This window comes from Numenius arquata, chromosome 1 (assembly GCF_964106895.1).
Source record: "Numenius arquata chromosome 1, bNumArq3.hap1.1, whole genome shotgun sequence".
Taxonomy (NCBI): Eukaryota; Metazoa; Chordata; class Aves; order Charadriiformes; family Scolopacidae; genus Numenius; species Numenius arquata.
Window position 1 is genome coordinate 109,636,064 of NC_133576.1, and position 288,358 is coordinate 109,924,421.

Below are 288,358 nucleotides of genomic sequence, written 5' to 3' on the forward strand. Positions count from 1 at the left end.
GCTGCACAGTTGTCTGAGCTTGGTCTGGATGTTATCCCATGGTGTGTGTTTCAAATGCCCAGCTATAAAATGGGCAATTTCACACGACTGTGTAAAAATAAATTGTACTTTTGAGAAACTTACACATTCAGGTGGGGAAGAACAGGTAGTAAGGTGGGAAAGGCTGTAGATTTATTGATAGTTCTGCTGGATTTCTTACTAAAGTCTGGCAAAAAAAAAAAAAATCAGCTATGGAATTTGTACTTTATTCCCATAAAGTTTTCCAAAATTCTTACATTGAAAAGCATTATACGGATACAAAATACTAAATAGGTCTGAAAGCATTACTGTGCAAGAACAGTGCACTAGCATTTCGAAGATTTTCATATCCATCTTGTGCCTTTTTTTTCTTTCCATGCTGCTCTCTTCATGTATATCTGTATTGTCAGGAACCCCTGTGTTGTGTCAGACCCTTTGCTTGGGACGTGATTAAAAGCCTCTCTACTCTTTGCAGATGTCACCAACAGTAATACTAGAAAACTGGACAGATGCAGAATCACAAGGAAAAAGAGGGAGGAAATGCCCACCCTGTTTTTAAAGTTGACAGCGTGGAAACTCAACAAGACCAGAGTGCACCAAACTGGCATCTTGCCCTAACACCAGAATGACCCACATTGATTTAGGAAGAGGAAAAAAATGAGCTATTTTGTCTAATGTATTTGCCAAAATGAAAAGCATCAGCAAAAACCTGCCCAGAACCGTGCAGCAGAATGTCAAAAACATGATTAATGAGATTGGGAGCAGAAACAGTGGACGGAGAGCTCGCATCAGTGGGCTTCTGCAGAGGAATCTTTCTACTCTCAAATTGTATGAAAGATAAAGACCCCCTTTTCAAATCAGGGAAATGTGTATTTGGGGGCTGACTTGCTGGAGAGCACCTCTGAGGAGAAAGACCTAGGAGTCCTGGTGGGTAATAGGACGACCATGAGCCAGCAATGTGCCCTTGTGGCCAAGAAGGCCAATGGCATCCTGGGGTGCATCAAGCAGAGTATGACCAGCAGGTCAAGAGAGGTTATCCTGCCCTTCTACTCTGCCCTGGTGAGGCCCCATGTGGAGTACTGTGTCCAGTTCTGGGCTCCCCAGTTCAAGAAGGACAGGCAACTGCTGGAGAGGGTACAGCAGAGGGCTACAAAGATGATTAGAGGCCTGGAGCATCTCCCTTACGAGGAGAGGCTGAAGGACTTGGGTCTTTTTAGTCTAGAGAAGAGAAGGCTGAGGGCGGATCTGATCAACGTCTATAAATACTTAAAGGGTGGGTGTCAAGAGGACGGGGCCAGTCTTTTTTCAGTGGTGCCCAGGGACAGGACAAGAGGTAATGGGCACAAACTTGAATATAAGAAGTTCCACCTAAACATGAGGAGGAACTTCTTTACTTTGAGGGTGGCAGAGCACTGGAATAGGCTGCCCAGAGAGGTGGTGGAGTCTCTGTCTCTGGAGACATTCAAACCCCGCCTGAGCAAGTTCCTGTGCAACCTGCTCTAGGTGGACCTGCATTGGCAGGGGGGTTGGACTAGATGATCTCCAGAGGTCCCTTCCAACCCCATGTGATTCTGTGATTCTGTAAAATAGCTCAACCTTGGCAATTATTTGTAAGACTACTACAGAGAAGCCCCAAAGAAGCCCCAAAGCTATTTTTTTTTTTGCTGCCTTTTTTTTTTTAAAAGTTGTAAAGTTAATGTTTCAGAATGACTGAATTCTACCTTTTGCAAAGAATCATTATTCCCAGTTCTCCAGGAAAGAGCTACCTGGAATAAGCTTGAATTTAAAAATATCAGCAATATGCTAAAAGAAGGAAGTGTAAAAATAATTGCATGTAAAACCAAAATAATTAGGATAGGATAACTATCCCAAGCCAAACAGCCAGCCAGGAAATTGGTGGTCAGCTGACCCTCTAAAGAATTCCAGACATGTTGATTTACAGGCATCCAGTCAAAATCCAAAACATGTCTGAGGGTGCTGGTAACCTGGCAGAGGACAACAGCTTGTGACAGTGTCCTCTGCTTTCCACCCAGCTGCTGGGTGGCTGGCCACGCTGCTCCTGAGCAAGCCACCGTAGCCTCGGTTTGCTGGTAGACCTTACGGCGCTGTGGCGCATCTCCATCAGATCAGTGCACATCCTGCTTTGTTCTGGTGGATGTTTCTTGACAAATATGTAGTCAGTGCGATTACAGCCAAAGACCATAATTTCTGCAACAGCACCATTTAATCCTAGTTGTTTGCCAGCTGTTTTATGAGTAGTTCAGCCACCCAAGTTGGAAGGGCAAGGAGACTGAAGGCACCTTAGCCATTCCTGCTCAGGAACTCTGACTGTGCATGACTGGTACTATGCAACTGCCATAATTAACACACATTCATGGTTTTGATGACATTAAGCTCTTTTTAAAGATTCTGTAGTAAGTGAAATTATTGTCATTAGAAGATGGAATCAAATACATGTCCACACATCCTTTTAATCAGTGAAAATCGTGGAGTGGAGCAAAGGACAGAGCGCAACTGATCTCCGGAAGAGTAGAGCTGCACTCAGGAGGTGAAGGAAAGGAAAATGGAAAGACCTTGCAGTTTTACATTAAAATCAGGCTGTAAAGGGTTTCCAGCGTTGCCCATTTCAAGGCAGATGGGAAAACTTGGCATCTTGGGAAAAGGCTAATCCTTGTAGCTATGAACTGAACATCAGAAACAGTTGAAAAAACATTACTTTTAGATGTTTTCAGTAGCAAACTCCATACCAATACAACTGCTGAGGAAAGGATTATGCAGCGTCTTTAAAGTCAGTAAAATACCATACGTACACGCATATTTAAGTAACTTCTTTTTTTAGGCTGTTGCGTAGCTCAGGATGCAACTATTCCTTATGAGTATGACTAAAAAAAAAACCCAATAATTTAGAAACATGATTTGCATAGCAATTTCTGAAGTGAAGCGTGTGGGGAAGGGTGGATTAAGTAGAAAAAGGGAGACGGGTGAATCACACAGGATGTTAAAGACACAGGAAATGGAGACATTTAAAACCTCACTCTCAACTGCATTGTCCTCTTTACATAGGGTAAAGAATTGAGCTCACACACTGCTTGCTGATGATGGTGGAGTTTCTTGGCACGAATACGTGATGAAAAGAGAACAGATACTATTAACGTGGACCCTACTTCTCCATATCCCATCTGGGTAGATACATCATGCATTTTCTCGAATGGCAAAACTGGCTTAATAAGTCCTTGTCCTTGCTGCCACCTATCTTGTCTCATAGCTATGTGTTCCCATATCTACCCTGCAGTTTATTGCCAGTGCCACTGTAATTCAGACTATACATTAAAAGAAAGAAAAAAAAAGAGGTAATATAGTTTATTATTACATTTCATTATTTGGCAATCCAACGTACAGCAGAGCTCTACAAGACTAATACAGATGAGGAAGAGTGTGTGTCTGTGAGAAGAAAAAGCAGATGGGGCAAAATACGGGGCTGGTTGCTCGTTAAACCAGCTTTGTCACAAAAGAAAATGAGTCAAGGAGCTACAGCTATATCACTAGACTAGACACTTGTAGAAAGATAATTTTTCCTTTTTTGTTTGGCCCATCACAGATGCCGAATGACTTACTACTAGGAAAGAATTTGTTCGTCTGACAAAACTTCAGTAGCAAATCAAATTATTTCACCTGCAGTAAATAATGCAGGAAGGCAGCCAAAATAAAAATGCTGAGAACCATAGTTGTAAATAGAGAAAGTAAAAGATCCAGAGGGATTAGTCACTCTAAGTCATTAAAGTAGGTGAGCCTGATAGACACAGCTTCTTTTCCTCCAGTCTTTGCTGGGACATTTGGGAAAACTATGTGAGTCAAATGAACACGTGAAGTCGGTGCACCAAATTTACGTTAAGATTTCTCCTCCATTTAAACACAACAAAAGGGCTCTTTTCTTTCAAGAGTTCAGCAGCAAACTGGTCAGAGAGAAATGTTTTATTCCCAGAATCACCAGTGTGTCTTTTGACGTCTGAACTGTGTAACTGCTGCATTGGGGAGCTGCATGATGAGGAAGTAACACTTCATCTCTTCTGGTGAGAAGCAGTTCCCAGGTAACGTGTTGGAAGAACTGAGTATTTTCACAGGGTGTCTTGCCCTACAAAATGTTAGAGCGGCTGCTGAGAGAGGTCCGTTTGTCAGAGGCAGACCCTCAAAAGCTTCCATATCGTAATACTGGAGAGCATTCTGTAAGAGTCTTCTCATGCCATTTCCTGAGCCTGAGGGTCCGCTGCTTAAAAGATCAATTTCTAAGATGAGTCCTGGTGACATCTGCTGTTTGTTATGAAACAAAAATAAAATGTATGAAAGCATCATGAACAAAATTTACTGCTGAATGATTGAGCAGCAGAAGCAAGAAAAGTGACATCCGATTATGAAATATTTCCAGTTGCTTGAAGATACTTGCTATTGCTTCTGTCATCAAGACTCTAGGTCATTATCTACATGGTATCTACAAGTACATAAACCATTATCTACAAGTACACAAAATGTGGACCAGTTCAACAAAAAAAAAAAAAGTTCTTTTTTCCTCCAAGCATTTTGTCTTCACAGTAGATGGTAAAGTAATTACAGTCGGTACATTTCATCACGGTTAACAATGGTGATGGAAATGCAGATGTTCGCAGTTCAGCATCTTTGAAACAGATGACTAGTCATTCGCTTACTTCTGCCTTCCATTTTTAAACAGGAGTTCTGCTATTTAGACATCCACTCTCCTTTCAACTGTAACATGAACCAAGCCGTGTGCTAAGGTTATTTTATTAACTTCTGCTTTTCAGTATTTGCAACCCTAAATTGTTTAACTAATCAAATCTTGCAAAAGCAGTTGAGCTTTATCTCCGGAACAGTCTTGCATTTGTTTTATTAGACTGACTTAAGAACTGGTGTGGTGTTTGTATTGCAGGCAGAGCCAAAAGTCTCATTTTTGGAGTAGCGTTTACGCACACAGAGTCCCTGGGAAATCATGCAGAGCGTACGGAGGCACGGCTGTTCACCCAGGCAAAGCTGGTGGGAGCAATCCAGTCAAAGGCTCTTTCCTGGGTAATTTTCTTGTTGTGATAGAACAGTCATTCATATAATGGACATACTCTGCTCACACACTATTCTGGTGATACAAAACATAGAAATGTCAAGATGGTCTTTCAGAGAGGGGACTTTTGAACTGTCAAGTGCTTAAGTGAGGCAATGCCTGGAGTGAGAGGTAATATTTTTTATTAGACCAGATGATGCAGTGGTGAAGAACAGGCTGGCTTTCATGAAGACAAGAAGCCCTTCATCTTATTGAGGGTGATGGCCCAGTTCATGGAGCCTGAATTCCATCCAAGGCCGGGGGCTCCATGAGAGAAGAAACTGGGTCCTAGAGCACAAAGCACTGGATCAAAAACATTGCAGTTACTTGACACAAAGTGGTACAAACTCGTAACGCCAGCTGAAGTGTAATACGTATTTTGCAAAGACAATTTTTTCCAAATTGTCCCAATTGATACCATCTGCCAGGCCCCAGGGACCACAATGCTAGTGTAAACACCATCTCCTGTGCTCTAACGTGCCAGAAGCATACGGTGTGCTTGCACTTCATATGGATGGAATTTATGCTCTTAGATGATGCTGTAGCAGAAATCTGGCGCCAATGAATGAGAAAACACCGTCTAAACCAAAAGTGCTTGTTGTAAATTACCTGCTACTTACGAAAGGTTTTCCGTTCTAAGCATAGATGAAATGTGCACACGCACAGGTTGAAATCCTGTGATACTTCCCAGTGAAGGGCTGGTTTAAAAAAAAACAAAACCCTGTCAGTTGCTGAAACTTTGTAGTTTTAACTCGAAATGGAAAAACAGCCTTGTGACCACTGTTGAATTTAGTAATGATGGAGAAAGACAGTTTTTGCCATGAAACAGAAGAAACACATTTAGCAAAGTTCACATCTCATATTCATAACTGTCCTACATGGGAAAATTATCAGAACATCCAAACTGGCCTATTACTACAAATATAGAGGGGGAAATGCAGTAAAATAGTATTATCAGCATTGTTATGGAGCTAAATTCCTCCCACATAGACACATTCATGTGATCTAGGCTAATGAATGTGCTCCTGTCTGCCTTGAATGACAATGAAATGCTGCTGGAGGAGAAAAAGAAAAAAAAATCCAGAATTATCAAGGAATTCAGAATTCCAGAAGAGTTGTCTCAGGGAGGAACTGTATCAATACACCCACATTTAAGGTTTTTCAGTCTTCTTCAGGCTTCTACTCCAGTCTGTATTTTTGCCAGTGGGAGAAGGGGAGAATTCGCTAGTTCCCCTTGCAGGGCAAAACTGCTCCACCCACATGGTTTCAATCACAGGGATTCATTAATAATTGGTCATTGATTTATTAACGTCACATAATCACCTGATGATTAGTGTGCTACACATGCAGGATCAGTACCAGCAATACAATAGATAACCCAGGATGTTAACAAACACCTACAAATGCCTGAACAACCATCTGTGAATAAACTCACAATTTTCAACCCCCTCCCACATGCTCAGAGCTACAGGCACCCATAACTCACGTACCCTGTGCTGATGGGGTCACGTCTCACGTTGTCAGGCCAGGTTTCTCTTCCCTTACCATGAACTTGTGTGCTTTGTTTAGATATTTTTTTGAAGCTGACTCCTTTTTCTTTTTTTTTTTTTTTTCCCCAGAAGTCTCTTGATAATTTCCTGGTTACTATTTAATCCAGCTGATGGCCATCTCTTAAGCAAACTTCATTATTGCTATTTTCCTCTTCAGAGTGACCCGCTTTGGGGCAAACGCCCTCGCAGGTGTTTTTGGGGACACTGTTCTCTCACACTTCTCCCACTCGCATCCTGTCACATCAATGGCTGTTGCCCACCCCACAGCACCGAGATGAGGGCTGTGCACATTGACCCCATCTCCCAGATGAGGAGCCACATGTTTCACCCAACACCTCCATACCCGTATCCTCAGCCAGGCTGGCACTTGTGCACATCTAGGATGTGATTCAGCTCCTCCTAAGAGGAAATGGCTAGAAGAGATCAGAAACCTACACAGCAGACATCTAAATTAGGGTCCCAGCTCCAGCCTCTGAAGAATGAATACTTTGTTTAAAGCATTTTACTAAATGGGAAAGTAGAAATGAGCCTGACCTGGCTTGTTGTGGATGGATAAAGCTAATTGCAAGAAGCGTGTGAGCTGCAGGCTTTCTGCTGCCTCTCCCTTACCAAGACACATCATGAGAGCTTCCCTTCCTGAAGCCACTTACGTGTTGACCTGACTTCACCGAATTTAGTTACAGCTCTGATTTCCTCCCACTTTTCTTTGTGCGGCCCAAGGACTTCTGTAACAGCTATGTGAGGGATTTGGGGCTTGGCCTTCAAGTGTCCTGCACATGGTTGAGTCTGTGCCAGAGGTTTGTAAGCCAGCACTTGTTCGCACGCTATTGTGGCTCCCTTCATTTCCTTGCAACACATCCAGCGTCTGACCCTGGTTTCACATTTGGTGGTGGTGCTGCTTTACCAGCTCGATTCTCGCCTCCCCCTTCAAGACTACTTGTTCCCATCGCCTCCCTGAACTACCCTTGCAGCAGCCACCAAAGCTCGGTGGTGAACCAAGTGGTGGAACGGGGACAGCCTGGAATGATTCAGAAAAAACAGGAGTTTTTTTTCCAGCCAGATCAGTTTACCATGCGGCTGCACACACACACACACCTGATTTGGCTTGGTAAAGGGATAACACAGGCATGAGAATTTGCAAGGGGAATGGGAGCTCTTACAGAGGCACTATTGCCATTCGAAACAATGTCTGCGCAACCATGTCCTCCGAGGCCATAAATTAACTTCAATGAATGAGAAAATCTTGCTGGGGAGATCTCTCAGGTGCTGCGCACCTGTTATTGAAGCTCCAGCTGTGCCTGCAGGATGAACTGCACAGTATTTTTCAATTCCTGAACACTTGGAAGGGCCACTGGAGGCGTCTGGCCCCGCACGGCTCTTGAGCTTCTCAGTCCCGCCGCTTTAAAGAGGAGCTGAGATTTTGCGGCACTTTGCAGATGGTGACTGTCTTCTCAGGGATCAGATGCTAAACTAATCCTGGGAGTGCACAGAAACTGGGTAGCATGCTGCAAACCCAGTCCATGTGCTCTGGAAAAAGGGGATGTAGTGGTATACAGCAAACGACCTTTGCAGCAGCCACACACTTGCGTAAGCAGCCCGGTTCCTGAGCCTTTATTGTTTCAACTGCTTCTTTCAAGACATAGTTTATAACAGTTGCCTCAGTATTTACTCCTGTTTAACCCCATTAAATCCATTGGAGAGCTGAGCTGTAACTCAAAATCCTCACTTGCCCTGTAAAAGGTGGATCACTTATTTTTATGTTTCACTGACACTTTCTCTTAAATTCAGAGCTAAATGTAAGTGGATAAATATTTAGCAGCTGCAGCCTTCTGCTTTCCTCCCTTAAATATCAATACCATTTTGTTGCTAATTTGAGGAGGTCAGAGTGATTTTCTGTATGTATTATTTTCTTTCAAAAATACCCTCTGTCGAAATAAAACCATTTCCATCAAATTATGGCAATTTTGCTAACAAATTAGTTGCTTTTTTTTGTTGAAGGAAAAAGAATGACAAGGAATGTAGACATTTCAATTTAATAGTATTGAGATAGCATATTAGGTACTACTGTACATAGTACCACATCAAATTATGTTATTTTTCTTCTACTGCATAAATGAGAATATCAGCTGTTTCTAATGTCATTGCATGAGGCTACATTACTTCCAAGATATTAAAACCATCTGGTTTTCAGGTCTGTAGCTGAAAAATTTTGCTGAAATATTAGATGGGTACAGTTAAACTGAAAAAAAATAAATCCTACTGTGAATGCAGCTTATACAAGAGAAACCAAATCCTAGCACACACCACCTATTTCAGGCTATAGAAATTACAGAATCATTTGCATACTGACCTGGAACAAATTAAACTTAAGAATTTAAGAAATAAGGTTTTGGTCTAGCTCCGTGTATATTCACTCTGTGTGTTAAATGGTATGAGTCTTGTTAGATATCACTGCAAAATCTCCTACAACTCTCCATGGCTGCTTCAAGGTACCTTTCTGGGCAGCTTTTCCAAACCACCAGCAGAAACCTGTGCTAGCAGGACTTCAGCTGGCAAAATCCTTTAGTCCAGATAAAATCTAAAGTGCCTGTAAGATGTAGGCCAACCGGTTATGAGAAAGGCAGTTTCTTTCACAAGGCAGAATCCAGGTGCCTGCTTAGTTATTTGTCAATTAGACACCAATTTGTAAATCCACAGTGGGCGGTGGGTGGCAGAAGTTGGAAAAGTAAAATACCGGGTGTGCCCAGGCTGCCAGATGAGTTTGGGTTTGAAGTTGTTTTCAAGTACAGACTTGTCACTGAGCTTCACTGTGTGCACAAAAGTACAGAGTTTATCCTGGCTCTGGAGTCTGCTGGAAACAGAGACTAAATAGATCCAAACTCTCATTAATAAGATCTATGCAAATGGCCAGAAGCCAAACCAAATCAGCTCTTCATTTCACAGTGCCAACCAGCAGTCAGGCTTGCGTTGAGTTTCGTCCTGCGGGGGCTGGGGAACACATACGAATAAAAATGGGTAAGGAGCAGCTGATGATAGCTCTTCAAGGATAAGATGGTGAGAACTTCAGGGAGAAAACTTCATTCAGGCAGAAACTTAATTCAAAATATCTGTGTTGCAGTTTGGTTCTCTGCTTAGTTATGATAACTTGATGCATGTATGGGTTGGCTGAGAAAGCTAGACCTGTAGGGGTTGTAGTACTGCAAAGTCACACCACTAAATACAGAAGAAAGAAGCTTTGTGAAGGAGGGCTTGAGGCTGTGTTATTTTCAAAGCATTTAAAATTTAGAGCGTGTGAATTATGTGGGAGCTTGGGCTACTGGTAGGATTTTGTAGAATCACAGAATGGTTTGGGTCTGAAGGAAACTTTAAAGAACATCTAGTTCCAACCCCCATGCTATGGTCAGGGACATCTTTCACTAGACCAGGTTGCTCAAAGCCTCATCCAACCTGACCTTGAACACTTCCAGGGATAGGCCATCCACAGATTCTCTGGGCCACTCACGCCAGTGTCTCATCACCCTCATCGTAAAAAATTTCCAATCTAAATTTCTACCCTCTCTTGGTTTAAAAATGTTGCCTCTCGTCTTGTCACTAAAGGCCCTGGGCAAAAGTCTCTGTCTTTCTTATATGCCTCCTTTATATATTGAAAGGCTACAATAAGGTCTCCATGGAGCCTTCTTTTCTCCAGACTAAACAACTACAACGCTGTCAGCCTTTCTTCATAAGATAGATGCTCCAGCTCTCTGATCATTTCTGTTGCCTCCTCTGGACCCACTCCATCAGGTCCAGGTTTCTCTTGTGCTGGGAATCCCAGAGCTGGATGCAGTACTCCAGGTGGGATCTCATAGAGCAGCGTAGAGGGGGAGAATCACCTCCCTCGATCCAGTGGCCATGCTTCTTGTTGTGCAGCCCGGGCTTTCTAGCTAAGTCATATCTACTTTTTCATCCACCAGCCCTTCCAAGTCCATCTCGGCAGGGCTACTATCCATCCATCCATCCATCCATCCATCCATCCATCCATCCCCCAGCCTTTACTGATACTGGGGGTTGCCCCAACGCAGGTGCAGGACCTTGCATTTGGCCTTGTTGGACTTCATGAAGTTTGCACAGACCCACTCCTTGTCTTGACCCTTACGTTCCATCAAGTTTAATGAAGTTTTCACATAATTCTTAAAAAAAAAAGCTCATAATTAAGGTAAATTACTGCACTAGATAACAGAAGGGTTATTTACTGGGGAGGGAGGGAACGTCTCTATGCAGGGTGTGGTTATATGTGACACTTAACAGTGTATTCTCTAAAAAGAGCTGTTAGCAGCTACTAAGAAGCTCCAAATTTTGGAAGAGGCAAGGTTGAAGGGAGGGACAAGTTTCCTGGACCATTAGGACAACTGGCATCAGCTGGAGAGAAAACAGGCAATCTTTTATCAGTTCTTAGAAATATACTGCAACATGTATTGAATACATTAACCACAGGTGGTTTTGTGTCAACAACTGAAACCTTTGAATCTACAGATTCACAGCTAATTGACACCTGGGTGGGACTATTTGCGAAAGTCTTATTTTCATTTGGCTGCCCATCTGAACAGCTAAAAAAACAAAAGCAACCATGGTACCTTTTTTGTCAAAACTGTAAATGTTAATAATTCAGGTTTGCTTTCTTCCCACTCCCTGGGAATTGGAGAAAATGCTACCTTTCAGTTGCAGGGAAGCAAAGAGCTAGGCTCTCTGAAAGAGGCCATGTTCTTGGGTATGGGTCTTACTGAGAAGTCTGCGGGTTTGTTGGGTGCAGTTTCTTCCTCCTTGTGAGAGGTCTCTCACACTCACTGTGCTTAGCTTGGAGCAGAGGGCCTCCAGCTCCAAGGTCTGGGTTGCTGTGACTTGCGTGTGCTCGGTCTCCTTCTAAATGAAGATGTAATGTGGAACAAAAATTCATTGAAAACCCCAAAATACAACCAGTTGAGTCTGTAGCTTAGCTGTCAGGGCATTCACACAAGGCAGGGGATATTGGGAGCCGGCCCTTGCTTTGAACTGTATGCAGGGTAAAGTACTTTTGCCAAGAAATCCTCTGTCAGGGATGCGTTGGCCTCTGCTGTATTAATGACTGAACAGAGGAGAGATAACAGACATCCTCAGTTACCTGAGGGAATATTAATCTGACAACCAAGAATCCAATACACAGCAATAAATTTGGTGAAATCCAGTGATAGGAACCCATTTAAGCATATCATACTCCTCTGCCTTCTTAAAAATGCTGACCTGTTAGGAAAGCTGCCTCTCCTTGTACATCTTTCCCTCTGTTTCATTCCAGTTTTGTTCTGTTCTGTTTTGATTTGGTTTGTTTTTCTTCCTGATTATGTCTGAAGTGCTTTTGAACTGTTCCGATCTGCAGGCATCCTAGATGTTTTTTAAAGGAGTAAATCTATGTGGTGGATGGAAGCCTGCTGCTCATACCCTTGCTTTTCTTAGTTATCTTTCAAGGCTAAAATAGGCCACTGACCCCTCAAAGGAAATTAGTGATCTAGTTTGAATGCAGAGATTTTGATAGTCATAAATAAACCTTGACCCAGCTGTGATGGTGTGACTTCAGTGACCATTGAAGTCTTTGAAGCTTGATGAAGTCCTGGCAGATGGCTGTGTTGCTTTGAAGAGACAGGCATTGTGGTAGCGTCAGAAACATGGGAGGATTTCATAGGTCACCAAACGTCCCTGAACTGCAATCCAGAAACCACAGACTCCCCATGTGATAGAAAAATCGTCAGTAGGCGGGAGCTACAAAAGTGAGTAGTGAATTTTCAGTATGGAGGAGTTATTTCAGACAAAAAACATAGATATCCGTTCTTGCAATCTCACAGGCATCAAGCCAAGGTATGATTCTGCTCTTAATGAAATTAGTGGAATTTTTTTCTTGATTTGAATACCACAAGTAAATGCAGGGTTTGTTCTTTTGCTTCAGGCGTACAGTGCTCGTTACATCCTCTTTTGCCTATTTTTTTTTTTTTTCTATTCACTTTCTATTCTCTATTTAAATGATTTATATTTGTTTTCTTTCTTCGCTGTGCTGGACATATGGATTCCTTTTTATGAAAGATAATGACATATGGGAGCATACACAAGAGTCGCTCTGGCTTTATGGGATCTGAGCCCTGGGTTACGAATCTTGCCGTACTAAGTGAAGTGACTATTCTGCACAGCACTGCTGGGGCCAGCCTTGTGGGGCGGTTTGGTAACCCAGCTCTTGGCCAAGGCTTCCTGCTATGTTGGTACTTCTGCAGTGGTGAACCAGCCACAGCAGACCAGTATTTCACAGGGAATGAAGCTGACGTACATTGAGATAAAAGACACCAATCTCGTGGCTGCCCAGCCTGTGCCAATGTCACCCCTCGCTCCTGGCTCGTTCCCCATGGAAATGCCTTGTGGCTCCGTGAGAGCTACCTCAGGCCGCCTCGAGACCTGCTGGCTTTTCTGATCTCCTCTGCACTCCCACCAGTTGTCACTGATGGCCAAAGACAGAAAGGCTTATAGGCTACATGGGAACAAAAGCCACCACGCAACACCTGTCCTGGGTTGAGAGACACAGGACTAACTTTTCTTCTAATGCTGGGGAAAATTGCACTTTTAGAAGACTCTAGTGTCTGAATTTGTGAAAATATTTACTTTATAGCCAGCCAGGCTCTGTGGGATTCAAGGTTAGTGTTTTCGAGCCTGGCCAGGTGCAGGGACAAGGAGGAGCGAGGCCCGGGCATTTGACCCAGGCTGGCCAACAGGAGTAATACATACCATGAACGTCACATCCAATATAAATTAGAAAAGTTTGCTGCGTAGCTCTCTCTCCCTTGATAGCGGCGGGTCCAGACAACTCCTTGCCCCGGTGCCGGAGCCCTGAGGCCTTCCCTTCCTCCTGAAGCCATTGCGCTCGCAGTGTCCGACATTTGTTGTCCCCTGCTGGGAGTGCACAGCTTCCTACTGATATAGGTGGCTAAGTATAATTTCTGTATATCTTATATCAGTATTGGGATTAATACTGGTTCTTTAGTATTATTGTTAATTATTTAGTCTTAGTCTATTAAATCTATTTATATTTCAACCCTTGTGTTTCTTTGTGTTCCCCGATTCCCCTTTCCAGGTGGGGAGGGGTCATAGCGTGATAGAATAATTGTCTAACGACAACAGATTGTTATGGGTTCTCTCAAACCATAACAACACCGAAGGGTTTGCATTATCAGCTGAGACCCTGAATGAAGGAAATCACTGGGAATAATTAATCACGGAGGCACTGGCAGCAATGTGGGCTGCTTCTTGTTATGGAGGTAAATGAGTGCAGAGTCCCCCCATCAATTCTCAGCCTTGCTTAGCAGCAGTGAGATACGTGTTAATAGCTGAGAAAGAGTGTGATAGATTTAAGGAGTTGATAATTAAGGTGGTTTAGGCATTTATAGCAGTGAAAGGGGGAATTAATGTTAGAGTATTAAAACAAACTAGATAGCTATTTAAAATAGGATTTCCAATTACTGCTTTCCCAGAAAAAGGGTAATGAGTTCTCCAAAAGGCACTGTGTTCTATTTTTGACAAGACCCACTTTGTACAGGTCAATTGACTTAGGTGATCTAATCAAGCCATGCAATAAAATGCACTGGGACCCTGGGAATAGAAGGTATGCCAGTGTTCCTAATTTTATTCAGGAAAAGTATTAACATTATCAGAAAGCACATAAAGGGCATGTTGTTCAGCGCTTTACCCACAGTTGCAGATAAATTAGTTGTAGGTGCAGATGCCTGATGTCCATGGGATTAGTGTGAGATCGTTAGACCATCCCATGTAAAAAAGCATAAAACCAAATTGTACAAAATCACTGTCAAAAATATCACAGATATTTTCCTTAAGGTTCTTGTGTGGTCTCCAGGAGAGGATGGTGTTTATTTTCGGAGAGCCAGTGGGTAGCTCCCAGTGCAATCTGATTTCTTCCAGTGTTAGCAAGAAAAACAGTTTCTAGCTCCTGAAAAAAACCAGGTGATTCATGCTAAAAGTACAACTGCTATATTTCATAGAATGCCTCAGCTTTTGCTACAGTCCCCCAATTTAACAGGCGATCTGAAATAACTTGTCTGTTGTTGGAAGGCAGGGGACGCAGTATTAACATAATATTAGTATGCCCAAAAGCTGAGCATCTCTAAACTAAACGGATATCCTCCTCAGACTCAGCTGGGAGACAGATGTCCTTTTCTGAAGCCAGAGATGCCAGCTTTGGGAAGGGAAGGGAAGGGAAGGAAAAGAGGGAGATCACCATGGTAGGCTCAGATGAGATGGGTTTAAGCCATCGCAGAACGGTCGCTTTCGATTTCACACTGCATCCACTTGCTTCGGTGGGTGCATAGCTGGGAGCGGACGGCTGTGGGATCCGGCCCCATGCCATTTCTGTGCACAGACTTCCCCAACTTGGAGTTTCAAGGTTCAGAAAGGGGAAACATCTATGGAGGAATCCTCATACAGACATCCTTGCATATAGGTTATTAAATAATGGCAAATCCTTTCAAGTCCAGCAGCACACGCAGAGTCTGCAAGTACTGCTCTCTGACTGTTTAGTATGAGGAAGAGGAAGCTGAGGGGAGACCTCATCACTCTCTACAACTACTTGAAAGGACACTGTAGAGAGGTTGGTGCTGGTCTCTTCGCACAGGTAATTAATGACAGAACAAGAGGGAATGGCTTCAAGCTCCAACAGGGTAGGTTTAGACTGAACATTAGGAAAGAATTTTTCACAGAAAGAGTGGTCGGGCATTGGAATAGGCTGCCCAGGGAGGTGGTTGAGTCACCATCCCTGGATGTGTTTAAGAGATGTTTAGATGTGGTGTTGGGGGATATGGTATAGGGGAGAACTTTGTAGTGTAGGGTAGATGGTTGGACTCGATGATGCCAAGGGTCTTTTCCAACCTAGACCATTCTATGATTCTATGATTCTATGACACTTCACAGTATTTTATTTGTTGTACTAGATTTCATACCTTACGTTCTAGGAGGAAAACTTTTGTTTTGATCAAAAATATTAGGCTCCGCTTTTTCAAAAACTGACACTGGATATTAGTTTTCCCCGGAGTGGCTACTGGAATTAAGATCCATCATGACGGTACTTGTGTTGGTATTATACAGCGCCCGTGGCTGGCGAGCACACAGGATGAACCTGTGCTGGGTGGGATGCTGGAGACTGCAGTTCTTGCGATTGATTTACGCCACGGTTAGGGACAGAAGAATCAGAGGCAGTGCGGGGACCTGTGCCATTGAGAGAAAACCAGCTCCTGTCACCCCCGCGCTTACGGCATCGCTGCAATGTGTTAAAAACGGGTAGATTTGCACAGTGTTTTCCCGACACCCTGAAACAGGCACAACCGGAGCGTAACCATCCCTTCCCCCACATCGAATGCCTGGGGGAGGCCACCTAAAAGCTTCAGCGAGTCCCCGAAGACACACGCCGCCAGCGGGTACTCGCACCGACGAGCATGACGTAGTTACTACGTCACAAAACGGCAGGCGGGGACGGCGCGAGCCGGGTTTGGCTGCCGGCGGGGAGAGCGCCCGGCAGAGGGAGACAGAGCCCGTCGGGTGCCTCTGCCTGGGCGAGTTCACCTGAGCGCACCCCGGTGAAGAGCTTCAGTCCCTCAAAGCTCTCCCAACACATGTCTGTCTCCATCAGCTCCAGCGTTTTGGGGCGGGTCCTCCCCCCTCAAACCCGGGAAAGGGAGGTGCGCGGGAAGTGCCGGGGTCGGTGATGCTCCCTCATGTCCTGCAAACCGCTCTGTCCTCAAAATGTAGGGCTTGAAACTCAGCCTCCTCCTGCCGTGGGCCAAGGCCCTGAAGTCTGTTTAAAACCATCGCGGAGAGCTTTTCTGATCAGTGAGAAAGAGGGGTATGTTGGCCTGACCTCGGTTTTGCTAGCCAGTATCGTACTCAGACCGTGTTGGCTCATGCCAGTTTAGCTTATTATGTTATGCACAAAGATCTGCGTGAAGCCACTCGTCTTCAGAAGTTTTGAATCCAAGTGCTGTCATCTGCAAGGTAAGAGAAGGGAACCTCATAATACCTGTGCTTTTTAAAGGCCAGCCAATAGCCTTTTTCCAGGGTAGAGAAGAGGAGGAGGTACAAAGATTGAGATTCAGTAATTATATGGTCTGATACTGCAAGGGTGGATATATAAAAGCCCATAAGTAAACAGAGGAATACTGAGCCATTGTGCTGATATTACCGGCAGGCAGGAGAGAAATGAGGTCAGCCATTTCTCTTACCTCACCTGCCCTGGCACAGCTTGCTGGCATCATTGCCTGTCCTCAGTTAAAGCTGTCGTTCACATTTACAACTGGGATGTTTGCTGCAATTCCCTCCAAATTTAGACTGCGTAACTTACCGAAACGTGTAGGAGATTTTGTTTCAGTCACAGAAATGTTAAATTGCCTCATGATGTCAGCCTCACCAATACTGAATTTCAGGGGAAAAAAAAAGATCAGGCAGAATTCAGATGGAGTAAAAGAGGACATCCAGAGGTAAATAGCAGTTAATACTTTTCTGTGCTGACTATGGTTTAATAAAAGATTTTGTCAAATAAGGAGAGTATGTCCCTGTCTCAGGGGGAGTTAGAAGGACAAACTCAATAAACAACATTCAGATATGCCAAGTCTGGTTCCTGCATTAAGCTTAAAAATAATGCACCTGGCCTCAGCAGAGAGATCCAGAACTCCTTATTTAGACTTCTAGGTTCCCTTTTACTGTTAATGGAGAATAACAGGTAGCACTGAAGCAATATCTAGAAGGTCCACATGCAGGGGAACCCGAAGGAAAAGAATAGCTGGTAGGAAACATCACACCCTCCTTCTGCAATCTGAGAATCTAAGTCTCGGTGTACCTTTGAGGAAGGTTTCCCCATTAAAAAAAAAAAAAAAGGGGGAGGCGGGGGGGCAAGATAAATAGAGATCTGTAGGTGGTGGCTGAGGATGTTGTCCAACTAGTCAAAGAATAAATATCCATTTTAACAAGTTCCCTTCCTGCTTAAATGCAGTGCCCAGGGATATCTGCTAATGCTCATGTTAATGCTGTTGTCCCGCTCAACAAGGCAAAGCAACCAAGCTCGGATCCTTCAGCCGAAAAAAGGCAGAGAAAGTTTTGGCTTATGGCCAGTAATGATTTAAGGGCTGCTTACACACAATGTCTCAGCCCCTTGCTTAGGTTGGATAGAACTATGGTTAAAGTAGCCCACCCTCCTTAAGGCAGCCACAAGTTCCAGTAGAAATGCAGTTTAAGCATCTGCCCTGGGGCAGTGTTGTTTAACTTCCTCAGGGTAAGCCGCACCTTGAGTCAAAATAGTTCAAATCAGTATAAAAACTATATGTGGAGGAGGCTGTGCTGTAGATCCAGCTTATAAATTTGCCTTGGCTCAGGCTCAGGTACAAGGGCAGTGGCTGCAATGACATTTTCAGGCAAATCAGAAAATGGCCGTCATTTGCTTAATCTTTGTTGCCTTGTTCATATGAACAGAGTTAGCTGAGTTCAATAAAGTATTTAACAAGCTCAGTTATGTTTTGACTGCTAAAAAGGCACTTTTTTTTACATATTCTGTTGGAAATAAATCCATTAATCATTCTCAAATTCATGGAAAGTAGATAGGGAAATAGATAGGGATAGTAGGTTATTTCTGTGTCTATCTCACCTTCTATGAAAAATTATTCCATGCTGCATTTTGAATATTTAATCCAATCTTTGTTGAATATAAGAAATGTAGGCTATTTCTCATGCAAGATAGTGCATAATCCATAACACTTTGCTGTTCTTATTTAGTGTAAATTTTTCATTCCTTAGTTTCACTTCATTGCCTCAAGTTACACCTGTTTCCACCACCGAGAAACTCAAAACCATCCTGTGCTTCCATAGGATGGTGTATGTGTGCATATAGTACACTTATTTACATGTTCATGTGTCCTTCTAGTGACTAACCTTTGGATGGTTCAGCTGACATCTGTGGAAATGCCAAGTTGTGTGAGAAATCTAAACTGAGGTACATTTGGCCTGTTTTTCACAGCTGAAGCTGAGCAGCAAGAAATCTCTGATCGTATGGAAGGTGGGGACTGAGCATGCTCTCCACAGTGACGTACCAAGATGCCCAAGCTCATTTCTCACAGACCTAGCCTGGATGCAGCATGGTTTATCAGCCCAGCTTTACACTAAAGCAGCTGTACATCTTCCAGGACCGAGAACAGTTACATTTGCAGGCATTGGTGTGCATCTAAACCAGTAAAACTGACTGTACCTGAGCTGCCGATGCATGCAGTCAAGCACAGTTAATCCTTGAACCAGATAAATCACCCAGGGGTGCACAACAACCGAGGACTTCCAGTATTAAGACCAACAGCTAAATATGCGCTTCTTCAGTTCAAGCTTGTTTTCACACGCAAGCTTTCATCTCCACCAGCGCCTTCTGCACCACACGCTATTCAGCCAATGTGTTCAGTGGGCCCCAGACCATTTCCTTCCAGCTGTGGCCTGAATGAACTGTTCTCTTCTTTCAGTAGTCAAGAAGGTCCTGCCTCTCCCTGCTCTTCCTGTCCATGTCCCAGCATCTGAGGTCAGTCCTTAGTACTTCTGAGCATGGTATTACATAGAGGAGGTATGGGTGAGGGCTCCTCCCCCTCCTTCTTCTACTCCTTCTTCTCCTCCTCCTCCTCTTCCTTCTTCTTCTTCTCCTCCTCGTTCTTCTCCTCCTCCTCGTTCTTCTCCTCCTCCTCTTCCTCCTCCTCCTTCTAGCCATTTCCATAGGCTGCCTCAGATACAGCAAAAAGTCTTACATACACCTCTGGGTCTGACACTCAGGCACTTGAGCCTAAGACCAGCATAATCAAGCATGGGGTCATCCCCCACTTTTTGGATATACCAAAACAGAAGCCACCAGTGCCGAATAGCCATGAGTCATCCAGTAAGGTCATCTTCAAAAACTCTAGGAGTCTTTTTCAAAATATGGGCTTGATTTAGGTGCTTAATTCTGCTTATTGAACTTGATTCCAGACAAGTGGGAGTGTGGATAAGGTAACCTGTGGAATATTCAGGTCATACTACAGGAACCTGATGGGAGAACAGAGCTGTATTTCAATGAAACAGTTCCTTAACCACAATTTCCCCTCCCAGTACCATGTCTTTGCCCCCTCCATTGAGCAGTGCAACAGCTTGTGCAGCTGGGCTACAAAGGGGATTACTGAAATTATTTAAGTTAAAGAATAGTGAAAAACAAGGTTTATTTTTAAATCGAGACCATTGAACTGATCCTGTTTGCAGCACAGTTCCCAAAGCAGCTGCCTTGGCATAACCGAGGGGAGCGTGAGCTGCAGCGTGTGGGTGGGAGGGAAGGGACTGAAACGGAGAGAGGAGCAACTTTTTAAACCAGCTTCCCACTGGCAGAGATGGTTTTCCAGACCAAGACCCTCAACTTCTAAGGGGTCAACCGTCTGCTCTGCACTGACGCCTCTAAACTCTCCCCCTACAACCTTGATTATTGTGATTTTGAGGAGACTTGCTGAATAGTGCGGTGCTACCAGAACAAGCCATTGCTTTCCTTTCTGCAAGGGGAGCATTTTGAAGGGGGGCTGAGAGAAAGGTGACCTGAGGCGCTGCATTCCTGTTATTCTCAGCTGTTGCAGTGCCCTTGATGGGGCCTGCGACGGCGGGGGGCGGGGGGGACAGGGATGCAGCAGCTCCCTGCAGCTGAACACAAGTCATCAGAGCGCTGAGATTGTAGCTTGTGCACTGGTGACACTGGAGGCAGCCTAAGGGAGGAGAAAAAGGCTGTAAAGCCCTGTCTGTTCCTTGCCTCCTGTTCCATGCTTGACACAATTCATTTTAAAAACCGGACAAGCCAGGAAGCCTTGTGTTCGCATTCCTTAACTTCAGGAAAAACAACTCTGCTGTACTTGCACCACATGTTATCCCTCAGCCTGACCTTTACAGAGCACTACAAGATGCTCTCACAGCGTAGAAGGGAAATGACTGAACAGGGAATTACAAATAAAGAGCGGATCAAGCTATGTGCACTAAATCCTGAATGCTGACGCTAAACACATTTTTCCTTAAATGGATCTCATCTGACTTTGCTGCCTGCAGGCACAGCTCTGAGGGTGAAATTAAGATATTAGGCAAAGTCTAGGATGCAACAATAAAGTTTTCTTTCATGTTAGTGAGAATCATGTCGTTAGGGCACTCTCCAAAGTCACCCTCGGTAATTAAGAAACATACTTAGCCCATAATGGAGAGTTAATGGATTAAAGTGATGGTTTATTGCACAGTGGTTTGACTGTGCATGGCAGCTTTCATCCTAAAACACTTCAAAATCGCTGGGCTCAGGCTTGTTGCTATTGCAATCAGTGCTGAAATAATGACTGACTGTCCATCAGCCTTGCAGGGAGACCTCCTGCTGCCCAGCATCACTGAGGGAACCTCCCTTCAAGGATCCTCACTCTCCTCCCCCAGCCCCATCAGAGCTCACGCCTGAATGAAGTGTGGTACTTGCATGCCAGTCCTTGATCCAGAAGCAGCTTACCTGTTTTGCATTCATTTGCATTAAAAGCCCTTGAAGTAGGGATTAAACCAGTTTTCTTCCCTCCTGGGTGAGTCCCTTAAAGGATTAACTAACTACAGCTACTGCTCACTCTTGTATGCCTTCTGTTGCTGTCCCCTTCGAGCTTCTAGTCTTTGCTGCAAAGTAGGACGGCTTCACAGGGCAAAGCAGGGTCTTCCCACCAGGTGGGTGGGGAGATGTGGGTCTGAGCCCTCTGGCTCTGCTCCTCTTGGAAGGCAACTGGGCTCCAAATTCAGGACTGCACTTTCTTCTCCAAGCCCCAGGCTTCTAGAGACAAGGCATTGAAGCACTGAAGATCAGAGTGGCCTGAGGGCCATTGTGCTTCTTGCTCCCAATTTAGTAGGAGTTTTGGCATCCTCATCTTCTCTCTTCTCTGAATTAATCCCCAAAGCACACAGCAACGCAGGAGTCCACTTCATCTGATAAAGAATCATGTTGATTTCTACTTGAAGTTGATTTTTACTTGTTCCAAAAACTCTGCATCATAATTGAGCATTTCTGCAGAAGAAAAAAACAAGACAAAGCACAAAGCAACTGAATTTTTTTAGGCTAAGAAATCTGGATGTTCCAACTTTATCTGCAGCTGAGCAAGTCTGTAAGAAGAAGATTTAATGTGCCAGTGTCTTAAAACAGACAAACAATGTTGGTCTGTATTTATTGTTCTGTCTATATTTAACATTCATGTATAAATTAATTTTATAAAACTCTGGGTTAACTAGAAGTTTGGAATTCTGTAATGTTCACAGAAGCCTTCAACCGCTTCTAAAAATGAGAGTAAATTAAACTTAACAGCTCATTTATCCTCAGAATTATCTAGCCATTTTAAATGAGACAATGCAGAGACAATGGAACTATAAACTAGATGGTTACACAGGACACTCCAGGATCTTTCTTTCATTTTGCAAGTTAGCTCCCAGGCCCATGTGCTTCCATCCACGTTTCTGAGGCAGAACAGAAGTGCTTGGAAGGCCCAGCCCAGGGCCATGGACCACGGGCTTGCCCTGTTGGGGAGGATGTATCACTGATGAGAAAAAATCCATAATTTATTCATGCTCAAGCACAGGCTACAGTTTCGAATGCAATTTGCTACCTGATCTGAAAGACTTCTATGCAGCAGTTTATTGTCATTAATTAAATTCTAAAGGCTTTGATAGGTCAGCAAGCCCCTCCGCAGCGACACGACCCCAGTAATAGCCAGAAAAAATTAATAGTGGCATTTAGTAATGAAGAAATGGAATAGCCAGATCTCATTTTCTCATTTACTAATCTTCCAGTAAAGTTTTTAATCTGATAATTTACACATTATCAGTTGAATCCTTTGAAGTCTCACTGGACACAAATGCATACGGACGTACAATATGTCCTCGTCTACCAGTTTAATGACTTTGTCATTCCGAAATCCTGGTTTTAAAATGTCTCTTACTTCCCTCATAGAAGAAATAGGATACTCACAAAGGATTTGCAAGCACTCGACAGATTTTTGGGTTATTTCTCCTTCACCTTGTCTTTCACAATGAATTCAAGAAATATCACACATCCAGGGAACAGGGTAATTCTAAACTTAAGCAGATCACTTTGGCTGTTTGCTGTTACTGCTGTCATTCATGAAAAATAGTACTTTGATGCATGGAGGGTGCCACTGAATTCAATGGAACTAGCGATTTTGAGCAACAAGATACTCCAGGGGAGTGTGGCAGACTTTACCGAGGGATTGTCTCTGCTTCAGGACAGAGACAACGTTTAGCTAGACAGCACATACAGTCTCCATCTCAACTGGCAACTCTGGGCACTGCTGTAATACATATTAATAACAATTTTGTTGAAAGGTCTTATTGTAGTCTTTGATTTGCTTTGGCCCAGCCACATGAAAGGACATCCAAGTAAGAACAAAGAGTATGCACCATGGCCAGGGACAGAGTCAGCTAGTTAGGAGCATCTGGGGCTAAGAGCTGGGGGCCCCAGTAAACCAGTCTGGCATCTGATCTGCGTAGCTCGTTTGAAAAACACTGTTTAAAACTGCAGAGAGAAGAGCCAGAGAAATTTTAGAGCTGAAAAAAATACCTGAAATAAGGCAAATAGAAGACTTCTTTTTTTTTAGCATCTCAGAAATAAAATTAAGAGATGAGAGCATTGCACTGCGTAGTACCTTGACTGAGAGAAAATGCAGGGCTCTTTAGGAAGGCTTAACAGAAACAAATGGCTGTAATTTAACTCATTTAAACCAACAAGTAAAGTTTAAAAATGAGGCAGGGATTTTTACATGAGGGTCTCTCACTATTGCAACAAGACACAGAAGAAAGAGATGGATGCCTCTTTGCTGGGGTCCTGAAGGGAAGTCTAAAGTGTGAATTGCTTATCTATTTTGACATACAAAACACTTTCCAGGATTCCAAACATAAAGTTTTAAATGGATTCAAACAAGGGGTCTTTGGTGTTTTAGCGTGTTATGTGCACTAACCCACAGATCTGTGAGTTATTTTACAGTCGAAGTTCTTTTTTGATTTGTCCACAAAGACATTTCTAGAAATAAGGGTCTTCCTGACCGAAGCTTCACTGAAACAGAAAGTTTTCATGAAAATGGTAGACAAATTGACATTTTTTGATATAAAAGCACGTCATGGTTTCAGCTGGGATACAGTTGACTTTTTCACTAGCAGCTGGTGCAGTGCTGTGTTTTGGATTTGGGATGAAAATAGTGTTGGTAAAATACTGATGGTTTTCGTTGTTGCTAAGCAGTCAAGGCCTTTTCTGCTCCTCACACCGCCCTGCCGGGAGTGAGTAGGCTGTGAGGGCACAAGAAGCTGGGAGGGGACACAGCCTGGAGATCTGACCCCAGCTGACCAAAGGAATATTCCATGCCGTAAGACGTCATGCTCAGTATATAAATCTGGGGGAAGAAGGAAGAAGAGTGGTATGTTCGGAGTTACGATGTTTGTCTTCCCAAGTAACTGTTACGCGTGATGGCCTGCTTTCCCGGAGATGGCTGAACACCCACCTTCTGATGGGAAGCAGTGAATGAATTCCTTGATTTGCTTTGCTTCCGTGTGTGGCTTCTGCTTTACTTATTATTAAACTGTCTTTATCTCAACCCACAAGTTTTCTCACTTTTACTCTTCTGCTTCTCTTCCCCATCCCACCGTGGGAGGAGTGAGCGAGCAGCTGCGTGGTCCTAGTTGCTGGCTGGGGTTAAACCACAACAAAACAAAACAAAACAAAACAAAAACCTTCATTGAAGTGTTCCTAACCAGCTCAAATGAAATAATCCTATCTCAACATCTTGGATTTTCAGTCAAGAAGCACAACGAAGCAGATTCTATCATAATTTATGGTTTATGTGTTTTTTCCACTACCATAAACTATTATTTGTGTACTAAATAGCATCTTGATGTATCACATTGGGTCTCTGAGTTATACTCGACGGCTTCACTTTTCTAACTTGCTTGATTAAAGTTCGAAGTTTCTGCTAATTCTCCAGTGCACGAATGTGGAACAACAGCTGAAGTTCTCTGTTTTCCTCCATGCACAATTTGAATCAGGAAGAATATGCAGTTATTTTGTTTACCTTTTCTGAGATGATAGAAAAAATTCCTTCTCTTCAGTATGGAAGATAGTATGGAAGGAGGATGTTAAGGGGCAGAAATGTGATGAATTTTGTTGGAAGATGTCTCAAGCAATGCCTACAAGAGGAACATTGCTTTTTGGCAGCTGCAATGACAAGGCTACCAAACTGTACAGCTGGGAGACGACTCAAATTGCAGTAATCCATCAGCTTGTTGTGGTTTCACAGACAGGCCGTTTCCCACAGGACCCAACTGAGCAGCCCCTCTCTAAAGCTTGTCTGCAGAGATAGAAAAGGATTCCCACCAGCCCCTGACCTCTACAGTCATGCAGGGGCCGAGCTCCAGCGGTCACGGAGCAAGGAGTCCATAGGAAAACATCCAACTAAAAATACACTAGGAACCATAGGGAATAAGCAGCTGAACTGAAGTGGGATTCGTGAATAAAAAACCTGATATAGGTGTGTAGTATATATACTTAGGGCAAAATTGTGTAGAAGCAGGGAGGTTGTTTTCCCTTGGACTGATCCTGCTACGATCATTCCTGTGCTTGGTTTGGCCCAGCAGGTAGAAGGTCAGTTGGCACTAAACTGTAAAACAAGTCCCCATTTTGAGAAACAAGTCCCTAGCTGATTTTAATAGCTAGTAAATGTCAGTCTAACTGAAGGCAGCTTTTGAGCTATCCTGACTTACTGTGGTGACAAGGAGGGTTTGTATTTTACGTGCTTGTGGGGTGCACTTTGATCCAAGTGATTTTGGAGCAGGGCAGCTCCAGATGCACAGTCACAGGTCTGGGGATATGAAACAAGAACTGGTCCAGGGAACACCATGTCATTCAGAAGAAATGGTCACAGTGGTCTTAAATGTCATTACTGCCAGGTGTTGATAAGCTGTGTTTTCTGTGAGTGTTACCATAACGCCTCTTCCTGCACATCAGGGTGTTTCTTTGGGGAAGGGTGGTGCTGCAGCACAACCCTACCCTGTGCAGGCATCTTCCAAAACCAGGATCCTTCTCTCACTACTGTGGTGGAGTTATCTAAGTCTGCATGGCTAGGAAAAGACTGAAGCATGTTCCTGTGTACACAGTACTAAGCAGCATAACAACAGGTTACAAATTATGAGGGCTATTAAAAAAAAAAAAAAAGGAAATTTTACATCGTACCAGTTCTGCTTAAAACACTTCAAATAATGTTAACAAGTGGAGACGAGGATGATGTCAGGAACGTATTATAGTTACCCTCCATGACTAAGGAGAGGCAACACACATATGTGCAATATGTGGCTTGACAGATATAAATCTTAGATATAAATCATGTCTGGTGGGCTGCTCAGTGCAGAGCAGCCTTTCTGACAGATATGTTGATGGAGTTTATCTATAATCAGGAAGATCTCCCTAGGCAAGCCCTCCACAGGTCTCTCCTTCATTCTGAAAACAATTAATAGAAAACAGTCCTCTCATTTTGCTAACTGAAAGAAGAGAGTCTGGGTTAATTATTTTTTTTTTCTGAGAATATTCGACATATTTTTGCACTTTAATGAACTTAAAAACCACATTTAGGTTTCTCTCAGACAGGAGGACGATGCTGCAGGTTGGAGCCAGGTGAAGAATAGGAAGCACTTGGCTCCTTCATCAATACTTTATTCTGGTTCCTGGCAATGCTCTTGAAAATGCCTTCCCTGAGCCTGAGCCTGAGCCTGGCAGGATGCTGCGTGAGATGGCTCCACAGCTATACCTTATACCCATATAAATATACCTAAACTTCCTAGACACCTGGGATGGTGGAAGTCCAGACAAGCTGTTTCCAAAGTGATTCTTGCTTTTTGATGGCTTTTCCTGTTTCCTTCTGGCTTAGTTTTCTGCTGCGTTGGGAGATGAGCTGTCTGGACTAGGTGTGAGGTGGGATGGGAGTGTGCAATGCATGTGGCCTGTGTAGGCATCATGTGTGCGGTGTGTGTAGGCACATGTTGGTGCGTGTAGGCATGTGGGTGTGCAAGGTGAATGGGGAAGAAGAGCAGGACCAGCCCTCTTGGTGCTGGCGAGCCCAGCTGGCTGGTGGAGAGTCTCCCCAGGGAAATGATGTTCCCTTTCTCCTGAGGAAGGTGCCTCCGCTGGAATGAGCAGAACATCTTCCAGTACTGGGAGTAACGCACCCACTGTGGACTGCTGCAAGAGACTGCACTGAAGGCAGGACAACTCTGAAACCAAATCAATATCCATGTTTTAAATATCAGACTAGCACATACCAGAGACCTGGGAGTTCTGGTGGACAACAAGTTGACCATGAGCCAGCAATGTGCCCTTGTGGCCAAGAAGGCCAATGGTCGCTTGGGGAGCATTAAAGAGTGTGGCCAGCAGGTCAAGGGAGGTCATCTTCCTCCTCTGCTCTGACCTGGTGAGGCCACATCTGGAGAACAGTGTCCATTTCTGAGCTTTCCAGTTCAAGAAAGACAAGGAACTACTGGAAAGAGTCCAGCGGAGGGCTAAGAAGATGATCAAAAGACTGGAGCACCTCTCATATGAGGAAAGGCTGAGAGTCCTGGGTCTGTTTAGCCTGGAGAATAGAAGACTGAGAGGGGATCTCATCAATGCTTATAAATATCTAAAGGGCAGGTGTCACAAAAATGGGGCCAGACTCTTCTCAGTGGTGCCTGGCAACAGGACAAGGGGCAACAGACACAAGCTGAAACACAGGAAGTTCCATCTGAACATGCGGAAAAACTTCTTTACTTTGAGGGTGACAGAACACTGGGACAGGCTGCCCAGAGAGGTGGTGGAGTCTCCTTCTCTGGAGACATTCAAAACCCCCCTGGACGCATTCCTGTCCAACCTGCTCTAGGTGAGCCTGCTTTAGCAGGGATGTTGGACTAGATGATCTCCAAAGGTCTTTCCAGCCCCTACCATTCTGTGATTTTGTGACCAGGCTAGCATAACTAAGCAAGGACACCTCGTAAGTGCTCTGCACATTTTCCCATTGTATTTTACAATTGCAGCAGCTTCTGGAGCTGTGACTGCTTCAGTGCACAAAACCTGGTATTTCTCATTTTTACAGTAGTGTAATCACTGTCTCTGCAAATAGCTTTCTTTGAGGCTTCTCCAGCCCTTTCACTGAACTGAAATATAAAACTGAGTAAGATGACTGATTGTAAAATCATTTTGGCTGGGGATGTTTATGATTTATAAGGGGTGCAACTTGTGTATGCTCTATGCCACAGCTATATATATTGCTTATAATACTAGCATTAATACACAGTCACAAGCAAGTAAGATGGTGAATGTTCTAGGTCCACATCCACAACCACAAAAAAGGCTGTGAAAGGTGTCAGCATCATCCTAATTAATTTAAGATTCACATAGAAACTGAATTTCCTGTAGACTTTAATTTCTCATTTTTTCTCAGGTATTTTACTGGTAGCTTGTGATACTAAAGCAGGCATGCCAGCATTAGAACGACTTACATCTCCTTTGATTTTCATAGCACCTTGGTTATGTATAGATCATGTCATATAAGCAAAACTGAGAAAAAATGCAAGGAAATCCACATCCTGACATAACAGAGTTACAGCAGGAAATATTATGATTATAAATGTAATGAGATGTGGGTAAGTTTTTTTATTGTATCAGTGAGATGTGGGCTTTTATTAGGTTTGGACTCTGAGCATTTAAGCTGCCCAAGGCAAAGGGCATTTATAAACATATAGGCAGGTATTAGCCACGAGGTGGAGGAATATTTTTCTTGTACAGCACCAGCATTAAACATCAGGATGACAGATCTATTTAACATCATGCCCAAAGGGGGAACTAATTTCTTCTGCTTTGACTCACTTTACATGTGCTGATTTCGTCCCTCAGTTTATATAGTCAGGACTTGATGAAGGAAATGTGAATGCATAAATGCACCTTGAGGACAGACCACAGGTCATCATCTCATTATAAAAATGACCTGGTGAGATCACCTGGTCTGCCGAGCCATTTGGGGCAACCAACAGCAGGCACAGCTTCCTCTTTCTCATAGCCTTTAAGAAAGGACCATCACTCTAATGAGAGAGTCCCTGCAATAAGAAATCGCTTTCCATTCTTATTGCCACTTTCTTTTCCCTTCCGGCATCACAGATTTGTGGCTTCTCTCCTATGGTCAGGTTAGGTGTAATCCAACATTTCCTTGTTACTGCTGCTTTGGCTTTGAGCACAACAGATCTAGCCCAAAGCCAGGGCTGGCCCTAGCCCCTCCGTGGTCCCAGGCAGCACCTCCATGGGGCTAAACCCTTAGCTATGGTTCCAGGAAGGCAGCACGCTGCTTGATCAGCAAGCCTTGCATGCAAGTCTGTGTTACTGATGAGCCAAAAATATCCCAAACGCTGATTTTTTGGGGGGAGAATCCATGTGGTTGGCAGATAGCCAAGTGACATTGCAGCTATGGCAATGCCTTCCTCTAATTTGTCTGTCCCAGGCAGGGGCCTCATTTGCTCCCAGAATGGACCCAGTCCTCCTGCCTCTTTCAGTTGTATCATCCGTGGCTGCGAAGGGTCTCACACCTCCACCCTGGGGGTCTGCCAAGCCCCCTCTCCAAATGCAGTGCACACCTGGCTGGAGCCCACACATCTGGCCAGTGGCACTTCCTTGCAGCTGTGTTTATAGACAGAAGAGCACAGCTTGGCACCTCTGGGGGAGACTGAGCAGCTGTGGACATCCCCTGCGAGCATCCATCCAGCAAGAGACCACACCAGATTTCGTTCCTCTGCTGCCTGCAAAAGGAGGAAGCTCAGTGCCTCCACTGAGCGTTGACAGAGATTAACATTCAGTCATATCTTTCATAAATATATAGATCTATATTTCTATCTCATTGGCTTTGCTGTTGGAAGCTTATTACAGGGTGGGATCTCCCTTGATGAAAGGTAGTCATACAAAAATAACCGCCAAAGTTCCTTCTGTCATGTTATCCTGAGGCAGTGCAGGATGAAACATGTGAAACGGAAACTGTGGATGAGGCTGCCTGCTAAAGGCCTGGTGGCCTGGTAAGACAAAATGCTCCTCTTTTTCATCTGTAACCTGGGAAAGAAATGTCCTGTGAGGGGGAAGGCTTTGGATGGGTCACTGTGAGCTGTACAAGCAGCACGTGCTTCTCCTGTGAGCACAGTGCGCAGGGTAGAGCTTTAAACCATGGTGTCAAGATACCTGTTTTTCTAGCATGATCTGGAGATGTCAAAGCTGAGGTTTCAGCAGAGGTTCTGGAAATACTCGTCCAGCTTCAGCAGGCCGGGGTTGAGTGCGCTGTGCCAAGGGCTCTTCAGTGCTAAGGTGGTTGGTGGAAGAATATGATGATCCCAGGATGGGGAAGCAAATGTTTCCCTCTGAGTTTAGGGCAAGGCTTGGGTAAGAATTTTACAGGAGAACTGTGATGGAAAAACCCTTCCAAAAAACCAAAGTGGGGATGCCCACAATTCCTTCAATTTACAGATAGAAAAGCCTGGCCTGGATAAGTAACCTCCTGGGAAAAATGGACTGAAGAACCGAGCATAATCACTCCTTCAGCAGGACTTCTGAATGAACGACTCTGACTAATCTTTGCTGGAGGGCACCTCACTTCCCCCAAACTCTCCTGTTGTAGCTCTATGCATTTTAACTCAAACATATATTCATATTTAAGCAGTACCTATAAAACCAAAGGGTTCTATGTGTCTTTCTAGTCTTCATATAGAAATGATTTTAAGCACCATACAAATGTAAAAAGGTCAGCTTGAAATGCATTTTGAGGAAAGCTTTAGCTTACTTAGAAAAACAGCTAAGGTTACCCTCCATGCCCTGCCTTTTTGTATCTAAAGTTCATTTATACTGTGCACTTATTAGGGGATAAATACTGGGCATAAGGCACAATATGTGGTATTGGTCCAATACGCATAGGCTATAGGGCAGGTATAGGTATAGGGCTTATAACAAGCCAAAGACAGAAAGAAGACTGAGAGCAAGTAGAGTTGATCACAAGAGGAGTTATTAAGAGGTTAAATCCTTGAAATCTTTTTGTTGCTAACAGTGCAGTAGCTGCCGCTGCTACTACAGCAGCATTAGCTGTAGTTAACCATGCACATCAGTCTGTCAGGACTGCAATTTAAATAATATTGGTTCCAAGGCTGGCCAAGAGCTTATAAAATACATTTGGTAGGATGAAAGTTTTCTGCGTTGTCCACGGATTTGAGCTTCCTTTCCAACTAAGAAAACAGTGGGGATGTGGTTGGATACAGCTTCTTTTTCTCTATGCTTTCAACTCAAAATGTAAAATAGTTTTTCATATTGATTCATTATTGCACACATATGAAAGGGGGGTAACCCCTTTTTTTATTTTCAAGGTGGTGATAAAACTACACAAGGAATATCTGAAAATGTAAAAAGTTAACTAAATTCAAATTATTTGAACTTTGACAGTGTCATCAATAGCTTCTGATTATGCAGGTGTCATCAATAGCTTCTGTTATGCAGGTTTGGAAGACGCCTCTCTAGTTACAGATTAGTAGAAAAGAAAATGATATTTTCTTCTAACTGATCAAACCTTCCATATAAAATATAGCAAAGTGATTTGATTCTAAAAGCAATTTAACAACATTAACAAAGACCTTTTCTTAGTTCCAAGAGTTTTAGAACTGCAGGAGAGATTTCATTTTTTGCTAACTTTAGACACATGGAAATATCAAAGTATCTCTCCAGATGATGGTTAGCCCCATATAGCTGCATTAAAATAATTTAAAGAATATTTTTCTGTCTCTTTAAACAAATAAGGAAATAATTTCTTTATCTCTTTGGATGTTAGGCAATTATTTCCCAGTTGCACTTTTAAATTCTTGAAGATCACTCAGATGTGGCTGACAGAGGGGTATTATCAAAAGTTTAACATTTCTTTCACAATTTGCCACAAGATTTTTTTTAATGATAACCTTAACATTAAATGACCTTATGATGCACGTGCTGAAGTTAATTATATCAGGCATTCACTGAGAGGTAAGTCACAAGACAGAGTTGATAGTTCCTCAGTGATAAGTATAGCTTTTATCCAAAACACTTATTAGTAAAGAAAAAAAAAAGTATTTTGTCACGTACCCAAATACTTGACTTCACATTATAATTTCAGTCCTCAGTCTAACTAAGATGCTTTCTCTGAAAAAACCACAGGCTTTCAGGACACTGTAAGTTCTTCTGAGTGGCTTCAATCTGATGGAAAGCTGGATATGGCATATTTGCATCAGGCTTATAGCATACTGAGGGTCTCATCACAGCTGCTTGAACATCTTTCAGGAGTCTTGTATTAAGAAGTAGGCTAAATCCGGCTCCTCTCATGATCCTAAACCTCTCAGAACTCATGATGCCATTCCTACTTCAGACGCAGAGCCAGGCTGAATATTTTTCACAAGTGAACCTGTTAAAAAGCTGTATTAATATATGGCTTCAAACTAAAGCAATTTTAGGTTTTCTGGGAAGAATTGCATCAACTGGTTTCAAGACAGAGAAGGTAAATTGAAATGTCTCAAAATGGGTTGTTGTCAATAATGACAAAGTAAATGATGCCCTGAAGCTGATGGTAATTTAGTTGGATATTGGAGGGCATTTGAAATGAACACGTGAGAGACACATCCATGATTAAAGGGAAAATTTCATCTCCCTAAAGTATCCCATATGAGGCATGGTTTGCTCACAAGAGGTGACCACCACCTGTGCTGTGAAAGACCTGTACTCAGCCACCCTCCCTGTGAGCCCAGTCCCAAATGGGACCCCAGATGTCCTGCCCCACTGTGGCCCCATTCCCCTTTCCTGCCTCCCGCCAAGAACATCCGACCCCAAAACCTCCTGCAAAGTCTTAATCCCTGCTCTCTGCTCACAGCAGTTTCTCATCAGAAAGGGTTAAAGGAGGAGAAGGGTTGCAGCCAGCGTTGGGTGAACCTCTTTGGCAGGATGTGGGTGGCCCAAAGCCACCAGAGGCTGATGTGGGACCTCAGAGTGGCTGGCAGGAGCCGCGGCTCGCTTCCTATGCCATGCTGCTCACTGAGCTGCAGCCATTCAACCGCTTGCCACTGCCGGAGCAGATCCTAAAATAAAAAGAGAAGCGAAGCTTTTTTTTCGTGTGCTTTTGCAAGTGTAGGGTGGCACTTGGTATGCAGCCGGGTTCTCCACAGCGTGCCGTCAGCTTCCGCCCTCTGTGAGCAGATTTTTCTCATGGGGAGGGGAAAAAGATATCAGTAAAGTGCTATTTCCAAACAAAGCTTGGCAGGGGATTCAGGGTAAGGTACAGTGCTGCACTTAATCTTTTTTCCAAAAGAATGGATTTGAAGTTAATGACCCCCTAAGCACGTTTATTGGCTCCGTAGGAACAACCAAAACATCCTTCTTTTTTTTTTTTTCTTTATTTGGGGACAAGAAGGGAGGTTTGCAGCACCAATTACTCCTATTTTACTACTTGAAAGACAATTCTGTGATTCATAGGAGAATATTTACATGATTTTCCTGACTTAGGAAATACACTTTGGGCTGCAGGGGCAGGAAGCGACTACTGTAGATATTTTAGCAGAGGCTGTGGGTCGCTGGCATTGCCTCAAGCACAGGTCCGTCTACAGGCAAGGGCTGTGCTGTTTTCTGTATGACTTTGTCTTGAAGTTGACATGTGACCTGTCCGACCAAGCCAAAGCGTGATAAGACTCGCAACGTGATTTAGCAGTGCAGGAAGAGGGAAAACAATGATTGTTTTTGAGTGTCAGGAAAAGAAATCCTGCTCCGCGCAACTTTTTTTTTTCTTTTTAAATTGTTTTCCAGAGTAACTCAAGCTTTTAAAAAAAATAAAGGTTGTTCTCAGTGTGAATTTTTCCTGTGGGTAATTATCTGGACGTACATAAAACTGGGTCAGTGGTTCCCACCCTTTCCAAGCCATGTTTGCAGCTACTGGATTTCTGCCAAACTTTTCAACATCCCTCGTTGCCTTCAAGTGGAAGAACTGGGGCAAATCAGACCTGTATAGCCCTGTCACTCCCGGCAGCAGTCACGCTGCAAACGTGACTGTCTCGGTGACTACTCAGATACAGTTTTTACTGATCAACAGTTGCTGAGACATGGCTAAAAACTTGGCCTCCAGTCTTCACATCTGCTGGGGTGATTTAAAAATATATATAGTATCATGGTTTCGGCCGAATTTACCAAAAACAGACTGACAGATGGCCCTTCCCCGCCCCCGCAAAAGAGAGGAGAGGAAGAGATAAGGAGATTCAGAAGTTTAGAATGAACTAAACTACTTTAATGAAGAATTAATATTAAAATAAAAAAGAAGAAAATAACGAAATAGATACAATATATACAAACCCGTATCAAGCTCCCAGAATGAGTCACATCACCGGCAGGCACTGGGGAAGTCCCAGACTGGACTCAGTGACGAATGGGAACTGCGTTCCAGCTCCAGAGTCAGGAGCACACGGATCGGGATCAAAGGCAGATGAACAGACAGAGTCCTCTCTGGACGTCGGCCATCGCAGAAAGAGAATTGACCCCTTGATCCCTCAGCTTTTATACTGAGCATGGGGCAGATGGGATGGAATACCCCAGCTGGTCAGGTTTGGGTCACCTGTCCTGTCCACTCCTCCCCACAGATGTGACCCCTCTACGTTTTTCCGTTTCCGACCCTCTAAGGGGGCAAATAACGAAATGGGCTGACCTTGGTTGTTATAGCAATAAGTATAAGCAAGGGCCTCCCTGCATACCGTTCCTTGGCATGGAGCACAAACATTGGTCTTAGCATTCTGAGAATGAGCAGTTTTCTCCACAATATGCCGTTAATTTCAGAGAGTTAGAGGAGGCCTAGCTAAAATGTAAAATTACTGAACTGAAAATTGGTTCTGTTTTACTTCAAACCGGGACATACAGTCAAAGTTATGAATGCTGAATGATGGGTGCTTACAGGACTCAGCAAACAATCAGAACAAAACGTTGATGCCTCTTTATGCTGACAGATCTTGTCACTCAATGACCTTGGAGTGCATTGATGAAGTATTTTGAGGCTTCTAGAGCAATACACTCCACTGCGGTTCAGAGACATTTTGATAATATTTCTCTGAACACAAAGAATAGTTTTTCTACCCAACAGTGGTCATACTTGTTGCCAGCTGAGGTTGTGATCATTCCTGTCAAAACTCTTTGGGCTCATTACACCCTTTTACAGGAAAGACAGTCAACATTCACAAGAAAAAAACACTTGCCAAAGGACAAAGTGAGGCCAGCAACAGCGTTTTTGCAAAAACAAGTCATAAGGGTGTGTATCTATGTGTATGCCTGTAACTGTCTAATAAAGAGATATCTGTAACTGCTAACACCATTGGAGGGTAACAGCAGATATAACAGAGCCTATAGAGCTGAACTTTGTAAGCACTTCCCCAGACAAACCCAGTATCACTTGGATTAGTTCGTCCATCAGTGATATGTCATCCCCCCACGTGCCTTCTGTTCTGGCTTATTCAACGAGGTCACCACCAAACGATGGTGCACCCATATTATATCTTCTGTAACATGAAACAGCCTTGAAAAGACCAAAAAAAATTTGCCTTTTTACAACCTCCCCCATGGCCTTTTCTTAATTCTGACAGCCCATATGGACACCCCTGCAGAGGACCAGTCCCTTATCTTGTGTGTGCCATTGGCTTCATATGCAGGGGAAAGCTGGAGTCCCATTGCTCCCCAGCACAACACATCACTCTCGTGCCAGTAGTGGGTTCCTAGCTCTTCAGGCAGACACAGAGCTCCCCATAAACTTTTGGAGTCATGATCTGAAACATAATGCTTGCAGCCAAAGACAGGATGTGGGAAGCAGCCCTATGGGACACAGGCACCCTGCTCTTCTGTTTAACCAGTAGGTCACTTCCTATTAACAGTAGGGTTACCTCCTACAGGCAAAGCCATAAATCATGCTCCCCAGCAGCTGCCAAGTTGAGAAAGCCACCTCTGAATTTAGAAATTCAGTCTCAAGCTATGCCACCCATTGCTCCATGCCCTCCTATTCATTATGCTTGAATCTGTGGAATTCATGGGGTTTTTAGCCCAGCTCATAAAAATAATGTCCTGGATGATCAAAGCTCTACTTTGATCTGCAAACCTCTTCCTTTGTCTTGAGGCACCAGCCTCAAACACCTCAAGGACATCTGCTAATGAACCTGAAATGTGTCTGCCCTTCGCTGTGCTGAGCAGAGCTAGATGGACGAGAACAAGCAACCCTCAAGCCAGTTTGTGCAGTAGCACGCTGAACAGTTTTTCATTTGCCTTAACCACAGCGAGGGCTCTCAGGTGTCGCAAGACATCTGGTCTCCAACCTGGCATATATGAAAGAGAACCGTTTGTCCCAGGATTTCATCAGCTGTCTTCAGTTCAGCCCTGACTGAAAACTCGTTACCGGGATAGGGAATGGTTCTCTGTCCAGCTGATCTTGGAAAACCACCTTCATTAGGCCCAGACTCACCTCAGACTGTTCTCTTTCCCAAAAGAGACCTTGGAAGTACTCAGACACTGATTTCTGCTAATCTTGAGTTTGGTCTGATGGAGAAAGCTTGGACTTTGGAAAGCCTTTAACATGGACCAGGGTGTACCCCTGCATGTACAGATGCTCTGGGGAATGTCTTAGCTACTGCTATTGCTGTCCTGGTAGTCCGTCACATGGTGATGGGAAAAACATGGCCTTTCTAGGAAGCATCTTGACACAACGGAATCCTGGGCTGCATAGGGAAGAGTGTGGCTAGTAGGTCGAGGGAAGTCATTCTCCCCCTCTACTCTGCACTGGTGAGGCCACAACTGGAGTATTGCATCCAGTTCTGGGCTCCCCAATTCAAGAGGGATAGGGAACTACTGGAAAGAGTCCAGCGAAGGGCAACAAAGATGATTAAGGGATTGGAGCATCTCCCTTATGAAGAAAGGCTGAGAGAGCTGGGACTCTTTAGTCTGGAGAAGAGAAGGCTGAGGGGAGACCTTATTAATGCCTGTAAGTATCTCAAGGGTGGGTTGAAGGAGGAGGGAGCCAGACTCTTTTCAGTGGTTGCCAGTGAGAGGACGAGGGGCAACGGGCACAAGCTGGAACATAGGAGGTTCCACTCGAATATGAGAAAGAATTTCTTCACGGTGAGGGTGACAGAGCCCTGGAACAGGCTGCCCAGGGAGGTTGTGGAGTCCCCTTCTTTGGAGATTTTCAAGACCCGCCTGGATGCAGTCCTGAGTAGCATTCTCTAAGCAATCCTGCTTTGGCAGGGGAGTTGGACTAGATGATCTATATGGTCCCTTCCAACTCTAAAAAAATTCAGTGAAATTCAGTGAAATTGCTTGCAAGGGATAACTAGGATTTATAGATACCTTAATCTGAGCTCTCCTTTGCACGTGGGTCCTTACTGCTAAGCCTGATGCACACTATCAGTGTGCACGGACTAGGTGTGTGGAAGCACACCAGGTTTTTCTGGCTTGGCCAGCTCAGCTTGGGTTTGGGTTTGGCAAAAACTACTGGGCTTTGCTGCAACCTGTCACCACTTTAGTATCTCCCTGTGATGGCCTAAAGAGTACATGGTACTCAGGAAGAACCGAACTGGGGACTTGTTCAGAGACAAGGGTTGCACTATAGAAATGACTGGGTGAAGGTAAAAACCCAAGCTATGTGAGATTCTCATGCTATTTAATGCTGTAAGTAATGCAGACTCCTGGTGTAACTGTGTAGGGCAAGAGCAGAGGGATGGAGAGTTGCATGACTGGTAAATTCCCAAACTTGCAACATTAATGAGTTTGAGAACCTGAATTAGGAAACAAAACTGAAGCTCAGAAGAAAACAAGAAGTAGAATTCTGTGTCTATAATTTGGTGGGTTTTTTTGGTGCACTGGCTAAAAAAAAGTGCCATCAGGGATCTTAGAGACTCTGAAATATCCTGAACATTCACAGGGAACAAATGCATGGTTTTATGGGAGAGTGCCCATGCACAGGCATGTGCCATCAGTGTGGCAGCAAATTAGTAGGGCACATATGTCACATAAAGAGGTGAATAACAGGCACATTCCATGATTCCTGGAGTTCCCAAACAGATCACGGTCAAGACAGTAAATGGAAAAGAAATGATTGAGGTCAAAGGCCAGACTCAAAGCCAAAATCAAACGCCACATCATTTTGATGCAGAGACAGATATTGCAGTGCACAGCAGAGGAACAACCAGAGACTCAATTAGTAGTCAGTCACCAAATCTCATGGGTTTCCAGTTCTTCCCTCCCTGCGTCTGTGGTTTGCTCAGTACTGGTGAGTGGTGTTTTAGACACCAGCATGTGCAGCATTTAGCCCCAAATATCTGTAGCGTATTGTCAGGCTCTGCCACTGAGGTTTACATCACTTTCTGACTTTGCCCCCAAATGTTAGGGGTGCCACAGATGGAAGAGTTTTATTGGGAAGGAAAACTTGGAGTTAAGCCCAGGCTAAACACATGACTTGGATATGCACAGTATTCCTGCTAGGTTTACAAGCAATTTACTTGACTCTTTCATGGATTAAATATGATGGGTTTTGACCGATCCGTGTGGTAATCCATTAATTTAATCCTATTCATTTTGGTGTGTGCATATCTGTGTGTGTGCTTTTACACTTCACTGAGTAGTCGCTTCAACTCCTGCTGGACCCCAGTTGCTTCAGTTACATCAACCCACATACATACAGATTCCAAGTCCGAGACTGGCTGCTGGAATCCAACATTTTAATGTTTGAGCAGTCAGGTGGTATTAGAATTATAGAATCATAGAATGGTTAGAGTTGGAAGGGACCTTAAAGATCATCGAGTTCCAACCCCCCTGCCATGGGCAGGGACACCTCCACTAAAGCAGATTAGGAAGCAGATAAAAGGCCCAGTGGATATAGGCAGGTTTCCTCTAATGACATACTTAATGCTTAGAGGGGAAACTATCATAAAATTGGAGACACCTGAATCTGATGAATAAAACAATACAGGACCAGTTTATACACAGGCATACATAAGTGTATATATACTTATGTGTATACACATATACATACGTGTATAGGTAAGATGAATTGACTATAGTCACGGGGTGGAGTGTGGCGGTGTGCTCTCCCTGTTTTTCCCCCTCCCCCCCTGGCTCCTGCTCCGGCCTTGGCCACCGTGGCCATCACAACATCAGTTGTGATAACTTGCACCTGGACTTTGGGGCATGGCTGGCAACATAGTCAAAATACTGTCTGGAGAGGGGACCTAGAAATTTTGTTCCCATGAGAATATGACTACAGGTCAATTATCTTACTGTATAAATAGTGGACAGCCCAAGAGCCCTTTGAGCTCTCCTGTGTGGCAGCGGGCTGCAAGCCAGGATCTTCCCTTTTGTGAGGACGCTTGCTTACTCGTCGAGGTTGAGAGATTCCTTGCCACAACAGATTCTAGGTAAGTGACTAATAGCATGCTAAACTTTGAAATCTTAGCTAAGTCATGTAAAGGATTCATTGCGCATATATAATCCTTTAGACATAAACCGTTGACCAAGTCTGGGACTAGGATTGGATCCAGCCGCACCTAGACTTCTCTCTGAGAAGGAGTTTAGAATGCAAGGGGGTCCTTTCTGAACCTTGTGACTCAACGGGAGGGTCTCCCTGACAGCTTGTTTGACCCTGTCCTCTATGCAGTAAATAATAGAGTGTACCTTGACATCAAATCTCGTAAAACACTATCGCATTTACTACTGGTTTTATCGCACTTACTACTGATTTTGTTAAATCACTGTTTCACCTTAATAAATATTTCACTACTTCACTCTAACTAGTGAAGTTAATCGCTCTGTCTGTGACACACACATATACATACAGGTCCTATATTGTTGGGGGTTTATATATATGTACATATGTATGCGTCTATAGGTGTGTATGTGTATGTATGGGGGAGCATCTATGTATTTGTCCTGCTGATGCTGTTAGGCAGGGGCTGGTGAGCAAGCGCAGCTTGTACAGCATCCCACCCTGCGGGACAGGGAGAGGTTGGCAGAGTGCCCCACTGAGGAAGCTGGACCACTCCGGCGTGGCTCCAGCCTGCAGCTGGCCAGCTGCAAGCGCAAGGAGGTCGAGCCCCATCTGTTTGATTCAGCCTCTGAGGCATGCCCTGGGCTGCAGCAGCTGAAGGGCTTGGTGATCTCTGTTTCTGAAAAGCTGATGGGGCAAAACCCAGATGTCTCCATTGGAGTTAGACCTCCCAGGCATCCTTTCCACATGCTGGAGAGCAATGGGCACTCCCAGGTGTCCTTTCCAGATGGTGGAGAGCAATGGGCATTCCAACAGCAGAATTTCTGACCTATCTTAGGGTGAGATGACTTGCTCGCTAAAAGCATATTCGCCACTGAATAACCGGGAAGTGACGGTGACTAGCTCAAGGGGTGACTACTTACATTTACTTTGTCTTGAAGAGCGACTGGCTCAGGTGGTGACTACTTGCATTTACTTCGGATTTGTCTGTGTTTAATCAGATGAAGGAGAAGTCTGTGGTGTTCCCTAAACAACCACTGGCTTTCTGCGGAGGTGGGTCTTGAGAGAACAGCTGGAGCAGAGCATTATCATTTGGGGGTGCACAACAGATAAAGCCAGCCTGACCGTTTCATCTCTGCATCCACACAATTACATCATTTTAACCAGAAATGATGCATTTTATGTTTAATTTTATTCTTCACTCATATACATAATCCACTGGTAGACAGGCTTTCCTAATCCTCTTGTCAGCGAGGGCTTTGTGGGGTTTATGTTCTCTAAGATGATATATCCTAGCAACACCAGAATTAAACTAACCGCAGTGATACAGGGAAGCTGCAGGAATGTTCAAGATATTGGACATTCGCTGTCGTCTGATTAATACAGCTGCTCTCAGTGAAGTTTCAAAGAGCTCAGTGGCACAAAGCTGCATCCTAACAGCGACATGAGCAAACGAGGTATGGACCATTTCTTACAGTCACGTTTTCAGATCCCTAAAATCCCCTTTGATGTTATGCTAATTGGTAGAGACATTGTAACGTGGTTACGCAGGTAGCTCTCAAAGTTGGAGGGAGGGTATGTGAGTAGCTGACAGGGAGAGATAGCACTGCTTCTGTTTCTCTGAAGGTAAAGAGATGCTGATTGCTGAGTATCTTTTGGCATAAGAGCTCGCAGAGGAAGTTTTTGTTTTAGTAACAGCACTTTTCTCCATTTTCTGTTTTTTCTTGATCTGTTTTTTATTGAAGCAGAATTATCAAAAAAGGGAAAACCAAACGCAGTCCTGCTACAAAAACCATATTCGATATGATGCAGCAGCTGGGGCAGCACTTTGATCTACAACAATCCTTGGATTAGATTCGGCATATGTTCCTATGTGATACTGAAAGACATCAGTGAAGAATAAAGTCCATAAAAAAATCCCTGTTTTTAAACAAACAATCAACCAAGAGCAAAACCAAGAACAACAACAAAACTCGTCAGAGAAAGGTTCTTTCCACTGATGTTGAAGACTCCCTGCTGGGCGCAGCTCAGATGGACGGCCGCCTTTCCCAGTGTCTCTCAGCACTAGACCCTGTTTTACCTTTATGGCCTGAGCTGCTGGGAGGAAAAACTTCCATCCTACCACAAATTATTTAAATCTCCTTTTCCACTCTAGCCCAAGCTCATTCATCTCACTCATTTTGCAAACAGACCACGTAACTCAGCTCCCTCCTTTACCACCAGCCCAGCTTTCAAGAAGGGCAGGCAGACTGTCACACTTCCCGGTGTGACATTCGGTCCTGTTCACTGCTCACCCCCAGGCAGCCCTATAAAAACGCGAGTCACAGTCACAGTCTCCTGGTTCCTCCTTTCTTTTGGGTGTTACCAGCCCTCCCTCATCCCCAGGGCAGTGTAGGAGGGAGCCTGCCCTCCCTTACCCAAATTTCAGAATACTAGGGATCTATGCATACATTAATGCCGTCAATTTTCTTGATAGCGTACTACCGTATCTGCAAAATTAAAAGACCACACTGTACAGCACATACACAGCACATACAATAACATCCTGGCCAATAGTATATAGAAATGATTGATGTTATCACTGTTAATTACTTGCTCTTCATCAGAAAACTCTTACTAAATTTAGCTTGCTAATTTGCCACTACCATCAGAATATTGGCATTTTGCCACTATTGCAATGATTTGATCCCGAGAAAATCAGAGCTTTTATTTAAGAAGACCATTTTAAAAGGGTTGAACCATTATGCAAGAAGACTTGAAAATGTGAATTAAATAGGCCCTAAAGGCTCAGAAATCAAAAGGCAAATTGAAAAAAACTATCATTTATTACAAAACCAAAAACCAAACAAAGAAAAACCTTTCATGATTTTCAAGCCGGTTTCCTACTACTCAAGGATCTGATACATGTGGTTTAAAATCCTGAGCCTGACAATGTTACTAAACTCAAAAAACTCCTCAGAAGTAGAAATTTTCTTCTACTTCTGAGAATTTACTTCTCAGAAGTAGAATCTCCTTCATCGAGCCCCTGCTTGCTCCATGCTGGTTACTGTATTTTTTTCCAGAAGTGTCCCAGCTCCCTGTGACAGCATCATGCTCTTCTCAATTCCTCTCCTCTTGCTCCCTTCTCTTTCCTGGCAGTGTGAGATACTGAGTGCTCACACTGCTTCTAACTCCTTCCCATTTGCTTTGCACTTGCTTTTTCATTTCCACTGTTGTTTGCTCGGACTTCTCCCCAGGACGTAGCTGCAAAGAAACAGCCAGTTGCAGAATGATGCTAAGGCAACCCAAAAGGGGAAGGGATGCCACCAGCCCAGAGACCCTGGGGAGCTCTTGTGGCATTGCAGGCAATCCCCAGTGCCTTTACCAGCTTCTCCTTCTCTGCCAGAGCTGCTCCTCCTCTTCTTCATCTCTTTGCACTATTACCTGCCCGGCTGGGCCTTGGAGACAAGGTCCTCACTTTCTAAGGGAGTGGCTTTGGCCACATCCAGGTCCCTTTCTGTAACCAGTCAAACTGCACCAGCAAAAAAAATGTTGAGAGAGGTGGGAAGAGGTGCTGGCCCTGCATGGCAAGCTCTCTCACCCTCAGTGGTGCCAGAATTATAATTTGATAGACGCTGTGAAACTAATTGCTATGGCACTGCACTCTCTTCTTAAAGCTTTTGTTGCAAGTTGTACAGCAGTGTTCCTGCCAGCATATGCTTATCACCAAAACACTACTTTTCTCTGATTTTCTGTTTTTCAAAGGAGGGCAAGAATGTCCCACTGTGACTGGGAGCAGGCATGAAAAACCCCAGATTACTCCCTGAAATTAGGTTTGAGGACAAAACCAGATCTGACTACTCTTTACGGAGGACCTGGCTTCTTAGCACAAGATTTCCACAAGTAAGCATACAAAGTGTGCTTTGTAAGCCCAAGGTGAAGGTAGTCTTAAGGCAATACTGTTTAAAAGCACATCCCCACTGCTCCAGACAAAGTCCAGTTCGAATAAATTGCACTAACGCAGCAGTCAGCAGTAAGGGAGGCTGGAAACACGCTTTCATCTTCTGTTCCAATGGAAGTCCACTGCTATTTCCATTTCAGTGCCTGAAAAACACCTGAGTTACTCCCTGGTATATTCAGTGCAGGACACTGGAAATCTAAAAAAAGACATTCGATAAATGCTTCTATGCTTCTTACCCATAACGGCAAAAAACATTTGATCGTCTCTACAGATCTCTACCTGAGATGAACTGTTGTACTCTGCTCTTGTGCCCTCAGCTCAGCCCCCCAACTCAGGTCCTGCTCGGGGGTGCCAGCTCCGAGCAACCTTACCTGTTTCATCTAGACATGGAAGACCTTGTATATTTGGGTAAGACTCTAGCTCGTCTGTACTGTGCTAATTTTTCTTTCCAGTGTTTTTTCCTGAAAGGAAGGTTGTCATTTAGCTGCTGATCACCACACCAGGAGGAACCTCACTTCAGCGGTGGGAAGTTTTCTGCCTGGGTATTGAGCGGAGCACTTTGAAATCTCTGGAAGTTAAAGGCACCAACCAACTACGGTGTTATTTTCTGACTAAAATGCATGAAAGGAACTAAAATATCATTTCTCTCTGCACTGCAGATCTATTTAATATTCCTCCCTTATCTGCAAGCAGAACTTCTACTGACATTAATTGGAGCTTTATATGCAAAATACAGTAAATAGCAGAGTCCTCAATGCAAGCAGAAGAGGGAAACAAAGAAATATCAAACACAAGAGGAAAAACTTGCGTGGCAGGCACTCCAAGATCAGGGGTCACCACTGAAAACTTTGGATGCGATCTTTCTATGCATCATTTTCTTACTGTGACTAGGGTGTGCAGTACCATATGGATAAATTAATTTAAATTCATTTGAATGTCTGGTTCATCCAGATATAATAGAGCATCATATAATGGCTTGTGAATACACACATAAGCTTATCCTAATGGAAGGTCCCAACAGATGAGAGTTTTGAATGTACGCCTGACACTCAAAAGAGCATCCCATGTGATTTTTGCTTGCGCTGACTCAAGGTCTAGTCAAGTATGCACATATATGGGGAAAGATGTCAGGTCATGATCATGTGCATCACGCACCCCTGCGCACAACCGGGATGACTGTTGTGTGTAAAAATAGCAGGAAAACATGAATCCGCTTGTGAGCAAGGGAACCTGGAGCTGTGTGCAAGGGGGGCAGGGAAGTGGCCATGCTGGTGTACCGCATAGGGCCTGCTTTAGGGACCTCTGAGCTGCACTGGAGGAGGGCCTTCAAGGCACCGATGGGTTCCTGGAGGCAGTTGTGCAATCACCATCTGTCAACACACCTCTGACATGTCGAAGCAAACTCTTCTGCGTGAAATGCACACGACCTCTGTGTCAGCCTTAGCAAAAGGTGATAAGAGCCGTTCTGGTCGGTGCATTAGCAGGGAGCACCAAAACCCCTCCCTTACATGGCAATCCTGGTTTCCTCTCTCACCCTCAGCTGGAAGGAGTAAGGCTGTTATTCCTGAGCCCTTGGCAGCGTGTGTGCTGGTTAGATGGAGGAAGAATTGTGTTTATTCCTGTAGCAGATTGCCACGGGGTCATTGTCTCTCTCTCTGCATCACTGTCTCTCAGACTTCACCCTATAAATGCAGCAGCCCTTCCTTGTGGGCTGTGTCATGAGCTGCAGTGAGGGTTGACATCTGCTGTCCCTATTGCCCCATCTCTCCCACGTGGTGGTTTCTGCTGTGTGTGTGTGCAGGGGAAGATGGGCTCCAGTTGGCCCAACAGGCTGAACCATGGGCAGGTCTGAAGGCTACATCACAGAGAACCACCACCCCATGTTTCAGATGCAGCCTTGGTGTACCAGAGCTCTTTTTGAGATGTCATGTCCTTCCCTGAGATGGAGGAGTCATGGTAATGCAGCTGCAGCCATTTGCAATGCATGTTTCGCTCTGGTTGATTAAACAGGACATTTTACCTTCATCCCTTTTTGTGGAGGACCTACACTGTGACTGCTGTGGGATGACACCTGCAGAGCTGATCCTTTCTGACAACTGAGTGGTGCTGCAGTCACTTGGCCTGCCCCCGAGAAAATTGCCTGGAAGCCTTCCAGTATCTCCTGATCCTGTCCTCCATCCCAGCAGCCAGCCAAGCCCTAATCTGATCAGGGAGGCAGGTTCTGCAACTACAGGGCAGTGAGGACATGCTTGGAGTGCTTGTGCTCTTGTCCAGGAGACCCCATGATTGCTGAGTCCATTCTTCTTTATTTGGGAAAAAAAAAAAAAAAGAGGGAGAGAAAGCAAACTTTTTTTGGTTTTTGTTTTTTGGTTTTTTTCCCTGTTAGTTCCATAATGTTGCTCCCATGCCCCCGGGGTGAAGGAAGCACCTTTTTTTCTGGGATAAGGTAGGCAGGAATGTTCTTTAGAGTGACACACAAAGTCAGGGTTTCCCTAACCAGACCAGTCTGGCTCAGCCTGGGCTAGATAAAATTTTGCTTTGAAATGGGTTGGAAAGCTGTGGAAAAATCCCTCTTTCTACAGGGAAAACTCCCATCGGCTTCAGACGGAGTTTTGCTTAAATGGAGCCACCAGGATATGCTCTAAAGAAGATGAAAGCTGCATGCAAATGAATTGCATAGCAGCCGTGAGACCCAGAGTGGCTTCCTCCTAACCCATGACAGACATGGTAGCTGCCCATCAGGACGCAAAGACCCATGGTTCGCCGACCGATGTGACAGATCATGCTAAAAAGCCTGCTGCGATTATTGCATTCTGATGGGAATGTAACAAAACTGGAAGAGCCAGATCAAAATCTGCCAGCCCCAGGAATCCATGAGGCTCTGAGAGTGTGCAGCACGGGGAAAAGCAACTCAGGAGGGAGTGTACAGCTGATGGAGGACAAGGACAGGGGGAGCAAGGAAGGCCCTGATTTCAGTGCCTTGCTTCTCTGGTGCTTGGTATGTCAGCTCTGAGCCGCACGAGCTTAGAATGGCTGCATAGAGGCGTTCGTTGTGGTGAAGGATTGATGGGGTGCTCTAGCCCCTGGCATAGATTCGTTGAATCATAGAATGGTTTAGTTTGGAAAGGACCCTAAAGATCATCTAGTTCCAGCCCCCCTGCCATGGGCAGGGACACCTCCCACTAGAGCAGGTTGCTCAAAGCCCCATCCAGCCTGGCCTTGAACACTTCCAGGGATGGGGCATCCACAACTTCTCTGGGCAGTCTGTTCCAGTGCCTCACCACCCTCACAGTGAAGAATTCCTTCTTAATATTTAATCTAAATCTACCCTCTTTCACTTTAAAGCCATTACCCCTTGTCCCATTACTACACGCCCTTGTAAAAAGTCCCTCCCCATCTTCCTTGTAGGTCCGCTTCAGATACTGGAAGGCTGATATAAAGTCTCCCCAGCACCTTCTCTTCTCCAGGCTAAACAATCCCAGCTCTCTCAGCCCATCTTCACAGTAGAGGTGCTTCAGGCCTCTGATCATCTTCGTGGCCCTCCTCTGGACTCACTCCAAAGGATCATCACACTGCAGTCAGTACCCTGTCAGTACAGGATGGGGCATGGTTGAAGGGCTGGCTCTGAAAGGTCCCTGGGAAAGGCCATATCCCGCACTCCCTGCCATGGGACATCTGGGTGCACACAATCCCCACACCATTGCCTCAGTGAAGACCACAGCTTTCCCCATTGATTCAGTCATTTCTGTAAAAGCCACCTTTTCTACCTGATCCAAGACCACAAGGTGCTAGTGCTCAATGAAGGGGAAGATAAAATGTTAAATAGCTCTGAGGATCACTTAGTGTCGATACATTTTTGGCTCTGTTTGAGAAAAGACCCTTTCCACAGCTTTCTACCACCCTGCTCTCGTCCTGGGCTGGCTGTGGTGGGAGTTGAGTGCTGCCCCCCAAGTGCTGCTGTGAGAAGGGAGAGCAGAGACCCACCGGAAGCCCAAAGCAATCATCCTCCCTGTCCTGTCATAGGTGGTCCTTGCTACTCCCTTTCCCCTTCATCACCTCTTTTGGAAAGAAGGAGGGGAGCTGAAAACGCCTCTTAGATACTTTCTTCAGCTTGGAAGGGGGAGCAGCTGGCTGTGACACTTTGGTTCCCCTCTTCTCCCTTCTCCAGCCCTGGGGTGGAGGGTGCAGAGCCCCAGGAGCCGTGGGGATGAGCTGGGTGACGTGGGCTCAACGGGAAGTAGTGTTCATGTTGGGACAAAAACATTGCACAGAGTTGCTGGCTGTGTGGGAGCTGCCGCTGGGGCTGGGGCTGGGGCAGAGGAGGTGGGTGCACAGCACAGGGTGGTGGGAGGGTAGACTGGGGAGGGTTCGAAGAGCACGGCAGATATCGGGGCAAGCGCATCAGGTGAGCAGGAAAACAGGCTCCTGTGTTAATTCCTTACTGGGCTCTTAAAATTAATTACTGGGTGGAAGAGTGAGCCACCAGCAATGTGCCAAGCCCTTCACACAGGTGCACGCATGCATTTTTCCAGGCCACTTCAGGAACAGCCTGGCAGTACCTTGGTCTTCAGAGAGCACCAAACCCCTCTCATCTCTCATTTCTCATTCACAAGTGACCCTAAGTAGATGTGGTGGGCTTAACAGGCAAAGGCAAGAGCTTTTCTTGCAATTTCACCCAATACAGTGCTCAAGATAAGTAACATAAATGTAAGGTGGGGAGGGATAATCTGGGAAGGGAGTGACAAAAGACACCCTCACAAGATGAAAAATAGGTTGTCAGCAACTGCTCAAAACACAGCTGGCTCTCACTAGACATTGACAGCTGCAGATGGGACAAAATCCAGCAAGATAAAAACTGCAAAGGGTGAAGGGATGTAGGACGACAAGAATGGTGGGGTGGGACAGGTGGCACTGAAAGCTATCAATAAATATTTGGACATTTCTAATGGGCAACAGGTATAAGGAGGTTGTTTCAGGACGTATTTCATGTTCTTAACATGATCAATATTGGGCCCTGTGTGCAAGCAGGGAAACATTGAAGCTCTGGCTACCCTGCTAGGCAGAGCTAAAGGGATGGTGAAATCTAGAGAGAGAGAAAGAGAGAGAGAATTGGGACAAAGCAGATGGCAGCATATAAAATGAGATCGTCTGTGTCTCAGAAGTGCCTCATTTTCTCCCTTGCTTATAGAGGTGCCGTGTCATATATAGACATCTCTCCATGAAGATGTCAAATCAGGTGACATTGAATTGTCCCCAGTCTCTCACACACTCCTCGGCACAGAAGTAGTTGTGGCCCTGGTCTTCCAACAAAGACCCATTAAAAGCTTCTGCCTTGCTTTTGACATAGGCAGAGACTTCTGGTTGCTGCTGTGTCCCTGCCATGTCCCTGCCAGTGCTGGACTGATGGTTTGGTTGCTTGTGCGCTCACTTCCAATCGCCTTTCAGGTGAACTGTGTCAGGCTTTAACAGGAAAGACCTGTTTATGATAATTTTTAGATAATGCACCTAATTTTGGCTGAATTACGCTAGGGAACAATCTCATGGGCAGTTCACCCATCTGGTGTATGCACCAGGCAGGAAAAGTGGGGAGCAAGTGCAACGAAGAGGGTGGTCACTCAGGGTCCAGTTCAATAAGGAACCTGATATACTTGGCCAGGTTTTAAAGAAAGTGGCATCTCTGATAGTTTTAGAGTGGAAGGCCACCCCACAAGGTCATGCCAGCAACAGTACAGCTCTGGGTTTGGGCGTCAAAAGCCAGTTTTAGACGTCTGTGTCTCCTCTGGATCTGTCACTTGGTGGATACATAATGACACGGCATAAGGGAGCCTAACCTTTGCATTCTGCTCCTATTCTCCAGCAATTTCACTTCCTGTGTGTTTGCTATGCAGATAAGAATATGTTTCTTCAGTAGTTTGCAAAATGTAGGGGTTTTCAACAAGCAAATCTTAATTTGTACTGAGCTAAGATTAGGTAAGATTAGATCTGCGCTGTTTTGCCACATAACAAATGTAAATAAAGACACAAATTCTTGAGCTTTAGCTCATATGCAGCTAACAGTAGGGAAAAAAAAGGAGCTTTTGCTGAGTGAACTTCAGGAATATTTTAGTGCAAAATAAGCCAGCATCTAAGTAAAATAGCCAAAAGCACCAGTATTTAAAAGAAGGGTTTGGACAATAATTAGCTTTATCATTTATGATCTGGCATTTCTTTATGTCGTTTTTCACTGTATGTCATAGACTGGAGCATGTTTTCAGTGGCCTTTAAACTTGTGCGCTTCAATGGTGGAGCTTTTGAGGGTGAAGAAATACTGATGAGCAATGCAGGCTATCGGAAAGGTGGCTTTCAGTGGGTGAGATGGGACATGACCTGTTGTACCCAATAGACCCCTCTGCTAAAATGATTATAGATCCAGTTTAGTTTACATCTACAGCAATGTAAATTCATGGAGATCGGTGGAGTTCAGTTAGTGGAAGCGTAGGGTGAACTGAGCCCTGTAAGTATCCTATATATCCTACATCTAGGTAGTCCGTTTATCTGACAGAGATATATCATGGCACATTCTCACTTTTTATGTGTTGAGCAGATGATAATACGTTCCCATAGCAGCCTGCAAAATTTAGGTATGAACCCTGGATTCAGCTTCAGCTGCGACTAAAGTTGTTTCAACATGGGCATATAATGATTTAATAAGCAGATCAGTGCATCTCAGCTTGTTGAATTAACTTGTGGTTGGCTTTAGAGAGGCAGGGCAAAGGACAAGGAAAAGGCAAAATTATCTGTCGTACCACATCATTTTTCACTGAACCACTGCTTTGAACCAGTATCTAGATATGAGCTTTTAGTCCTGGTTTCAGTTCTGGTTGAAAAAAGACTTAATAAAAAAAAGGAATAAATCAGGTTCAAAGGCAGCTTGAGAAGAGTTCAAGCTTTTATTTGATCAAGCTACAGCTCAAGTTTCTCAATTCTGAGATTTTATTGCTATGCAATATATAAATTACCTAGATACAATATTATAATATAGAAAATTATATTTATGCCAAACACATAATGCAAAAGTACCCTCTTTTTGTCAGTGTCAACACATTACAAGGAACCCTCTTTGATTTTCCACCTAACGCAGCTCCTACAAGGGACAGCTTGCTGCTGGAAGTGGTGCTCAGAGCTGGAAACATCCTGGAGCCTGGCAAGGAATCTGGTTGGGAGATCCCTGAGGCTGAAGCGTAGCCCTGCCTCCGTGCATCACTGCTCACCCCCCATCCAGCCCCACTGAGCACTGTGGGAGCTGTTGTGGGGTCTCTCCTGCAGCAGGCATGAAGCCTTGGGGAAAAGCTAGAGCTGCCACTAGCTCCCACATGTATACGCGAACCTCCTGGATTCAGAAATGGTTCAGTAAAACAAAGAAATTAGTTCTCTTTTGTTACTTTCTGCATGTTTGTTTTTTTTTTTTTAAAAAGGAAGGGTGAACAAGGCTCAGAAAGCCTTTCACAGCCCACCTGGGCATCCTTACTGGAGGGGAGGTGATGCTTCCTCCTGTCTCCTAGTAAACGTTTACAGGGCAGTGTTCAGCCAGAGGCATTCCTTAGCCAAAATTCAGCCAGTTGAAGCTATTCTAAGCAGAGTCATTTTTATTTGAATGTAAAACTTGAAAACTGCTTGGAAAAGTGAAGCCAAACTGAAAAGTATTAGATACATTTGAGGGAATACAAATAGGTTACCAAGGGTTCAAACGAAACACAGAAATAATTTCCTTATGGCACAAGCGTACACAGCAAACCAAGAAAATTCAGAGTAAAGAATCAACTTACCAGAAAACAGCCTAAAAAAAACATGGTACCGTATGGAAACTTACTGCTAAGGCACCTAATCAATCTTACCTCTGTCCTCGTAGTGGGACTTGGCACTCCCTGTGCTTATGAATTATAAATACAGCAGTGTTTTCTACAGATCAATGCCTTTGGTCCAAGAAACATTAAACTAATTGTTAATGAAAACAGACTGTTCCTCTCTTTGTGTCCTGTATATACAATGCTAAGTTAAGGCAGTTTTAACTACTCATTTGGAGATTTCGATGTGTTATAAAAATCCAGATTAAAAGAAATCCCAAACTCTGCTGATAAAATGAACCTGTTAGGGGGGCTACAAGGTATTCCAACCAGCAATGTTGGTCTCTCCAAGGCGTCGGTGTGTGTGGAGGTGCTAAACCAGCAGCAGCTTTCTCACCCAGCCTGCTAGCTCTTTGTTATTCCCTAAAGCATATTTCCTATCATCTTCTCTCCTTCAGTCCAAACACTCAGTCTGACTTCCTCACCTCAAAAATGAAAGGGAAAAAAAAAAAAAAAAAAAAGATAGATTACTCTAAACTTCAATCTGTTTCCTTGTGTGGCTCACTGCATGGCTGCACAGATAACTCCGGGGGAGAGGCAGAATAAATAGGACTGAGTAAGCTGTCGCTGACACTGGAAGGAGCTGCTCTTCAAGTCGCTCTGTCACTGTAATAGTTCTGTTCAGCACCGCAGCTAAAAACAACCATTACAGGCTTTTAAGGCTGGAAAGTAACTGGAATTCCCTTGTCCCTTGGTGACGCTTGCTGTGCTTTGAATTAAACACAGGAGCAGATCACATGCAGCCTTGCAACCTGCGAGTTGAACTTTGCTGCTCTTCCTCGTCACAGGCTATCAAACGAGCCTTGAGAGGCTGTAGATGATGAGGAATACCTGAGGGAATGGTTTGGGAAGACATCATTTCAAGTCCAGCCACCCCTAGTATTGCTAGAGCCCTGCAATAGTTGCTGTAAAGCTGAAGGTGGACAGGACCTTTCCTCACAAGAACATCTTATTTGCTTCTCAGTCCTGTAGCTCCTGCCCTGAGAGCTGCCCTGAGCACCCTAATCCCCAGAGGACAGGAGGTGCACCACGGCTCGGGCTCAGCTCCGCAGAAGGCAAAGCATCCTTCTTTCCTTACAGCTCACTTGCATTATGACGCTCAAAAGGCAATAAAACATCGATCTGTTGCCCCACATCGGAGACATGCGAGGTTGGCATACGGTACTGGTGTAAGAAAGATAAAGAGTTAGAGAGCTGCATGCAACTGCAGGGTGTAGGGAGGCAGAAGGACTTGAAGTTGCTCTGCTCCTTTCTGGCAGTACTTGATTCATGTGGCGTGTGGCACATTTTCCACAGATGCATTGCATTGTAGTGGAATCTCACCAAAAATTCTACTTCATGACTAAGCCCTTTACTTCTTTTTACATTTATAATTTTCTTCCTTAAAGGTCTTTGCTGCTTGCATCTGATCTTAGTGGGGAGGTATTTTATGTGCCTTGCATGTTTGCTACACTTAAGGTTTTGAAGATCCATGAACTACTGAAACTATTTCTTCTGGAATGCCTTTAGCTTAAGTTTCCAGCTAATCTTTTTTGTGCAATATGGAGAGCATCACAAAAAGCAAGTTTACGGCTGTCTTGGACCTTGAAAAATGTGCTGAGCAATAACAAAAATAACCCTTCTATGGACTTTCCCCATCCTACAGGCTGCCATACAAAAAATAAAGGAATTGTATTCTTTATTAGTGAGGGTTATTGAACCACTGTTATCTTTTGTAAAGACAGGAATATGGAAATGATGTTCTAGGTTTCAGATTTGGAAGCAATGTTGTTGATTCTGGCTAACAATAGCATCGACATTGTTTTCTCTGTCTATTTCTTGCTTGTGTCTACCCCACAATTCCTCTGGGAGCAAACGATAATTGGGTGTTTTTCTGTCCTGAAGAGGCTTAGCTAAAAAGTAAATTACTGAACAGAAAATCGGTTCTGTTTTACCTCAAACCAGGATATGTTCTCAAAGCACCTGACAGCTAGTACTTTAAGGAAATTTTTATCAGTAACAACGTGCAAAGAAAAGCCTAATCAGTCACATCTCATAACTTTGCAATAAAAGCACTAATTAAAAATACATAGAATAGTGCATACGAAATAGGCATACGAAGGATGATAGAAGATGACTGCTTTCAAATTGCCAAATTTCTGCCATCATTTTCAAACTCCAATGCATTCAGCTGTAACCAAGCATGCGCATAATCCAGCTTTTGCAAGATGTCGAACACTGGAACATCTATTTCTATTACATCTTTTAAACTGCCTCGTTGGAAACAAATGAGTTCTGAGTCATTTTCATTGAGGAATTAAATGCTATGTTGCTGTCTCTGTTAAAAATTAACAAGAGATTATCAGTACCCGGGCTCACATTTCTATTGTTCTGAATCTATCTGTATTCATAATCTACATTACTGATAAAAGGCCCAGGCGGGGGAATTAAATATTATGGAAATATAAATGTTAAACATTGTTTCCATGTGTTTTGGCAGTAATGACTCAGAGCTAAACTGCTATCTCTAGACGTCTCCCTCCTCATATGTTATAAACTGTGCCCTGCAGTTCTGCTGTGTTAAAAGTCCTGCTCTCTGACCTCTCTCTTCTGCAGAAGGTGTTCAGCTCATGGACGTCCACTCTGCTGGGACGGGTGGGATGTCACCTGCCTTGGGAACTCTGGAGGTGGAAATGTAATGAGAAAGGAGTTCTTATTGCAGGGAGGGACGTTGTGAACTATCATGTCCTTGTGTTGCTGGGATGGCCAAATAGAAGAAGGCAGGTTGGATGGGGCTTTGAGCAACCTGGTCTAGTGGGAGGTGTCCCTGCCCATGGCAGGGGGGTTGGAACTTGATGATCTTTAAGGTCCCTTCCAACCCAAACCATTCTATGATTCTATGGAAGAGCAGCACCTGATACCCGGGGCTGTCTTGCAGTTCTGGGAAGCATCAGCTTTGCAAGGGGGCTGATCTGTATAGGCATATTTGGCAAAACAGGGTATTGCTACAGACTTCAACCCAGTTATCACTTTTTTTTTTCAAACTAGACACTTGCCCTTTGCTAATAGCTGCAGATTGAATGGTTTCCTAAAGTTTTACATAAAAATAATTGCTCTGAGACTACATAAAGCTCAAATCTCTTTGAACCAGTACTGCACAGTCTTTGCTATTATACTTGAATACCTCCTATTTGTGCTTAAGGATTCTCACTTTAAGGGTCAAAGTGCACAGAGAGTCTTAGTGCAACAGATTAGAACCTGAGCATAATTGCTGTAGGATTTAGCTTTCATCATCTTGCTATGACCCACTTTTGGAGCATATGCTTACACTGCATTCAGAGCTGTAAGAGCAATGCAGATGCACTGAATTGACCTTGAATAGAAGTGCTGAAGTGCTAAGAATAGCTGAGGTGCCTGCAATCACCCAGCTACAGCAGCCGCCAGCCCAAGCCAAATAACTTTGATCCTTGAGTGGGATTTGCAGGTCCTACTGAGTGGCCGGAGGACAGTTGGGCAGGGAACAGCTTTCTCCTTCCATGAAGGAAAGAATTTGCTTTCTAACATATCTACATCAATGTAAGATTCTCATCAACACAGGGCATCTTCTCACTGGTGATGTGGGAGATAGGGCTCAATCTCTTGCTTCCGACTCAAGCAAAGCAGGGTCCTGACTGCTGTTCCTAGATAAGTTATTCAGCCACTTTTGTCCAGCTATTCTGACACAGTCTGAATTGTGAATTTTCTTCTTGCCATACTCCTTTTCTTATTTCCTGGGGAAAAGATTTTGGTTTTGACAATTCAGCAGTCTTTCACAAGAGGTTTCTTCCCAAACATTCCTGAAGCTGAGCACTCTCAAACACTGTCAGTTTACATGGAAATGCAATGTCAGGATGCCACCATCTGCATATGCTTTAAGGGAAGCTGGTCACTACAACATTGGGGTGGGACATCCCAGAGCTGGGTTCTGCCGCTTATTCTGTGTCTTTGGGCAAGTCATTTCAGGACAGACAGAACAAAATTCATGCTTAAGGCCTCCAACTGCAGTATCTTGCTATTGCTCTTCCAGATTCCTATCTATAAAATGAGACTTCCCATCCTCACTGGGTTGCTATCAAGAACTCAAATATTATGGTGTGGGGTAAAGGAAAAAAGGTAGCTGAATTTCCAAGGTAGATAAATATAGTAAGTAAAATCAGGACAAGAGTAACCTAGTAAGTATTCTTGAGATTGTGGCTGCCTGAGAAGATGCTTTAGCTCTAGCCCTGTATTTATATTTCATTTAGGAAGTAATTTTACAAGGGAGGCACAATAAGTATTCTTCTAAGAGGTGAAAAAGTTTAAAAGAAGTAAAAAGTGTTTCCAAAGAGACAGACAGAAGAATCAGTGACATTGTGTGAGGTTTTTATTACTGCTGTTGTTTGGGATTTGGGAGAGAGAGGATCTGCAACTGGAAAAAAAAAACAAAACAAAACAAAACAAAACAAAAAAAACCCACTTGTGCTCATCTCGCACAAAATGGGGCCGGGGCTGGACTTGGCCATGGCTGGTGCAGCTCTCAGTTGGCTGCAGAAGCCCAGCTCTGATGCACATGAGCATGTAAGAGAACTGTATTGGTGCACATCTGCTGCAACTTCATGCTTTTCGTTATTTAGTGATTACTGGAACATAGAAAGTGAACTTCCTGTCCCTTCTTTTCATTTCACTGCTAGATTTCTGTCCATCTGTGTAATTGATTTAATATAAATCTTAGGGTATGCTTTGTCCCAAGTTGATAATTACTACAAGTTTCTCTTATTTCCTATTCCCTGTTTACTCCTTTTGTTCATAACCTTATAGTAGTCTCATTGTTATTCATTTTCTCATATGCATTAAAAATAGATTCTCGGTTACTGTAGTGGGGAGTAATATATAAACTAAAAGCTATTGAAGTTTTACTTCCCTTAGCTTGCTGGTGCATTTTGTCTTTTCTTTAAGTATTTTTTAATCAGTAAGTCCCGTTTCATAACATCCTATCTGTTATTATAAGGCTTCCTCCAAAAGCTCCTCAGCTTGTATTCATCTCAGCAGTTGGTTTGCACTTTATTGGTGCTATTAGCTCTCATCAGTTCCCCAGAGGTCTCAGTGAAATGTCCATGTAAATCCAGTGGAAAATAGAAGTAAAACAAATCCTTTGCGTACTTAATAAAGATTTTATAGGAAATCTAAAAATAAAAATATTTGTATTAATAGTGGCACTGTCTATTGTTGCTTGTCCAATGCTTTCCATGATGAGCTCCTGTTCTCTGTTCACTTTGCCAAATGGCAACAATTGGGAATAAAAATTTCCCTGCTGGGCATCTGCTCATTTAACTGAAATTTAAGTGCATAAATAAAACAGTTCAGTCACTTCCAAGAATGTGGCTAGAAAATATGTATTGTTTTGATGATTTTAATTTCTGTCTTTCATTTGGGAACTCTAGTTGGCCCCCATGCTTTATAGGAGGGACATGAAACTAACCGTAGATGACTTTTGTATATTTTGTATCTATCTCCAGAAATTTGAGCCCAAATATGGCCAAGTTTTAGACCTTTTAGGGGAAAAAAATGCAGTTAGCACATGCTTTGTAGATCTCTGCTGCAGCTGTGAGCTAAATACCTTGGAGAGCTTGTCTGAGCTGGACACCATTCCTTCAGGACTGTGTAATTGCAACGCTGGGCTACCATGGTCTTGGGTCCCGTTTATCCTGGCCTCTCAATGTCCCTCTTTTTCTGGCTGGTGGTAGTGAGGAGAGAGAAGTTGTTTGGTTTAAATACAGGAAAGGTCAGAACTAGAGCTTGGAGACGTGTGAGCAATTTTGGGTAAGGATAGAGGAAGGAGAGAATGGGGAAATGAGGGGAGATTTGGGCTGGGTGAGAAAATGTAGGAAGCTGGGACTGAGCCAGGAATAGGAAGAGATGAGGCTGGGAGGTCTGGGAGCAGAAGAGGTCAAATTTAAGAAGGGCTGGGGAGGAAAATGTGTGGCCATTCACACATGATCCCCTGCAAAACCCAGGGGAAATCCATGAGAGGGGCCATAGACTTTTTACAGTCCGTGGATAGTTAACTCTCACCTGTCCTCTCTAGGACAGGGTCACAGAGAAGACAAGCACCTGCCAAACATTCTACAATGTCCTACAGACCTCTGCCATCTGGTGAGCCAGTCAGCTCCAGCCCTTGTGCTGATCCGTCCTGATGAAGGCAAAATCAGGGGGCAGGGAATCAGTATTTTCAGGGTTTTTAAAAAAGGAAAAATAGAGCAACAATTTCTTTGCTCTCCTACCTCCTCCATTAAGCATTATTTTAGAGGAACACTACTTTTTTGTTGTTGTTGTTGCAAAAGCAGATATTCAAAAGGTAGGAAGTTCTGGAGTTAATACAATGCCTGTGACTTCAATTTAGCTGTTGGCTCAGGCTTTACGTTACAGTCTCTGATCATAAAAAAGAATTAATGGCTACACTGGAAAGCTTCAGTTGCCTCAGGGACAATGATCATGATCTGATCATGTTCAATAAGGGCAAGCACTGCACACTTGCCACCAACAGTGTATGTGTATTGGTTATCCTGAAAATTAAATTCCTGAAGCAGGGGTAAATTATGACAAAAGTGTATGGGACATAAAATATAGGTAGAAAAATGAAAATAAATATGGGAATTTATCTCAGAGGAGTTTATTTAGATGGAAAAATGTCAAATTTCCCTCTTTGTCAAAGGAGGGGCTAAACAACGGTCATGATTCAGTGGCAGAAGGAAATCAGCTGTTGAAATGACATAATTTCTATAGTGAACAAAAAAGAATAATCCATACAAGTAGAAATCATTAAGTGTTGAAAATAGGTAAGTAAAGATTTCAGAAAAAAAATCTGCAAATGACAGCCAAGGATAATATGAAAGCATTCAATTATTAGGGACAATGACTACATTTTAGGCCCAACACTAGAAACAGCAGGCAAAACTGATATCGGTGATGCAAACAAGAAGAAATTTTTTTTTATTATTTTTTTTTTTATTCAGAATAGAGCAAGAAGTGCTTGCATCCTAGCAAAGTCATACACAGCTTTCAATGCGTCAGCAATTAAAGATGTTCAGAAAACACCTTGGAATCGGAAATAAATTCCATAAGACTGGGAAAATACCGAGTCCATGCCAGAATTCAGAGGGTGTGACAAGCCACTAATTATAGGCTTGTTAGCCTGACATCAGTTGTAGGCAAAACGACAGAAAAATGACATGGAGCTTCAAAGGAACTGACATCTACAAATATAATTATTACCCATCAATATAGATTAATGAAAATGAGTTATTGTAAAGCAAGCCTGATTCCACACTTGAGGAATTTATGTAGTTGGCTATACAAATACTATAATATCTTTAGATTTATTAGACTTTTGACATAATACTGGATGATATTCTGTTAAAAACATGAGCACTAGCCAATTTTCAGAGTTTTTATTGCAGATATGTTGCAAATGTGAGGTGCACCTGGTAATTAGCCTTTAAATATATGCTTGTCTTGAAGTCAATCTTCTTCACTTATCTGGTTAAATATCCATGGCCTGACCAAAGTCAGTATGTACTTGGGGCTCTAGATAATTTAGAGATGCTGTGAATCAAAGATGCAGTGTTGCTGTGCATAAGTGCTTAGCATATGTAAGTAAGTACCTCCAGCACAGCTCGGGAAAGGCATTTTTTAAGTTTTCTGTGTATTTTTTCCCCTTCCTGCATCCCAGTTTTAACAAACTGCAGTGACCAAAATCAGGAGTGCTTGATATAATCATCCACACGAAGGCAGTCCAAGGAGGTCCTACAGGCATGTAGGAGTTTGCCCCATGCAAGCCAAACCCACTTGGGGACTGGACCAAAAGCTCCCCATAGCCCAACGCTGACGGGCAGTTCTTGCTGACAGACATGTGGAGCCACGTGGCTTGTCAAGGAAGAGATGCTGCTGCAGTAGGGCTTGCTAGCCTGAAGGACAACTAAGTGGCCATAAATGAAAGATGTGAGGAGCTTGCTCCTGGTTTGTGTGAGCTTGAGCTTTGTCGTATATACACAAAGAAAGGAGATTTATGACTTCAGAACAGAACTTCTGAAACATGTTTGTGAAACATGCCTTCTTGATATGGACTGTAACCACAGAGAGGGGAATCTCATCAGAGCAGAAGGTATTTGCATTACTGTTGCAATCACCCTAACAATTCCCCAGCTTAATATGTTGGAAAAATCAATTGCTTCTTTGCAAGCATGGAGAATGCAAAACATTTGGGGGGGGGGAGGGGAGGAGGAGGAGGGAGGGAATCAGTAAAGCACTGGTTGCAATCTCTAATTTCTATTTCCATTTTTTTTCTGTAAAAAAGAATCTCTATCCCCTGCCTATCTGTCATGCAAGGGCTTGAATGTTATCCCTCACCAGTACTTTCCATCTCACTTTTTCTTCAGAGTACTAAGAACTTTTGTTTCACTTTGTTTGCTAGCTGTTTTCATCCTTTCTAAACAGCTCTCTAGTCTCCCATGAAGCAGGTAAAGGATATACCCTTGCCATCTATATGCCCACTGAATTCAGGGAAAGGTAGCCAGATCCCTGAAAGGTTTTTCTCAGGGACTTTTTCTGTTTCTCTTTCATTTATTAGAACCACTGAGGACTAGTAATCTGCATTACTGCTTGGGTGTTTTAGCAATAGCAGTGTTATCAGCGCTACAGGCAACACATGGAAAAAACATCCCTATTCTAACTGCTATATGTGATGGAGGCTGTACAGGCTGCTCTGTGTTTTACATATTAACAGAGATGCGCAGATCACAGTTGAGGGGGATGGGTGGAAAATTGCTTTTCCTTCCCCTTCTCTCCACACTCCACGTCTCCAGACGCTTCACTTAGCTCTGCCATTTCAGTGTTCGGCTCCTATCGTTAAAAATAAGAGTGAGGCATTAATTCTAAGAAAGCACTTGAAGGCACAAGGTGAGGGAGATGGCTCAAACAAAACTGGGGGAGAACAGAAAAAGACATTCAGGTAGATGTCCTTAAATGGCTGCACTTTCAGAATATAAGGACATGTGCCCTTATGGATGGATTCTGCGTAAAGGTGAGTAACCTCCACTTCCATCAGCTTCTGCAGCAAGGGAGGACCATCCAGCATCTCCCAGGAGACAAATTCTTATGAGAAATCAGTCAGAGCACCACCTGTCCCTGGGCACCTTCCTGGCCTGCACTGCATGCGGGACGTGAAACTCTGCAGCTAACTGGATTGCCTTTATTTTTCCATGCCTGAGAGCAGGCTATAGCTTCACCTGCCAGTGAGAAAGAAAGCTATCCTGCTGGGTAGGCATTGCCCAGTCTGGCAGCGTTTATCTGGAGGAAGAAGAAGAGATAAAGGGAAGAGTGCTGCCTGCCCAGCACTGCAAGAACCGAGACTTACCCCACATCAACCATTTTTGAGCTGTCTTTTGCAGTCAGTCTTCCTAGGAACACCGCATACTATTTCTTCCCGAGAGAAATCTATTATTTCCATTGTGCTCCTTGATGTTATGCCTCTTACTTCACCGTATGCACCCAGTCACCAAGCATGCAAGCCAGCGTGTATGAAATATTATTTGATATTTATAATGCAAGAGATTCTGGCCTGTAGCTGTCTTCTTGCACAGTGTAGTGCAACGAGGTCATTGTTTGATGGGGATATCCAGCATTGTTTACTTTAATAAAATTTAAAGGAACTTACCCTAAACAACAATCAGTTACTTTGGTTCTTACAAGTATCTTCTTTGGCAAAGACTGCGATGCTGTCTCAGTGGTGGTGTGGTTTGGGAAGGGACAGGGACAAAGGACAAGTCGCATGACGGGGTTTGTAGGAAGGCTGCAGAGAAGAGTGCTACCTTTCTAGCAGGGTTCATTTGAGCACTGGTCCTGCCTGTCCTTCCACCCAGCTCCTGTTTTGTCTGGTCAGTGGTACCTAGCACATGAGCTTTTGGAGTGGTGGAAGGTTCGCAGCCCCATATTACGATTGCAGGAGCCAGGTCTCCCTGGAAGGCAGCAGGACCCCGACGTGTGAGAATCCTGCTAACATCCCAGATGCTGCAAGTCTGTGATTTGCTGCTGGGAAGTGACTTCTGCTGCAGGGGGAGTAGCAAAGCCACATCTGGAAGAGCAGTTCTCCTCTCCTCTTCTCAGGCCACCCCCCTGAGCATAGTCTGCATCCCAGCCCACCCCATGCTGGTCTCCAGTGATCCAGTTCACAAGCTGGGAACTATTGTTAAGTGACTGTTCACAGGATGGAGGCTTTGTTACATGCTGGAAGAAGAAAAGACTGCTCTAAACCAAGTGGTGTGTTCTGCAGCTAACTGGGAGTAAAATGCCTCTAAAATACTGCTTATAGGCTTAATAGGTACAAAGTTATTATAGTTATTGTACACGTGTTAGTGGCTTATGATGAAACATGCTGAGTCTTTGTTTTTCTCTCAAATAAACCAGCAAGTGCTATGTTTCTTGGTAGTTAGGTCAAAATTATTGTTGTTGGGATGTTTAATATGAATTGCTGAATGCCTTGATCTTTATGGAAGAGGTGAGGACACTTAGATCGTAGACTTTGATCTTGACTCTTTGCTGCTCTTTTTCAAGAGCTGTCTGTGTAGCAGACAAAGGGCAAATGTGGGTTAAAGTTATTTTTGAGCACCCCAGGACCTGCAAGACACTATCAGCTGCTCTAGCATAATTTTTTTGGAGAGGGACTCTTTGTCAGGTAGTGTAGCAATGGGACGAGGGGTAATGGTTTTAAACTGAAAGAGGGGAAATTTAGATTAGATAGATATTAGGAAGAAATTCTTTACTGTGAGGGTGGTGAGACGCTGGAACAGGCTGCCCAGAGAAGTTGTGGATGCCCCATCCCTGGAAGTGTTCAAGGCCAGGCTGGATGGGGCTTTGAGCAACGTGGTCTAGTGGGAGGCGTCCCTGCCCTTGGCAGGGGGGTTGGAGCTTGATGATCTTTAAGATCCCTTCCAACCCAAACCATTCTATGATTCTATGATTCTATGATTTATGAACTAGAAAAGAATTGAAGGCTGCATTTTCTTTGTAAGTCATACAGCCCATATATCTTGAAATACGGAGCATACTGGGCATCCCCTTCCCTTGGCTGTGTATTGAGGCAACATTCCCCCATGGGCCAAAACTTGTCTATCTGTAACACACACGGCTTCACTTCCATGAAAAGTGTTTGAAAGTAGGTGACTAAAACTGAGAGTCCATGTGACTTGCTCTTCTACAAAATGTTGTATATTGGCATCCTTGCTGATGTTTTGGGGCTGTTAGGACATACAAGGAGAAGGTTCATTTTTCTAGTAAAAGCCTTATTCTGCTGGTGCTAACAATTTAACTAACTGTTGCTTCAGTGGGCCTGGAAGCCTGTTGGAAAGTAAGGGTACCCCTTAGGGGTGAAATATCTTCTCAACGAAGAGGTGGTGGTGGTTGCAGGGATCCATATTTGTGTGCATTATCAAAGTATTATATCTGGCTGTTATCATGTTCTTAGGTACAATTCCCCATTCAGGAGTCACATGCATGCTTATTTTCTTATGATTCTTTGATCCAGACATGGATCTGAACACGGTCTTTGCAATTTCACCTTCACAATTACTGCTGACAGTCACCTGGTATCAGCAACATGGTTGGACTGAGTGGGGAAAAGGCAGCGCTGGTCAACTAAAATTAGTTACCTGACTCAAGTCAGGTGAGTGGTTTGCAACCACCAGGCTGGTGCTGGTTCACGGCTCTTCCTGGGTTCCCAGGTGTCTCAAGAACTTGTTTATACCTGAGAAGTGGTTTGTGTGGTTTACAGGGAAAATATTTGTGCTTGTATTCAGGTAGAGCTGTTCTTTCATTTCCCCTGCTGTTTTTTGCTTTTAGGCCTTCACTTTCTCCATATATATATATCACAACTACTTACCAGGTAGTAGTTCTCTTTGGTTTCTAGTGGTTTTTACTGTCCTTAACAGGGATATGATCCATTTTACCTGCTGTTTTTCCCACAATCATGAGTCTTACAAAATCTTTGCCTTTTGTGCTCCACCTAGAAACCAGAGTCCAACTGCTTGGCTGATGTCTTCTGTCTCCTTGCATTTTCTGGATTTTGCAATAGACTGAGGACTCTGTATTTCTGTTTCAATTCCATGTGTCTGTGCTAATAGTCTGCTGCGGGTAGGAAATCAGGTTTGCATAGTGTTTTTGCAACAGACATATAAATTGTAGTATTTCAACAGCATACACTGGAAGCATTGTGGGACTGCCAACAGTGTGTCTCTGTAAATATTGTCTCATTGCTAGTGACAATAACCAATTGTCTCCTTTATTTTTATTAGAAGACAGGTTATTTCTTACTTTGATGGCTTCTTCCCCTGCCAGATGACATTTCAAATTTTCACAAAGGCAAACTCCTGCAAGACATTCCTTTCCCAGCTTAGGTATGTCTGCGTTCTACTGGTGCAATCATCTATCGGCTCTTTCTGTTTCACGGGGAAGGCTCCCACCCCAGTTACAATCCCCTGACTCTCTGCTGAAGTTGCATTTCAGCAGTAGATTCAAGGCAAGTGTGGATGTAGTTACTGCTGTATCACATTGCATGTTTCAAGGTCATCTGAGAAACTTGGAAGAAACTCTGCCAGTTTACAACTACTAATAGCCTTTGAACTAAATTAATATTTCAGGTATGGGCATGTTATTATGTTACCTTTAAATGTTTAGTCAGGTCAAGTGTTTCAGGGAAAGTAAGCTTTGTTTTGCTTTTAGTTTACCCTTGGGTCTATTTTCATGACCTCTCAGCTGAGAGCTGAGCTTTTAGTCATGATCTCTCACAGCTTCTGTCCTGCTGCATCTGTGTCTGTACAGCAGCATTGCCACTATGACAGTGAACCTTGCCAACACGTCTAGTGTACGTGGTGCCATTCAGGATCAATCTTGTGGCAGTTGACCCCCAACAACTATCACTCAGTGTATGTTTTGAGCCTGTCTACCCGCTGTGCCTCAGGACACAGTGAGGGCAATGCTTTCCTGAGCTCCCAATGCTTGCCATAATCAGTCACCGGGACCAAGAAGCGCTTCTTTGTCTGTAGCAATTAAATAATTCTGCCCCCTTATGTTGTGAACTTGCTCAGATGTGTGCAAGGATGAACATTGTGTGTCTTATGAGCGGTGACCATGCTGCTTACCTACCTTCTGAGCTCCTGCTTTCTATATAAGCTTCTCCTTATCTCCTGCCTCCTATCAATTAATTGCTCTCTTCTTTTTTCCTTTTTTTTTTTTTTTTCCCCTGAGTATTCCATGAGGCAGGTGCTATATAGATGGATTTTTCTGAGCTATTTCCTGATATAGCTTCCCCGCCCTACAAACTCTCTTCACTGGCTTTGCTGCAAGGAAGCTGCAGCACATTGTCTGCTCCACGGAGGCTACTCATTCTGCTGGTGTGTCTGCTACGATCCGCTTGCCTTAGGCACGCTGTGAGCAGGTTCAGGAGTCTGTGCTTTAATTGAAAGGAGCATCTTTTAATCTGTGCCCCCTGACGCTTCAGTCTGCAGGCTTTTTCTCTTGATATTCACCTAATAATTTTCCTTGTCCTGGTGCCATTACGGTCATGCTACCAAGGAGATATAATGTGGCCTTTCTGAGTTGTGACTGCTCCAAACGGAGGTAGCCTGGCAAGTTGAGTGATGCCCTCACTTTCTATTTGGCATTTGACTTAGTGTTTGTGTGCTGTTCCTGTACTCTGCACCAGACAGCTTGTCCACCTGGGATATTCATGTGAAGAAAGCCCTGGTGTACCCTGACTGTGTATGGGCTATTCCATGCTATTGTCTCTTTGGGATTGTCTTAGAGCACATAGAGCACAAGGTAAATGTCTGTACATTGAAGTAAAGTGACGGTCTCCCACTCGACACTGCTAAAGTCCCATGCCTAGTACAGGACAGGTACTCCATGCTGAGGTCAAAGTAGCACCCTCGCTACTTTGTGAGGCACCAGCTCCCTGCATATAACCCCTCACCTAACTCTGATCTTCACAAGCCATGTGCACCTTGTTATTTGCCTCTTTTCTGCCAATTTAGAGCTGTAGAAATTCACTCTGAAACTCTAAGGCTCATGGTCTCCTTCAGCTATGGTACTTTCTGTACATCTCTGATAGGATTTTTCTTGTCACAGCCATTATGTGTGACCCAATTTGCAGAACGGTCACCTCTGCAATCTTCTCCTTCTGCTACACCCATAAGTCTTCCTTCTGCATTCCTTCTCTCCTCTGCTATACTCCTGTCTGCTCACTGAAGAGCATCCCCTGTTTTCTTTTCCTTCTAGAATTAATTTTTAAGCTGCTCTAGGTCTCATTGAAGAGTTAGGCAAATGCAAATACCATCACATAAGAACTGGGGAGATCACATAGCGGGGTCCAAGGAAAGGAAGGGCTGCTTACAATGACAGCTTGCCACAAGCTCCGCTTAGCTGCTGTGCCAGGCTGTGCCCCCTTTGTGATTCGACCAAAGTCAATATATGGAGCATGACCTTTTATATACATCTGCATGGATAGGAAACTGCTGCTTCTGTGATTGATCTTTTGTTTTTCTGTCGTATTTCCAGTTTCTAATCCTTTGTATCTATAGGAACGGAGCTAGATCTGGCACAGCACTCAGGCAGAGAAGAGAGAAAGTCAAGGCAATACAGCTTCAGTGCTGTATACTTCTTTCTCTCCACAGTCTTGATAACGTATAGCAGCCTTCAAAGTGCTACTTCCAGGAGTTTCTATGCAGTATCTGACAAGCACAGGTCATGCCCGCATTGCTCCTCAGCCGCTCAGATCAAAAAGCAGTTTAAAACAGGCTTGCTCCCTGATTATTAGTGTGTAGCCTTGCATTGCTACAAGGGGGAGCCTACATCTTTAACCCTTGCTAGACCATGTACCAGCACAGCTCCAGCCTTTCTATATCCTAGCTGTCCCGATGTTGGCTGTCTTAAGGTGGAACACTGTGCTGATTTGTCTGCTGCTGCTAGCCACGGGCCCTTTGTGAGAGCCCAACAGGGCAGATGAGGTGGGCACACTGTGCCTGCCTGCGAGCAGGGGAGCCTGATGGCTCCTTGGCACGCTGGGTGCCTCCTGCAAAGGAGGATGAGTTGTTCTTCAAATGCGGCTGAGAAAGGTATTGCTGCTAGCCTCCCTTATGTGAGATGCTGTGAATCAAATCCCAGGATTAGCGGTATGGTGTGAAGACACTGAAGCACAAAAAAAAAAAACACAACACCTTTTTGTTTTTATGAAAATCAGCACTAGAAATAATTTTGTCTTACCAGAAGTCAGGGAAGAAGGAACATGGTGTCCCACTAGTGAGAAAACTTATCAAATCTCACCAAGAGAGAAGCCTGCTACCTGACTGTAAAAAGCTGATGCAGGAAGATGAATTCTGCAGATATGCTATCTGAATGTTTAGTTCTATATTACTAGTTTAAAAAAAAAGTTCAATGATGTTAGGTAATTTGCACAGGAAATCTCCTGTGCAGTCATTTACTGAGTTATAAAACCTACAATATTTCAGACTCTTGTAAATGTAAAAGAATATAGTACCTACTTCATTAAACTTGCATTTTAAAAAAATTCCACTATATAGGAAGCCTAGTAGTTGCCCTTATTCACAGTTTACTCAACTTGAACTACTGTTGATCAACACTTTTCTTTAAATTGGTGAGAAGATGTAGCTATTCATCTGTTTCTTTATGCTTTCCAGCAGCAATGCAAAGATTGCACACAAGCTAGAATTAAGCTTTTTAACAAATCCAAAACATGCTGTGACTAGTGGAAATTTGTGGGAAATACTGTCTTAATAACCTACCAAAAAGCTTTGTCAAAAGTAATGTGATATCTGGGCACAACTGTTGTTGTGGTAACTGTAGATTTTCACTTTGGCTATGGGATATTTCAAGGAATGGTGTCAAGAATTGCTCTCTGGTGCACCCGAAATTTTCTTGAACTGGTAGGACACTGAATTTGTCATGCTGAAACCCAAGATGTCTGCATCAAACATGAAGAACTGGCAATTGTAGGTGTGAGGGGAGTCTAACTCTTTAAATATGCTGCTGTGCTGCCTGCAGCACTTCTGCAGTGATGCAATGTATATAAAATGTAATGAAAAATGCTCATACTGAGAGTGTAATTATAAAGAACAAGTTTTAATGGATATTATGATATTGCTATGTGAAAAGATCTCTCTCTAACACCCTTTCTCCCTTTTAACTAGTGGTGGTTTTTGTTGTTACTGCTAAACGTGCTATGATCTCTCCTGTTCTTCAGAAACTGAGAGTTATTTTCTTGTGGCAGCTCTGTCTTCCTTGTCTCTGTAGCGCTCAGTGGTTGAACTTCCTGGAGACGGGAAGGCTTTGGTTTAATATCAGCCATTGATCACAACACAGGGTAACTGAGTGAAATGTAACGGCCTGTAAAATACGGGTCATGGGTGATGACGTACAAGTCCTTTTTTAGCTTTGAACTCTGTAAACCCTGAGGAAACATGAGGCCTTGCTCTTTTCCCACTTCTGGGGTCAGCTTTGCAAAGCTGCCGAAAAAGGGGGGGTGGGGGTAGGGGCGGAAATAAACCCAAACCAACACCCTCGCCCCCTCAGAAAGGTTATTCCATTGAAAACTGAACTGATCATGGCTCCTGCACTTGGTTTGTCACTCCAAATCACACCTTTGAAGGTCTCTCTTTGGCAGGCTGTCTGCAGAGGCCCATGCACATGTGTGAACCAGCCCCTGTGGGAGAAGCAAGTCACAGAAAAGCCTTCTGCAGGGCAGGTGCTCCCCAGGGCCTTGTTCAGTGGCAACAGCCACTGCAGCTTCTAATTTTCAAATGAGGCCTGCCGCCTGAGCACAGGCACGTTTGCCTGCACCCGTGCACAGTGGTTTCACGCCACCCAACCACAAATTGCTGCACATCCAGCCCCTGAGCCCGCCGGTGCAATTACTGTGGTGAACAACTGTGGCGGATGCGGGGGGAAGGGGCCAAAGCAGGTGGAGGGCAGGCCTTGCAGGGTAGCCTTTAAAAGGGAAGGCAGTGGGGAGTGTTGTGACAAAAAACAACCGTAGAATCACAGAATGCTTAGAGTTGGAAGGGACTTTAAAGATCATCAAGTTCCAACCCCCCTGCCATGGGCAGGGACCCCTCCCACTAGACCACGTTGCTCAAAGCCCCATCCAGCCTGGCCTTGAACACTGCCAGGGATGGGGCATCCACAACTTTTCTGGGCAACTTGTTCCAGTGCCTCACCACCCTCACAGTAAAGAATTTCTTCCTAATATCTAATCTAAATCTACCCTCTTTCAGTTTAAAACCATTACCCCTCATCCTATCCCTACACTCCCTTGTTAAGAGCCCCTCCCCATCTGTCCTGTAGGCCCCCTTTAGGTACTGGCAGGCCACAATAAGGCCTCCCGGGAGCCTTCTCTTCTCCAGGCTGAACAACCCCAACTCTCCCAGCCTGCTCTTATACAAGAGGTGCTCCAGCCCCCTAATCACCTTCATCTCCCTCCTCTGGACCCGCTCCAACACGTCCATGTCCTTGAAGAAGGGAAGACTTCATCCCTCCTTGCAGCAGCGGCAGCTGCAGCAGCAGCAGCGCCGGGGCCGGGGGCGCGCCGCGAGCCGCCGCTAGGTGGCGCCGCAGCGCCCGGCCCCGCGGGAGCGGTGTCGAAGACTGGGGGGAAGGGGGAGAGGCGGTGAGGTGGAGCATGCGCAGTGGGCGCGCCTCACCCGGGCCGTTGGCCCCCGCCTCCTGGCTGCGCTGCCGCTCCCCCTCCCCCTCACGGCGGCGCCGCCACCACAGCGAGCGGGAGGAGGAGGAGGAGGAAGGGAGAGAGGGAGGGAGGCAGGTCCGGCGGCCCTCTCGGGTACCCCCAGCGGCTAGGCGGGCGAGGGGAAAAGATGGCGACGCTGGGAGGCGAGTCGCAGCCCTTCCCCGCCGCTGCTCTGTCGGCGGCGACGGCCGGGGTGGGCGGCGGCGGTGGCGGCGGCGGGTCGCTGGGTCTGCAGGCGCCGCTGAACCGCGGTCTGGAGCGGGCGTTGGAGGAGGCGGCGCACTCCGGGGGTCTCAACCTTAGCGGCAGGAAGCTGAAGGAGTTCCCGCGCAGCGCCGCCGCCCTCAGCCACGACCTCTCCGATACGGTGCGGGCAGGTGAGGCCGGGCGAGGAACCGGGGGCGCGGAGGGGAGGGGGCGGCCGGCGTCGGTATCTGCCTGAGGGGGCGGGGAGGAGGGAGGGAAGGAACCTTCCCCCCCCTCCGCCCCCTCAGGCATCCTAGTGCCCCTCAAGCTCCCTCTGAGGAGGACACCCATTCCCCACCCTTTTCACTCCGTGAGGCTTTTGCCCTTCCCTGGGCCCGTCCCCACAGGGCAACCGAGCCCGCTCCCAGCTCTCCGTGGACCCTATGCTTTCTTTATTCTCCCTCCCCCCGTCTTGGTGTATGAAGTAGGTGTTTGCTCCCATATGGCTGGATCTCTGCACACTCCCCTCCATTCCATCCCTATCCCTTCCCCCTCCCTCCCCCCCCCCCCCCCCCCCCCCCGCATTTGGTGAGGCAGAGCTGGCTCTCTCATCTGAGGGAATGTGGGGGGGGTGGGGGGGTGGAATTCTTGCTCGCACCTGTCTCGTTCTCCCTCTGGGGAATGTGTATCTCTGTGCCACCCTTCCCTGACCGCTGAGGTTTGAGGTGGCAGCCAGCTCACCTTTGAATCGGTTGTGGGAGGAATGCAGACGTGTGCCAGGGTGGATACCCGCTCCTTGCATCCCACTGCATGTAGGTGGGCCCATGGAGGGGACGCAAGTCTGTATGTAACCATGTTAAGACACTCATGTGCCTCTGAACGTGTCACCTGTTTGCACACCAGAGGTGGAGACATGGCCATAGGAACACTTTTGCTCTGCGGCTACCCCAGGGAGCATGCTACCTTTCACAAATGCCACTTGTTCAACACTGGGGTTGACATCCACCCCTGTGTTCTTACAGTCACGTAGCTATAGTTCCAGCTCTGTATGCAATGCTATCTTCCAAGTCAAATGTGGAGAGAAATCCCTGTCTTCGCAGGCACGGTACATATTCTACAGCGGGGGACACCATCATTACATAAATCTGCAGAGGGGACAGGCCTAACAACTCTGCAGGCAGGAGTGATGAGGGGACATGCATCCAGTCTGTGTTTATCTTGTCCTCACACCCTCCTTCCAACATGAAAAAAAGCCCACTTGTTTCTCACCTAAGGGGGCATTTGTTTTCCTGCCTGTTTGTGCCAGGGGTTGGAACCTTATCCATTCTTTACACAGTGTCACTGCGTAGAACAGTACAAATGCTCACTAGAAGATTATATTAGTGTATTCCTAAGATCTTTAGTGTACCGCCTCCGCATGCCCTTTTATGTCCCTTTGCCTGCTGAAGATAGTTGTGTTGTAACAGCAAAGGAGCAGACAAGTATTCACTTGTTTTTGTCCCACAAAACAGCAGGTGCTATACCTGTGTGCAAACATGTGATAACACGAACCTAAATTCTCAACTACTGCTGTACATGAGGGTACTTATGCCTTCCTGTATGTGAAAACATATGTGCCGACTGTACACTTGCACCTATCCCAGCTATAAGGAGCAGAGTAATGTCTCAGATGCGTGTGGTAATTGTTATTTAGCTCTCTCACTTGTTTGCTGTTGCTGACTGGATTTCACAGCGGTCCGTATGAACACCTATATCATCATATCAATAAAAGAGAAATAAGAAGGAAACTTGATGAATGAAACTACCACGAGCTGGTAGGATGGATTGCCATGCTAACCATTAACTAACTCTGTAGCACATGTGATAGTGAAAAGGATAAGATGTGATAGTGGAACTGTACGCAGTTAGAAGAATGACTTTCAGCTTGTCTCCCCAAGCAAGATGTTTTATCTCTTTTCTTTTTTAAAGTTATAGTCTAATGAAGACATGTGTGATATAAGTAGTTTGGAAAGCCAGAAAGTTAGTTTGTTTGGTTTGACCTAATACTGATCCAAACTGTTGGAAAGCAAACGTATATGCTGGAAAGAAATTCTTTGATTGGCAGTGATTGCATGTTAGCATTTATATGTTGTGTAAGTATGTTCTGTACAAGCATGAGCTGTGTGTTGTATGTGTAGGTAAGTACATGCTTGTTACATGCTTGCTTGTTCTAATAAGTTTTCTATTCAGAGGAAAGCTCTGGGAAAAAAAGTAGTCTTTGCCTTCAAGCATTAATATGCTTTTGTTGGAGTTTACATAGAAGACATGCAATGTGAAATTAAATTTAGGATGGGATTTTTGTTCTCTTTATACCAAACAAAAACAGCAGTGCAGAGCAGCCCATGTCTCGATCTTGTAAGGAGAGCAGCCCTTTTTTCATTGTCCTCTTTTAGGACAACCATGTGTTAATCTATAGTTACTTTATATTTTTGTTTGTAACAGGATGTTGTAACTGTTTAATGGGAATTGTTTGCCTTGTGAGTTAAGTTGTATATTGATAAATTTCTGAAAAATGTGTGTTCCTTTTCACTTGTTACATTACATAAGTAGAATATATAAACAGAAGAGACGCTTGGCTTGAGCCCAGATTTCTGAAGCTCTTGGGGCAAACTCTTGATGGGAATTTTCTCCCTTGCTTCCTCTCCATAAATGTGCATAGTATAAAACCAGTACTTTCTTGTACTGCTTGGAATACAACCTCGCATTAAATGACTTTTACTTTTGGATTTGATGTGCTGACATGTCTCTGAAGCCTTGAAACTTTGGTGTTTGGGGTCCGGGTAGCCTTTCACTGTTAAAGCTGTTTTGCAAAAGAGGGCCAACCTCATTGTAAAATAAGGGCAGTTGTTGATTTAGAGAAGACTAGTCTGGGGGATTGAGTTTAGAGATCTGAGGAGCAGGGAATTTCCAGAAAACTGAAACCATGTCTGCATCTTGATAGTGTTTTAACATTAGATACTGACAGTATTTTTGGATTGAGAAAATGATGATATATAGATACTCTCAAATAAAATATACCAAGCTTGTTTTGTGGAAAAGTGCTGAGTGCTTTAGGTAGGTCTGAGGAAGACAGAAGTGTTAGACTTTAAATTCTCTGTTCATGCATTTAATTTTTTTTCCTGAAGTTAGAAGTTGGATTTTATATAGCAATTGATACACTTATGAAAGGGATGTAGCTTGGTTGCCTTTAATAGCTGGGACTGAATTGCTTGACTTTTCTAGTTCTTACTGCAGTTACACTTCATAGTAACTGTAGAGACTCAACTATACTTGTCACTTTCTATTTGTGCAGCTTCTTGGTATGTTTTTTCTTCTGTGACTTTTATATGCATTGAATACGTCTTGCTTATAGGACATTTCTTCCTCAGTCTGAGAGTTCTGCTCAAGAGCTGAATGACCCAGTCAGATGAACTTTCAGGCAGTATCTTTGCAAACAGAAGGGAGTTTGCGTGGTGTGCAGTACTGTTAGAAGAAAATAAAAACCTCTATGTAAAGTATCTTAAGTTTAGTCAGATGTTTTAAACCACATCAGTGTGGATGCATTGCAGAAACCATTTCAGAAATAATAAATGCTATTCTTATCACTTTTATTACAGGCTGGCTTAGGCAGAAGACAGTGGCACAGTAATCACATAGTTCTTAAGTAATAGTGTGCAATTATATTCCTCAAAACCACTGGGAATGCTGGAAGCATGTTAGTTTATAAAAGAAGAAGAAAAAGCCCCAAAGCTGTTACTTAAATGTGTAACCATGGCTGCCTGTATCACTTCAACTTCTTTTTGTAGGCTTTGGCTGTATTTCTGAAGACAGATCCTCTGAACCTTTTCTGGTGAATACCTGTTTCATCCTTTTCTATTGTGTGGGTTAGGCACATGAGGAAGGATTACTTGCTACTTCTTGCGATGATGTTGGAGAAAAGCAAATATATATTTTTAAATCAAGTGTTAGATTGTTTGAAAAGAAATACAAATTGAAGTCTTTGAATGCTAGTTTGGACAGTATGAAATTCTGGGAAGAATATGTATTTATTTTTTTGTGCTTTAGAATGCTCACTTAATAAAATAACTTCTATCTGCTGTTTTTGGGGTTTTTTTTGTTTTTTTGTTTTAATGTTTATAAATGGGCTGCACTCTACAGACAATGCTGTGCTGAAGACATCTTAGCTTGCATGGCAGTATCTTTGGAATAGTTGTTTGGACTGTTTAACTACAGATTTGTTTTCAAGATGGCTCAAAAATCACAGTAGCACCTGAACAGCTATCTGAGAACCTGTAGAGTTTTCATTTTAGTTTTTGGGGTGCATTAGTTTGAATTTTGATATCTAAGTGCTTCCTGTGGGATCATGTAAATTTGTTTGGGTTTTTTCTTCCTTTTACAAGTTGTCGTCCATCACAGTTAAGTCCAGGAATGCGTTTGTTTGTACCCAACAGCTGGAAGTTCTTTCTGCTTGTCTTTCTGCAAGATTTATTTCTTGTTTTGGAGACTGATACTGGTTCAGATGAAATAGATTCCTTTCAGTCCTCTTTGCTAATAAAAAAATATAAAATTCTTATTTCCCAGTTTTTAAATAAACAACTGTGTATGTTAGATTGCTATAATTGCTATAATGATTTCCTCCTGTACTCGGCACTGGTGAGGCCCCACCCTGAGTACCATGTCCAGTTTTGGGCCCCCTACCACAAAAAAGACATCGAGGTGCTGGAGCGGGTCCAGAGAAGGGCAATGAAGCTGGTGAGGGGTCTGGAGCACAAGTCTTATGAGGAGCGGCTGAGGGAACTAGGGTTATTCAGCCTGGAGAAAAGGAGGCTGAGGGGAGACCTTATTGCTCTCTACAACTGCCTGAAAGGAGAGTGTAGAGGGGCGGGGGTCGGTCTCTTCTCCCAAGTCACAGGCAACAGGACTAGAGGAAACGGCCTCAAGTTGTGCCAGGGGAGGTTCAGGCTGGATATTAGAAAAAAATTTTTCACTGAAAGGGTTATCAGACATTGGAATGGGCTGCCCAGGGAGGTGGTTGAGGCACCATCCCTGGAAATGTTCAAAAGACAGGTTGACGTGGTGCTGGGAGACATGGTTTAGTGATGGTGTTGCATTTTGTTGTTTTGTGGGTGTTTATTTTTGTCAGTTAGGTTGATGGTTGGACAAGATGATCTTGAAGGTCCCTTCCAACCTAGAAGATTCTGTGATTCTGTGATTCATTCTCACTGCTGTTCTTCAACTCTTTTATTAACGTAATTCTTCCTTCACTTCTGGGAATTCTTCTAATTATAGCAGTAGATGTGCAGTTGGTTCCACTTATTATAAATGCAAGTTGTACTGGAAAAGATGTCACAGATACAGATTTTTTTTTTTTTTTTGTTTGTTTGTGATACAGCACACTTTCATGAACCAGAGATAACCACCAAGCGGACTCTTCTTTAGAATTTGGTTATTATTTGGTTACTAAGGAAGAAAGGAGATTTGATATGTCCCTCTCCTTTTAAGAATTCTCTCTAATAATTCCTGCTTTGAATATAATTCATCATCTTGAATTCATATTTTCATCATATTGTGGGTTTTTTGGATGAGGCTTCTTGAGGACCTTTCATTTTGCTCATTTTATCCAAACTCCTATCAATAGACCCAACATTTTTAATTACAAATCTGAAGAAAACAATCCCTCTGTTTCTTCTTCATGTTCAATAGTCAGTCCCTTCCTACAGCCTTCCTGTGTTTATTTGAAGATTTCTAACCTTACTTATTCTGTCTCTTACAGAAAAAACATCCTAAGTGTGCTAGGAGAGGAAGAGAGGAGGAAGTATGTTTGTTTATTCTCACAAATGAATTGAATATTGCCCTGCAGCCCAAACTTATGGGATGTAACTGTTTTTTGAGATTACTATATAGTGTGTCCTTATATTAAGGCTAAAAAGTGAAGATAAATCCATTTTGCATTCATTATTGTGTATCCAATAGTGTAACTGCAATTTCAGATGGTAACTTTGTAATGTGGTCTCTCTGGACATCTCTGTATTAACACATTCTAGTGTTTTGTTTTGTTTTTTTTTTTTCCTTATAAAAAATGCCTTGTGAAAGAGCTTTATCAAACTAAATGAATTTTTTGGAAGCATAGACGTGCTTAGAAATTTATAACTGCAGAATACCCTTTAAAGCCCTTTGATCTTTTTTTTTTTTTTTTCTTCCCCAAGTCTGAGTATGTCCTTGCTTGTGGATCATATAAACATCTGGGCTATTGACTCCTGTTGAAAAGAGTCTGTTAGTTCTTTTGCTATATAGAGTCTTCTCAGTTGTGCTTTTGGAAGTTGCCTCTTTTGTCTGGAGATTTATGCCCCCATAGCTGAAATGCAGTCAGTGACTTTGCAGGTGTTGATACGCTTTTCTCAGCAGGAAATAAAGTGAATTAGCTCAGAGTGCCTTTTGTTGCATGAAACAAATTAGGAGTACTCAATTGCCTGGTTACTGTTTCAGAATGTGGCTTGAGCAGATTAATGGCTTTCTAGCACTGACTCTGTGTGTGTCTGTCCATCTCCTTCCCTGGTGTGGGGTTTGGGTTTTTTTGTTTGTTTGTTTGTTTTGGCTAGCTTGCTTTGTAGAGAAGCTTCAAAACTAGTGCAAGGGCAAAGAGGCAGGAGAGGTGACAGCCTAGAAATCACATGATAGAAGGGAGGGTGAAACCTCTCAATTTCAGCAGGAGTAAGCTCAGCTGTTTAATGAACCTTTACCCTCACAGTTAACTTCCCATTTAGGGTGGCTGTTTAAAAAACAGCTGTACTTAAAATTGCCAAAGCCATGTTTGGCCATACTGTGCATGTAAATGGATGAAAACTGATGGCTTTTGTAGAAATGTTGTCACTTTGTGTGTCCTTGGCCCATCTGCCTTGGAAAAGACTGACTCAGAGCTCCAAAAGTGCTATTATATCAGTAAAGATGTTACAGGTTCCTTTTCAAATGCTTGTAGCTGAACAGCTTTGGTTTTGGAGATGCACTTGCACATCATCACAGGCCTTGTGGGAGGTAGAAGCCAAATATCTGTACATGGTTTGTGAGTCTTTTTTTCCCCTTCCTCTGGTCTGTTTCTCTTGTGTCCTTGGCACAAAAGACATTTTGGGTTAGACAACAGTAAAGCAGGAGACACAGTGTGAATCTTAATACAGTTACTATATGCAGAGTTTTGAAAACACTTAATACTTTTGTGAGGTGAAGAGAGCAGGGTAGAATTGGCTATGACAAAGTAGAATGAAGATTTTCCTAGTAGAACTGTGACTTAGAAGAGGAAAGGGGCAAATCGCAATGTAAGTTTGCACAAGAAAATGGATAGAAAGAAGATATTATTTAAAGGTGGAAGTGTCATACAAAGTGAATGAAAGTTTATGAAGTACTGAGTGAAAATATATGAACTGGTGGAAGTGAAAGAAGGGAAAGGGTTATAAGCAGAGTGATGAGCTATATATTCTTGGTTGAGTGTAATGTCTTGGGATGCTTTTTTGCTATCTGTACAACGGAGGAAGAACGGATTTCTTGAGCAGTTACATGAATAATGACTAGAAATTTATGAGCAGAGAATTAGATAAACATAGGGAAAATTATTTGATGCTAATATACATGACATTTACAGGCTTTATGCTACAAATAATAGTTTAAAATTCATAGTTTAAAAGTTTAGCTGTTGAATTTAAGTTTGGGAAGCTTAGCATCCATTTACCTGCAGAAGACAAAACCAGTGACATTTTTCTGCTTACAGAGTTGCAAGAACAACCAAGACAGAGGGTCTGATGTTTTGCAGATCAGAATGACCATTCTAGGGAGGATAAGTAACTCCCCCAGGCCAGAGGCTGTTCATTCTGCTTGCTGTGCTCTTGCTAGCTCTGTTAGTAAGCATCTGCTAGATTTGTGAGCATTCCCAAGCTGGTTAGGCTCCTAATTCACAATTAAAATCAATATGATTCCAATAATTTAAATGGAACCTCTTAAGTCAGAGAGGCATCCTTCACATGTTCTGTTGATACCAGAATTATGAAAATAGCGTACCCATTTAGTGTCCTCTCGTGTGTAAAACTGAAAGAAATGTTATCGCTGTATTCGGTGTGCAGATCACTGTCAAAAGTGGAAATGGGTGTTATGTCTCCTGACTTCTGACTGCTCTCTGCTGAGCATATTTTGCAAAATAATGTACAAATCAGAGTAGTTCTTTGGAAAAGGACTGAGGAGTTAAGCTTCTGGAGGAATAATTGCTTTCCACTAAATTTGTGGGTAGATGAGTCCTTGTGGGAGGAGTTCAGTTCTAAAATTCTAAGGCTTCTCCCCAGCCTGTTTCCCCTAAGGGTGTCTTGCTGGCCAGCTTGCCTTTTTATCCCTTTCTTTCCTTGTATGGTGCAGAACACCATAATATCTGTAAACCTCCTAACTATTTAAAAATAGAAATAACAATAACAGTCTTTCATCCTTCTATCCCAGTCCGTAGGAGAAATATTTTTAAAGAAAAAAACAGAAGTCAAAACTTGTGAGTGAGACGACGATCTTGGCAGAGCCAAATGAGGGCTAGTTTTGCATTTAATTTGGAGCCTCAGGTTTGCAGTCACTTATGAAGCTGCATGAAATGTTTCGTGTTCAGCTGAGCGTGTGGGAATTCTGACTCCTTTAGTTAAAAGCTAGTTGATAATTTCATAATGCCAATGTATTTGTAATGTACAATTTTTATGTAATTTCATAATGCCAATGTCTCTAGGTATGGTCAGAGAAGTTACTGGAAGTAGTTGGAGTGTTTGAAAATCAGAATATGGTTCTTGTATTGGTCTTTATGAGAAGCAGACCTAGAGCAAAATAGCAGAGCACTATGTTAACAGTGACCTGTGCTGCTGAATGGGTAAGGTTTTTATGTTGGTTTTCTGTAGCTGGGTGATTTTATTCCTTGATGCGAGTTGCAGTAATTGTAATACTGAGTTTGGAGGATGCAAACTTGCACAGGTGGTTTTCTTTTTCTTTGTTTGGAAATACATATTGTAGAAAGGGGGGAATTATTTGTACTGAATAAATAGAAAAATATGTTGGAAGACACTTGTCTGTTACCTTTTCAGTAGATTAATTTATTGAAATACGCCAACTGCTTACATATATAAATTGCAAATGTTGTAAAGATTATAAATGTTTTACGTCTCCCTATGATTGTTTCTGCACTTTTCTTGGTAATTCTTCCCTTTTCAAGTGAATGTTGCCAGTATCAAGGTAGATGTGAAACACTTGCTTTAACAGAACTTTATTTCCTTCTAAAACTGCAGTGCTATAAAACGCAAGATTGGCAACAGATTAAATTTCTAGTTTTTGGACTTAACTATATAGACCAGTTAGGTGTTTTCTACTAATGCTGCCCTATAAATACTTCTTTCTGGTAGAAGGAGACATGAAGTATTATGTTTCAAAAGTAGCACAGTAACTAAAAATGACAATTTCACTTTGATTTCATGTATGTACAGACATGTCAGGTTTTTTTAACATCTAAAGTCTGCATCTTTGGTTGTGTTATGTGCAGTGGCATCACTCCATTGAAGCACTACATTAGACAGGCAAAAAGTGAAAAATGAAAAAAATCAGATGAGAAATAAAAAACCCTCCACACTTAATTATGAAGAGAAAAGCACGAATAACAAGTTGGATCTGTTGCTTGGTGAACAGGAAGAAACAGGTTGATAAAATGTGTGCGCAAAGATAAATTGGTGACTTCTGAAACTGATGGAGAAGTTTTAGAAAATGGGCAAGAATTGGGGTAGGAAAAGAAAATTGGATCAGAGATTAATCCAAGGAAAGAAGTGGACCAGAATACACCCTTGTATGAGGCTTACAGGAAGTAAGGCAAGATACCAAAAATACAAATACAACACAGTTCATGTATAGCAAGAACCTTGGGTCAGAATGTAAAGATAGTGAAATTGCTATTATGGTAAGTGAAGTTATTATTAAAATTACTTTTTTAAAAAAACTGTTTAAACTTCTAAGTTTTTATAATTCTAACTTTTTATAAATTTAGTGACAAGAGAAATAGGGGGTAAAATTATTGAATACTTGACAGGTGGTATCATTGTCATTATTACTGTATTTGGAGAATAGTGAGGCCTAACTGAATTTATTCAATTCGGTCTTTTTAAGGCACAACAAGTATAGTAATGATAAAGCTGTCTGTTTATTTGGCGGGGAAAGAGGAAGAATGTAGTGTCATTCGTATGTTGTATGATTAAAAAATAAAGTGATGAAGATTTCTGGGATGGGACTTCTGGTCAAAGATGAAAGGAGCCTTCTCAGCAGTCAGCAGGGCAGGGAGAGGGTGCCCTGGTTATTAAGCAGCAGCTGTCATTGGTTATGGGGAGAAGCTTAAATCCAGGTTTCCCATGCTTGTTGTATGTTGTGTTGCTAGGGCTTATTTTTAAATTTTGTTTCAAGTTCATCCCAGTTCAAGAAAACTGTCCTTTTGCCTTCCACTATGTACAATGCTGTTTCCCTACTCGGTAAGTTTTGCCTGCATTCCCTGTTCCAAGATTTGAATTTCAGTCTGGCTGAATGCCTGGTCTTTGCCTGTGTTTCATTTGCCAGCCAGTTCAGGTTGTTTTGTGTTAGTGACTTGTTTTTCCTCTCACTCATACATGTCCTGTCACTTGCAAGTTTTACCAGAGATGGCATTTTTTGTGGCATATTTGTTAGTAGTTTTGAAGAAGATCGTATGACCAAGAATTTGTTTGTCCACCTAATATGTTTTATGTTTCCATGCTTTGTATTATTTTAAGACCTGTCAGTACCTAGATGTATACAACAACAACAACATACTTTGTCATTGTGTGTAGTTCTTGATTATTTTTTTCAATCTCTCATGAGTAGATGACATTTCTTAGTCAAAATGTGCAGAAACTAATAGGGTGCTTTACTGAATTATAGCTGTATTATAACAGATGTTTTCATTCATCATCTGGACTTTCAGAACTGCCATGTTAGTTTGACAATATGTAGTTTCATCCATTATTTTTCTGAGGTCTTTTGGGGGGATGAAAGAGGCTGCTGATGCTCAAATTGCTTGTTTTTCTTTAAAAAGCAGATTTCTTCCCCATCTTTGGAACTGCCCTCTTTTTCCCATGTGCTTATTCAAATTCAACATGAAAAGTGAAGGTGATACATGGCAAGCTCTTCAAAGAAAATCTTTGATGCAAGTGGTATGGATTTTATGATCTGAATGAAAAGATAAGTTAATATAAAATATCCAATTACTTCAATTTGCTCAAATTTTAAGTTAATTTAGAGGAAAGACAGCCATTCTCTTAATATATTCTTTTGTATCACGGTATTGCAGCTATTACTGCTATGATAAAGTGTGCTGTGTGTAACTTTGACATTCAGCCAACCAACCAAGAACTTTCAAGGGTGGAGAAAGTAGTCTTTGGAATTTTTTGTATTTTGGTTATTTTAAAACCCTTTTATGTAATTATATTGAGTGTTAATATAATCACTTTAAGAGCTGATTGCTAGTTTCCGTTGGTTCTAGCATAGACCTTGTCCTATGTTTCTGTTAAAAACTTCCTTGCAAACCTTGATCTCAGTGAGTTATTGCCTTGTTCTGTAATGATGCAAGTTATTCCTGATTTTACAGATTGGAAAAACTGAGGAACAGAAATTTTGAAAGGCTTAATCCAGATCTCAGAACAGATCAAGGACAAAACTGCGAAAGGAATCCAGCTTTGGTTCTCTGTCTTTTATTCTACATCTCAATCAAGACAGTGTAGGATATGTAGAAGAATGGAGGTTGAGGCATTTGAATTGAAGCTTTCTTCTGGCAGTTGTTGGGTTAGTAGTAAAGAAGTAAACCATGAAGCTTTCATTATGGTCTTAAGTCCTGGGAGTGATTTTAAATGTATTAGTACAATGCAGAAATGAAGAGCTTAATTTATAGTAGCATCTGGCACAGAAGCATGGTAGTATGATTCAGAAATGCTCAGTCTCTAAAAGAATATCACTACAGATTTGCAATCAGTTCAGAATCAGGTAATATGAAACAGTATTAACTTTACAAAAACATCAGTATTTTGGCAAGAAGTGCTGTACTCCCTCTGTCAGTTTTCATATCTTTGTACATTTGGCTTCCTAGAGAACTGAAAAGGTTATTCTTGGCATAGTGCCCTAGGCTAAAAATGGCTTCTGGAATCTTGAACAGTTCTGTGCGTTAGGAACATAACTGCAGTAATTGGTAGTCTCACTGAAGCATTTTAGTTATGCACTTAAATGTTAAGCTGTGGGAGATGTGGCCATGTGAGCCTTCCAACATCCAGTTTATCAGTAAAATTTAAGCCATGTTTATCTATGAAGCAATGGTAGCCTGAAAAAAAAAAAAAAAGAGGCTAAAAGTACTCGTTAAAGGGGAGTAAGAATGAGTATAAGGTTTAGCCTCTGCAGGGAAAGGCTTTAAAATGAAGAAATAAATCATGGCATTGCTATGGGAATTGTGAAGCACTAGCATTGCAGTTGAGACTATACGCGTGGGGAATAGAACAGTCTGTGAAGTTCACTTAATGCTTCTATCCAGTATAGTAGGATTTACCCTTAAAAGTGGAGAAAAACCCCAACCAAACACTGCCCCCCACCCGCCAAGAAACAAGTAAACCAGTTACTGTATGTGAACGTGTGCTTGTAATAAATGTAGGCTTCTGATTGATTTCTGAATATTTTGGATGATTACATAACCAGGAGTTTGAAATAGTCAGGAGAATAATGAGAGGCTAACTATTTAAATCTGAAAATCTTACACCAGTAAAGGGTCTGAAAAGGACAAGACTTATGAAGTGGCTGGGTATTGCTTCCCTCTACATCCCTCCCAAATCTGCTAGCTTCTTCCCCAAAATTTTATTGGAGCCGGTGGGAATAATACAAGTAAAGCTTTTCTGACTAGAATTTGTATAAAAGTACAGTTATATTGATTTTTTTTTGTGAGTGAAATCAGCGTGGACAAATTCTGCATGAGAATCAGTGTTGCTCTAGACGTAGCTCATAAACATCCATAAAACACTCATTCTGAAATCTCCTGAGGAATCAGTATTGGGATTTTTTTTGTGTGTGTTCTAAATTTGCAGTGTAAGGCTTTGTTAACACAGTAGTCTGGAAATACAGCCAAAATGAAATGAGTTTTGATCAACTTTATGATCACAGAAATTTGAGATGGCCAGACTGGTGAGTGACTCTTCAAAGACTATTAATTCTGTATCAGTGCTAAAGTTTGAGACCTATCTCCTTCCAAAATTACTGTTTCCAAAATACAAATGCTTTTGTTCTAAACCATTTATAAAAAAAAAAAATCATTCCAGATCAGCTTCTGTAGGATACTTTTGCTTAACCTGCAGAAAGGTTGAATTTTGCTTACCTGGACTAATCAGAAACCTTCCCAGTTGTCCTAAATACAGCTGTCCTTATAAAACAAAATCTCGTTTCATGTTTTGACGTCTAAGCGGTCTAAGCAGTTTACATTTCTTGCTTACAACCTCTAGCCAAATAGTTTTACAGAATGTTTGCTATTTTTAAAAGATATTTTTGATATGGTACTTATTGAGGGTAAATCACCTTCTCAGTTAACAGTATTTGAAGGAATTAGACTGCCTCTAAAGATTTTCCTTCCTTGTCTCTAACAAAACCATCTTATTTTTCAATGTTTTCGTCATAGAAAAATAAAAGTATTTGCAATTAGAAGGTATTCTTCTGCTTGTAATTGATTCAACTTGGAAAAAACCCAGGTATCTTTTGTGCTCAGTCTTAATGCATTTACGTGATGTCATTGTGTGTGTATTAAATATATTAAATGCATTATATAAAAAAATAATGTTTTACCTGCTCTATTTTATGTATGTTACAGTTCTACTTTTTTGTATGATTCTAAATCCTTCCTTGATGCATGAAATAGGTATAGCCTGAGGAGAGGCCAATCAAAATGTGTGAAAGAAGACGGGACACAGGGAGAAATATATTACTTTATTGGTAATTATTATGATTAAGTTATTAAATTAAGGTTATGTGAGCATAACCACTCTATGTCTTTCCTGTGGAATAATATAATTAAATCCATGGGAAGCAGAATCACAAAAAAGAAAATTTTAGAGAGCAATAAGCTTTTAAGTTTTTTTGCTTTATTAGCAAAGCTGCTTTCTTTTAGAGGAATTTCTCTAATACTTCAAGAATATTTAGTTACTTCTGTCATTCTTTACCAATGTATCTCACCTTATTCAAGCTGTTGTTTTCATTCTGGGACTAGTGGACTATGCTTGCTGAAGCATGGAGTAATTGATAGGTCTTAATATTAAAAAAGACTTTTATGTTGATACAGTTTGACCCTCTGCCTGATACTGGTCATAAATTTGCCTGACTGAGTCTTTGTATCTAGATCAGAAATGTATGGCTTGTATGTACTGTATTGATTTTAAAGTATACCACTGATAATAGAATGATTAATTATATATTTCCTTTGGAAATAAATAAGAGAAATTACACTATTTTGTATTTTAGATTCAACTTCTGGTCATTTGTTCTTTTTTCTTTAAACTAGATCAGCTAATCCACTATAGCAGACATTCACTCTTCTGCAGTTGTTTATAAATTAATTTTTACCTTTGTCTTTAATAAACTAAGAGCTTTGATTAATGAGGGGTAATTCCTAGTACTCTGATGCTACTGCAGTTGTCCATGTAGCTTCCTACTGAAAGGTACTGCCTGTCTAACTAGGGTGACAGGGCTAAGTGGTGATGAAGGTGGATTTAAACTATCAGGACAGCCTCCAAATTGTGGTGTGGAGGAGCTGACACATGATTTTGCCTGCTGCCCCTGTTCTAGGGAAGGTAACTGCCACTAGAGTTGGCAGGGACAGAGTTGAGGGCTTGTAAATCCTGAACGGACAAACCTTTGGTGTTCTGCTGTGAAATGTGATTTCAGATGCCAAATCTTGTAATTTTGTGAAACCGCATAGGTTTTCGAGTGCTTTAACCTTTTTATTGTCTTTCACCTAGTTATTAGCAACTGGACACATCAATTTGTGAGGTGCTTTGGAAATACTGTCAGTGGGTTACTGTCTGTTCAGCTTTCTTATCAATAGTTGCTGTTAATGCACCCAACTTTTATGATAGCAATTTGCACCTTAGAGTCGTTGGGAGCTCGTGATTGTCATCACTCCAGGTTTACACTATAACTTTCCAAGACTATGATTGCATTCTTTGATGTTGTATTTTTAAGTTCTCATATGACAGGGTTAAATACGAGCTTAAATGTCTAACCTACCAAGTGCTCCAGGCCTTCATGTATCTATAACTTGGCCTTGCTCTTACTTATAGCACCTTTAACATCAGTCACTTGCAGATTTTATCAGCAATGGCTTTGAATTCTGGGGGCCAAAGTCTAGAAAATACTGAATGATGTTGGGTTGTAAGGAAATTAAAATCTTAATTTGCTGATATGCTATGCTTAATGACTTTCTTGAGGATATTGTTCAGTTTCTCTGAGTAGGTGTCAGATTAACGCTCCACAACCAAATCAAAATGACTGGTGTTCTGGTATGAATAAACCAAAAAGGCTCTTCTAGTAGACAGTATGTTCATATGAGATTATAGAATACGACTTGTTTCAGTAGTGTACAAGTTTTAGCTTCTAATGCTGTTTTTTAAAGATATTCAAGTATTTTTTTCCTTGCAGTAGTTTTATACTTGTGTCTCCTTTGGTGGTTTGCTATGTGAATTAAGAACATAAAAATGAAGGTTATTTCTGATGTTGAAGAAGATTTTAAATCAAATACAGGAAAAGTTGCTTTTTAATTAAGAATCCTTCCTTGAGTAGCCATTCTAGAACGGATTGCTTGACAATTCTGTTTATAGAAACAGGATGTTTTGGTTTTATGAAATGTGGATTTCTTGGGAACTCATTTTGAGAAAGTGTTTGTCTGCCTCCACCCTTGGTGGAATGCAGATGACATCAGATTTTTTTATGTACTGGTGCTACAGCCAGTACATAAAGACCAGCTTTAGAAGTGTCAGTGACATAAAAGGAATTGCATGCTAAGCAGTCTTACTATTTAAGGTGAATTGGTGGTCAATACCAGGTCCAGGTGACCATATCTAAGGCAATAAAAATAGAGTTGGGGGATTAGTTCAGGAAGGCTTGGAACAAACAGAAAAGGATCCAAGCATCTATGTCAGAAAAGCATATTGGTGATGAAAGCTCGCTTGGCTTATTATAGCACAAATTTTGGGTTACACGCAGGTGCCAGTATTTAGTAGAATGTGACAACTGCATCTAAACATTTTTTCAGGTATTTTAACTAAGTAGATTTTTTAGTTTTTTAATGGATGAAAATAAAGGCTGAGTGAACTGGAGAAAAGGAAAATGATGAAAAGGGAGAAAGGACTCATTTACTCCTTCCCCACTCTAATGTCTTTGTTCCAAATTTTGGCTCTGGCAGAACCTCAGCAACTGTACTCCAAAGGTTCACACAGGACCATAGTATATTGGGTGTTTCACAGAGAAACCATGCTAACATGTGGCCCCTGCCTAGAACTCAAGAGAATTCTCTTTCCCTCTTCTTTTCTTCCATATTTTGTCTTTCCTTCCTTCTCCAGCTTTATGCTGGACTCTGCTTGGATTTTATTTTGAAAGAACTTCAAAGTAGTATATGTTTGTACTGCAAATGATGTGTACTCCTTTGTTTTCCTGACAGTCTTATGTTGGCCTTTTCCCCTTCTAAGGGGTGTCTTACTGATAAGCTTCTGTTTCAGGCAGCGATGACTTGGAAAAGGGACATAGGTGGTGAGCTCATGTCAGCTTTTACTGATCAGTTTTAAAGAACTTGTGAAAGAGGTGTTGATAACTGTCCATAAATTAGGCAAGTTTTTATAGCAAGTTTCAGAACATACTGAAATTAAAAAAATGAGTGAAAGATGCTGACGATCATTTTATATTTCTATACTAGAATATGCTTAATTGACTAATTTTGGACTTCTCAATCTTTTGATTAAAAGCTACTTTATCCCATCCTGGAATTAACAAAGAAATATTGCTCAGTGCAGTAGGTGGTTTGGATTTTTACCTATACCATTTTCAATATTTGAAGTGATTGCAGTGTAGGTTCCACTTCAGATCACTTTGTGATCTTTCTAAAACATAACCCTTCAATTACCTTTCTTGGATGACAAAGCTGGGTCGTTCACTTCTTTTTGGATCCCTTATCCGTGTTTTTTCTCTCACTTGTAATAATTTTGGTTCAACTGGAATTTGATTTTATAGATAACTTTTCCCTTTTGAAACTTTTGGTTAATATTTAATTACAACTTCACAAAACCAGCTTCTTTAAATGGGATGTTTGTAAATCAAAAGACAAGTATCAGTTAAAACATGCAGTTAATTTAATATAAGCCTGCAGGCTTATTCTAACTTTGTATCTAAATTTTATGGGATGACTGGGGTTGGAAGAGACTCCTGGATGTCATCGGGCCCAACCACCTGTGGAAAGCAGAGTCAAGTATGAACCCATTTTACCTGTTCTTGCTGCTGAAGCGTATTTTGTTTAGCTGAGGCATTCCCAAGTATCTTGAACTCCCAAGATACGATTTTGCAAGTGGAGTGTAGTCATCTGGAGGCCTCCTTTTCAGCATCTTTTTTCTTCTTTAAATCACAGCTTTTTTTAGCTTGTGTCTTTCAAAGCCCTCTTTCTGTAACTGTAAGATGAGATTTTGAACAGGGTAGCTGAACTTTGCCAGACCACTGTGTGGAACAGGTGTGAGGTATTCCTTCTCTTGTGAATTCCCAACATTTTCTTCGTGAAAAAATACCTAAGGTGATTAAATTCTGTTTACAACCTTGCTTTGCCTCTGTGCAAAATTCACCACTTGGACAGCTTTTGTCTGCTGACATACTTACCCATAAACCTACTTGAAGAGTTTTGCTCCAGTTTTGTATTGACATAAATTCTGACATACTTTGTTACCAAATGCAGACTCTTATTGTTAGTCTGTCTAGGGAATACTGAAGGAAGGATGTAGGTTAAAGCGTTCTGGAAGTGTTTTTCCAACGCTTTAAAAGAGAATGTAGTGGTCTTGGTTATAATTTTAAACCCTATTCTGGGTACATTGGTGGTTCTCCATTTGAAAGATGTTCATGAGGAGCTTGTAGCACTGAAGACTGAAATGCTTAGTAAGAATATTAGGAGACAGATTTGAGTTGAGATCAGTGTGTTTTTTTTTTTTTTTCTTTAAGTTCTGATGGCAGCTGTGGAATGCCTGTGTTTAAAATTGCTAAGCTGTTTAAGTGGTATGGCTGTAAATTTTACTTATTTGCTCTGGGTTAACCCTGGTAGGCAGCTAAGCCCAAAACAGCTGCTCCCTTATTCCTCCCCAGTGGAATGGAGAAGAGAATCGGAAAGGTAAAAGTGTGAAAACTCGTTGAGTTAAAGACAGTTTAAGTAAAGCAAAAGCTGTGCACACAAGCAACGCAAAGTTGTCTGTCCTTTTTTTTTTTTTTCCCCTACTAGTTTGGTGCATGCAAATGCAGGTAGTTTGAAAGGTAGGCATAACTGCAGTTATTGACAAAATCCCTTCTGACTGATGTATGTAGGATTTTCCCCATTTTCTAATTTATGGGACTTAACTCTTGGTGACTTGTTGAGCAAAAAAATATATTGTAATGGATGCAGAAGTTTGCTTTGGTACAAAAATGTAATATGGATATGCTACCTAAAACTTCCTTTCAGTGAGGATTATACTGTAGTTACAGCAGTGGAAGAGAACTTATTGTTGTCTTTTATCTGCACAAACCTCAGCACAGGTTGAGTCAACCAATTTTCTTAGCAAACTCTCCTGCTGTATTTAGCCTGCTGTCACCATCTGCATTTGGTTAGTTCAAAGTGAGTTTCAGTGTGACTGTATCACTGCGAGAGCACTAGTATAGATGTCTGTATACAGTGTGACTTTGCAGTTATAGCTGTTGAGATATAGTTATTCTTGCCCACTAGCTGGTATGTATGGTTTTGCGTGTTATGCCTTGATTTTAATTCTCAGAAATATCAGAAGAATTTGTTCTTCTATTCCAGTATCCTAATGTTAGAAAATTGTCTTCTGATATTTATATTAATTACAATATATTTTCATTATATGCAGTGTCACTACTATATAACTTCATATGATTTCAATATGTGAAAGTTCCTCCCCTCCCCCTAATTAGAAGAGCAGAGTATAGGATACCAGAAACTGTAGCTAAAAGCAGTTTAAAGCATAGTTAAAGCATAGTTAAAAGCAAGACAGTTTAAACCTGTTTTCTGAGTTTAATTAGATTAAAATCTGCAGGAGAACTCATCTGTGGCAAGATGATACCAGACTACTTTTATGATTCAGTCATATGTTAGTGTAAAATGGTTTAGGTAATGAAATACACTGAGGGCTTTTCTATTCAGTGTCACTATTGTTATGTGGGATTTTGTTTCTTTTTTTGTACAATATTGTTAGCTTGAAGAGCAATAACATATTTAATCAAGTAATATCTTAGAATGTAATTCTCACAAAACTATCTTCCATAAATTGAATTTTCCATTCTGAAATGTGGTTACCAGTATTTTTTCTACCTCATAAAATATTAATGCAACATTTAACAGTATTTCTAATTTTCTTTAACATATTCCCATAATACTTACGCGTCAAAGGCAATAAATTTTCCGAGTGATAGATTTGAACGAATGAGAACCCTTGTGTTAAAACCGGAGAATTTGATGAGGAACAGAACAGGCAACAGGTATGTTGGGATGTGACAGATTTCTAAATAATGTTTCAATAACATAAGCTCTCAGAATGCTTGTACTTTCTGTTAGCCTTTATGGCTAAGGGATTAGAAACAAGAAATAACTGTGGTATGTTAGGCCACTGTTATGGTTTTACTGTCTTAGCAGCATTGAATGGTTTTAAACATGGGTATTGTCAAATGTCCTTTAACTGTCTCTTGTATTGACCTCATCAATATAGTAAGCTGTAAGTTTTAAAGAAAAAAGAAGTACAGTGAGGACAGTAATTCGGTTTATATCCTACTATAGTGCATTTATACTGTTCAGTACTGTTCATGTAGGTATTTTCCTTGGGGGTTTACTCTATGTTCCTTTGTTTTCATTTAAAATATTTGTCAGTCAGAGTACCTGGCAGTAAATTAACTGGAGGAAGTCAGTGTTTAAATAATATCATTTGACTGCATCATCTGAAATGTTTATAGGGGCTTTCCACTGGATTTCTACTGTGTTAATAGGTAGTTTTTTTAGACAGCTTTTAAAAAAAAAAAACCACAAACAAACAAAAAAAAAACCACACAAAAAAAAGCAAAAGAAGCAGCTTTGGCTCTTGGTCTTTCATAAAACTACTATATAAACACTGACCTACAGATACAGGCTTAGTTAGCCTTCTTTACTGCAGTTTACTAATTTGAAGCAAAATTTGTAAGTTATATAGCATGAATCTGTTGTTTTGCACAGTTTTTTAGTAGTTAGAATGGCACAATGAATACATTGGTAATATATGTGAAAGGAGAGTAAGATGGCAAGGCTAAATCTAAAGACACCTGTTGGAAACTTGCTCCTCCCCTCTTTTGCTTTAACCTCCATTTTACAGCAATGAAACTAGTTAATTCACAGAAGAGTTGAGTCTTGGTGCAAATACCTAAAGGCCTCCCTCTCGCACTGAGGAAAAAGAAAGGAAAAGAAGATTGAGCCCACCTTCTCTTTTCTCAGAAAAACAAATTCGGAGGTGTAGCCCCTTGAAAAGGGGGTTCTTTAAGTACTTTGCTTTCTGTTTTAGTTGTGCAAGAAAGTGGATCTGTAATTTGGAATAGTTATTTAATGAAGGAAGTTTTATGAAAATGAATGTATGATTACCTTGTTTTTGTCAATTTTGTTCCAAACGGCCTGTGTTCTAGATTGGCAGTGAAACTTGAAAAAAAAGGTTTTGCTACCAAACGGTAACTTTCAGCTTCGAACAGAAGGAGATTGCATTGCACACTTAAATGCTGCCTTCTTTGTAACTGAATCTATTAATTTATGACTGTTTGGAAAAAATCTTTTGCTACTTTTATGTACCTTTTTTGTATGGAGGGAGCCAAACAATGTGTAACTGCCTACCTGGTGTCTTGCTTCAAGTGAATGAGATAAATATGAAAATCAAAGATGAACTAATTGAAGTAAAGAAAATAAATACAAATAGGCTTATGTGGGATACCATAGCCCCAATATTTCTCTGACCAATGGTTTACAGTATCATGTACTTTCAGCAAATGGCAAGAGTTGTTGTGTAATCATATTTTCCAGAATGCTAATTTTCATTTGAGAATAAATTAATTGGACTGTTTGTGCTTGGTTTTTTTATTACAGGGCAAGCTTACTTTGTGAGGGCTAGTTGAGTCGAAATTTCTGAAGGTTACCAGATCGGTCTTCCCTGTTTTGGTGAGACTATCTGACCAATGTATGTGCTTCATATTTGCTTGTAAGACTTTGAGGATAATTTAATTTATAGATCACTGTTACTTTTTATTCTTGTTTGACTTGTATGTGTGTGTGTGTGTGTATATATATATCTGTTACTCAAGTTAAAGCCTCTCTAAGCCTTTGTAGGGGAGGTAGGGTACTTACTTGCCAGATAAAGCCACAGTTAAACCATGAGAATGTATTTCCTTAACAGGCTATTCCCTGGGGTAAGTAGTCACATGAAACGACGTTTGTTTTTAGTCTCATAATTATATGCAGGCAAAATATTTCAAATTATACTGGCTATTGAAATTACTGCTTACCAGAGTTTTGAATAAAGCAGTTTCTCAAACAAGGATATACTTGAATAAAGAACTGCCCCAGTCATTGTGCATTGTGTTCTCTCATTTGCAAATGTGCAAGCGCGTGTTCATAGACATGTGAGAGAATTATGTACGCACATAGACACACTTCAGGCATATGGATTTAAAACTTGGATTTGCATTTTCTTGTGTCTGGGAGGAAAAAAAAGGCATGTTTTTATGTCCATAATTTGAAAAGTAGAGGTCTTTCTAGTGTAGTCATGGGAGCTTTTTGGGACGAGTTTTAAGAACCAAGTTTGTGATTTATGCAGAATTTTTTCAAAGCTGTGTATACATTTCATTCTGAACTTGGTGTCTACTCAGAGTACATATTTATGGAAGCATGTTATTTTTACAGTAATTTCTGCATGGTCACACTTTTATGTGTTTAGGTAATAATGTAGCATTAGCTATTTGTTGTATAGTTATGTATGTTACATAGTAATCTTATGTGAAGTATGCAGCTGACTACTGATTTTAAATCCCTGTAAAGTAAAAAAGTAAATGCCAGGAGAGTACGAGCACCTCAAAATTCTAACCTAATCTTACTTTGTTTGCATCCTTGTGCAATTGTTTTTTCTAACTCTGCCTGTCTACAGTTTAGCAAGAAAAAATATATTTTGCTTTTCACTTGTGTTTTTATGATTTCTATAGATTTTTCCATGTAAGATTTAATGTTGTGTGTATCATTATTTCTGAGATTGCTTAGAGTCTGAGAGGAGTTACCCATCTTAAACACGTGTGCTGAGATATTTATGACTGTCTTGGTACCTGTTTTCTGATTCCTTTTTGATATTGTCATAATGTTTTGCCTTTCTTAGGCAAAGGAAATGTCTTTATTTCAGATACTTGATTACTTCTGTTCCTCTGTGTGATGGGGAATACTAAATGGCAGTATTTTAAGTGGATTTAATACAGTTGAGTGTTTTTAATGCATATAAATACTAATGAAAAAATTTTGTGCCTTCTTTAGGCTGTTTTTTTAATCATAATTGCATTCCTTGAAAACCAGTCTCTAGCCACTAACTCTTCCTCTTAGATGTCAGTGGATTAGTGTCGCTATGTTATTTGAAGCAAGATGTGTTAAACCCTTATTCAAGGTTTAAATCTATGAATCCTATAGAAAAACTGCTTCAAAGTTGAAGCAATTTTGTCATCCATTAAATTTCAGGTCTAACAGAGGTGGGTTTTTTGTTTTGGTTTTGTTTTTTTTATGCGTTAAATTCTGAGGCAGGTGTAATTGATGAAATTACCGGTGAAAGTTGAGTCAGTAATATAATTACTGATTTTTCATTTGGATAGAACTGTATCAGTTAAAGAGATTTGTCTAAGTATACATTAGCAATTAGCACAATTTGTAAGAGTGGATCTTGAAAACAAAATAGTTGGTTCTGGGGCCCCAGTCACCTTACTGTTGGAAATTTAAAGGCCTTTTATTTTTCACTTGTTCTGATCTCCTAGATTGACTGATCTTTTAGGAGTGTATTTTCAAGTTTAGTTGCTTCTAAAAGTTGATGTGCTCTCTGCCATGCATTATAGCCTAGTAAGTGTTGATAGTAAGGAGACTAGATCTTTTGGATTCCATATCTGAACTAAAATGCTACTGTAGACACACTCAGTGTATTTTCAACAATATGATTTTTTTTCTGGCACTCTATTAATGTATAACAGAAGGATGCCTATAAAAGACGCTGTGTTCGAACAGTCATGTCAAGCACATGAAGAAAATCACTTCCTATTCTGCTGAAACAGGAAATTAGTATCTCTGTTGCTGCTTTGAGGAACTGAATGCCTAGAGTAATTCGGATCATTATGTTGCATTTTGAAAGATGACTAGATCTAATGCTTTTAGAGCTGCACTGAAGCAGCTTGCATTTGGCCATTGCCAAAATTTTTTTTTTTTAATAACTAGTACTGTTTGGGATGACTTTTCTCTCCTTGTTGTACATTAATTCATAAAGAGGTAATGAAATTAGTTTTTTCCAGTTCAGAAGACTTTAAATAAGGCCTTGTTTTGAAAGTTAAGTTGACAGGATAAGATAAATTAATATTTGATTACTTAATGATTCCCAAAATGCTGTATTAGCTAGAACATAGACTTAGATTTTTTTGGTGTGGGTTTTTTGGGTTTTTTGGTTTTGTTTTTGTTTTTTGTTTTTTTTTTTATAAATTGGACATAGGCAAAGGCTAATTTCCATTAGCTTTACATCAGTTAATGAAACCGTCGTGCAAAATTTAAGTCATCACTAGCTTTTTTAAAGGTAATTTTTGGAGCGTAGCTGATGCTTTAAAAAGATAGACTTCTAATTCTTGTAATTTTGGAAGGACGAATTTTTGGTCTGATGCTATGTGGAAATCTATGTTACAAGTTAGTTGATATGTTGAAAGAACGTTTTAATTAACATCTCCTTTTAGTGTAGCTGTGCCTCCTTTTTTTACGTGTTGTGATTAAAACTCAGCTGCAGCCCCACAGAGGAGCACAGAGAGGCAGTGCAAGAGGGGGAAGCCCAAATAATACCCTGCCCTGGCTACTACAGGTCCATCACAGGCTACTACAGGTCCATCAGCTCATCAGAGGCCAATCTTCACAAGCCCAGAGGAGCACAGAGGCACAAAGGCAAGCAAGGAACACAGATTAAGGACTTGGAAGAAAAGATGCTCTCCCAGGGAGCCTCAGCCCCATTATCCAGGCGCGAGACCCATCAGGACGAGTCAAGGCTGGAGCACCTTTTACACTGAGAGGGGTCCTGCCTTGGGTTATGGGGCACACATTGGGCTTCAGGGGAAGAGCATTTTGGGATTGCACAGGATTTATTATGGCATGCTTTGGAGATGAACCAAAGATGGAGCAAGGGAGTGATTTAAGTGATTTGAGGAGGAACGTGTATGGCAAGATAGGGGTATTTAAGGGATAAAGAAGGCCAGTCATTTGTAGGTGATTTGCTGGTCAGTACACTTGTCTGACTGTGTCTTGCACCCAGTTCGTCCAGTCTGTATTATCTTAATAAATTCCTTTCTAACTTGTTTCCTGGGTGAGGGAGTCCTGATTCTGTGCACATCAGTTTCTGGCACTCAGGACCCCCTACACACTGGAGTTGGACCATGAGTCAGAGGGACCATCTGTCTGTAGTGTCAGCAAATGGAGAGACTGGACTGAATGGACTTAAGTGCTAGCAACCAGAGCGGAATTGCAGGTTACAGGGTCTGTGGTGCCAGTGACCGGAGAGACTGTGTTGAGTGAAACCAAGTGCTGGCCGCTGGAGCGTGACCAGTGTTCAGAGGCCCGTGTGTCTGTGGTGCCAGTGCCTGGAGTGAGTATGAGGTATGCAAACATATGAGCACTGGCAAAGATCAACCCCAACTAGCTACTGAGTAGGTGAAGTGGTGAGGGAGCCATGTGTGTCTCTAAGGGTCAGACTGTGGGAGTAGCTGGCTGTTGGAAGGAGCAAGGAAGTCCTAGCCAGCTGCCGAAGAGATTGTAGTCTGGGGGTCTGTAGGGATGAGATGTATGTATGTGTGTGACTCTCTAAGGGCGAAACCACAGTGGGGTTGGCTGTTGGAGGACCAGGGGAGTCCTGGCCAGCCGTGTGTGTGTGCAGCCTTAGGAGCTCTTATGTCCAGATGCCAGCAACTGGGGAGACTGAGTGAACCTTGCTGGTGGATGGATCCAAACCATGTGTGTGTGTATGTGTATATATATTCTGTTGGTGCTGCCTGTGTTTGTGTAAGTGCTCTATGTGTATGTCATTGTTACCTGTGTGGCCAGTTCTGTATATATGCATACATGTTGCATACATGAGCTTTGTGTGTGTCTAGCTACTAGCACTACATTTTCCACCTGGCTACTGGTTGGACCTGGGGCATGGAGCTGCAGTAGCTTCTCTTCTCTCAGGTTGCCCCATCTGACTTGATATTTTCCCCTAATACTTTTCATCATGATATACTGATTTTGATGTTTCAATATTAGTGCGTTTTAACATCTCTTAATACAGAAATTGAAGAATATTTGTTATTACAGATACTAAGTATTTGATGGATCCTTTTCTATATTATCATTTACTTAAAAAAGCAAATCTGCAGGAATTGTTGAGTGAAAACAGTGTCTTGCATAGACACCAAATACACCTGTAATATAAAAATTCAGGAATAGGTGAATGTCTTGACATGGAAAATTGCTCAGCATGAAGAGACTTTGATTTTGCTAACTTCTGTTATGCATTCACTTTGAAGTGATTCATTTTATTAAAAAAAAGTGACATTGAATCTTCAGTAGTACAGCACTGTTTTCATTTCTGTAAGCAGGAAGCATGAGCATGAATTCACTGTTGTGTTTAAAAGCAGGATAAAAACAATGTCACTTGAATATGTGACATCCTTTCCACCATCGCTACAGTGCTTTAAAATGGGATTGTATATTTGTGACAATATAGAAAAATTGTGCCTTTCCAGGCCTGTCCTTTAGTTATGTAACTTTCATTCTCATTTTTCAAATATGAAGTATTTAATGAAGTATTCCAAGGGTTATTGAAAATAAGGGTAATACAATGTTGATACAGGTGTGTCCGTAACTGTGGTGGCTGTATATATAATCATAGAATGGTTTGGGTTGGAAGGGACCTTAAAGATTGAGTTCCAACCCCTCTGCCATGGTCAGGGACACCTCCCACTAGTCTCTTGAGACAGTCCTGATGTTTTGGAGGCGTGGGAATGGGGACCACTGCAATGGCCAGGTCATCCCCATGGCTTTGTAAAATCAAGATGTATGTAGACTGCTCAACTTCAAAGAAAAACTTTTGGTGTAGTGTAAGGTATGCAAAATATTAAACAATCTTATCAGATACATAACATCCAAGTGTGTGTAAAAGTTCACTCAGGTATTCCTTATAAATTTTTACTGAAACAAAGGCATGGAAAATCTTTCCCTCTGAACTTGTGTTGCTGAGCCTTCCATGTAGAAGAGACTATTTGTAAGTGTTTTGGATCTGTTGGAATTGGAGGTGAAAGAGATCTTGTACTGAATTTCACTTGGGACAGTTTTTCTATAACAGTAGTTTCCAAAGTGAAAAATATTAATTACATAAAAGCTTGAAAGTGCTATTCCACTCAACTATTTACGGATCCTTGACTTGAAACCTGAGGATTTCCTGAAAGAACATTCTCTTTCCTTTATGACTACTGAAAAAACAAGCAATAGCCAGAAACGAAGCCAGACTCTGAGTCTTATGCGGTTTTCCAAAGGAGAGCTAGACTGCCTGATACAGAGATTCTAGAATGAGAAAAGAAAGAATCCTGTTCTTAAACAAAAACTTTCAGTCTCGCCCATTTCAGATGATCTTCAGAGATGAATGTAAAAGCAGAAGATGAACCCTGGGTACAGGAGGATTAAGTATATCCAGGTAGAATTGAAGAGGTGTAGGAGAATGAAGTCTTTGTGAAGGTTAGATGAGCAAATAGTAAACATGTCAACTCTCCAGTTTCTAAAGAAAAGTTTGACTTGATAGGAACTCAACTGGTCTCTCCAAAAAGATACTTTATTTAAATATCTGGTTTATATTCAAGTTCAGTATTACTCTGTGTTAATTTAGAAGTAGAGTATATTTTTACAATATGTTTGGTAGTATTTCAGACGGTCTTTTTATTTGAGAACTGGAAACAAGTTTAAAATTATTTTCTTCATTGCTTTTATTTGGTCATGGCTTCTCAGGACTGCTTCTATGCCTTGACAGTTGAGATGCTTAGTTTGCAAGGTCTTGAACAAAAGGAAAGTAGGAAAGAAGGTAGGTTCTTAAGGGTTGTGCTGAGGTCCCTTGTGACTTGTGGTTTCCTTGCGGAATTGTCTGAAATGAATGTGAATGAAGATGGGACCACTGGGGAAAGAGGGAAAAGCAAATAAGGTCATACATTAAAAAAGACAACAAAACCTTCAAATAACATAGCAAATTAGTATCCTGTGGCTACCCATAATGAATAGACTAACCACAGTATAGAAACAGTTTCTGGTTGATGTTGATAGCCAAGGCTAAAATAAACCCATTTTTTGACATGCGATTATTCTGTGTGATATCTAAATTCTCAGTTGAACTGAGCCTTTTTTATTATTGAATATAGTCACTATTTAAGAGCACACCACAAAAGCAGAGGAAAAAAGTGTTTTGAATAGTTAAATTAATGCCTTTTTGTATAAACTTTGCTTATACATAAAGCAATGCAAATCAGTTTTTAATTCTGAAAAAAATAGCTAATAAAGTATATTTACCTTAAATTTTTTTTGCCTTATTTAAAAATAGGGTGAAAATTCTCTGTTGGAACTATTAACAGTGAAAGCTAAGCAAGGATGTTGTTGTTTATTCCCTAACTTTGTAAATCATTTGATGTAGCAAAAGTATCTATATTGGCACTAGTTTATATGGTCTACACTGTTACTATTGTTAATGGACCTGCACCAGTACAAACTAGAAATCTGAACTTTGCTGATGTAGGCATATTTTCTGAATCTTAAGGTTTACATTTAGTAAATGCTGGGCAATGTAACTCTTCAGTGCAGCGAAACCAAAAATAAACTGAAAGTGTCTTTGATTCTTCAGGCAAAAGCTGGCTTCCTATCCTGCTGTTTACAACAGTGTTTGTGTATGGTAAAGACAGGGAGATTCTCTGTCTCTTTTTTTACCCCTTCCCTGCCACTTTCAGCAGTATTACTGTGCACTTGTTTCCTCTGAATCCTTTTACAGCCTCTCTGCCTGATAATTTTCCCTTAGGAAAATAAGATGTCATCTTAGAATATAGCGGCCATTACTGAAACTTAGTGGGATGAATCCCATGACTGGAGTGTGGCTATCGATGGTTACAGGCTGTTCAGGGGGGACAAGCAAGGAAGAAATGGCGGAGGCGTTGCCCTCTACATGGAGAAACGGATAGAGTGTGAAGAGCTGTCTGAAGAATAGCCATGAGCATGTTGAAAGCTTATGGGTGAGAATTAGAGACTGAGGCAACAAAGGGAACCTTGTGGTTGGTGTCTACTACACCAAACTACTCTCCCGATCAATGGGAGCCTATTGATGAAGTCTTCTTACTTCAGCTACAGGAGGCATCACACTCACAGGCTTTCGTCCTGCTGGGAGACTTCAGCCACTCTGACAGATTCGACTGAGCAATGTGCGCTTGCAGCCCAGAAAGCTAGCCGTACCCTGGGCTGCATAACAAGAAGTGTGGCCACCAGGTCGAAGAAGGTGATTCTGCCCCTCTGCTCTGTTCTGCTGAGACCCCCATGTAGAGTACTGTGTCCAGTTCTGGGGCCTCCAGCACTGGAAAGGCATGGACCTTTGAGTAGGAGTTGGAGTAGGTCCAGAGGAGAGCTGGAGCACCTCTCCTATGAGGACAGGCTGAGAGAGTTGGTGTTGTTCAGCCTGGAGAAGAGGAGGCTCTGGGGGGACCTTATTGCAGCCTTTCAGTACTTAAAGGGGGCCTACAGGAAGGATGGGGACAAACTTTTTAGCAGGACTTGGTGTGATGGAACAAGAGCTGATGGCTTTAAATAAGAATAGGGAAGCTTTAGACTAGATATAAGGAAGAAATTTTTTATAATAAGGGTGGTGAAACACTGGAACAGGGTGCCCAGAGACTGGTAGATGCCTCATCCCTGGACATTCAAGGTCAGGTGGGACAGGGCTCTGAGCAACCTGATCTAGTTGAAGATGTCCCTGCTTATTGCAGGGTGTTGGACTAGATGACCTTTAAGGGTCCCTTCCAACCCAAACTATTCTATAATTCTAACATACGTCTGGGGTAGGACAGACAAATCTGGCTTTCCCTTATTTCCCCTGGCTTTGCTGGCTTGCGTTACTTATTAAATATGGATAATACAATTCCCCCTGCACTTAAAGCAAATAATGTGTGGTATCTTTGAAAAACTAATTTCAAGCGAGTCAGTCACTAGGTCTCCAGTCCCTGTCTTGTAAAACAGACGTAACAGTAATTTTTAACTGGTGTAAGTATGGTGAGAGCAAGTGTGATAAAGGGGGATACACCGGTATCTCAGGGCTCATGAAAATCTGTTAGCAAGATATAAGAGCAAGTGCTGGAATGAATAGGGAAAGATGGAAGAAAGGTTGGAACTAGGAGTGGGGGAAAGATGGGTTGTATAACAGTAGGAAAGAGTAGCATTGCCCCTCAGCACCAGCTGTTTTAATGGTTTGGTATGATTTGCAGCTACATTGAGCTGTCATTAAGTTTTTCCTCTTGCCTGTTATTTTTGATTTTTTTTTTTTAATGACTTTAGTATACTGAAAATGTTTTTTTTTTTTAATCATGCTTAAATGCTTTTAAATAAAAAATAGAACTAAATAATACAATAAAAATGCTAAAGTGTCAGTGAAATAACAACTAAGCTGTCTCAAAAGTTTGTTGCTTTTTGAGATCCTTTATGTAAGGGTAATCTGGCTAATTCAGATAAGAAGATAGTGACCAGAAGCCCAGTGACAAGGTGGAGAACTGATCCAACTTGACCTCTCTGAATCAGCTGCTCCTAAAACAAGCAAAGGTGACCAATGAAGCCATTATCTCTGTGGCAAAACCTGCAGAGGTGATTCACTGCAAGAAACTCCCCGGAATGTCAGGCAAACTGGGAAGGGGAAGCTGTTGAATAAAGGCACATAAGTTGTTATGAGGAGTGTGGAAGGGGTGGTATTGGGGACCGAACAAAGGAATTTTGACATTGTACAGATCTCTGATGGGATATTTAAGGCAAAGACAAGAGGTCGAGAAGAGAAGCATCGAAGTGAAGTGGGGAGAAACAAGTATTGGAAAAAGGAGAGAAGGAAGGGGTAAAAGGGCGCAGCTGGTTAGTGTGTTTGTCTGGCGAAGCCCAGTTGCCTGATTGCTTTTTTTTTTTTTTTTTTTCCTCCTGTGAAAGTCTTTCTAGAATGCTTGTGTGAACTGCTGAACTGCTAGCAGACTTCAAGCTGGACTATCCAGCAAGCAGGATGAGGGTCTGATAGATGGTAGAGGGTTCTAGGAGGTAGCTATTATACACTAGTGAAGGCTCTTTTATCTCCGAGTATTGATCCTTGGGAACAGGATGGACCTATCTGTGCTGCCTGTGTTTGTGTGGGTGTTCAATGCAGTACTGTCCCATTCTATTCATCTCTGTGTTTGTGGTGAGCTGTATTATCTACAACGTGTATCTCTGTCCCTTTGGAATTATTGTTGCACCTTGCTTCTTGTAGGACTTGGAGAGGTGTTACGGAGCAGCAGGTCTTATTAACCAGGCCAGAAGAGGAGGGAATCTCCGAGTCCCTCAGTATACTATATCTGACTGCCCCTAAGAAATAAGCTTTTTGCTTCTTCACTTGTTAGTTGCCTGTGAGGGATCCTTTGCAGTGTTTGATGCTGCCTCAAGGCAAGTTCTCTGTATCAGGATTGTATCCAACAGTGCAGAACAAAATTTTTCATGTCGGAGGCCTGGTATTCAAAAAATGGTTAACACCCTGAACTCTGTTGGAATTTGATACACCCCTTGGGTGATTATCACCTCTGAAAGTTAGGGTACTTTCACTTTTGGATTTTAATGCCTGCAGAGTCCAAACAACTTTCTCTCCATAACAGTGTTACTGAATTAAGTGTACACTGTATTTTTTAACACAACAGCTCAGTATTCTGAGTATTTTTAGGAGTCCTCTGTTATGGCCATTAAATTACTTAATAGAAACAAAAAGTGATAACAAGGGGGAGAGAAGTTGACTGATTTTTAGGCAAGAGCACATCAGAAACTATTGCAAAACTGCTTTAACACAAACACTGGTAAATTTGTAAATGTAAGTAGTAAGAAGTGTGTTTTAGGATTACTCCCATTCGTAGCCCTTATCTCCCAACTGCTTCCAGAAGTGCTGTTAATATAAAACTTGTTTTCTGATAAAAACAGCAGGAAATAAGTTTTCTGTTGGATATTGTGTGTCTTCCTTGCAATCCCAGTTCAGCTTTCCTTCGCTATAAGGAGGTCAGTTTACAGATTTAGCAATCCAAAGGGACTAACCTGCTATACAGCTGAGTTATGAAGCACTACATATGTCAGAGGAAAGAAAATCTGCAAGATATAATTGGATATGAGGGGTATTTTTATGATTTTCGTGGTTTTGTAGTTGGTGTCTTCAGGGGCAGCTCTGAAAATCAGTTTTTTCTGAAGAAGAAATAGTAGCAATTTTATATTCTTACATTTATTTCGTTGTAAACATTTCTGAAAAATAGGAGAAATTCTTTGTGTGGGAAAAGCTTGCCTCCACACTGCAGGATATGATTAGAAGTAGTGTAGTATGAATTTCAGAAGGCATTGCTGCTTATTGTGTTCTGGTTTTACTTTAACAAAACTTACCTGGTAGATTTACAGTCATGATTAGTTTTGTTAATAAACACAATGGCTGCAATAGAGGGCTTCTATAACTTGATTTTTATCTCAGAAGCCGTGACAGTTTGTTTTATACCAGCTTTATGCAAAAAGGTATTCTTAGAAAGCTGGTTCTGAATTCTTAGAATACTTACTTCTTAGTCATCTTCTCCTTCTCTAGCTTAAAATGTAATGTTCTCCTGCTCCATTTTACTGTTTACTTTCTCTTTATTGGCTGAGTGTTGGGTTATCATGCAGTAATGAAAAAAAATCGACTCATTTGTCATCCCCAGATTCATTAAGTAACATTTTGGTTGTATGCAGTGACTGGATAGTATGCGTGGCACCAGGTTGCTTCCTCTAGTCTTAGTGGCTCCTTAATAAACAAAGTGATATAACTTTGCCAAGTACTGTTGCAAGACATACGAGTTTTACCAGCTCTAGTTAAGACATAAAACATTGTTTGTTATGGATTTGACAGAGAGAGTAAACGTGATCTGTAAACATTGTAGGAGTATCTGACTGCTAAGATAGATAGCCTCTTCCTTGCACCTCACTGATTTAAGGCAACTCCTAAGACCAATGGCATATTTTACAATAATTTGCTGCTTGCAGCGCGAAGCAAAAATTTTCAAACAGCTTCTTTGGAACCACCCTTGATGGGTGGTTGTGTTTTATTCTATATCTATGGGAGGATCCTTCTGTAGCCTTGAAGCAATTTTAAGAGCTTTGTGAGAAGAAAAAAAAAAAAAGGCAATAAAAATCTTGGTGTTAGTGTTAAGTAGGTTGAAATTATCAGTGTTCTTACAGTTCTGTGCAAGATGTAACTTCATTGTTTGGGTACATTTTACCAGTAGTAAGCATGGTCATTTACTTAGGCTTGTGTTGCACACTGTCCTGATTCCAGCATGATGACGAAAAGGATGTATTACCTAGTGCTAGTAATGACTTTGAAAGACTCTGTGATTGCGGGTGGAAAAAAAAAAAAAAAAGAGCTGGGGGGATTGTGTAGTGTACCACTTCTGTAGTTGCTAAAATATTTCTGTTGTGTGACAACCGGACTGTTTGAAGTTGTTGGGTTGAGAGGTTCAAAGAGGTTCAATCACTTTCTCTTAACTTGCTTTATAAAGAGTGTGAAAATCTACTAGTAGTAAAAGATATGAAATTCTTAGGTCTTAAAAAGATGAATATGTAAGCCATAGGTTCAGCTATAAACCAGTGGATGCAGTGGTTTTTATAGTCATCCAAAACATAATCCTTATGTTAGGAAACAGATGATGGAAGACAAACTGGTAGTTCAGTTACCCTGGAAGTGGCTACTATCCGGCCAGCTGGCTTAAAAAAAGGGTGCCCAAAGAAACAATGAGGAAAAAAGAAAATTTAAGTCAAGCTGACACTTGTTGCCATATTTAGAAAAAAATATTAACAAAAATGAACTCCTAATAAAAATGAACTTGACTTTTGACTGGGTTCTCATACAGCTGTGTTAGTTGTTGGCACTGATAGCAACGGACAATTCCAGTTGTTCCTTTTCCCTTCCTAAAGCATGCACTCATCAGAGCATGCTTTTACCTGAGACTGCAATTTAGCCTTCCTGTAATTCATGCAGTTACACTGTACTTTGTGAACTCCACTTCATGAGCATGTAGTTCATGAGTTTCAGCCTCGCCTTACATTTTTCCCACTGGAATTTCTCATCTTTTAACAGGTATGTAGGCCCAAAGTTTGATCTCATTTCTGACTAGTACTGGCCACTCTTTTTTAACATTTGGTAGGTGAAAAGCACTTCTTAGACTTTATTCCATAACAGTATGGTGCTGCTGGTTTATCCAAAGATAAGTTTTCCATTCAGCCAGGTGAGGAGAAACCATGACAACTAAAGGAACGTATTTCTGTGACTCTTTTCCTTTCTTTTTTGATAATTTTAAAATAGAAATTGTTTTTAGCAAAATTAGAAAAAGATCAGGAGATCCTCTTTTAGTTTTTACTGCACTTATGTGTGCGTTTTTGACAAGTGCATAAATGTTTTATGGTTTGATGGATCTTCTGTTCAGCAAAGAACAGTAAAGGTCATGTAGTATTCAGGTCTAGTATCTCCTGACTTTATTAATAATGTCAAATGACAAGCTTTTACAAGGGTTGAAATAGTGACTGTGCAATCTTATCTAAACTATTTTTTGCTAAAAAGAATGGTAGATTGATAGAAGGGAAATTGAGGCTGTTATTAAAGTATTAAGTATTAAAAAACTATTTTATTAATAATAAAATTTATTGTTAATAACAATGGAACTATGCTTTTTTTATAGTTGCTTATTAATAAATGTTAAGCTTGCTACACAAACTTGTACTTGATCATTTGCTTCAAACCATTATTTATAGGGCTGTTACATATGTAATAGTAACATTTCTTATCAAAGGAACCTAAATACAGTTTTGGAGGGATGCTTTGAGTACATAGTTTTTGAAGGAGAAAACAGACTAAAGATCACTAAATTTGCAGCCCGTGAGAAAATGTGTGGTGACTAGCTGTTTTAATTCTGTGTTTTTATTTTCTTTTTGATCCTGGACTTTTTAGAGGGCAGGGTTTCACTTCGCAGTCTGATCCACGAAGTGTCTCTCAACTTAATATGATAATCTCCTGCAAGAGCTCCATGAAGGTCTTTTCTGGATCTGGTTCAAAAGACCACCATTAGTTCCATTGTGCGTATTGTTGTGCTGCATGTGTGTTTCTTCATAGCTTCTCCCTATGGCATCCCAGTTTCTCTGAGCTGCCTGTGGGGCATTTGTGGATTTTGGGTAAACAAGGAAATAGACTAAATATTCCCCCCCTTTAGCTTGAAAATGAGTTGAGAATCCAACTAAATGAATTTGCTTAAAGTAAATTAATTATAGTAGTTCGTAATGAAACTACTTTTTCATAATACTTCTACATGTTCTCTGTGTTCTCTTGTGGTTTCAGAACGGTAGAAGTTTTAAGACTCAGGTCCTATATTTGGTCATCCTTTTCCAGATATTAGGTAATCTTCATTTTCGGTTGTTTGTTACAATTGCAGCCAACAAAAATAAAATAATGTAGGCATGTCAGAATCGCAACGTGCGCTGTTGCTTCAAAGAAAGATGCTGTTCTTATTCATTATGTTACGCCACTTGTGACTTAAGGGCTGGAAACTTTCCAAAACTAAGTTTTATCCCATTAATACCCCACATTCAGATGGAGAAAGGAATGCTACCATCATTCTACAGGTAAATGGGGAAATTCAAATTAAGCTTGTGTGTTCATGAGCAAACATGTTTAAAAATAATAGGTTATTTTTTTATTGTGCTATTGGTTTTTATTTGGATTTTTTTTTGGAAGTCCACAGCATTGCAATACCATCATTGCCTTAAGACTCTGTCAGATCTTCCAAAGTTTTCCATAATTGTAAAACAGAAAAGAAAAAAAAAAAAAAAAAAGCAGCCTGTTTCTTAAGTGTGATGTTTTATCAGATGGAAGAAAACCTAGGAGCCCATGGGATGTAAAATTTGTGTATCCTCTGGATTAAGCATGTTGCTTGTACTATGAGATTACTGAATATCTTAATGCAACTGAAGTATGGATGTATGAGTATGGAGAGGCAAACCTGTTAGTATAACTGTGGGAGTGTGATTGATGGTTTCCCTTATCTGTCTTAGTGACTTAATACTATGTTTTTAGAGATAGTTGCAAAATACCAAGAATTAGGCAATTTGTTTCCCACTGGCCTTTCCTGTGGGTATGTTGCATATGTTGCATTTTATTGTCTACATTATGCATTTAGTGTCTTCAACATATTTTCTGTATTGAACAGTTAGCAAAGACAATCAGTAATAGAGCAAGCAACCCCACTGACCTCTTAAAAATAAATTTTGTGGGTGTATTGTAGCTTGTTCAGTTGTACTCTGAAAATACTTAAAATTCTGATGAATGAGTGACTCCAGTTTTCCTGCTACAGTGATCCTTTGTGTAATACTCCCCATGTTTTAGAATAGTCATATTGTTATCATATTATCCTTTTTACTTAGCTAAATAGAAGTCTGTTGACTGAGTTGGAATTTAAAATTTACTGGCACAAAAATCTAAATTTTATTTTGCTAGAATATAGCCCATTTTACTTTTGTATGCCCCAGAATTTTAAAAGTATATTTTAATTTGATCAAAACAAAGTCATTTGTTTTTCAACAAAGCCATTGACTTTTTCATTAGAAATAAAAAAAATCATCCACAGCCCATAGGACACCCTAGAAACCACTGCTTGATCATTTTGTGCTATGTAAATAGTACATTTCTATGGCATACCACAGGTTCTTTGTGACTTTTCTCTCTAATGGGGAGATTAAACAGGGAATTTCTAATGTATTGCAAAAAATAGTTTTCAGAATAGCTACAGATCATCTCAGATTTTTAACGAAAAAGAAGTTTGTTCATGGTAGTAATAGATGTCTCAGTCTGCAGGACTGTTTTGCAATGTACAATGATTGTTAAGAGCTCCTTGTACAGTAAATCTTAGGGGGTTTGTTTCTGCTTTTCACTGTTTATTTTTTCCCTATGGAAACTCCAGGATACTGTATCTTCTGCAACTGGCAAGAGCAATTTGTCTCTAACTTCCAGGGCTGAAAATGGAAATCACTACTGAATTAGATTCCTGTTTAATATTTGGCACGCAGCTATTCTTAACATAGTTTTAAAAATGCTTGTGAATCTTTCCAGTACTATAATTTATTTACTTTTTTTTAGTCATGTATTCAGTTTTGTTTATGATTCTGTTAACTCAAGTCATTCTGCTGTGGTACAAGTATTCCACAATTTAATTACATTCCTCAGGAGATGAGAATCTTATACTTGCAATGAGATCAAATACAAAAGAACTAAATCGTGACTTTCATCAACTGTTTCTTTTACCTCGCACAAGTTCTAGAATTCCAAAGCCTTAAGTGTTGTTTGTTGTACAACTATATTTGAGCATGAAGGTTTGAAACCCCAAGACATTGTTTGGGGCTTTTAACTAACACTGGCGCTGAGGCTGTTTGGTTTAAGTTCAGACAAAGTTTGCAGGGAGCCAGTTGCCCTAGTTGGAAAGAGCTGAAGATTTCTAGGTGTGCAAGTCATATCCCAGCTGTAAAACATAAAATATTGCATATATATTTTAATGGACTATACACCTAGTTTTTATGTGCTTCTTACAGAATTGCGGAGTGGTTGTATATTGTCAAATTAAATGCTAGACTTTTTTGTGCAGTTTAAACTACTGTCTGTGTTTTCTCTCAACCAATTGCTTATGCCAGTAATTACTTCAAAATCTGAATTTGTAAACTGTTAGTAAGCAGTCACTGTAAGCTATTTTCTTTTGTTTCTGTAGTTTAACCAATCTAATGTAAAACTTTTGCCTCAGATGATTTCGTTCTCCTGCCCTTCAGTGTTCATGTTAGAAATTCAGGTATAGCCTTTTCTCAAAGGGTTTTCAAACAGCTGAGCTTGTAGGGCTGTAATGTTAGAAGTACTTAGAAGGAATTCAGAAGAGAGTTGGGCTGTTACTCAAGTCTCATGCATTTAACATTTTTGGCATTGGGGAAATGACTAGAGAGCTTCTTGTTGATGGGGTATGGCTTTTGACTCTGTTTAGAAAAAATTGTCTGTATTAAAGACACTGCTGTGATAGGGGTATGAGGCGAGGTTGAGCACTGTACTTCAACCAGAAGACACAAAGCCAGTAATAAACCTGGGCTTATTGATTCTTCTGCTGCTTTAGTTTTGTTTGTAAGAAGGATCACACAGTATGAAGTGCAGAGAATATTGATGACTTCTATAATAACGTGGTCACCTACTATCTCTTTCTTTAGCTGATAATTTGTTCCTGTATGTGAGTCATGATTTTTTTTGCGTATAACTTTGGTATAATTTTGAACTCTCTCTGTTTCTGCCAGACATTGCTGAGGTAGGTGACTCTGAGAAACAAAGGCTTGTGTGGTCTGAGAGGTGTGGATTTTGCAACAGTCTGCCTTGCTCACATCGCCAAGTTTCCATTTATGAAGGTGGTAATTGGGTAGAGGTGATGTTAGGGATCATATATCATTTTTCTACATAGTTGAAATTTTTTCATGCTTAATTCTCACCTTTAATTCTCACTAATTAATTCATATAGTGAAGTAGTTCTTTAGGGGAGAGACATTTTGAGTCGGGAGACCTGAAGACATCAGGCCAGACTGAGGCTTTGTTTTCACAATTAAAGAGAAAAATAGAAGCAGGAGTGGCATGGGTTTGGGTTTTTATAACCATGGTAACTGTGCGTGGGCAGTGCTGGCAAAATAGTGAGGGCAAGGTATTTCTGTTTTGCTGAGGTAAACTTGCTGAGGCAAGACCTGTATCTCTGAGACTGACCTTATGTTTAGTTTCCCTAGAGGTAAAAATTTTTTTACCTCTCTCAGCAGTGCCAAACAAACCTGAAAACTTGCAATTGTAAATCCAGCTTGGAATTAACTTGTTAAAATGCAAGTGTGTTTAACCTTGCCTGTTTCTTCATTTGTATCTATGAGCTGTTATTCTGCAGCATGAAGCAAAAAAATACAAGTCTGTTGCCCAGTCTTTTTCAATATATTTTTCCTTTCTTCTAGATCTGTTTTTAATTAACATGCGAATGTGTGGTATTTCTAATTATGCTGGATATAATGTCAGAACCTGTGAAGCAGGCTAGCATAAGATTTTAAAAGACTTAAATGGAGAGGGCCACTTTGAATTTAATCAGAGGTGAAGGAATTTGGAAAGTTTGTAAAGGTACTGGAGTCTCATTAGGGTTCTACTTATCTAAAAGGTGTGATTTGAGTTAACTGGATGCAGCTGAATAATGAACTGTCTCCAAGGAAATGCTTTTTATTTCTCCCCCACCTACAAGAAAGCATGTTTGTTCTGTGTTATGTATGTACAACTGCTAAGGAACATTAGAAATTCATGTAAAGACTGATATATTCAAAGTCATATTGTTGACTTGCAGGAAAAAAGTGTTTAGATCATGTAGTTTAAACTACAAAAAGCAATTTATTGATTTACGAATGTGATGTAATTAAGAGGTAATCGGGGAACTCTGTGCTTAGGATCAATACCAGCAATACAGCAGATAAATCAGTGTCAGACAATTAAAAACATTAATAAAAACCTACATGTATCTAAACATTTTTCATAACTAATCATGAAAAGTTCTAATTCCCCTCTTCCCCCACAAAGTTATTGACACACAAGCTCCATGGGCAGTGTGGGTTACAAGCAATGCCTGCACTTTCAGGACAATGAGTTCACCTATCGCGCACATCTCTTCCTGGAGATGTGGACCTTCCAGCTTTGTACCAGGGCCACTCCCTACAATCTGCTAATTTGCAGGCCAAAGGTAAAGTTGTCCCCCCGCCAAGTTACATAGCCCACCCAAGCCATGGATCTACCCCACCTGCTACATCCAGAACTGCCACTGTGCTAGTGGGAGTCAGACTCTTCTCAGTGGTGCCCGGTGACAAGACAAGGGGCAACGAACACAAGCTGGAACACAGGAAATTCCATCTCAACATGCGTAAAAAATTCTTTACTGTGGGGATGATAGAGCACTGGAACAGGCTGCCCAGAGAGGTTGTGGAGTCTTCTTCTCTGGAGATATTCAAAACCTGCCTGGATGCGTTTCTGTCCAGCCTGCTCTAGATGAACGTGCTTTGGCAGAGTGGTTGGACTAGATGATCTCCAAAGGTCCCTTCCAGCCCCATATCATGCTGTGATTCTGTGAGTGCAGCTTTCCCCTGTCATCCGGTGGGGAGGTTGCTCCCCAAGGCATGGAGGAGGTTGTGATGCCAGTGGGGTGATTTCTCCATTGTCTGGTCAGGCTTTGGTGATGGCTCTGTTACCATTGTGAGGTTCCTCTCCTCCATTATAAACGAAGCATGAATGTTTGTCTTTCCTTTCAAGCTGACTCTTCCTTTGTTTCAAAAGTCCCTTTGTAATTCCCCTGTACAATATGATATAGTTGGTCTTGCTTTAAGTTGGAGGTTGGACCAGGTGACTCCAGAGGTCCTTTCCAATCTAAATTAATCACTGATTTTGTGCAACACATGGATGTGATAGAGAAGAAATCCTGTCTTTGTTTAATATTATGCCACATTTGTAAGTGGGTTTGAAAAGACTGTATTTTACCTAACCCCATGATTTACTTATTTCTATAAAACACGTTATTCATGCGGTCTTTATATGTGATATACTTTCTTTTTACATCTCTTTGGCAACACCATGTGTTTTGTGAGTAAAAAGACAATTGACATCTGGTTTGGAGTTATTTTTTCCAGATTTTTCAAGTTGCGTGCCAGGTAGACTTAGTTTTACTCTGTTAAAGCATTTCTTCTGTCAATCTACAATAAAGTCGTTATGTATAAAAATAAATATAGATACATGGTAGGTAACATTTTACCCAAAAACAGATTTGGCAACAATTGCATTTAAGTTATTTCAGGTCTTGTCAGTAGGTGACCTTGCTGAAAACTGTTCCTGACTTCAATGTTTAAAACTTTTTTACCAATGCTTTTCTCTTGAAAAGCTTTACAAAAATTTATCAGCCTTCATAGGGCTGTTATGAAGTTTGTATTTTTGTCACTTGTTGCTGAAAAATGTACTGCAGGAGATTGATCAACTATGCCCAAAATTACTAAGCAAGCGGTCTTCTGTCAAACCAATTTCTTCTATGTAGGTCACGATTCCCTTAGAAGAGCATTGTGTGACTAAATTATCGTAACATTCAAGCCAAAGGAGGAAGCAAATGTTACACTTGAGCTCTCTCATGTTTGCACAATGGTGAATATATCTACTAAAGTGGTTGCAGTGGAATATAGTCATTGAGAGTCAAATCTCAGACATAGTGGAATCAATGAACCTTTCCTTCTTCATAGGAGCTCAGATTTCATCTGTTAATCTCACTGTCAGCGTTTGTACTTGAAAACCAGTGCCCCCTGAAGTGTTAGATGCAGATTCATCCTCTTCATAGGTGCACTTTCTGGATTAATGGAATAAAAAGTGGTTTGTTTTAGCACATATAATTTAAGGAGAATTTTGGAGAAAGTGCCTCAAACACTCAACCAGAGGTTCAAGCAACATAAGTGCTGTTTTGTCTCAACTGCAGCCCTGTGCTGGAATTCCACAAGGCTGGGAATTTTGGTGTATGACTTCATATATTGTCAGGTGCTTTAAACAGGAGTCCTGTCAGAAAGGGGTTTTATTTAGCACTTTTTGTTGCCTGCCCTTTATCTGGTGAAAAAAAATAATTCTAACTAGGATCTGCCAGCTTTGGCAAGAAAGGCAGGTGGGTCACATTTCTTTCTTTTGGTATGGTTCTAATTGTCTGCTTGTAAACTCAGTTTTGTGTAACTTAGACTCTGAATGGATCACTGGATAATTATGATTTATTATTGGAAAGCATCATTCATGTAGAATTTGGTAAGGACTAGAGAACTTCTGCATGTTACAGAACTGCTATGTGTAGTTGTCGACTTGTAGATTTCAGAACTTTTCAGAGAAGAGATTATTTTGGTCTTTGTGTAACACATGTTAGTTATACAAAAATTGCTAACTTTATATGAGTATGTGGATGTAGCTTTTTTATACTGATGTGCCCCTAAAGCAATACTGTTTATTATCTTATTAAATGAGCATATTGTTGGGATATGAAGAAGCTCTTTTTCCAATCTATTTTTAGGACATTGCATGTATATTCCATTCAAACTAAAAGCTATCATTACGTTGACAGAGTGGCTGCAACCATTTTCCTTTAGAAGTTCTATTTCTTTTCATTTATCTGCCATCTTAAACTATTAAGCTGTCATTCGTACAAAACTTACTGTGTTAAAAGTCTTGAAGTATCTCGAGGCATATTAAATGTCTCCTTTAACCTTAAAATAATTTTGACATTGAATTAAAAAAAAAATGGCGCTCCAGGATTGCTGTGCAGATGACACAGTGAAATGACAAAAATATGATTTATGCCATGAAATGGCAAGTGGTAGCTTTGCTTTCTGTTGTTGTACAGCTAAGGGATGACGGTAAATCAATGAACTTTAGTCAGTAATTATAATGTACTACTGTCAGTTGGCAGTTTTAACAAAGCCATTTCCCTGAATTTTTGCAGGTTTAAACTTCATGTGAGCTTTTTATGTCCTGATAGAAGAGAGAGCTTGTAGCAGTAACTTGCTTAGCCCAGTACCGTGTCTCAATAGCCCGTAGTGTGTGCCCAGGGAAGAGTACCGACTTATCTAATGTGTGTTCTTACCTCCCTCAGAACATATGGCCAATTTTAAAAATTTTGCAGCTGAGGGACTTCATGAGGCAGAAGCATCACCTTTGTTTTTAAGTCCTCAGTGGGTATTTCTTTCAGAAGGTTTGTGTAGTTCCTTTTTGAATCCCAGTAAACTCTTGTAAGGAGTTCCATTTTTTTTTTTTTTCAGTTTTTTTTTTTTTTTTTCCCAGGATTTTTATTTTTTTTTTTCCAGGGCTTTTTTTTTCCAGGGCTTTTTTTTTTTTCCAGGGCTTTTTTTTTTTTTTCAGGGCTTTTTTTTTTTTTCAGGGCTTTTTTTTTTTTTCAGGGTTTTTTTTTTTTTTCCCCTTGTATTACAGAGACAGTTGAATTGTCATTTGCTACTGACTATATTGGTTCCAGTCATGAGTAACTCTCATATTCCTTCCACCATATTATCTCCAGCCTGAAGAATCATAAACAACTCAATCTTTCTTTTTATGGAAAATGTTCCAAAGCTTTTATTATTCTTTTTCATTCTTCTTTGGCCTTTTTAGTTCTGGCCATATTCTTTTGGTAGAGAGGCCACAAGAACCACATGCAGTCTTCAAAATAGAATATTCCATGGGTAAACATGGTGGTATTGTTGTTTACTATTTAGTTTGTTCATGCTTCCTTCCTTGCTTGCTTTTCTGAATGTTTCAATTACTTTTACAATTGATATTGAGCACTGTACAGCTCTTTCGTAAACCTATTATAACTCAAAATCTCTATCCTCTAAAGTACATGCAGTTCAGAAAAAGGGAGGAAAAAGTGTCATCCAACTTTGCTTACTGAATGCCTCTTTTTATGATACAGAGAAGCATTAAGCGTACTGCAAACAGAGTAAATGTTCTAGTAATACTTTCAATTTTTCTGGGAACTTTATATCCTGCTCTTATATCCTGCATCATTGGATGAAGGGTTTACATTTCCATGCCTTAAAACCCATTATTCGATATGTTAAATTAGATTCTCACCCATCATGCGAATCACTTTTACCCTTCATTCATCTTTCTGTGTAGCGCCGGTTGCTCACTGTCACAATGCTGTTTGACAACACTTAAAATGGCCTTTGTCCTTACAGCCACGAGAAGTGTAGTATTATCAACTGTGTAGTTGTAATGGTCACGATCCAGCAGGCCACTATTTGACTTAAAGAATGCAAACAGCATTACTGACTTACCAAGAAAACATATATATGTACAGTTCAACAGCTGCGCTTAAGGTCTCCCTTTGATTGGGGTAGAATTACTTCACAGCTTGCAAAATAAACGTTAAAAGCTGGGCTTATTTAGAAAGATTAAAGCTTCTAAAAGCTTTCCCATCTGACCCTGATAACTTTATCATATCTTCTTCTCATTCGACTAATGCCTGTTTTTCATCTTGGAGTTCCAGAGGAATAAAGCCGAAGGCTTAGTGTCTGCTCTTTTATTGACTTGCATGCATGCACACACAAAATCCTCTTACCAATTGGTATAATTTCAAATAAGGGGAATGTTGAGGCAGTCTTAACTTTTCGCTGTTTTGGAACTAAATTCATGGTGGATAAACGAACTCTTTTTAATATAGTTGGTAAAACTATATTAAAGTTTTATTAACTTTTCAATTGTAAGATTAGACTGAGCTGGAATGATAAGAAAAAGCAATATTTTGTGGAGTTTCTTCTCGTAACTTTTTAAAGTTTGTTTTATTTCTTAATTTAGATTCTCAAACCTCTGCAGAACAATTTGATTCGATTTCTGTGATGTTATTTTTAATTTCAGTACTGTATAAGTAAAGTTTCAGTTTTATATAGTATTTATGTTTTATACGGTAACTCAAACATTCTTTTTGGGACTCCCAGTTAAAGGAGTTTAGATGGTTGGGCACATTTGATGCCAATATAGTTTGAATTCATTCTGCTGGGTTCACTTGTAGTAGGTACTACATCTAAACGTCTTCACACCTCCTGCTAGCAAGAGTAGGGACTCTAAAGTTTGTTTTCTATAGGGAATAAAAAGTACATTACAGTTTTTAGTTATGAAGTTGCTCATTTAGATTAGAGTATAAAGTAGTATATTCTGGATATACACAGTAAACTTTACTGGGTGATCTTGCAGTACTGTGGAAACAATGGTGTAAAAGTAAAGCTAAACTTCTGTTGTATATTATTAAGTTCCAGATGTCTTGTTGTGTTTTGTTGTTACTTTGCCTGTACTAAATCTAATCTAGTCATTTGGGGTTTGTTTTTTTTTAGTTACTGCACATGTGTAAATCTCCTGTTAAGAAATTAAAAAATAAATAATTCTTATAACTCTTGGAATTCAATAACACAATTTTAAAATACTATTTTCATTATTGGTAGGATGGGTGGTTCTCTCTCAGTAGAAAATAGGCCAAAAGTTGTATGGAAATTCGTAGAATCATAGAATACCAGGTTGGAAAGGACCTCAAGCATCATCTGGTTTAACCTTTTTTGGCAAAAGCACGATCTAGACAAGATGGCCCAGCACCCTGTCCAGCTGAATTTTAAGAGTGCCCAGTGTTGGGGAATCCAATTATTCCAATGGCTGGTTGTTCTTATTGTGAAAAATTTCAAATAGAATGAACTCATTATATTGATAACAGTTTGGGTGGCTGGTCGGAAAACCTAGAGAACATAAGTTTCTGACTTGGCATATTTGGGAAGTTGCTGTGGTGGGGATAGTACTAGGGGTCACATAACCTCGGTCAAGAGGGTGCAGCCAAGGAATCTTGCCAAAAAAACTGAAGAGGATTGGTGCTGAAATTTGGATGAGCAGATGCTGTGGGCTGAATTTGAGAAGAAACCTTATTTAATTCTGAAAGACAGTGTGAAGTCATAGCACTTTCTTTCTGAGTTGTGAAAGGTGTTCTAGATTCCTAATTAGGATTTTTTTTACCTCATCCATGTCCTGCAAAGAGAATAACCACCACCTTATCCATATCGTGCAAAATAGGTAATAATTTTGAGCCCAGTCTAAAAATCAGGAGTATTTCTCCCCTTGTTTCACAAGTTTTTGATTGAATTGTTAATCTGAGTACTGTGTGGGTTACCTGTCAATCTGTGTGATCCTTTTCATGTTCATGTTACCCAGATAATGATTTGGTTAACTTTTTAGTGAACTTTACAGTTCTCTGAGCATTACAGTGGAGTTAGGGAACTTCAGGGTTCACTAAACTTAGGACACTGAAAAATTATGTTTATGACTTATAATCAGTATATAAGTTACTTGAACACCATTTTCATAACTCAGTGCAAGATCAGTCATGTTGCAAAATCAATATTGGAAATCCATGTGAAAGCAAAGGATATAGTTCTTGTTCAGGTGGATTTTCTTGGAAGTTCTAAAGACCAGAAAGTTTATAGAAACACATAAAAAGTTTATATTAATGTCTGGAAATAAATTTTGAAGGGATCTCACAGAGTTTCACCAGCTGCCTTTGTAACGCAGTCTTATGCATAAAAGTTTTATGCATTGGAGTTCATTTATCAGTTACAAGTTTTTAAAATCAGTATATGACTTGCTTAAAATATATGAAGGACTCATAGAAATCTTAAAAGGCAGTTTGCAGTACTGCTTAATTTGTTTTAAGTGAATTTAAAGGCTTAAAAGAGACTTCTAGCCTGTCAAAATCAGGCTGTGACAGCTGCCAAAGAATGGTGAATGAAAGCTACTGAGCAGTTTGCTTTGTTGACTGTCAAAGAAAAGCTATATTTCTTATTTGTTATACCTTTTAATGATGAGGAGAGAGGTTTAGCTTATTTAGTTGTGGTTTGGAAGATAATGTTGCTCAATGGCCAAGTTTCAGTAAGATGTGCTGAAAGTTGTTACATGCTGGTGCAAAACAGTGAGGACCAAGGAGCAGCTGGAAATGACATGAGTCTGCCACATGCAAATAATTTGACAATCTGTATACAAAGAATGCAGAAACAATTTTAAAAATGTAGACTACTCCTGCTGGCAATAAATTCCCTTGTCTACAACTAGAAGCAGCTTGAGGCAACTCAGTGATACGCTTTTTATCAGTTGCTTTATGTTCATATGCCAAAAGAAATGAAATATAGGCCCAGAGACTTCAAGTCATTACTTCTGTGTTTAAGGAGGGGTTTTTTCATGCAGTCACTTACTTACATATAATAACTTACATGTAATAATAATATTTAGAATATTATAGCCTAAAGTCTTGGTATGTTAGTGACACTGGTGCTTTTGAGAGGTTTTTTTTTACCCATGTTTGTTTATAAGCATAGCATATGCAAGGATTGAGATTTCCTCCCCCTTATTTCCTTCTTCTGGTCAGTGAAGAACTGTTTTTGTAACAGTCATATTTTATCTGAATTGAAATTTACTTTCTTTTAAAGAAAACCAAAGCAGTTTGTGTGCATTTAGACTATTCTAATGTCTACTGTAGAAAAAGTATAATAATTAGGAGTATTAGAAAAGAACACCCCACAGGTCCTGAAGTTGCTTGATGAAGGGGATGTTGGTCAGGTCTGTGTCAACCTTTTTCCACTCAGCTTGCTCACATTGCCCAGTTTCTATGCCACAGTCTCTAACGTGGCTACACTCATCATGTCTGAAGGAAAGACTAAGTTCCCTTCTTCCTCTGTGCACGCTTGTATTTGTTTCCCCCCTTTGAAAAATATTTGCATATAAATCTAGTCTATATATATTGTTAATAAATAAAGTTCTTGGAACTTGCCTACAATCTTCAGACTTGTAACTTAACTTGCCTCCTTGCGGTGTTTTTTCTTTGGTCCTTAGTGAAAAACGAATAGTGGGATAACAAATGAGTCTTCTCTCATGGCAGGTGTTGAGGTTGTTTGCGTGGATTCTGTTGCATTGGGAAAGACGCAACACGAAATGGAAATGCTAGTGTGTACCTCTGTGAGTTGTTGGCATTGACTGGGAGTTGTTGACAAATGACTGATGTCATTTCACATCAGAAGATTGTCCCACAAGTGTAGCACCCACATATTTTATTAAAGCAGGTTTAATGTGTCCATACTCGGTTCAAAAGTTTTTATGGTGTGAGGTTTGTTAAAATAAAACTCTTTTAATAGGTTTTTTAACCTTTAAAATAAACCTTGAAATAAGCCTAAATGATCTCTTTTTTTTTTAGAGGTTTATTTAATCTCTAAGAAGAGCTTTTCCAGTGGAAAATGTGAAGAACTGCTTTTTTTCTTCGTGCTTAAGATATGACTAGTGTATTAGGGGGAAGGAAGGGTGTGGGCAAGATTCTCTTCAGACGCTTGGCAAAAGCATACCTAGGACATTTGGTAAATGACCATAACCATCTGTTTCCAAACAATCCATTGGTAAAGGTGGCCTGGTTATTGGCTTAATTTACTAAAGCATCATAGCTTTTATCTTTGGAAGTACAATTAGAGTTGTAATGCCAGATACACTTAAGCTTTTTTAATGTTTTACTGTTACGAACCTATAGTGGACATTGCTGTTGCTTACAGTTTTGTTTGTGAGCAGAAACTTGAAATTTTTTTTGTGGTTATTGTAGTTTTTCTACTTTCTTCTTAAGTTACCTACTTAAGTTGAAACTAATTTCTGAGATGGGAAACTTGGTTATAGAAACAAAGTATTTTCTATTGTCTGGGGTTTTCTACCCAGTGTTGTTTCTTAAGCACTCTTATTTCTTTGTGGTGAGAACACAGACTTAAGACAACAGTCAGGGTGTATGTAGTGTTGGAAACATTCATTGCCTTATGAAGAATGTTCCAGAAGAAAGGAAGCTGAAAATCTAAGAGTCAGTAAGTGCAGTGTTTGCTGTAAGTCATGAGGTCAGCAATTGTAATTAGTAAAGGAAGAAAACCTGGATATGACACTTGTAAAGATCAAGTCACAAGCTGATAATATGACAAATCTTAAACACCTGATTTTGTCCCAAGGCTCTATCAGAAGATGTGTTTCAGTAGGGACTAGAAATTCTTAATGATGTTATACATTACACTGGTGTAATGTAATCCTCCTATGTTATGTCCCATTTGTGTTCAAGGAAGATACTTGAGACTGAAACAGATGCAGAAAAGGTGTACTTGGATGGCCAGAAAAATTGTAACAAGAGGAAATGAGAAGAATCTACCTTGTTTATTATTCTTGCTGAAGAATGACAGGGAGAAGATGTTCTCATGAATGTATCACAGGAAAAAAGATGGGAGGAGAAACTATTAAAAGCACAATCTTGGTCCTTAGCCTTACATATTCATGTGGACGGTTATATAGAAAGTGGGCTGCAGAATAAGAAAAAAGCCTCTTGCATGTAAGGCATTGGAGAGAGCTATAGGAGAATTTGTTATCTAAAAATGTTTCTGGCAAAAGACTTCAGATTATATCTATATAGAATATATCTTAAGCTTGCTGGCATTTTAAAATCTTGAGGTGCTTGATTTAAAAGCGTGAACTAACCTTTCAACAAAGTTTTACCAACCTTTTAACCTTTTCCATTTGTTAGAAGAGCATGGTATATAATAGGTATTTCTGTGCTCAGTCAACAGTTAAAATTAGCTTTCTGTGAAATCAGATACTGTTATATATGGAAAACAGATCAACTGATAATTTATAGCACAACAGTTGTGTAGTATCCTGCACAGCATATATAACTTCATGATAATGTAGTCTTTTGAGTAACACCATCAGTATATCTGCAGGTGTGCTGGCAGAGGGCTCAGCACGAGCCGCATTAGAAGCTTTTTGTGTTAGAGTTGATTTTCTGCTATCTGTGTCAATCTTGAATAAACAATCTTCAGAGATGAGACTTTCATTAAGTAAGCATAGGAAACACATGGGAATATGTGGTAATGCCATCAGAGAATTGCTGCTTGAAATGATTCATCGTTTCTGGATAATCAGAGCTCTTTTTTTTATTTTTTTTTTTCAGATGTAAAATGTATTTCAGTTGTATATTTGTTAGTGTATCTCTTTAGAGTTCTTCTCAAAAGAATGAATTTCCTATCCAAATTTTTGAAAAGGCAGGTGGAGAGAGAGAAGGGACGAGAGCTGAGAAGTATATGCATGAGTCACAAAGAATATCCAGTTTTGGAAGAAGTTCAAATGAAAATTTTAGAGGTTCTTGTAAACTCTTGGGCATTTTTTTTTTTTTTTTTTTTTGAGTAAAAAGAGACTGAATTGAGAGTGAGTTAGAGAAGAATGCAGGATTGTTGCTTTTCTTACACAGAAAAGAATTTGTAATCTAAGCAGAATGCAATGCAATTTTTTGATTAAAACTACACTTCTCTCATTAGGAATAACCTTACTGGTACTTGATGCTCAAATACTGAGTCATGAGAATGCAGTTGGTAAGAGTCAAAGTCTTGATAAGAAACATTTTAATAGTGTCTGAAAGGTGACAAAATTGGCTAAATCACCAATGGTTCACTTTGCCTGTATGTTAATGAACTTGTTGAAGGTACAGTTAAAAAATGTCAGTTATCGAGTCATAATGTTTATGGTGTACCATTAAAAGCACCAGTTATAGAATCAGTGAGTTCTGCAGTGCATTAATGGCTTCAAAATTGAATTGACTTCAAATTGCTGACTTGGAGTTCAGTGGAAGTTTAGCCACTGAGTAATAGCAGTGGTAGTATAAGGTAAGCAGGTTCAGCATCCCCACTGGTGGAAAACTGTTGAAAATGAACCATTCATCTCCTAGTAAAGATTTTAAAATGTATACACTGGATAAACAAACGAAGCCAAGAAGTTAAGTGTTTTATAAAATCTTTCAGATTTTCTGCTGCGGCAGTTGAAGGTGCTCAAATCCACAAGTTCTAGTCCCTAATTCCTCTTTTAAGAAAATATGAGCTGGATTGCAGCAGCATGTCGATCAAGCAGTTATTTGTCGCTGATTTGAGCAGGTTCACAGCTTGTGCAGCAGAGCCTTTTGCATTCTGACCAGGGTAATTTAACCCCAACTGTTTCATTAAAGCGTTATTGAATTCTATCAGCAGGAAAAGAGCAGATTGAGTAATTTTTTTTTTATTATTTAAATATAGCAATAGTGTACACTGTACTTACTGGACTTCTGAGATCTAAGATCTAATAGATCTGGCTTACACTTTCCTTCTACCCATCAGGCTATGATAACTAAAGGGAAATAATGCTGTCTGTCTGCTCTTCACAGAACTACTCATTATCTACCTATAGGTCTCCCGTTTGGGCCTGAATAAACTAGCCGTTGTAGCCTCTTCAGGATTAGACCTCAGAGTAGGTAGTTCTTTATATTTTGTTTTAATTATCAATTGGGAGGGCATAGCGAACTAATGCTTTCCTGTCCCTTTCCTACTTTATACGCAACCTGTTCTTTGTCAGTGCTAACCCATTGTTACCACACTGAGAACACATTCGCCATCAAGCAAAGAGGAAGATGCAAGGTAAGATACACATAAAAGCAGAACAGAATTCCTTCAGAAAGAGAACTCAGTCCAAAGTGATTCTTATAGAAAAAATATCACTGTAATACTTAGCATTTAAGATGGAAATTAGATCTCCTGAAAGGTATTTTGGAAAGAAAATAAATAGAGAAGCAGAAATTAATCTGCACTGGAAGCAAAAATTGTAGGCCAGGCTCAGTAGGTGAGCATATAGGTTGAGGGAGGTGATTCTCTCTGCTCTTGTGAGACCCTACCTGGAGTACTGTGTCCAGCTTTGGAGTCCTCAGCACAAGAAGGACATGGACCTGTTAGAACAGGTCCGGAGGAGGTCCATGAAGATGATAAGAGGACTGGAGCACCTATGCTATGAGGACAGGCTGAGAGACATGGGGTTTTCAGCCTGGAGAAGAGAAGGCTCTGGGGAGACCTTATAACAGCCTTCCAGTACCTAAAGGGGGCCTACAGGAGAGATGAGGAGGGATTTCTTTATCAGGGAGTGGAGCAAGAGGATGAGGGGTAATGGTTTTAAACTGAAAAAGGGGAGATTTAGATTAGATATTAGGAAGAATTTCTTTACTGCGAGGGTGGTGAGGCACTGGAACAGCTTGCCCAGGGAAGTTGTGGGTGCCCTATCCCTGGAAGTGTTCAAGGCCAGGCTGGATGGGGCTTTGAGCAACCTGCTCTAGTGGGAGGTGTCCCTGCCCATGTCAGGGGGGTTGGAACTTGATGATCTTTAAGGTCCCTTCCAACTCTAAGCATTCTGTGATTCTATGATTAGTCATTTTGTGTGTTTCAGAAGACTTTGAAGTGATCTCCCCTGCCCTAAAAAACCACAGCAACCAAACCAATATGAAAGAAATAAACGAGAAGGAAACATTATTTTGTCCCTTCAAAATGCACATTGTGGTGCACTTTTTACATACCAACAGCGCTGATGTTTACCTGTGGTTGCAGACTGACCCTCAGGTGCCTGCTGGCTTATTCCCACCTGTGTGCCCCAGCAAGCATTACAGCAAATGTAAGGAGGTTGTTGTCTGCCCAGTCACAGGCACTGGATTGTTTGTAAGTAGAGGGTGTGTTTGTTTTAGTTCCTCCCCACAGTCTTTTTGCAGTCTGTGTATCTGATGTCTCTCATGTTAGATTAAAATCCTGATGTAAACTATGATTTGTTAAAACCAGTGGAAAACAAAAAAGTTGCACGTGTTATCCATCAACCCCAGCTCCTCCCCTGACCGAGAGCTGTGTACTGGATGAGATAGCTGTTTTGGTTTTGTTTATTGCAATGAAGGCAAGGTTCTTTGATTCTGAAGGAAAGAAAAATGAGAGGGTTGAGAAACATGGTCTTAAACTTAAAAAAGAGCCATGGGAACGGCTGCATAGGAAAGAGATCTTGGTGCAAATTTTACAGGTCTGTAGTTCTAGTGGTTCCAGCTAGGTGGTTTTTAGTTTGTTTGGATTTTTTAAGAATAGAGGCAGTATGTACTGTGCTTATTTTGCTTTTAGTTCAAGGAAGTCTTCCTTTTTTTTTTTTTTTCTTTATCTGGGAACAGCAATCTGATTGGTTATTTATTACAATTAGTTTGTTTATTCCACGATTTTCTTTCTTGGTACCTTAGTCTGGTAACGTTTTCACAGATTCCTGTTTTGTTTAGAAGTCTGAAGTATTTCTTAGCCATTTCTTTCAAATTTAATAATAATTTCAAATGTAATTTCAAATAATTCTTTTCGCATTTTTCCTGTGTAATAGCCATATAATCAGTTCATTGTTTAAGGATGTGCTCAATAGTCTAAGTCAGCTTTTATGGTACAAAGCAGATTTGTATTGATAAACTGTTACAATTATGTTGTGCTGACTTCAAGAACCATTGTGGGAGAAATACATGAATAATGTAGATAAGGTAGATTAATCCTGGCATCTGTGGGAGATGGGCAGGCAGAAAGGGAAGTGATTAGATGAGTAATACTCTGCTTTCCATGTCACTGTAAATTATCATCAGGTAGCTTTTTTCATGTCTTTACCCACATACCTTTGATATACCCAAAGATCAAGTAAGTTTCATTCATTTATCTGTTCATAGCAAATTTTCTTACAGAATTTGAGACAGTTCATGTATAAAAATGAATTAAAAATAAACAAATCTAGTGTTTTAGTCTGTCAAGTGTGAAAAATAATCATCTTCAGAGTTGCAGGCAAGTGAGCTACTTCACAGAAACAGGCTTATGTGCTGCTTCTACTAAGTAGTAAATGTCAGGTAACTCCTCTCGAACTCCTCGGCAGATCACCGAGGCAGGTAATGCATAGCATAAATAGCGTTCCTCTCTTCTTCTAAAATAGAGAATGAAGTGAAAAATAAAACTTGGCATTGCATTCAGCTTATTCCTTCCAGTTGTATTGTCTGTGGGCTGCAAAAAGTTGTAGACCACTAGATTACATCATGTTGGTTTTGAGTGCATCATGTGGAATTCCCTCATGGAAGTGGAAGGTGTGTTGGTTTCAAAAGTAGACAGCTTTAAGAAAGGAGATCTCTCTGGCTGCAACAAGAGATTGGCAATAGAAGACACTAGAATAGGTCCGTGCAGGGATCCTCCACCATCTTTGGGACAGAATGTAATTCACATTTTTGTTTCGCATCTTTCCCTGTTCTCCAATAGGTGGAAGTAAGTTGTTTGAGTGAAATAAGGTTGTGTGCCACATACGCAATTTTCACTGTTTGTTTTAAATTTGCTGAATGCTGTGTTCACTATTCTTCTTTCAGAAAAGAATTTCATAATCCATGTCTTAATCCTGTGTGTGAAGTCTCTAATATACCTAGAAGTCCCCTTATAGCCCACAGTTTACCTTATTAGCATGGAATGCTGTGAGGTAATTAGAGCGTGTCTGTGATGGCTGAAGTTAATCTTGGGGACTTCTCAGTATCAAGGTACACTTTTAGTTTTTGTTTCCACAGAGGAGCCAGGGAAGGTCCTGCTTTCATATGGGTGAGTGTTCACTATCAAATTTTCTTCCATGTGCCAGTATGAACAGTTTAGGCAGACAACTGAAATATAGTTTGATACAGTAAAGATGTTCAGCTGGATAGCGTATGATCCTGAACAAAACTTCAGGTTTTGTTCCCCCACTTCTCTCCACTAACCTACTATAAAGGCTGAAAATGATGAACAGTTTTTAAAGTTTTTACAGTTGGGTGAATGTTTCTTCTTACTGCTATTGTGTCTGAGAAAACACCTGAAATATTCTAGTCCTGCTGAGGCTGACTAGTACAATACTGGAATGATACAATCCATTGATCCTTGTTAGGGTTGGTTGTTCATTAAGGAGTGAAAATTAATGACTTGTATCCTCCCTCTTGCACGGAAGGCGTGGGAGACGGAGGAATGCTTCATGGCCCATGAACTGGGTTTCATACCACATGTTATTAAAGGTCATTCTGTTGATGGAGGTGTTTGCTGTCTAGTGGTTTTTTCCATCTCATGATACAAGTGTTTGGGTGCCTGTAGTTGGTTTATGTGGCGAGATTTTGGTAACAGGGGGACTGCAGGGGTGGCTTCTGTGAGAAGGCACCAGAAGCTGCCCCCATGTCAGACAGAGCCAGTTCCAGCTGGCTCCAAGACAGACCCACCACTGGACAAAGCTGAGCCCATCAGCAATGCTGGTCACACCTCTGTGGTAACATACTTAAGAAAAGGTAAAAAATTCTTTCTCATGTGGCAGTTGTGTGAGAAAGGAGTGTGAAGAATGTGAGAGAAACAGTCCTGCAAATGCCAGGGTCAGTGAAGAAGGAAAGGGAGGAGGTGCTCCAGCTGCTGGAGCAGAGATTCCCCTGCAGCCCATGGAGAAGACAATGGTGATGCAGGTTGTCCCCCTGCAGCCCATGGAGGCCCTCATGCTGAAGCAGATGGAAGTGCACTGAAGGAAGTTGCAGCCCATGGAGAGCCTACACTATAGACCAGACTCCCAACAGGAACTGTGGCCCGTGGAGAGGAGCCTGTGCTGCAGCAGGTTTTCTGGCAGGACCTGTGACCCTGTGGGGGACCCATGCTGGAGCAGTCCATTCCTGAAGGACTGTACCTTGTGGAGAGAACCCATGCCAGAGCAGTTCTTGAAGAACTGCAGCCCGTGGGAGGGACCCATGTTGAAGAAATTAATGAAGGACTGTAACCCATGGGAGGGACCCGTGGTGGAGTAGGGGAAGAACGTGAGGAGGAAGGAGTGGTTGAGATGAAGCGTTTACAGGCTGACCACAACTTCCATTCCCCATCCCCCGGCACCACTGGGGGAGGTGGGGGCCGGAGGAGGAAGTAGGAGAGTCATGAGTGAGGTTGAGCCTGGGAAAAGAGGGATGAAGGGAAGGTGGTTCTAGTTTTGTTATTATTTCTCACTATCCTACTTTGTTATTAATTGGCAATAAATTAATTTCCCCAAGTCAAGTCTGTGTTGCCTGTGACAGTAATTGATAATGGGTCTCCTGTCCTTATCTTGACCTATGAGCTTTTTCATTGTGTTTTCTGCCTCTGTTCTGCTGAGGAGCAGGAGTGATAGAGCGTCTGGGTGGGCACCTGGTGTCCAGCCAAGATCAACCCACCACAGTTCTAAAGATGTCCATACCTACATGGAGACCTGCAGGAAGAATCCAGTTGTTTTACAGTATGTTTTTAGGGAGTCTCATGCACTTGCACACCATGTTCATCTTCAGGATGTAAACAGAGCTACCCCAGGAACCATTTTTTCTGCCAATCGTAACCCTGAACAGTTGTTCTAAAGAGAAAGAAATAGAAGATAAAGGACAAGTTTAAATGTTTTATTTTGCCACGTAAAGGCAGATGCAATAATGAGCAGATTGCTGTATTAACCTTCTTCTTCTTCTTCCAGGCTGGTGGTACTGGTTTGAGCGTGTTTCTTGCAGAGAACTTTCCTTTGTCACTTAGGAATTGGAGCATGGCACAGAGCTAATAATGAGAACATGCTTCAGTTTACTTGATTATTGCTACCCTTTTGCTCCCTCCTTCTCCCACCCTTGTTTCACACAGAGGAAGCAAATGACTCTGAAGTGATGTTTGGTCAAAGTTTAGGTGTCTGGAAGAGGTAGCTCATACTGTTTGCTTCAGGCTAGTTAGAGCACTACTTGAGAAGAAGTGTTGGATGCATGTTTCTTATGCTTGGATGTGGTTTATTGGTGAGTGACAGACCACTATGGAAAAGCAAGCTATGGATTCCATAATGGAGTGGTAGGTGATATAGAGTAGAATGGTAGCTAAGGGTCTTTGGGGAGGAATTAGTTTGTAAGCAGGGTCTTTGTCAAATATATCTTCTAACTTTTAATGCCACTTTTGTCTGAAATAGGCCAAATGTTGCTGTAACTACAGAGAGCTCAAGATACCTCAGATTGTTGCATCATCTGAGGGAAGGTTGGGGAAAAACACTTGAATGTGACTATTTCAGAACAGACCTTTTTTGGTAAGGGCTTGACCTCGGTAGAACTCAGTTTATATATTTGTTTTCTGCAGTAATGGTTGCAAATGAGTAGCCTCATTTGTCATATTTTGAAGACTGCGGTGGGGAATAGGTTCATAGGAGTGCTGGGGAGGGGGTTATAAGATGTGCCTTCTTATTTCTGTCCTTGTCATATGCTGTGGATGGACTCTAAAAAAAAGAAGGAAACAGTTGGAAAAAACCCATTACAGCTTGTTGGCCAAGTCTGTGAGATCAGGGCCCCCTCTAGTGGTGACACCTCTGCCAGACTGTACGAGATGCTTTCTCCGAGTGTTGGTTTCCTTAAGTCATTAATTTGTTTCTTCGTCTAAAACCCCATTTCAGTCCCCTCTGATAACTGTGGTGAATACACGTGATTACTACGACATTTGTTACTTTGACAAATAATAAATTGAATTCATTCTGACCATCAGTGACACTGAAAACAGTGTTGTGTTTGTGTATCACTAGTGTTAGCTGAAATTTGCTACATCTATAGCATAATCTTAATTTATTTGTGGCTTTGAGGTGTAAATTTTCAATGTTAATTCTTAAATTAACAATGGGAGACAGGTGGAAAGGAAATATGCTGACAGTGCTCCAAAAAATAGTGCTTAGGAAGTGTGTGTGAAACAGCGGAGTCACTTCATAATCAGTTCAAAATATAATTTTTTTTTGGCAGTGTCTTTACAATTTTATGCCCAGTTGCCTGGGTTAGATGCACTTTTTACATGTTTTGAGTCAGCAGTCATACAGCCAGACTCAGTGGTATTAATCAGTGTCTAAATGTTACTGTTATGTGTTGTTGCAACAGTAACGATGGCTTTCTCAGGAATTGGCACTGGAGCTACTTTTTTCTCAATCTGTTACAAGGTGTAGTTTCAGAACAGAAAAACTTGAGTCCATGTACTACTATGTATTTTTTTTCGTATGTAAGCAGAATTGTTTTTACTATTAGGGGCATTCTTTGTCTTCTGTTATTTGTTCTTCTCTCTGCGAAAGAGCTTAAATATAAATGTTTCTTAGTGAAAAAATGTCATGCATTCTTTGTGGCATAATTGTTGTGGAAAACCAGAATGCATCAGAGGCCAGAGTCAGTGGAGGTCTTTGCTGCCTCTTTTTTGTTCATGTAGCATCACTGTGTAGAAGTTGCCGACCGCAGTAACAGCTGGCTGTACATCCAGGACATTATTCATTGATGCCTACTGGCAGATAGGGATGGCAAGTACTTGAGGCAAGGTATGCTGCTACTCTGGATAATGACAAGTTGTAGGACATGTCTTAGAAGTGTATAGCATTTTAGAGTTGCATTATAGGGTTTTTATGACTGATATATGGCATTTGTCTATGCATTTTACTACCATTTAGGGGGAGAAGCTAGAATGAAGCAATTGCTTCATAAGAGAGCATTGACTATTTGATTCTGATAGGCATCATTAGAGTGATAATAGATCACTTGCAAATATGGGTGGGATACAGTGTTGGTGAAGGTCTGAAGTGCATTTAAGTAGGTATTTCAAAAGTTGTCTGAGATACAGTGCCATCAATTTGTGCCTCTAGTTATCATTGAAGATATAGGTAACTAATATAGAAATACACGCTTCCTAGAAGCTTAATAGAAATACAGGTAACTTATGATGTAAAAGGTGAAGCTCCATACAGTTTTGTGATATCATATACAGACTTCTTTCTGTATTTCCCAGCATTCTTATTTGCATAATTTCCCCATGAAATTAGGGTTGAACTTATTCTTTCTTTTAGGTTCTTGCAGTGATTTGCTTGAATTTTGTTAAATCAAATTCAGACATCTCATTTGAATCCCTGGAATGGTATCTTAGTACAAATGCAAATACATTCTTCAAAATAATTCCTGTCTTTTATTCCATAAGTGCAGAAGAGTACAAAAATAGGAACTTGGTGAGCTGGAGTTCAGGTTGTTTGGGTGACTCTTTTACCTTGCAATTTCTTGATTTCTAATCTGTCCATATCAAATACAGATATTTCTTCTGTTTCAGATCTTTCTCTAGCTATCTCAAAAATTTCCTGCTCAGTCGTGGATAGATGCTTGCTTGCATAATTCCAGCTTTTGTCTATTGTAGGTTTGTTTGTTAGAAGTATAAATTTATAGTGAATGTTTCCATAATCTGAAAATTTGAAATCGCTGCTTTTTGATAATACTGCTTTCATTAAAATTCTTGGCTAAGATTTGTGATGTAGCAATGCATGGGCATATTTATTTAATGAATTGCTGTTCTGACTTAAAGGCTTAAATTGTTTAGGTCTCCTGTGAAGAGTCTGCAATTTTTATTCAATAGTTTATTAATAATGCGTGTTTAATAATGTATTGCTTACAGGAAGGTAGAGAAATTGGAACACTTTGGTAACATTACTGGTAGAAATGTAACTATATGACTTCCAGTATTATTCTGGTTATTTTGGCAATGCCATTTTGGTTTCTGCAGTGGCAGTGTTTTATACCACTTGTATACGTATAGTGGCAGCTGGTAATCTGCCTGTAAAGCACAAAGTCAGAAAGGTCCTAGTCACTGGTGGTATTTCACTGTCGTAGACATATGAGCTACAGGGATTGAAAGGTTTTGCCCCAAGGATGGGGACGATTCTCACTGGTGTGATGGCAGCGTGGACCCTGACCGTGCAGTGTGCCAGTCACCAAACAAGGCTTGGAGTCTTCTGTTAAATGTTTATTTACCAGTCTGAACTTCTTGCTTTTTATTGTTTGCTCCCAGTTAAGGAAGTGCTTATTTTGTGTAGTTCCTGTCTTGCTTCCAACATAGTAACATTTTTCATACAAAAGCCGTGTCCTTGCGCCAGAATTGTGCTGACTCGTTTAAAGACCAAGATTCCATCTAATATTTTTCTAAACTGGCTTGCTTATTTTTTTGTGTTCTGTGACTTTATTTTGGAGTTTTAACAAACTTGTTCTTGGCAGGAAAAGATGAAGCGCAGCCAGATGTAGTTTGAAAACATCTTGATGTCACAAATAATGAATGAATAGTGTATTTCATTTAAAACAAAAAGCTCCTTCCAGCTCATAGCCCCCCTCCTCGTATTTGTTTATATTTGTGTCACCTATTTCATAATGGAAGTTAAGGGAAACAGTAACCTCAGGTGAAACCTACCTGTACTGTCTTGGCAACCATGAAATACACTTCTGCCATCATAGATTCATTAATTTGTTAGATCTCTTTTGTTTTAGATAGTATAAGCAAATTAATCAAAATTCCTTTCAACACCAGCAAATTACATCCCTCTGTTCATTTTCATTTCTACAGCAAAAGCTAGGCTGTACAGTAACTTCATTATTTTTAATTACCCTGAAGCATTATTCTTGAAATTAATGAGGCAAAAGGGATGTGTAGTTTGGTGATTTGGGAAGCAGTAAGGAAGTAAAGGTTTGCCAACTAAGTATTTCTGTATTGCAAAAATATTTTCAGATGTTGTTTAAAATTTTAGTTTCTGCATTCTTTTTCCCTAAATAATGAACCCAAGAAAGCCTTTGCAAAATATTTTTTCAGAAAGTTTGTGAATTGTGACAGGAACAAGATACATGCGGGCAGTTTTTCTCAGTATATTCAAAAGGTTCTGCAGTTTTGTTAAGGCTTAACCCTTGTATTTTATTCTAGAATTAAATATCAGAGTAGACCTGAAATGCATACAGACTAATTGTAAGATGCAGTAATTTGAGGGAAAAGTATCTTTGTATAAAGTAATAGCAAAATAATTATGTCAATTTCAGAAGTTTCTGTACATGTTTACATGTGCTTTTAAGCTACAGTACAAGTTTGTTATGCAGCCTGTTTTCCTTTTAATTTCTGAAGATACGGGAGTTTCTGTATAGAATTTTCAGATACATCTGAAAGCTGCTAGGCTTTCTTCACAGCTGCATCATGTTCAGAGGCTCACATTCATGCTAGAATTGAATAAAACCAACATCTTTTCTTTTGCTTCCATTTGATCAGGGAAGTCTGTTTTTTGGCAAAAATTATTGCCACTAGTCAAAAAATGTGATAAGCATTCCGTATGTCAGATTCCATTCCAGAACTCTGTTTCTCAAAGACATTCAGATTTGGTATTAATGATACTTCTTAACAGTGAATTATAGTAGCAAATTTCTGCTTATTCTGTTAAGTTATGTTACAATGGTATTAAATTAAACTTATAGTTTTTATTCCTCTGCCTTATGCTGTGAATAGAATTGGGTTTTTATTATTTAGGAAGCAACAATAGATACAAGTGTTGAAATGGTCTTAAACTGTGATAACTAGACAATAACAAATAATGGACTTCCTTTGTTGTAAGTTAATTCTTGAGTTCCTTTGTTGCGTACATAGCGTGTCCTATCAGCTATGGTCCTGAGATGACGGGAAGGAATCTGTCTGTTATCTGTGGGTTTTTGTTTTGACCTTCTTCAGATTAACAGAGTTAAAGCCATTGAGACCAAAGGATAGTAATAAAATAAGATAAAAAATATAAAAAGCATTTTACTGTGATAGCAACGTCCCTCATAGCTGCTAGATTGATTCTGTTCCTGTTGCACTTTTTTGAGGTATTAGAATTTTTCAAGGGTAAGACAAAGGTTGTGGCAACAGTCCCTTTTGTTCAATGTGAAGGTAAATGAGAACAGGCGCGAAGATGGGGGTTTAGGGTGGTAAGCTGCAATTTTAGTAGCTTGAGAAGAAATAACATTTTTAAGAAGTAACATTTTTATGTTCATAGTTTTTGGCCCGTGTTTCACTTGGAGAATGATGGGATGAAGGGCGAGAGGTCACTCTCCTTGTACCATCCAGTGCTGTGCAGGGTGTCTTTGAGCCTAGGCCTGAAGTTCAGTTCATTCACTCTTCCGGATCTTGCTGCTCCTGTCTCTTTAAAGGAGTAAAGGAGCAATATATATGTGGCAATATGTCACTGCAGAAAAGTGTGATTTTAAAGAAAGGGAAGGTTTTATTTGAAATCCAGTTGTAACATATGAAGAATCCCCTGCATGATTCAGTAAGTTATAGCGTGGCAGTCCTCTGTTAATATCTGATAATAAATGTAGCTAGGAAGGCAGCAGGAGAGGGAACCAGTGTAAACAAGTACTCTCATAACAAACAGCAAACAGTAGAGGATTAAAGCACTAAAACAGAGGAACACTGAAGAGCTTTCTTCCCCTTTGATACAGTAATAATATTCACTCGAACAGGGAATGTTTTCATTTGATGGCAGAAGTGAAGGAAAGGAGAAGCTGAGGTAATGCTGCATCTGCCTGCCATCAAAGCCGGGTAAGAGAGGGCAGACCAGCTCAAGCATTGCTGCTGTTTAGTAACTTAAAAGTGAATAATTTTGGTTGAGGTGCTCAATTCAACCATTTGGCTGTTTGGGACAGCGGGGCTGCTCTCAGTTACTGCACTCGTGGGCCGTTGCTGCTGTCTTGGTAGAGGACGAAATAATGAAACCAACTTTTTGTTGGAGTCAACGAAGTGAAGCAGACTGGAATCTGACAAGGGGAATAGGGTGTACTGAATTTCAACTCGCATTGCAGGAGATGGGAACAAAAATAAAAATGATAAAACCTTCCTACTGACAATAGTTTTGAACTCAAGCTGTGCTTCTGCGCAGCAAACTGATGAGTCTGGAACTGCAAAGGAAGTTAAAAAGATCTTCAGGCTTCTGCCTTTTTGTTCACAAAAGTAAAAAATTGCTTTATGGCCCTAAAGAGAGGAGTCAGATCATTAGCACGCTGGAAATGTAGCTGCTATACTTTGGCTGCTTTTCCCTTTATGTAGTCTGAGAAAGTAAACTTTGCAATAAGCTTTGAAGGATCAGGGAGGAGGCTTAAAATAGCAGCAGGGAAGAATTGAGGAGATCGTTAAGTTCTTTTATTTATTTATTTATTTTTCTCCTTGTATCCTTCCCATCAGACATTTCACTTTTTGCCTACGTACATTCCTGTTCCTTCCACTTAAAACACATGAGCATTCTTCAGGCCGTGTTACCCATCTGGTGGTATGGGTAGGTGGCATTTGTACAGTTTCTGGTGATAAGAGATGTTTGTTCTCCAACAGTGTTAAACATTTCTTTGAACCCAGTTAATTCAATTGAACTCTGGCGTGCATTATTTTATGACTTGAGCTCACATCAGTATTATGATACCTCATTTTTCATACTGTGGTAGTTAAGGAACAAAGCTCAGTAACAGTTTCTTCCTACTGATTTTCCTGTGTGCTTAAAATGAGAAAGAAAGAATGAACAACTGGTCAAAAATCAAAAGCTTCTGTTCTGTTGGTACAAGCACTTACTTGGGGGATTGGAATCCATCATTGTTGTCTTGTATATACTTATGCCATAGAATAAATTCATTCCTGAAGGAATTAACTGTTTTTATAGGTAACATTCTTTTATTATTGATGAGATCTAGGAAATACAAGTCAGTTTTTTAATTTTTTTTCTTTAATTTAAAGGAATTAAAGATGTAATCCTTGTTGTTTGTTTTCTCTAAACCCTATCATTATTTGCAGATGTCTAGCTGTGTATTGGCTAGATCTTTGGGTGTATTATATGAGGTTTGGAATCTATACTTGGTTCGGTTTGCAAGTATTTCTTCAGCATATTGAGTCCTGCAAATAATTACTTTTTATTAGACCGAATAAATTTTAATTGAGTGGTTGCTCTTTTATATGCAGTCTGTTCCATTTCAAGATTGTGAAGGTTAGCACTAGTTTTATTTTGCATAATAAAAACATTGGCTTAATTTGCTGTCTCACTGTAGGATTACATTTATTAATTTATTTTACTAAAGAAGCATAGCTGCTCAAAGTATATCTTTCTGATGGTTCAAAAAAATGTACTTTCTCTTTTTCTCTTCTCAGATTTATCCAAGAATAGATTAACTGAGGTTCCTACGGAGTTGTGCCATTTTGTGTCACTGGAAACACTAAATCTATACCACAATTGTATTAAAATTATACCAGATGCCATAGTAAACTTGCAAATGCTAACTTACTTAAATTTGAGGTAAGTTTAACTTTGCCACATTTTTTGTTTATTTGCAAATGTGTAAAGTTCTTTTTGTCTGCATTTAATATGTTTCTGGAACAACCGACTACATTTTTCATTTTATTGGAAGCTGTAATGCAAGAAATCATTGGCTGTAGATGCAGCTCTGTATGAAGGCATTGTAAAGGCCAAAATGTAAAACTAATTATTTAAAGAAAGACCAAGTAATATTAATCCCTTTCTTTCCTTTATTCTTCTAGCAAATTCAAAATGCTAGACACAGTTGGATACTTTTAATTCCCTTCTGATGATAAATTTTGTGAAACGACACACTTCTTGTAGTTAAAAAGCTGGAGGGACAGAGACAGAAGATTAATGGTTTTTTTTTTTCATGGGGAATGGAGAGGAAAAGCATCATACTTTTTCACTACTATCCTCTTATTATGCAGAAGTATAGTTACTGCCTTTTTTAGGATGAAGGGGTAAAGAATTAGGCACTTCTGCCTCTTTTCCATGAAAAATGTAAATACTAATTGGTATAGAGAATTGCTACTGGTTAAAGTGCAGGTGAATGCATATTTGCTTGTGAGAGGGGGGATGTCAGCACTTTTTCAGTTGGGACAAGGCGTGGAGGTTTTTTTTGTAGTTGAGTACGTAAAAACTGTAATAGTGAAGATCTAATAATCTGGTCTTTGCAAGAATAAAGTTTGGGCTGGGGGCAAAGTGGCTCTTGGGCTTTTGAATTCTAGATATGAATGATTGATCACCAGTTTTGTAAACTCTGAGGTTGTTTCTCAAGCCCTCCTGTACTGTTAGCGTACTGCAGTTTCTGCACACATGTAAGAAATAGGACTTGAAATTTTGAAATAGTGTTTGTTAGTGTAAATAGTGTTAAAGGAATTTAGACTGTGTGAAACTATTAAGTTTATGTAAAGTATCTTAGTAAATTTAGGAATTAGAATGAGCTCAATTAGAACTCAATGTAGTGATCCAGTGAAGTAGAACTCAATATAGTGATGGAATTGGTGTGAATCATGACAAACCCAGAATAGTTACAGGGTTAATATCATGTACTACATAAATTAGACAATCAAAACGAAAGGAAATTTTTCAAGTTTTACTAAATAAAGGTCATCTCCCTCAGTTTGAAATCTCCTCTTCACTTGCATGTGCCCTTCCCCGTGTTAGCTGAACATAGTAAGCAGTCTGTAGAAGAAGGAAAGATATCCTTGACTAGCTAACCATGTTGCTTCGTGACAAGCAAAATATTATAGATTTGAGATTAATATTTTTCTGCCTGTTACCAGCAGAGCCCATATGCTAAACAGCATTAGAAAGTGATACCAAGAGATATACATAGCCTTTGGGCCTTGGTGGATACTGTTCATGTTTTATTTAAAGAAATTCCTTTTACACTAATGATGATTTATTACTCACTTGCCCTGGTTATCTGCTGTTCCTTATCTCTTAGTGGGTTGCTTCTGAGTTCCATAGAACTTTAAAATGATTTTTACTTTTTTTTAATTTAGTTTTTGGTGTTTGATCTGCTGTGTAGTGTAACTTTTAGATTCTAGGCTTCCTCAATTTGAGTTCTTTGGAATTATTTTTAGCTATAACTTTTTAAAATAGGTTATGTCTTGGTCTTCTGTAAAGACACTAGAATTGAGAATCCTGACTCCACAATAAGCGTTGATTTTTTATTTTTTTTTTCAATTACCGCTGGTTAGTAGTTGGATTTCTCATTTTTAATATCCTTGGGTTTTTTATTTGATACCTGTCTGTCTCCCAGCCTGGGTAGCAGATATGTGGTGGTAGTTTGCTTTGTAAAACACTTTGATACTGTTGTGTGGAGCATGAATATACATCTTTATATGCAGTTTTGTAGCTGACCACTGGATTGTCAGTTGAAGAAGAAATGTTTTGAGACTTGTAGAATTTGGATTTTTCTTTCCTTTTGTTTCAGTTCAGTGTTGCAACTCTTACTGAAACCACACATGACAACTTTTGCCATCTGTTTTCCCAGTTCAGTCATGCATATTTGTTCTCTGGAGCCTTAACAGTTACGCAGAAACTTACTAAAATAGTTCGTACTGGGATGCCACTTTAAAGTTACTGTTCATTGTTTACCTACTGGTTTATATCTATAAAAAAGAAAACCTTCAAATATTCTATGAAAGACAGTAGTTAATATGTTACTCTGTTAACTTAAAGTTTCTTCTGGGAATTCATCCAAAAACCACAACAAATTGATATTTTTAATCATCTGGAGATCACAAAGGGTCATGGCATTTGTCATCTTTAAGTTTTAGCTTCTTGAATAATTGTTAACTAGAGTTTTATCAAATTTTGCCTTTCCTTGTAACTCGTCTTCATGAAAATCTCGCTCACTTATATTGGTCTTTTTTTTTTTTTTTTTTTTTTTTTTTTCAGAAATAATGGTATGAAGAATAAAATGGCACATGTCAGACACTTAAATTGTGTTATCAATTTTAGGAAAAAGTAAGATACAGAGATAAAATGTATGAGTCTTGGAAAGAAATGAACCATTGATGGTCACATAATTTTTTGCTGTATTTACCTGGATTAATATCATAGAATCATATAACAACAAGTACCAAGTAATCTTCAACTATAAGTGTGCTTTGGAGTAATTGAGAAAATAACCATATAATCTGTAATTTATTTATTTGTCTTTCAGTTGGAACAAAAGACATCCCCTATACTGCCATATAACATCATAGGAATGTTTAAATACTTGTAAAATACCATCTCGGTTGACTGTCTTGTTTTCATTAGGAAGGGAAGCAGCTGTACTAGGTGACAACCAGACTTGTTACAATATTATTAAACTGATATAATGCATTTTTTCCAGAGTGGTAATATTCCACAATTCTGTTTAGTCAGTAACACAGATATTTTTGATGTGCAAGTGTTTTCTTAAGGATTGCCGTTGGAAAATTTAAATTTTTATCTGCATAAAATCTGACTCATCAAAATGAAGGAATTTTATAACTCTTAGACTTTATATTAGAGTGTCCCTGGTGTTTTTAATGTGGATTTTTTTGTTGTTATTTTGTTGCAGTCGAAATCAGCTTTCTTCTTTGCCGGCTTGCCTGTGTGGTCTTCCTCTAAAAGTCTTAATTGCAAGTAACAATAAACTAGGTTCCCTTCCGGAAGAGATAGGTCAGCTAAAACAGTTAATGGAGCTGGTATGTTACTGATCTTTTTCTTATTTTTTTTATTTTGACTTTGTATTTAACTAGAAACTGTAAAATTCACTTTGCAAATATATTTTAACAAATGCCTAATGCTATAATACAAGTTAAAAAATTAACTTTTGAACTTCTCAAGTGTGTTGGGTAGTAACACAATAATAGTTTTCTTTATGTTCTTCAGGACCCTTCTAAACAACATCACTGTCATTGCTTCATTCAAAACTCAGCTTTGAAGTTCACCATCTTTACCAGTTTTATTCCCTGCCTGCGCTGGCTCCCTCTTTTGCTCTCTCAGGTCCCTAGTTCTGGCTTCAGGCTCTGCAAAGCTTTATCTCCTGCAGTAGCACCCTTCCCCTTTCTCTCTCTTATTGCTATCTGCTTACCACATTGCATTCCACTGGTGACAGTGGTCTTCTCAGTCTATTTTCATTTTATTTCACTATTTCTGTCATAAAACCTTCCTTTCCTGGAACACCCATCTAAACAGATTTACAAAATGATTATATTCTTTTTGTTTTCAAAGCTGTCCATATGACTACTGTTTCTGCAAGCAGTAGATTATCTATAATATATTGTCTAATAAATGAAAATCTGAAAAGGAAAAAAAATTGTTTGGTACCTTAACTTACAAGTAATTTAATCGCACATGTTTTTTTAAAGTTTGTATGCAGAATATGTATATAAGAGACTGCTTCCCTTTCTCTATCTTTACCTTCCTCTTTTGTGTATTGTAGGCTGAGACTGAATTCTCTGAGGCATATGCGTTATGTCTTCTGGGTATTTCTATTCACCTTGACCTCTTAAAATACAAATTGATAAAATAAACTACATTCTGGCACTGCTAATTTATGCATAGTAAAACAATGGTATTTTAACTTTTTTCCAACTGCTGATATCTCCATAGACTGCATTTGTCTCACACATCTTTTCAGTATCTGAAAGTGCCTGCTTATTATATTATTATTTTTATAACAGTAGTTTCTCTACTAAATTATGTTACAGAAATTGAGCTGACCTTGCTTTGGGCCCCAGTCTGCTGCTGGTTCTTCATTTGTGGAGTGAAGTGGCAACTGTGGGGCTTTTTTCCTTCTAGTATTCTTTTTGTACAGCATCCTGTGGTATCAGGCTTGTGTTATTTATTACAACTGATCTGGCTGTTGGTGAGGTTTGGGGGCAATTAACTTTTCCTTTCTGAGTTATACATGAGCTAAAGATTACCAGGTTTGTTTTGTTTGAGCATTATTAATTTATCTTATCGAATAGTTTATTTTTTATGTGTCTGATTGGTTTAATTAGATTACTAAAATGGTTTTGATTTAATTAACCTTCAGAAAAAAAAAGTGTTAGACTATAGCATTGTTTCTGTTGGGCTTAAAACAGATTCAATAAAAGATTATGATTCCACTTTTATATATAATTGAAGTTGAACTATATTAAACACATCCTAATGTAGGGGATAGGATGACTGTATAGATAGTAGACAAAGATTGGAACCTGTTAGTTCTTCACTGCTTCAGTTTAAATGTAGCCAAGCTTAGTGGTGAGAGGCTCAAGTGAAATAACGTAAAGACTTGGCCTGATTCTGTCTGGTCAAAATCACCTGTTTTATTTGTATTAATTGAGGTCAGTGGTAATATTTTCAGTAAACAGCTCCTGAAGTGCTTTCATATCTGATTTCTCTTCCAATTTCAAGTTTGAACCCTCCCAGTAAGGTGAACTAGCATTGCTGATGCTGAAAGTGTTTAATTTCTTAGTAGGAGTTTGTACTTAGTTTAACAGTAGTCCTTATCCTTATTTTAGAATTTTGAAAAGTTAAAAATGAAAAGCTTGAATATCAATGTAGATTGTATTCAAAGGAGGTAGGGTTTGTTTGTTGTTTTTTTTTTTTTTTTAAAGAAATCATATGTTTAACTTTTGGAATACTAGATTTTCATACTGGTTTCAGTTACAGTATAATTAGTGTTACTCTTTGTCATGAAGAACACAACAATTCATGCTCTAAAAATAGTTCAAATGAGAGGCTATAGCAACATGTCACTTTGGTATCCTAGAAGAATTATGAAAGCTGAAGAAGGTCTGATGCTGGTTCTTTGTGATTAGAAGGAGAGGGTTAAATGAATAACAAGTTTGTTAAGTTGGGCATGGCGTTGCTCGGGTGACTCGATTACTTAGTTTGATGCCACCATAACTGTTTGGTCCATTTCCAATGAAATGAGTTGCATTATTTAGCTGGAAATGACTAAACTGTGATGTATTGGGAGAAGCAAATAATGGTAGGATTGAGAGGCATTGTCTGTATTGGCATACATATATAATACAGTTTAGATAATAAGGTGATCGTTGTTCTAAAACAAGTTAAAAAAATATCAAAAAATAAAGATTAAGTCATGCTGCAGTTGTTGCACAAAACATTCAGCGGTGTGAGAGCAATGCCAGCCTGAACAGCATGTGGTCTTCAAGCGACACCACCACCCAGCCCTCTGGCAGGGCACACTGTTGTTTTGGGACATACACGGTGCGGGTGCTGAGTTGGCCCGAGGAGTTGGTCCCGAGAAGTGACAGATGCCATCTGACTGCATTCAGATCTTGTCTTACTAGGACTTTGCCAAGCACCCTCAGGTTTGCATGCAGTAAAATCCCTGTATATGTAGCAAATGGATTTATTTTTTTCAATTGTTACCTAACTTTTTGAAACAAATTTTACCCCTGTAATCACTCTTGAATGATACAAGCATAGCTCGCTGCAAATTAGGTCAGATCTTTCCAACTAACTACTTTCTTCCCTCTGTCCTCCAAAATTAATTCTTTTATGTGTATATATTTATATGAATTTCATACTTGTGGCATAGAATGGCTTAGATCTTATATGCAGTAAATTTTCAGGCATTCTTTTAAATGTTGGGGTTCTAGGTTATGTAGATCTGACAGCTATCTCACAAGAATCAAAATAACATAGAAATCATTCTTCCTGCAGCATATATTAAAATTATTTGCAAAATTTCAATGGGAAACTTACTTTTATTTGCAGCTGCATAGCTCAATCATATCTCTAGTGTCAGCCAGGAGGACAAGTGCAAAACTGGTGCGAAGATAATCCAAACCTTACTTTCACAGAATGGCAGGGGTTGGAAGGGACCTTTGGAGATGATCTGGTCCAGCCCCCCTGCCAAAGCAGGTTCATCTAGAGCAGGTTGGACAGAAACGCATCCATGTGGGTTTTGAAAATCTCCAGAGAAGGAGACTCCACAGCCTCTCTGGACAGCCTGTTCCAGTGCTCTGTCACCCTCAAAGTAAAGAAATTTTCTGTGTGTTCAGATGGTATTTCCTGTGTTCCAGTTTGTGTCTGTTGCCTCTTGTCTTGTCACCGGGCACGACTGAGAAGAGTCTGGCCTCATCCTCCTGACACCTGCCCTTTAGATATTTGTAAGCATTGATGAGATCCCCTCTGTCTTCTCTTCTCCAGGCTAAATAGACCCAGGTCTCTCAGCCTTTCCTCATAAGAGGGGTGCTCCAGTCCCTTGATCATATTTGTAGCCCTCCACTGGACTCTTTCCAGTGGTTCCCTGTCTTTCTTGAACTGAGGGGCCCAGAACTGGGCTATCTTCCATCAAAGAAGAGTAATTGGGCGGAGATGACTCAGGAACTGCACCCGAAAACTATCAGATATACAGTAAAATTCTGTTCTCCATCCTATCAGGCAGTATTGCATTTGTGCCTTCTCCAGAGGATAGCTTTCTCCATCTCTGGGACCCTCCCGTCTCACGTTGGAAGCCTTTAAATCACTAGGCAGGGATTTAGGTCTTTCACCTCGTTCATCTAATCTGGGCCAGGAGCTCCTGCCTTCTGTTTAATGAAGGATCCATGTGCTCATGCACCGTGTAACTTTTTTAGCTTGTATGTCACAAGCTCTGACAGAATCCATGTGCTTTTTAGGAATAACAGCTCAGTCAGGATTTGCAAGTTTTAAAATGGATGTAAGGAAGAAGCTTACCTCCATTTGGATGGTTTGGATAAACTTCTGTGTGTCAATAAATATGGTAATGTGGAGCCAGAATACTGTATTTGGTTTTATGTTTATATTGCTCTGAATTTTATTGGTTTAAAACCGTTTAAACTTTACCATAAACAAAATAAAAACGCTGAGGATTTTTTTGTTTTCACACCATTGAGTGTCCTGCTTCAGAAATTAATGTTAAATTTAAATACGCCTCACATTTCTTTAGTCTTGAGAAGTTGTGTCTGTGTTGTCATGGCAGGACAAAATAGAATTAATGCAAGAAGTCTGACCTTCAGCAAACGCTAGCTTCTGGAACTTAAATTAGGTATTTGGACTTCACTTCAGTTGTCTGCAGATATCCATGAAGCGAAGTTCCAAACTGCTGGTTATCTAGTTCCTTTAAAAATTTATTAGCCTGAAAACGATAGGCATTTGACTTTGATAGTATTTCTTCCATTACTGCTAAAGTAATGGGAAAGATAAACATTGTCTTTGTCACATATACACTCATGAATTCTAATAATAGTCAAGAGCATAAGTATTAACTAGAAATAATGTTACAGGTCTTTGTTTTCCACAGCTAGTCAAACAAAGTAATAAAAAAAAAAAAAGTTGGATTGCAGTGTTTAGTAGGGTAAAGGATACGGCTGTCTCTGGAGATCTTGTGAATGCTGACATGCTGTCATAATGGATCACTGTTATTGAGGATGTTTTGAAAGGTTATAAGTGGACTTTGTTTTTGAGGCTACACACTGCCAGGTTCTTTATCTCTAATTTTTTTCCTCATTTCCTTTAAAATTCTCTGACTTGTTTGGATGTGTGTGCATAAGTACACTTGGTCTAGAGTTTCTCTGCTGCAAGGTGACTTTAAATTCCGTGCTCTAAAAAATGAGTATCTAATTATGAAGTTGTTTAAAGTCTGTAAATTAAAAATAGGACAGTAAAGCTTTAAAAATAAATGATCTGGGAACTGTGCAATTAACAATACTTTGTAGCAACTTGTGCAAAAGATGTACTCATTAATTGGAATTTTTAATTTCCTCATCTAAAAGCTAAAATGATTTCCTGACTCTGTTTTGACAAGGGAAGGAAGCTTTGGCAGCAGTGAGATTCTGTTATGAGAAGAAACTTGTCTGATACAGCGAGCAGCATTGCCAGATCGCATTTTGTTTTTACTATAATTTTTTGTTAACTAGTTTTTAGACTTGAAGATAGTTACTGTAACGCTTTTGACTAGTATTACAGCAACTATTGTCAAAGAGATGACTTGGAAATCTGGCTGACTAGAAATTTCGTAGTCTTAAGAGCTCCCAGATACTGTATAAATTCATTTTGAAACAATCAAGAAGGTAGCAGTGAATATCCTAAAAGTATTCCGTTTGTTATTCAGGACAATTTGGCATTACCCTACTTAGCTCTCATACTATGAAATACTGTTTCCTTTTTGTAATGCAGAAATGGAAGCATAATCAGGAGATTACTCAAATTTACAGATTGCTTGGGATGTAAGCAGAGGTTTCAATATTCTTTTGATTTCACATTGAGTATAGACCATTTGGCAGCAAAGCTAATAGCTAGTATCTGAAAACTATCTCATTTTAGACTGACTTAATCCAAGAAGTTGATCTTTAGTACCCATTCATCACAGTTTCATGTTAGCAAGTGTTATAAAGTATAATATTTATTACAGTAATACTACTGTATATAAACTTGTTTGAAATTATGCTCAGTATAGGCAGACCCTATACTTTCAACTTGGCTTTACAGTAGTTACTGTAAATGTTTTAGGAATGCTGAAATGGGGATGGGTTCCAGTTTCATCAAGATTATAAAACCAGTTGAATTTTGCCGTCAAAGTCAGACTTGCTTAGAACCAGTCTAGGCTCTTAAGGAGTACCTTTTACAACAATATGTTGAATATCTGTAAAATACTAAGACAGACCTGTCTTTATTTCATGTGGGTTTGGGTTTGTTTATTGAGGTTTTTTTTGGTTTGAGGTTTTTTTGTTGTTGTTGGGTTTTTCTGTTTGTTTGGGGGTTTTTGTTTTGGCTTTTTTTGTTGTTTTTGTTTTTACACCCTTGCTTAAATATTCCCTCTAGAAGAACAAGAACCTTTTTAAAAAATCAGATCTACACAGTAGCAGTTTACACTTCACCCAAATGTATTTCCTTACATAGTCATGTTCTTCATGTCGAGTTCTTCATTCAGTCGAGTTCTTCATATGAACAAGTTAAGAACAAAAAGGTAGAATATCTTAAGCCGATGGTTTTGAATGTTTCTATAGAAATTAAATTAACTGTCAAAATTAAATTGTTCTCCAAATAAGTATTTGCTCTGGGTTTTAAGTAATGAGTAAATATTTTCTCATGTATCTAGTTTTGCACTGTGTAGACAGAACATAGATGGTTGCATGTTTTCAGACTAATAAAATGCTACAACAGTAATAGCAAATTAGCTACAGTTTCACATCTGTGTTATTTAATATTTAGGAGATGAAAGTTCATTGTTTCTTTTACTTTCACTGTAGGATGTCAGCTGTAATGAAATCACAACATTGCCACAGCAGATAGGCCAGCTGAAATCTTTAAAAGAACTGAATGTCAGAAGAAATTACCTCGAAGTTTTACCCCAAGGTAAAAAAAAAAAAAAAAAAAAAAAAATCTAATACCTCTTTTGACACTATTTTTACTGTATTTTTTATCATGTTAGTAAATATGATTAAAAAGTAGTAATTACCTCGTGTTTGAATTTATTCAATTTGAGCTTGCAGGATATAACATTTGGTGGTACTCACTAAATAAGTATGAGTTTTTTAAAATGAATTCTCTTTATGATTCTAGGCATCTTTGAAGTTACACAAATGCTTTCCTGTGAATGCGGTGTGGGAACTGTCAGCTGAGTTTCAGAAAAAAAATTTTTTCAAAGTATTTATTTTAAAATTTATTGTCACTTGTATAACAATAACCCTCTGTTCATTTCCCAGTCTAGAATGGAGTAAAAGCTGATAGTATTCCTGCCTGAATTTGTATTTTTTGTGAATACAACAGATGGTTCATTCAGAAATATTTTACTATTTTATGGCAAAAATAAATACAGATATAACACCTTCTCTTTTTCTTGTTACTTTTAGAACTAGTACAGCTTCCCTTGGTAAAGTTCGACTTTTCCTGCAATAAAGTGCTTGTAATTCCAATTTGTTTTAGAAAGATGGTGCAGTTACAAGTATTACTGCTTGAGAATAATCCTTTGCAGTCTCCACCAGCACAAGTAAGTAAGAACTATAATTTGAAATGTGCCTTAATATTGGGTGGACAATAACAAATTATAGCCTATAAAATGACACCTTCTGCAATTGCGGGCTTCTGTACTTCAGTCATCACAGGTATTAGTTGTTGTTATATAAATAAAACATAGAAGATATCCTGTGTTCTGTGTATGAGTCTGTGCACTACTTGAACCAAAATGAGTCTAGAAGATTTCCATTCTGTTAGTTGCTGTTTATTTTTGTTATTCCTATCTGTATGAGACACTTAATGTTGGATATGTATATAATTTTGCAAAAGAGAATTGAGAAACTTCCTGGATAAATTTTCTCTCTGTTAATAAGAGCCCTGTTCTAGAAGGCTCTATGGTGATTTACTATTAACTTTAAGAATATGGAGATAGTTTAGAATGTAATCCATGTGAAACTTATTTACTTTGTAGTGTAAGTTTATAGACTGTGATACACGAAGAAATCAAACTTCTGTTGTGACCTGTTGGCCATGCTGAGAAATGATGATAATAAATGAATGGAACCTGTGCTTGCTGCTTAAGGACAACTTTGTTGTTATTGACTTACTGGACAGTAGGTTCAAACTACATCTCTGAAAGCTTTGATTGTTCTAAAACAATAGCTGTTGAAATACTTGAGGGATTTTATTACACCGGAGAAATGCTTTTCATAACCAATGGTGATACTGTTACTACACTCAGAAAATACAGAGCAAGTTTCAGCAAGCACTTGAGCTAGGAATGTTGCAGTTAAAGAAAAAAAATTCTAAAATGGAGGTAGAATGCATCATAAGGATGCTTAGACACTAGTAAAAACAATGTGACTAAGAGTACAAAGGACATGCTGATTAATTAAATGTCATTATTGACTAATTTTGGAAATTCGATTTACAGTTGGTAATAGGCCCTACAATATATTTTATTATAATTTTTTTTTGAGTGAAAAGCTCATTTAAATTTTTTTAAGTAGAATACATATTCTTGTTTGCTGTCTTGCTGAGAGTATTTATACTAGTACACAAAAAATTGATTGGGTAATTGAAGTTCTTAGTAATTTAAAAAGAAGTGAATAAAATTTGTTTTCCTTTGTGATATCTATTGTGACTATATCAGTTGGTTTTCAGGAAGTTTTATGCTAAATATAATTTAGAATAAATCATCTCTTTCATTCTACCTACAAACCTAACTTCTTTTTCTTATCTAACAGATTTGTACAAAGGGTAAGGTGCATATATTCAAATATCTGACTGTACAGGCCTGTCAGATTAAAACAGCAGATTCACTGTATCTTAATGCCATAGAACAACAGCATTTGCCACAACCCGTGGAAGAGAGGTATGTATGAAAATCTCGCCTATTTTTTTTATGCAACATTTATAAATATATTTATTTCACTTTGTTCATATCTTTAGCTTCCGGAGTTTTGCTTATTTAGATGATATTTACAGGGTACTTTTTTGAACAGAGTTTTGTTTTGCTTTAATGTATTTTATTCTAGTGAAATCCCTGTAAGAGTTTAGAACAAAATATTATTAACAATCAGTTTTGATTAAAGTTAGTAGCACATTAGGAAAAAAACTTAAAGTGAACCCTAATTTAAATCTAACCTCTTACTCATAGGCTACTGGAATATATTGAAAATAATTGAGATGGTAGTATCATTAAGTGTTGGATCTCTCTTGTAAATCTGTTAACACATTAAATAAGTTTCAATTTCTTCTGTTGTTTTATGATTTATGTGTTGGTATACATTCATTGCACAGTTTTAAGGTTTTTTTATTCATCCAGAGGCTTATGCATCCAACAAAGAGAACTGCCTGAATACTGAGACCTTTTTACAGTTAAACGTGCTAATTTGTTAGCAAAATGAAAGACAATCTTTGATGTCTTACATCAGACATCTAGGAAGTTCCAGCTTGTATAGTGGTTTAAGGACAGGAACTAGATAGCAGCTCCTTTTTATGAGAATCTCCATAGCTAATTAGAAACCAGTTTTTAGCCAGCTCTTTCTTTACTACTATGGGAAGTATAATATAACCGGTCAGAGAAAGTATGATAATGCCTTATTTTTGGAGAGAAGTGCTCAATAAAAACAAAGTGTTGATGTAAATAAAAATAGAGATGTTGCTGCTAACACCCTGGGGGGAAAAAAAAAAAAAAAACCAAACAAAAAAACAAACCCAAAACTGTCATGGAGTCTCCCTGTTAGTCATCTAGATAGAGTTTCAAGCAAATTGTTTTCCTCCGTGTGTTTGGAACACCTTTGTGTGTTTCTATCAAGTAAATGCCAAAAGTGGGAAGAATCCAGTATAAAGAGTAAGTTTTCTATTTGGGAAGTGCCTGCTGGTTGGTTTTCTGCTTTTTTTGTGTATTTTTTTCTTCTAGTATACAAGAAAATTGTCAGGCATTTCATGTCCTGTATGACATTTTGGTCATACAGAAGCACACAGCTTAGGGTAAGGGGATAGTACAGAGTACGTACCAGTTACCAAGTAACAGCCTAATGATCTATCGCATAATAATTACCATATTTTTATTTTAGAGAATAACTTCACACTTCTAAAGAAAAAACATAACCTGGTTAGGATTCCAATATGCCGTTTCTACACAAAATCCATCGTGTTACTGATAGCCGGTAATTTAATATTAGGATTAATCAGATACCTTATTCATGTGAAGACTGATAAAGTTATTTTTTAAATTACTGTGTCAATCTGAATTCAGGATTGCTGCTTTCAGGATTGCAAATGAGAGGATAATAAAGCATATTTTAAAAAAGGAAAAGTTAATTGAGTATTGCATCTAATAGTGTACTTAAATGAGTAGAGGTCATACTAGGTAATGAAACCAGAAGAGAGAGTAGTTGCCATTATTATAGTTGATTTCTTAAAAAACCTAAATTTCAAAGTCTATTTTAAAGCACCAAAAGGAGGTTTCTGTGTTAATAATTACTTCAAGCCGCAGGGAAATACCAGTTCATTTTTAATGCATCAATGGTTACAATTAAATCCATTGACTCCAGTTTTAGTTCAACTAGTTTAGTTCCTTATCTTGTGGCTAAATGACTTCAGTCAGACTCCTGTGCTACTTAGCTGGTAACTAAGCCTTTCAATCTAGTGCATAGATGAAAGTGAGCTTTACAGCAGATTATTTCTGTTGTTTTCGTTAAACATTAGACTAACCAGCCATCCCATCTGATCTATTTTACTATCAACAGACTTCAAACGGATAGTTTTTAACCATCCTATGCTATTTCACCCTCTACCATTAAGACTGGTTTGAATTTTGCTTCGATTTACGTGAAACCAGGACAGAATTCTAATGGTAAACGCTGTGATAGCTTTTTATTGTTTGGGGTTTTTTATTATTTTTATTCATATCTAGCATTGATGACATCTACCCAAGTAAAAAGGACTCAGATTCAGGTGTTGGTAGTGATAATGGAGATAAACGTTTGTCAGCAACAGAGGTAAGTTTCCTGAATTTTGTGTCCCGCTCCCGTTCCCTCTGCACCCATGTTTTGACTGTATATTAAGTTGGGTAACAGTGTGAATTAAGTAGCTCCTTGCTACTTAAAATAATTTTACTCTGATTCTTTAGTGTTTCTCTCCTCCTTAGAGGAAAAGAGATTCTGTTGCTTTTGAAACAAATGTATAAAGAATCCAACTTAGGTGCTGAATTTGTAGTTACTAAAAAGCAAATTGAAAAGGAATCCACTTACACACTGACTGGTGTTTTAAATACAAAAGCATTTAAAAAAACACAACAAGGGTTTCCAAGTATTTGGGCAAGTTTCTTGCTAAATGGAAATAAAGCACAATTATTGTGATTTCTAGTCAGACTTCTAATGGTTTCCCTCTAGTTTTTAGAGCGTGCAGTCCATTCAGAGAGCTTTGCAAACTGTTTTGCCATTCTTACACTTCCTGAAGCTGAGTTAGCTTGCTAGTGAAACTGTTATTCCAGAATTTCCTCTTTAGCTATAAATAACACCTTTAGAAAATAGATCATCTTTCCTGTAATCAAAACATAGCAATTGAAATGCTGCAAAAAATTGGTTTAAAGACAACCAACAGTAAACCAACACATTTTTATTAGCGCAAAGACTTTTTATATGAAACTATTTACTCATTCCATCCCTGCCTGACTGCTGCTCTACTATGAAGGAGAAAATAGATGCCGAGATCGGTAATCCCAAATGTATTTGGTAGTAAAGTCACCACTCTTCCTTCTGAGGAAGGAAAGCAACACCTAATGCTTGTGTCACACATGGGAATTGTGCAAGAAATACTAGCGTGTTGCAAATACAGGTTCATGTACATTGTTAATTACAGTCAGAAATCTACATGCTACACATGAGATAAACGTTAAACAATCAGTCATAAATGATCATTAAAACACTTTTTTGCAGGGTTTTTATAAATACAACAGACAAAAACTACAATTCAGTCTGAAGGCTAGTGTGGCTGTTAAGTTTCAGCTCTTTTACAGAAAATACTACAAGGTCATTTTGCATTTGTGTAACTTGAAAATCGTAACTATAATGTATCATTTGTTTGAATACTAATGTATTTTTTTATAAAACGTGCTAATTAGCTTTGGGTCCATAGGCTTAGGAGGGAGTACTTGATGAAATGAACAATTCATGTATTTCTGTGTGGCTTGTTGGTAGGGTCATTACACGGTCAATTTTTCAGAGCTCTAGTCATCTTGGGCATTTCGGGTGGAAGATACCTTGTAGTGTTGCTGTAAAATTGATCATGGTAACTTGAAGTCAAATTCTACTTTAAGGTGGTGCGCTCCTGTACTTCATCTTCTAGGAACAGTGTAGCATTTTGATTCATTTTCCACCTCCCTTTGGCCTTTTTCCTTAATTAAAATTCATTAGAACGGGTTACTCGTTAAGATCCAGATGGTGTCCCTGCTTCATTACCCGTAAGAGCAACACTTTAGTACCAGCAAGAATGTATATGAGGATTACTTCAAAATGCATCAACTTAATTCAGTATTGGAATAATATTAGGTATTTAAAATGAAAATTGGACTCTTCATCCTGTCTTTTTGTTTCTTATATGTCTATTGTTGTCTTCTATTGCTAGCTGAATTAAAATAAAACTGTGGACAAAGGAAGTGACATACAGTATCTCACCTATGAAAAAGCAATATTTTTGTATTATTGCAAGCCACTTTGGATAGTTTCTGTTTTATAGTACACTGGCAGGAAGCACCTGGAAAATCAGTTGCATAATTCTGTAGGCCCTGAAAATGAGATGTAGCCTGTTAAAGGAATGATTTTCTGTTTCCAAATAGAATGACCTGTGGCTTTTTTTACACCAACATTCCAAAATAGTTTTCTAAAAGCTGTATGTGTTACTCTGCTGAGAAAAAAATCTTGCCTGTTTTAGTATTCAGAACTTTTAATAATGCATATAAGATGCTATATGCATAATAATGCATATAACATTTTACTGTAATATATTTCAAATGACTGTTGGGAAATTGACAAAACATGAATCTTTGATCTAGAATAACTAAATCTAGTGTTTAAATGTCACATGAGATACAGCCCGAAAGAAAGAGAAGGAACTTCACTGTAACCTTGGTTGTCTGAATGAATTTATACTGTGCATATTTTTTTTTTTTTAAAAAAAAGAGCTCTTGTATTATTGTTTCAGGTCTAAAAGAACTAATGACTATTGTGCATAGAATACTTGGGAGTGTGATTTGCTTATTTTCTGTTTGAGATACTGATTTATTTCATTTTAAAACAAAATTTGTTTTTAAATTTAAAATTTATTTTAAAAATTGACAAATAGGAACAATACTGCAATGTTAGTGTACTTCATTGTGAAGCTCCAATCCTTTTGATAAGGCATTTTCAAGTCCCTGAACATCCTTTTAATTTTTTTCTCTTTAAGCAGAAGAATACAGCCAGTGAATTCATAGAGTTAAGAACATTTGTTTATGGTGGTCCACATTTACAAAACGAGTTAAGAACAGGGTATTCATGGCAAATAGGAATAATCACATGTATCTTTGATACAGTTTTTTAAGAGGAAAGCTATTTGCTCCATCCCTTATCACGAACCTTAGCTTCAGGATTCAAAAAGAGTATTTTCTACATGGAATATGAACATATAAAGGTACCAAGAATAACATAATTCTTCTAGAAGCTAGCAACTGTGGAACTGAATAATTGGTTGTATGTAACAATCTGCCATTCCAATGCAGATCTTGTGTTGCAATGGGCTGAACTGATAAACAGGGAAATACCATTTCCTTAAAATATATATATACTTAAAGGGTATGGAAAAAAACTACTATATGTATATTATAGCAGTTATAATTACAGAATACATGTATGGAATATGTGTGTGGGCAGAGTAGCGAGTTACAGAAAGAGCATCTAAAGAATGAGCAGCGCCAGTGGGTTTGCTGGGAAAGACATTTGCAAATCTCTGAGAGATTGATTGTAGTGGTAAGGTAACTCTGTCTCAGGAAAGTAAGAATAAAAACTTGGCCTTTTCTGCACACTGTATTTTTGATGTAGTTCACTTCAGGAGAGAATGTGATCAGGTCCCACTGTGAGCAGGTCACCTCCTGTCCTGCAGAACAGCAGAGCCGTAGTGACCTGGGACAGAAATGAAGGCTGATGTGTCAGTGCTTCTTTGCGTAGCCACTATCTGTAAAGTCATAGACAGGATAAGCTTATAGATAAAAGTAATGTGTTTTAATGTATGAACTAATACAGCTGAAAAAAAATGGATGAGCTTTTAAGTCAATGAAGAAAAGCTAGTGTTCTTGAGAGTTCATGGTGGTTTTTTTTTTCAGCTCTACCAGTTAATCTAATAAAAGATATTGCCTCAGCCTACAAAGTTCATTTTACTTGCTTTAGGCATTAACCTAACAAGCTGCACAGTAATGCTGGGGAGAAGAGTCTTGGAGGGAAAGAAGAAAGGACTCTGATACGAGTTTTTGTGCAGGCTTTGGTGGCTACAAGGAGCCTCTATTTTCAGCTGTCGCAGGAAAGTGCAGTGCAAAGGTGTCACTGGAAGGAGAGGACTAGTGCGGTGAGGACGATATGAAAAGAGGACAGATGAATTGTCCTGCTTGGCAGACCTACTGCGAGGATGTATTCAGCATGACTACAGCTTCCTACAACAGGATTTAGTCATTTTTGATGCTCTTGTTATCCTCTCCCATATTAGTTTCTCAGTCTTCAGTGAGCACTCTTCTTAATACGTACGTTTTTATCAGTCTTGGTTTAAGCTGAAACCAGCGTTTCTCTTCTTTCTTCTTAGCCATCTGATGAAGATACTGTCAGCTTTAATGTTCCAATGTCAGACATCGTGGAAGAAGATCAGGTTATAAAGGAAGATTCAGGTCACCATGCTAATTCAAGAAAAGGTTGGAATGCAAAAAAAGTGGAAGTTAAATACAGGGATACTCTGTTGATAATTCTATGTCAATAATTTTATAAGACTGTAAATTTAGTTTGCAAAAATCACGGCCCAACAAGCATCAATCTTTCAGGAGTCTACAAACATCATCTTTAAATTAGATACATTTTGTTTACTGCTATTTGTCCTTGGAATTTTCAGTGTTTGATTTTTCACTGGATAAATGCCTTATTAAATTGATTTTTCTTGCTTATATTCTAGTTGAATGACAGGTATTTTCACTAACTTGTGCATTTTGATTGTTTTGTAATAAATGCCTGCCTCAAAAGGCTTTGAGCATGCATATGCAGTCACATAAACAAGAAAAAAAAAAAGGTATTTTAACTTTACTGAATTGAGGTCCTTACAGGCGTTTTCCATAGCAATTCCAAGGAACTTGTTCCACCTTGTCTCAAGAGTTAACAAATTCTGTTTCTGACTGGGGGAAGAAGAATGAGAGTTAGTTTAAAATGTGCTTCCCAACCAGTAATATCAATGTGTAATAACTTTTATCAAATGCTAACTCAGATTCTGTGTTAGTAATGTACAAAGCAGAGCCCATTTCTGTACTTGGACTTAATGCATATATAAAGCTTTATTAATCAAAGTCAGCATTACCTCTGGAAAGAAATAAAACTCTTCAGATTTTGAGAGAAGATGTAATTTTATCTAAATTTTATTAAAGTAACTTAAATTTTTCTAAATTTATCTACATACTATTAAACAATGTTTCTCCAAGATCTGCACATACTAATGATAAACAGCAGGATGAAGTCAGTGAGTTGCATGTGGAAACCACATAAAGAGGAAAAGATCAGCCTTTCCCCAGTATTACATACTAGATTAAATGAACTTCAGTTGAGATACTCATCAGAATTTAGTAGAATAAGAAGTATTCTAAGTATGTAAGGGCATTACATCCTGCAGTGTTCGTTAGTACACTGGAGGGGGGTATGTTATAGGATCAGACCACTTCAAACAGGAGAAAATTATTACTGCCTTATCCCCCTGGAAGTGGTGTATGTAAGCAAGGGATTGACATAGGCTCTGAAGGCTCTGAATCATTTTGAGTTCTGCTAAGAGTCTGAGTGTTTGTTACAACAACTCTGAAGTTGCATTAAACTGCAAGGCACTGACTGAGGCGTCTGAATGTCTTAAAATACTCTGCAGCTGTCTTAACTGTGTTTTTGTACCAGTACTGGCAAGACATACTTGGTGTAGTTTAAAACTGACTTCATTGATACCTGCTGTGGTGCTTCTGATCTACAACTGTATAAGCCCAGGTTGTTGATTTTTTGCAAATTGGAAAGGAATTGGCATTGCTTATTAAAATGCAAAAGTCTTAAATTGTTTGAAGTTTTAAATATGCTTCGAATTTAAACTTTGTTTGGTTTTGAGCTTTCTAATTTAATACACCTATATTGAGTAACAAATATCGAGCTGAATCAGAAATCATTCTTCTATCTTGTTTTATTGTTGTTATTAGTGGAATTCCATCAGGGATCTCACTTGATTGTCAACGATAAGTCAAGAGAAACAGGAAACCAGTTTGATGAATCGGATACTCTTACTACTGAATTTATGAGTTACATTAAGGCAAGTTTGTGACAATTTTAAGTGGGGGGAAATATCTTCACTACTTTCATAGGTATAGACCACTGTAGACATTTTAATGAATAAGAGACTGCAATTGATATTCATTTTAAAAAAAACAAGCAACCAACTTATCTCTTTCATAGTTCCTTAAGACATGTAGTTATCAGAAAACTTTATTTACACACTAAATAAGTGTTGCTTATTATTTTTTCTTATGTACAAATACAAATGTGAAGTGTTGATTATTAGGAAGAGTTATTTATAGTTGCTGGATGTTTAGAACACTACAAGTTATCTTATATTTCCTTGTTCTTTTATGGCTTTTATACTGAAAAAAGATTGAGGGATTTATTTTTTTTTTTAGATAGTTAAAAAGTTATTATTAGTAGTGGTTTTGGATAGTTGAAGTGTTACCAAAATGATCATAGGTTTCCTGCATACAGATTTTCAGCAAGTGCACACATTTGACATGAATGAAACAGATAAAAATGGGATAAAATACTTTTGTCCTCCCCTGACACAGGGGTACACTCATCTGAAGCTGACTGTACGTTATATTATACATAAACCTTGTGTTTCCTTTCCTTAATCTTCTCACTTCATCATCTTGATTTCTTTAAGTAGTGTACCTCTTGAAGACTATTCCCTTGGGTATTTCCTCTACCATAACAAGATAATATTATCTGAAATAATGTGTCGCAGACAGTGATTCAGTAAAATATAGGTTGCTTTATTGAATTTCAATATAATATTGCTAGAGTGAGCAGTTTCATTTCTTTTAATTTTGATATCTTCTTTACAATATGGTTGTTGAGATCAGCAGGTTGGTGACTTGAACAGGTAGTACATGCATTTTATTCTGAGGATTTTGAACTTGGGGCATTTTCCTTCTTGTGCAGATTTCTGAGTCTGTTGTGTTCTTTGGTTTCTATTTAGCGTGTGCTAGAACGCCTTTTGGGACAGTGGGGGGTCTTCTAAAATTGAGGTACTGGTTAACCAAACCATACATTAAATCCGTACAATTTGCAGTGCAAAAGAGATTAGGCTTGAGGATTTTGCAAGTTTTCAAATGTTAGTCCTAATTTATATGGCTTTATTTATATTATTATTATTATTCCAACAGACTGAGGATCACCTTCTAGAATAAGAACAGCGTTTTTGTCACCTTATGATATATGCCCTTCTTACAGGAAAAATCATGTGCTTGATTCCTGTGAAAAGAAAAAGAAAAAAGAATGGCTTTATTTATTCTACTGGGGAACGGGGCATCTTTGGGGAATGTTAGAGAAGCTGATGCACTCTTCAGTAGCACATCTAGCAGAGCTGGATAGCATTTGTTGGTACAGGGTGATGCGACTGATGTGCCAAACATGACACAAAAGAGGATAAGCCTCTCTGTTTTCTGTTGTTTATTCTTTAGTAGTACAAATGCACATCCATTCAGAGAGCTTCTGTCTTTACTGGCAGCTGAACTGCTTCAGTGTTCCTGCCTATCTGAGACGAAAGAGAAGAGAAAATTGTAAAGCACCAAATGGAAGTATAAGAGAGTCATGTTTTCTAATAAGTAGCACTTCGTATTTATAGGTAGGACAGTGGGGGCTGTGATTTATGCCTATGTTGAACTCAAAATAACTGGCTGACTGATATGAATTGTTTCATGCAGTTTTTGTTCTGATTTGTAAAAAAAAAAAAAGAAAAGAAGTATTCATGACTTAAGATTGTCGAGTAAGAATCCTGTTAATAATTATAGATGAAGTACATAATTGCTTCTGTTTGCATATCTGGAATTTCCTTGCTCTGTAAACAAATCTGGCTGCAGGAAGAGACCAAGTAGGGATTTTGGTTAATGGAAGCATTGTTTGCATACACCAGAGAGGCACAAATGAAATCTGGGACACAGAATAAAGAATTCTCATGCTGCTTGACTTTCTTTTTACAGTTAAAGGAGGGTAAGGGCTGTTGACCTCAATAAAATCTGCATAGTGAATAGAAGATCTTGTAATCAGTATCTTAAAAGGGGGTAGAGTGAGGAGTGGAGCAGCAGTGTTGGATTGCTTCAACTAGCCACCTTAAATTGTTACATAAATTAGGTCAGGGCTGAGTCTCAAAGCAAAATTTATCAGCCTACTTAATTGCAAAGTTCAGTTCTCAGTATCACTTTGTCTGCTTACAGAGCAGAGCAGCTGAGTGTGATGAATTATTGAGAATAGAAGAGGACACACAATGGCAAACAGACGAAATGTAAGTATTTTTTATGTCTCTATAAGTAATTAGCTGTGTCGTTTCATTAGATTGACCAGAACTGGCATTTCCTTATCAGTTAATAATTTTGTAGACTTGGAGGCATGACAGAAGCATAGTCTTGCACTTTGTGTGTGCTTAATGTTGTAGACATTATTGCTGAATAGAGTGGATGTTATATTACAACTAATTTGTATGCACCAATAATGCTGCAATATTTTTACCTGTGTATAATGCAAGCTTTCTAACCAGGTATTTTGATATTTAGTCTGTTAATGGTATTGCTAAAAAAAGATTTTATCAAAACTTGTAAGATCTAAATTTAGTGTACATTTTTAAAAAAGTAATTTAATTGGAAAAAAACCCTCAGTCTTTTTTCTTCTTTTGTCATAATTTTAACTCAGAAGCAATTGTTAATTCATAGACATTAATTCAAGAACAGAGCAAGTGAACATCAGTTACAGAAGAGAGTGCATAAGAAAAGGGCGTTTAGCGTGACAGTGTACTGTGAAGTTGGTACTAAGCAGAACAGTGGAGTCCTATATGATTTAAAACCAAAAATTGAGGGAAAGGGAGCGTAAGTACTTTCTCAAAGAGCCTTATTGGCAGAACTATCAGGTGATTGTGTTTCTAAACCCTGAAAAGAATTACTGATGTTGAAAAGCAAAAGAAAGCATCCTGGTCCGTTAAGAGAATCATCGTATTTAGTACTTACATTAAAACAATACGTGTTGTGAGTGCAGTTAATAGGAGTCAAATATTGGTAAATAAATTTTCAATTTTAGAAGTCTGTTTAATTGAATGCTAAAAGTTTTAATTCATCACATTTGTTTATATACTTATTAGATTGTGGGACTTAGACAAAGCACTGGAGAATTTTTTCAAAAGAAACTTTTTGGATAAATTCTGCATGTACTAGTGTGCAGAGAGGATGGTTTTTCCTCTCTGTAGTGTTTGCACGCCAGCTGGAAGATACAGCTCACAAATTGAAATTCAGACTACCCTTGATAATTGCTGTTGTACCTCTTTTTTAGAATGCTTTTGTTTTCTGTTATAGAATAAATTTATCAGAAGAACAAACTATTGATATAGCAATGATAGAACAACTAAGAGAAGCAGTAGATTTGTTACAAGATCCCAACAGGTACGCTTACAATAGCTGATGTGTTAACATAATGTATTTGAAGTTTTTGTGAATTACTTTAGAGTTCTTTTTTAACTGATAATTGAAAGTTCTCCGGAGTTATGAAGTGCTTCTTTAGCATACCAATACTTTTTGCTTAGGTAGTTAAGAAGGAAATGTCCATTCTCTCTTTGAGTATCTAGACAAGATTTCCAGTAAATTAAGAAGGATTTCATGTATAGAAGAAACCTAAATTTAGAGGTGGAGACAGCTCTTATCTATTCATCTCATGTACACTACTGTGATTTTTCTGAAGTTTTGTCTAGGATAGTCATATTTCTTCTAGGGACTCTAAGCTCTCCTTTGCTTATTCATGCTTGCTGTATTTTATTGGGGATTGGAGAAGGTCTTCTGGCCAAGCTTCACCCCACCTCAATGGAGCACGTGACTGAATTAGTGGTGGAGTTTCTTTAGCTTTCCTCTGAAATCAAAAGGAGAAAGAGGAAGAGGCATCTAGAGAAAGTTATTTAGATTTCCCCTGACTACAGAAGGCAAAGTTTTATAATTTAGGTGCTTATTTCAGGTGGCTAAAGTCAGGTGGAATGACTCTGGATCTGTGAATAAAAAAAGGAATAAATATTTAAAAGAAAATAAATGCTTGTCCTACTGAAAAGGTCTGACAAGAGTGGTGTAGGTAGTTCTGTCCAGATGCTTGCTATTGCTTTTCTTTGTGTAACCACCTTCAGAAATTTATTAAGTTCATTTTAAAACAAGGTAACTCGTTTTTCTTCGCTATTTCTATGAGGTACCTGGTTTAGAGCTTAATTTGTCTGAAGACTAGAAACCTCTTCGTTGCTTCCAGTCTAAAGTATCCTTGTTTCTCCTTCTTGCTTTGGCCATTTGTTCTTGCAACTGCACTGTTCTTTAGTTTAAATGCCTGTTCTGATACCACTTTTTCACCTACCAGACCTTCCTGCTTTTCAGGACAGAAATGCACTCCTGTTAGTATTTCTAGAGACAATTATCTGGCTTTATTTTGAATCACATAGAGAATACTTGAATTCTTGAATCGTATACCAAATACTTGAATCACAAGTGTTTTTGCTTAATGAAAAGTCATACAAATTAGGAAAGCTTTTTAGTTCCTATGGTTTGTGTGTGATAGTATACCATGGCTTCCGCACCTCATATGGGGCTTATTACTTTGTGGAAAAGTATTGCAATTAATTAAAAATGAAAAAGCCTGGTTTAAAAAAACACAAAAAAAATCAGGTTTTTATGTATTTTACATATTTAATTTTTCTTGTTAAATTAAAAATGGCATTAAAATACAGAAAATTAATCTGTTTCTCCATGCATATTTGGATGTGCTTTCATCAGTAACACTGTAGTAGATTTGAAATGTGGCCTTTAAAAATGGCTAATCATGTCATGCATGTCTGTATTTTTCCTCTAGTTTTTTGGATAGTGGGTTTGGGACTTTTTGTGGCTGCACTTTCTCTTTCTAACCTTAAACTATGAGTATTCTTAATTTACTGAGCACTATATAGGCCTTTCAGTGTATGTCTCCTGTATGTTAACATCCAGGCTTACCCAGCGAGATACACCTGGGTGCCTAATACTTGCCAAATGGTGCTGTAGACTTTCAATCCTCTGGGCCATGGGATCTTCATTTCTTTTATAAATACTGGATTACATGGCAGTTTGTTATATACTTGCATTATATAAACCAGTGTGAGAAAATTTTGGTTTTCATACTGAATAGTTTTTGTGTCTTTATCCAGATCCACAAAGTAAATGCTTCTATTGCTCCTCAGTTTAAGATGCACAAAAGCTTTCATGTGCTTTTAACTTAAATCTAGAGCACATCAAAAACTGTAACTGTCCCCGTAGAGGTTTCCTTTGTGCATCAGTGTAACTCTAATCACCTAGTCAGGGTAACCTAGTTGAAATAACCAGCTCAAGCCAGATTTATCCTTATCTCATGCCGAAGGCCGTTTAGGAGTTAGAAAGAAAAACCCCTGTAGGGGCTGCAGCAGTAAGTGATGCTGACATGCCTAACGTGCACTGACTAGAGTTCAGTGTAGGGCACATCAATTGCAGCTATTTTCACTCATGGGTATGACTATTAAACTTGTAAAATGCTTGTCCAGTTATTATTGTCCTAGTGTTCTGCAGAGTTTCAAATCTGCATACCCTATGGTGCACATAAGCAATATTTCAGTTCTGGAAAGGAAAAAGATTTCAGACTCAACTTTTTTTTCAGTATTTTCAGATGTTTGCTTCAGATTCCTATATTCTCTTTCCTATATTCACTGCTTTCTTTTGGATCATTGTCTGTTGTGAATTTATTGTTGCGCTGCTTTATTTTCATCCCCTGTAAATTAAATTTGAATATCTAACCAGGGCTGTGGCTTCTATTTGAACACAGGGCACCAGAGGTTGGTTATAGAAATCTACAGTCTTCTAGATAATGGCACAGTTGTTAGTGGTAAACAGGTCCTTTTGTTTTGGTACCAGCCATTGCTCATGGTGATGTTTTTCAAATGAAAGCATAAACATTGCTTTCACTGAACTGGGGACAGTGAAGCATCAGGAGGGATTTCAAAAAGTTGTTAAGAGATAACACTGAGTAGGTTAAAACCATAACTATAAAACGATTTCATATATCCATTTATTTGAAATTAAATACTGAGCAGAATGGTTACCAAAGCTATACCCCAGCGCAAGGTTTTTATTTCAAACCTTGCAGATTAATCATGGATATTTCCGAGAGCAGTGGTGTGAATCTGTATCGCATGGAACCAGCAACAGCTTTAGAATTTCAGGAGTCTACAGTAAAGTGTGTTTATCTACTTTTTTTAGGTAAAAATAATGCATTTGTTGGACTAATCATATTCAAGTTTCTACACAATGAATTACATATTTACATTTGTTTATCTTTATACATAGCAGTCAAATGCAGATGGAGATGTCTTCCCTTGGTCAGGTACGTTAATGAGTGTATTGTTACGAAATATTTGGGGGGGAAAGACAGGAAATGAGCCAACAATTTCATCAAATATTAATCTACCAAGTAGGGAAGGAAAAAATTTAGTAGGCTGGAGGACAAAACTAATTTTTATGGAATTGCTTTTATTTTTTTACATGTGATTACATAAGATTTATTTTTTTCCTGTGTTTATCAATTTTTTATCTTAGTTTTTTCCCTCTGTGTAGGGCTTTCATCATAGCTCGGCTATGCATACTGGTCTACCATCCCACCCCCCCGTCTCCCTGTTCTGGTGTAGAAAAACAGTACATTCGTTAAGGATAACCCCAAAATATTTTATAAACTAAAAATTAGTGTTTTCCCAGAGCTCTGTCGCTATAGATACAGAGAGTATATAAACTATGATTTGGAATTTTACGTGCTGCTTATTATTTGATCTGTATCCTGACTGGTGAACTGGTGTTCTTTATGATGTACTTTGTTTAGATTTACATTATCCACCTGTTAGTGCTGGAACCACAAGTATATAGTATCTGCTTACTGCTTTGTTCGCTTTTCATCACAGTATTTGTAATAAATGCTTCTGAGGTAATGTTATGCAAAAAAAGATGTAGTTCTCTTTCCAGCGATACACAGTCTAAAGAGTTTTTAATCTTACAGAGAGAAAATGCTGAAGAGGAACTAGAATTTCAGAGGAGGAGGGAATTGATAATGGAGAAAGCAAAGCCTGAAGTGAGAACTTGTGAACAGGGTGAAAAATGGTCATTGAGTCAGGTATGGAAGTGTCTGGGTGCAATAAATGTGGAATTACTTAGACTGGATTGTTGCATTCTGTCACTTTGTGTGTAGAGATCATAGTGGGTATGGGCTTGTTGTTTGGTTTGGGTTGGGTTTTTTGCCTTAGCATGAATCTCGGTTTGGCTGTGAATGGGAAGTTGATTAAGACCTATCTCTCAGGTAAAAAACTGATACAATGGAATTAATTAAAAGTCTTTTCTTCCAATAAACACCATAGTAGTTGCAGTGGTTACGTTTCCCTGGAAAAAATGTCACTTCAAAGTTAGATCTTCAGTAAAATTAAACACCTGATTCCTCTTCCGTGTCGCCCCAAATATTCTTGTACCTGTATAAGCTGCTAAGTTTTTGTTAATGGCACTATTTTTAATGTGTTTAATATTACAGGCGGTATGTAGGTTGAGATAATAGTTTTAAAGTTTCAAAAATATTTTAAGTTTTGTGTACATTGCAATGATCCAGAAATGGAAAACTATGGAAAAAATCAATTTAAATATTTGGTGCATGTTACCACTTCACGACTTTTTTGTATAGGGATTTTTGTGATTGCTTTTGCAAGATTCTGAGAACAAAATTATGTAATGTTCTATATATAGGTATATATACAAAATATATATATTCTAATATATATTTACGTATTTTATAGATCACATAAAATATGTATTATATATTTTGTATATAAACGATAAAATATATATTATGGTCTATCTTATCCATACATAGATTGCATCTAGTTTATCTTCATGCTCTTCACATACTCTTATGTATAATCATTATTACCGTCAAATATTCCTATGATATCCTTGTGACTTTGTTAGTCTTAATTTTGTCTTTATTTTTTCTTAAAATATCAAATTCAAAAAAATTGAGTTGGTTCATCTCTTTTGTTATATTGTTGTATGTTGGGGTTACCACACTTTATTTGGAACAGTTCTTACTGCATTGCTGAGATCAAACAGATAAGAGTAATTCAGCATCAAAATGTCTGTGGTCTTTGTATTTTGATGAACTGCTTAACAAGGACACTGCTGATTCACTTTTAAGAACCTTAAGAACCTTTTAAAAAGAAGAAATAAATCTTCCTAAACAGGTGTAGAGGGCCTGACCTGCACTGTGTTATGCAGGTGAAAGCACTAGGGGCACGTTCCATGAAATGGAAACACAAGTTTTTAATCACACTACGTTCTGTCTAGTATAGTAAGCGCTTGTGTTACTAAATTAATTCAATTTAGCATAAATTCAAAATTCTGACTAGAGACCTGCATGCTGTGGGAGAGGTTAGACCTGCAACGTAGAGATAACTAGCAGGCCTGTTGCAGGAACACAGTCCCTGAGCACAGGAGTGCTCAAGTGTGTGAGTCCCCGGGTAGAACCAGCTGGGATCAGATGAGTAAGATTTCTTTCTGTTTATTCTAGGTAATATAGTGGTTGAGGTAATCCTCTGAAAGATGTTTAAAGCTGAAGATTTTTTTTTTAAGCTTCAAAAGAAGCCACGAAAAGTCATGAAGTAAAATGGGGGTGTAATCTTCCTTCACATCTTGCTAACTTTTGGAAAACTCTGTGACTGTTGGGACCAAGTGTTCCAAGTGCTGTATTTTTTTTTTTCTTCCCCATTTTTTATCTGTTAAATAAAAAATTGGCCCTCAGGAAATGATTTTGAATTGAATTATAATTTGTTTTTACTTATGCCAGCTGTGTTTCTGCCGACTGAGTTATGATTGATGCAGAATTATGGGTTGTATTTCATATTAACATGACTTACATGTTTCCAATTTAACTATAGCAGAAGTGGTAACAAAAGGTACGTTATTGAATTTATAAAATGAGTTGGTTACGGAATAGTTCTCTCTTCAAATTTATATTAAAAATCTCTATTTGCATATTAAATTCTTGGTGATAGTTTAATTACAAAATCTGTGAGACAAAATTGGATACTGCATTTGAACGAACAAACATTAAAATCCTATAAATACAGGATTTAAATGAAGAAATGAATGACAAGTCTGTACAAATAATTTTCACAAGTTTTTTTAAAATGTTGTTCAACTAGCAATAAAAGTATTTACTATTCTTGAAAATTAATTCTTTTCAGTGAAAAAAAAGAATTATGTATTAATGTGTATCTGAGTATCATGAGTAAAATATCCTGTTGTGGTATATCACTAATACAGTTGATTAAATGATCTCTTTTTTTTCTTTTTTTTTTCCCAAACGTGCAGAATGATCTAATTGTTTGGAATACCAGTGGGCAAGCCTCTCACAACGAGGTAAGATGCTAGTGCTATTTGTTTGTCTCTTATATGTTTTATATGAATGGTTCCTATACTAAATGAAACATGTAATTGAATATCACAGAAAATATGACTGAGCTCATTAGTAATGACTATGTGGTTTAATTGGCCTGTGGTTTATTTTTGTCATCTTAAGGATGTATTAGGGTACAAAAATATACTTTCTGATAAGCTTGTTTCTAAGTTGTGTAGTTTAGTATAAAACATTTAATTTTTTCACATTTTGTTCATTCTGCTACATTTTCTTTTTTTTGACTCTTCATTGTTCCACAAGAGTTTCTATTGATTTCAATGCAATTTTTTTTTTGCAGAGTTGTGTCATGTCCTTGGTTAGCTTTCAGAGAAGAGTCTGATTTTTATTGATCCTATTGCTTTCACAGTGTGAACCTCAGTCAAAGGTCGAAATGGGAAACAGTAGAGAGCTCCTTATGGAGATTTTTTTTCCCTTCATATTTTCTGTGCAGAAACAGGGCTTCTCCCTCTATATTGCTCTCTGTATGAGCATCTTGAAAATTCATGAGGACCCAGCCACATTCCACCAGTGTTAGTGAGGGGACTCCTATAGTTCCTGGCTCCCTGAGAAATCGCTTTTTAAATAGGATTCCCATTGCAGAGTTTTGTTTGCCGGGCTCTTTCTATGTTACCATTGCTGGTATGATGATGATACCTCACCTTTTCCTGTATGCTGCTACTCCATCTCCTGCTGCAACTGTTAGCCTAGTTCAGGGTCAAGGGCGATCCTGCTCTGAGGTGTACGCTTAACTTCCTCTTTTTTGCTTTTTACACAGAAATTCAATGTTGCATAGAAAATACCATGCAGAATGGTTTCTTTCTGTGAAAGATACAAATGTATCTAAGAAAAAAAATGTCTTTGTTTTTCTAAATTTACTATGCCGCGAAACTGTATGATTGATGAAACCAAGTGATTACATGGGAGAAAACTGAGAAATAATTGAGCTTGCTTATAGCTAGGGGGATTATTTTGTAGCCTTTAGTCAGAAACATATCTTTTCCAGCAAAGGAATAGGATGGAATAAAAAAGGGAGACTATATTGTCATCAGATTATGGTGGAATAGTTGTAGTGTGCAGTATTGTTAACTTTTGCATTTTATACAGTCAGTTGTGCCGAGATATTCTGGATGTTACTCTTACTTAGATATATGTTCTTGAATTACACAGAACAAGGATAAAAGTCCGACAATGTCTCCTACTACAAACACCACAATCCCTTTTGGCCTGAAGCCACGATCAGGTAATGTGGGAAAGAAAATGATCTAATTTGTATGTACTTTTTTTCTTTTTTTCACATCTGTGTTATTAATAGATGTCTGTATTTTTTTTACCTTAAGAAGGCAGTGATGAAACATTTTCTGGACAACAGTTAGAAGAAGATTAGAACGTTTTAAGGTTATAGGTCTGAATCAAGATTGAACTTGTAGCAAGTATGTATTTGGCACATTATATATGGATCAAATTTTCATCACTTCCTAATAAATCAGGTGTTTTATAAAATTGTATGTATGTATGTTTTAAAAAATGTGTGTATTTGTATAAATACACATTTTATACATGTATACATATATATCATCTGTGCTGACATATTAATTGAAATATGTTTTTTTGTTTAGTGAGTATGTAGTGATACAGCTTAGATTTTATTGAATAATATATGTGAATAGTTAGGCTTGTTTGGAAAACGCTTATGCATTGCTCTCAAAATGACTCATGCAATGAGTCTTTCAGTAGTTATGCTTGTGTAAGGATCAAGCATTATAGGAAGATTAGATGTTTGCTTCAGCCAGCAGCTGAGTGTAATGAATTTGCAATGCACTAAATCTGCATAGCCGTAAGTCTTTTAACAAGCAGCAATCTATTTATTAAAACAAACAAATAAGCCAAAAAAAAAAAACCCAAAAAACTATTGATGTATTTGAGGGCTTGGGTAACAGCTTCCTTTAAAAACAGGATTAGCTACAGGATTAAACTCAGTTTTTATCTTCTCCGTGCTGAGGTAGTCAATGATAAGTCATCTCACATCACCTCTGAAGAGTAACTGTAGGTTTTTCAGTATGTTTCAGCATCCTAAGACCAATTCTGGTCTCTCGCATTCACCACAAGTGCTTTTAATCAAGTGCTGGTAAACCACTACAAGCTTGTATTTTCCATAAGAAAATATCTTGGCAATAATGGCAGCAGTTTCACGTTTGCGTGTTTAAGAAATTGTACCCATAGATTTGTTGTTTTAAAAAGCAAAGAAAATGGTTTTGAACCAACCTTGCTTCATGAGAGGATATTTTAAATATCTTATATATATTTTTTATGATACAGAGTTTGAAAGATCTGTTCAGTTGCATTTCTTAATTTGTTGAACTGTTAAGCTCTTTTCTTGTATGTTCCTGATACTTTAGAGATGTTGTTATTTCTCTATATACTTAAAGTACGGGTTAAATGATGAGCAAATGGGTCCTTTCAGGATTTGGAAACAGTAAAACATTGAGTAATATTGCAGAGCCCAGTGGCAGCATTGTGGTAACACCATTGGGAGAAAGATGTGTGAAGGCAAACGGGCTCATGCCGTGTTGCTGCTGTCACGGGATGCAATCTGTGTTTTGCTGAGCTGCCAGTGAAATTTGCTCCTGTTCGAGTGTTAGTTTAATGTGCACTTCAGAATCTTAGTATTTTAGTGCGCCAAGATGTCCTGTACTTAATGACTGTAATCAGCGAGGGCAAAACAGACTAGTGAATCTCTTTTTAGAGGATTTCTAGGATGACTGGATTGCAATGATTGCAGTCCTTTGCAACAAATCCTCCAAGTCGCATGATGGAAGACCAGATGTGCATAACTCCTACAGTTCTTTCCCTGTCTATTTTGCAGCTATGTATAGCCTTATTAAATACCAAAGCCAGTTGGTTCTAATCTGTTGGTCTTCTGCACTGTACCAATTCAAATTCATATATTTTAATTGCTTTAAGTATGCCAGTACTATAGTGTTTCTTGGACACAGCTATGGGTTGCAGAAAACTTGATAATCTGAATAAGCTTTCCTTTCCATATCATACACTACAGAGTCACCAACCTAGAGCCATTACTGCACAATCTTCCACCTCATCGCATCCAGTTTCAGTCATGGTACCTTAAATTAATGGCATGATAAGACAGGGGAATTTGGCAATATTAAAAATTTAGGTCCAACTTCAGATGTATATTAGCTGTGTAGCACGATGTAATAAAATGAAATCTTGCAAATTAGTGAAGGTGCATATTGTTTCCTCTCCTGCTCCCACCCTAGAACTACTCTAAAAGTAGTATTAATTTTTTTTTTGCTAACGCATAAGAATAATTTACAGATAGAAGTAGTACATGACTGAAAATACTGGCATGTTTGTGAATCCTGCATGTTTTTCCCATTAAAGCTGTTTACCTTGCCATGCCTCTAGTTTCTTCAGTGTATTTCCTTTAAAACTTTGTGCATGTTTTGTCTGAGTTTGAACCATCCTTATCACTGTCTGCAGTTGTACTTGTTAATTATATACTGCTTTATTGTCCTAGAGCTGAGCTAGTCTAGGGGTCCAGCAATTCTGTGATCCAAGAAAATTTTTCAGCTCAGTTTGTAGTTTATTTTAATAGCTTTTTTCATTTAACTTCTTCATGGCCTTAGGGGAAACCTTAAGACTCATTAGAAATTAGTTTTAGCTATTTAACTTTATTAGAGCTTACATTTGAATTACTTGCTTCTATAAATCTTTTAAATATGAGTGCAAGATTAAAAGAACATTAAAATGTTCTAACTAAAGCATGTATATCGTTCTCTGTGGAAAACCTAGTGGCAAATTTTCAATGAAAATATGTGCAACCATACTTTTCTGAAATTTGAGAGTTTATTTTCACTGTGTTTATTTTCATCTATTTTAAATGAATGTTGCTTTCTTTTTGACCTTTCCCCCTCCCCCCACATTGTTTCATAATGATTTATGTCTCTTGGAAAGGTGAAAGTAAACTGTTCTAGACTTCTGGTAAGGATTCCTGTTTTTTGAAGTACACACACAAATGTAAGTGCTTCCGGAGGATAAAACACAGTGGCTGAAACTTCTGTGTTAGTACATACTGTGTTAGTACATAGTGATACGTGTTCAGGACTGAAGGTCCTTTTATTCTTTCATTTTAAAGCTAGGCAAAATATTGGGAAAATTCATATCTGATGGCTGACATGGCACACAAAGAAAATGTTCTGAAAGGTAATGAATGTGTTTTGACGACTCGGCAGATTCTTTTCAAGGCTCAGATATTTACATAAAAGGTAAAAAGAAGAGGATTTTTTTAATTTTTCAGGATGTTTCCACCTGTATTTTAAATACTTTCATAGAGTATGAGCTTCTGAAATTCACATTAATTTTGAAAACCTTAAAATGTTACCATTGGAAAAAACCAAATAGTTACAAGTTTTCTTAGAGCCATAGTTTTGCTCTTGGAAAGTGCTTTTGCTCTCTGAAAAAGAATCACTCAAAATAGTTAATTAATTTCAGTTCATTGTGCTTGATTCATGAATTGATTAAAATGTTCAAGGTGGTGCTAATTGTCAAAACTGAGTGTTGCAATGTTCTTGCCGCGGTATCTTTAATATGCCAGACCTTGAAACCCGAACATCTGCTAATACATCTTGCAGTACTCCAGAATAATATTTTGCTTTTGTTCTGTGCCATTTTGAGGTCGGTGTGTTTCACAGTTTCTGCTGAACAAGGTGACAGCAACACAGACAAACAAACAAAAGCAAAGTGTACCTTCAGAGGCTAAAAGAAACACTGACAAAACTCAGAATCACAAAACAGTTTGTATTGTGAAGTGAAAAATTGTTCCCTTGCAGCTGTTTACGTAGCATAATCTTACATGTGAATGCAGTGTATTTATTTTGGTAACTTGTAGAGGATTTGAAGCACAGTGTTAGTATCTGCAGACGTGCTTGCCTCACTGTCTTTCAAGTTTGTTGAAACACATAATGATCATTAGAACCTGACGGTATTTTTTTCTCCTTTGAGTGCTAGTCACTGCTTTTCTAATCTCTGGATATTTATTACTTACATTTGTTTTCTTCACTAACTACATTATCTGTGTTCTTTGGAAAATAATGAGAATCCTAATTACCAGCATAATTAAAGACTGTTTATCATTTGCCATAAATCTATGTTCTGTTACCCAGTGTTGACTCTGCTCAGAGTTTAGGTTGTGCTGACTCTCGGGTTCGGCTGATCTGGTGTCCCACCAGCCAGAAGCAGTAAACTGGCTTTGGAAAAAGGCATGGCCAAAGAGAGAGAGCTCTTGAATGGTTGAGTGTGAGGAGAAGTTTAAGGTGAAGTTTTATGTGATGCTGAATTATCACCATGTTAATACAGATTCCAGCATTGTGGGAAGGAGAAAGCCTATGTGATTAAATTCCTTATGATTATTACTTTGGAATGGTATAAAATAGGGGCTTTCTGTGCTTACTGAAACTTTACCTTTGACTTTCTTCTAATATTACATGGTTTTAGCTGCCTTTTGACCTATACAGTAATTTTAAATTGATTTAGGGTTATGGTTTAGAATTTAGAGTAAAGGTAGTTTATAATCTCCAGTTTAGTTGAGGAGCCATGAATGTTGCTTGTGTGTGGGATTCGGTAGATAAAACATGGAAATACATGTAGGAAACCAAGGAATGAGTGAGTTTGTAATTGCTGTGGCAGAAGTTATGAGGAACATTGTGATGAGATACAGGAAAAAAATCATTAATTAGTGACATCATTGTGAAGGGCAGAGAAAGAGATTAAAATTTTGTGTCAGAAAATAGGAAACCAGTGGGAAGCTTTGAAAGGATGGATGATGTGCTGAAGATAAGCAGGGAGGAGATGTTTTAAGGATGTCAGTGTCCAGTTCTGAAACAATGTAGAATGGAGGTTTGAGGAAAGCTTGGGCGGAAAGCCTTGCCACAATCAAGACAGGAGACAGGAGTGCAGAGTAGATGTGGTGAGGAAGGAGTAAATGTCCGCTGAAGGATTTGAGGAACAAATAAGAGGGGTTGTCGTGACTAGTTGGAGAGAAGGCAGGATGGCTGGAGAACAGGGACTGTATTGCTGTGTAAGTTTAGCTCCATAGTGAGTTGATGGGTGGTCATGAACTGTAGGTGTGACATGTTTTTTACAGGCATCTGGTGAATAGTCTCCACACTCTGTTGCAGCATCTGTGGAAATGTGCAGTTTTGCATGCTTTTGGGAGCCCAGTTGGATCGTTACTGAATTTATGCTTATTTTAGAAGACTACAGTGCAGGTTTGCCAAGGCTTGTGGTGCAGACTCAGGATTGCCCTTTAATAGAGGTATTGTATGTCTGTTCTTGTCCCTGGAAAGTCTGTAAAAGTTGAGGAGGACCAGAACTTTCCTAGGGTGGTGGCCCCATTGTAGGTTTGGAGCTATTGCTGGGGGAGTCAGCAAGAAAGAAAAATAGTGCTGCATGCAAGTGAATTAAAACAAAGGGAAAACATCTGTAGTACATGTACTTACACAACATTTTTCAAGAGAATAAGAATCTAAGGAGTAATGTAGTTGCTACTTATCAAAATCAGCTAGGAGGTTGTAATGTAATAATATTTTCATAACGATGTGTAAATTTTCTTTGTCTTTGGGGGAGGAAGCGTTCTTATTACATAGTTGCAAAAACCACCAAAATGCTTATTCTCTCAACTTTTCCTTGCTGAAACTTCACAACTGATATGTTCACCTTCTGATTCCCGGAGTCAAGGTATTTGTCAAGCTATAATGTGATATCTATGGGTACTTTTTCTTAAAACTTGGTTCTAAACAAGTTGTGTGAAGTGCTATGGTTACAATGATCTTGCTAAGCTTAACAGCCTTAACTGCGCATATAATGTATGATATGCAAGTACTAACATATAACTTTTCATTCTTTTTATTCTGCACCATCTTTCATTCTTTTTTCAAAAATTACACATTTTGTATTAATCACCTTTGAATTACATCTTTGTCATTACCATACGATCCTAATGCCATATATGAACTGCTGCTGCCCCCTTTTATCCCCCCGCCGGTCCTTATACCACTGTGGTTGGACTGGCTGTCACTCCCTTCCAGCAGACCCATCCCTCAGTCTTCCTCCTATCTCCTTCAACACACTTACACAGGCACAAACATGGGACAACTTTAGCTACAGTATCCCATCTGAAGGAGACAGTGACAATGGTAGGTGTTCCATATATAATTTACTTCAGTTTGTGTTTTCAGAAACCTGAATATATGGCAAATGCCCCTTGTGGCTGAGGATGAAAGACAATACTCTTGAGGGGATATTTATAAGACTAAATACCTCAGAGGATGCACGTTAATTGACTGTGAAATATGTAGTAACAAAACTAAATGGGTGAAGAGCATCACCGTTTTCAAGTCTGGCAAAAATACTTTTCCCATGATATCCACTTCAGGAACTATTTCCAATGTAGGCTTATTTACTTGCTTTACTTTCAAGGATTTATAAAAGTTGTACTCAAACAGCAATTAATTTTGCTACTGTCTTCTCTGCGTTTTTTTGTTTATTTTTTTTTTTTTGATAGATACTGACTATTAATAAAAATATCCTACTCCAAATCTGCAGTTATTGATGCAGGTGCATAACTAACTTCACTAGAAGAGGAATCCATGAAGAAACAAAGCTCAAACAATCAGCTAAGCAAAAATAGTGATTTCTATCAAACAGAAACTGTTAGTAAGCTGTAAAATTTCTCTGTGCATAGTGAAGGTCAGGTACATTAGTGGATGTCGTTACTGCTTCTTTTGGGTTTTTTTGGGGTGTTATTGTCACAGTACATTGGGTCTTGGCACTAATATGCAAAGCTGGCCATGTTTGTTTCTCAGAGTCATCTACTGCATTAATAGTTAAATGTCAGATGGAAGAAACAGAATCTAGACAATTAAATGATTTATAAATATTCGATAGGCAATAGGACTGAAGTAGGACTGCTGTTCTTCCAGTTGCCCTAAATTGGAAGGGTGTTTAGGTACTGGAAGGCAACGAAACTGTCAAAAGCATCAGATTGAAACCCAGACCACAAATTTTGAATGATAAATGCCAACATTCAGTTTAGAACACCTACATTATTAGTTCATTACTTGACAATACTTACTATTGCCACAGTGATCTTGATTATAAAACCACAGAAGACAGCATATGTAAGGAATCAGCCCTATAAAGGATATGAGTATGGAATATAGGAATTGTGATAACGGTAAGTTGAAAAACTGAATTTAGTTCATGATAGTATGAAACTAGCTTGAAATTTCACTGATGAATAATATTCTAATAGAGAAAAGGGAAGGCTAGAGGTACTTCTAGCAGTGCCAGATTTGATCTATGTTAATCTAGAGTTGTTAGTGTTTTAGTCTTCTAAATGAAATGAGCAGTATAGACTGACCTGTGCTTGTGCGTTTGGAACAGATGTCTCATGGCATTAAAGCTTAAGCCAAATGTAAATATTACTGTTTATTACCTTGGGCTGTTACAACAGAAAACTGCTTTTACAATTTATTTCTTTTTTAATCAGGACTGTTGCCTTTCTGTTTAGAGTTTGTTATCTAAAGTATATCTTCCTATGGTAGGAAGTAACTCAGAGACCATTCTCTGGCACTGAGGTTAGCTGGCACAGCATGATTCAAATCCAAACCTAAGCACTCTTACGTTCCAAACCAGGATGGCTGCATTTAAGCTGCCTTTGGGGAATGTCCCTTGCCTGTGCTATTCCTCGAGCTGTACCAAGACATTGCATAGAAGAGAGGTGGGTTTGCACAGACCAAAACCATACCAGGAAGCCAAAACATTTACAGTGTCGATGTGTGCTGGCCACTGCTGAGGATGCATCAGTGCACCAGCCCTGTGTAGCTTACTAATATGGGTGCAGCCTTTGATACAGAAATGTCATGTCTTATTATTTCATATCACCTTTAATGTAGTTATCTGGCAACAGCTCTGTAATAGAGGAGGCTAAGTCCAGAGTGTCTGGGACGTTATGAGGCTTGGAACAGACAGGTCTCCCAAGACCAAGGGTCATACCGTTATGGAGGCTTTGGTTTAGCAAATGACTCTGCATAATAACTTCACTGTTACTTAAATTTGGACTGAACAAATCAATCAAAGAGAAATCTTAACTATAAACTTCTATCCTGACTTCTCTGCCTCTCATTAGTCCAACCTTCTTTTTGTCAATAATTTTAGAGTCAGGTTAAATAATTTTGTTGTTCACCTGAAGGATAATATTGTCAAAATAAGTACTTGGGACTCTAAATTCCTTGATGTCCTATAAATAGTGCACCTGTGTGCATTGTAACTTGGTACAAAAATGAAAATTTTCACAAGGAAGTTTGTCCTTGACTGTGGTATGTCAAATACATATCCTGTTAACTATTACCCATTTAACTTGTTGAGAAGCATACAAAATGCTTTTAAAAAAAAACCTATTGGAACAAGCATTACCTAATAACCTTGGTTGACCATGGGTTCAGAAAGCAGCAACTCGCTATTGGAAACAGTAAAAAATAGCCCTTCAGGTGTGTGTGAGGTGCGGGCTCCCCTTGCTGGAAAACGTGGGTAATGCAGAGAAGCAAGCAATACTTGGGACTGCCAAAACTTTCTGTGTTAGAACATTTTTCGTTAAACTCTATATATAAACTGAAACTTTTATAACTAAGGCTTTTGAGTGTGTGGTTGTTTTGTTTGTTTTGGTTTGGGTTTTTTTAATCAATTAAGCTTATTTTATTTAGAAACTTTTAATTTTAGTTTCCCACTGCCTTGAGATTAGCCTGCCTTTTTCCTCGTGGTGGAATATGTCTCATTCATGAATAGAATTGAATAAGGAATGTTGATATTTACTTTTTATGAACTGATGTTTGTAGTCTGAAATCAGAAGGAACTGTGCTTGGGACATTCATATTGACTTAGCAAAGGCTTAAACAAAGATAGCTGTGGCCAAACTGAATTAACTCCATGATAATGCTGTGATACTTCCAAAACTGAACATAAATATGAGCTAATGCTTTCATAGAGAATCTTTTGAAATGTTGCTTCTACTAATAAAGCTCCAGTGGCATTTAAATATCATTTAAATATGGTATTACTCTTCAAGAATGGTTTTATCTAGGCATTTTATCCATGAAAGGCAGCAAAGCTCAATTATTAGAGTTGTACAGTGAACTATTTTTAAAATTAAAATCTTAGAAATTGCAATTACAGTTTTTAATAAAAGCGATAAGATATTTTTTATTTCACCTCTTAAAAATTTCGGAGCAGTCTCAAATTGTTTGAGTAAATATTTTTGCTAATATGAAATTTTGATTCAATATAATTCTAGAATTTAATAGTCCTGGGTAAGAATTTCTCCACTTTGAAAACTTTGCAGTTAATTTTGTTGTTGTAGTTGTCCTAAATTATATGATTTACTACATATCTTATTAAATAACATTTTAGATATTTTTAATTGTTTAATTTTTACCATATATAAATGCTTCATAAGAAATTTACCAATATACTAATTAGCTTAAAATTGTCTAAATTGATAGGTAATGCTTTTGAAATGGTGTACTTAAATCAAGTACATGGATTGTTGTACTTCATAACAACAGTAGTTACAGTTGTTAACAGCCTTTGTATGTTTGGATATGTGCAGTCATAGTTACACATATGCCTCTGTACAAAATATTAAGCAGCACATATCTTTTGATACACTGTGCTTTGGAAATAGAGTTCTATTCCAATCTTGCAATTTGCTTTCTACAAAGATTAAATGTCAATCCAACTGTGGACCTACTGCATCTGAAGGCGTGGCTCTGCTACTCTCACCTTATGTGTGGGAGGTTGGCATAATGTATGTGTTTAGTTATGATGTGTGCACCTGTGTGTAGATCCTTCTGAATGGTGACACTGGTGAAGCGATGTAGTCTACCTGGAGATGGGAACTGAGCTGCAGTGGGTATCTGTAGTTCTGTCCGGGATGTGCTCCTAGTCTGCCAGTGGGATTTCTGCTGACATTAAAAAGGATAAAGTTTACTAACATAAAACTGTAGTATTTAGGTGTTATATTTAAAAGCAGTTTTGTTTAGCAAATAGCCTTTAATATGGCATGTCATAAAATTACTGATTTAACAGTGGTGTAGCAAATTTTGGTTGCCTGTGAAAAGATAAAGCTTTGACTGTGTGAGTCAAGAAGTGGAAGGAAGCAAGTTTAGTAACTGGCCATAGTTTATTCTGTCTTGATGCCTCAGATAAGTAACCTAAGGATATGTAAGGAGTTTGTTGCCTTAAGATCCTTTTTTAGTAAATAAGGGAAAGAATTACTGCCTGTTGGCTGAACTGCATTAGATGGTGTCTCTCTGTCCCTTTGGATAGAGAAATACCTTATATTATTAATTTTGTTACTTAACCAACTTGCATACAGTTAGGTGTGAGATTCCTGGTGTCTGAGATATCAAAGTATTTCTCCTACAGAAACTTTGTCTTGTTTATTTGAGCCCTAGGTGCCAGAGGTTATAATTTTGTGTGTTGGCTCTGAAATGACTTGGGGACTTCATTAAACAGTTTCCTTTTGGTTAGAATGTAGATGAAATTTCCTTGTACCAGGAGTGCAATTTTTTAATTTGTTACATATTTTGAGAACTGATTTTTAAAATTCAGCCTACTACCCAAATCACAACCAAAATAAAATGACTGATATGCCACGATTTTTAACGGAACATTAGAATTACTGTGATTACACCCATATGTACCTTTCTATAGGTACATACGAATAATTCAACATTTTTCACTCCTCTGGTAGGTTCTATTGGCAATTCATATAGTTCCAATTTTCTGATGTGCCTTTTAGGAAACAAAAAGCTCCGCCCTCCTCTCCTGTTACTTATTGACCCAGAAATTATCCTCTCTTTCTTTAATGGCCTTCAATTAATAGAATTGAGACTGAGCAGGAGCTGTATGTAAAAGCTGAGGTTTCTAGGCTTTGTACTTTCCACCCAATTAATTGGTACTTAGAGCGTCATGTTGCGTTCGGAAGGAGGAATGCAGGAAAGCAATAATACAACATGCTCCTGCCTTTTAAGCAGTATTATTTTCCATAATAATCAAGTTGGCCTATAAGTTGAGTGGCAAACAGCTGACATATGTATTTTGAGCATCTTCTTGTTCTTCGGAACCATTCCCAACAGTAATTGATCACGAAAAAAGGAAGCGTAGAGGTGCGTATATGCAGAGATTTCGTGTAATAATTTCAAGAAACTGTATGTGGGCAAAGTGATCGAGTCGACAGCACAAGGGTTGGCAGGAGAGAGTACAGCGAAGAGTTTGTGCAATGCTACATTTGCAACACGACTTTTTAATGTAGGCAGACTTACTGAATTGGGTAAATCTGCCTACATTAGTCTTTGTTTGGTGGGTGGGTTTTTTTTTAGTATAACCTTATCTACAAGCAGTTTGTCCTATGTAGGAAGATGCTTGTCACAGCTTGTTACATAATTCAGCATCTTGTTAGGAGAGCGTTCTCCTTCAAGGAATAAGAAGTGTTTCCTGCCAGGTTAGATACAAAGTTTTCTGCAGATCAGAGTCTCTAACGGACACTGCTGGTGCTTAATCATCTGAAAAACCTTGCCTGTTGAGATTAGGATTTGGTTGAAAAATTATCCTCTCCATTGATGGCACATGATACCGTTCAGAGCAATATCCTGAAAATCTCCATTTACGATTGTAATCCAAGATCAGTTTTTTCTGTTCTCCTGAGGACAGAGAAATTTTCTGACAGCTTTTTCTGGAGGCAGTGCCTAAAGATTTTGCTTCATTTGAAATCAGTAAACCAAAGTGTTAGTTTTTAAACTCAAATTTGTCTTTTTTTTAAAATCATAGTGTTCTTAAGACCACAAAGAAATTTGGAATCCATAGACCCCCAATTTACAATTAGAAGGAAAATGGAGCAGTTGAGAGAAGAGAGAGAACTTGTGGAACAGCTACGTGAGGTATGTATTGGTAGAATTAATTTCTGCTAATGGAATGTACTTTTTATTTTTTCTTTGAGAAAGTTGTCTAAGTAGGAGAATATTAAAAAGGTTAAATGAGGCAATATTACTTCCGCAAATCACATTGATGAGACCATTCCTGAATTGCTTTATCGTGGTCAGAAAGGTTTTGTAAAAATGCAAAATCTTAATGGGAGTTACTGAAATGACATACAGTTAAATAGCATGCTTTGTACTGGTGGAATTAAGAATTTATTTAATTATATCAGAAAGGGTGAGGGTTTAGAAACTATTTCCTAACAGCTGGAGAAGACTTCAGTTTAGCAAGTAAAGAGCATAATGAAATCTATTAACTTCAGTTAAAGCTGAAGTTAATTTTTTTTAAAGCCGGTAACTAATGCTTTAAACAACTTTCTTAGAAATGAAATGAATGTTTTATCACTTGAAGATCTGAATATACAAAATGGTGTCCTCATATATTGTCTTGAATATAGAAGCTAGGGCCTGATGCAAAAATTGCTGCATGTGGTTGCATAGGGTCTGTGTTACACAGCTAATACCTAAGTAGTGCTGTTCGTGTGACACCTATTTGTGTCAAAAAAAAGATGTCATCCTTTGCTGCAAGGAGTGTTGTGAGCCTGAACCTGTCCAGGTTTCCAGTTATATCACGTTACCAACAGAAGGGGTGGTATCGTTGCACTCCTAAACGCGCTCTTAAACTCCTAAATCCTGAAGACGTGGTAGGTGACTTTGATATCGCAACCGAATTACAAGATTATTTGTTCTTATGTCATTAGCTTTATGGAATGACTAATTCCAAAATTATTGATTTATCTTAAATAACATGTCTTGTATTTTTTAATTTTAAAGCAAGAGGGTTGACTTTTTTTTCTTTTTACCGCATAGTGTTTAAAAGGCAGGTTGTTTAATGTAGAACTATGGGGACTTTTAGGTCTTCATTCTCTTACCTCAGGCCCTCACCTGCTTTAAGTCTCGATTAATCTTACTTTATCTTGCTGAATTTCTGAAGAGAACAGATCTTGTTGAAGATTCAGAGTAGTTGATTGAATGTTGTATATTACTAATTCTAAGCTTGGATGGTGCCAAAAGGATGAGGTGCAGGAATTAGATGGGACAGACTTACCAGTAATAGAGAAGAAAATGGGATTAGCAGTAGTAAGCTGCAATAGGATGTAGTTCTCCTGAGCATAGTCTAGTCAGCAGCATCAATGCAACTTTTTACGTTTCTTTTAAGAGTTACCACAAGTATGTAGCAAGTCTCCAAGCAATTGTTCCTAAAAATAACGCTCTCAAGGTTCCTGCCATGTGTATTATTTCAGCTAATTCTCACAGTGAAAAGTAGAACAAGGTTATTCACTGTATCGGGCATGATCATGGAGACTCTAATAAGGCTTTCCCTACACTTGTATTTTTATTAGGTATTACCAGTAATACTGGTTTAATGTGTTATTGACCTTCAGCTCCATGCACTATCCTTCTTTGCCCTCACCCTGAAGCGTTGTGTCCTGAAATGAAAGTTCTATTGTCTCTTGTGAAAAGCTTGATTACAAGTCAAGGACTGGTGACAGAAGCTAGAAGATTGGCCCTGTTTGGAAGCACATAGTGAGATTTTTTGGATTAATAAAGTTTACTCTGGCATACTGGGTACTTTAGTGAGAGAAGAAACCTCCAGACAATCTCATTATGTACCATACAAGAAAATAGCCCAGAACATATAAGTCATTAAGTTCATACTTACTGAATAAACATAGCTGTTGGTATATTTTGCTTTTGAATTGTTTCATGGTATGTTAGAATTTAGTGAGACTTCACAGAACCTGCAGCCTTAACCAAGTTGGACACTAAACAAGAAGGAACAACTATTATAGTATTCGGGTTCCTTATTTAGGAAATTGAATGCACAGTTACTTTTAGCTCAACTGCTTCACCTGAGCCATATGTTGTGAGAACATTGGTGTTTCTTCCATACGTTCCCCCCTTTTCTTTCGAATGGTGTGTTTTTACAGAAATTGCTCCATTTCATAAAACTTTTTCTTCAAAGACACACTTCTTTTTTCCTCCATTCAAGCCATTTGATTTTGTATACATCTGTGGTCACTTCAGACAGTTGTCATTTCGAGAGTGATTGACCACTTACTCTTGAGCAATAGAGTCTAGCAAGAAATACTGGTTGATTTTTGTCACTCAAAGGGTAAACATTCAATACTTTGGACAAGTGGAACAAATTACCTGCTGCTGTGGTATGCATGATTTTGAAAAAGAGAGCAGTTCTTCACTGGTGACAGAATTGAAAGAGAACTGATACACTTCTTGAAGTCTTCACTTTTAATTAAATCTAGTCTCAAACCATGAACTGGCACTGAAATAGTGGTGTTGGTGCGCTGTGCTCATAAAAAATAAAAAGCACCCTGATCTATACTGAGTAGCTTCCCAACAGGCCAGTTCTTTAAGAGAAGGAATTTTTAATTCATTAACTTGTATAAACTTGATGTAATATATTTGGAAAAAAGTCTCAAATATATTCTTAATGTATAACTTTCTGTATATATCTCATATACCAAGAATGTTTTTTAATATATGAATTAATCCAAGGTGAAAGCAAAACATATTAGTACATGTGATGCACTCCCTTGTTTGGCACTTGTGAGACTGTACATGCGAGTACTTGAGTGGTGTGTACAGTAAAAGAAAAACTGGCAAAATATAATGAAACACCAGAGTGAATTCAGTGGAGGCTACTTCATGGTGAGGACACCCAAAGTAAGTACGAGGAAGAAGCTTGGAGAAAAGTGTTGAGAGTATCATATGACTGTCCTCAGCTGCCTGAAGAATAATAATAATAGAGGAGATAAAGCTGGGCTTTTCAAAGATGCAAAAAGAGTGAGGGACAGTGGCACAAATTGTAGAGAAAGAAATTCCAAGTAGCGATTAGGAGAAAATTCTTTGCAATAAGGATGGTGAAACACTGAACAAGGTTACCTGGAGAAGTTGTGGAATCTCCTTCCTTGCAAATATCCAGAGCTTAACTAACCAAGGCTCTGATCTCGTTTCATATTTGTTAGACAAGATGACCTTCAGAAATCCCTTCCAACCTACACTCTCCTTTGATTCTAAAGAGAATAATCTATTTTCATCTAGAACAGCCAGCATAGATTGAGGTAATGTATTAATAGAGAATAACGACATTAAGGAGGTTCAACTAGTAATAAGAAATATCTGTTCTAAGGTAATGGAAGTGATTATCTCTGAGAATTAATCTATGAGTTATCTCGAAGTATAGTGTTGGAATGTTTTCAAGATTGGAACACAATCTAGGAGACTCATATGTAACAATCTTATTGTAGGAGGGTTTTTTTCTGGAAAATTCTGAAATATTTTCAAACTATTTTATTTTGCAATACAAGATTCTTTTCAGTGAATACTTTGGTTTTACTTAACAAGTATCCACAAATTCTCTTTTAAATCTGAATGTTTTGCCTCAGTCTTTCTGATCACTCTAATGTTTCATAAGTAATTTTTTGGCTACTGGGGAAAGACTGCCTTTTACTGTCTGCTTGTACAGTGATTAACACAATGTAGTTCTGATTCAAAGTGCTGATGATAAAGAAAATTTGAGATGCTTAAGTAGAAGACTTGAGGGAATGCTGAAAAGGAGGAGACACACGTAGTGCTATCCCAAGGCTAATTGCATGTATATGTGTTTTTATATGTATATATAAAAAATAAATGCATATTATGACAGCAGCATTTGAAATGTTGAGTTCTTTTAAAGAATTTTACGTAATTCAATGACCAACATAGAGTAGAGTGAGTTGGCTTTTAGTTTTTAAATAATTATTTGTTATAAAGGTAGTGTGTTTCTTGGTAAAGTGGAACTCCAAACTGGCAGTGTGTCCACAGCATGGGAGAAGATGAGATATAAATTCCTTTGTTTTCCCCCTTCATCCATCTCCATATTAAAGTGTGTTTGTGTTCTACATTTGCAGAACATAGAAACAAGACTAAAGATTTGTTTGCCTGAAGACTTGGGATCTGCGCTGATGGATGGTGTAGTTCTCTGCCATTTAGTAAATCACGTTCGTCCTCGGTCTGTAGGAAGTATTCATGTACCTTCACCAGCAGTAGTAAGTTGAATGTTTCTTATTACATTGGGGTTGGGGGGAAGAATGTTTAAAAATTACTGGTTTATTGCAAAAAGAGATTTGGTTACATAAACCAGGTTGCTGTTCAATGAATGTTCTTTGCTGTTACGGGCAAGATTTACATTATTACAAATTCAAATGTTCATTAATTTTTATATATTTTTTTAATATATATGTATAGTGTGTGTATATATATAATTATCCTGCCTCTCTCTGATCTAGCAACAATCAAATTTTTTGATAATACCCTTTGTGTTCAGCACACTATGAAATTCTATGTTTACAAGATTTTATTATAGGAGACCCTTTTTAAAAGAAAATTAGCCCCTTGTTTGTTGGTTGGAGAAACATGAGGTTAACTTGAGCAATGTCTGGCTTGGCAGATGTCATGTAACTAAAGTACTTACAGCACTTATTAGCATATTATTCCTGCTGGGTTAAATGCAGAAATTATTCTTTTTACCAGAAGACAGAATGGAATAGAAACGTGTGCTAAAGTGGTTTAATATTGGCTTGCCAAACCTAAGGACCTGAAGATTTTAGGACATAAAAACTGTGTAATCTTCTTGTGTACGTTTCTTGAAACGTAATTTTCTTAGGATTTTCTCTATTTATTGATGTCCTTTTCTTGATCAGATTTTTGTTCCAGATTGCTGATACCAGTCTGGTTCTGAAGAGGTTTTGTATGTTTTTAGAATATCTGCCCCCCCTTTTTTTTTTTTTTTTTTTGTAAGGTACATGTTGGTAAATATTTGCAATGTACAGCCTGATACTCGGTTCTGAGAATAACATGTGGATTTCAGAGCAAATCTGTAAGAACTTCCAAGAAGAGAGATGTTAAGAAAAGGACATTTTCTTCAGGTGGTCTTGTGGAGTTTCTTGTACTGTGGCTTGGTTTTAAATTACTTCTGTCTTGGTAAAAATATGACATTGCCAAAATATGAGAACTTGAATTTCTGGGGCAAAAACTTAATTTTTGTTACTGCTTTTTACATTTTTTTAAGATAAAAATCTTGCGGTGTTTTCTATAACAAAAGGCAGATACTTTAAATCCATTTTCATTTTCTTTCAACTTTATGTTGATGATGTTCTCTTGCTTGAAACAGCCATCAAATTACTTTAGCCTAGAAAATTATTTCTGTAAAGTCCCTGCTGCTGTAGTGAATTCTTGGTTTATGTGGATATTCAGGAATTACCAGTGTTTCACATCGTGCATTGAAAAAGTAAAATACTGAGTTGTTGGGTTGGGTTTTTTTGTAACATGATATTTCTGTAACTATTTGGTGAATAGCCCCGAGTGACACTCTATGGAACTACTTGAAGTTCTACAATAGGAAATTTCTTCTTCAGACATTAAAATTGTGTATAGTTACTATATATTTGTGAGTACATAAAATACTTTAAAAGTAAGACCCTGTTAATTACAGTTAATTCTGTTCCCCAGGGTTCTTCACCACTGTCTTCACAACTGTTCTTCACCAGTTTACTGAGCTGTCCAGAAAATCAATGTTGTCTATCACAAATACATTGTAAGAGGCGGGTTTTAAAACCTCACAAGCTGGGTGTAAACAAGTAGAGATCTAAGTGTGATTATGACTTTAAAAACTAAGTAAAAGCACATGACATCCACAACTTAAGTGCTCAGATGGTATTTGTAGGCATGATGGCTTTAGAGTTGTAGAAAAAAAAAGCTGAGCAGAATTTTATGCATTATTTTAAGGAGAAATAGGGAAATGGTGCACCAGTACAAGAAAAATGAAAAAGATGTATTTCTTGACTGAATGAATATTATTGACTTCTTCTGTTGTAAACTATTTTTGCTTGTTTTTACAGCCTAAACTTAGCATGGCCAAATGCAGGAGAAATGTGGAAAACTTTCTGGATGCATGTAGAAAACTGGGGATACCAGAGGTAATTTAATTAAGTCTGTCATATCTAGATGATCAAAAATGCGAAACGCATTAATTGCTTTAAAGCTGAAGGATAACTTTATGAACTACGGGTTTTCAGCCATAAAGATGTATAATTTTAAAAAAATATTGAAATAATATGATTTAATACTACTTTAGTGCATTTAAGTCATAACACTTAAGAATTGCAAATTTTGTCTTAAATTACTAACTCATTATTATCCCCAATACCTTCTTATTTTTGCCGTGGAAAATAAATAAGGAATATGGTAATATGTAATTGAACAAAAGTTTGGGTTTTTTTTTTGTTATAACCGCATTTTTACCTAGTGCTTTTAGAATATGGACTTAATTCTTTTTAATTACTAATTTTCCTTTTTATACAATATTAAGTACTATATAGTATGCATTGTAAAAGTGAATAATAACACACTTATCTCTTGTACTGAAACACTTCTGCTGTGAAGAACACGATTGTGTGTTAAGTATGGAATGTGCATTTGAGTAAGGTTGTTCTAGAATGTAGATATAAGTGTTTCAGTAGTTGGAAATAAGAAAATTGCACTGCTTGGTGTTTCCTGTTTCTGATTTAAGAATGGCAGCATTCATCATTTAATTTATTCTCATATTAATACGGAAAAATATTTTTATAACTTATGCAATGAATTCTGGAGTTTCATTGGGAATATTTCAAAGATACCCTTATGGTCTGGAAGCACCTAGTAAGAGAAAGTTAATTTCAGATACATGACCCTCAGAAGAAGGTAAAAGTGTTATACAAGGTCTTTTTAATCTGACATGGAAATTGCATGATGTATTTTCCCTGTGTTGTTGCCTACATATCACAATATAATTAAGACTGAGTTCTTTTTAGTATGTGTTTTAAGAATGCTGAAACAAAAGGAAGTTTTGTATTTCCCCCCCCATCCCCTTGGGGAGCAGATGGTAATGCAAAGATTTCACACTGGAAAAGAATTCCAATTTGAATTCTTTATATTTTATCTATATTTTAGGACTTGATTTGGAGGAGATCAAGTAACAGTTCATTTTTGCTATTTGTAGGAATTTTGAGGGGGAGACACTTACCTTAGAACTCCAATGAATAGTTCATCATAAATGAAATTTGAGAATTCAGTGTTATGTGCTGGGCCTCTAAGTTTTAATGGCTGATTTAGTTCTTGTAATTATGTGATTTATTATGTTAGAATGATTTAATATTAAAGGTAACATTTCACTTCAGAGAAGATCAAAATCTCAGTGCTGTGGGCTCGTAGACATGAAGCATTTCTTAAGTTGCCCCCACATTCATTGTCTTCTGATGCATCATAAATTATTCAGTGAATTAGAATACAAGTCAGGTTTATCTGGATATGGCCTGTCGGGAAAGGAAAGGTCACGAGCTGCTTTCACTGTTGTCAAGAGATCTTTCAGAAATGGAAATAAAACAGAAAAGTTACAAAGACCCTTGCAGTGCCATATTACAGATGGGTAAGCTAAGTCTTTGCTCTTGAGTATTTTTTTTAATTTTGTATTTCTGTAAGTAAGCTTTCTGGAAAAATACCTTTTTGATTTCTATGAATAGACGTTTTTATATATTTATTATTATTATATTTATTCTTTAATACTTCCATTGAAATTAGTGTAGATTTTTTTTAGTTTTTTTTTTTTAAATTTTATGATTTTGTTAGAGTATATGTGCCTTAACCACATTAGAGTATAGAATGTTAAGCACAGGGCCAGGTCTTACCAATCTGATTTATAAACTAACCATCCTTATGAACCTAGATAAGTGTTATCTTCTCCTGCGGGGAAAATCTCATTCACTTAAACGTTAAATGAATGACTTGGAATTGTAAAGTTATGATAAATTTTAAGTACTCTGAGGGGTATTCTTTTTGGTTAGCTGTTGGTATTTTGCAAATGTATATATTTGCTATATGTTGTGAAAATTCACCACTGTGATAGAACTTTGCTGCATGTTGGAGGGACGTATATTAAGATTACAAAGTTGTATGATAGCAAGTTTGACAGTCAACTGCTAAAGTTTTTAAAGAACTACAGATGGTGTGTTTAATGCTGCTTCAGGTTGATGAGTTGTACATGACCTAACTAACACTGGACAAAACAGTAGAAGGAATGCAGTGAATTATTTCCTTTTTTCAAAACAAGCATCTTATGGGAAAGTGATAGGTTCCGCTTATGGATCCCAATACCCACAGGTATTAGACTTTTCTGTGATACTTACATCCTTGTCCAGTTCCCGAGAATTAACTTCAAATTCTGCTGCATAGCTTTTTTAAAGAATTTTAAATTGTCATAGTTCCTGTTGGTTTCTTTTCAGTTATTTATGGAATAGAATACGTGCTATTCCCTGAACTCCATGGGTTTAGAATAATATCCTGTCAAATTATGTAAAATGAAAACAAGAAAATAGCTGAGTAATGACTGTGTTGTGCTGATGTGCAGTGTCTCTTACTTCTGTGGCTTTCAGCATTTGGTTCTTGGGTCAAAATCGCTTTCCTCAGAATGATCCTGGGAAACTTTATGCAGGTCTAGAAAAATGCAGTTGGTATCTGTATCCAAATGTGTCCGAATGAGCATCAGGAGTTGGTGTCTTCACCAAAGAATCGCAAATACGAAATTCAGGAACATGAGCAGCTCTTTAGAATGACCTTGTGCGTAGATGATTCTGGAATTGTGTGCCAGCTGGAGTCAGAAAGCCGTTACCTGCTGGATGAGAATTTCAGTACAATAGGTGCCATGTTGAAATCACTCTCTGTTAACGGCCATATGATGCTCCTGATCATATGCAGAAGGCATGTGTTGGATCATAAGCAAAAGGGATGTTTTAAGCATATGGTTCTGACCTTTAAATAAATAGCAAGGCTTTTATTGCACTGGGAGGCTATTGAAAGTGTGAGGATTGTCGGACACGCAACTTGTGGCCAGTTTTGCCACTAACTTTTCCTGTAGAAAAGTTTATTCCAGGGTATCAGAGATGTTTGTAAATGATGTTCTGTCTGAAAAAAAATAAATTAAAATTTTTGTTCGGTGTGAGACAGGGATGGTGGCAGGTAAGCATCTGAAAGCCTGAAGATTCAGAAAATGTCTTTGCTATGTCCCTCAGGAGATATATGACAGAAAAGGTAAAATCTCTGTCACCTAGAAAAGTACAAAAGAAGACTTTATTTTGCACTGTTAACTAAAAGCTGTCAAATTGCCTAGAATGACAAACACTCTTAATTTTTGGTTGGTACAGGTTGAATAAGCAAGTGGCAGTAGATGTGTGATAAGCAGGGGTGCCTGTCCTACTGCATTTTTTAGAATGATATGCATTAACTCAATGGTGCCACTCACTGGCGTAGATTGTTAATGTCATATGAAGCCACTACTGACACCACCTATAATGCTTGTCCACCTATATTGCACCCACCCTTTCTCCCTTTTTGGGTTTAAAAAAATAAAGCAATTTTTTTTATTTATTTCCCTTTGTGTTTAAGCGTGGCCTCCAAAATGTCAAGTGTACCAGTTCTAATGCAGTTTTACTCTTCTTAGTGGCATCTCATCCCAGAGGTGTTAAAAATGATCAGGAGAGTCTGATTTATTATCACATGAGTATGTATGTAAAGTTATGGAAGTATTTTGATTTCAACTGCTCTTTCATGAAACCAGTAACGACATATGTAAGTAAAGACAAAAATATTCACATACATTTCTTCAATTTGTCCGTTACCACGTGAATCAGTATTCATACTAGCAGCAAAGAATTAGACTTTCCCATTTTAACCTGCAAATCAATAACTTAACTGATATTTAGTCTTGGTAATTGTTACCCTTGTAATCCATATTACAAAGCATTTTTTTCTTATGCACTTTCAGTAATGTTAACAAATATTCCCGTGAAAAGGAAAAACAAATAACTGATTTGTGGTGGGCCGAATGGTACTTCGTCGTAAATGAGATTTAGACCAGAACAAAGTAAACCAAATGCAATGTGTTATGTGAAAGGCAAAAGTTTTAGTCTGCACTTCTTAGTTCTCAATTATGAACAAATATGGCATATCAGAAGTAGAACCTTCTAAGCATTTTGTCAAAAATGAAATTCAGCAAAGTATTTTCAATGTTTGTGAGCCAAAATGCAGAAGTTGTCTTTTTACAAAGACACAAAATAGTTTTTATAATCTGCAACTTACACTAATATAATATCTTAACAGTTTAGACACTTAAGCATCTTTTGGCCCTTTATGGGGCCTCTTCAGGTCAGAGAAATAAAATAGAGTTATTTTTAAAAAAAGGAAAGAAATAACTTTCCCCACACACACAGATATACACCTTGTCAATCTTCATATAGCTTGAAAAAAGGTAGGCCTGAAGTTATCATGATTAATACTAGAATGGTAATTTCTACTGATAAAAGGGAGTGATAAAAGTAAACCTTTCACAGGCAGTTGTTACGGCAGGTTTATGGAGGTTCAGTGTCCCAGCACGTCAGTAGGGGTGCAGCAGGGTTCAGTGGTACAAGTTATTTATAAGGTGGGAATGAGAGACTTCTGGTATGTCTCTAATTTTCAGTCAGGTACTTGGTGTACACATACTGAGCAGAAAGGAGTGATGGTAAGAAACGGCTTTTTTGATCTCAAATCATGATATGAAGGCTCAGATTACAAAAGGCTTAGCTGTGCCCCTTCCTGTGACTTTCGAGTCCTGAAAACGGAAGCTGTTACTGCATCTCGCCGCCTCCTCTGAAAACTATTTCTACTACATTGCAAGATCAGCCAGAATTATTCTAAAAATCAGTATGATCTGTGTTAGTGTAGGAATTGCTAATTAAGTAAAACAGGAAAAAAGCAGGAGGCTTTTGTGTGCTAAACCTGTAAAAGTAAAAGAAGCAACCAAGCAGAGAATGTCAAGCTCTTGATCTTCTCTCCACCTATTAGTTGTTCAACTGGTAATCATGTTTCTCACTTTAATGGAAGGTGTATTTTCATTGCCACTTACACTTGTTTTCTGATCAGTTCACGTAATCAGTTACTTCTCCATAGTTTCATCCTGAGACAACCATGAAGTTGCAGTAAGTTTTTATCAGGTATGACTCCTTTCTCCTCCCTTTTGCTCTGTGCTCAGTAATGGACACTATTTGGCCTACAGTATGGAGTTAAGTGGTTCAATATGCTGGCAATTAAGAGTACTGAAAGCATAATTTTGAAGTTCCTTTCATTTGTGTTTTGAGCATAGTGCATATGCACTACAGACTGCATTCTTTAATGCATTTCTGCAAACTTGCCCTTGACTTTCTTTTGCCAGGGTCAAAATTTGAGGAGGTTGGTTGTGAAATGCTGTCTGTTCTCACAGTCCCTGCAGGAGCCTGTCGAACGAGGGTGGTTTGTGCACACAAACAGCTGGTTATGCTTTTCTCGTTCCGCTTCTGTCTTACCGTCTATATTCTGCGTGCATGATTATGGCAGCTATATGATTTAATCCTGTCGCTTCGTAGATATAACAAATCAGTCCATGAATTGAATGCTTTAAGTATATGTATCTCTTTAGTTCTTACTAGTTAATAGTTTCAGACTCCTAAATGAGAAGGGCAGTGCTTGTGATGGATGGGTGGATGGTTGGGTGGTTGGTTGTCTTTGAGACTTTGGGTGGGGGTCCTGTAATTTTTCACTATTTCATGATGTCACGTTTTAGTTTGGTATTTTCATTTCACAGCTTCTGTAAAATTCTGGTAACTTAAGTGGAAATACGTTCACCGTTACTGAAAAGCTGTATTTTTTCTTTAATCTAGAGTTACATTACAAAAGTTTAAAATACTTACAATATAAACATTTTACTTAATAAGGTGTGAATGTAACACCAAATTATCCATTGTCAGAGAACACCCAAAAATAAGCCAAAATGATCAGAAATTTCTCAGGTTTCACTGAATTTCAATAAAGCGGAGCATGGTGGTTCCCACAGGAAGTTTCTTCTGCATGTGTTGGCTGTTCTTGTACGCTTTGGCTTCTCCTGTGTACTGCTTAGGAACTTAATCTCTGGATAGCAACTTCCTCAGTCTCTGTCAAAATTCAACCTATTACCAGCTCTCATTCTCTAACTCTGAAATTGCTTCCTTCTCCATTTGACTGCAGTATGGACTGTTGGGAGCTTTTTTTGGACAATTTTTTTTTTTAACAAGTCCTTGTTTTAAAGTTCTATCAAATTTTTTACATAAGTTTGAAGTTCAATGTATCTTAGATATTTGGGTTTGGGATATATTTGCAACAAGTAGGAACTCAGTCTCGTATGCTATTTTAAAATTAATCCAGCATTTGCTGGGTTTATTGGTGTCATTGGTAAAAGTGGAATATATTACATAGTTGATGGTTGTGAGAAGTTTCTTTGCCCTAAAATTAGATTCTCTGTAAGCCGCTTGTGGATGTAGATGTTCTTGAATGCAGTACTACTCCTATCCCATTTTTAAACAAATCAGCATGTTTTGTTCTTTCTATGGGTTTTCATCCTTTAGAAAAAGCCAGATACAATTACATTGAAGTTTATTATCGCGCTAGAATTTTGAGTTGAAAAAATTCTGAAAAATGACTGTAAAAATGGCAGTGTTGTTGCGAGGCAGAGTCTTTTCCCCCCCCTCTATGTATCTGCTGGCCTAAGTAACAAAATTAAAATTTTGCAGCTTTTAACTCCTGCTAAAGCTAGAACCAGGCATGGCAAGCAAAAAAGAAAAAAGAAGTGTCACTTTCTTCTTTGTGTATGAATGACAGTTCTAACTTTCAGTTTCACTGGTCACTTTTCAGGATAGAAGGGCCTTTTAAATATTTTGAAGTTTAATTTATTGCCGACTAGACGCTGAACCTTTGCACTCACAGAAAACAGACATCTGAACTTCCATGTCTTCATTTATTGGGTGTGCTGTCAGCTCATTAAGCAAGTGAAACTGAAAAACTACTAAAAAAACAGTGTTCCTCTGAAACTGGGGATCTCTTTTCTACTTTATGTAATTTTATTTCATTAATATTTACCATTTTTGCCGATAGTAAGGCCTCATTTGCAGTGTAAAATGGTATATCTTCGAGTTTTAAAAGTACTAGTTGTTGCTGGGTTTTATTTTAATGTTAAATATTGTGTATGAGTACTGATATTATTGTTATTATCTATTATACTTCATTTTGTATAGCTAGTCTAGAGTGGATTGCTATATGAAGTTACTGATACTTTCCAAAAAAAGTTTGGGAAGCTAACGTGCTAATAACTTTTAAAATGCTACCGAAGGAATTTAGTGTCAAATTCTTCCATTTAGAAGCTTTATTAAAGTTAAGTATAGATAGTGCTATATCGACTTTTTCCATTTCAATCCCAGGGTGTCATTTAAGATGATATTTGAATACCAAGTTTTAGATTATTTATTATGTTAGAGAATTTTGAATACTTGTAACAATTTCTTTAAGTACTCATTCTTGAAGCTTCATATTGCTGTTGCTTGTGCTTTTAACAGCTTTCTAACCCACTGTTTGCTATTGTATAAGTTAGATTTTTTTAAAACTGGTTCCATTTAAGCATTTGAATAAGGCCCAGATGGACAGAGGTGTGCAGATCTCATTGGAATAAGTGGGTCACATGCACATCCTCACCCTTGTGAATCCGAGCATAATTTTGGAAGGATTTGAAGGCCTGAGCTCGTCTATCTTAATATTTTGATATTATAAGATAGCTTCAATATTTAGAGGAAATAAAGCTGGGGTGTCTAGTGACTAAGGCAATATTAGCAAGAAACTATTCCTACATGTTTATGCTAGAATATTGTGATAATTTATTTATCAATATATTTCTATTTTTGTATTTTTAATTTTATGCACTGTTTTTTTCTGTTCTAATGGCTGCCCTTCGGGATAGGCTGACCTCTGCTCTCCGTATGACATCCTGCAGTCGGATATTCGTCACATTCGAAAGACTGTTGACTCTCTGCTCGCCCTCGGGGAGAAAACCCCACAATCAACTTCTACCTTTCGCTCCTGGGATCTAATAGGCTTTTGTCTTTTCCACATACTTTTTATAGTCTTGATGTATATAACTTATCACTGGAATGTGCTAACAGCATAACCTGTTCGCATGTGCACACAAACTTTCTGCTTTGTCTCTGACAAATTACAGGTACTTATTTCCTTCCTTTGTCTTACAAACTTCTCCCTTTCCCTCGCTTCCCTTCCTTGTAATATCTTTATTAATCTCTTGCAATAGGGGAGAGGGGGAGTAACATCTTGAAGACGAGTCCCATCTCTTCTCCCCCCTCCAGTTCTAGTATAAGAACTTACGTGCCTCTTTATTTATAGGGTGTTTTCTTTTATGTTGCCTACACTACACACTAAATGTGTTAAACCAGTGAAGCTACTCTTACCCCACTTTTGGGTGTAGGCTGGACGTGTATCACAAACTAAACAGAACGGAGCCTTTTTGTGAGAATTCAAGAATCCTGCAGATATTGAAGCAACTGAGGTGGCACTTCAACAGATGATAGTATTTTCTGAGTTGGTGCCAATTGTCTCAACACACTTGTGTTGAGAGCACTTACAGAACTAACTTTCAAATTACTGTTATTTTTTTAATCTTTTAGATCAATAAGAGTACTGTAACTTTAAAGACTGTTGGTCATCTCTACCGTTCTGATTAAATTCCGTACTGGAGTAGTTAATGTTTTCCTGCTTAGATTTTGTTTTCCTCCAGATTCCATAGAATAAGCTTTTTCTTCTGTCACCCAAAGCAGCATTGAAGTGCTTTTAAACACTGGCTATGTTACAACCTACATGTGACTATAAATTAGTAGTGGGTATGAGTAACCCATAATATGCCGGTGACTTTAGAATGTTTCAGGATGAAGATGGTGGAGTACAGTGTGATACAATAAGACAGTCTGAGAATAAGCTGTTGCTATTCTTATGTGTGACCTCAAGCGAGTCGTGTCACTATCTTGTCTCTGTTTCATCACCTGTGAAAATGCAGGTCGTGTGTGTGTTTGTGTAACAACTGTAACAAAGACAATGTAGCTAGGTAAAAGAGATCCTCTAGGAAGATTCTAGAGTTTCCATCCTATGAGGTTGTACAGAATAGGTCAGACAAACATTAGCCAGGAGGTGTTTTGGTATGTTTGAACACTGCCCGTGGTCAGTGCGCCGGACTGATGACCTCCAGTTTCCTTCCAGTTCTGTGATCTGTTCATCTGTTGTAAAACGTGAATAAGATAATTTTGTTTGTTTGTTTACCCCATATCAACATGAAATGTACAAGTGAAAATTCATTGAAAAATGTAAAACCTTGAATATAAGCCTATATGGACGTTGCAATATTGGCCTAGATGCTGTTGACTAAATTTGTAATTCAGTCTCAGGCCGGCTAACCAAAGGACCTCAGTTTTGGGGCTGTGAAATAAATATGTTCATTCCTAGTGTATAAAAAATTACCTATAGACTTTTAGGGGATAACTAGCATAAGGACTTGTACATTACTGATTATTTTGGCCATATGGTTATGATTTAGTGTTATACTATAAATATCCCCGTTCCATAGATACTTGTAAAATTTTATTAAAGAACTTCTAAATAGAACTAAACTTCTAAATAGAACTTCTAAATAGAACTTCAGTTCTATTCCTGGTTTCCATGGCTTAAATACATACATATATAACAAGGATGAAGTATATAATTAGATATGTATTTTAAGATGGAAAAATTAATTTCAGACGATGGATAAATCCAGTTTTTTAGAGGTTTTAGTGTCTAGCAGCTTCCGTTGTATGCATACAACAACTCTATTGTAAAGAGTGTCTTTTGTGACCAGGCATGAGTTCACTGGGTGCTTCTAGGTTCTCGGTACTTGAGGAGAATGTACTGGTTATTTGGGTGCATAGCTATAGTCTTGTGGCCTCATCCTGCAGAGACCTGTCTCTTAACTGTGTGCCTAATTTTTGTGATGCCAACACTGGACACTTGCTTACTCAGGGTTGGAGCTTGACATTTAAGCTTCCACTTCCAGCAGATCTTTGTCTTGATCTTGGTTGTCTTGTTTTAACGCTGTTGCTCTTCTAGTGAAGCTGAGAAAGTGGCATAAAGCTTGATTCAGTTCAGAATCTATTAATTGTATGATTCTTTGTAATCCAGTGTTGGTATTTGAGACAAAAGTGACGTCTTCTCTAGGGCTGGGATTTTATTTTTGCTCCTGTAAGTGGTGAAGAGGTCTCCTGTCAATGCTTTGTGTTGTGCGCTCCTCATATAGTACTGGTCTGCATGTATGAGTATATTTTAACATTTTTTGAAATTAGAAAGTTGGTGAAAGTTGTTGCTACCATGCTATAGTACACATCCATCTCCTTGTCTAATATTATGTCTGATTATCCACTGTATCCAATCGCTTTGGGACGGAGGTAAGAGAAGTAGTAGAGCAGCATGTTTTGCATTTCTGGCGTGCAGAAATGGAAGTTCATGTCTTCAGTGTTTTTAAACGTTTTATCAGACTAGGCACTGAGTTAGAAACTGAACTACTGTTGTGCCGATGCAGACCAACTGAACATATCCCAGTTATAATGATACGTAACTCTCTTAACTTGTCCAAAGTTTTAACTTTATGTATGCCTACCATGCAGAGTTGTCATTTAGTTAATTACCGTACATTTTCTCACTGTTCTCAACTTAAAATGGAACATTGCAGACACTTTCTTGTAGTTAGGGAGTTGAAGCCATCTTGAACCAGACTGTGAAAGATGAACATCCTTGCTTCATGACAAGCACAGCCTTACTGCCATGCATGAAGCTTATCCCATTTTGTATTTTTTCGGGTTATTAATAGCACTTCCAGATATACATGAATTTTACAGGGAAAGGAATAATAAAATGTATCTTTACATTTCTCTAAGTGTGAATGTAGTAACGTTTATCAAAATGTATTTCAAACTTAATGCAAGCGTGAAAAATACACATCTACCCATCCCTGATGCCAGTAATTCTCCCACTAAATGGGCAGGTGGAAACTATAACATATATGTAGCTCATTAATCTACTTTAGCAGGCTCTTTGCTAAATTCAGAGTCCTGTTTCTGTGCTACTGTTCCTGGGTCTTTAGTAGTTGGGAAACCAACAGTTCAACTCACTGGTGTTTCTTCACCTCTGAGGAGATCTCAATATTGAGATGTTCAGTTATATACAGTTGGTACTTACTGCTCACCGCTAGTGATTAATTTGATGACCTTGGATTTAAAAGCCACGTGTGCTGTAGTTCACCCACATATGCATTGATAACGTTATATTTGCTCCACCATTTATTTTCCCATTCAGTTTTTTCCATTGCAACAGTCATCAGAGATTTTCAAACTGTGATTTCTTCATACGTCTACCCCAATCTGTACTGTGGAGGTCCTGTCATCCCTACTGCAGTAAAGCAATAAATACAAACTGTGATTAATTAATCTAATATGCACGCAGGTAAAATGTGTTTGCACTGGATTACAAGGGGCATTTTGATGTGAGGATTTGGTTTCTTTTTCCTTATGACAGAAAACAGATAAATATTTTCAAGTGCAGAATAATGCAGTGTAGTAGTCCTTCAAATGCCTCTTTCTTCAAATGTGTATTAGCAAACTTTTACAACTGAAAGCTGTGTATGGATCCCATTGTGTTCCTAATAAGTTCTCTGAAAGGCTGCACTTATTTTGAATGAGGATTGAATTAGACCTGAGCAAATATTCAGTCCAGTTTTCTGCTCTATAGACATTAATGAGTTTCCAAATTATTGCTTCATAATTGTTTTTCACAAAAAGAAGTATTGGCGTTTTACTCCTGTTATAAAATAATGAAAGCAGTCATATATGCAGGTTTAGAAAAAATGGTAGAGCAGGTTTTGTGGATTATTGCCATTTCCTTCATTTCTAGCTGCCGTATGCGGAAAAAGCAGTATAACAATACTTTAAGGTAATGACCCATTCTACTTTGATACAAAACACTCTCATTCCTTCACTTTATCTCTCAGAATTCAATGTATAAGGTTATGGTATAGTTGATGTTTCAAGTGTAAGTATACTTTTTCTCTTACTGTTCAATGTGTGTCTGTCTTCATTAAGTTGTCTGTTCCCTCCAATTTCAGGTCACTGTTTTCTATAGCGTGTTAGAATGAAACTGTGAGGTGTTTTGGCGAAATATATGGTCTGCTTTTAAAATGTTATGGCTCAAGGCCAGTAGCTGTAAAGGGCTCCAAAGCCCACCATCTGCAAATACAGTGCTGTAAAAATTTGCAATTTATTGCATATTCAGAAGATGCACATATTTAGATATCTAACTGGCTATAATTCCAAATGCAGAATTGCAGCTGCAGTATTGAGTTACTAGGGTAGGGTTTTTTTGGCTTTATCAAGTCTGTTCATAAGTGTGTACTTCGCAAAACAGACTAATCTTTCCTTGTAAATTAAAAGAAAAAAAATTACAAAATATACTTACAGCCTGAATTCCTGTGCTTTTTGATCTGCTCTTTTCTTTTATACTTCAGATGGTAACTTCCAGACATTTGGACACATACAGACATGATCAGTAATAGTGGATAAGGAAAATATATATAAAAAGATGTAATTTCAAATTGCCTTATATATATATATATATATGAAAAAGTAAATGTTTGCTATAGTTTTTTCAGCTCGTTAGAAAGAAAGGTTGGCCCTGACCTAACAAAATGTCAATATTTTATATATTTGACATGTTTGCTTTAATGTAAGGCCCTGATACTTCCTTTAGTGACTTCCCATTTCAGAGTAGTTGGCTCCAAAACTTAAATGATGGGCATTACATACACATATTTTTTTTTAATTTGTACTTTGAGAAACTACACATTCCAGTATTTCATTGTCTTCTGAATATTTTTCCCTCCCTGTAGATCTGAAATCTCACATTCTACAAATACAAGGAAGAAAGAGAAAGGCTCTGGCCAAATTGTAGAATTCCATTTCTCTGTATTTTTGCTAACAAGTGTAGTTCATAGAATCATAGAATGGTTTGAGTTGGAAGGGACCTTAAAATACATCTAACTCCAACCCCCCTGCCATGGGCAGGGACACCTCCCACTACAGCAGGTTGCTCAAAGCCCCATCCAGCCTGGCCTTAAACACTTCCAGGGATGGGGCAGCTTCCAGGGATGGGTGTAGTTGGCTCCTGATGTCATGATGTGGTCATTTCGCTACTTGCCCATGTGATGCCCTGGCAACAATTACTTTTTGATAATGAATTACTGCATGTGAATTGTCAAGCTGTTTGCCCCAGCATAAACCAATTCAACCAGTTATCTTGACTTTGAAGGCATCTGACGTCAAAGGAAATAGATGTGTCTGTGTAGCGTGTCACGTATCCTCCTTGTGGGATTAGTGTCCTTGCGTATTCCTGTTTTCTTTTATACCGGCTGAATCAGACGTTTTGTTCCAGGATTAGAAACTCGCTCTGGCGAGCACATGCACGTGTGTACGCTTGTGGGTACACCTCTGGTACTGTCTTTTTGTGTCGCTTTGGGACTCAGCCTCTTGGCTGCTGCCTCCTGTTTGTGCTTTTTTTGATTTTTCCCATCAAAAGGAGTTTGTTCTTTTGCTTTGTGAGGAGTTTGGAAACATCTTTATCCATTCCAAATGGCTATGTGTCTGTAGGAAATGGTTTGCTTGCAACAAATAATCAAATCCCTCTGTGTTCTCAGGGAGAAAAATTACATTAAAAATGTAGATCTTCATTTTTATAGCAGACAAGACGAGAGATATTCACTCTGCTATGAGTGGAGTGGCAGCCCTTCCTGCCACAATTGTTTTTAAAGATTTTTAGACTGGTCTTGAGAATTAGTAGCCGGTTCTTCTGGCCGTCTGGGTTTTTTTCAGTGATGGTTTCAACAGGGGTATTTTTAGAGAGGCGATTCATACTACTATATTGAAGTGTTATGGGTTGGATGCTAACGTAAAAGGGTCAGAAATCTTATCAAAGGTGGGGAGAAGCGGGTGAGGTTGAGTCTTCTCAGAGTCATGGGTGAGTTCTTCTCTTGGTTGGTCAGGCACATTGTCTCAAAATGCCAGGATTTAAGGAAAGTGTTGAAATCTTGATGGTTTGCAGCTTCACAGGTCCGCTGTCAGTTGTTCCCAGGTAGAGCTGTGTAGTGGGTTAGAGAGTGAGGCAGAACACAGAGAATGGACTGTGCTGCAGGGACAGCAGCTGAGACGCCTGGGATCTTGGCCAAGGCAACTGTTGCTTTGCAGAAAGCTGAGTTGATTGTCGGTGTGCTCTGGGTTCCATCCTTGGCGGGATTTGATTTTTCTTATTTTCTGAGAAGAGTTAAATGCACTACTCTAAAGATGTGATTTGAAAAGCATGTGAGGCAGGGTTGATGAAAGCCATTTCCAAAGCTTTGAAAATAGTGATTAGGGCTTAGATAAGAGAATTAATTCGTGACACATTAAGATGAAGTTTGTCATTTTTAGGAGATGGCGTAGGTCTCATTGGCAGTTTTGGAAAGTTCATCGTAGCCGCATGTTTAACGGAAGAATTATAAAATATTAACCAAGTTCCACCTTCTGTTTAATAAGAGAAGGCTGTCAATTTTATATGTTTCAAGAACTAATAAAGAGTGATGTATAATATAGGAAAAATACCATTCTGTGAAACTTCTCACTCCTAGAACACAGTTGTACAGTCCTACTTTTTATAGACCTCCTTAAATAGCTTTCCTTATTAAAGTATATATATTGTAAATACAGCAAGGGGAGGGAGAGGTTGTTTTATACAAACTGGATTACTATGTTTAAGAGAATTAGATAATGCATTCTCTTGAAAAGAAGAAAAATTATATTGGATGGGGTTTTATATGAAATGGGGCTTGCAATCCTTCATGCTTTTAGTGAAAATGTGGTTATAAACAATTGCAAAATTCCTAGCAAGGAAGCGTGACAGAATAGTTCTTGAGTACTATAAAGTGACACAAAAATGGTGAGTTTAGAATTTAAGTTTTTTCTAAAGGAATGATCCTTAGCTGTGGCTTTTTCAGCAAATTTGGCTTAAATAGAAAACTTTAGAATATTCTCAAACATAAATATCTAGCAAGGTGGGCTGTTTTGAGGCTGGGTTTTTGGATTCAATACCTGCTCTTCAGCCTTGTAGCATTAATTGCGTAGTTTTTAGGTATTGGATTCAGCAAGCACTATTATTTAATGCCATTTATTTAGCATGGAAGACTAATGAAATACTGGCACATTGTGGGCCACCAAATCTGTGAAACAAGAGCCTGCTGTGCAAGGGCACTGGGGCAAAGTCGACTGTAGAAGTAGCATTTCACTTTGGATGTCTGATTTGCATTCTCAATAAATAAGATGAATATATGTTTTTGAAAATTATTGGAATCAGAGTATTGTAGATTTCTATATGAACCGTGTTCCAAAACATGAGATGGCAAATTTTTTTTGTAAAAATCATCCAATTTTAGGTAGAAATTATTTCGGTGTTAGGGTTCCCCCCCCCTTTTTTTTTTTTGCTATGACTATCTCTACCTTCTTTTGTAGCTACTCTGCTGCTAATCAGGTGTCAGTTCAGGAGTTTGCATCCTAAAATATATTTATACATTTATCTGGAAAAGGCACTTTTATCCAGAGGAATAAAAATTGGGGAGAACAGTCTCTTAACGGCTTGCAGGTCAGTATCTCAGTCAGAAGAACAGACAAGAATGAACTGCGGAACCCAGTGTCTTAATTTAAATGACCAATTTAGGGTAGGTTTCGAATGGAAACCTGGGTGATGAACTGGAATGGCTGCAAGATGGGGATATTCCTTTGTGCTGACTGGGCAAAGAGCTCCAGCGGGGAAGGGGCACGGCAGGGGGCAGGAAGGGGAGGCAGTTGCTGCAGCTCTTTGGACAAATGGGAGTCAGAATCCACAAACTCAATGGAAGTGGAAACCCAGTGTTAGCAGATCGCCAGAATATTGCAGTGTCTTCCCTGTGGAGAAATGTGTGTTGTCCACCTATTGCAGGCCTGCTCAGCCGAGCTCCTTGAAAATGATGTGTCTGAAATTGCTTCTGTATGTGCTGAAGGAATCCACAGTATTTGTGTGGTGTTCTGGGCTATAACCACGAGCCTTAAAAAAAGTATAATTCCAAATTCAGTTTAAAAGAATCTTTTAAATGTAAAATAACAAATATTAAACCAGCTTAGATAGTAAATATAAAATGTAAACATAAAATATAGATAAATTACAGTTATCAGTATCGGGTGCTATAATTGTGACTAAAGTTTGGCTCTCACTTTTTAGGTTCAGTAGTTAATAATAGGTAAGTTTTGTAGTTTTTCTCTCATTGAGGCTGGAGTGTGGGGTGTGAGGAGCTTCACAAAAAATTTAAGCAAGCTAACTCTTGACTGTGGATAAAGGAAATACTCATTAAGAAAAGAAAGTCATAAAACATCAGAAGCTGTTTAAGACTGACAGTATCTGCTTGAGCTGTGGCCACACTGGAGGAGATTTCCCAAGCAAAGACTGGACGACTGTGGAAGCAGATGAAAGCAATTAAACAGAGGTGCATAACACGATAGAAATTGCATTAATTGTTCTTGTATTTACCAGATCCAGTTCCATCATCCTGAATATTATATTTAGTTTTAAGGGTTCACAGGGGTCAGGGAAGGGACTAGGGCTGAACAAAATGTACCATGAGAAGAGAGGTTGAAGAGATCTTTAAACTGGAGATAATCAGCATAGTGTTTACTGGAGTGGTGTTTAAACTGGAGATATAATCAGCGTGAATATGAGGAAATGTGACAAAGGACCATGGATTTCATAAAGTTAAAATGAGAGACCCTTAGTTGACATTACAGAAGCAAGAAGAATATTCAGTGGAAGACAAGCAATTAATTAAAATATAATCTCAAATGCATCAGTAATTTTAGAAGCTAGAAGTTTATTGAACAGCCGAGAGATTCAATACTGAGAATAACAAAATAACCCTTTCTTTAAAAAAAAAAAATAAAAAAAATCAGTATCCCCTGTCTGCTGATGGTCATGTACGGATGGGTAGGGAAAGAGCAGAAGGTTAGATCACATAGGTGGTGCCTTTTCAAACTTTAAGCAGTCAGTTTAAAGGACTTCATGAGCCAGACACTGTATCCATGTGTTTGTGTTTAATAGCGTTGTTTGGGGTTTTTTCTATCTGTATATTTTTGTCATCCCACTTACGCTTTTGGCTTCCATGTTGTGGCAATGAGTCTCACAGTTGTAATTATGGTTTATGTGACGTAGTCTAACCTTCCCATTGATTTATGATAAACCTGCTGCCTGGTTTCATAATGTCACGGATTTCATTAACAGGAACACCCAGTTACATTAAGAAAAAAACATTTTTAAAGAGAGAGCAAATCATGACACAAGGCTACCCCTCTAACCAAGGCTTTCGTTATTCACTGGTGGGGGGGTGGTTCCTTGTTACCTGTAGTAGATTCAGTATTTCTTGTTTGACTGATTTCTGGTGGTGTAACAGCCTCTGGGGACAGCCTAGTAGGTGTCATCCTGGCCACGACTGCCGTGTCCTTATGGTGAATAAAGTTGATTCCTGGATATTTCAAAATAAGCTGCTGATTACTCAGAATGAAACACTTCGCCCATCGAATGCACAACATAACACGCACTCTTTCCTCTAAATGCTAATGGGTGGCTTCCAAGGTGCGTATCCCGGGACCAAGACCTACCTGTCTAGAGCTCAGTGGTAGAACTTTTTTTGACTGCTGAAACCAGCCTTCTGTCCCCAAACTCGTACGTAATAACGGGCAAACGCCACGTTATCTCACTTTGGAGGTGAAAGCTCAGCATCAGCTTGCTGGCCCTCGTTCTTAGTTAAGGTGTTTACGTACTGGAACGACCACAGAACAGGTTGGTTTCTGAGGCCCAGAATATTAACAGATCTCTCACTAATCCATAGGTATAATGAGAACAAAATCAGAGACTTTCTGTCAAAATCACAGGAAGTTCTTTAATTAAAATTAGGAAACGGTTCCTGCTTGTTGGGCTTTGTGTTCCAGCTGCGTTCGTGTAAAGCCAAGTTTTGCAGTGAGTATTGAATCATCCTAATCTTTACTCCTCTGTTTGTCTTCTTCTAGGAGAAGCTCTGCCTTCCACACCACATCCTAGAAGAAAAGGGCTTGGTAAAAGTGAGCATAACAGTTCAAGCGTTGCTAGACGTAACCACAGTGAAACAAGCTTTATTCACATGAACCTACTCTCTCTCAGCTGTTACCAGCTCCACTGTGCCATCCAGGAACCAAAATACTGCCCGTCTTTTCAAACTGCTTTGAGAAAAAAAAACAACACACACACAACAAAACAACAACCCAGTGCTCCAAGAGTATCCTTCCGATTTTAAAATCGTCTTTCAGACCGTTCGTGTGCGTCGAACGACGAAGCGGAAACTACAGAGACAGGTTTTTCTAGAGCAAACCGGCGCTTTGCTGCTTTTATAGCTCACTTTGTACAGTAATTAACGAAAACAGCCACCTCTCTGCCACTTAAAACCGTGTGGAGTACCCAGCTGTCTTGCAGCAAGATACCTTCCTATTATTATTAAACTAAACTAATCATTGTAATCTTTTTTTTTTTTTTTTTTTTTTGGGGTGGGGAGGAGGGGAGAGTAAATCAGACTTCTGTCGTGTTAGGTCTTTCTGCAGTTGCTTCGGGCTATTGCCTTTTAAAAAATATCCAGACATAAAATATTTATATAAATATTATTTATTAGTGAGTTGTTATTCATCCTTTGGATGCAAAGTGTAAATTAGGAAACTGTATTTTATTACTGCTTTTTTGTGGTTAAACACTTTATTTTAATATAAATATTTAGTTATTTTTTATTCTCCTTGGTGTGCAGTAGGTCTAGATCTCCGTAAATTGTATTTTCTAATATGTAAGATAAAAAGCAAACAAAAGAGGTGCTTTTTATTAAAAGAACAGCTAGCTGGAATGGCATTCTTTATTTCTTGAATTTGTGGAACATTGGTAAAAATTGAATCTGCATTCCATTGAGTTTCCAACATTCCAGTAGCACTTTCTGCTCCCCCCCCCCCAATAGACTAAATTGGCTGAAACTGAGAGCACACCCATTTTATTTGTATATAGATGTTTAAAAAAAAAAAAAAAAAAAAGAAAAAAGAAAAAAAGGAAAGACGTAAACTTGAAAAATAAATGTGAACACATATTTTTGATTGCTTATTTTACTATGCACAAGACATTTAACTTTTGCCACAACGAAACGAATGATGTGCATTAGGATCGTGTGTCTTGAAAGATAATTTTGCACTGTAACTTGATTTCTTCTAAAGACTACAGCACTACAGAACAAATAATAAATAAAATTGAAAAAAAAATAGCACAAGGACAGCAGCGAGCAGATTTACCAGGTAGCCAAAAATTTTTTTTTAATTGTTTTCTTCAACGATTCCTTGGAGAGGAGATAAAAGCTATTAAAATTGCCAAAGGCGGTCTCAAAAGACCTGATCCTCCTGCCGGGTGCAGCGCTTCTCCTTAGAGCCGCCATCGCTTGCCCACACAATTAAGCACAATGTTCCGTAGCGAACGTTTGCGGGATCAGACCTCTCATCCCACCTCAGCAATAGGAAATAAGCTGCTTTTTCTTATCACTACTTTGCTTTTCAAAGAGCGTTTTTTTTTTTTTTAAAAAAAAAAGCCTAATTTATTATTAAAACATCACGCGCTTTAGATGCGGAAGTTCCAGCGCAGCGATTCTCACAATACCTGGGCCGTCCCATTTTTTTTTTATTTTTTGTTTCTTTGCCAGGAGAAGGCGGTGGTGGGAATCGGGCAAGAGGGAGAGGAGAAGCCGCATGTGGTGCAAAAGGCTGGCTGGGAGGGGGCCGCGCAAGCAGGTAGTTGGAAATGCACGACCACACAAAAAAAAAATAAGAGGCAGAGTGTGGTGGGAGGATGAAACATTGAGGCGAGAGAACGCGGAGAAGGACTATTGGGCAAGGATTTTTTGGGAAGAACGACGCGTACTCGTCACTGCTACGTATCCCGGCGAAGTTCCAACGCGCATTCATACAGACACTGCCTTTGAGCCCACCGCTATTCCAATAGCCGATTTTTATTATTTTTAACTGGTAAATACCGTATTTGAATGCAGACTATGCCTTTTAATACCACCCACCGCCGGGGCGCTGGTGCCTACTGACAGCGGCGCGTTAGGAGCAGGCGAGCGAGACGCTGTCTGGCCCGCAGACGACGAGACACGGAGCATGCACGGAATTAGCCGGTTCCTTCAACCAAAGCCAAAAGCGTTTTTTATTTTCTAGAGGGGAACATCGACTTAAAATTGTAATTTGGGATTGGCAGCTAGCGTATTGTTTCCTAGAAAATGTACTGTGCACTTTAACACTAAATTAAAATGTATTTTAATATTTTACAGAGCTGCACAAATATCTGTTTAGTCAAAAAAGCACGAGCAATGTAAAGAAAGTAAGTTTTCGAGTCAGAGTTTATCAAATTTTAAAAGCATTCAAAGATCGAGTATAAAAATAGGAATATTGATTTCTGCATCCTGAGGGATAAAATGCAGGTTTCCTGAGTATTTTTTTACAATGTATATATGGCAACATGAAGCTTTGTAATTATTATTTTGACAAATCTTGTTTTTTCATAATTAAACTTTTTGGTTTTCTCCTGATAGCGTCTTTTCAGTACGTGCTTGACGTTGGCTGTAAATAAATAGCTCTAAATATTTTGTAATACAGCTTTTTTTTTTTTTAATGCAGTCTTAACCTGTACGCCTAAAAAGAAGAATCTTCATGAATCTTTGTATACTATTTATATGTGCAATAAAACATGCATGGCAAATCTATAATACCCTCAGCAGTGAACATAATGTATATAGAAAAATCTTTACTGTAGTTACAATTAAACTATATTATTTGTAGTAAACCCTTTAATGACTACCCCTCTCTGCCTGACGGTTTCCTGTAAAAGAGATGGTGTTGGGAAAGCTTAACGCTGGGGATGATGGGCGAGGGTTTGGGGATGGAGAAGATGATGATCTACATCTTTATCAACGATCTGGACGAGGGGATCGAGTGCACCCTCAGTAAGTTTGCAGGTGACACCAAGTTGGGTGGGAGTGTCAACCTGCTGGAGGGTAGAAAGGCTTTGCAGAAGGATCTGGACAGGCTGGATGGATGGGCCGAGGCCAACGGGATGAGGGTCAACAAGGTCAAGTGCCAGGTCCTGCAGTTCAGACTGTCGGCTTAACATGAGCCAGCAAGTGTGCCCAGGTGGCCAAGAAGGCCAATGGCATCCTGGCCTGTATCAGGAACAGCGTGCTGAGTAGGACCCGAGAGGTGATCGTCCCCCCTGTACTCGGCACTGGTGAGGCCCCACCCTTGAGTACTGTGTCCAGTTTTGGGCCCCCTACCACAAGAAAGACATTGAGGTGCTGGAGCTAAACAAGGGATCGGATCTGGCCAGGAACTGTTGGGTTCCCTGGTTTGGTGTCGGTTCCTGCAAATGAGCTTCCTGCAGATTTGCTGCTCCTGGAGCTTAAGATCTCCTGCTGGTCATGTAGTGCCCTCTGCTTCCATGGTGGGGTGACCCGGTGGGCTCAGCTCCTAGAGAAGGGAAGCTCCAACTTCACTTTGCTCCTGCACACGTCACCGTATGATTCATCCTCTTTATTTCTTCCCACTTCTGCAGGCTTTTTGTTTAGCAAACAAATTCTGATGATTTCTTTATTCCAGTGAATCCAGCTGATAACGCAGCCACAGTTTCTGGCCTGGGGATGAGCCATTGGGGCCTGGCTGTGCCAGGCTGCTTTGCCCTTCTCCTGTCCCCGCAGAAACGGGTAGCAGGGACTTCTTCTAAGTCATAGCACAGCACCTTTTCTTCATCATGTGGGTTCTGAAGTCGTGCGAGTACAGATTCCGCTATTTTCTCAGTTCTCTGATGAATTCTTTACCTTAACCAGGTGATTTTATGGATGTATTTGTTCACTTTTGGTAGTGGATTTTGGAAGGAGAGGATCTTTCTGCAGTGATCTCCCGGGGAGATCCTGCTTTTGGTTGCCAAGGAAGCCCAGTGCCTTTGTGGCTGTTGGATATAAAGCCGGGACAGACTAATTGCTGCGTTAGAATCAGCATAATTTAGGCAGGCGGAGTCCTGCAGTGGTCCTCTGGTGCTGCTCCTCACCGAGAGCAGAGCCTGGTTCACGGAATGATACGGGGTTGGAAGGGACCTCTGGAGATCAGCTAGTCCAAGCCCCTGGCCAAAGCAGGTCTGCCTAGAGCAGGCAGGACAGGAATGTGTCCAGGCAGGTTTTGAATGTCTCCAGAGATGGAGACTTTGTTAACAGCAGGTAGCCAAGGGCCATGTCCAGCCCAGGTTTGAGCACAGCCAAGAGTGGAGAGATCTGACAGCCCCTCACAATTCCCGTCAAGACGGTGCAGAGACACTGTATCTGTAGCCATCTGCACAACTGATTCAAGCACCCCAAATCTTCAAACTGGAAGAGGAGAGATTCAGATCAGGTATCAGGAGGAAATTCTTTACTGTGAGGGTGGTGAGGCACTGGAACAGGCTGCCCAGAGAAACTGCGGATGCCCCATCCCTGGAAGTGTTCAAGGCCAGGCTGGATGAGGCTTTGAGCAACCTGCTGTAGTGGGAGGTGTCCCTGCCCATGGCAGGGGGGTTGGAACTCGATGATCTTTAAGGTCCCTTCCAAACCAAGCCATGCTATGATTCTATGGTTCTCATGGGTTTGCACTGTCCTGGACTTGTAGCCTGTGGACAAGGGCAGCCTGAGGAACCCTGCCTTGTCAGCCCTCTAGCACCAGTTTTCTAAGAGCAGTTCTCAGGGCAGTTTCTGCAAAGCCTTGAGGTTACTGGCTTCCCAAGCAAGTTCTCGTGGACTCACCAGAGCCACTTGGATGCTTACCTGAATCTGCTCCTGCTCCCAAGTGAGGCACCTGGAAGTCCCTCTCACGCAGCAAGGCAGCAGCGCATGTAAATGCTGTTTTATTGACAAGGCAAACAGTGTGGGACAGCAGTCAATTATTAGGAGCACCACACAGAAATTGTAGCTGTTTGGGGAAGCTGATACGGTAATTCATCTCCTGCTGGACTGTAAATTAAGGATCTAGGAAATAAAGCTCCCCACAACTACCCAAAGCATAATGGGAAACTTAGAATTATGCCATATAAATTTATCAAGTACGAGAGAGGCTTTTGTGTTCCCCCCCCCGAGAACAAGCTGTTTCGGACCATTAACCCAGCAGCTTTAAAATAGCGGTTTAAAAGCACTTTACAGTAAATTACAGGGTCAAACCTGCTTTTTAATCTCCTCTAGTACAACATGCAGGTGCACACAGGGAATGAAAAAAATAAAATAAAATGGCACGCCCCTTTTTCCCTTAAATACAATTATCAGACTGCATTAGGCAAAAAATAGTAGCTTTGACAGATGACACTGCTGCTCCAGTCCAGCATCCGATAAGGCCCAGTAATTAATTCGCTGGCTGCAGCAGAGCAGGTGCCTGGTTGCTGGGGGAGGAGGGAACAACTAGAAGAAGCTGCCACATATTAAACAAGCCTTCGAGCCAATTTTGCTGTTTGGTGAACAGAAAGATCTAAGCGTTTGGCGTTTATGGCTTAAAAATTTTATGTCGGTGCCCTGCTTTGTAAGAAAGGAGGAATTAGTGTCTGTCGTAAATCCAGAGCGTGGAAAACTTGGCTTTCAGCATTTCAAAGAATTCTTGTAATGCGCACAGTCACGAGACTGATAAAAGTCAATACCTAATTTAAACCAGTCACCTCCAACAGAAACGTTAAGTTCCCAGCATCAGCCTCCCTGCAACCCCGAACTGAGCAGGGGCCAGCGGAACCGGAGAGCATTCAGCATCGCTTACAAAAATAATTCACTCCTACGTCTACCCTAATATTTCCTCTGGCAAGTGTGAGTTAAGGTTTGAGCAATGCTTACAGGTTCAAAAAAACCCCAACTTTTCCCAAACCCTGGGAAAGCAGAGGTTAGGAGTGACTGCTTAAATGCAAAGTAAACAGCTCACTGGTTAACAGTCTCTGTTCTTGTCCCACACAAGGAAGTGGGCAGATTTATACCACTGGGAACTATTTTAGATCTATAGCTGTCAGGCCTAAATTCTGCCATCTTCTGTAAAACAAGCACACTCGTTTTCAACACTGAGATATCAGATCATTTATAACAGGGATTGCTTTCTTCAGATCTATTTATTCGTTTCCTGCGAGTCCTGTTACAGCTAAGAAACCCATAAACACAGCATAAGCCTTTCACACTCAGCAACAAAGGCAAGCGCAGGAAAAAAACCCTCCTTTACTCCAAACTGTTTCCTTCACATAGAATCATAGAATTGTCCAGGTTGGAAGGGACCTTTAAGATCATCTAGTCCAACCATCAGCCTAACCTTGATAAAAAAACCCCATCACTAAACCATGTCTCTAAGCACTACGTCAACCTGTCTCTAAAATCCCTCCAGGGATGGTGCCTCAACCACTTCCCTGGGCAGCCCATTCCGATGCTTAATAACCCTTTCAGTGTAAAAATTTTTCCAAATATCCAATCTGAACCTCCCCTGGCGCAACTTGAGGCCATTTCCTCTTGTCCTGTCGCCTGTGACTTGGGAGAAGAGACCGACCCCCACCTCTCTACACCCTCCTTTCAGGCAGTTGTAGAGAGCAATAAGGTCCCCCCTCAGCCTCCTTTTCTCCAGGCTGAACAACCCCAGCCCCCTCAGCCTCTCCTCATAAGACTTGTGCTCCAGACCCTTCATCAGCTTCGTTGCCCTCCTCTTGACCCGCTCCAGCACCTCAATGTCTTTTTTGTGGTAAGGGGCTCAAAACTGGACACAGTACTCGAGGTGGGGCCTCACCAGGGATGATCACTTCCCGAGTCCTACTCACCACGCTGTTCCTGATACAGGCCAGGATGCTGTTGGCCTCACATGGTTTGTAAGAGGCCTTTTCTTTTAACTATCATCCATGAAATACTCTTCAGATTATTTGTTTGATGTTAACAGCGCACAGGACAGCAAAGCACCCCATACAGCAACCTTCCGTCTGTATTCTCCACCGGGCTTTGTCCTTGGAATGTATTTAGACAGGCTAAGGAAAAATACACCAACCACTTCAGACAGATTAATTAAGTAGCTTGATTGGTTGTGCCACTAACAACTTCCTTCAGCATTAAGTGGTTAGTGAACCCTGGTATCTAATTAGCTGAAGAGGCACGTTGTTTTTATTCATAGTCTCTGCGTAGTCACTAGAAACAGTCTTGAGGTCCGAAGTACGTACCCACATTCATAATCTGAAACCAACTCATCTGCTAATTCTCATTATGAGCTAGAACGCAGCCTGGGGTTCACGGTGTTGAGGGCGTTTTCAAAGCATGCAAGAACATTCAAAGTACTTACTCTAAAGCACACAGTTCTAATTAAGTGGGACTTTTATTGTTCTCAGCAGTACAATCAGAAGAGCTCCATTTTTACAGTCGCTACCTTCAGCAAATGATTTCTGTTTAGTTCACCTCTATCCCATGATTCACACCGGACAGACAACGCTCCCATCCACATGGTTCAAGCGTTGAGGTATTTTGCGTGGTGTTTGATGTGGTCGTTAATAAATGTAGCAATGAAAAAATAGCTGTGATCATAACCCTGGAAAAGAACAAAACTGAAGAAATCAGCAAATACATATAGATCATGATAAAGCAATCACTCTAAGCTCTCTTCTAGGAAATTTAAGAACTATTCTGGCTTGATCTCTTTTAAGAAATCAAAAATACCTGTATATTATATAAAAACTGTAAAGGATACAGGCTAAGTATACATGAACACTAGAAAGCTAAACAAACAGAATGTACCTTAACCTGCCCTAATCTGGGCATGTAAATTAGAGATGGGTAACGGCAAGCGTCAGTTCCCCTCAGTGAGACCAGTTCCCCTCACTGGTGTTGCCCTACTGGTAAAGCACAGGGTATAAAGAGAGTACAGCCCAGGTCGAAATCACTGCTCCAGCACTGTGCTAAAATGACATGTAAACCTCTGAGCTACCCCACTTTGTCAGAACTAATTATATCTTTTGGTGCAGGGCTTATATAAGAGAGGACAATCCCTCGTTCTCCACGGCTGGGCCCCTCACTGGGTCTGGCTTGAAGCTGTCAGTCGCCCAAAAAGGCTCCAGTGCTCTCAGGACAGCGCTGTGCTGGGGCACTGCACTACAGGAAAGAGCAATCCTTCCACCTGGGTCTTTAAATGAATCTAAGATTTCGAGCGGTTCCACACTTTTCCTGATTTACACAAACACGCGCAAACTAAATCACAAAGTTTTATGCTGAACACAATACCCACAGTACAGGTAAGGAATCCAGCAAAAGCACATCTGTCACCTTGCTGTGTGAAGTGGCTGTGATACTTATTAAAAATCATTAATGCTGTTTCTTCAGCGCTGGCAGCTTGATTTACCATCAATGCATCAGCTTGTTGAAACTGCCAAGAGGGCCAATGGGATCCTGGGCTGCATAGGGAAGAGTGTGGCCAGTAGGTCAAGGGAGGTCATTCTCCCCCTCTACTCTGCACTGGTGAGGCCACAACTGGAATACTGCATCCAGTTCTGGGCTCCCCAGTTCAAGAGAGACAGGGAACTACTGGAGAGAGTCCAATGTAGAGCAACTAAGATGATTAAGGGATTGGAGCATCTCCCTTAAGAGGAAAGGCTCAAAGAGCTGGGGCTCTTTAGCTTGGAGAAGAGAAGGCTGAGGGGAGACCTTATCTATGTTTACAAGTACCTAAAGGGTGGGTTGAAGGATGATGGAGCCGGACTCTTTTCAGTGGTTTCCAGCGATAGGACGAGGGGCAACGGGCACAAGCTGGAACATAGGAAGTTCCATTCAAATATGAGGAAAAACTTCTTTACGGTGAGGGTGACAGAGCACTGGAACAGGCTGCCCAGGGAGGTCGTGGAGACCCCTACTCTGGAGATTTTCAAGACCCGCCTTGATGCTGTCCTGAGTAATGTGCTCTAGGCAATCCTGCTTTGGCAGGGGAGTTGGACTAGATGATCTCTAGAGGTCCCTTCCAACTCTGACAATTCCGTGATTCCGTGACCCCACCTAGTGGTGAAATGCAGCTGAATCTCATGGAACTCCTTGATGTTAAGGAAAATATGTCACTTCCCACACTCTGCCTCACTTGGCCAGGGACAGACTCACAGTTAAGTGAGAACACGGCCCATTAAGAGACACTCTTTTCACTGCCTGCCACATATAGACCCAAAAATCACAAAACAACAACTCAACAATGAAGGATCGCAGAAGCAACTTGCCTGCTGCAGTCTGAAGACTACTGGGATTTTCCGCTCCGTGCAGGCAGCGATGAAGTTATCAGGCAACAACTGGCCCGCTGATAGGAACTGGTCATCTTTGCCTTGATCAATCAAGATGTCCAGGTGAGAGTCTGGATAGGACTTCACGAGTTGCGTAGCATCATACGCCTGCGGTAATAAAAGAGAAACAACATCCAGTTACTTACGTTAGAGTGGGTCAAATTTGCTGACTGCAAGAAAAGAATGCCATATGTAGAGCACTGGGTGATACTGATCAGGACACCAAAACTGCACTTTGGAAAAGCAAAAAAAAATGGGGAATTTCCAGACAATCAAAAAGTTGTACCTACGTTTTAAAAAGGGCAAATGGTATGATCTAAGTAATTACCAAGTTGACAGTTTGACATCATTTCTGGACCAAACAGAACGTCCAGCCCACGGCTAAATTCATACAGAGTCAAAGAACAGCAATGTAATCTAGTACCAATTCACACGCTTGTACAGAAACTAGATCCTGCCAAAATAACTTGGTATCTTCATGTAACTATTTTGGCAGCTGGAGGTCAAAAACACCGGTGTAACACATGGCAATTTTAAGCAAAAATACGGAGATAAGATGTATATATAACAGGTATTTCTGTTGGAAGGGAGCTACAATGATCATCTAGTCCAACTGCCTGACCAAATGTTAAAGGAAGTTGTTAAGGGCATTGTTCAAGTGCCTCTTAAACACTGACAGGCTTGGAGCATCGACCACCTCTCTAGGAAGCCTGTTCCAGTGTTTGACCACCCTCTTGGTAAAGAAAGGCTTCCTCATGTCCAGTCTAAACCTCCCCTGGAGCAGCTTTGAACCATTCCCACGTGTCCTGTCACTGGATACTAGGGAGAAGACCTCAGCACCTCCCTCTCCACATCCCCTCACGAAGCTGCAGCAAGCAATGAGGCTACCCCTCAGACTCCTTTTCTCCAAATTAGACAAATCCGAAGTCCTTAGCTGCTCCTCATAGGACATTCCTTCCAGCACCTTCACCAGCTTGGTTGCCCTCCTCTGGATGCATTCAAGGGCCTTCACATCCTTCTGAAGTTGTGGGGCCCAGAATCACGCACAATATTCAAGGTGAGGCCGCACCAACGCTGAATACAGTGGGATAATCACCTCTTTTGCTGGGCTGGTGATACTGTGTTTGACGCACCCCAGGATGCGGTTTGCCCTCATGGCTGGCAGGGCTCACTGCTGACTCCTGTCGAGCCTGCTGTTGACAAGCACCCCCAGGCCCGTTCCTGCAGGGCTGCTCTCCAGCCACTCCTCTCCCAATTTACACTTGTGCCCGGTGTTACTCCTTCCCAGGTGCAGAATCCAGCATTTCGACTTGCTGAATTTCATCCCAAGTCACAGCCCAATGCTCCCACCTATCTAAACCCCCTACAAGGCCTCTTGTCCCTCAAGAAAGTCAACAGCACCTCCCAGTTGGGTATCATCAGCAAACTTGCTAATGGTGCATTCAACTCCTGCATCCAGATCATTGATATTGAACAGAACTGGCCCTAGAACTGAACTCTGAGGAACATCACTGGTGAAATCGGTGCCAAAGGCAGGTCTAAGCCTATTCCTGATGCCTGCTGTTGATCTACTTGACTGGGTTTACAGAAGAGCTCCAAAACAAGTTGGGGGGGGCAGAAAACATACTCTTTTTTTTGCAAAATAAATTTATTATGTTAAGTCTAAGCAAATTTGATTGGTGGTTGTTAAACATACAAACTACTCTATTAACAAATGTGAAAGCAGCTAGTGCTCTCCATTCCTTTAATGTTTTAATCAGACCTGGATGTCTTCCTGAGAGATACTTTAATCCAACTTACAAGGGATTTAACTGCAGCTTGTGTTTATTTACAAGGAAATAAGAGTACCTGGTCACCACGATCCCTTCTAACTTAATTCCGGGGATACAGTGCAATGTTTATGCTGAGATCAAAAAACACTGAAGGACTGTCCAAACAACACAGTAACACGCACACAAATATTTTTGTATCTTAGCCATTCATATATGACTACTCATCTTTCAAAATTAGGGCCCTGAAGCTAAAATCTAAGGTTGTCTGGTTTAATCCTGTTCTAAAAGATACCAACTTCCAAGTATCCATTGGGGTCCTCTCCTGCCTGCCTCCAACAGGCTGCCCCTGCAGATGCCATGGGGCTCATCAGTCTCTCAATAGTTTGTAGCCATCTCTCTTTCCAGGCTACTACAAATAAACAGCTGTTTTGCATACTGAGAGCCGAGTTTTTAAGAGACAGGCCATACCTAACTCTCTTGTAAACTGCTCGCTGCTTTCATGCGTTAGAGAAAGTCTCAGACTGATCATAATTCTTCTTAGCCTAGATTTTAAGATCTTCATAAAAATGAGGAATTTAGTGGACTTGATGGGAGCCTTCTATCTCATTATATTTGTTACAGGCACTATCAAACAACAGCAAGTCATACCCACCAGAAACGTACAACGTTTATCCACGCTTAGGGCTACAGCAAAACAGCAACACCAGCTCAGGGACACCCTGGAGTTTTGTTCCAGACTCCTGCTGTGATGTATCCGCAGATCACTCATTCACGCCTTATTAAAGGACTGCGAGTTGCAACACGTACCTCCCATTTGCTTACATCTGATCCCAGATATCCACCGAGGGCTTTCTTACCCCACTGACACTGAATAGGGTTGCAGATAGGAGCAAATGCCGATACAGACTGTTCAGAAAGAAAGCATGAAAAAAATATGTAAATTAAGAGAAGTGATTTCTGCTAACTAACAAGCAAACTGAAAGCCTTTTCAAAAATTTTATCTATGTTACTGCCAGAACCCACGACTCCTGCACAAAACCGTGCCCTAACCATTATCCTACTTCCCTCTTATTCGTTCTTTCTAGCCCCACAGCTTTGCTTCCCTTTTTGCACATCAGCCAAGCAACAAAAGGCAGGGCTGGATGCCCTGTTCCTTCCCCTGTTGGGAGATTTTGGCTTGAATTCCCTTAAGCAGCAGAGAAGGATCTCAAGTCTACTGTTGGGTCAGCATGGTCAGAGTGTGGGACCATTTCACCTCCCACTGGATTTTGGCAGAGCATAATGAAGGGATTGGGCTGCTCAGCCGGACTGAGCGTGCAACAGTGTCTCATGACGTCAGGTACATCCAGGGTTAGGGGTCAAGAAAAGTGCATTTCAGATCACAACTCCAGGTACTGGTGTCAGAAGTCCAAGCCCTATTCTTACATTATTCTTCTGGATTTGGCCCAGGGACATGAGTACTTCCACTCTCATGTCTTGCAAGAAATAGCACAAACCATCTGAGCCACTGCCAGTTCCCCTGGATTTTGGCATTTTCAATTTAATGTTTAATTCTTTTAGATAATACAATTAACAGTTAAGTGCCAACAGTGAAAATGGGAAGTTCTGAACTACTGGCTCCAAAAGATAAAAAGGAGAGAGAAAAACAAAGCTTTATCTTACACTGAACTCTCTCATAACACCAAGCTGAAGATGCCAACCAAATGTTACTCTATTTTCAGAACTGCAGTTCCATTCTTGCAACAGCTGGCCACGAAGTGCAGGGCCAGGACAGCCCATGAAAGGACTGATCCACAAAGGCAGAGCCCCTCATCTCTCAAACACCAATGCCTGACTCTCCCTCAGAAATGCATTTTACACAAGCGCATCTCCAAAGAGAATAATAAAATTTCTCTCAACCCTCATGAGTACAAAGGAAAGGCAAATCAGCTCCAGCAGGTTTGATTTAGGTTCAAGTAGAATACAAATGAACACAACTTCAGGTACCTCAAATACTCAAAAAATCAATTTTTAGGAAAGCCGACATACAAATCTGGGGGGGTGGGTGTGGGAGTGTGGGGGAGAACATCCTCCAGATACTATTTGTGTGAAGTTCAGGTTCTTACTGTTACACTTGCTATCAGTTGGAGTTCATAGTAAATTCTAAGCAAACACACATATAACGGCGATGAAAAGGTTTGCTAGTAATAAAAGTTTCAAAATGAACAAGATAAGATTTGAAAAGATATAGCAAATCACACAACTCCAGAGCTAGAAGGACTGTTAACATTTAAATATAACAATTGGTTTGGAAGAGCTGTAGCATCATCCAAAAGAAACTGAATTTTTCTTAAGTTTTAAAATTTGCAGATTTTTTTTAATTTCAGTGATACTCACATTCCACAGTGGTGTTTCTGGCAATTTTTCATACTCTAATACTAGGTATCAATGAACTGGTAGAACTCAAACTATTTAATGTTATAACAGAACCTGATACTATGTTTTCTTTCTTCACTTCTATAGGAATTCGTATAAACCTTAATATACCTCATACAAGCTCAATTATATCTTACTTTGTACTTTCCAGGATTCTTCAGAGCAAGAATAAGAGCTCCATGACCTCCCATGGAATGCCCAAAAATAGACATTCGTTCAGGGTCGGTTGGAAAATTGGCATTTATTAGTTTAGGCAGCTGTAAAGGAACAACAGTAGAATAAAAACGTTAAACCAACTTGAGTATGTTTAGACAAAGAAGTACACAAATAACTTCTGCATTTTAATGCCAGGAAGCCACTGAAACCAAAGGCACGACTTTGGTTCTAGCCTGACATTTGAAATCAGGGCCTGAAAGCAATCTGAACAGGATTGCAAAAACAAAAGGAAACCATTTGATAACAAGTAACTCAAAGTATCTCTGTAGAAATCTATCATAACTTTGTAAGACAAGATGTGGGAATAAATACACAGTCTCATTTTAGTAGATACATAAATATGTGCTCCTGTAAGTGACCAGAATGGCAAACTGGACACTCACCTTTCTAATATATATTTCAAGCATTTCCATTTACACCCAGTTAAAGAAAAAACACAAAACAAAACCACCACCCCACTGTCCCAAGACAGACAGTGAAAACAGTCCAAATAAGCAATAGAACTGAAGTACTGGTGCAGTGAAATGTGGTGGGTTGCTCCAGAAGCCACAGAGCAGAGACTGAACAACTAAGGAATCAAGATTAGAAGTGTGGCATCTCCAGCAGGAAAGCAGACTCAAGGAGCTCCTGCTCCAGCCCAGCCAGGTGTTATTTTTATAAATAATTATAATTTTTATAAAAGAGGAGAGCAAGAAAACAACCAACCATCCACAGGCTATGAAGCAAGCTCTGGTGTTAGAAACAAAGAGCGTGACTGAACCGTACCCCTTCCAGGAGAACCCAGCAGCAAAGTTACCTCATCCTTTATGTAGGAATACATCCTATAGTTTGTTTTCCAAGGATCTTCAGTGGCATCCACATAAAAGCCAGCACCGGTGCCAAAATCCCAGCTTTCATCTTCTCCTTCAATATTGCAGCCACCTATCATGAAAACCCTTTCTATAGTTACTGTGTTCCCCTTATTAAATGTTCAGAATTGGAAAACCTACCATACAAATCAGAGACTCCAGACACAAGTTTTTCAATCAAACTGTCTTTACCCCTCCAACTATAAGACAATTCAGATTTTCTTTCATTAGTACAGTGTTTTCAAGTGCTATTTCAACAACGCTTCCAAAATGCCACTTATGTGTTACCTACAGATGTATCATCTGTATGATATGTACATCTGTGTTACCTACAGATGTATCCAACTTCTAACTTGTTCCAGTGTCCCCTCATAAGTAAACTTTTCATAGAGATCTCTCCTAAACTAATACTGTAAAGCTTCATCCAATTTACCCAGGACTTATTCAAAAGTTGGCACTTGTTAATCAGTGCTATCACCTTATTTCAGTTATTAGACCTCATCCTATCAAGTACAAGAAATTATGTGAGAAACAGACACTGTAGAAAATTTTCTTTCCCCCAGAAGGACAGAACCATATATTACCAAACAGGGTGTCCAGACCAGTTTATGTGCTTCAAATAGTCTCTCCTACACCTCCTGTTTTAGGATTCAACAGCATAATAACACTTACTGTCCCTATCATTTTTTTAAGTATATAACTCTACCTTTTCTGCAGTTTGTTTCATTGCTCCCACATGTAACTCCCCATAAAACTTAAGTCATTTCTTCTTTGAGTAACTGCAGGGTCATATCATCTTTTCCAAGGCTACGCTTTCAAACTAAATTTGCAGATGTCTCCTTGAAAGTCAATACATCCCATCCAGTCCTCTCTTACTCTCCCTTTGATTAGCCTGTGAATTACCAACCTGGTTTGCAGAACAGAATGTAATATTTCAAGGTATATGTGACAGGAAATAATGGACTCCCTTTCTCCAAAATGTTTCCGCAATCCAAAATTACACGGGCTTTCATCACCATCAGATTACACTGCAAACCCATGTGCAATTTGACAGGCCCTGACAATTTGTGCAGAGATACCTGCCACCCTGTCACAGCGCAAAATCAGATTTTTACAAGGATCAAAGTTGAGTTTGCTCCAGTGACATGGCCTTGAACACTGTGTGATTTTGTAACTTAACGGTTCAGCAGTCACAGGGACTGGGGGCGCTTACACAACATGTTGGGTATAAAAAAAATCTGCTATCTTCTCTCCCTCCCTTTGTCCCTGATGGACAAAAACTCAGAAAGTGCTGCCAAGTAATGAAGGCAATACTGTTTCTGCTAAAAGAAACTTGAGGAAAACCCTGAAAGAAGAAATTTGAAAAGGAACCTGCAAAATGCTGCTCAGCACACCCATGTGGAAAAGCAAACCCCTACGAAGAAGGAAAAGTAAAGTTTATCAGGGCCTGACAGAGGGTCTGCAACGACAGGTATTCCAGGCTTTCATGCAATCTTTTTCCTGACCCAGATACGTCTCCTAGCTCCTGGAAGGTAATTCTCCTGTAGTCATAACTACACATTTAAAAAGCACACATTAGCCTTTTCTCTACGTATCCTCAGATCTCCTACTTTGTGATTACATTTGAACTGCTCTTCACTTGTTTCTCCAGACAGCTCAAAGAGATTTAAGAATATTTGGGGTCTCTAAGCTAAAATGTAAGAGTGTAACACACACTGAAATTCATCTAGATAGCAGAGCAATCCTGATCAGTTACTAAGACTAAAAGGCTGCAAAGAGGGTTTAAAAGAAAATGGACCAAGCAATGAACTAGGTAAATGCAGTTTCACATTGATAGCGACAACTTAAACAGAAAACACTAAAAACAACTCCAAATATAATTACCCAAGGGTAATTCTAATCCTCACATAATGTGAATAATACAAAGGCTAGTTGCCCATCTCTAGTCTGCAGCAGATAGCAACAATGAAGTGTAAAGTTCATTAATATACAAGTCTTGCTATTCTGTCCCTCTTCTTCACTAGAAACACGCATTTCTGTTCTTTGACATGACACAACTTCAAAACCTAGATGTGAAAAATATTTTCTAGAAAGAACATCACTTCATTCCCCTATTACCTGTGCTCAGATCTGACCCACCTAAAGCTTGGGAAATATAAGAAGACTGCCACATTTGTATACAGCACTCATGAGACTTTAGCAGAATCCAGCAAATACTAAACATCATATACTGAATCCCCAAAAGACTATTTCCAGTGACTGCATATCTACCATTTTCAGGTTTCCCATACTAGACATAAGCTCAGCCTCATACAAATAACAGCACATCATTTTAAAAAGCCATTCATCAGGAGTCTATTGCAGCTGCAGGGGGGAAAGGTTTCTGGTTTGCTTTTCTAAGTATTGGAATCCTCTGGAGACAGGATAGGCTTTAGAAGACCGAATACAATAAAGAGTAAACATTACATCTTCATGTGGCAACACAGTTCTGCAGATTTTTTAAAGTCTCAGCAAGCCAGGAAGTGCAGGCAAGTGTCTCTGATAACACATGCCTCTCTTTTTCCTTTTCTTCCCTGCCCTCCTTCATGCTGAACTCAATAGCCCCTTTGTTCTAGTTTTAGTGCCATGACACTAAAAGAGTTTCAAATGTCAAACCTTCACTACCATGTTATTAAGAATATAGACAATATAATCTAGCAAACAATGCAAGATATAGACGTGAGGTCATATTCTGACTTAGGTGGGCAACACACTTTGTAGCAAACTGTGGCACTCCATTCTGTGAGGATAAAGATGACTGTTATCATATCTCTTGTTAAGACTTACGTGGGCTTGTGTCGGGTGCAACTACAATAAGGCCATGTTCAGCTGCAGCTTGATGAAAACCAGCTTTTGTTATAAAATTCTGTTCCGTGCAAGTTAACCCTAGAGAAATAAAAGTATCATTGGTTACACATTGCTCAGAGCATAACAGTTTCAAAAACCTTTGTGACAGAAAAGGGTTTGAAAAATAAGAGCGATTCCTATCTCCATAAACATGTAAAAGTCTTTTCACTAGATTCAACAATACTTAATAATCCACAGAAACAGACATAGTTGCACTTTCACATCTAGTTACACTAACATTCGACTAAAAACAGGCCTACATGTACTCTGTACCCCCTTGAGTGCCTACTGGTATGGCATATACATTTTCCTCAAGTACTGTGTATTTAAATGCACTGCCTACTGACGCCGCTGCCGAAGTTAACATTAACTTCGGACCTCTAACCCTGCAACTACATTCTTCTCTCTACCAGCATTTCAGCTGTTTGCATTACACAGTTCTGCAAGTGGTCTGACAAATCCTACATCCTTTAGACAGGATAAAGGCCCATAAGCACTCTGGCTCCAAAACCCACAGCAACCCATGCTTTTTGTACTCCAGCAGGCCCAACTGAAGTCCAATTACAAATATATAATACTACACTCCAGTATTTCAATTTTTCTTTACTGTGCCATTTGAGAGGAGTAAATGATTCTAGTTTTCTCTGAGGACAAGTTGCAAATAACCTAATTTGACTGATATACTAGACAAGACAGCATGCTTTAGATTCAAAAAATAAACGTGCTGCATGACTCGGAGCTCTTCAGACAATTTTGATGATTCCAACTTCAAGGATAAACATTTTTACCCAGTCCACTGTCATTCTACAAATCAGACCTACTAGCTATTTTGTGAAATGAATACATACAAGGAATATAGTCTCCACACTACCAGTCAATTCTCCAACTTCCTAAACACTAGTGTCAATAAAGCAATTCCTAAAATTACAGAACAGAGTTTCTGCTTTTCATTTTGAATAACAGAAAAAAAGAAAAAGAAAGATATAATTTATTAATCCTAGAGCCATCACCAACATAAATTTTGAAAGCAATGCCTTAACATTATTTATGTACTTCGGGTGCAAGACCCAGGTCTGTGGGAGATGACAGGAATAGGGCAGAGGAACAAAACCAGGATAACTGGGAGCACATATTTGTCCGTACAGTCTCATGTCAGCTTCCCTTACATCCAGCAAGACAGCAGCTGGATAGGAGACTGCAGGAGGTGAAGAGATGAAGAAACACTGCTGTGGATGAGGCAACTTCACCCTTGCCACGCAACCCTCTTCAGCCCCTGGCCCTTTCTGATCCCTCAGTGTTACCTCACTGTGGATGTGCTGGTGCCAAGGCAGCTAACAGCACCTCCCTTTTCAAGTTCACCAGTTCCTGCCCGCAAAACAGCACCCAGAATAAGGTGGGGTCCAGAGGACAAATCTGCTGGCTCCCATGGGCTAGATTTTGCCCCCTATTCTGTTGACTGAAGCAGCCTGTCATAGATGAAGGGAAGCAGGAGGTGTCCCAATGGGAAGGCCTTTGAGAACTTTTAAATATGTATGTTTTAGAACAAAAAGAATGTACGTTTTGGAACAAAAGGGTAGAACACTTTGAACACTGAGCATTTTAGAACACAATCTTGCAGGCTACACTGAGGCTGGTTGCATCCAGCTTTATCTCAATACACTCAAAGTAAACGCATGTTCCAGAAGACAATCTTTTGTAGAATGCAAGAGCTGCCATTGTAGTATCTCTACATCAGGTTTTCAGTAACCGTAGCACAGTAGCTTAAACATGCTTAAGATTATCTTTTTTATGTTACTAAAATTCATGTTACTTACCCGAGAGCCAGTACAGGACAGGACACTTTGCAGTTTCTGCTTTTGGAGGCAAGTAGATTCCAAATTTCATTTTGCATTTTAGCTCTGCACTGTATGAATAAAATACTCCTTGTTATCACCACTACTTAACAAGGTCACTTACATTAAAAAAAGAAAGTTGTATCCATGCATTTCGTTCAAAGAGAGATTTGGTCAAGTTTATATAAACTAAGTTTATATAAAGTGAAAATCAATTTTAAAGCTCAGCCTTAGCCTGTTGAATTGACAACAGATAACCTTCCTAACTTGTTCTGAATATACTTAAAACACAGACTTACAAATAAGCCATATTTTTGCAGTGTTGCTAACGAGAAACAGTTTGAAAATTGAATTTTGAACCCCAGCAATATTTAACTTGAGCTTTGTCTATTAAATTGGAAAGTAATTTTTACCAAAGAACACATGACTTGCAGAACATAAACTGCACAGCATGCTCCAGCAAGAGAGGCTTTCGATCTGCTAAATCTACAGACTGAACTGATTGCTCAATTAATACTAATTAATACTAATGCCTTAATAAAAGCTTATCTAAGCATAGCTAATTTTTTTTTCCTCTGGATCAGAAATGAAAAAAAAAAAAAAGGAATGTTTTTCTGTTCACCTTCATCAAACAAGAATCTATCTACTGCATCTGTCTGCTCACCACATTTTTAAAGAGTGCTTAGAAGTGCAACATGCAGTAGAGTGAATAGAACTTTGTACAGTACAGAATGGTGGTTCTCTGCTGGAAACAGGACAACCCAAAGTAAAGGAGCTTCGCTTTCAAAGGTAAAAATAGTGACTTCTCCCCTCAGACCTGTAGCACTAAGTACACTAGACATGTTAATCATTAACACAGAAATACAAGAACACAGCCAAAACAGCGCTTGACAGCATTCCTTACTGAAAGGATGGACTTATGGATGTTAATGAGAACACACCACCTTCCTGCAGACTGAGAACACTGACAGCAATGATCGTATGGATTCACTGCTCCATGCTAAACATCTAGGTTGTTTTTGTAGTGTTTACCTGTCATGTTCAAACACCTTCTGGAAACCCTCAAAGCATTTGTTGCTGGAAACCTGTTTCAGTGCCATGGCTTTATCTGCCAAAAAAAGGAGCCAGTTAAATTTGAAAGTAAAACATTCCTGGACTTATAGTGAGTTATGAGTTGAATGCTTTTCTTAAAACTTAAAGCATCTTTGTTTAATGTCACAGTTTTTCAGAAGAAAGAACCTCCTGCAAACACGTTCTGATCTTTCATTAACTTTCTATTTCCCCACAGAAATGGAGGGGAGGGCAAGCTGAACCCTAGAGAGCAGAGCTGACAAAACCCTCCTGCTTTCCTACAGACCCACATCTCCAACCACCTTTACCTTTGCAGTAACCAGTTTGCTCTTCATTTACCAATGTTGCTACCGGACAAGAAATCTCACATGCTGTAGTTAGCCTGGAGCTGCAAACGATGAGCGGCCAGGCTGCCTCCTCCACAATGACCATGCAGAAGATAAACCTGTCCCACCTTCCCTTCACCCTGTGTGCCAGAATGCAGCCTCTAATTACCACAATATTGAGGACTGTAATCAGCTTTGATGGAAATTAACTACCTTGTTCTAAAAGTCTGGGGGAGAGCAGAAACACAGGCCTCACAGAGAAGCAGAAGGCTTACTTCCACAGGACATGGTATGAAAAATATAAAGCAAGGAAAGAGTCATAGGAGTTTTAAAACAGCCAGTAGCGCACTTGTAGCAAACTTGCTAAGAAAACTGGGGAAAGCTAACACAAATGGAGCTGCTGCCGGTTTGCACGGAGACTGAGGCCAACGAGGCAGGTGGAAGGGGAAGAGAGGCCTGAAGGGTCAGCACACAAGGAAATCCTGAGGAGAAACCAGGTAACATCAGAGCAGGTAAAAGATGTCAAAATGAAAGCGTTCCCACCGCGACACCCTCATACCTGTACACTCCTCTGGTGCACCGGGCAAGAAAACCCACGCACCACCGACAGCCCTCAGGGCCTGTTCGTTGTCTTCCACCACCCCCGTGGGGCTGGAGCCGAGGGGCAGCCACGCAGAAGCGCGTTAGGCCCACCCCAACGGCAGCATCAAGCCAGGGCCCGCCGCCCGCCCACCCCGGCCCCAGCCACCTCGGCTTCGCTCCCATTTCTGTCCCTGGACTAAATTTCCACACAATCACTCCTGCCCGCGACAGCAAAGCACCGTTCCCGCGCTCGCCCGTACCCGCCCGGCAGCCATCCCTCCCCCTGGGCCGCCCGCTGGCTGGGCCCGAGGGCCCACACCGGGCCTGCCGCCGCCCCGCTCCCCCCGCAGCGAGGCCCCGGCGGGCCGCCGCGCTCCCCGCCCCGAGCCGCCCGCCCCGGCGCCGGCTTTGCGCCCCCTTCCAACCCGCTCTCTTACCGCGGAGGAGCGGCGGGGCCGAAACGGAGGACGGAGCGGGCGAGGGGCGGTCCCTGTGCGGGCGCGGCCTCCCACCGCCCCGCCCGCGGCCGAGCCCTCAGGCTGCGGCTTCCAGCCCGCCATGGCGGCTGATGGGCCGCGGCTTCCGCCGAGCCCAAATGCACGTCCCTGGGGGAGGGCTGGGTGTTTGAGGTGTCTGTGGGGGCCGCGGGTGCTGCTCTCTTCCTCCTCCTTCCTTCTCCAGCTCTCCCACCCAGGGCCGGAGGGGAGCGGCTGCGTGCGGCCTGGGCACCTTCGTGCCCCAGTGCCACAGGGACTGCCTTCCCAGCTCTGAAGGAGAAAATCTTGAACTGTAAAATGAAGAAAGGTGTAAAAGGTTAATCCAGAGAATCTGATAATACTGAGCTGTTCAAAGCAGCAAGTATTTCTGTTAGTGTTATTTTCCCTACACCACCAAGACCTCAAGGAGGAAAATGGTTGCTGAAGCAGCCTGAGCTTGGGACTGCCACATCATTAAATTTTAAATGTTTTATCTCGCCTCAGTGTTTCAGTGTTCTTCATAGCAGCTGCCACCTGACGGACTCCTGATTTTATAATAAAACCAAATTCTAATTCAGGTAGTCTTTGTCATAACACCTCACTTGTGAGATCATAAAGGAAAGAAGATACTTGGCAATGCTTTCATCTTATTCATAACCCAAATTCTTCTCACTTCCTGCTGTTAAAGGGTCTTCTTTTTTCTTTTTTTTTTAATTTGCAATTTAACATGCCAATCGGTTGCCAAGAAAGTGTCCTCAGGAAAGCTCTCGCTCTCTTTTTAGTCTCGTAGCGTGTACTGTATGAGCACTAACTATTTTTGCCTGTAACATTTTGCGGTCTGATCGTCTGTTACTTTGCTGATGTGACAATAATTCATTTCTATTTTTACTCCCCAATGCTAGCAAAGCACAGTACTGACAACCTTGTCCCCCCATTACTTCTACTCTTCCCCAGCAGATCTGCTTGGACCGCAGCTGCTAGACCCTCGACCTGGGCCTGGGTCACCCATCCAGCCTTCCAGAACAGCTTTCCCTATCCTGTCTCTCTACTTGGATGTGGCTGGTACAAATAGTCTGTGTCTGAACTGTTTAAACTTTCTTCTCTGAGTTTTTCTTTTGGAAGGTTTAATTTGCCATTAAGCAAATTAAAGTATGTTTCTTCACTAGTATTTTTCAAACACTTTTCAGGTTGTTCCTTCCAACTCTATGTGCATTTTGTAGCACTCTTAATGTCCTACTCTCATTAGCAAGATATTGCCCAGTTAGTTTGTTATTTGATCTAAACTTTAGCCGGTCTGTTTTCTTTCTTGTATATATAGTCAGCTGTCACAGAATCACAGAATGATATGGGGTTGGAAGGGACCTCTGGAGATCATCTAGTCCAACCCCCCTGCCAAAGCAGGTCCACCTAGAGCAGATTGCACAGGAACGTGCCCAGGCAACCTGTCATTACACACATCTCGTTTTTGAAGGTATCTGCAATTGTTTTTGGCTATTTCTCTCTTGTCAGTACACAACCTGGGCTTCCTTTCCAAGTCCCTTAGATAACCTCTGTCCAATTTGCTCCCATTTCAGAGTGACATATTCAGAAGGATCCAACTGGCAGACTGCTGATAAGTTTACCTGACCAACCCACGTCTCCATGACATCAAGATACAAGCATTATTTTGTACTTCTTTTCAGTCAAAAATGACTGAAGTAAATGCATAGGTAAATAACGTGAGAGCTGTGTTGCAGCCCTCCAGAGGGCTGTTCTCATGGCACACAGCTCTGTGTGTGTTGTGTGGAAGAATGCGTGAAGTGGAAAACATGCCGGGACAGTGCTGAAGACAGTGTAAGGTGGGGGGAGCCAAGGTGGTGCAGTCTCTTCTGTGCTGTGGTATGGATATTTTTAGACTCTTTGGTTATGCACATTTGTTTAGCCATACTGCCATTTCTGTATCCTTTGAGACTGTGTCTGCAGCTGTCACCAGTGAATTCATTTTGGTATCAATCTGCATATCATTTCAAATTATCTGTAAAAAAACAGATGTGAAATGGGCTTCCTGTCCTTCATCTTTAAATGTCTTCTCCTTATATGGTCCACCATGGTAAACAGTAGAAACGAGGATATTAAAAAGAATGGAAGGTGCCAACTTCGGAAAATCTCAGGGCTTATGTACTGTTGCTTTACCTATTACTTTATCATTGTATTCCAAGTACAATACATATTTCTCCAACATACTTTCTGTATAATCCCCTTACAAAGACAGTACTTTCAACCACTTTGCCACTGATCAAATCCAGTAGTGACATACAATTTCAGATCATGTATCTAACATTTCTTCTGGCATTATAAGGATGTCTTTGTATTCCATCAGAAGGGCTTTTGCCTTTTCAGCACATTTCAGCAGCCTTTCTGTACTTGGGAAAACATACCATTAGCTTCAACCCACTATATAAAGCTTCCAGCAAGAAACTTCCACCATGTAGGCAAGCAACTTGTATGTCTTAAATTTATAGCACCAAATTCTTCCTTTCTCATTTCCTTTTCAGTAAGTACAGTCCTTCCCTCAGCCATGCATCTGAGTACAAGCTTTTCCAATGTTTTTTTTGCGATCGTCTGAATTAAGGATGGTAGTTGCTAACATCTTTTACCTAATAGCTGTGGATTCCACCTCCTGCTAGTGCTGTTCAGTCATTTTTTTCTCAACTATTTGTATGTGACCTCATCTTCACTTTGGTTATTCAGAGCACTGAATTCACACTTCACTGTCTACTTTGCCATGAGATTATTTGTAATCAGGGAAAAGGAGAATTTCCTGCCAATTCATTGTTATTGATTTATTTTTCTATTTCCCCTTCTCTACCACATCCATCTATCTTACCTTTTGTCTCAGATGGAAGTGAGATCTTCCAAAGTTTCTTTACTTTCCTTCCATACTGTCAAGATTTCACCTGGGTGCAACTTGTCATGTCATTAGCTGCTGTCCCTCCAAGGCAGTTCTTTACTTTTTCTGCAACTTGCCCAAGATGCTTCTTAGCCAACAGAGCCAATGGCAGAGGCTGGACACTACACACCCTCACTTATTTTATCTGCCTGCATTGATTTTCTTTCTTCTTTACTCCAGTTCTTCCTTTCATTATTTGTTTTTTTGTTTGTTAGAGACTTAGTGTGTCAGTTGAGTCTGTCAGTCTTTTTGAGAAACAGTGTTGTCCTTTGGTCTTGCTTGCACTGGAATGCAAGTTACAGTGTTGCCAATGCTAGCTGTCTCCTCTTTTGGTGTTTACAAGTTTTCTAATTCTAGAGGAAAAAATATCCAGTCTGTAATAAGAGCCTAATTTGATTAAACAGATTAGCAAATGGAAACATTTCCCTAAGAAGCTTTGTGAATTTGTTTTTGGTCAAGTTATACTATTTCTTTTGTGGCCAGAGTTGGTTTCTAGATTAGCAGTTGGCTTTTGTCATCCTGATTATTTGTGTAGCTCCCCTGGCTTCTCTTTAATTTGGCCGTATCTTGTATTGGTGTTTCTGCAGCACTGCGCTGGTGATCTGGAACGGCCTCAATAGCTCTGAGCTGCTATGAGGTTGGGCATGTTCATGAATCCTCTTTGCAGAGAGGCTGCAGGAAATACATACACAGAAGATTTGCAGTTGCCAAAATAAGCCATTTGTGATAAGAAATTAGAAAAAGGTAATGGTTTTTGAAAAAAAAAACCTTTGTCTCTAAAGCAATTAAAGCACTGAAAACTTTTCTAGGGGAAAAAACAAACATATTTTTTTATGACACTAATGTGCATAAGAAATATTAATAATATTTTCCTATCATTTCAGGAAATGCAAAATTAAGCATGTGTTACAATTTATACCAAATCCAGAGAGGTATATGTGTCTGATAATTCTGACAGAAAGTAGTTTCCTCTTAATGCTTTACCATTAAAAATGTTTTTTCTATAGGAAATTCACTGCACATAGTTGTACTATGTCTTTTGTTTTCTATTTCTTTCTAGTACAGATTAATTTTGAACTTACAAAGAGACTGCTTATTTGAGAAATTTTTCACATGCAGTTTTAAATTTCTCATGTTGGATTTACTGAACCTTTGAAGCTGGTATTTTGAATTCAGATATCCAAGTAAAATTTGAGGTATAATTGCAACTGAAGAAAGATATTGGCTGACAGGAATGTGATAGTTAAGGTCTGACACAGAGAACACCAAAGCACAAATTTAAATTCCATTTCAGGCAATAAATAATTTAGTAGAACATTAGGGCTTGCCTTATTAATGGGAGCCCCAAGGAGAGGTGGAGATATAAATGCTATTTGTTTAGGCTTATGGTTGTCTTTCCCCAGGAGATAGGCTTTTCTTTAGGTCTGAGGGAATAAATTAAGATCAACACCACCAGCTGGCATTCCTAGGATTTCTTGATCCCTGTATGAGCCTTGAAGTAATACAAGTACAGTGGACTTTCCTTCTTGGTCTTGGGGAGCAATTCAGGCCACAGACCCAAAGTCATATGTCAAATTTAGGATCAAAATAGTAGAAAGGATCTTTAACTTGTGTATCATAAACTCATCTTGTGAGGACTATTCAAATCTGTTATCTACAGTGAAGTAAGATGAAGAGTCATGCAAAATTACAATACATGAGGTTGCCTCTGCTCTTTATTCAAAAGATTAACTATATTTAAAAGATTAAAGAGCATGGCTTTTAAAAATACTGAGGAAAAGGCAGTATTTTATTGCTGTCAAGATTGGGTATGGTAACATGCCTAGATGGTTTTTGGAACAACTTACGAGTTCCCCAGCAGGTAAAACATTTATTTCAATAATAAATATGGTTCCTAGAGGAAGTATGGGAAATGAAAGAGCCAGAAGATTCCAAACATCATTTAAGATAAAAAAAGTAAAAGTAGATGCTCACGTTGCCCCAAGAGAAGTAGCAAAAACCTTGATTGATTGGAATTTTAACAAAAGATAGTAGTCTTCTGAATGTCCTCATTTAATTTGATTCAGGCTGAATAATTGAAATCACAGAAAAGAATAAACCTTGAAGGGAACACATTTTCACTCACTAATAAGTGAGATTATTTAGTTATAATTTTGTCTAAAAGTAACCAAAAGAAATGGAGTCACAACCCTGACCTTCAGGAGAGGATATAGTGGTTATTGGCAGGATCCAACAGGAGACTGCCCTGGCAGGCCAAGGAGACCCCAGGAGAGCTAGTTGTTCTTCAAGGGCAACCTCCTCAAAGCACAAGAAGAGTCCATTCATTTTGCAGAAAACCGAGCACAGGCCAGCGTGGATGAAGAAAAGACTCCTGACTGGGCCAAATGCAAGAAGGAAGCCTACAGAAAATAGAAGCAGGGATGGGCTACCTGGGAAGAACATAGAAACATCTCTAAAGCATGCAAGGATGGGAGGTAGGAAAGCCAAAGCTCAGCCGGGACTGAAACTAGAAGTGATATGAAGGACAACAAGAAAGCTTTCTTTTTGTACATTGACAGCAAAAGGAAGGCTAAGGAGAACGTGGGCCCACTGTGACAGGGGAGCTACTGAAAAGGAACATGGAAAAGAATGAGGTACTCAGTGCTTTTATTTTACCTCAGTTTTCATCAATAGAGTTGGCCCATTGGGTGAGTATTAGCCAAAAAAGAGGACAGTGTTTGGGAGCACATAACACATGCATAAGTCTATGGAACCAGATGTGATGCATTAAATGGTGCTGAGAGAACTGGCCAATGTCATTGCAAGGCCATTTTCTAACATGTTTAAAAGGTCAAGACAATCCAGAAGGTCTTACTGATGTTTGGGAAAAGCTAGGTGTAACACCTACCTTCAGAAAGGTCATGAAGGAGGATCAAGCAAGCTAAAGGCAGGTCAGTCTTGGAAGCCATTTCCAAGTACACAAAGAACAAAAAGGTGATTTGGAATAGCCAGCATGGATTTATCAAGAGCACATCACACCTGACCAGTCTGATTGCCTTCTGATGAGAAGTCTGCTGCAATGGACGAGGCAAGAGCAGTGGAAGTTGTATACCTTGGCTTTAGCAAGGACTTTGCAACAACTTCTCTTAGTCTCCTTGCCTCCTTTTAGTGAAATCAGTGAAAAACGGGCTCGATTAGTGGACAATAAGGTGGGTGGAAAATTGGCTGTGTTATTGCTGGGCTCAGAGGGTATTGATCAGCAGTACAGAGTCCAGCTGGCAGAGTGAGACCCCTCAGGGATCGATATGAGGAACAAGACTGTTTAGTGTCTTTATTAATGACCTGGAGGATGAGATGGAGTGCAATCTGAGATATATAGTTAAGAAGAAAACAGATCATTGTATTCCCTGCAGTAACAGAGATAAAGAGAGAAGGATAATACATCTTTGTGAAAAGAAGAGGCTTCAGTTCAGAAATATATTTTGGAGTTTAGAAAAAAATCTGCGTTGCAGTAAGGAAGGGAGATGCTATTCTGCACTTTTGATAATTTAGGTCATTGAAAAAAAGAAAAGAGCTTATTGCATTGACAGTAAAATTCAAAGCACTGTACAAAACCCTATTGAAGCAAACCTTCTGACTTGAAGAGTTCACTGTCTACAAGACAAAAAGGGAAAAAAAAGTATTTTCTACACTTCACGTGTAGAGAACAGAGAATCAGATTTCCTGAGTCCAACCATGATGAATATTGCTCATGTGAAAACTTCATCCATGACTTTATGCATAGTTATATGCAGCAATTCAAAATCCTTTGATGGAGTATCTGTTGGACTAGTCTGCTTCTAAATCCTGTGATTTCCCACCTTCATTTGACCTCGAATAGTTCCATCTCTTTCACAAACTGATTTTTGAAGCAGATATCTCATCTTGGATTAATTTTCAGGCCTCTCTGTGCTGCTTCCCAAATGACTACCTTTTCTTTCTCATGGGATGTATCAAGGAGAAACTTTGGGATAATCTATCTTTTCCTTGAGTCATTCACGGTCTCATGGCTGCTGTAGTTCAGCTCAGAAAGTGCCTTTATAAAATGCTTTTGCTTCCTACATTTGCTGATTCCTCAAACTTAAAGTAAGTAGACCAGACTCATTTCAAACACACAAATCTGAGCTGCATTGCTATGAATGTTTTTTTTTTCATGTGTCATTAAGAACTGCAGATTCCCACATGTCCTCTGGAAATATCTGTTCCCTCAGTACTGGGAAGCAGAGGCTTACAGGGAGAGGACCCTCACCCACATGGGTTTAAGTTCTGAGTTCTGCTCCTGGCTCACTGAGTGGCTTTTTTTTGCTGATTTTATCTCATTGTACCTCAGTTGCCTAACAGCAAGTAGGTCCCAGCAGCAGTTGCCTTTTCCTCAAAAGAATTATAATGATAAATAAATATGAATGTAGTCTGACAGTGACTGCAGTAGTCTGTTTAATAGGTTTCTCTTTCCCCCTTTTTCTCCAGTAGGCGACTCCAAAGGGTAATCCTTTCCACTTGCCTTAAATTGTCATTTTAGGCTGCCTCTCTTTCTTCATTGCATTTAGGAAATGGGTCAACTGGCTTAGACCTGGACACTTAACTAGCAGACCCCTAGCAGTTCCCAGCCTAAATGACTCAATGAAAAATGAGTTTTTCAACCCGTACCCCTTTTGCTTTTTTTTCTGCAAAGAGACAGGGAACACACGAACATCTTTGTCATTTCAAATTATTCAGCAGCAGAGACTTTACAAAACAAGTATGTCGTAAATTTGCTTGGAAACTCAGCAACCATCATTTTGACTCCTGTTTTCTTTGCTTCCATTTCCTGCAGGACATGTGTGGTCGCATGAACATAATTTTTATTACTAGGTTCCTGAGAGCAATGAAGAAGTGTTTAAGGATTTTCAGACTATCAATCTTTTCTATTGCTACAGAACACTTATCATGTAACAGGAAGAATAACAGTGAACTCACAAAATACTAATATAGTCAATGAATTGTGACTTAAGAATTTACAAATTAACTCCTTGAAATTTTTTAGGTCAATTGCAAATGCACTTGCAGAAGTATTTACGGAAGAGCAGGAATGGAAAAATGGGGAATTGCTTAATTAAATTCATATACAGGTCACTTTTTCATTTGAATTCTAACAGAAGAGCAACTGTAGTTGTGCAGACCAAAGGTCCCAACATCTCATTTTGAAGATGAACTGTAGCACAAACTGGTAGAAGGAAGAGCACGAGTGTTTGACAAGCAGCTCCAGAGAGCACTTGCTAATGTCTGGCAGTCTGAGATCCCTTCACTTCTCTGGCTAGAAAAGTCATCTCTATATTAAAGAGTTGTCTTTGGCTTAATGAATTTGCCCAATCTTCTAAGAGTCCTAATCTGGTTAGATTTTTACCTGTATGGAAGCCATCCTAAAATTTTTAATTGTCCTTGTAGCCCGTCTCTGTACCCTTTACAGTTATCCTTAAAAACTTTTCTAATTACCGCTGATCTTTTTTTTCACAGTACCATAATGCAAAGATCTCATTCCTATATAGTAACAGTCAGTTTAGAGCATATTATTCTGTATGTAAAGCTAGAGTTGTTTTTTTCCCCCAAAAAATACATCACCTTACTTTTTCTACTTTGAATTTCACCTGCCATTTCCATAGCCATCACAGAGTATCATGTGGTCTTTGCAATCAGTTCTCCACTATGCACGCTATCACTTTTGATACCTTTTTTTTCTAGAGTCCCCTGTAGGACTTGGTGGTGTCCTGCCTTCAAGGTGAAAAGTGATTATTCTCTCTTGCCTGTTTCCAGGCAAGTTCAGGGGTTCTTTCACCATGCAAGTATCTTCTGTCTTAACTCGTGGCTAGTTTCTCTTGAGCCTTTGATGAGGGACCATGTTGACGTACATATATGCTGAACTCCCTTCAGAGAACACATCCATAGGTTGGTTTCTGTCCTTTACATAATCTCTGTATGATTTTCTGTTTTGTTTCTTTATCTTTTTACTCACAATTTGATTTGAGGCAAATCTTCTGACACATGACCATAAGGAAGTCTGCTGACGTAGGATCATTCCCAAGTGTCCCCAGTGTGAACAAAGCTTTAAAAAAAAAAAAAAAATGTTTTTCTGCTTATATATTAAGATCTCCTAAGGAAAGATCCCAGGTCTGATTCTCTCCACACTCTATTCACACCCAGAGTGGCAAAGTGTTCATATTTAAAGTATATAACCTTGCGCATTTTAGATAAAACCCAGATGAGTCCAGCACTTGAAAAATGACAGTGCCTGGCCACGATGAACTCTAATTTTTCTCCACAACCACCTAAAATTCTTTGTTTGGATTAGTTTTTAATTGTCCACTCTGGCAGGAATTCGATAGTTAAAATATTAACACAACTAGAACCATCACCTATTTTGCATGGCTTTGTACTGGTGACATGGTGATATAACCCAAGCAATTTAGATACAATCACTCCCAACTGATGTTCTGCAAACACTAAGAAGAAGAGCAACTTTACACATGTAAACTGACACACTTAATTTTAATTAAGCTATTGAGTTTGTCAACTTTTCTTTATCCTAAAATGAAGATTTCAATCTGACTGAAAAACGTTAAGCTTTTATATAGTCAAACAACTTTGGAAATAATTAATTATTGTTTGCAGAACCATTGTTAGAAGTATTTTCGGGGTGAGATAATGTTCTATGTCTGTGATTAAATTACACCAAACTTAATAAGGTTCAATCAAGGAGGCTTTCGAATTGCTGTGCCTATTTGCCAGGTCTCACGTGTCAAAGCTGCAGGTATATCAAAGAACTTCACTGTGTTATATAAAATTTCCAAAGACCCTTTTGCCATATTTCAAGGAGTATCCTGAGAAGATTATACTATAAATCTGAAGACCAAATATCTTCTTTTCCAAATATCTTTGCTTTTATGGCTTGAAGTGCCAGTGTGATGGATAAGATAAATGTATTCTCTTTCAATGGTCAGTGCAAAGTATGTCAAAACAGGTAAATCTGGCAAGGAGTTTTCCAGATAATATAAGAAATTATGATACCCTGGAACCTACTTACAGTAGTCTGGTACTACAGAGGTAAAACTGAGTGGATTTTCAATTGCTGGGTCTTACCTGGCACCTTTTACCCTATGGTGCCTCACAGGTTCATAGCTAAAACAACCTGTTTCCCTTCACTTGATAACTTCTGAAAAATATGCCTTTGTATGCTTTTCTCTACACATTATAAAGCTTGATGGAACCTTAAGGTTAGAGCAAGGTTTTGAGGGGACTTCTTATTTACAGCCATGCGACAATTGTAAACAAGAGCATGTATGCTCTAGGATGAGTTGGAGGAATAAATATATTTTGGTTTTAAGATGGAGAAAGCAAAAAGGTAACAAAATCCATTTTGGTTTCTTATTATGAAACTCTTTATGGAAGGAAATGCTACCGATAGATGGCACTGTGGTTCTGTGACGCGGGTATTATTTATGTCTGTGCAACTGTGCAATGCTATTTATTTATGCTGCTTATTAATTTTAATCTTATAGTGCGACTTCTTAGTCAAATTAATTTAATTGGCTTATTACTATTGCAAGTATGTTGTTCCCGAGACTGAAATCTTTTAAGCCATATGTACTTATCCAAAGAGTGTACCTTTTCAGAAGAAGAATGTCTGTCCTTAGAAAAAGAGAATGATTGCAATGCCTCACTTTGGACCAGTTTACTGAGATAGTTAAATTCTGCAACATGCTCTTTCTCTTTGGCCAGCAAGATATTTAAAATTACTTTAGCCTTCAGCAGACATTGTACTGTGGGAGGAATTAAACCAAACCAAAATAGGGACTTAAAACAAACCTCCGGTTTATAAAACAACTGATGGCATTTAAATATTTTAATCTGCTTTACTAGCAGTGGGATCTGACAAAACAATAAAGCGTTGGAACACCATTTTACATGAACATTTACAAAATACAGCAAACTTTTTTCTCTATGTATTTACATAAGCAAACATATAGGTATTCAAAATAGAATGCATTTCAGCATTTGGCAATAATTACATAAGTACAGTGCATGGTTGACTGGATGGGATAGATACATAGGATTTTTTTTTTTTTTTACCCTGAAGTGTATAAAGTATGCACACCAGCTTAGGAGATACATGGTGAGCTTCATGTCTTTGGACATTTCTCAGATGCAGTCTTAACAGTAATAAAACATTGATCTGCTTGAAAAATTGAAACATTTTTTTTAGACAAAGCAGGTTTTTTGAATGCAGATATGCCAGACTGACTCAGCATGTAAGGCAGGGGAAGGCCCTAACCTCTGAGCTAGTCTGTGTGAATGTCTTCCCCTTTTTTTTGTTTGCCTGGAAAATTACAAAAGTCTCCATTCCAGCCCGATGCATAATGAAAACACATTTTTATGCAAGATGGAAATGTTGCTCTGAAGCTGGTCATACTAAACTGTAGTGTTCATCCCAAGCGTAGGCCCAATGCTATAAATTCTGGTTTAAAACGGCTGAACTTTGTCATCTGTCAGCAGTATAATGACTCTATTAATTGCTATCTACTGATGAACGACCTCCCGCAGATCTGGCACGGTGGGTAGAACAACTTCAGACGCTGACTCTGTCAACCTCACTAAGGCAAACCACACAAAAATCTATTAACATTTGGGTGCAAGGTGGCAGAATCAGGCCTCGCTTAAACTGTCAAAGGTGTCCATAAAGAGCTGGAGATATTGGTCTTTATCTGCTGTGCATTCTTGGCTTTGAGAGGCTTCTTAGGCAAAAGCTGCTGATCACTCAATAAAACCACCTCTCCGAGTGCTTGCAGAATTAAAATGTCAGGCATCAGATATCCCTGCTTCTGAGCAAAAAATAAATGTTATGTTACCTCCAGCTGTCAATTAAAGAGACGCTGTCAAGTCTCTTAGGTCCAAAACATAGGTTTTATTTTAATAAGCTGGAAAAAAAAAATAATCATTGTTCAGAGTCATCTTTTAATGAAACATCAAGCAAGTAATTGAAACCCTCTCTGTTTGTAGTGAAACATTCCCTGTCAGTATTTGCAACCTGAGCAATTTGACATTGTGAAAGAGGAACAGAAGGTGAAATGAAAGAGAAATGGGAGGAGGTGATTTGCTCTGCCACGTGGGCGAAATGCAGATGGTAAGAGGAGAGCAGAAGCAGTGAACGTTAAATGCTCAGTAGCAGTTTGTGAAGTGCGAGCTAGTGAAGGAGACTGCGCAGACCAGCAGCCGGACCCTCAGGAGTTTTGGGAGGAACTGAGCTTCGGAGAAGCGCAGGGTGCCGTGTACATCATACAGTTTGCAGGCAGGCTCTGCTCCCTGGCACACACGGGCAACAGGACCCGAGCTGTCCATACCGTCTGCTTCTTTCTCTTGCAAGGCCAGAGACACCTGCATCAAGATGGGCACAAATTGCACAAAATGTGGGAATTCCCTCCACTGGTGGAAGCATCCGTGTTCCCTTTCACCTCACACACAGGCTTAGAGACCTTCAGCCCTGCGTCAGTGTTCACCATATGAAAGCAATCTCGTTTGGTGCCAAATCCTGAGCCTCAGGCCTCTACTCATGAAAGACTTTTGATTTTATTACTGCCTGCTTCTCCCCTGGAGTGCCCATTGCCAAGGGTATGGTAAATCCTCATCACTCCAGTGGTGGAGTGGAGTCATCCGTACACCAGGAGGTACCTGAATACCCTGGATCTCTTGTGCTCCACCAGTGCTCCATTCCTTGCCCGGCTGGCCTGTGTGATATACAAGTTGGCCTCTTTCCTTAGCTCAAACCCCCTGATTTAGGGTCTATATCAAACTCATCATGAAACAGTGGAAAGTCACTGATCCCACCTGCTACTGCAGTGGTCCTCATGCTTAGCGGGGTTTAGCAGATTCCACCTGAAATCCCTTCTGTGTGGCACCTCTCACATGGCACAGTGTGGGAGCAGGGTGTGCACAGGGAGGTAGGAGCAGCGAGTTCATTTTTCCTTCTGCTGAAGCTGTTCAGTTTGGTTGTGGTGACCAAGCGTACCCAGAGCCGGAGAGACCATATAAACCACCTCAGTGAGCACGCCACTTGATTTATCAGGTGATCCTAAACTCCCGGTTTTGGAAAGAAAACTATTAATGGCCACAAGCCGATGGATAACATGCGTGGCGTTGCTGCAACAGGGCTACAGCATGACACTTGGACGCAGGTGTGGAGGCTGAGGGCTGTGGAGTGAGTCAATGTCACCGCGTGCACGCAGAGACCTGTGCATGGTGGCTCTGACCTATCCCATGTTGGAGGAAACGGCTCACAAAACTGGCAGATTTAGTTATCAGACTGGCAAGAGAACAATACAAGCAGTTTCTTGGAAATCAGCCAAATACCCAGCCAAGTTTTAAATCCTCTTCTACCAGAGATCTGTATTTTTAGCTAACAGTCTTCCTCATCCAAAGACCCCCAGATGAAAGCCTAGAATCAGATTCAGGTTCTTTCTGTCTCTTTCTTTCTTTGCCTTAGTGGAAATTTAATTGGTCTGTGAAAACTGAACAACTTCAAGAGAAGGACCGATGAAGGCATTGGTTTGGCTTCTGGGTAGGCAGTGTTTTTTTCAGAGCGGATGGGATGTGAAACTGCAATACATCCTGCTTCTGATGATTACGGCTGAAAAATTCATGGAACGAATCAAATGCTTGGATTTAGGTTTTGCCGGTGGATGCAACATTTATATTTCTGCTCTCCAGCAGGGTCACACCGGCTTCAGTGAAATTGTCTATGACGCCAAAAAAGGAAGCAGTTTCATGACTAGGCGTTTCTGTCAAGCAATACATTTGATGTTCTTAATGTAATGTATTCTGCCCTTGGAGCTATGCAGGTGAAATACAGTGCCGCTTATGAGTCCTGTTATTTTTCAAGTGGGCCCCGTTTGCCCATACATATTTCATTAAGGCTGAGTCCTAATAGTGCAAGCTACCTACCATTCCTGAGCAATCTACCATAACAGCAAAATGGTGAAACCAGGGAAAGCAATTATGAACAAGTAACAGTTTTCTAATAATTCTGGCTCTACCACCCCTAAAACAAAACCAGAAGGACATTTTCATAATGGCCTTTTTAATCAAAGTGGAATGGTGAGAGAGGGTCTGCTGCAACCTTTTACTGAAGGCTTTACTCATGCAAAACCTCCACGGCATAACTTAAATCAGACTCTTTTGGAATGAGAGGCATGGATGTGGCATCGTTCCTGAAATTATTTAGCAATGTTGTGCCTGATTTTCCACTCTTCTCTCTTCACTTTCCTGTCAACACCAGTGGGAAGGAGCAGGGAATCAAGCCCAACAATTACTTTTGAAAATATTACTTTCGAAAATATTACTTTCAAGTTTTAAGCTGAACAGATGAAACTTTTTGAGAGGAAATAAAGTAGAAGACATGAAATAAAGATCATGGATGGTGGTAGAAACAAAGGATCATTCAAGTATAATTTACCTTTGAAGACTGCTAATTTGAACTATAGAACAAATGGCAGAAAAGCCCAGTAACATTTCAGAACGGTCACTCAGAAGAAAAAAATAGCCATAAAAACACGGTTACCAAAATGTCCATATAATTAATCTATACAGGTTTAAATAGATTTTTCTTTAATACTTCAAAATTTATTTTAAATATATATTAGCAAATTAACCATCATTTTATTTAAAATTCCGTAAAGTGCTCATTCAGTTAATGATAACAAAATTCCATTGTAGCAAGACAAACTAGCTGGAGCCTACTCTGCGAGGACATCAAAGGACAGCTTAGCTTTCATTTGCAAAGACAAAAGAAATGCGTAGGTTTCTTCACAGCCCATGTTATAATACCAGAAATTGCATTTTTTTTTCCTTTAAGAAATATATCTTTTCGAATATTAAAAAAATAAGTTTAATAAAGCCTGTGCTTAAAACAGCCAAAGTACTGTATGAAAAAAAATTGCACATTTGATATCATTTCAGCCCTGCTTTTTCATCCACAGGATAGTATGAGGAGTATGTGATGTTATTGGATGGTCTCTTGAACAGGGCTGATTTTCCTAAGCTATCAGAGCTTCTCACAGCCAGGTGAAATTTTCAGCATACGCACGGTGGTTGTCATGGCAGCTGCCGACCGTCACACACCGCTAACCTTTTCATTCACCGGGCTGATACTTCCCTTGGAGGTACCATCCAAATGATGTATTCCTATTGTGACCATCGAATAATCCTTAGCCATCATTTTTGCCTCTTTTTTCAAACTCTTCATTTGTGCTAGCTGGAGCTGGCTGGAATTATATGCAAGTGCTGGGATAGTGTTCACTAAGATCAGCTGGAAGGGTTTCTTCTCTTCCTTGTAGCGACACTGAATGTAACGAGAGAAAGCCGAGCGGTAGGTTTTGTTGAACAACGTATATACAAGTGGGTTGACAGCCGAAGAAAGGTAGCCAATCCAAACAAATACGTTAAGTAGTCCTCCAATGACTTCCTCATTGCATGACTCCTTGCAAATTACGGCCATCACATTGGTGATGAAAAACGGGCACCACATCACAACAAACAGAAAGAAGACAATGCCAAGAACCTTGGAAGCCTTCTGCTCGTTGCTGATGGATTGCATGGTTCTCCTCCCAGCAGTCCCCATGTCCCTGTTCAAAGAGCGCTGAAAGAGTTTCTCTGAGGACAGGGAACTCTGAGGGAGGAAGCTAAATGAAGCAAACTTGGTCTTTGGGCCAATATCATTCACGCATAGCGTAGCTTCCTTCTGCAGCAACCTGATAGTTAAAAAGTAGGTGACCACCATGATGGTTAGAGGGATGAAGAATGCCACAAAAGAGCCTACTAGGACAAAATTGTCATCTGCAAGTAAGCAGCTCTCTTTCTTAAACACTTTGCGGTCATCTTGTAGTCCAAAGACAGGTATAGGCATGGAGATACCTGAAAGTGGATTAGAGAAAGAAGAAGTTGAACACAATAATAAAGAACACCATTTCCAATCTCCAAGAAAAAATAAAAAACTCACTCTTAGCTATATACAGGTTATTTCTCAAAGAATAAATGGTTATAGGAAACAAATGAACATGAAGAGATAGAGACACAATTGATAGGCATCCCAAAGAAAACTGTGTTTACACAGAGGAAGGAAAAATATTGCATCTCATGTTTCAGCAGCAGCACAATGCTACTCCTGTTCTTGTGATATTTTACTGGGGCTACACTAAGAAAAGATGTTGTGTGAAACATTGGTGTTGCAGATGTTGAATTTCAGGAGCTAAGCTGTGGTCTTCCAGACTTTGGCAGTTGTGCCGCCACCACCTTTACAGGATCCTGGCAAAGAAGGGCAGAGGAAGAGCAGCATTGGTGTTACACAGGATTTTGCAGTTGCTCTAATCTGAATTTCCTCTCTCCTTCAAAGAAACCTCGGCTACACATTTGCTTCCATCCAACTGTCTCATGACACCTGGCAGCAACAAAAATATAAGTCCTTATTTTATTTATAACTCAGCCTTCCAATATCTGAAGGGAGCCTACAGGAGAGCCGGAGAGGGGCTCTTTGTCAGGAAGTGTAGTGACAGGACAAAGGGTAATGGTTTTAAATTGGAAGAGGGGAGATTTAGATTAGATATCAGGAAGAAATTCTTAACTGTGAGGGTGGTGAAGCACTGGAACAGGTTGCCTAGGGACGCTGTGGATGCCCCATCCCCGGAAGCGTTCAAGGCCAGGCTGGACGGGGCTTTGAGCAACGTGGTCTAGTGGGAGGAGTCCCTGCCCATGGCAGGGGGGTTGGAACTGGATGATCTTTAAGGTCCCTTCCGACTCTAACCATTCTATGATTCTATGATTCTATTTTCTTGCATCTAGGCCCCCCTGTAATGATCTCCAGACCTGCTTCTTGGTTCCTGCCACCTTGGCAAAGGCTTTTGTCAACTATAATCAAGATGATACCATGTCTTTCTTTTCTGGTGTGGCTTAAGAGTGGTCTTGGGCCATTTTTCCTAAGAGGATTAAAAGTGTTCTGGGTACTGGTTTCTGACTAGGCTATGAAATACTGATTTGAGAACAAAAGATAATTTTTTATCATAGATCTGAGAGTAATCTTTTATTGGGTCTTTTTCTTTCCTCCCTGTAATCTCCATACAGTTGACACAGTCTAAATGCTAAAAAAACTTTCCATGGCAACGACCAGAGGAATGATGGGGACAAATTAAGCACTGAGAGGCACCGTTATGAGGCAGCCTGAGATGCAGTTCACCCTGAGGGACTGCAAAGGTATTGCCAACTGCTACAGGTGCCCTCTGAATGCACAGCCCCGAAGGCAATGGTAGACGTGAAAACTTTGTCTTCCTTTGGAGCGTGTGCTGCGTCCTTGCTCTGTCATGAACAGCGAGGCCAGGTGAGGAAGTCCATTCTCCTTGGACTGCTCAGTCTGATTTAAGTCCAGTCAGCCATTTCCTTAGGGACTTCTGCAAATGCTGCTATTGTCTGGGCAAGATCAAACAGCTGCTGTTTCTTTGGTTGTTGGTTTTGGCTTTTTTCAGTATTTGTCTCCTCCCCTCCCCCTAAATGCATGCTGTCTCTCCAAGAGACACAATGTTCAGACAGCGAAAGGGATGGTGCGCTGTGAAGACAGCAAAAGTGGCGTTGTGAAGCAGGGAGCGATAATGCAGCCCTGTTTGGATAAAAGCAGCTCGGAGTCTGACTCCTGTGGAAAGTTAGCATAATCTGGGAGCTTCAGTCCCCTTTGCATCTTTGAACAGAAATCACAGATGCTGTATTTGGCTTCTGAGGAAGAAAAAATTAATTAGACAAGAATTTCTTATGATGTGAGGATGATGCTGTGCACTACCTTATCCCCTTTGTGCCCAAGAATGTCCATACTGGTTCACAGATGAGTCCTGAAACTCCTCAACATCAGCATTTCAATTGTACCTCCCTCTACCTCCCTTCCTTTCCCTTCTTCCTACTCTGGTGCTTAGACTGGGAGCCCTTTAAAAGCACAAACTGTCTCTTCATTTCACACATTTTCAATGCCTAGCATAACAGCTCCAGTCCTAGAGGGAGGCTCTGGAGTCCAGACACAGTACAGAACAGTAATAATGACAACAGCAATAATAATATTAAGCTGTTATCTTCAAAAGTTCCATTCTTTTGGTGCTTCTGGAGTTTCTACAAAGCTCTTTATTTTTCTGACACCACTGCTTTTTATTTTTCTGTCAACACTGTAGCTCATTTTATCTGCACAGCTTTGAACTGAGTCACGGCAGTGCCTTGGGTCAATTTACAAAAGTGCTGTTCTTATCTGCCCAGGGCAGAAGCTGGTGGAGAGCCTGCGGTATTGCCCTTTCTGTTTCTGCTGCACAAACCCCTAAATGCTTGAACTTGGGCTATGAGAAGCCAGTGGGTGAAGTGCAAACTCATGCAGTGCGTGGCAGCTCCTGGGTCCAGCTGATGGAAACCTCCAGTCACTCCGGGAAAGCTGATGCCTAAAAAGGTCCGAGTCAGTCAGAGAGGTGACCTGCAAGAGCCACATTGTCCAGCCACGCCTGAATAATCTGGGGTGCTGAACACCTACAGGGAAATGCTTTGAAGTTCTTTTTCTTTTTTGGATGAGTTGAAGGGAAACTGAAGGCACACAGCACCTCCCAGCACTACGCTTCAGCTGCATGAAGACACAGCACTAGTCAGAGCAATACCACAAGTTTCCCGTCCGGTTTCTGCCCTGTGCTGATAACAGCAGGGCTGTTTTTTCGTTTCATTCAAAGACCTAGTGTGAGCCGCAGAGATAAAATAAACAATGCTGTTGACAGAGTAAAAAGATGCCTTTCATTACTACAGACCTTATGGCTCAGCTGCATCAGGAGGCATGGGAGGAAAGGCGGCAGCACTAGAAAGAGGAAAATTTTAGCATAATTGCAAGCTTTTTCAAGTAAAAGGCCAAAATCAGTTGCAACTCTTTGCCTGAAATACAAGGACAGCAATTCCCCACCTGTTTTGTTTTGTTGTTAGCAGCTTCTGGAGACTGGCATCTAAATCCAGATTTCTGGCTTTAAAAAATGGAAATGAGCTTCAGCTTGCAGCTGAAGTTTCCACATGTCCTTGTCATTCCTTTAACAAGCAATGTTCACAGCAGAGCTCTAGCAGCCACTGCTAGTCACGTAAGGTTTTCTGAATGACGGTTCAAGACATCTTTCCCCTACAGCCGCAGGCAACTGGCCTATATACAGTTTGAAAATACCAGAGGTACCACAGTTTGGTAGCAGAGAACATTGACAGCTGTAACCTGATTTTGTGTAGACTCCAGTTTGGCTTGTGCAGGGGATCCCACAAATGATATTCTGGCATTCCTGCATGGAATAAATTAACTTCCAGCCCAATTCTCTCTTTTCACATCTCTACAGATATGAAAACTAAACTTGTTGCTTCCCTCACCAAAGGAACAGAGTTTGTCCCTCTTCAACAGGTAGCTTCTGGCTTCTGTAGCATGAGGAAGCAAATTCCAGTGAGGACACAGGGACCAAATTCAAAGGCAGTCATGTTTAAACTGTAAATAATGGAGCTTCCATGTGCAAGCCACATCCACTATTTTAATGGGATTTTTAGGAAGCATCACACATTGCCAAGAACGTCACCCACACATCACTGGGGTTTGGTCAAGATGAAGCTTGTCCTGTAGACAGATAACAAAAAGCCCTGGTCTAAGCTTTATTAGCATTATTGCAGCTGACTGAATTAATTCTTTAAAGAACGAAGCTGACCGATCTATTTCTCCTTGATGATTCAGATGTATAATTTCTTGCTGGTTGTGGTGACTTGACCCTGGTCGGACACCAGGTGCCCACCAAAGCCATTCCGTCACTCCCCCTCCTCAACTGGACAGGGGAGAGAAAATACAACAAAAGCCTCATGGGTTGAGATAAGGACAGGGAGAGATCATTCAGCAATTACTGTCACAGGCAAAACAGACTCAACTTGCAGAAATTAATTTAATTTATTACCAATCAAATCAGAGTAGGATAATGAGAAAATAAAACCAAATTTTAAAACCATCTTTCCCCCACCCCTCCCTTCTTCCTGGGCTTAACTTCACTACCTTCTCTACCTTCTTTCTCTACCTCCTCTCCCCGAGCAGCACAGGGGGATGCGGAATGGGGGTTGTGGTAGTTCACTATGCGTTGTCTCTGCTGCTCCTTCCTCCTCAGGGAGAGGACTCCTCACACTCTTCCCCTGCTCCTGCCTGGGGTCTCTCCCATGGGAGACAGTCCTCCACAACCTTCTCCAACATGGGTCCTTCCCATGGGCTGCAGTTCTTAATGAACTGCTCCAGCGTGGGTCCCTTCCACAGGGTGCAGTCCTTCAAGAACAGACTGCTCCAGCACGGGTACCCCATGGGGTCACAAGTTCTGCCAGCAAACCTGCTCCAGTGTGGGCTCCTCTCTCCATGGGGCCACAGCTCCTGCCAGGAGCCTGCTCCAGCGTAGGCTTCCCACAGGGTCACAGCCTCCTTTGGGCGTCCACCTGCTCTGGTGTGGGGTCCTCCACAGGCTGTGGGTGGATATCTGCTCCACCATTAACTTCCATGGGGTGCAGGGGGACAGCCTGCCTTGCCAGAGTCATCAGCATGGGCTGTGGGGGAGTCTCTGCTCTGGTGCCTGGAGCACCTCCTCCCCCTCCTTCTTCACTGAACTTGGTGTCTGCAGAGTTGCTGCTCCCACATACTCTCAATCCTGTCTCTGGCTGCAGTTGCCCCTGCACAGTTTTTTTCCCCCTTCTTAAATATGTTATCCCAGAGATGCTACCACCATGACTGATGGGCTCAGCCTTGGCCAGTGGTGGGTCTGTCTTGGAACTGACGGGCATTGGCTCTGTTGGACATAGGGGAAGCTTCTAGCAGCTTCTCACAGAAGCCACCCCTGTAGCCCTCTTGCTACCACAACCTTTCCACACAAACCAAATACACTGGTTTTCCAGCTTCCTGGTCTTGGTGGCTCTGCATGTTTAAGAAGTGTGTTCAAACATCAAGAGAAGAAAATCAGCTTCACAAGAAAGGATCATGCAGAGATACCAGGTAAGGATGAGCAGGTTTTTGGGAAATGGACCATGTGCAAACAGTACTTCTGGAGGAAACAGCCTGGGAGGGCTATAACAGAACAGCTTATCCACACCCTGCCCATTCTACATCCCTGGCTCCCACTAGCTCAGGGTCAGTCTGGAAAAAGTCTTGATATCCCCTGAGTGCTCTTTTATGGTTTATCTTACTCTGCTTCCAAATCAAACCACTCTGAGATATGAGGAAGCACTCAGCACAGAATGGGAGCATCTTTTCCAGCACTGGAGGTACATTAGCCCCTGCATTTCCAGTTGACATTCCCACTTATATCAGAATGTTTTCCCTTGCAGACAAACCCTAAATATTATGTTCTTCTGGTAGAAGGTGGTTTATTTGTATAGCTTGATTTATACACAGGTGACTGTTTCAAACTCTATGGACTTTAATAAACCACAAAACAGAATCCAAACAATAAAGATGAGTAACAAATCCTGTATCAAACCTCAAGCATTTGGGCACAACTTCAGAATGACAAAAGGCTTTGGAAACACCAAAGGTTAAGAAGTAAAGCAATAGTATCCTTCTTGTTATTCTCTCAAAAAGCCTGGTAAAACTGACAAATGTTGATTTAGTGGCACACATTGCTGGCTTGCAAATCTTCAGAGATACACAGCAGCCATAAAACCACTTTAACTGGACAGGTAAACTGGGTTTGCAGCTGCCTTGAGCTGCTGAGACTATCAATGAATCAAAGCCAGAATTTACAATATGCCCTGCAGAGTGGCACACTTGGGCTGCTTAGGAGGAAGAGAAGGAGGGGGGAGTGAACTGTTAAAGTCAAGGCTCCTTCTGTGAAGTCTCCTTCCAGCAGAAACTGTCAGTCACATGTCAGTCACTGACAGTCACCTCATATATATCCATTTCAATCGATTTGAATACAAATGAGAGTTACTGTGTGCCTTCATAAATGTCCAAGGGATATGAAATATACCTTTTAGAAATGTCATTACAGTTTCTCAACAAAATTGGGCACCTTTGTTCACCTTCATATGAAAAAGGAAAAAAAGCTCCCCAGCTCAAGTTTTAGCAGGCACATTGATTCAGACAGACTCAAGTTATGGGCCAGATCATGGGCCACTGCACAGAGATGCTGTGTGATGCTGCAGACCTCTGAAAGGATTGCTGCTTGGAGAAGGCCAGTCTCTCCTTCAAGCAGCTCAATGTGGCAATATTGTCTAATTTCTTTAGAAAAACCCATGCCTGGTATCTGGTGCCTTTCTGTACTCAGGGAATATCCTCCTTTGGTACATCTACACATTCAAACAACAAACAGCCATCCATGTGTACACACATGCATACAATGCATAGTCTCAGTTTCATGTTGTATAAAAATTCCCTTGGTGCAAAATGGCTATCACATTATTTTCAATAGTTTGGACTGAAATAACCACACAAAATAATATTTATTCCCCTGGGCTGCCATGGTGCCCTGTGTGGATGCTTGCTTGCTCTAGGAACACAAACCACAGTGAGCTACTTGTGGGAAGGTTGTGGACCATGTCCTCCTCTGAGTATCAAGGATGCAAATGTGTCTGCACCTTATATCAGGAACTGGAGTTTAGCGACAGCTACTTATGTGCTTTCACTTAAACACTCGCAGAAGAGCCGCTCAGTCTGTCTCCATGTCTCAGCTTGGCATGTGGCACTCACCGTTAGAGGAGTCATCGTTTCCCCAGACCTGCAAACACTTAACTGATTTCTGCACGCACCTGAAAATGTCATTTCCCAACTGACTCATTTCCAGTCATGAAAAATCTTTCAATGTTATAATTTTGTTGCTGATAAAATGGTGCCAGCCACATTGCCAACAGCAAGGTTGTGCAGTTTGCTGACGGTTGGCAGTGCAGAAGTAGAAATATACACCTGGGAAGAGGGGATGTTGAAAAGCTCTGGGTGGACTGGGAATCACCATCTGAGGCTGTATCTAGTTAGCATGAATCATAGAATCATTTAGGTTGAAAAAGACCTTTAAGAACATTGAGTCCAACTGTTAACCTAGCACTGTTGAGTCCACCACTAAACCATGTCCCTAAGCACCACGTCACCACCTCTTTTGAATACCTCCAGGCATGGTGACTTAACCACTTCCCTGGGCAGTCTGTTCCAATGCTTGATAACCCTTTCAGGGAAGAAATTTTTCCTAATATCCAATCTAAACCTCCCCTGGCAGAACTTGAGGCCATTTCCTCCTGTCCTATCACTCGTTATGTGAGAGAAGAGACCGACACCCACCTCGCTACAACCTCCTTTCAGGCAGTTGTAGAGAGCGACAGGGTCTCCCCTCAGTCTCCTTTTCTCCAGGCTGAACAACCCCAGTTCCCTCAGCCGCTCCTCATAAGACTTGTGCTTTAGACCCCTCACCAGCTTCGTTGCCCTTCTCCAGATACGCTCCAGCACCTCGATGTCCCTCCTGTAGTGAGGGGCCCAAAACTTGGTACAGTACTCAAGGAACAGCCTCACCACTGCAGAGTACAGGAGGTCGATCACTTCCCTAGTCCTGCTGGCCACACTATTTCTGATACAGTCCAGGATGCTATTGGCCTTCTTGGCCACCTGGGCACACTGCTGGCTCATATTCAGCTGATCATCAACCAACACTCCCAGGTCCTTTTCCACCAGGCAGCTCTCCAGCCACTCTGCCCCAAGCCTGTAGCGCTGCATGGGGTTGCTGTGACCCAAGTGCAGGACCTGGCACTTGGCCTTGTTGAACCTCATACCACTGGCCTCAGCCCATTGATCCAGCCTGTCCAGATCCATCTATAGGGCCCTCCTACCCTCAAGCAGATCAACACTCCCACCCAACTTGGTGTCACCTGCGAATTTACTGAGGATGCACTCAATCCTGACGGTTGATAAAGATATTGAACAAAATCGGCCCCAAAACTGAGCCCTGGGGAACATCGCTTATGACTGGCTGCCAACAGGATTTAACGCCATTCACCACAAGTCTTTGGGCCAAGCCATTCAGCCAGTTTTCTACCCAGTGAAGAGTATGCCTGTCTAAGCCATAAGTAGCCAGTTTCTCCAGGCGAATGCTGTGGAAAATGGTGTTAATGTCAAAAAGAATGTTAAAAAGCTTCTGCCTTTCCTAGTCAGCATGGCAGCGTCCCCAGAGTCCCAAGCTAGAATTTCTCCTCTCATGTGAGACAAGCAGGGACCTCTTCCCTAGTGGCAGGTACATGGGCTGGTGGGGGGCAGGGGTAGGTGAGGAGCTTTCTCTCACAAATCCCCACATAATATTTGCTTTCAGATCCTGTTCTTCAAGAGCTAAGTGGGTCACAGCACTGGTGGAGCATCGTCTCCCTTCTGTATCCCAAGAGGCCATACTCACAGGACTGGAGTCAGAGCAGGTCCAGGCATTTTCCATATTGTTGTCTATAGGCAAATCTAGTTTTTCATTTGAGAGCACACACAGAGCTGGTTTTCTGTAGCTTTCCCTTGGAACACTTTATGTGGTCACACATATTTTATTTAATACAACTGAAAGGAAAACTACCTTATATTTAGCTTCACGTAGAGGGTGCCAGGTAATACTTGGATTATTCTATAAATTTTGAAATGGCTTTGTTCTTGGAAGCTCAGAAAATCTCTAAGAAAACACATTTCTTAGCCTAGTAGGAGGTATATTCAGTTCTTTTTATGTGAGAAAAGTATTGTAAATGATCATTTATAATAATATAATGCTGTAAATCATCTATTTCATTTTAGAAAAACAAAATCAGAAAAGTCTCAGTGTCTTCCTGATATGTTTCTCATTTATGTCCTCAGTCCTGAAGCCTATTTCTTAAAAGAACAGAGATGTGTCTTTCCAAATTAATTTGTAGGACTGTGATAATAAATTAAAAAGAAACAGAATTAGAGGAGCAGGAAATTAGGGAGGACAGAGCAAGAAATGAAGGACAGGTGCCCCTTTTTTGACCCAAGTGATTAGAAACCCAGGGCTCCAGAGTGGGTTGAGGTATGAGATGAGAAATTGCTGATGGAGTCGCTTACTGCTTTGGTATAATCCTGTTCACTTACAAAATGTACATGCAGCCCTATTTCCTAAAGGCAGCAAGACTCCAACAGCAGGAAGCAGTTTCTTTGCTCTCGGCTTTAAATGCTATTCCTGCCCATACACACCTCAAATCCCCTTTCTTAGCTGTGCTGCAGGACTTGTTTGCAGCAGTTCTGTGTCCTTCGTGTCTGGTCCTTCTTATTTCCTGATTGGCTTTTCAATCTCTCTCAGTATTTGAGGAAGACATCACCTTTTGTATAACAATTTCCAGTGAAGCCTCTCCACCAATACAGTCTTTACTTTTCAGCTAGCGACACTCTCTTTGGTTTGGGCAGAGGCTTGTGCCAAGGTGCTTGTTGGCTTCTCACAGCTATCTCAAATCAACCAAAGTTGTTATCCCTCTGTGTAATATGATTACCCAGTCACTAAAGGGACTAGCAGAGGCGTATAGAAGTCTACACTTATCAAATATCTAGAAATAAAAAAAAAAAAGAAAGATTTATAAATGTCCTGAAGAAATTTATTTTGAAAAAGGATTTAGGGACTGGGGATTTCAGATTATGCCATTCATATATGCAGCAAAGAGCAATAGGGAAGAGACCCTGGTAGATTCAACTGAAGAAACTGAAATAGAGAGTGTTGCTATTGCAACCAAATCCTCTTAGTTAAGTACCAGCACAAGTTTGCCTTCACCATCTGCTGACTGCAGTGGGCAGAGGGGAGGCTTCCACAGGGTAAGAAATTGCTGGATAAAGCTGTGCTGCTTGTTTGGTCTTTCATAAGGAGGGAGGCAGTCACACTTCCCAAAGCTAGTCTTGGTATCTCATTTGAATATTAAAATTTTTTAGTTGTTTCCTGATGTGCTTGTAGTTATTCACAGGTAATGACCTCCTTGGCCCTTGACTGTGTGTTGCCTCATTTTATCTGAAGCTTCTGTCTTTGTACAGTAAAAGCCGTTCTGCTTGGAGTTAGCACACCGGTGACTTCCTATATGGGACACCCACAGGTAGAACCTTCACCTCTAGGACCAGCAAATAGAAAGAGTATATTCTTGATCAGTGAAAACCTCAGAAAATTGAAAGACTTTATCAATTTATACAGAAATTTTCTTTTACATGGCACATACTTGCATTCCATCTGCTTGTTTACTCTAGCATTTCTATCTACTGAGGCAAAGAACTTTCCTAAATAAGCAAGAAATACCAAACTGCCAAGTAAATAAATTTTGGCCCAGTATGGCTAAAGAGCAAAATAATGTGTACCACATGCCAGATTCTTCTACAGATCTCCCATGGATTTGATGAATCTCCCTTTTAGTGTGCTTGGTTAGACCTCATGGTCTGATTCTGAATATTTTAGTGATGTTAAGCCTGGGGAAAGATGTCAAAAGACCACAGCCCTAGACTCAGTAAGTGTGTCAACTTTTAGATAAAAAGTAAATCTCTTTGCCTTGTGTAGATTACTGTGCAAATGCAAGTCATTATAAATGCATCTACAGAGAAGAAGAGGGAGGCAAGAAGGCATCTCATTTCTTTTGCAGCAGCAGACTGGACGGAGCTGTTTAGCTCCAGGATGTCCAGGAGGTTAAAAGACAATAATAGAGAGAGCATAAAAATCCTGTACTGATCCAGAGGAACCCACTCAACCTGATCTCCAGTAAGGAGCATGCCATTATGCCATGTAGAGCAAACTCGTCCACCTGAGAAAGCACCATCCCTGTGTTCCCCATGTGAAAACTTAGCCCATCCTTAGAAACGGGACAAAGAAATGTTTATGAGAGTAATTCAGCAGTGTCTTGGCACCACATTGCCATGTCACGTCCAAGATGAAATTGTTCTGCTTTTGCCCTGCTCATTCCCGTGGTTCCCAGATGATGCTGAGAGCACCTGGACACTAGTGTCAGACTGGCAATGTTGAAGGAGCACTCAGAGAAGGGCAAACCCCACTCCGTACCAGCCATCTGTATGGATGTCATAACTTTCTTCTGCTGGGAGCTGGGCTAGGTTAGATTTGTGTCTGGCCAGAGGCTTCTCTTTCTCATTAGCCCTCCCTCAGGCCAGCTATTCCTGCTACGTTCTCATGCAGAAGTGCCCAAGGAAGGGAAGGTCAGGGAGACCTGCCTGCAACCTCAGGTGCATTTTAAAATCTGAGAGTATGAAATATGACAAGGGGTGTAAAGGCATGGGTACTCTACAACCTGCTTGTAGGCACATGGATACCACAATGCGTCACATTAAAAGAGACAGGGCTGAAAATAAGCACTAATTTCACATGGACACACACCCACCTGCAGATAACCACATACCTGCTCAACTTAGATTGCCAGCTTTTCTAAATCACGGAATCACGGAATTGTCAGAGTTGGAAGGGACCTCTAGAGATCATCTAGTCCAACTCCCCTGCCAAAGCAGGATTGCCTAGAGCACATTACTCAGGACTGCATCAAGGCGGGTCTTGAAAAATCTCCAGAGTAGGGGTCCCCACGACCTCCCTGGGCAGCCTGTTCCAGGGCTCTGTCACCCTCACCGGAAAGAAGTTTTTCCTCATATTTGAATGGAACTTCCTATGTTCCAGCTTGTGCCTGTTGCCCCTCGTCCTGTCACCAGAAACCACTGAAAAGAGTCCAGCTCCACCATCCTTCAACCACCTTTTAGGTACTTGTAAACATTGATAAGGTCTCCCCTCAGCCTTCTCTTCTCCAGGCTACAGAGCCCCAGCTCTTTGAGCCTTTCCTCATAAGGGAGACGCTCCAATCCCTTAATCATCTTAGTTGCCCTACATTGGACTCTCTCCAGTAGTTCCCTGTCTCTCTTGAACTGGGGAGCCCAGAACTGGACACAATATTCCAGTTGTGGCCTCACCAGTGCAGAGTAGAGGGGGAGAATGACCTCCCTTGACCTACTGGCCATACTCTTCCCTATGCAGCCCAGGATCCCATTGGTCCTCTTGGCAACAAGGGCACATTGCTGGCTCATGGAAAGTTTGCTATCCACCAGGACTCCCAGATCCTTCTCCTCAGTAGTGCTTTCCAGAAGATCCACCCCTAACCTATATTGGTGCCTGGGGTTCTTCCTCCCCAGGTGCAGGACCCTACATTTGCCCTTGTTGAACCTCATTAGGTTCTTCTCTGCCCAGCTCTCCAGCCTGTTCAGGTCACACTGGATGGCGGCACAGCCCTCTGGAGTGTCGGCCAGCCCTCCCAGTTTGGTATCATCAGCGAACTTGCTGAGGATACACTCTGTCCCCTCGTCCAGGTCATTGATGAATATGTTGAACAGGACTGGGCCAAGTATTGACCCCTGGGGGACACCACTGGTTACAGGCCTGTTACAATCTGTGTTTTCATGATCTGAAGTCATCACTACTTACATCAGCCTTGTTTTGATAACAGCATGTGTAGGTCATTACAAACATTGGCAATCCCCTGAAGGCCAACAAGTTCTGGGGAACCTTTAGCCTGCAGCCTGGCAATGTGTCACTGCTGCTGTATCTGTTAGCTCAAAGGAGATGTTCTGCCAGCCCTCAAGTGCGTAGGGCAGAAAGGGTATAGGGTAGCAGTGGAGATTTCTGCCAGTTTTGTAGCCCTGGAGTTTGTCAGTAGCATTTATATTTTCTTATGGATCTGGTGAAGTCTCCTGGAAGGACTCCTCTGCCTGCACATCACCCTCGTCTTTATCCCAGCACTCCCAGATGGGACGGTGGCGTTGTGTCTCAAGTGAGGTTGACAGGGGCCATAGCCCCATGTGCCAGCCTTTCTACATGGACTCCAGCTTGCTCTGCGCATCTGCCCGCATTTCAATCCCTGCCTCCCACCAAGGAAGGCCTGCCAGGAGGGAGAGAGGACGCTGTGCCGCATGTGCAGTGCCTAGAGGAAATCAAACTGCAGCTGCAAAAAGCTAGGGGTGGGGGCAGGTTTCTAAAGTTACCATAAAAGGTTTTTAAGACCTCCCACCCTGTAATTTAATTGCATTGTTCTTTACAATACCAATTTATTTGCAGTCTGATCTGCGGTGAGATTGAGATTTATTGCTATCCTGGAGTCTGGGAAGAGTAGAGAGTAAGGGGTTGTCTGGCTAAGCGTGGACAGGAGGCCGACGAAGCAGCTCGCCTGGGGGATGCTGGCTGAGCAGAGCCCAAATCCAAGGCAGCCAGATGGCGGCTACAATCCTGCCGTCAGCTGGGAGTCGGGAGGGAGCTGGGCTTAATGCTCTCCTCCAGGGGATGTAAGCCGATGACGGCTGTGTAGCCACTTAGTCCATGGCGATTAGAAGTAATTAGAAGTGACTGACCTTATGATAACGAGCTGAATATTTAGTTTGAAAAATGGCAAGAGGTGCCACAGGTCTCCAGCCTGGCTCTGCGCAGAGGGACAAGGTGCCACTCATTCTTATTTAAGGCTCCTGGATGGACAAACCTGCTGCTTCTGTGGCTCAGCAAAATGCAGCAGAGCAGGTCAAACACCCCTCTTCCTCTCTGTGTACTCAGTTATGTTCTTTAAATTGCATTGGTGTTTTTAAGTTCCCTGTAGCAATGGTTTAATTTCTACTCAAGAAGAAGTTACAAATTTACAGTTATCACTGTCTTAGGTAAATGCACTAATTTGAAAAGGAAAAGAGCCTCTAAGTGGGATCAGCTCTGGACTTGTGATATCCCTCCTGTTCAGCACAGCACCTTTTCGTATTCCATGTCAGATGGCTTTGCAATGTTCACTGTTCAGGCCCTTAGGAGAATAGATTTGGGGATAATTGTGCTTTGAGAAATAAAGAAATACCATATGTTTGTGACAGGGTCTTCCCAGATCACACATTATCAGTCTGCCTTTTTAGCTATGAATCTCCTGAATGCTCCTCAGGGATAACTTACTATACGCTGTACATGCTACGTACACAGTAATGCTTAAAAAAAAATTATATAGCAGTAAACTAGAAATGATGGAAAGATCTTAGATATTCCACTATCATAAGCAACTAATGTGATGGCTCCTGGAGCAGTCTAAGTGACTATCTCAGTTTTTCACTTCTGGGCTTTTAATTATTACTTGGTATGATTTGTTGAATGCTGATAATTTACTTAACTCTGCCTTAATCCTCCACTGAATAGAGATTTCTATTGGTATCAGTCTGAGATTTCTCTGGCAGTGCTGTTTGACCTCACTGTGCAGTTTAAAGGGAGACTGAACGTAACCATCAGATAAGTTGTTTAATTATTATTATTATTTAGCCACAATTTTGCGCTGAGTCTGAGGGGCAGAGGCAACCAAAACTGTAATTATTCTGGGTTTTCTAGACCTCAGACCATGTCCCACTTTAATCCAGATACTTGTTTTGTCTCTCACTGCCTCCTTTTGTGGTTGCTTGCAGAGGCTGCTGATGAAGCAAATGGTCAGCTTCTTACTAGTTATACAAGGAGACTGCACCAATGGCTGGACAGTTATTGGGGTAGATGTCCTGATGTGATGGATAATTTGGAAAGAAAAACAGGATGAGAAGCAGCTTAGAGACTTGCACTGGTCTGAACATCGTAATTCAGCATCCTGTCGTTTATGCTTCACTGCCTACCCAGGAGATAATGTCCTTCACCCAAATGGAACTGCTCTTTTATTAAATCAGTTGGTGCCCTGGTCACATTTAGAAGATGGCAGGGTTGAAGAAGAGATGAGAAAGCGATAGATCATATCTGCCTGTATTTCCCATCTACAGTTGTGTCTATGTCGGTGTTACAGCATAATCCCTGTGTTTATCTTTCTGCTAAATGTCACAAACCACCTTGAAAATGAAAAATAAATATATGAACTTCCCTTGCAACAAGAAATGGCTCCTCTGAATGCCGGAGGGCCCCCCAGGACATACTGATGTCCTGCATCAGTATGCAAGGCAGGGCTGGTTTTACCCTGGGAACACTCAGCCTAAAACTTTTGGGCACTTTTACACTAGTAAGGAGAAGATTCTGCTGCTCACTCAGTGCACCTGAGACCTAAAACCACACAGCATTTATCTCGGGATGCTCACAGTTCAGCTCAGCCTACGATCCTAGCAAGAGCGGTCACTTTGACATTTCAAAACTCAGATCACATACAAAATCATAATGAGGGTTATGTTCTGCCAAAAAGAAAAAAAGTCTTCCCAGTGGGTGTGATTTACTTGCAACTTAAATGCAGGGTTGAATACTGTGAAATACACAGCTCCGATTTTGATCAGCCAGAAAAGAGAGCCTTTATAGCGGTGCCTCAGCCTGCTTTCAGGGTGTCATAGGAGTTTGACAGGCTGTTTTCCATCAATGACTCTGGAGGACATCATAGAAAAAATCAGCTGAAAAGGTATTTCTAAATTTGTTGTAGGTAATTAGGAATATGTTGTCTCAGCTCTGACAAAACCCCTGACTTTTATTAACTGGGCTTCTGCTTAGAATTGATGCCAATGGCACGGGCCAGGAAATGCATGGGGAAAGTTAATTGCAGCCTGAGTGTGCGGTAGTTTGCAATGTTCCTGCTAATTGGGGAAAACGTAAAGCTTTGATTTTAAAGCAGAATTCTGTGGTACGTCTATCTTTCTTAACATTATAAAATGCAAAATCGGGATTAAATAAAATCTAATTCTTTAAAATACATAAAGGCAGCTGTGAAATTGCTCTGTATAATTTTAAAATAAAGGAAAATTTCTTTGTTCTTGACATTTTCTTTTATGCAATACATTGCTACTTTAAAAACACTATTTTTAATTTAGAAGGCGATTAAATGCAATTATGTTGTACAGATGACAGAGTTTATAAATGCCAAAGTGATTCCTTGTGCACTTCTTTTCTGCTCATTTATATTGCACAGGGCTTCTGCTATGCAGAAATCCTGGTTCCTCTGATTAGAGATGCTTAAGTAATTTCTTGGTGAGTATAGGATTCCCTTTTGAGCATGTGCTGTTGTAGAGACCTACTGGAAAAAGATCAGAGCAGGCCTGTGAACATGTCCTTTCTGCATTTTGCAACACCTCACACAACATTTTGTGCAGAAAAAGGTATCCTGTGGTAGGACCCAGGCTCATCCTTTCCCCTCTGGATGGGGAATCCATTCTGGATTCCTGTATATATCCCACGCTGTGCTGGGTACACGACTGGCTAAAAAATACCGCTTTTCAGAGTAGGAGGAATACCTTATAATAGTCAGTGTACTGTTACTGCCTTTTTTCTTAAAGCATTCCATTTACCCTGACATACCCTACAAAGAGAGACTGGCTGATTATAGGTCATATTGCCAACCACGAACAGTTACTTATTCCTTCAAAGAAACCTGATAATAGGACCAGCCTGGTCCAATTGAACTTAATGCTTTTTTGCCGGTAGCTTCAAGGGAGAAGAACACGGTCCTTACAGTCTTCAAAGCAAAGAGAGGTTTAAAGAAAAAAAAAAAGGACAATGAACAAATTCTGTCATCAGTACCTTGACTAACCAGGTTTTTTCCACATAGCTCTACTATTAAAATTTGCCCTTAAGAATAAAACCAAAGCAGAAAAAAAAGCCTCACATTAATGTTATGACCTGTTCTCATTCCTTTTTTCACTCATAAAGCAGAATGTTTCTTGCAAAGAGGGGCTCACAAAATGGGTGTGTGCTTTTTTCATAGGCACAAACCTTCATCTCCTCCTGATAATCAGGTAATTACACAAATAAAATGGTAAATGTATACATAATAATTATTCTTCATTTGACAATACATATGTACTGCTATAATGTGTTCTTCCCTATCCAGATGTATCCTAGGTTGTTCAATGTGTCTGGTTTGAAAATGTGGCGCTATGGATTTTTATGTTGTTTCTTTATCTCTGTGTTTTCAAATTTGGAGCATTAGAAAGCAGTTCAATCATTACCATTCCTTTGAGCATTATTTTCAAAAAGAAAAGTATAAGGTTAGTAACACCTCCTTGTCAGATAATGAAAAAAAAACCATATGCAAGTTCAAAATGCAAGCTTTTATAACCTTCACAGTTATGAGAGGGAGATTTGTGTGGTCAGCTGGTGGATGAGATGCGTTCACTCTTCTGGGAAGAACAAATCAAGCAAAGGATTCTGTTACATGAGAAATACGGGAATAATTTACATCAATGAGGAAAGTAAATATGATATTTATGTCTCTTTCTCAGAACCAGCTTAACTAATGTCTCATAACCAGAATACACATGCTAGGCTACTCAGAAATGTGCATCACAGCACTGAGTGTTGACTTCCCTCAGAAAACCTATGCACGAAGTGCACATATACTCATTAGTTGTCACTGCTGATGGAGTCATTAGTATGGCAGTGAACTTTCTACTGGCATAATTGTTACTGACTACTAAGCCTCACAGATTGTGTCTCTATGAAATAATGCAATGAAGATCTTCTTTCTTTGAGATGATGATGAAGCTCTTAATAGTTTTTTTATGAAGCTTTGTACCATAGCCCTTCATTATAGTTTATGCAAATTTCTCTATAAGTTGTGTCACAATTTTTGACAACATCTTTATGGCATTTTATTTTTATGGTGGCATCTACATCCACAAATGGAAAAGGTCCCAGGGCATTATCCAAACACAAAACCTACAATGTTTGCCCTTGAGATCCTCCAGCTGGGAGACCAAACAATATGTTCACTCTCTGGGAGATGATTTCATGAGCATGATTAAAAAAAAAAAGAAATGTTAACTAAGGAAATTATTATAAATGCTGCTAAGAATGCAAAGCCAAGTTTTCAAAAGGAGAAATGGGAATGACATGAATAACTACATGGTAAAGAGAGCAGTGTAGCAGATATTTCAAGTTTAGCTCCAGCACTTCCAAATTTAGGTGCTCAACTTTGACTCTATATTGCCAGAGTACAGTGCTGTGTGTAATTATTTTCAATTTTATGTATTTTGGCAGTATATTCCATGTTATAACAAGTAGTCTTTTCCTGTGCCAAGCCATCCCTAAATTAGATTTGAATGAACTGGCAAATTATGTCATCTGGAAGAAATGAAGGATGCGGTGGATCTGGAACAGGGATTCCCAACCTGCAGCCCCTTGGCTATTTGTGCCTTTTGAAAACAGTAGAGGGACTTTCAAATGAAAGCTGTCCTTGGCAGAAGGAGGGGTAATCTGAAGGAGGCCAAAGCTGTCAACAAACCACAATCGGGAGACACTGGTAGTTGTACTTTCCCAATCCCAGCCGCTTCCCTGGCCCTTCGTACTCTGTAGGACAGCAAGAAGTCACGCACGGAAATCGCAGGCTGCCTGGGAAGGAGGTGGAAGCCTTTACTTCAGCATACAGCTTCACACTGCCCAATTATCAGAGGGCTCAGCTGCACTGGGCTTGTTTCATACACCTGGAGGTAACTTTTTGCACCTTGCACTTTGGAGAACATTGCTTCACATGCTACAGTATTTCTGTATTTTTGAAGCCTCAAAAGCAATGGCAAAAATTTAAGAGAGTTATGCGATGGGAGATATTTCACTAGCTTCGTTCAGCTCCACTTTGGACTTTTTTTCTGCATGACAAGTACTGAATAAATCTAAGCTGTTAGTGACTGGAGAGAGCAGAAACTGCCTGAAGGCAGTGAACAGATGTGTAGGCTGAGTGAGAAATGATAAGAGAAAACTCAGCTAAGAGGATTTGGGCTTCATCAAACTTCACATTACTTAGACCATTAACAGAGGAATAGAGAGAAATAAGGACTGAGGAATGATATATATAAGGCTTAACATTCATGACTGTAATTCTTTTATGTGTCCCTTTCCAGGATTTTTAAAGGAGATAATGATCGCCTCTTGCAGAGCAATACGTTTCTTAGGCCCACATAGAACTCAAAGGTGCTTTACCCGTATTTTTCAGCATAGGCTCTATTTAAAATTCTACGGATTCCAGTTAAACACTATTCAAAATTCAACTCTAATTTTTCTAGGAAGGGAAATGCTTGGGCTTTTTACACCTGTTCTCAGTAATGACCTCTGTGCTTTAAAACAAATGGAATAATTTTCAGGGTTTAATGGGCTTTTGCCTTCAACAGCTAAAAATAATCTAATTATCTAGCCACTCTGGGTACTGGATGATTTAAGAATTAAAGACACGATTAGAATCTGTTACAGTAATTAGAATCCATTTTAAACCAATTGCCTGTGGCATTACATGGTCTAGTGAAAGAAAGGCTGCTGGCTAAATGCTCTTCTTCCACTAAATGCAAAAACTAATGTTAGTACAATTTTTTCTTTTCTCTAAGAAAGCCAAGATTTCAGAAGTCAAGTAAATAAAATTATCTGTCCTTTTTTTTATGCTGTTTTTTAAGTACTTATGGTATTACTGAAGCCAATGGAAGGAAGACTACTGATTGCCTGGTCTTTGGATCAAATTCACAGAATAAATGTGTGAATTTAGAGAATAAGAGGAAAATTACAATTCTAGTGAATGAAAGTGTTATTACTTAGGTAAATTAGAAGTCATAATGAAAGGGTCGTGGGTTGATTGGAAAGCACTAGGAGAACTGCATGCCCCACAAATCAGCTAGAAGTATTTGCAGGAGTCAGTGAGCATGTGGATAAGGGTGATCCAGCGGATATAATGTTCCTGGATTTCCAGAAAACTCTGACAATGCTGTTTTGTCAAAGGCTGTTAGAGAAATTAAACTCTAATGGCAGAAGTAGAAAGCTGCTCTTGTAGAAGAAGAATGGGTTGAAAGACAGAAAACAAGGGGTAGAGATTAAATGGTTTGTTTCCACAGTGACGATGGTAGAAGGCATCATCCAACAGCCCTCTGTGTTCATCAGTGGTTTTCAGCCCATCTGTGACCTGTCTGCATGGACACTGGCAAGTGTGTCGGGGACACACAGCTCTTAGCTGTAGAGAATTGCAGAAGGTACTCATAAATCTCAGCTAACGGACAGCAAAGTAGCAGACAGAATTCAGTGCTAAGAAGCAGAGTTGTACACTAGTCGAGGGTGGTGGGGAGAGGACCCCTATCTAGATATGCAAAACTCTTTGTCATTACTCAGGAAAGAGAGGAGCACCATGAAAATAGTCAGAGGACTGGAACACTTCTCCTATGAGAGCAGGCTGAGAGAGTTGGGGTTGTTCAGCCTGGAGTAGAGAAGGCTCCAGGGAGACCTTATTGTGCCCTTTCAATGCATAAAGGGGGCTTGTAAGAAATATGGCGGGAGACTTTTTATCAAGTCCTATAATGATAGGACAAGGGGCAATGGTTTTCAATGGAAAGAGAGTAGATGTAGGTTGGACATAAGGAGGATGACTTTTTTACAAATGAGGGTGGCTGGAACAGGTTGCCCAGGGAAATTGTGGGTGCCCCATCACTGGAAGTGTTCAAGGTCAGGTTGGATGGGGCTTTGATCAACCTGATCTACTGGAATGCATCCCCGCCCGTGGCAGGAGGGTTGGACTAGATGATCTTTGAAGGTCCCTTCCAACCCAAACCATTCCCTGATTCCATGATTTTGGAGTCACTGAGCTCAGTGTGCAGGGATGGTCCTAAAGACTAAAAGAAAGGCAGGACTTATTAAAGGAACTGAACTTAGATAAAGGAACTGAGAACAAGGCAGAAAACATTACCACAGCACATGAATTCATAGTCTGTCCACATCATGAATATTTTGGTCTGGCCACCTCTGTCTCAAAGAGGATGTAGAAGCACTAGAAAAGATTCAAAGAAAGGTACAGAGATAACCTGGGCATGGGATGCTGCCACACAAACAGAGCCTAGACAGATCAGGACTCAGCCTGTTATAGCAACCATTGAAGGGAGCTATGCAAGAGCTATGCAAGACTAAGGATTTTGACAGTAGGGGAGTTACTGAAGATCTCTGATCCGCAGGTTCTCCCCTCTTCCCCAGGAAAAATGAGCCTCTACGCAGGGGAACGTGACATCTTTTGTTTCTTTCTCTTGCTTTTCACCCTCCATCTCATATATCATGAAAATTCATAGGGCACCAGCTCAGCTCCAAACTGCAGGAGCAAGGGGAAGCCAAAGGATATTTAACTGGAGGCTGGGGGACAAAACCTTAAGAAACTCCCCCTTCTGAATTTGTCAGTGAGATGAGAGCCGCACCATGTGCTGCGGGGAGCCTAGTGTCGTGCCTGGCACCAGCTCTGCCCATGCCAGCTATAGCTATGTGAAAATACAAAGAGTTAAATAATTTATAGCCCTGCCACTCTAAGTAGCACTGAGAGCCTGAAGACTGGTAAATGATACATAAAGCCCCTCTTTGTTCAGGAACCATTTCTATTAGTAAATGGTGTAGAAAACACCTTGTTCTTCAGAAACCATTTCCTATCTATTCTGAGTTGGATCATGGCAGTTCAGGAGGACAACGACCAACTGATAGCAGGTTGCAGGGCTGATGCGAGATCTATCAAGGTTCCATATAACACTGGCATTTTTCTTTATTCTGTATAGTATAGCAATATCTGATGGTGCACTCTCAGTCCAGCCTGGCAGTGACTAACTCAGCAGCTTCTTTGTAGCTTGCTGTGTGTTTGCTTCCCTGTTTGTCCTCTGAAGCACACGACATTTGCCAGAGTTCATTCATGACTCCATCGCCAGGCTAAGAACCGACCCATCTTCCTTTAGCTTGTCTCCCCATGCCTCTTGCTTCCACGGGACTAGCAAACTAGCTCAGCACCACTTCTTTCCTGCATGCCTCAGCGTGCTTGCCTGCATTCATTTATATCGTTTTAAGCTACTCACTGTTTTGACGACAGGTGGTGTCTGAATGAGATGGAGTTTACCCTACCAGCCCACCTGTTTTCCTGACATCCACTGTTCCCTTACATGTGTCCTTATCCAGCTGCAGCAAAGTGAGACTGTCTTCTTCACTCTATGCCACACTTGAGTGCTTACCAATAAAATAAGGAGTCGTATTTTTGAGAGTTATATAAATAGGGACCATGTTGTTATCACTTGCCGTAGTAATAACAAATAACATCTGTGGCTCATCTGATCACCGTTAGAAGAAAATTCTCTAGAGAGCAGAAAAGGTGTTTTTACAATGGGTAAGTTGTTATCAGTTACTCCAAAGAATAGTCCCAACTTTAGAAATTCAGTATCAAAGAACTAAGCCCTCCTGCTACAGGACATAAACCATGTTCTAACTAATGGGGCTTAAATAATAACTGGATTCATTTTAATAGTGAGCTAATTCAGATACCCTGGCAGCGAGCCTCTGTCTGAGGAAAGATGCTGAGCAGCGTGGACCACTGGTTTGCCCCTGGAATGAACATTCTGATTATTCCATGAATTAATTTGTGTTTGAAAAGGACAGTAATTTCACGCACGCTAAGCACAAGCACCACACACAAATGCAGACATACACAGAATGTACAAATTTAAGGAATGTTTGACTTTTTTATGTTATGTGGAGAATGCACTGAAATTCCTTGCAATCCAGTGTCCAAGACTGGAAAAACTGGACAGAGTAAGTAATATGTTTTCTACTGGATTAATAAAAAAAGTGACTGTAGAGATACAAGGTACGATTAATCTAATCTAAATTAAGGCCTCTACATCTGAGTTGCTCTAGGCTTCCTTTATAGTTGAGAGCTAGGTATTTTTAGGGTGGAGTTCACCTGGCCTGTGCTAGACATCTACGGCTAACCAGCTGAATGCACCCCAGAACCACACGTGAAACTATTGAACCTCACCACATCTTGGAGGATGGAGAACTGTCCTCCTGTTGAAAGAGGGCTCCTACTATTTCTTGCTGTGCAGCAGAAGATACAGCTATTTTAAGCCATAAATATCCTAGACTACTTTTTCTCAGACTCTGGGCCAGGATCAAAAGGGACCTGGGAGATGATTCAGAGTGGCAGGTGGGCGGCAGTGTTAGGCATCATCTCTTTTCCTTCCCCTCGGAAGAACGGTAACAAATTACAGTTACCGCTTGCAATAATTTGTGTTAGCCAGGGAAGCGGCTAATTGCCTTTGATTGCTGGCAACACTCATCTCTTCCAGGGCAAGAGAGAGAACTGAGTAAGTGAGCTGCCAATGCTCGGGGTGGGGGGCGGGTGGGTATCTGCAAAACCGGATGAGCTGAAAGGGACCTGTGCTTTCAACGCATTTGAGAACCACTGCCCCAGGTGTGAGAGAAAATTCCTGGCAGTATCAGACACCAAACTCCTTCCAAGTCCCGCGCCGTGACACTGCTCTGGACCGAGAGTTCAGCCACCAGCAGAACAGAAGAGCAACGCTCCCATGCCTAGTTTCAATCCTTTGGGTTTTGCCAGTGCAAAGAGAGATTGATTTAGGGAGTCATTCAGGGCACCTATTTTAGGCTGCAACTCTGGACTGTCCTGTGGAGAAACTTCTCTCATTTATGGTGTACACAGAATATCCTATGCCTCATAAATAGGATGCATAAAAACTCTACCCTGTGCACCACGAAAAGCAGAAAAGATCTGTACGTAAGAAATATCTGTAAGCAAATTACCCTAATAAGAACTTGGGAACAACTGACGTCCACGAAACAGGGACATCTTTTTTTCAGTTGAGATAATTTTTTCTTTTCAAATGTTATGGCAATGATGGGTAATCAATATGGGAAATAAACATATCTTTAAAACAAACTTGAATTCAGCAGTCCCATCACTGATATATATTCTTTCAGTGACAGTGGAGCTCAGTTCTCCTCCATTTCCCCTTGTCATTGTTGATTTCCATTGCATAATTACTACATTACAGCACTTCTTAGACTGTGGCAAGCAAAATATTGCAGGCAGAGAATACAGTTTTAGACTGCAGTATATATGTCAAATCCTCTCAAAGGCTAGAAATCTGCAATTACATGCTGAAATATTGCCTCACTTACCAACTGATATGGTCCAAACAGCAATTATTTTTGCAAAAGCCTTAGTTCTTGAGTTAAACCGGCTGTGATGGATAGGGTTTCGAATGGCAATGTAGCGATCCAGTGAGATGGCACAGAGGTGCATGATGGAGGCAGTGGAGAAAAGCACATCCAAGTAGATCCAAATAGCACAGAGCTTTGTAGGCAGAGGCCATGCGTATCCTGCACAAGAGAAAGTTGGTATCAGCTAACAAGGTGACATACTCATATCCTTTGTTGTGACACATATGTCTCAGTGCATGTATCCTTCCAGTAGAAGCTGGTAGTAAGTGATGCCTTCAATAGAAGCTGCCTGACACTGTTTTAAGAAACCTATTTTATTTGTTTGCGACCTTCTAACTCTGTCGCTTTTGGGATTAATTCTGCTTCTTTCCCAGGCTACAAGCAGCATTTGTTTTTCTTTTTAATTCTATTTGCATAATGCTAATGTTTGATGTTATAATTAACCATTTCTGGCAGCAAATCTATAGAAAGAGAAGCAATTTTGTCATTGTAAACCTGCAAGTTCTCAATTTTCTTTTAGGACTTTTTATTCACATAATTACTGCATTATTAACACCTGCTGATACGCAAAGCTGCCTAAATTCTGAAATGAAAACTTTAGGTTAAGTGGCAGCTGAAGAAAGAAATGTATTTTGTTGCATACCTGTGATATTTAGCTCACCTGTCTTTAGCCACCTACCACTAACTTGAATAAGGTTATTCCCTGTATCAATGAATATTGATGGGCTCCTCCAGAGAGTGCAATCCAAAGCAAATGCATTAGTGTTTACCAATGTCCAACCTACATCTTATTTGCTGCAAATTAAACCTTCCCTTTTTCCTTGTTCTTTCCACTAGCCATGAAGAATAATTGATTGCTGCCCTTTCTGGAAGCTATTCGAAGATGGCTATCGTGTCTTGTCTAGTTTTTTCTTTTTCTCTTCCAGACTAAGCAAAGCCAATTCCTTTATCTTTTGCTTACAGATAATGCTTTTAAAACTTTTGTGTTTCTTGTTTCTCTGCCCTGGAATCTATTTAATTTATCCACATGTCGCTTATCATTCAGTGACCAAAACAAGACTCAGTACTCTTGCAAAGGCCTCCTGACTGCTAAACGAAATACAAGATTGCTTCATGGGTCTGGCAGGGAATGTCCTTACACAACCTGGAATGATGAGTGCCTTTTCTATAAAAATATCATTCTAGTGACACATGCTTAGATTATGATCCATTTTGAGAGCCAGATCTCATTCAGCATTCCTTAAGTCTGGAGAAATTTCCCCAGCAGTAGTTGGTTTCCTGTCTTTTTCCTAAGTGAATATCCTTGCATTTATCCTCACTGAATGTTATATTTGTTCATTTCAGACTTTCTCTCCAGGGATCCAGATGATTGTTGGTGATTCTGATCCTGTCCCTCTGAGTGCCTGTAACCCCTCCCAGCTTGATGCTTTTGGAAAGCTTTGTAAGCTCACACTCCATACATGGTCCAAGTTGTTAGGAGCAGTACTGAGCAGACTGAGGTTAAGCAGAGCCCTGCAGGACCTCCATTCAAAGGCCCTTCTGGTCCTGCGGGGAACCACTAATAACTCTCCTTGGAGCAAGTTTTGCAGTTAGCCATGCCTTTATCTTGTGGAGACTTAATTTAGAGCATATTACCTGAGCTGCCCATGACAGTACGGCATAGGGCAATGCCAAAGCCAGTATTGTGAGAACACAGTAGCATTTCGGGGGCTGCCTGTCTCCTTTGGAGGTACAGTACAGCTGGATTTGCAACAGCAGGAAGAGGGGGGGGGGCAGAGGAGCTAGGTCTGTGCCTAATTAAACTCAGTAAGTCTCGGTAAGCATCGGGGAGACCTGTTTCTTGATGCTCTTGCACTGCTGTAATATGAGCTGACCCTGACAAGTCATGCAGCATTAATGGATATGTTTTATCTTGTTTTCTGGTTTTCCAATGGGGAATCCAGTCTCTGGAGTGTGTTACGTGTGGGTTGGCTTTCAGGGGCATGTCTTCCCAGCAGCATCTCCCTGTCAGGCCGGGACAGTTTAGACAAGGAAAAGTGATAAAGTATTTTTACACTTGACAACATGCATCTGTTCTCTTGCGTTAGTGGCCTTTGGGAACACATTTGTCATATCCTTCTGACCTCTTGTCCTTGCTTTAAACCCAGATGGGTTTAAAGTTTATCCATCAGATAAGCTACCTTGGAGACTACAGGGTCAAGAAAAAGGAAAGTACATGAGAGGAGCCAACTGTAGATGCAATAAGAGTTAGGAGGGGTGTAGATAACATCCTCCAGGCAGGCCTTGGGACATTTTATGTGGCAGATGGCAAAGGGTAGCTTTGCCTTGCGCTGTGCTCGGATCACTGTCCAATTCACCCCTCCCCATATCCAAGGGGAAATAAAACAAAACAAAACAAAACAAAATAAAACAAAACAAAACATCACTGCAATTTAAAGACTGGGTAGGCAGGGAAAGACCTACAAGGTCCAGGATTTCATGTGGTCCATGAGAGCTCATGAGGTCCGGGAGCTCATATCAGGGATTCCCACCCAAGGGACAGGCAAGTGATGCTTGCGCATCTGTGCATTTTCAGGTTGAGAGGCTGAGAGGGAGGGCAGGTAGGTGAGATAAGATTTTCTTCCTGAGGTAGCCAGTTAGTAGTATCCAGGAGACGAGAAATGCTTTCTCACGAGGTCTTTGAGGTGAGGAAGCAAACACATGAAGCTGGCCAGGATGGCTGGGCTGCTGCTTGTTGGTAACAGGAGATACGGGGAAAGGCTAAGGAAATGCTGTAAGGAGAGGAGAGGAGAGGAGAGGAGAGGAGAGGAGAGGAGAGGAGAGGAGAGGAGAGGAGAGGAGAGGAGAGGAGAGGAGAGGAGAGGAGAGGAGAGGAGAGGAGAGGAGAGGAGAGGAGAGGAGAGGAGAGGAGAGGAGAGGAGAGGAGAGGAGAGGAGAGTCCACAGGCACAAGCAGTTGCTGAGGAGACCCTGTGCACCATCCTACTTTGTCAGAGGCACATCAGCTGAGGCCATGTCTAAGGTCAGCACTTGACTGGTCAGAGGTCCTCTGAAATACCTGGTCCTTCCAGTGCATCAGGGAGTTACATAGAATCTGGCAATAATCCTGACAACTTCTCCATGCTGGCCTGGGGCAAGTCTCTGAGGCAGGAGCAACAGGAATCTGGCACCTGATGCGTGTTTGGGTGGGAACTAGTGCTATTGTTCAACTCCGTGAATTTTCTGCTCTGTGGACACATCCACCTTGGTGGGTGTCTTTTTCCAGCAGAGGTTCATGCTGTTGGATGGATGGAGAAGCCTGCCTGGCCCAAAGGATGCAAGCTGGGCAGACAAGTGACCAGAGCACTCAAACAGGAATTGCCCATGCTAGCTATAAAGCTCTTGAGAAGGAAATAATCTCTCTTTTGAACAAAACAGTCAAAATTTGCCCCTTCAAGGGACTGCAGACTGGGTGGGGGAACACCCGTATTCCACAGCTTTGGAGGTATCTTGGCAGAGTGAGGTGGATGCAAAGGCCCCTGGTTTGGGCTCAGGACTGTCAACATAGGTGACGTGGCTGATGCTGGCTGGGTCCTGACCTTTCTCTGGGTGGCTGAGGCCAAGCAAATGCTCTTGCATAAGGAGAGGTTTCCCTCTGCATCATCACTGGTTGTCATGGAGGTTGACAGTGCACCGTGCCAAGACAGCTCTTCCAGATGATTTTTCACCCCAAGTTACCCTCCTTTTTGACCTTGCAAGGCAAAAAGCAGGGAAAGAGGAGACACAGCCTGCATAGTCCCTCCCCAGTGGCTTCTGGTGCCCTGCTGCTCCTCCACGCCAGCGATCGCGAAGGAGAGCGATGCAGCCTTTTCCCAGCAATGAGGGTTTCAGCTTCGCTGCCTGCAGGAAATCCCACGTTCCGACCTCCAAATCACTTCCGAGTGGTCGGGCACCTCTTTCCTCGGCAGCGGAGCCCGGCCAGCAGGAGTCCCTGTTGCACGTCTCAGGGAATCACACAGGATTTAAAAGGGTTTTGCTAATCTCAGGCGTCGGACGGTTCCTGCTCCCGCGGCTCTGCTTTGCGCTGTCTCTCCACCAAAGGTAATTGCGCCACTAATACAATAAATCACAGTGTTACACCGTCACTGATGCCCCATACAGTTCGCAAATGCTGCTGAAGGCAATCTGTACAGAAATACTGACACTGGGAAATGTGTTTCCAGTTTTCTGGATTAAATCTCTCCGAAGTCACAGGCTCATGCTTGGACCTTTAGTCCCAAAATAGTGAAGCAGTAGAAATCTTTGTAAACAACCTCACTTTCCTCTTGACGTTGTCTGGCTTCTCCTTGAACTGTAGCAATTCAGTTGTAGCACTGGAAAACTCATTTCTCGAAGTTTAGGGGTTATAACAGCCTGACAATATTGGTACTGAACACATAGGCTACTGCTTTTTTCTATGTGAGCTGTGCTGCAAGTGATTTTGGTGGAAATGAGAAGAAAGATCTGCTATTAATCGCCTACAAGGGTATGAACTGTGAGTCATTATTCATTTAATTCTTAAGTAACTTCTTTTAAGAAATCATAGATTTGCATTTGTAAATGTTACTAAAAATTGGGCAGGATTAATTCCTATGCATTTTTTAACTCTCACAATATTTATTCCAGCATTTGCTGGTAAGTAGATGCCTAAGCAGGGTATTGGTGTTAAGAAAATTATTTACATTTGTATTTCTTCATTTAAAAAATTGAAGGGGTTGCCTACTTTGAATCTAAAGGTAGTCATTACTGTTTCTGTGCATATTTGCAGAGCAAAGTAACTGGCAGGACCCTACATTCTCATTAGGAATATTGAAAATTGTAAGCTAGGGGAAAAAACTGAAAGAATAGAGAGAACAAAGCATCTTCATATACACTTTGAGACAACTCATCCAGCAACTCAGTAATAAACTAATGTTCTGGACTGTGTTTAAAATGCCTGTAACTAGAAACATAAAGTAGGAAAAGATTAAAGTACTTCAGCTATTCTTATATCCATTAACCAATTACATATATTTCAGCTCGTATGGAGTGATTACAATTTTTTGTGCTAAGAGAATGAAATAATAATAACAACATGTGCATGCAATGTTTAAAGCCTCCCGATACATGCAGTAGGTTACACAGCTAATACTCACCGTACAGTATGGTTAACATTGACACAGGCATGACAAGGAAACCCAGCAGCATATCAGCTATTGCAAGTGACATTAGAAAATAGTTAGTGGCATTCTGTAGTTTTTTCTCCAGTGACACAGCCATGATGACAAGAATATTTCCAGCAATGGTTAAAACAATCACTATTACTGTCAGCAAAGCTGGCCAGTTTTTCTGTGAAAGCTGAATCAGGGAAGAGTAGCACGGTGGATTCATGCTACTTTCACACGAAAGGTTGGTTAGGTTTTCAGAGTCCACGGTCAAGTTAAAGAGATGTGATATATTAATCTCTCCGGCTCCATAAACATTTCTGTAGAGTCTTCTTTCATGATTTATTTGCATTAAGGAGTTTGTAGTTGGGTTCACAGAGCTCTCCTCATCACAAAGAATATCCATTGCTAAGTCCCAAAACGGTGAGATAAATAGTGAAAAATAGGAAATTATCACCCTTTGTCACCATCAGGCTTTATATTCCTCAGCTGTCCATGCCAGAAGTTGAGGGAGCGCAATCTTGTGTCGACTGTATTTTTGCCACTAGCGTAATGTAGAAAAATATACCAGAATTACTCCAAAAGCTGAAATGTTTTCTTTTCAGTTCCATAGGAAATCCAGTGTTGGCACACATTGAAAATCCAGCTGAAAAGCAAAACCAAGCTGTAGGATAGAGAATGTGGACTTGAGGCTTGAGACAGCAAAAATGTTGGAGAAATAAAAAACTTTTGCAACCACTAGGACTCCCCTCTGGAGCTACATCTTATTGCTATTGGTAACTGTGATCACACAATTTTAAACACAGCAGTATTAAAATAGCTTGCCATACAAAACAGCAGAGCTCTCGCTTCTCTATTAAGAAAGTTGATTAAAGATTCCATCCAGCATCTTTCTCTTGAAATAATTAGATATGGTCTTATTTATAGTTCTTCTTCCATAATATGGCTGATAGTCTCTGACTTCTGTTGCATTTCAGTAACATTTTCAGCCTCATATCAGAGATTACACATTCTGCTCCATGCTTATTTTTATAGCTAATTGTACCTTTTGGCCCAGCCTGGCTTCAGAATGGAAATTAAACAACTAGATACTATGGTAAAAAAAATACAGTTTAAGGAAGACTTACATTGTACTTCAGAGCCCGCTCTCAAACTGCCATTAGGTGCACTTTGTACCCTGATTTACCATATTCTTCACTGTGTTTAGCCAGTTTTGCGTCCCTTTTCTTCAGCCTCCTCCAAAATGGTGGGTTTTGGAATAGTTTTTTGACTTCTAAACTGCACACTTGAGTGAAGCCAGTTCCTGTGCTGCGAGGCTTGCTCTTTTCTTCTGAGAGATAGGCTGCTTGCCGACTCTTTCCTTGTGCATTTCCCCGCCCCAGGGCAAGCTATATTTAAAATAATAATAATACCAGAGCCCTCCTCGAAGTGACAGAAAAGAAAGAGCACTCTCACACGCACGCACACACACACACAGAAAAGCAGCCTGCACGGAGGAATTACTGATTTCAACAGGAATGGAATTTCTTGCTTGCTGCCTTGTTCGGTTTGTCAGACCTCCCACTATCTGGATGTCATAAACTGCAAGGTAGCAACAGCAGAGGAGGGCAGACCGAAGAGGGTCTTTTTGGTAAACTGGCAGCTTTTGCAGTGTGTATTTCGCAGGTCCTCTGCTTGGGTGCTTTTTCAGCGCACGCTTTCCATTTGCAGAGGATGGCTCGCAAACACAGCTGCATGCAATTACAGTGTTTTACAGGATGCAGGCTTAAAAGAGACAAAACCTAAGGCTCGCAATGGTAGATACTAGTGAAAAATGTAAGTGCAAAGGTTTTTTCCATGTAGAGGGGAAATTATGCAAGCCTTAAAAGGAAGGAGTAATATTCAGTCCTCTTCAGTTGTAACTCCGGGTCTGTGGTGACATGTTAATCAAATTGGCAACAGATAATTTATAAAAAAACTGGAGTCACTCTGGTGTCACGCTTATTTGTCAGGAGGTGGGTGTAACAATTAACCCCAGCAGCCTGTCCCAAGGAAGTGTCCCACACAAGGCAGTAAAACCTTATCAAAGTGAGTCTCAGAGCACCCACCGAAGCCCGTCTGAACCTATGAGTCACTGTTACAGAAAGCCTTTCGCAATGACGTTCCTTTGGGGCTGTTTTTTCTCCCAGCTGAGCCCAGACCAACAGCCGTCACGGCAGGACGGAGCAGCCAGGCAGCAGCTCCTACTGATGCCCACTTAGGAGTCAGAAATGAGCCATCCCAGCACTTACATTTCCCAATCGCATGGGTGAGGCCAGAAGACTATCAGGCAACACAAGCTGGTTAAAAAAGGCTGAGTTTAGCAAGACATGTTTCAGCCCTGGCAGTCCCATCCAGGAGCCAGAAGAGACCCTTTCCCTCCCTCCTTTAACACAATATCTGAGTGGGTTACTATGTTCACCAAGTGAATTTGGCATCTATGCTCCAGATTGTTTGGTAGCCGTCTGCATGAAGATGCCCTCGCCATGAGAATGCAGACCTGCTGCAGAGCTTGGTCTCCGCTTCTGTTGAACATGGCTGCTGTGCAAAACAGGGCAAGAAAAAAAAGACCCCTTGGCTAGGGCTAGATATAATGCTTTGTCAGGAACCCAGGTGTCCTGTTATTTTCTTAGATCACAGAATCACAGAATCACAGAATCTTAGTGGTTGGAAGGGACCTTTGAGATCATCGAGTCCAACCACATAAAAAAAAAAAAAACACAACACACAAAAACAAACAAACAAGCAAACAAAAAAAAAAAAAACCAAAACAAAACAAACAAAAAAAAGCACACACCAACTAAACCCCACACCCACAACCTCACACACAACACCCCACCACAAACCAACAATCCCGGGCACTAGAGCATGCCCTGAAGAGCCATGTCTACACATTTCTTAAATACCTCCAGGGATGGTGACTCCACCACCTCCCTGGGCAGGCTGTTCCAGTGCTTGACCACTCTCTCAGTAAAGTAATTCTTCCTAATATCTAATCTAAACCTCCCTTGCCACAGCTTCATACCATTTCCTCTGGTCCTGTCGTTATTCCCTTGGGAGAAGAGGCCAACCCCTGCCTCTCTACAGTTTCCTTTCAGGTAGTTGTAGAGGGCAATGAGGTCCCCCCTCAGCTTCCTCTTCTCCAAACTAAACATGCCCAGTTCCCTCAGCCTCTCCTCATATGACTTGTTCTCCAGACCCCTCACCAGCTTGGTGGCTCTCCTCTGGACACGCTCCAGCAGCTCAATGTCTTTCCTGTAGTGAGGGGCCCAAAACTGAACACAGTACTCGAGCTGAGGCCTCACCAGGGCCGAGTACAGAGGCACGATGACTTCCCTGCTCCTGCTGGCCATGCTATTCCTGATACAGGCCAGGATGCTATTGGCCTTCTTGGCCACCTGGGCACACTGCTGGCTCACGTTAAGCCGGCTGTCCACCAACACCCCCAGGTCCTTTTCTGCTGGGCAGCTTTCCAGCCACTCTTCCCCAAGCCTGTAGTGTTGCCTGGGGTTGTTGTGACTGAAATGCAGGACCTGGCACTTGGCCTTATTAAACCTCATCCCACTGGCCTTGGCCCATTGATCCAACCTGTCCAGATCCCTCTGTAGAGCCTTCCGACCCTCAAGCAGATCAACACTCCCACCTAGCTTGGTGTCATCCACAAACTTACTGAGGGTGCATTCAATCCCCTTGTCTAGATCATCAGTGAAGATATTGAACAAGACTGGCCCCAAAACTGAGCCCTGAGGGACACCACTGATGACCGGCCGCCAACCAGATTTTGCTCCATTAATCACAACTCGCTGGGCACGGCCATCCAGCCAGTTTTTTATCCAGCGGAGGGTACACTTGTCTATGCCATGATTCTCCAGTTTCTCCAGGAGAATGCTGTGAGGGACTGTGTCGAAGGCCTTACCAAAGTCCAGGTAGACAACATCCACAGCCTTCCCCTCATCAAGAAAGCGGGTCACATGGTCATAGAAAGAGATCAAGTTGGTCAGGCAGGACCTCCCTTTCATAAACCCATGCTGGCTGGCCCTGATCCCTTGGCTGCCCTGCACTTGCCTTGAGAGCTCACTCAGGATGATCCTCTCCATGATCTTTCCCGGTACCGAGGTCAGGCTGACAGGCCTGTAGTTTCCGGGATCCTCCTTCCGGCCCTTCTTGTAGATGGGCGTCACATTGGCCACCCTCCAGTCATCTGGCACCTCTCCTGTTGACCAGGATTGTTGATAAATAATGGAGAGAGGCTTGGTGAGCTCTCCTGCCAGCTCCCTGAGAACCTTTGGGTGAATGCCATCCAGCCCCATAGACATATGCGTGTCCAGGTGCATAAGCAAATCATTAACTACTTCCTCCTGGATTACAGCGGAGTTGTTCTGTTCTCCATTCTTATCTTCCAGCCCAAGAAGCTGAACACCCTGGGGGTAGCTGGTAGATGGCTCTCTCTGGACTCTAACGACTCTTTAATGTAACTGTCGTGGGTGGGAGGTCCTTTTTTGCAGGTAAATACCCAAACTGTGGGTCACAGGCTGGTGTTGTCAGCAAAGCTCAGTTTCATGAGGTAGAGCTGTGCACTTTTCTCCCACTCCGAGGATGGGATGCCAGGTTTAGGACCTGGTCTTCTACTTTCCTGAAAGAATATGCTAAGAACTAGGCTGTGTGTAAAAGCCATGTGAATTCTGAAGAAAATACCTAAAGGATCTTCCTGTTCCTTACAGAGTAGCTTCATCTCCCCTTCTCTATAATGGTGTTACTCTCACTCAGATACTTCACCCTTCCTCTGCTCCAATGACTCATTTAAGACTGCAGCTCTACTCTGGACATCAGGAACATAAAAGTAAGCGCAAACAGGCTGAATGTTGCCTTGTCTAAGACCTTTGCAGGTACAGGTCTTCAGATAGGAACTGCACCATTTCCTTTGGTGTAGCTGTAGGCATATCACCACAAGGTCCGAGTGCCTTCTGAGCACTACTGTGTCCCTCCAAAAAACTATTTTACTTATGTGAAACTAAAACACAGGTAGATGAGATGTCATTTTTAGGTTTGCACATGAAATGTGCATGAGTCAGAAACTGTGTAGCCTGGAACGTCAGAAACAAATCTATGATCTTATGATGTCTTCTAGCACAGTATGTTGTATTATTTAATCTCTGAATGGTTTTTTAACTGCAACAACCAGCCTTCCCTTCTCTCCCCAAGAACCTGAAAGTGGCTTCCCTTCCATACAGCATCATTACAGGGATCAAGCAACAAAAAAGTATCCGACCTCCCTGGGCTGCACCTGGTGAAAGGAATGTACCAGGGCTTCCACAGGTGCTCTTGTCTCCTTGAAGACCTGAGCGTGTGTTCTTCCTTCAAAGAGCAGTGAGGTACAACTCCTACATGTTTTGTCATGTCTAAAGGCAACTTTGACTGGTGCTTCTCCTAGAGGTGAGTAACCCTGGAAAACTGAGTCCCATTTTTAAAGAAACAAGCTTGCACTCCGATAGCAGCAGAGGGTCACACACTGTGACCTGCAATCCCAGGCAGCATGTCTGCGCTGAAACCAGACACAGTTGCAGTCCATCCCAGTCTATGTAAATGAAGTGAAATCTTAGCATAAAAATGGTGAAAATGTGGTCTGCATCAGACATAAAGCATTTTGTAGAAGCACAGCTAGCACTGGAACAGTCTACATATTGCTTTTTAATTTCTGGAAGGCGACAATGTATCAGATTCATGAGAGCTTCTCCTCTGTTCCCTAGCTCTGCTTGGAAATGCTGTAGGACATTAATCTGTCCTCTTGGGCAGGGTTTTTGTGCTTGGCGTGGACATAAATGCTTCCTAGAAATGCTGCTTTTCAACAATTTCATCTGAAAGAGAAGTAAAAAACCTGGTTTACATAACGCAAACTTAGTGTTCTCAGGATTATTTCAGGTATAAAAATTCCCAGTGTCTGAGTTAGCCATTGTCCTCCTTGATGTTTTGAGTGGACTGCAAAATCAGTAAATGTATAAACTGCAGAGGTTAATTGTTCATTCTGATATCTAAAAAGTGAGGCAAGTGGAATGTGAATAATTTGTGTTGTGGTCAGGACTACTACTCTGTTTAGATTTATCAGGGACTGTTGGAGCAGTTAGTACTGTGGTGCCTTGAGACATGAATCAGAGCCTAGCTATTAAAAACCAGAATAAATAACTACACAGCGTTGCTCTCTTTTCCACGCACACTCCACAGTTGAGCTCATTCTGGATCTCATGACCTTTTTGACCCAAGCTGTTGCAGTGAAGTGAGAACAGGTTGACATGACCTTTCTGAAAGCCACACAGGAGCAGCATCCCTCACCCTTGTTGTCCACAGGTGAGGATCCTGAGCAAGCTGAGTGTTGCGGCACCAGCACCCTGTGTCCTTCTTAGAACCATGGACCCTGGTGACTGAAAACCTGTGGTGAGTAATTGGTGTGTTGTTGTGGGGGTCTCTGCTGGGAAACTGTCTGTCTGTATTGATTTGATCTGGGCTGCTTTTGAATGACTACTAAATATTAGAAGTTGAGACTGAAGGGGAAGCTGGAATAACTCAGTTTAACTCTAATTTCCAAGCGTAATATATACTAAGCAACCTGTAATAAGCAAATATATATGTCATATATATGTAAAAATAACCAAAACTCTCTAAGCTCTCATGTCTATCCCACACGCAAATGCTAGTTTCAGTCTCTGTTCAATCCCAGCTGAAGCTGTGGTTTATCCCTTTTAAAAGCCTAATTGTCTCACTCATCTATGAGTTTTGGAAAGATGTGCGATATTCCTGGTGATCTGTAGGGTGTCCTCCTTTCTAACCACATTTTATTCTTTCAGGATCTGCAAATTCCTTCGCATACTTAGAGTCCCAATAAGGAGGTAAATATAAGAGAGAACCTGGAGCAACTTAAGGCACATCTTTTATCTCCCTAAACCTGTGCACTGAGACCAGTGTCATTGCACCTGCAACCACTTTTAGATTGATGTGATTCCAGTGGAGCTGAATGGAATTGCTGTGGCATAAAACTGATATAATGATTAGCTGGCTGGAAATTAGAGTTGGATTTTTTTTCCTCATGTACAATTTTGATGATTTAAACATTTCTTTTCTGATAGCAAAATTTTTTTATGGGTGCAAAAGTCCTGAAGAACTCCGGTTTGGAAGTATCCAAGCATTTTGCTTCAGGCTTGTTGATCTAAACGTAACATTTTAATATTGTTGAATTAAAAATGTTTTCTTGTGAGCCAGCTAACTGGCTGAGATGCAAATTGTCTTATTCCCTTATTCTCCTGGGCTATTTAAATCCACCATAACAGCAAGCCCAGAGGCAGTTTCAAGTTGAACTGCGTTGAAATAAGATATTCTTGTTCAGTTAAAAAATAAACTGAAACATTTGATTTGGGTCAAGCCAATGTAGTAAAGGAAATATTTTGTTTTGATTTTCCCAAAGGAAACCTGAATGCTTTGGGCAAAACTAATTTTTTGTTGCATAAAAAGTTGATTTTGTGGAAACTTAATTTCCCACTAGAGGCCACATTACTGAGAAGTGTCCATTAAGCTTTTGCGCTGAAGCAGTGAGTCGCCTGTGATGCTTTAAGGAGGAACTCTGCAGCCTTATTTAAGGAAAGCTCTCTAAAAATCTATGCTTTATTTTAGTGAAACCTGAAGGGACACATTCTTCTTCATGTCTTTCTCTCAGCTGTAAATTAACTATTTATATATCTGACAACAGCTTTGTATCACCTGAGGCCTCTGCAGACATTTGATTTATTAAAATACATTTGGTTTGAGATATTTTCATTTCAGCTGTCTTTGTTAGGAAGAAGCTGGCAGATTGGCTTATTCTGAGACAATATTATGCTGTGTTCTGATCATCTGAGTTAAATATTGGCCAGTTCCTCTGTAGGTAAAATTTTATTTCATCCAGACACACATCAGTGCAAGTCCCATGACATAAAGCTCTGTATTCCAGCATTAGTGCCACAATCTCTACCACTAATTTTTTCCTCAATTTAAACTGCCAAGCAGTAGTGAGCATTTTCCACTTGATTTGCTTCAGTCTACTGCTTAAAGATGCACTGTCTCCTCTTGCTGCCCACAATTAACACTGGTCGTCATCCAAAGCCTGTATCACCTCTGCTGTTATCCAGTGAAAAAATGGCTTTTTAATGGGGTGATCAAAACCATACACCATATTGCAGAGGTGGCATTGTGGGAACTTTCTACCAAGCCAGTATCATCTGTGGGGAGTCTTACATGCCTGTTAAAAGCTTTTTTTATCCTTTCATCAGGTGCTAGACACTGCAGAAGAAGGTGGGTGCACTTCATCCTTCCTTCCTTTCCCCTCCTCCAATAACTTCTATTCCTTTGTAAAAGATGACAAAGTTTTTATTTTTTTCCCTTTATTCACTGCTGATGCTTACTTGTAATTTTAGATCCCGCAGTATTCAAATGAGACTGTTTTCCCTCTCAAGGTCAGTATAATACTACAAAAGAAAAACAAAAGCTGTTTCAATTCTTTGTGTTTCAGGCACTGATTTGTTGGTATTTCTCTGGGCTTTTTGTTTTCCTTGTTTCTCTCACAGCACAGAAGCAGAAAAGAAAAAGTAAACTGAATCCATGAGGACCTTGCTACATTACTACTTGGACATTGATGGATGGAGAAGCATTTAAAACTAAAAAAAAAATCAATATTGAATCCAAAGAGGTGGGTCACCTCTGCTGGTTTAAGGAGCATTACGCAGTGGCAGGGAGTAACCCGAATATGTTTGTACTTTCCATCTCCCCAGAAGCTCCATGGGTTCACCAGCATATGGCAGACAGTACCAGAGACCTGTGAAATCAGTGAGGACCTGCCAGACTAGCAGGAGTTAAGATTGCAAATATTATATATATATTATATATATATACACCTTTTTTGCTCTTCAAATAGGGTAGAACCAAACAGCTGCAGCCCTGAAGCGATGATCTTAAAAAAAAAATATATAGCTGCTATTTGTTACAGCTCTCTTATTAAAGCTGGCAGGTGACTGCTGTTAGGTTTTCCCTCTCTTTTTCCTGGGATAGCACATTTTCCAACTTGTTAAGTTACAGTACGTAATTTATAACCATCAAAGTAAAAAACGGTATGCAGCACATGAATTAGCATATGAATGTCTGTTATTGAATGTGTGCTATATTTCTAGAAGTAAGCAGTTATTCCTTCTTGGCAAACCTAAGACTTTTGCTGTGACGTTTTGTTTAATTATATACGACTGATTACAACAGCTTCAATGGATGCATGCAAGAGTTCTCTAAAGGGCAGTCCCCAGTAGGTCTAATTTTGTGTGAAATAAGGTAAAGTTGTTGTCTTTTTACAAACATAGTCCAGCATTAAATCAAAGTTGTTTGGGCAACGTGGACTGGCAAGAAGGTGCAAACTTAGAGCGGAGAGGCACTGACTGACTGAGTCCTTAAATATATAGTCATGATATTGTGACTGTGGCTTGTCAACAGTATTAGTTAGCATTATAGACTAGGATCCAGTCTGCCTGTTTAAGATGGATATCTACCAAAATTGTAGGTGTATAAAAAACCAGTTGCCTTAATGGAAAGGCGATTGAAGTCTCTTCCGTCGAAAGTCAATGGAACAGCTTCCATTGATTCTGTGTCAGTAAATTTAGGGGCAATTGTTCACTGGGCTGCTGTGCTGGATCCCACCCTTTAATCATTTCATGTAAGATGGCAATTCCCATATCAAGCTACAAATTGTATCTTCATAGGATCTGTTTCTTAAAACAGTGAAAGCTGAGACAGATCTGCAAAATGTATTAAAAGAACTGTGTTAATGCCAGGTATGTAAATAGTTTTTTACATCTAGATGCAGCACTGTCTGAACTAGTTAACTCAGCTCTACTGACAGTGCTGAGACTGCTGCTTACTTCCAATGTTTTAAATGCTGTATTTCTTGCAGAATAATTTTACTATAATTTAAGGTGTTCCAGAGGAAATGTAGCATCCTTTAGGCTTAGTGGTGCAACTAGTTCCCACCTTCTTTTTTCGGACTCAGTTTGTGAACAGGTACTGTCTACAGAACCTGTAAAGTTCTGCTGTGAATGTCCTGGGGAGATCATAAAAACTTACAACTTGATTTGTAAAAGAAGCGATTATTATTTACCTAGCTTACTAGACACTGCTTTATCCATGCTCTAGTTCCTGAATATCACTGGAATCCAAATATTTTTCTTTAGAACACTTAAGGCAATCAAAACTGTTTATTTAAAGCACCAAATCACTTAAGGAAACAAGTGGAATACTACTGAAAGCTAAAATATTTTTCCAGTGGGGTTTGATGTCTCTGTAAACATTTTGGCTTTGATTTTCTTCCTACTCATTTTTGAGTCCACCAAGAATCCAAATACGAAGTTTTCGACCAATTTCCACAGGCATGCAAGTACTGTAAGTCTGAGTAAAAGTGGGGAACCCAATCACTTTATGTAGTGTAATTTATACCCTCCCACATTCAAACATACGGCTGAACAACGCTGTATTGTTCAGTCCAATAAAAGATTGACTTCTTATGTTACAGTCTTTACTGTTACACACTCACCGGGCATCTCCATGTCTTACACTTTGGTATCTTACAAACATGGGCTACAGCTGAGCATCAGAGCTGTATGGGGCAGGCATGGGAATCCCTGAGCGCATCTCTGATCTCAATGTTAAAATAGATTTATTGCAATATCTCTTTTAAATGAACTGAGCCTGATGTCTCTTTTGTACTGGAATATGCCTTCTTAATGATGCTTCCTTGAAAGCAGTTGATGAGAGGCAGGGATGAAGGAACAGTCATTACCATTAAGAGTATTAAAGTGTTGAATGGTAGAAGTTATTGCCTTTCTTCCAATCACAAGTTTTTGTAATGTCTATTAATACAATACAGGGCACTGCAGCTTTCTGTGGTACGCGCAGAGTCACTGAATGAATGCATAGATCACCCCTTTGCACACAAATAAATCCCAGTTAGCTGCTGGTCTGTTCTCGTCATCCCTGAGAAAGTCCTGAGAGACATGCTGGCATGACCCACTGCAAGGAAGATGTAAGTGTCTAGGCATAGCACTAGGACTAGGGCAGATCAGAGTACTTCTCACAGCATACATCTCCCTCATGAGGATGGCTGCTAACATATTATGTAGCCTCAGTAGCTAGCCCATGTGTGTCCTTGTGAGATACCAGCAAGGAAAGACTTCATGAAGATTGCCAGTGCTACTGCAGCAAAGGCAGGGAGGATGCCTGAGCATCTTTGGGCTGCCCATGGGAAGGATGGGAGGCATCCAGGAGAGCCTTCTGGGCTGACAGCATACCCTGGGACATGCTGGCAGATGCAGGGTGGCGATAGCCCCAGCAGTCCAGTGACTAACTGGGCCCTGCACCACAGCTCTCATGTGGTGAGCAGAGGCATGGGCAAAAAGGAAGGCACTTTTCTTGCAGATGTGAAAGCAGATGTTCAGGCTGACAAGGAGGAGAGCTACCAGGAGCAGGGGCTGCTGCAAAGTGGCAGGACTTGCAGAACAGAAAGCGAGGGCTGAATAGGAGGATGGGTGTTTGATGGGTGAAGGGAAGAAAGGGGAGGGAAGGAATATCTATCTATCTATCTGTCTGTCTATCTATCAGTTATGGTATGCAGATTTGTAAGAGTCAGGTATCAGGTAAGCAGAGTCAGATGAGTCTTTGACAAAAACTCCCTTCCATCGCCTGTGGCCAGATAGATTCCTTTGTAAGCCCAGGAATGACCCTTTCCCACATCTATGGATTGAAGTTTGTTATTTCAAATGCAAAAACTCACAAAGCAAAAAAACCTTCAAGATTATATCTCTGTCCAAAAGAGTCTTTAGGGTCCTGGAGGGCTCTCTTTAAAATTTTAATCCTTTCTTGGCTTTCATACACTGTCAAGTCCTCATTTTAATGACCTTCTTAACCCTCAGTATTTCTTAGACTACTTTATCTCCTTGTGTTTGTCAGGCATGCTGTAGAAAGAAAAACTTCTCCAAGGAACTTAGACCCATGTCCCTGTTTGGACTAAGAAAAGGAGAGCTTGGCAGGGGAGCACAGTATCTTTCAAACTGCTGGTAAATCAATGTAAATGGAAAAATCTCCTGGTTTCACTCCAGTGTGTTTCCAGGTGTGGGAGGGAAAAAAACTTATCTGAGCCAGGTTCTGCAGTGGGGCAGAATCTGGTCCATAGGGGTCTACTAACTGCCATTTCCCAAGGTGCTGTGCCAGTATGCTTTCCTGTCTGACTTTTTATACCTCTGACACTGGAAATCCAGGGACAGCCTGAGCGAAAAGCTCAGAGAACCTGCCTTTGTAAAGGAAGGCTTGGAACAGACGCGTGAGCTTTCAGTAGAAGCTATATGTAGGCAAGAAGACATAATTGGTTGCATAGCTTATAATGGGGCACAACTTCAGAATAGGGATTTGTGATCTTTTGTTTGCAGAGGCAGGTTCCTGGTGCTATTGTGAGTCCCACCATGGACTGCTTCGCAGAGTTCAGAGGCTGTGTGTTTATATGTCCCTGGTTTTATTTATAGGCAGCTTTTGAATTGCACAATCCACAGGAGAAAAGGCAGTAGGAAAAGTGCATCTCCTTTCCTGGTTGCCTCATGGGAAGATTTATTATGAACACAACTGATTTATCAGTAGTGTATTGTTTATTGCAGTCAGGAGTTGTGCGTAGTTTGGAAGTGAAAAGGACAGAAGTGCCTACAGCATGTTGACTTCAGAGAGACATTTCTGATACAAGGAGGTCGTTTCTGCCATTGGTGCCTTATACCTTGTCCCCAGGAAACGCACCAGGAGGGGAACAGAAATCAAACTGTTCTGTGGTGCTGGAAAATTTCAAGGCTACGAGGCATAGCCCTCACACGCTAGATGGAATCAAAATATCACACAGGAGAGCTGCAAGCATTGCACCGAATCGCTTCTTTGATGTTCTGTGTGTAGTGTTTAATGTAACACGTGGCATTAAAATGCCAGATTCAAGCCAGAAGTTTGCCTCTGAAAGTAAATTGGGCATCCACCCAAAGGCCTGTCAGGAGATGAGCCTTGTATTGTTTTCTAATGGCTGAAACCCCTGGGCCCTGCCGGCCTGGCAGAGTGCGAGTCCTGAGTCAAGGGCTGCTCAGTGAATGCCTTTTTCCTGTACATATGTGCTTAAATATCAGGCTGCTGAACTGGTGCATCCGGCTTGAATTATCCGGTGCTGGTGATAGGTGAGCAAAGAAAATAACATGATCCAAGACAAATAAAGGAAGACTTTGTAAAACCAAGAAGTTCTTTTTCCTAACAGTAAATTCTCTGAAACTAGTGTTCCCACTAATGTAAACTGAATGGAGAATCAGGCTCCCACAAAATGTAACTTCCCGCCTGGATACGTTCCTGTGCAACCTGCTCTAGGTGGACCTGCTCTGGCAGGGGGGTTGAACTAGATGATCTCCAGAGGTGCCTTCCAACCCCACAGCCTTCTGTGATTCTGTAAACTGGAGAATGTGGGGCAGAAGTTCCAGCATCAAAATGCATGAACTATCTCAGTGACTCTAAGTACCAAAAAGACATGATCCAGGCCTATTTTACAGGCTGGATTCTGCAAAGTGCTTTCTGGCATGGGGACACAGTACTTACTGGGACTTGTAGGTGGTTCTGCAAAAGGAACAAATGAGTGCTACCCACCTCACTGTCCAGACTATGGAAAATTAATTATTACTGAGAGTCACAGAAACTAGAAATCAGCCTGGTGCTTTAGGAAGGCCATCCCAGGAGGCCCTGAGCTCCACGAAAGGCAAATGCGAAGCTGGAGAATGGTGCATCCCTCCTGCTTGGAATTGTCTGGGATGGGACTCCCCATTTCGCCATCCTGTTGCTGATGTTTAGATGTTTAGATATGTCGTTCCAAGTTCCCGTAACGTCCCTGGAATCCGTGTGTGCTGGCAAGTGAGAGCAGTTAGTTCTGTAAAGTCCAAATCAACTAGTAAATTACCGCCTGAAGTCTGCTTTCTGCGTCCCCCCCGCAGCTTCTGGGATGAGCTGCTGCTCTGGGTTCACATACACTGTGTAGCTGCTGACTTTTATGAGATAAACAGCTCAGTGCTTGTACCCCGTGTCTCTGTCTTGCGCATGCTCCCTGGTGAAGAACAGGAATGAGCCATTAGATTGAAAATTTGAAAATCAGAAATGCTCCGGGGTGTATCATCAGCCGGAGAAAAATCCCATCATTACAGTGCTACTACAGCACCCACCTTATTTGTGCCTCCAACTCAAATGTGTTAAAGTTAATTACAGAGTAATACAACTCCAAGACAGATTTACCATATTGGGATAGGAAAAGCTTTTGAAAAAACACTCCTTCATTAATAATTGAAGCAGCACTTGTGCTGGCAACAGAGGGAAGCAAAGTGATGCCAGCCTGTGGAACACAGTGCGGAGGAGCAATCTTAAACTGTTCTAATAACACGTACAAATCTTGAGTTTGTGGTCATTTAATCCAGGACGTGGAGTCAACAGATGGAAAACCCATTAGGTCATCTGTTGCGTATCCCTGGCAGTGCAGGACTGCTGCAAGCAGTGTGCTTCTGTTGAATCAGTCTAGTTCTCCACACCCCAAGCAATGGCAACCCACTTGCTAGCAGAGTATCTTCCTATGTAAAGACTTTTTGGATTTTCCCCTCTGCAATGGGAAGTTCAAATTCACCTTGTGATTTCATCCACTGTTCCTAATTGCATCCCTTCTGCTGAAGGAGGTAACTCCCCTTGGTGTTCAGACCCTTCAAATATTGATGAGAAAATTGCTGTGTCCCTTTTCTTTTGCAGATGTGTTTAAGCTAAGCTCTATGCATATTTAGCCTTCTAAACCTTTCTTCCTGCAGCCCCCGCATCCTTTTTGCTGCTCCACTTTTACGATTTCTCTCTGTGCATACATCTTAACTTTTCATCTTTGATGGTAATACAGCAGTCAGGACAGGTTTGCCAAACCCATGCATCCAAAGTGGAAGATAATTAATCCTTTTGTTCTTCCATTTTACAATTGGAGATAGACAATTTGCTTTTGCTTGGACTCTCTTCCCACCGCCTCCTGGGCTGGAACAGATTGTCCCCTCCTTGAAATTGTGTGTGCAGCTTCTCCCCTTAAAAACAGGGAGGGAAAAAAGGGAAAAAAAAAAAAAAAGAGGAAGTGAATTAGGAGCTTTTGCTGTTTCATTCCATCGTTAACCCTCTCAATGCTAAAAGGCTTTGGGAAAAGTCAGGCACACGGGGAGGCTGGTGACAGGCAAAGGGGATAAAACAAGGCAAATGCTTTGGAGGACTGGTGAGCATCAGTGGGAAAAAGGCACTTCTGAGCAGGATGGCTGCAGAGGTTATAGAGAAGATTACACTGGGAGGCTGAACCGTGGAGGCCAAGTAGGCAGGAGGTGGCAGGAGGAAGAGATATGGCAGTGGCAGCTGGTGGGGGAGAGGGAAGTGGTGTAGTACCGCTGTCAGCTAAATTTATCGCCTGCTGGATGTGTAGCGTGAGAAAAGCAGACTTCGTGGTGCAGCAGAGAATATGGGAAAGCTGGATTTGTAACCTCAGAAAAGAGCTAATGCCCTGGGAATGGGAAAACCTTCTGAACTGAGAGTAGGTCTCGGTATAGGATGATGTGGCATGGTAAGGTGGAGCAGAGTGGATAGGCATTAAAACAGAAAAGTCTTCCACCAACGTATGCTTGACATAGCAGGGCACTGTAACAAAGAAGATCGGCAGAGGTAAGAGCTTTAATGACAAAACTCCCCTCAGGTAAGCAAGAGGATCCAAAACTCCAAGGGGAATCTCTATTCAAGGATTCCTCTTTGAGTTTATAGCACTGGAAGGGGAATATTCTGCTATTACAGAAACATCCCTCCAAAGGAGAAACCTAGGGGTGTGCATCTAAGGTGGTAGGAGCTGCGATATTTGCATAAAGTTGTGAAAACAACCTTGTCTTCATGGATCCTGCCTGTTCCTCCCAGCTGACAGGTATTCTGAAAAATACTCACAGTTGCAATTAGCACAAGGAAGCCCTGAGTTGGTTTTGGTTGTAGCTCCATGATGCTTAACAGTTACAGGAATTTCCCAAAGGGTGACAACACCAAACAACCTACTGGGGTTTGCAAGCAATGTGCTGGAACAGATTAGTATGTAAAAATAATGATTGTTTTGGTTTAGTTTGTTTCTGAGCAATTTTTACACATTTCTTCAGCTGCCATCTTATTCATAACATTTTAGCCACATTTCTGCTTTTTTCTTCTTTAGACATGCAATCCACATTTTCCGGCTGGAAACAGTCTCCAGCAAACAAATATTTAAGTGTTAAGTAAGCTTGACCCTTCCTATTTTAAGTCTTTGCATCTGCCACACCCATAAGCATCCAGGGCAAAAAGTGAATATAATTTCCCAAAGGATAATGATAGATTTTCCCAAACAGTAAGTGAGTTTGAGTTAGGAAGTTCCTTTTTTGATTACTTAATGGCCTGCATTCATTAGTCATAGGGGTGTGACCATCCCTTGTTCCAGCCACGTGTGCTTGGGCAGGGTTTTGGACAGTGCAAGCAATTTCATTTTGCAAAGTGCTTTGTGTTCACAGTCCAGCTGGAGGTTCCAGGGTATGTAGATGGACATTTTCATATGGCTTAACTGCATGCCTGCTCGAGCACAGGAGCAAGGGGTTGGGCAGTTCCTCCATGTGAACCAATTCAGCAATCAAAGTTGAGGGTCTGTGATTGCTTGCTGTGAACCAGCAAATACCCCCTTTCCTGTTCCAGGCAGGAAAATATTTGTAGGTGCTTACCCTGCCCTACACATACAAATAAATGAGCAAAACAAAGCAGGACTGCCCCTGAATGTAATTCTGCCAGCTTTTTTATACCCAGGCTCCTCAAGAAATGTTGAATTGTTCTTGCCTTGTGGGAATTAAAATGAACCTATGCTTGGGCAGGCTTACAGGGCAGATTTTGCCCAAGGGGTGCCTGGCCAGTGGCATGTTCTTATCTACATTTGATGCATCTGCCAATCTCGGCCCTATCGGTTACTGAATGTGTTTTTCTTGCAGAAGTCTGTGCATTTGTCCACTCTAACTTTTGACTCCATTCATTCACTCACCCTGCTGGTTTTCTGACTGCATGTGCTCCCTGCCACAGAAGGGTCTTGAGAAATTGCTTCTGAAAACTTATCTGAAATTGCAAGGAGTCCCAAATCTCTGCTTCCCAGATTTCTTTACAAAATATTATGTTTGATCTGTTAAAATACAGTTTACAAACCACACTGGAACAGCTTAATAGTTCAAGCTTTGTCCTAAATAAAATTTTAAAAATCCTCTTTTGGTTTGAAAAAACCTCTTTTTTTCACTTAAGATGAATAAATTTTCTGTCTGCAGTGGCAACTGTTACAGCTAAAGGGCTCTGATAGTAACAGAGAACACTTTTCTGCCTAAAGTTTTATTTGGGAGGTAATCACTTTAACTGATGTCTGCTTAAGGATTTAAAATCCCAGTCTCTTCATTCTAGCATAGCCTGATCTGAAGGATGGCAGATCAGCAGATAAAAGCCAGGCTAGGAAGAGGCAAGACCTTCAGCTTTTTACCTGTTTTGGCTGCAGCATTTTTCAAAGGAGAGGTACCACGTCATCCTTTCCCCATAGTGGTATTTCCCAAGCAGCAGCCCACCCTGGAAGCCATGTGGGGATGAGAGCACTGCTGTTGAAGAAGCATCGAGGAGGACACAAGGCACTAAAAAACGGCACTGATAAACCACCAAACATAGCCTGAGAGAGGACAGGTTGAGTGGATGCAATCTGAGGAGGACTTACTGTGAGAGAAGAGGTGTTGACTAGCTTATCGGTGCTGGATATTTGATGCAAAAGCACGGTGAGGCATTTTTCACTAAGCAAATCCAGCGAAAAGTCATTGGGAATGAAAGGCCTAGACAGGACTGCTTTAATGTTCATCTGTGTAAAAGGCTGGTCCTCCAAAGCCTCTTCTTACTTAAAGTGAAATCAGGGTGGGAATCATACACAGATTTAAGGGCTGGTAGAGTTTTTTCACCCTGGTTTGCTTGAAATAGTTGGGGGTTCTGTGTTTGGTTTCCATTCCTATCTGGTAAGTGGTGTAGAGTGAAGAAGGGGTATCCTTCTGCAGACATATACTACTTTGGTGTTACTGTACAATGAAAACACAACATTTCAGGACTCCAGAAAAGCAGCAAGTAAGTGTAGGGGCTTAACAGGAAAGATCCAGTTTAGTCAATTATTAGTGGAGGTATACAAGAAGGGATGATAGAGACAGGAAGCATTTGTAGAATTCAACACAGATGAAATGGAAGTTGCAAATCCTAAGCAAGGAAAACGGTGGAACAGAAACAGGTTGAAGCCAAGAGACAATTTTTCTTTCCCCGTCTTACCTTCTTGCCTTTCTAGAGAAATCCACTGCAGGGAACTTATGCAACTGAGGATTTTAGAAAATACACAGATGTCAGCAAATGTTTTACATTAAATTAGACTCGATGTCTGGAGAGGTTTTTTTTTTTTCTCATTTCCAGCATCCAGCTCTAACTGTGACAATCTAGAAGATGGCAACAAAACCCTAGATCTTACTGTAAATTTTTCTTGTACAGTCACAGTGAAACTTGTTCACAACAATATTGGTCTAAGGATACACAGAGAATACCTATTTCTGCCATTTCTTCTTCCATCAAAATCAGATGAAATGCTGAATTCAAAATAATGTACCAATTACAGTATTAAGGTATGATTTATAAAAACTACAGTATGGTCAGTGTAATTTCATACTGGTTTGGTAATCTACATGCCTAAATAAACTGTGTTTTGTACAACTCCATATCCTTATTTTCAGATGAAGTTCTTCACAGTTTGTAGCATTTCCAGCTAAAATATCATCCTCTGGTTTAGAAGATTAAACTAATCATGTCACGGCAACAGCCCCGGTTGGCATCCTAACACTGCAGTTGCCAGATGACTTTGTGATGTTACTCGTTCATCTTAAGCTAAATTAGCAGTAGGAGTTACGCACTGAGGTTACAGCACATATCATTATCACAGAGTGGGAAATTGTTTGATTGAAACAATTTCCTATTCAGGCACAGTGGGCAGCTCGTAAGCTGTTCAGGGCTTTGCACGTGGCAAACATGCAAAGGAATTTAGGACTGAAAAAAGGAATACACTGATGACCATGCCCTCATGCAGCATATAATGGCATTGTCACTGGACCATACAGCCCCGATCTGAAAGGGGAAGGAGATGTAAAAGATTCAATGCATTAATCATTGCAGGTTCACTTGCTGGCATGGATAGAGAGGGGATGCTGTGGTGCAGTGGTACAGACTTCGCGGTGTCTTGAAAAATTTGCTGACTGGCCATAACTCTTTGGACTTCAGCAGAACCAACCTGAATTACAGAAGGTCATGTCTTGACCTTAAATGATAATCAATTACATAATTAGTTGTTGACATAAGATACCTACTGGAGCTGTTTGGAAAAGAAAACATTCTTTAGAAAAATAATTGAAATTTTGTTGGAAAAAAGGAATATGTTTTTGATTAAGAAAAGCAAGCTTTTTCCTCAGAATCTGAAAGTCTTTGAAAGACAGCAGAGCTTTCTGCAGAAAGATTTTGTTTAATAAAACCCCTAATTTTCGCATTACTGCAAAGTGTAAATGGAAAACACTATATGAGTCCCAGCGCTTGGAAGTGGATGATCTTATCAGATTTCTGTACAAACAAAACCAAGAGCTCCCTTCTCTCCAGGGTCTTTATTCAAGGAACAGGAAATGAGAAGATCACAGCTGAGGACTTCAGATGCAACAGCACACACATATTTCTACCCACTACCACATAAATGTGCTTTTGTGCATGTGGCTTAAAACAGCATCTACCTCTTTTTTCTTTTTCCTTTTTCCCACCTCTGAAGCATTTCATTTGTGCACATTCACATCTAGACTGCTTTTTATTTTAGAGGGAAGGCTTTATAATTGTAATCCACAGGGCTCAGGACCTCACAATAGGGATTAAAAACATTTTTTTGACCTTTTAAATATTATACCAAATGCTGCTAAGCAATTAAGGCAATCTGTGTAAACTGAATGTATAATGCCTCTTAGGAATATAAATGTGAGAAAAATAAATGTCAACATCTACCTTAGTGTTTACAAGTGCAGCCATAGAACATGAATTCTTTGCCTTTCCTGAATTCCAATTTTGTATATATTGCTGTTAGAGGGACTTTTTGTTGTTGTTTAAATTAGTTCAGATACATAATCTTTTTGATAGCACTGAGTGTCCCGCTAGTGAGGGACTTTCTCTGACACTGTTTACTGCTGATCCTATAGAAGCAAGTGCAAAACCAACTTGCATGGTTTTAAGGGACACACAGTGTCAAAGACAGGGTCTCAGGCACGTGAAAGTTGATGGCAGTTCCCAGCTCTGGCAGAGGGTAGCCTGGGCCACATCATTACAACTCTTTGTGTTCTGTTTCCTTTCCCAGTATTTCTTGTCTCGTTGGATTTAGAAACTTCTGGAGGCAAAATCTGTATCCTATTCTGCTTTTAAACCATCCCTGGTGCCATCAGGGGACCACGTGCCCAGACTCAGCTGAGACTTATACATGGGACATAAACACAAACACTAATAATACACACTGCCTACTCCTGTCTGCCCATGCATTGGGAAGGAAAGGGGAGAGGAAGCAGGAGTATTTTTTTTTTTCGCATTAAGGCATCATGTAGAAATTCTTGCTGTTTGGAGCTGAGATCATGATAGCTATGGCAGGGGGATTGGAACAAGATGATCTTTAAGGTCCCTTCCAACCCAAACCATTCTATGATTCTATTCTACGTGCTTCCTAATGACCCAAGAATTCACTGCAACTAAAGAAGATAAAGAAAAATCCTTCCCTTGACATATCTTATTGACAGAATGCTGATTTCATCTCAAGACATGGTGGCTTTGGGTTAAAAGGTTGTAAACGAGAGTTTTATAATTTGTCTCCTCAACTAGCTAGTCCTGCCAGAGCACAGGAGGAGCCTCCTGTTATTTTTGTGTAGACTAGTCTAGTTGTTCTTTACTGTTTTACTGAATTTCCTTTATTTAGCACAGCCGAAGGAACTGACACCACTTCTGTGGACATCACTTCCATCTTCTCTACCAGCCTGTGGATCAAGTGGCGCAGTTGTATGATGAAGCTGAGAAGAATACTTCCTCACCAAAATGTGAATCTTTTCCCCTTTCATTGATTTTTTTTCTTGACAGTTGATGATCAAGTTAGTGTAAGCCTAATAAACATTTCCATCATTTAGAAATGTGTGAGGAATGTGAGAGTTTGAGTTTAACATTCCATTTTCTCGCATTTTTATGTTACAAAAATAATAAAAATGCAGTGGATGCCACTGTCTCAGACTGACATCCTCACAGAGAAATAACTTGCTTCTGGTGCTAGCTGAAATGCAAGCAGGAATAGCATCTGTGAAGACAAGCCAATAACCCCCCTTTCTTAAGTTTCAGAAGTTGATTCACTCAAATCCAATTAAAAGAATAACTCTGTGAATTCATTAAATTGCCCTCCCACTAAAGTTGAAGCTTAAATAGTTTGCTGCGTTTGACAGAAAAGCAAAATAACTTTTACTGGATAAAGGGTGAACTGAAACAGAGTTTCTGCCTTTGAGGTAAGCTGGGAGTTGAGCGCTCAGCTCAGATTAAATGGTAAACTTGACTATTTCCATGTAGTGCTTTGATGGGTTTACCTGTACTCGCAAGTACTTGTATAATTACCTTTGTCATCACCTACAGGGTTTAACTGCTTCTGAGCAGACGTACGTTGATAATCACCTTGCACACTTTTGAGAGGAGACAGTCTCTTTCCAGCAGACTTTCTGTTGGTTTGGTTGAACTTCATGAGGCCTGCACCAGCCCACCTCTCCAGCCTGTCCAGGTCCCTCTGGATGGCATCATTTCCCTCCAGTGTGTCGACCGGTTTCTTCTGACCTTAGTGTTCACACTGCTGTTTCTCACTTTTTTTTTTTTTTTTTTTAATTGCCACCTCTCTCTGTCTGGCATTTTTTGCCTTTCTTAAATACTTTTTCCTAGAGGTGCCACCATCTTGCCTGAAGGGCTAAGCCATGCCCTGTAGTGGGTCGGTTGCATCTGGCTCAGGTCAACCCCAGCCTTTCTTCACAAAGGCTGCCGTGCAGTCCCTGTCATCAAAGCCAGGGCAGAGACACTCTCTACAAAACCTCACTGAAAATCTGCAATTCCACCAATTATTCTAGCAATATTCCTGACTTCACTTTGGGCAAAATTCATTGGATGCCTTCCAAGCTTGATGTGGCCGTCAAGTTAGGTTGGTATCACATTTTCCTCTCTCATGGAACATATCCCTTTCCCCATGCACAGTCTCATGAAATTGGGGACGCCCTAGTTATCTCTTCTTACCTAGACATCCTAGATATCTCTTCACTGAGGTAAATTGTTTCTCTTCAGAGATGATGAAGAGTTCTGGGTTTGCTGATGGTGATCCCTCCTCCCAGGTGTCCTATGAAGGCTACCAGCAGGAAGGTACGATAAGAATTTCACACTGGGATAAAAGAGATACTCCCTTACAGTTTTAATATTCTTCTATTAGAAACTAGGGAACATTTTATAAGCAGACTTTTTAAACCTCTGTCAAGAGCTGATAATTAATAGAGGCACTCCTGTGCACCGATATGTTGTTCCCTGTTCAAAGAACTATACTATAATTAGCTGCACTCAACACA

General features: G+C 40.3%; 3 protein-coding genes across 4 annotated transcripts; 1 reads left to right on the forward strand and 2 right to left on the reverse strand.

Moving 5' to 3' along the window:
• Positions 1-68,971: 68,971 nt before the first annotated feature.
• LRCH1 (leucine rich repeats and calponin homology domain containing 1) lies at positions 68,972-199,743 on the forward strand. Its single transcript, XM_074157733.1, has 20 exons — positions 68,972-69,320; positions 132,416-132,560; positions 135,625-135,751; positions 142,283-142,388; positions 142,886-143,022; positions 144,236-144,363; positions 146,413-146,497; positions 150,327-150,432; positions 151,951-152,060; positions 154,234-154,301; positions 155,359-155,445; positions 158,377-158,413; positions 159,077-159,190; positions 161,431-161,478; positions 162,683-162,755; positions 168,622-168,729; positions 174,422-174,531; positions 178,539-178,676; positions 180,528-180,605; positions 198,735-199,743. Exons 1-20 carry the CDS (start codon positions 69,071-69,073, stop codon positions 198,846-198,848), a joined length of 2,169 nt encoding a protein of 722 aa, XP_074013834.1. The 5' UTR covers positions 68,972-69,070; the 3' UTR covers positions 198,849-199,743.
• Positions 199,744-206,088: 6,345 nt separating this feature from the next.
• Positions 206,089-220,549, reverse strand: ESD (esterase D). Of its 2 annotated transcripts, none has more exons than XM_074149212.1 (9): positions 220,427-220,549; positions 219,043-219,118; positions 217,993-218,081; positions 216,119-216,217; positions 213,241-213,365; positions 212,366-212,485; positions 210,621-210,719; positions 207,982-208,149; positions 206,089-206,315 (listed from the first exon to the last, which is right to left on the reverse strand). In XM_074149212.1, the coding sequence occupies exons 2-9, from the start codon at positions 219,108-219,110 to the stop codon at positions 206,235-206,237; spliced, it is 849 nt and encodes a 282-aa protein (XP_074005313.1). In that variant the 5' UTR covers positions 219,111-219,118; positions 220,427-220,549; the 3' UTR covers positions 206,089-206,234. The 2 variants fall into 2 exon arrangements, with proteins under 2 accessions (XP_074005313.1, XP_074005305.1); XM_074149204.1 differs by lacking the exon at positions 220,427-220,549 and adding an exon at positions 220,250-220,328.
• Positions 220,550-235,548: 14,999 nt separating this feature from the next.
• On the reverse strand, positions 235,549-265,935 carry HTR2A (5-hydroxytryptamine receptor 2A). The gene is made up of 3 exons (XM_074153561.1): positions 265,521-265,935; positions 260,327-260,527; positions 235,549-236,348 (listed from the first exon to the last, which is right to left on the reverse strand). Exons 1-3 carry the CDS (start codon positions 265,933-265,935, stop codon positions 235,549-235,551), a joined length of 1,416 nt encoding a protein of 471 aa, XP_074009662.1.
• Between the last annotated feature and the right edge of the window lie 22,423 nt (positions 265,936-288,358).

What these genes read in the sequence shown, in the direction of transcription:
- LRCH1 (XM_074157733.1), top strand. Translation starts at nt 69,071, where the DNA reads ATGGCGACGCTGGGAGGCGAGTCGCAGCCCTTCCCCGCCGCTGCTCTG. An exon ending in TAAAACAGTTAATGGAGCTG is followed by an intron (nt 135,752 to 142,282) that starts GTATGTTACTGA and finishes CTTTCACTGTAG; the next exon opens with GATGTCAGCTGTAATGAAAT. An exon ending in TGAAGGAGACAGTGACAATG is followed by an intron (nt 168,730 to 174,421) that starts GTAGGTGTTCCA and finishes TTAAAATCATAG; the next exon opens with TGTTCTTAAGACCACAAAGA.
- ESD (XM_074149212.1), bottom strand. Translation starts at nt 219,110, where the DNA reads ATGGCACTGAAACAGGTTTCCAGCAACAAATGCTTTGAGGGTTTCCAG. An exon ending in AGAATCCTGGAAAGTACAAA is followed by an intron (nt 210,720 to 212,365) that starts GTAAGATATAAT and finishes CTTTCTGAACAG; the next exon opens with TCTGTATCGGCATTTGCTCC. An exon ending in TAGTCTTCAGACTGCAGCAG is followed by an intron (nt 206,316 to 207,981) that starts GCAAGTTGCTTC and finishes GTTCTTTTCCAG; the next exon opens with GGTTATGATCACAGCTATTT.
- HTR2A (XM_074153561.1), bottom strand. Translation starts at nt 265,935, where the DNA reads ATGGATATTCTTTGTGATGAGGAGAGCTCTGTGAACCCAACTACAAAC. An exon ending in AATGTTAACCATACTGTACG is followed by an intron (nt 260,528 to 265,520) that starts GTGAGTATTAGC and finishes TCTCTTGTGCAG; the next exon opens with GATACGCATGGCCTCTGCCT. An exon ending in TGTTTGGACCATATCAGTTG is followed by an intron (nt 236,349 to 260,326) that starts GTAAGTGAGGCA and finishes ATCCACTTTCAG; the next exon opens with GTATCTCCATGCCTATACCT.